Here is a 211,473-nt window from a genome sequence, read left to right as displayed (position 1 = left end):
ACATTTTGTTACAGATGCATTTGAGGGGAACATTGGATCCAAAACGTGCCTTCATTTTGCCCCTTCCCACTCTCCGTAGTCCACCCATAGCCCTGCTTATCAGATCTGTGAAATGACTCCCAGACGGTGTTAGCGGCGCTCGCCACAGAAGGGTCTCGGGTGCCATGTGTAACCCATTGGCCCCCTGTGAGACGAGGTCAAGCATGCAACCTGTGTTTTCCAGGAGAACAGCAGGAGTCCAGCTTCACCACTGAAATACCGCGAAAAAACAAACAAAAACTGCATCTAAAAACACTCCAAACGATTCCTTAATGCTTTAAATGTGTTGCTTTGATGTGGCTCTGGAAATGCTTAAAGAAAGAGCAGCGATGGGTGCAATATGTCGGCCAAAAATGTTAACTAGCTTTATCCTCCTATAGAAGCACATGTGTAAAATGAATGTGCGCTAATTTATACAACATCAAGTTATTAGCTCCTCTTGTAAAACGCCATGGCCTATTGATCATCTGAGACCCATAATTCTGAAAACTCACGTCAGAACTGGCAACAAAAGAAAAACCAAAGCCTGGGAAACGCATTAGCTTAAGTTTGGTTAAAGGTCCTATATTACACAAAATGGACCCCAGTGAGCTTTAAGTCATGTTATAATGTTGTTACCTCATCAAAAACATACCTGGAGTTGTGTTTTGTTTCATTCACACATGTTTGAGTAACCGTTTATTATTAGTCTGTCTAGATCTCTAAACCTCAAAACGCTCCGTTCCACCTTGTGATGTCATGAAGTGGTAGTTTTCAAGTTAACAGCTCCTTTAACCTTTAGTTCAGTAGAGAAACCGTCAATTCCAGGGCTGAAATAATCCAGATGATTCTAGTGAAGGTGAATGGAGTTTAAAAACACACTGGAGCACTTCCTGTATTACAACATGACATCACAAGGTGGAACAGAGTGTTTTTAGTTTCAGAGAAGAAGTGCAGGGTGTGTTAAACTTGCGTGAATGAAACAAAACTCCAGGTCTGTTTGTGATAAGGAAACAACATTAAAACACAGATCAGAAAATAGTGTAACACGGGCCCTTTAAAACATATGGTGGCACAGCGGTGAGTACTTGTGCCTTGCTACCAGAAGGTGCCAGGTTCCACCCTGTAGGCTTTTTTGGCTGCAGGTTTGCATGTTATCCCTGTGTCATGGACCAGGTACGGAATAAACAGCTAGTCTTTACTTTGCATTTCAATCCGTTGGTGGTTTTGTGTTTTATGTTTTAATAAAAGCTACATATTAAAAGAAAATTTGAGCTTTACCAGAGTGAATACGTCTTATAATATAACTAACTTTTAAAAATGCATTACAGTTAAATTTCTATCCCAAAGAGCAAAGAGACTGAAATCTGAGCTGCTTCTGTCACAAGAATCCAGTGCGTTTCAGAACATGTTTGTAGAGCCCTAAACTACAGAGTAATTCTTCTTGTGCGTAATAAGACAGGGTATTTTGTTGTTTACAGAGGAAATTAGGTTACAGTCTTTCAAAGTGATTGCTGTGGATCTCGTAGCGTTGCCAGGTACCTTCTTGGTTCTCTATTTATTCTCATCAACTTCAAATATATATATACACTGATCCTCCAGCCAGTCCCGACAGCAAACCTGGCTTTATTTTTGTTGTCTCTGCTCTCTGTAAGTGCCATTCCATGTGTTCAGTTTGAGCTGGAACGTGACAAAGTAAAAGTAGTAAAGTATTGTACTTAAGTATTTTACAGTGGGTACATTTTACTTTTACTTTACTACATTTGAGAGCAGGTATCTGAACTTTCTACTCTACTACATTTTTTAACTGGACTGAAAAGTAAAAGTAAGTAAAAGTAAAAGTCTGAGGCGTTATGCTATTACGCTATTTTCTGATCTATGTTATAATGTTGCTTCCTTATCACAAACATACATAGTTATGCTGAGTTCTTCTCTGTTCCACTTTGTGATGTCATGTGGTGATACAGGAAATGCTTCACTGTGCTTTAAACTCTATACACCTTCACTAGAATCATTTATATACTTTCAGCCCTGGAATTGCCAATCTCTACTAAACTAAAGATAAAAGTTAGTGGTTAACTTGTAAACTACCACTTCATGACATCACAAGGTGGAACAGAGCATTTTGAGGTTTAGAGATGTAGACGGACTAATAATAATAAAAAATAATGTATGTTTGTATGTAGGTATGTTTTTGGGAGGTAACAACATTATAACATGTCGGTTTGGAGTAACACAGGACCTTTAAGTATGGATACTTTAATAATTAAAATGACTTTCATCACTGGTTAACAACAGTTCCCCCTTATAAGAATGAACACAATATACAAATAAATAAACAAAATAAACAAAAGAGGAGCAGCTTTAAACTTCACGTGTATCCATCTTAATGACACATATACACTCACACACACATACACACACATACGGACACACACGCACACATACACCTATACATACACACACACACATACAGACACACACATATACATACATGCACACACACGCACACAGATACACGCACACACACACATACAGACACACCCCCACCTACATACATACATACACTCACACACATACACACACACACACATACGGACACACACATACACCTATACATACACACCTACATACACACACACACACACACCCCCACATACATACACACACACACATACGGACACACACATACACCTATACATACACACCTACATACACACACACATACGGACACGCACGCACACATAAACCTATACATACACACGCACATACAGACACACACACCCCTACATACATACATACATACACACACACACACCCACACACCCACACACATACACTGAGGCTGAGATCTATATCAATACTTTATTAACTAATTTACGCTGGAAGCAGAGATCCATATGACCGGCAGCGCTCTTACTCCCCCTAGTGTTTAATAATATATTAGCACTTTGAATTACTGACTGGACAGCAAATAACAGGACAAGACTCATTTGGATTCATTTAAATTCATTTAGATTAATTTAGATTCATTAAGATTCATTAAGATTAATTTAGATTCATTAAGATTCATTTAGGATTCTCGATTGTATAAATTGGTTGTTCGATGGTGAGACTCCCCTCCAAATGTGATTAAGGCTTACTTACTCAATACTTATTCAATGTAGTACTTGTTGTGGCAGACTATAACTATATCCACATTATTTTTACTTTTGTAAATTTACACTTCCGAAAGTACTTTTATCACAATATTCTCTTTTCCAGTGTTCTTCTTTTCCTAATACTTTTGTCTGCTCTGCCTCACTGTGAGTTAGTATAGTCTATTGCATAAGCTGTATGTGATGAAAGTCGGAGAAATGTGGGTGTTTCTTGTATAACAAAACTTTTAAAATAAATTGAATAATGTATTTTTAAATACTTATGTTATAATTTAATTTCATTAGATCAGTAGTGGAAGGTAATGAAGTAAAAGTAGTAAAATATTGTATTTAAGTATACATTTTAAGTATCTGTACTTTACTTAAGAAGATTTTACAGTGGATACTTCACAACATTTGTTATTACTGTTTCAGAGGAGTTTATTTTTAACACAATATATAAATAAAAACAGCTAGAAAAAAAATTCAAAATTCAGCACAAATCTTTATAAAAATCATTACATTTGAAGCTTCATTAGAAAATCTGTGTGAAATACTTTTACTTTTTGTTCTTTAAGTACATTTTTAAACAAGTACTTTATTACTCTTACTTAAGTATATTTTTTCATGTGCTACTTTCACTTGAGTATTTTTTTGCTTTGCTATCTGTACTTTTACTTAAATAACAAAACTGAGTAATTCTTCCACTGCTGTATTACACTGCACTAACTTGAATCACCATAGTTTTGGCTCTAGGTCACTTTATACTAATCTCTGCTGTAAAGTAATGCCACATTATGGAACTTTTTGCACAGCAGCGAGGTTGTGAAGTGGGTAGACTTGTGAGGGTGTGTGAGTGTTAGATTTGTGTGCTTATAAATGTGGATTACAGGCCCTGCTCTGACTTGTCTGTTTGGATCCTCTTCGCTCTATAATGTTGTGTGACCCTAGAGCATTTGAATCATCCTCTCTGTGTTTTCAAAGCGTGTGTCGGCCTGTTAAATGCTGGAGATTTTCGTGTATTATTGTAGCTTTATGTTGCTGACAGCAGTTTATGTACAGTAGCCCATCGTTTTAAAGACAGTATTTGATACGGAGGTAAAACAAATGATTTTGTGTATTTAAGAGAATATCAGTTGATTCACAGATTCTTAGTCCCATTGGGTAAAGAACAGAAGCCTCAAAACACCTGGTTAACTAAGTGTTTTTGTTTATGTAATATAGCCTCCTTTGTGAACTTTTTTACATTTTTAATTAGGCTCAATTGTAGAATGTTCATGCATCCATTTTCTTCTGCTTATCCGGGGCTGGGTTGCGAGGGCAGTAGTCTGAGCAGGGACTCCCAGACTTCCCTTACCCAGGGCGTTCCCAGCTCAGCTGAGAGACATAGTCTCTCCAGCATGTCCTGGGTCTTCCCCGGAGCCTCCTTCCAGCGAGACATGCCCAGAACACCTCCCCAGGGAGGCATCCAGGAGGCATCCTGAACAGATGCCCGAGCCACCTCAGCTGGCTCCTCACAATGTGGAAACAGATTTCAGCCGTTTATCTTGTCCTTTCGGTCACTGTCTAAAGCTTATAACAATAGGTGAGGATAGGAATGTAGATTGACCTGTAAATTGAGAGCTTTGCCTTTCGGCTCAGCTCCTTCTTCACCACAACAGTCCAACCGCATCACTGCGGACGCTGCACCAGTCTGCCTGTGAATCTCACGTTCCATCCTGCCCTCACTCATGAACAAGACCCCGAGATACTTGAACTCCTCCCCTTGAGGCAAGGACTCACTACCCACTTAGAGAGGGCAACCCACCTTTTTCCGGTCGAGAACCATGGCCTCAGATTTTGAGGAGCTGATTCTCATCCCAGAGCATTCCCCAAAGGACACCACAAGGGACCCAGTCAAATGCCTTCTCCAGATCCACAAAACACATGTGGACTGGTTGAGCAAACTCCCATGAACCCTGGAGGACCTGATTTTTTCCTGGATCCGAGATTCGACTATCGTTCGGATTCTCCTCTCCAATATCCTGGAATAGACCTTACTGGGAAGGCTGGGGAGTGTGATTCTCCTGTAATTGGAACACACCCTCTGGTCCTCCTTCTTAAACAAAGGGACCACCACCCCAGTCTGCCAGTCCAGCTATACAGTCCCCGACTGATGTTGCAGAGACGTGTCACCCAAAACAGCCCCACAACATCCAGTGACTTGAAGTACTCGGGATGGATCTTGTCCATCTCCGGAGCCTTGTCACCGAGGAGCTTGCCAACCACCTCAGTGACTTCAGCCAGGGTGATGGACGAGGTCCCCAGTTTCTGCTTCTTCCTCGGACGACATGACAGAGGAATTGAGGAGATCCTCAAAGTATTCCTTCAATTTTCCGACAACATCCCCAGTTGAGGTCAGCAGCTTTCGCCCGCACTGTAAACAGTGTTAGTGAAGCACTGCTTCCCCCTCCTGACAGTTTGCCAGAATATCTTTGATGCCGTCCGAGAGTCCTTCTCCATAGCATCCCCAACTCCTCCCAACCTGAGTTTTTGCCTCTGCGAGAGCATGAGCCGCGGCACACTTGACCCGCCGGTGCTCGTCAGCTGCCTCAGGAGTCCCACGAGCCAACAAGGTTCAACAGGACTCCTTCTTCAGCCTGACAGCGTGCCTTACTTCCAGTGTCCACCACCGGGTTCAGGGGTTGCCACCGCAACAAGCATTATACCACATTCTGGGGAAAGCAATATCTCCATGGAGACAGGAGGGTGGCGGAAAAAAGTTACATAGCGCACCTTTAAGTACACATTTTAGGTATCTGTACTTTACTTAAGTACATTTTACGCTGGGTACTTTTTACTTTTAATTCACTACATTTGAGAGCAGGTATCTGTATTTTCTGCTCCATTACATTCTGAGCAGGACTGAAAAGTTAAAGTAATTTTCATAATTGTCTGAGGGGCTGCTGAAAAGACTGTCTATTTTTAACACGTTCATAATCTGAGCAAACAAAAATGTACAAATAAAAACAGATAGAAAAAAATGATTGATTCAGTTGTTCCTGTTGACAAAAAAAAGCTTTATAAGATGCAAATGATTTTTTTTACTGTTTAAGTATGTTTTTAAATAGATACTTTCATATTTTTACTTAAGTAGTTTTTCATGTGATACTTTACTTTTTTGTAAGCATAGCCTAGTTATTTGAAACTATCTGCGCAAAATCTCACATATTATTATTATTATTATTATTATTATTATTATTATTATTATTATTATTAATAATAATAATAATAATAATAATAATAATAATAATAATAATAATAATAATAATAATAATAATAATAATAATTCATATAGACTACAGAAAATAGGGCCTACATGTGTATTGAAAAACTTGGTATAATCTTCTCATGGATTTAAACTTCCTGTTTATAGGTGACATTTTTAGGACTTTAGGCCGTTCAAAAGATGAATAACTCTAACTGGGCTAATTTTGGATCACTCTGACCCATGCAAGTATAGAAAATAGATCAATGCTCTGACCACACTGATAGTCACTGTATTTGGGGAGGGCACTGCTGTATATCTACAAAGAGAGAAAGTATTTTTTTTGAAACAATTCTCAAAATTATGGAAGCCCGTTTCCGCCATGAAAAAAAAAATAAAAGCCCCACAGAAAGTCGAAATTACGAGTTTTAAACTCGTAATTATGAGTTTAAAACTCGTAATTATGAGTTTAAAACTCGTAATTATGAGTTTAAAACTCGTAATTATGAGTTTAAAACTCGTAATTACGAGTTTAAAACTCGTAATTTCGACTTTTAAAACTACTAATTATGAGTTTAAAACTCGTAATTATGAGTTTTAAAACTACTAATTATGAGTTTAAAACTCGTAATTAGAACTTTTAAAGTCTTAATTGAGCTTGTAGCACACTGCAACTGAGTGTACAGAGCAGAGGAGACAGGAGGAGGACTGTTATGTTTATCACCTACATACTTTTAAAAAATGAATAAATTAAGCTCCAGTAAAGTTTCTGGCGTCTTGAACAAATCAGTGGGCCCTGAGTGCTGTTCTGACCACTCATGAGCTGTGCTCTGTGTCTGTGAGCGCTCGTTTTCCTGGTCTGAGCAGAGTGCCAGCTGGTCACAACCCCGCTGGTTTATTGAGGAAATTATTAAAATACCAAATTCATTTAATCAAAATTGATGAGGTTCACTTTTTGTAAATGTTACATTCCCAAAATTACGAGTTATAAACTCATAATTCATACTTTTAAAAGTCCTAATTACGAGTTTTAAACTCATAATTAGTAGTTTTAAAAGTCGAAATTACGAGTTTTAAACTCGTAATTACGAGTTTTAAACTCATAATTACGAGTTTTAAACTCATAATTACGAGTTTTAAACTCATAATTACGAGTTTTAAACTCATAATTACGAGTTTAAAACTCGTAATTTCGACTTTCTGTGGGGCTTTTATTTTTTTTTTCATGGCGGAAACGGGCTTCCATACAAAATAAATTGATTAAAAATGTTCTCAATAAAATATATTCTTACAATGGTTATACCAGCTCACTCAATCTCCAAACATAAAAAATATAAATAAAAGAAAACTGCATACAGATAGGGTTGGACAATAATATTATATCACATTTCTATGATATTTATAAATTAATATTTCTAATTTAAACATTTTAAAAACAGCTGCCAAAACACAGCGTCGCATATTTATGACGTACCAGTGACGGCATCAACATCGGCCTGTCATCATGGCCGCCTCCATCAAGTTGTTTGCACGGCGAATTCTCCGTGATTTTAGTAGAAATGTTTATGTTTCTGCCAGCGGGGTGTCGACTGGATCTACCCACTGTCGGGCTGCACAGTCCTGCCGCTGCCTGAGCCATGAAGCCGGCGACAGGAGCACGCATTTCGGCTTTGAGACGGTCCTGGAGGAGGAGAAGGCGAAGAAAGGTGAGAGACAGACAGGGCTTACACAAGGAGAGGGCACCACGCTCGGTCATGTAATAACATAATATTTAGATAGTTATGTTATATGGTCTGATGCTGAGAGGGTTAACAGTATCTGCTTGTCACGATTTGTTTGCCTGGGATCCAGAAAACTCACTTCTCCAATGCTTTACAGAGAGATATCACTGTATTTACATGAACACAAAACACCTGATCATGATCTGATTTCTGGAATTACCCCATTATTAGGCCTGTCATTATAAAACAATTTGAAGTATGATACTGTATATTGCTAAAGTAAATAAACACGATAAACGATAATATTGGAAATAATTTTTACAGACACAACAGCCCGAGAGCAAATTGAAACCACAAAAACTATTCTAAATCTACAATATTGTTAAAAAGTGATGAGCTGCAATAAATAAACAGCGGAATGAAACACTTTAGTACTTAGTTTGCATCTGTAATGAGTCCATCCATCCATCCATCCATCCATCCATCCATTTTCTTCCGCTTATCCGGGGCCGGGTCGCGGGGGCAGCAGTCTAAGCAGGGACTCCCAGACTTCCCTCACCCCGGACACGTCCTCCAGCTCCTCCGGTGGGACCCCAAGGCATTCCCAGGCCAGCCGAGAGACATAGTCCCTCCAGCGTGTCCTGGGTCTTCCCCGGGGCCTCCTCCCGGTGGGACATGCCCAGAACACCTCCCTAGGGAGGCGTCCAGGAGGCATCCTGAGCAGATGCCCGAGCCACCTCAGCTGGTTCCTCTCAACGTGTAGGAGCAGCGGCTCTACTCCGAGCTCCTCCCGTGTGACAGAGCTCCTCACCCTATCCCTAAGGGTGCGCCCGGCCACTCTGCGGAGGAAGCCCATTTCAGCCGCTTGTATCCGCGATCTTGTCCTTTCGGTCATTACCCAAAGCTCATGACCATGATCTGTAATGAGTCATATAAGTTATTTATTCACCCTTCTACAGCTCAAATCTTATCACATAGCCAAAAATAACCAAAAATGTCCCAATAGTGCAAAAAAATTTACACACGATGAATATTAACTCTCAAATATAGTGTTCCATCTAACATATATTGAATGATAAGATATAGTAATTATCCCGATAGGCTTATCCATCATTGAAATGTCCTGTAAACGATTGCATCTGATGGGAGTAATCTGGTTTTTTCATGATTGTTCACACCTGTGCAGGTTTTAACAAGGCACAAAATGCAAAAAACATAAAAAAAATAAAAAAATAAAAAATAAAAAATAGGCCTAAAGATGAAAGAGCAAATGTAAAAGATGGAAGGAGGTATTTTTAATTAATTGTACTAATTTAATTAATTGTACAAATACTACAATTAATCCATGAACCTGTCACATGTCACCTGGTGTTTTTTAAGCATCAGATTTCTTTTGTACACGTAAATACACAACAAAAGTCGGATATGATTATTGGGTTATCTATCTAATTTTTGTAATTAATTTTTTTCTGACCATGTCTGTGTAATCATCCAGGTATGATCCATAGTAAAAGAAAGAGGATGAGAAAGTTACATTGAGTACATTTATATGGTCAGAAAAAGAAAAAAATCAAATCTGTCAACTGGACAAAATGCTTCAGAATCAAGACAATCGCTGCTCATCCAAGCCGCTTCTTCAGTTCTGGTCAGATTACTGGTGGACTCTGCCTTATATCTGATCTATCTAGATGGAGCATATTTCTTTTTCTGACCATATAAATGTACTCACTGTAACCTACATTCCTCTGACAGTGTACCAAGTGTTTGAGAATGTAGCTCAGAAGTACGATGTGATGAATGATGCCATGAGCCTGGGCATTCACCGACTGTGGAAGGACGTCCTGCTGCACGCCATGAACCCACAGCCCGGAGCACGTCTGCTGGATGTGGCAGGAGGCACTGGTACCGACCCATTTAAATTAATAAATCACATTCCATCTTCTTATCATTTTGCTCTAAATGCTTTGCTCTTTCCTGAAGGTGACATTGCGTTTCGTTTTCTGGAATACATCAAGTCCCAGGAAGAGAAGATGAGGAGGAGAGAGGCAAGGGCCATGCAGACACCGTCCTGGCAGGAGATTTCTACTAAGTATTCTGAGGAGCAGGGAGCAGAGCCTCAAGAGTCCAGAGCTGTGGTGTGTGACATCAACAAGGAGATGCTCAAAGTGGGCAAACAGAAAGGAGACAGCATGGGCATCACATCTGGTAAGGATGACTACAAGCCTATACAAATGTACTATAGTAGCTCAGTTGGTAGTGCGTTGTCCACTAATGCAAAGGTTGGCGGTTCGAATCCTGCTCTTGACATAAACATCACTGGTTGAGGAGTTAGTCCACTGATCCACAGGTTGTCGGTTTGATCCCAGCTCCTTGGTCAAGGTGAGTGGTTCCTGGATGTAAAGCACTTTGAGTGTCTTGAAGGTGGAAAAGCGCTGTATAAAAATGTGACCATTAACCATTCTATCTAGGCCTGTAATACAAATATTACAATTAATGATAAGGTTGAAGACTACTCTGTGCCACTAACACAAAGCATAATTTGTTCTTTCTAAATGAACCATATAGTAAAACAGACATAAAAACATGCACTACAGGCATTGTCATGTGCTCAAGACACAGTATGAGCTCCTGCAGTCTGAGAGGAGATATAGGGTTCCTTTATGTATAAAAAAAATTGTCCATGTCACAGTTCATAAAATTGATTAACAACATGGACTGCAGATGTGTGAAGCCTGAGTGATTGTATATTGTCTGGTTCTTTTTGTCTTTTGTTCTGTCATGTCATGTCTGTATTGTAATTCTGCAGACCCCTGCTCCGAGTCATATTTCTACTTCTAACAAGAGATAAAAATACAGTAAATAAAACCTAAACATCCAGTTAAGTTAGTCCTGACTAGTGATGGGACTTTCGGCTTTTATGGGATCTGAATCTTTTGGATATGTTTATTTCAAAGAGTGGCTTTTTTACTATTTATTTATATGACAGAAGCACATGTGAGAACTAATTGTAACAGCAGACTAATGACAGAGAGAAACTACCAAGACTTAGTTTGTTTAAAATGGTTCAAACTGAGAGTGAGAGGGAGTTTACCCTTTGGAATTATTCAAGATCCAAACCAGACTTTACACTACAATAATAATAATTTTAAAGCTAATGGTCATTATGATGGCAACTATGTTTTTTGTGAACAAAGCTCTCACTTGTGTTGCCTGCTTTGCTTCTGTGTTGATTCTTTGTCGGTCCAGAATAAAAATGCAGACAAGTTGGAAAAACAAGATTCGGCTCTTTTAAAAAATGATTTTTGGATCCAACCATTCACATTAAGGAACCATTCAAAAGAGCCGACTCGTTCAAATACGGCACATCAGTAGTCCTGAACAAATCTAGCTCAAGATCTTAATCAGCAGTAGTTCAGTGCAGTCCTGAGGGTCAACTCAGAGGCACTGGTTAAAGAGTGGGTCAAATGCACCAAATGAGTTTCACTCACATGGAAGTATTCAACCTTAAGTCTGTTTTCTCTTTGAAGCCACAGTGAAAATATAGATATTATTCCTGACTGTTTGTGCATGTTTCCTGTGTTCAGGTTTGTCATGGGTGGTGGGAGACGCCGAGGAGCTGCCATTTGGAGATGATGAGTTTGACATTTACACTATTGCCTTTGGAATTCGTAATGTAACTCACATTGAGCAAGTAAGTCAACAGATTTGTGTTTAATATTTTGGTAGAATTCTTTGCAAGTAAATTCTATTGTTTTTGCAGGCTTTGCAAGAGGCTCAGCGCGTCCTTAAACCAGGTGGAAGATTTATGTGCTTGGAATTCAGCAAAGTGTCTAATCCTATTTTGTCAAAGTAAGCACAAAGGTCTTAATTTTTAGTTCTACTTGTAATCACAAACAGAGACCACTATACATGTAAGAGACCTATTCGAACAACTATTGGAATTCTAGCAAGAAACAACAGTGCCCTCTTCTGGACGTTTTTTTCCCCTCGCCCCCTCCTCTTGCACTGCTATTTACATGTACGTTTCAGCACACAAAATTATATATGTGTGGGGGTGTGTGTGTGTGTGTCTATATATATATATATATATATATATATATATATATATATATATATATATATATATATATATATATATATATATATATATATATATATATATATATATATATATATATATATATATATATATATATATATATATATATATATATATATATATATATATATATATATATATATATATATATATATATATATATATATAATGTATATATATATGTATATGTTTATGCTGTACATTGAAATACAAAAGAGAGGGCCTTATTCTGTTCTTCCAGTGTTTTAAAAACTAAAATATTTAGGTATCGATACAGCGCTTATGTATTTTTTATCAATATATACACCAACACTCACTTATTTTTGCTACTTTTTACATTTTATATACAAAACAGAAGACATCAGATATATGAAGTAAGATATATGGAATTATGTAAAAAAAAGGTAAATAACTCTACAAATCTTTTTTTTTTTTTTTTTTGTATTTTATATTAAAATTCTTAAAGTATCTATCCTTTGCTTTATTATTATTTTAGTTATTTCAATTTTTTTTTTACTACATAATTTTGTATATCTTGATATATCGCTGTATATCATCATATATTTGTCTTCTGTATGTACCGGTATATAAAATGTAGAAAATAGTAAATATAAAGAAAAAAATCATTGAACGAGAGGGTGTGTCCACTTTTGCTCTAGCTAATAAGAAAAAAGAATTTAAAACTGTGATAAAGAAAGAACAGATTTATGTTATTTTTCTCTCCACAAACTAGGATTTATGACACCTACAGCTTCCAAGTAATTCCTGTATTGGGAGAAGTTATTGCTGGAGACTGGAAATCTTACCAGTATTTGGTTGAGAGCATTCGGAGATTCCCAGACCAGGTGATAAACAGTAAATTAATTTTGTATTTAAATGCAATGTTAATTTGGCTATTGGATATTTCACACTATAAATTAGGTTATTTTATGGAATATTGAAAATCACAAAAAAAAAACAAAAAAACTCTGCCTCGCTTTACCTGTTTATTTTACTTTTAGTTGTTTGCCTTTATTTTGTTTTTGATAATATCTGGATTTGCCATTTATTATTAAGCTCATGGGTTTGTTTATAAAAAAATGTAAAGGAAAAAACAAATTCCTCAATAAAAATATAGCGGTATATATATATATAAAAAAAGATATTCCACACTATAACACAAGTAATTTAAATGGAGCATCTGTTGCCTTATCTGACCCGTGTTTTTGTTGTTGTGTAGGGGGATTTCCAAACTATGATAGAGGACGCTGGTTTCTACTGTGTGAACTACCACAACCTGACTGGGGGAATAGTTGCTCTTCACTCTGGATTTAAGCTCTGAGGCAGATTCTTCAACCGCGTTGGATCAAAGATGGAGGTCCTCGTTTTACAATGGACGAAACCAAAAAAGACAGTTCAAACTTCTTCATATTCCTCCAAACAACAATACAGCAAATCCATTTTTTTTTTTAAGCTACAAGCGCTTCTGTTTAACCGGGATAAGGACTGGCTGGGACATCTTGCTGTCAGGTTGGACATGATGGACTAAATGGTCTAAATGGACTCAAAACAACTATATTTATACGTAAAATATATGAAAAAATGTCCACTCTGCTTCATCTAATAATTAAAAAGGTTTATAATGGAAACTTGACATGTGTATAATTTCTTTTGACTTGAAGTAAACAGACAACACAACTTACTTGAATAAAACTGTATATTTTACAGATCTTTGTACACTTGATTACAAAACTGTATGGTACTAAAATTTTAAAATCAGTTTTTGGTCAGAAAGATTGAATCGTTTTGTGTGCAATTACCATGTATATACAAAGTCTTATGTTAGTGATTTTTCTCAATAAAAAGCATCTCAAACGTCCATACACTCTGAACATAAGACATGGCTTAAAGATAAATATATTAGTAAATAAATATTCGGAGAACATATTTCCATTTATGAAATGTGTTGCTATACACGTACACAAATATACACAGATTGAGTTCTAGCCTTTTAAACATTTGTAATGGTAATGTCAGAAAATAATTATATTCTTAGAAAATTAAAAAATATTAATTTTTACACTTTAATCTTTTTAAGTGCTAGAAACAATAACAAAAATTAAATAGTGACTCAAGTACCCCAAAATGTTCTATTTGCAGTAGGTATATATCTCTATCCAAAAGATTAGATTCTCATTCTCACATGATTACAGCACTGGGTTAACTTAAATATTGTTATTTGAGAAGGTTCTCCTCTGTGTAGAGAATGTATTTCATAGAAACAGTATAAAACAGTCTGTAGGACAAACAAAGACATGAATGACACAGCATCGACTTAGTGAAACGGAGACATCGTAGTGTGTTTGAACTGCATCAATAAAAGTCACAGTAAATTAGGAACCATTATGAATCGTGAGACTTCTCCTTTGGCCTTGACACAAACTACATCTTAAATACCGTGGATAGAACACGCCTCATGGAGGACATCTGTAAGTGACCGCAGCATTAAAGGGTGCTACACCATCTGCACACTCTGTCCCTGCTCTGTAGAGGGGACAGAGTCTGTAGACTAACAGAGCACCCGCTTAAGGCTTTAGGTTATTCTGGCACATCTCTTACAGGCCACAGCTGGACATGCATGTAATGCCTTTAGCTAATATGATACTTAACAGAACAGTGTCAGCCTTGCATTCACATTACTATGCGTTCTCCTAGACAATGTAGCTTCTCATTACAAACTGTGTGGGTCACAAAATGTAGACCCTTTTCCCTGCGCTTAAAAAAAGTAAATAAAAAAGTGTGATTTGGTTTAGCTATGTCCATATAAACTATGTGAAATGTGGTTTACGCTTCAGGCAGTGTAAATATACATTTGTTTATGCAGATGTTTTTAATGACAAATTACATTTTTATTTTAATAAATATTGCTTTAATAGACCTTCTAGAAAATAAGAATTCATTATATTTAACATCTGTTCATGACTGCAGTTCAAATTTAGTTTGGTGCTGTGAGGTGGCCACAGGAATGAACTTGACACTATATGTAGAAATGACAGGCCATTTCAGTAGAAATTCACACATCTAAGATGATAACATTCAGAGCTCAGAGAGCAACAAGGCAACTCCAGGTTTAAATGATTGACACTGGTGAAGATACAGCAGAGTTCAGATCTTCACTGCTCCCTCACAGGCTGCAGTACTTTTACCCGACGTACTGGGCTTAGAGAGCGGAGGGTGGAACAGAGCGTGTGTCTCGTCCTCCTGAGTATACGCCTGCCCCCGACCCCTCTGTCCTGTTGTGTACGGACCCTCTCTGGGCTCAAGCTGCTCTCCTGTCCACACCTCTGCCTCTATTTTGACACTAGGTGGCAGCAAACTGCTTTGGGTTTCTGACACAGAGCCCAGTTCACAGTCTGTGTCTTCTGGAATTATGGGTATTCTCTGGTTAAGTTCACAGCAGCCTTGTGCAGAGCATGTGTCCGAGTCTGCGTGTGCGTACTGCACATTGACAGAGTAGTCCTCTGAGAAATGTCCTGTAGCCCCCCTGTGAACCTTCATTTCTTTATAGAAACAGCAGGGCAGGCCCTCAAAGCCCTGCTCCGCTGAGGGGCACATGTGCTCAGTGTAGTAGTTCTTGGAGCTCTGAAAGTCCGCTCCTGCTCTATGACAGCGTCCAGAGGCCAGGGCCCCTCCACGCTCTGACTCTGCCCCCTTACACTCCACATTAGGCGGCAGCACGTCGAAGCAGCAGCTGCAGGCCGCCACCCCGTGCTCCCCTAACTCGTCCTGGACCTTGCCCCGCTCATGCTCCGGAGCAGAGGCTGAGGTAGTGCTAGTGTTGTCCCTGGGCTCCAGACTGCAGCTGGAGGTGTGGTCCCCCCCAGGTGGGAGCTGGTGGGGAGCCGGAGAGGCTGATGGTTCGTCTGTGGGAGCGGTGGTGCAGGCCCCTGCCTCAGAGGCCCCCCTGCAAGGGCTCTTACTGCGGTACACGAAGGGGTCATAGTCACTGCTCAGAGAGCTGCGGAAGGTGGAGCAGCTGCCGTACACACCCTGATTACTGACCTCAGTGCAGTCCAGCATAGAGTCACTGGAGGAGCAATGGCACTGTCCCGAGCTGCTGCTGCTGCTGTCGCTCCCGGGGCAGTCTGCCAGATACCCGCTGCACATGGAGCGGTGACCATGGTAACAGCTCAGCCCTGACGTGCTGCCGCTCTCTGCTATCCGGGATGATGTGGTGGGGCCCATATGGACCACTGTGGGATAGAGCAGGCCCTGCTGAAAGGCCCGGCTGTGGTGTCCCTTATGGGCCCCTCCCCCAGACATGGTCCCTGCTCCTGGTCCCGGGACCCCGTCCTGCTGAGGGAAGGTCAGACCCTGGAAGTAGTAATGCTGGTACATAGTCTCGTACTGGGAGAAGCACGCGGCGCGGGAGAAGCTGCGTCCATGGAACTTGGGCCGTTTAAAAGCAGCGTGATGAGGCTGAGCCCCATATGGAGGGGGGCCGCGGTGCTCCAGCCCACAGTGGTGTGCCCCCAGAGAGTGTTCCAGGTGCAGGGCGGGGTGGTAGCTCCGTAGAAAACTAGAGGTGGACTGGGTCGGGTACAGGCCCTGAGGGTCTGGATGCTGATCCACTGTGAGCACTGTGATGGGGTTTCCATGAGGGTCCATACTGGTCCTGGTGGGGTAGGCGGTCACCCCTCCGGCCCGGTGAACACGTCCAGGATAATGGACAGGCAGCACCACCCTCTGCTGCCTCCCGTGCATTGGGTTACCTGGGTCCAAGCAACCTGGGCCTGGGCCCCCCTTCTTTTGCTCTATTAAAAACACAAGGCCAATGTTTAGAGATGACTCTGTACAAAGAGACAAAATGACAAAGTTTTTGGTGGACTCACCTATGATGTTGTGTCTGCAGTGGGGGCAGGTGTGATGCTGCAGCAGCCAGGGGTCCACACACTTCTTATGAAATCTGTGTGCACATGGAATGACCCGCAACTCCTGCAAACAGAGACAAACATGCATTTAAAAAGTGTAGCTGTCTTTTCTATCATGACTGTTCTAATACTCAGTGCAGTCTGTGACCCAAAAGAGGCAGGACACACACCTGATGTGAAAGAATACACTTTGTATTCAAATGGAGGGCTGGCATTCAAGTAGTCAGGGCACAGCAGAAGGAGCCCTGTGAATACAAACTCTGTGCCGTGTGACTCATCTTTTAACTTTTTTTTTACCCACGCTTTTGTTGCCAGGTATGAGACTGAGAAATGGCTTTGATGCCATTGAGCCTTTTATATCACCACTTCCTCCGTGAGTTGTGGCGCCACCCTTTGTTCTGTTTTCTTCTCCTTACCAAAAAGACACATCCCAACCAAACAAGACAATACCCACTCATGCCCCAAATATGTCCCCTGGGCTCGTGTCCACACAGCGTCTCCGAGCCAGGACGTGTACGGCATTATACTGAATCCCAAAAGACCGCAGCAGATAGAATGATGGGAGTCTGCATTAAAGAAGGCCAGTGGGAAAACAGGAAGTCCAATCACACGCTGAGTTCTCTGGGACAGTTATCTCTCCAGGTGCTCTCAAAGCCTCGACTAAACATCTACAAGGTGGAGGAAACCACGTCAGCCCAGAGAAGCAGGGCTCTCTCTCACACATCAGGGGACTTCCATGCCATTGTCCGACTGATGCATTATGTTCTATGTTACAGAAAAAATACAAAACCAGAGCTGAGAAAATAACCTGGATTTACATGAAGTATAGCGGATTCTAGGACAAAGTGTTCTGGGTCCAGAGGAGAGACGCAGCTTTAGTCACTTTAGTCCTCAGATCTCTCCTTTGGGGTTTGAAGTCTACACCTATTGTTTTATTAATGCATTACACATATTCTACAGAGAAAATGTAAAGCGCTAGGGTAAAGGGCATACGAGGTCTTTTATTCAAAATGTTCAACCAAATAAGACCTGGTTGAGTCCTATGTACCGGTAGTAATTTGGGAATATTCCTGAGAATCTTTTGGCAGTATATAACTTCATTAACAAAAAAACAGGTAAGTGTCATTTGAAAAAGTCACCGGAGGCTCACAGTTTAGTATCATTTTCAAAAGCTAAATGGAAAAAAAATAAAAATGGAGATATCTATTTTTGTAGTTGAACTCTTCATATGTCACTTCAGATAGGTCCCATATATTTTTTGTTATAGTCTGCACTTTGGTGTGTAGAGTTATAGTAAAGGTTAGGTTTTGGTTAAGTTTAGAGACTTTTTTACAATAATGGTTAGTTTTAGGGGTATAGGGTAAGATTAGGACCTCATTGTAGCATTATGGGTAAGTTTAGGGTTATAGGGTTAAGATTAAGACCTTGCTGTAAGATTATGGTTAAAATTAGGGCTTGGTTTTTATATTACGTTTAAGGTAAGTGCCTGGGTGAGGATGTGATGGCTGTGGGAACATAGAGCCTTGGGAACATAGATACGCTGCTGATTATGCAGAAGCTCGGTACATCTTCAAACCCAGTGCAGTGTCACATGTTTGCATCCTCTGCTGTGATTGGCTCCTTTAGTACAGCCAGTGCGTGGGCCTTCTCACCTCTCCGTCGATGTACTTCTCCAGGCAGATGGCACAGTCCGAGGTGGAGCTGCTGCTCAGAGAGTCCGAGGTCCCACAGCTGCTCTCCCGCACCACCTTCCCTTTGGCCTTGAACTTACGCGTCTCCATCTTCTCCAGAGCCTGGATGGCCATTCTGTTCATGGAGCTCTGAGGAGAGACAGGGACAAACTGTGTAATGACGACTGCAGTAGTGCTGTAGTAGGCGATTGGTCTTTCTTTTATAGAGTGATTAAACATGATCTTGATTTAATGAGAAACAGTGTAAACCAGGGCTGCTCAATGAATGAGTTAAAACCATACTTTGGAACATTCTCCATGAATATAGATTTGTTTCATGCCAAAATGTGGAATATTCTAGCGAAAGGAACAACATTTCCATGGAGACAAGCAGGAGGACATCCTCTTCCAAGCTAAATAAGTGTGAGGTCTGTGGAGATGAAAGCCCGCTCAGAGTAGGGATGTGCTTTTCTGTTTTTCTGTGCTTTTATTTTTGTCTATTTTGGGCCAAAGGTTACACAGTGGGGCTTTAATTTAAGTCATGATTTGATTATTTACAAAAGCAACACTGTAACTTTCAGCAGGTTTTCACATCACCCGCCTGATTCCACAGAAATATAAAGTTAAAATCATACTTCGGAACATTCTCCATGAATATAGAAACAAAAGCAAAACAAAAAAGGCTAAAAGTTGCACAGTGGGGCTTTAAAGAGCACAGTAAAACATCTTAAATATTATAAAAAATATACAAACTCTCCACAAGTGCAAAGTTTGAGACCCAAAAATATTGTTCCAGCTTTCATACAGTGATACTTGATAAATATCTGATAACAAAATTTATCTAACTGTTTGTAATTATAATCATGATTTAAATGTGGCTGTGTTTTAATGTAAACACAGACACTTCCAACTGTGCAGGTATTAGAAGGATTCTGTATGTGTAACTCAAATGGAAAAAACAGCACTTTAATTTATGTAGCGATGTTTGCCCCTGATAATTATTTTGAAGGTGTCATATGTAGATGCTGAAATGTGTCACTGGCCCAGTTTTAAACCATCTGTAACACGGTTTCTCTGCTTTGGTGGCAGCAGAGAACCAAGACAAACCCTTTTTATATTTTTAATCCATTCCATCATATATTTTAATGTTAATATTAGTAAAGTAATTCATTGTAGGTAGCCTATGTTTTTTTTTTTTACGAACACTATATGCTGAAAAACAATCATGCAGAGTTAATTCACGATCAAATCAGTTCAAATGAATTAATATAAAAACTTTGTGCCAATACTTTATGGAATCTTAAAGGAATTTTATGGGTAACACATTTTTATTCATCCCAACAGTACAATGTTGAGAAGGAAGTTATGAAACGTCTTCACTTTTCTCCAGAATTGAATTTTTCTTTTGGTTGTTAGAAAAATTCAACTTGGGTGGGCTTCAAAAATCTGTCTATCTTAAAACGATGATGACTGATATATTTATTACTGTAGTGTATTACTAATTATCTCCATGCTAAATCCAGCAATGACGCAAACTCACAATATGCAGCGTCCTCTTTAAAAAAAAAATCTGCTTACTGCAATAAGTTCCAAGATGGAGAGTTTGCACGTGTTTATATCAAATAGGAATGAAAACCAGTAAATAGATGCTCACCACATGCGAGTCCTTCATTAATGTTTCAGATTCAGGACGGTGCAGTTTATGTGACGAGATCATGCTGTGATCTGCTCTTAATTACCCACAGAAGGAAGTGACGGCCTGCCGCTGTGACACCCATCTCCCCCTCACCCCCCACCTCAACCTCCCCTCGCACACACACATACACAGCACCTGCGGGACACCTCCTCTCCCAGGTCCATGTGGTGTCACCGTTTTTGAATGCTTAATGCCCATTAGCCCTAATTAAATGCTAATTCTATTTCACACGGTAAGCTTAAGCCTCCACCTGAGATCCATTTGTCAATACAGGCCAATCTCTCTCAGGAAAACGAATTAACGAACTGCAAAACGGCTGTGTTAATGCAAAGCCCCGAAATAAGAACTGAAAAAGGAACATGTCACATCGCTCTTAAAGATCCACTACTCTCTGTGGGGGTTTTCGCTACCTGCATGTCTCCCTGGATATGTTTTAGTGGGATTACTCCTCTCCACAGATCTGACCTGAAACTTGGTCTGGTGGAGTTACTTGCTTGTCTCCATGGAGATAGATAGATTTAATGCCATACCGTGGAACATTAGAGGCTAAGTTTTGTTTCTGACTTGACTCATTTTTGTTATGTTTGGGTTTTTTTATGGTAAGAACAGAGCGTTTTTGCCGAACTGTTTGACCCTTAGTCTGTTTTTTTTTTTTTTTTTTTGAAGAATCGCAAGTAAATACAGAGCCGTGGGAGGAGAAAAGACGTAGGTGAAAATGGAAATTTTTTGAGCACTCGCCTTGGAATGCAGAAGAATACAGGATTACTCAAACATGCATGAATTAGTACAACTCTAAGTAACTAATGATAAGGGAACACGTTATAATATGGGTCCAATCAAATAAGTGATGAAGAGTGTGTTTCTCTTGCGTCTTACCTGGCTCCTCCTCTGCTTGAGTTTGATCTTGATGAGCAGAACGAGACAGACGAGCGACACGACCACGAAGAAGGCGAGGAAGATGCCCATGTCGAAGTATTCAGTAGGCTGCTGTGGGAGAGAGAAAGACATGTGTCAAATACATGGTATTACTTCATTATCAAAGTGAAGTAAAACTGTAAATGTGTTCCCTATTTTCAAGTCATTTTCCAAAATATTATGAATACTCTGACCTAAAGCATGTGACCTAGTTTTGGTAATACACGATGTGGAAGTAATTTGGTGTTGATAAAATTAGCAGTTTATAAATCAAAATCCAAACCTAGCACGCCATGCCATGTACAAATGTGTTTTCTTCTTCTTTCTCTTTATTTATACAGGGAGAGCACTTAAGACTCTTTTTTATGGGTGCCCTGTTCAAAATACAATACAAACAAAAAAACAAGTACACAAGTCTGTACAAAACATTATAACAGGTGCAGATGTGTGTATAAAAGTTCATTACCAAATTGTTAAGTTCAATTCAGTGCAGCTTCACTTCAGTCTGGACCATAGACTGTAAATATATAAATGGACTTAGCTAACCTGCTAGCCACCGCGTTCTAAATGGGAAGTGATCATGAGCGCTTCTGACTCCATCGACTCTGGCTCCAATCCACTTTACATTGAAAAACTCTCTCTCTCCTAAAGACATTCATTACATTGACACAGACAGCGGATTTTCGCAGTTTTCATCCCGTCACATCTCTTATCGGCTTTCTCTGGGGCTCTCATTATGGTGGAGTTATTTGGCCTCATGAAGTGGAGCTTCCTTATCAAATATTCCAAGCAAACAAACAGGTCTTTGAATGGCCGATATCCATCTCTAGCTGCGCCGCGCTAATGTTTTAAGCCTGAGGGCAGCGGCTATGGCCCACTACAAAGAGCTCTCTCACATTTCACACATGGAATTTGGTTTGTCTTCACATCAGAGCAGAGTTTGAAAAAGAATTATCCCCGAGCTGTTAACCACTGTTACTTCTGACAACACATCTGAGTTCAGTTTTTTGTTTTTACATGAAGGGTTTTTAGTTTTAGTCCAAATTTCATAGCTGTATTTTCAAGTTTTAATGGATGGATTGTACTACTACTACTACTACTACTACTACTACTACTACTACTACTACTACTACTACTACTACTACTACTACTACTACTACTACTACTACTACTACTACTACTACTACTACTACTACTACTACTACTACTACTAGCCTACAACAACTACTACTACTAGCCTACAACAACTACTACTACTAGCCTACAACAACTACTACTAGCCTACAACAACTACTACTACTAGCCTACAACTACTACTACTACTACTAGCACTACTACTAGCCTACTACAAGCCAACAACTACTACTACTACTAGCCTACAACTACTACTAGCCTACAACTACTAATACAACTACTAGCCTACAACTACTACTACAACTACTACAACTACAACAACTACAACTACTACAACTACTACTACTACACAACTACTACTAGCCTACTACTACTACTACTTCTATTATCTTCTACTAACTACTACTACCAAGTACTTTATCTGTTACCCACTGTTAGTTCCGACAACTTAAATTTTTTAATGTGATACTTTTACTTTTATTATTTGCTCTGGTATCTATACTTAAGTAACAGCTGTGAGTACTTCATCCACCTCTGGCTGTACGCGTCTTTGGTCTTACCCTGGGTGGGCGGTGCTGGATGCGAGCGCGGGCCACTTTCTGCTTGTTGACGATGTTCATGAGCTTCACGGCGTCGTTTCCTTTCACGTAGACCACCGGCCGCTTCAGAGGGTCCTCCGCCACCTGGTTCAGCTGTACACAGACCACATTTAGTACATTATTTACCCGAAGTAAACACGATAGAAATATATCACTCAATCTGCAACTCCATTTCAATACTATATAAAAGGCTCAGTACTCCATACAGACTTCGATATCACAAGTATCATAAAAAACCTGATACTCTTGTGAGCTTTAAGCCACGTTATAATGCTTTTACCTCCTCAAAAACTCAGCACTTCCTGTATCACCACATGACATCACAAGGTGGTGTCATGTTTTCTGTCTGAGAAAAGAACTCAGCCTAAATATGCAGGGTTTGTGTGTTTAACATGCGAGAATGAAACAAAACACAACTTCAGATCTGTTTGTGATGAGGAAACAACATGATATCATAGATCAGAAAATGGTGTAATATGAGCCCTTTAAGAATCAATTACTATCTGAGTATGCATTTTTTTACTTAAGAATATTAATGGAGCTGTTTCTGATTTGTAAAATCTATCTGAAGAAGTAGGTTTGGAAAGAAAAATGTAATCACATAAATATGCAACTTTCATAGACTTGAGCTGAACACATTTGTATGCAGAACTACAAGCCCCAGCAGCTTTGTAGTTCTTTCCCACCAGGATTCTCTTCTGTGAAACATCGCTAAAGTCTAACACATTAGAAGCTAGTTTTTTTTTGCACCGCTGGGCTGAGAAACGCCGTAGCCCCAGGTGAAGTTGGGGATGGACTTGCGAGAATGCACAAAGCCAGCCTCAGGGCGCATTCTCCTCTTTGACCAAACTAGGAAAGACGCTGTGAACTTTAACCTCCTCCTCAGGGCTGGAGCTATGGAAACTATGGTTAAGGACAGCTCTCTCCTCTCCTCCTCTCGTCTCTGTTCCTTCTTAGAATCTGTAATTTGAAAAGCCCAAGGGAAATGCCGTGGATATTCGCCTTTCTATTTCTCGTGCTGTCGTCATGCTCCCCAGTGGAATAAGCGATGTTCTGGTTTCAAAAGTATAGACAGTGGGCTGTTTGATCTGTCGCCAAGCGTGGAGATCTGGGGCTTTTGACAAAGAAGACAGAAATGCAAATTATAGCCGTCACACTTGTGCTACACAAGGCAAGAAAAGTGAGTGTACTTTCTGTACTCAGACAGAAAGAACATGAAATCAAGTCAAAGTATTGTATTTGCACTCAAGAAGTCCTTCAACAATGAACTTCAGTACTCCCTTTCCCTCTACTTCAACTACATGAACTGTGTTTGTTTACAATAACTACTGTAGTGATCTGCTACTATATTTTATGACTGCTTCAACTAGTAGGCTATCACTACTACTACTACTACTACTAAGACTACTGCTACTACTACTACTACTACTACTACTACTACTACTACTACTACTACTACTACTACTACTACTAAGACTACTGCTACGACAACTACTACAACGACTACTACAACAACTACTACTAAAACAACTACTACAACAAGCCTGCTACAACTACTACTACTACTAAAACAACTACTACAACAAGGCAAGAAAACTACTACAACAAGAACAACTGCTACAACAACTACTATGACAACTACTAAAACAACTACTACAATTACGACTACTACAACTATTACTAAAACAACTACTACTACTACAACTACTACAACTACTATTACAACAAGGGTGCTACAAAAACTACTATGATAACTACTAAAACAACTACTACAATTACTACTACTACAAGGGTGCTACAACAACTACTACTACAACAACTACTAAAAACAACTACTACAACTACAGCAACTACTACTACTACTACTACAAGGGTGCTACAACAACTACTACTACGACAACTACTAAAACAACTACTACTACTAAAACAACTACTACAACAAGGCAAGAAAACAACTACTACAGCAACAACTGCTACAACAACTACTATGACAACTACAACAACTACTACAACTACTACAACTACTACTACAACAGAGCTGCTACAACAACTACTACAACAACTACTAAAACAACTACTACAACTACAATAACTACTATTACAACAAGGCTGCTACAACAACTACTATGACAACTACTAAAACAACTACTACAACTACTACTACTACAACAACAAGGGTACTACAACAACTACTATTACAACAACTACTAAAACAACTACTACAACTACAACAACTACTACTACAACAGAGCTGCTACAACAACTACTACAATAACAACTAAAACAACGACTACAACTACTACTACTAAAATAACTACTACAACCAGGCTGCTACAACAACTACTACAACAACTGCAACTAGGCAAGGCAAGGCAAGTTTATTTGTATAGCACAATTCGTACACAGGTAATTTAAAGTGCTTTACAGAATAAGAAAGACATAAAAATCACACAAATCAAAACATAAATAATCACCCAATCTGCAACTCTCTGACCCACTCGTTTGCCCCTTTAAAAACTCTCTCGCACTCTTTAAACACTGTTTTACTCAGTTTAAGAACTTTCCCATTACTTTACAAAAAAACTTTCCTGTCACTTCTCAAATACTTTCCTGTCACTTTACTATGTCTAATAAAAGTCCGTCAGTCCATGTTTCTTTTGTCATCATAAAATTACCATTAAAAGAAAAGAGTGCAGAATAAAAACCTTTCAGTCATATGCACAGCTAAACAGAACCATTTTGAGCCTGGATTTAAACATTGTCAAAGTAGAGGCCTGTCTCACATCTTCAGGAAGACTGTTCAAAGTTTTAGCTGCATAAAACTGAAACGCTGATTCCCCATGTTTAGTCCTGACTCTGGGACCAGCAGGAGGCCGGTTCCTGAAGTCCTCGAGATGGTTCATATGGCACTAACATGTCGGAGATATACTTTGGACCTAGGCCATGTAGAGACTTATACACAAGCAGAGCTGCTTTAAAGTCTATTCTTTGAGCTACAGGAGCCAGTGCAGAGACCTGAGCACAGGACTTATGTGCTCGTACTTCCTGGTTCTAGTCAGGACCAGAGCAGCAGCGTTCTGGATGTACTGCAGCTGTGTTAAGGCTCGTTTGGAGAGGCCAGTGAGCAGGACGTTACAGTAGTCTAACCTACTGGAGACAAATACATGGATAAGTCTCTCTAAGTCTGGCTTTGACAGTATAACTTTGATTTTTGCAATGTTTTTTAGGTGGTAAAAAGCTGCAGATGTTATTGATTTGATGTGGCTGTTAAAGTTCAACTACTATTTCAACAAGGGTGCTACAACAACTACTACTATGATAACTACTAAAACAACTACTACAACTACAACTACTACAACTACTACTATAACAAGGCTGCAACAACAATTACTACTAACTACTAAATTTTACCAAGTACTACTACTACTACTACTACTACTAGCCTTCACATATTCAAACCAATCACTTTCCAGTTCTGAAGTCAACAAACAAACCAGTATAATCAGTAGTTACTTTCTATAACTCTAAGAAAGTTTCCCTTGGACAAAAAGCTCGAGCTCTTGTATATTAATAATTTGCTGAGTGCCTTGGCTCCTCCCCCTCTGCCCCTCGGCCTTGTGGGTGCTGTCTGCTTGAGCCGCCCTGACTGGAAAAGCCTTTCAGGGGAATTTAACACAGCCGCCCAGCTCTTCCTTTCATGTGGTCCGCTCGCAATCCCTTTTATCTCTGTGCTCCTCGCGCTTTACGAGGAGCGCGAAGAGGACGAGGAAGAACCCGAGCAACTGCAAGTCCGGGCCTGGCGCTCCAACTGCAGTACTGCCGGAGAATTCTTCTTACAAAGACACACAAACCTGTGCATTATGTACACTGTAAAAATAAATACAGGAGGGTAAATGATTTGGGATTTAGTGCATTTATCTTGATTCAAGTAGTTTTGATTATTATACTTTAGGCTTATGTAGTGAGTAGTTTAGAGTCTGGATATTTCTCAGGACATTTCAGAGTAATCTAATACCACAATAACACGACTGGTGCACATACTACTTTACATTTTTACCTACCTAAAACTACTACTACTACTACTTCAAGGCTACTACTACTACTACTTCAAAGCTACTACTACTACTGTTAATACTATCTTACAGCACTGCATTGTTTGCACTACTACTACTACTACTACTACTACTACAACTACTACTACTACTACTACTATCTTACAGAATTGCACTGTTTGTATTTATTGATTGTACAAGTTTATTGATTTATCGACTGTAAAAGTATTTGCACTAACTTTTTCTGTAGTGTTTATTTTGTATCATATGTGTTTACTTATTGTTTATGTACCTTTGAACTTTGTGCCTAAAGTTGACCTTACCTTCTTACATTGTACCAATTGAGCTACTGTTTTGTTCATACAGACATAATCGTTTAATTGGCTTATTAAAGCTGCACTACATAGCTTTTATAATTGACGCTCAATTATGATGCTTTGTCTGGAGGCGAGGCTACTCTTAGGAAGAATACCTGTTTTTGAAGTTACTTTTTGTAATAATGACACCTGTAACTGAATGAATCCATGGTACATAGCATTGTCAAAAATTCCATTCAAGGCAGGAAAGTTACATAGTGCTGCTTTAATTTCAACTTAATCAACAAACTCAATAAACCAAAGCAGGATTGTAAATGTCAATTTAAAGTCCTTTTTGCAGTGTATATAACAAGATTTGCAGTGTATGTAACACGAAGTATGCAGCGCTGAGAAGGTTGTGTGAGTGTTTTTTTTAACAACTTTGTTCTCAAACTTTCAGACACATCTAAAGTCTTAAGGGATGAGGTCATGTGTGTTTGCGCCCGCTACCTGCACAATTAAGAGCTCAACAAGGTACACGGCAGTGAAAGCCTCGTCTATTTACAGCTTCAGTCTCATTCATCCCCCTCTGCACCAGTCACACCTCAAAGGAACAGAGTGCTTCAGGCTGCGCTCACACTAGCACACAATTCTACTTCAAAAATAAGACTAAACTAGGACTAGACTAGGACTAAACCAAGACTGAACCAGGACTGGAACAGGACTAGACCAGGTCTAAACCAGAACTAGAACAGAACTAGAACAGGACTAGAACAAGGCAAGACCAGGGCTAAACCAGGACTAGAACAAGACCAGAGCTAAACCAGAACTAAAGCAGGACTACAACAGGACTAGACCAGGGAAAGACCAGGGCTAAACAAGGACCAGACCAAGAAAAGACCAGGTGTAAACCAGGACTAAACCAGTCTAGAACAGGACAACACCAGGGCTAAACTAGAACTAGAACAGGACTAGAAAAGGACTAAATCAGGACTAAATCAGGACTAGAACAAGAGAAGACCAGAAGTAAACCAGGATTAAACCAGGTTTAAACCTGGACTAAACCGGGACAAAAACGAGACTAGAACAGGACAAGCCCAGTGCTAAACCAGTGCTAAACTAGGACTACAACAGGAAAAGGGCAAGGCTAAACAAGGACCAGAACAAGAAAAGACCAGGTCTAAACCAGGACTAGAACAGGACTAGAACAGGACTAGAACAGGACCAGAACAGGACCAGAACAGGACCAGAACAGGACAACACCTGGGCTAAACCAGAACTAGAACAGGACTAGAAAAGGACTAAATCATGACTAAACCACGACTAGAACAAAACAAGACCAGAAGTAAACCAGAATTAAATCTTGACTAAACCGGTACTAAAGCAGGACTAGGATAGGACAAGCCCAGCGCTAAACCAGGACTAAACCAGAACTACAACAGGACTAGACCAGGAAAAGACCAGGGCTAAACAAGGACCAGAACAAAAAAAAAAAAAACAGGTCTAAACCAGGACTAAAACAGGACTAGAAGAGAACCAAACAAAGTCTAGATTAGGATTAAACTGGGCTCAAACCAGGACAAAATCAATGCAAGTATGAGTCCAGTGCATCCTGGACCTTTTAACCCCTTATTTCTATGGACACACCCTCCTCCTTATGATCCCAAAAACAGGTTTAAAACTCGGGGGGACCTGTCCTTTCAGGCTGTGGCCCCAAAATGATGTAATGCTATGTAATTTTTCTAGTACCTGGTAATAATTTAGCCGAGTGGTCTTCTTGTCACCATGGAGATAGATACGTTTAAGGTCATACTTTACAACTCAAAGGAGACAACCAGGTACCTCCACCGTTAATAGACTTTATGAACATGCTAATTCACTTCGATTGTTCATGTAGTTATCCACTTCTTTCTGAGGAGTTTAGGGCATGTGAAAAATCCCTCTGCCCCACACAATCTCATTCCTCTGTAGTTTAAGTGTCTGAGCAGACGAACCTGGTCAATGGCATCCGGATTCTCAGACACGTCAAAGATGACAGCGGTCGCGCCCCTCTGCACCGCTCGCTTTGCCTGGAAAAATAAACACAAAACATAATGGTTTTAAGCAGCTTGTCTCAATACACTGTACTAAACATCATGAGGTGAAGTAGTCAAGGAACCACCAATCTTTCTATGTTAAAGTATACAAATGGGACCACAGTAACCGGTATTATTTGCTCAAAATGGACTTGTTTTGTATAATTTTGCACCGTTTTTGTTTCAGTTTTAATTAATCTTCTTATATAACGTTGCTCTTTATAAATAGTCAGTGGTAACATTTTTGTTTAGCCCTTTTCCTACTTCAAGGTTCTCAAAGCGCTTTACATCATGGAACCACTCACTCATTCGTACCACACGGTGGGTGAAGTGTCTTGCCCAAGGACACAACAACAGCAGTCTTTTGTGGGAGCTAAAATCGCACTGCCAAAAAATGATATGTCGCGAGTGGGACTTGAACTGCCAACTTATTGTCGCAGACGTCACCTGATTTCATGCGTTTAGGCCTGTCACTACTTCAAATTTTGAAGTATTACTTAAGAAAGAATGTACCACGCCTGGCCCTCCTCAGCCCCCCTCCCTCCTCCTCGCCTGGCCGATTTTTCTTGTCTTTTTTTCCTGTTGTTTGATTTTCCTGTTTGTTTTTGTGTGTAGGCAGCACGGTGGCTGAGTGGCAACACTCATGCCTCACAGCAAGAAGGTTTGGTTCGATCCCCGGGTCGCCCAGGCCTTTCTGTGTGGAGTTTTGCATGTTTCTCCCCGTGTCTGGATGGGTTTCCTCCGGGTACTCTGGTTTCCCCCATCAACCAAAACATGAACGCCCTTCGAGACAACTGTTGTTGTGATTTTGGGCGTTACAAAAATAAAATGAATTGAATTGAATAGAATACCATAAATAATATTGAAACTAATAGAAGAATTACCCTCAAAAAACTACAATATGGTAAAAAAATAAAAATAAACAAATAGCATAATAAAAGACTTCAGTAGTTATTCATTCAAGCTTAAAATCTAATCGTAGAACCAGAAAAACATCAAAACGTTCTCCACTAGTACTAGTAAGAGAAAGTACCCACTATTGACTTAAAAAATGACGGTTCCATCTGTCATATATTGAAGTCGATATAGTAATTATCATAACGGGCCTACGTGCGTTACAAAGCTTGAAAATAGCACGCACAACTATGAAAAAACAAGCTATATTCTTCATACATAACTCACTTCCATGTTCCCGTTACACCACTAGAGGGAGTTCTCCTTCCAAACCTCACTGCGTTCATCCAGTGTATTGAAGGCATTAGCACAGACTGAGGCATGTTGTGGCTCACATGTGGTTCCATAGCTCTGCCATGATGTCACCCCAGTAAATACGAGTCTGATTAGACTTATCACACATACTGCGGAGTCAACCAAACCAATGCAGCAGGACTAGTGCACAATCCTATCACTGATTTCATATTCAGCTTTGAATTCAGGGTTATGGAAATACTCAAAATGAAGTTTGCGATAATCAGCATGGCATATTTGTCAATCATGTGGCAGTAAAAGTCTGAAAAAGTGGTTTGAAAGAGCTCCGATTTAGTTTTTTGTTTTGTTTCATTCACACATGTTTAACACAGAAGCCTTGCATATTTAGACTGAGTTCTTACACTATGTTCCACCTTGTGATGTCATGCGGTAATACAGGAAGTGCTTTGCTGTGTTTTTAAACTCCGTACACCTTCACTAGAATCATTTAGATCATTTCAGCCCTGGAATAGGACCTTTAATGAACCTTAAAATGTTCACTATGTAAATGTTCCAGTTGAAGAGCGGTCGCCTACTTGCCCCCTGGAGATATCATTGCCTTGTCTTGAATGTTCCACAGTGTGCTTAAACATATCCGTCTCCGTGAAAACAAGCAGGCAATGCCACTAAAGCCACGTTGCAAATCAGATCTGTGGACAGACAAGCCCGCTCAAGAATGTGTGTAAATTTCCTGTTTGTCAAAGTATTTCTAAGTATTAAACACACTTCTGAATGAATGCACATATAGGTATGTTTAATGCATTACTGTGGAACATTCCAAGTAAAGCAATAACATTTCTGCGGATACAAGCAGGTCGTGAACTAGGGATGTAATGGTATTGCGATATGCCTCGATATCGTAGTGGTTTCTAAATAATAGTTTTGAGTTTGTGTCAGAGGAAAAAGCTAAGACGACTACATATACCATGATTCTTTGCACCATGTCACACATCAGATTCACTGTTTGAGCCAACAGAATAGTACCCTGCATGCTTTTCACTCTCATGTCAACAACAATGACAGAGCAACACAGATGGCGGCGTTTGTAAAGAAGGGAGAATAAATAAAGAGGAAAGCAGAGTATTGTTTGTATTTATTGATTGTACAAGATATCCCCACGATGCCCCCTATGACATCCCCCATGATGTTTTCAAAGATGTCCCCCAGGATGTCCCCCAGGAGGCCCCCATGACGTCCCACATGACGTTTCCAATGATGTCCCCCATGACGCCCCCCATGTTGTCCACCATGATGTTTCCAAAGATGTCCCATTGATGTCCCTCAGTATGCCCCCTCATGATGTACCTCATGACGTCCCCTATGATGCCCCCCTTGATGCCCCCCTTGATGCCCCCGCTGCCAGATGCATTTTGGTTACTCATCCTCGGTAAACACCTTGAGGACACGCTTGGCAAAATAACACTCAAAAAAAATTGAGAAATTTATCAGAAATAAAGTCCAGTCCAGGCTAAAAGACTTCAGAGCAACAGCACGTCCCCACATCAGCACCAGGTACACTGCTGAAAAAACACAAGCAGTGATTCACGTGTGTTTTCTAATGTTGACAAAAAACTAAACAAAATTAAAACTAGAATATAAACTTTACTTCACAGTTTTATTTAGGCAAGAGAAGTTTATTTGTAGAGCACGACACAAAGCAGGGCCTTGTTCAAAGTGCTTTACAGAACTAGAAAGTGATAAAAATGCAATGTAATTAGTTTCGTTTTGACATTTTGTTTTACTACTCCACCAGGCGCGTTGTTCTTACTCTGCAAAATCGACTTTTCAGAGATTTTAAAATATGTTACAGTTGTTTCCTTCTCATTTGCCCTCTTGACGTTGTATTTGGAGTTGTGTTATATTGGAGTGATTCATGTTTGAGGAATCTTTAATAGCTTTTTTTCAAGACGCCGTTTTGCCGATAAAGCAAACTGGTTTCTTTAGTCATTTTAGATGATTGCGATTTAAAATGTGCAAATTATAACATAATGATCCATGGGTGTCATAGATTATAACTACAGAGCAGACACGAGCACAATATGTCTGATCTAAATTTTACACTTTAGGTACCGTTGAAAAAAAAAGACAAAAGTCTAGTGTTAGTTATTGTAAACATAAGGCTAATATCATTACCTTTTCTGTAAAACTGAGAGTTCCTACAACATCATAATAAATACCATACTGTCAGGTTCATACTCAAATAATATCGTTCCGTGAGATTTGGATATCGTTGCATTTCTATGGTGAACCCCCGAAAGAAAAGTTGCATAGTGAAGCAGTAATATCGAAAACAGCATTGATTTGTTACTTTTTATTAAGAAAAACGAACATTGAATTGAAAATAACCGGTCTTGGATGATTCTTGCAGCCATATCGCCCAGCCCTATTTGAAAATTTGAATAAAGTTGTCAAGGACTGCTACTGTACCCACACTGCTATACACAAGGGGCTCTTTCATGTTGAACTTCTGAAGGCTCCAGCGATATCATGCCAGAGATAAAGGGAACGCTTGGATCTGCAGAAGCTGAAGTATCTCCTTGCAGAATCCAAATTGGTTTTCCCTCTTGTGAAAAAATAAAACAAAAAGTGTAGTTTGTCATGGCTCTGCTCAGACAGTCTCACCGCACGAGTTTGGACGGGATCTGAAAGACCGTATCCTGGAATTATGCAGTGCCCTTGGTCTGTGGCCAGCGCTGCTCATAACTAAAGGGAAGACAGAGATCAAAGTGATAGTTACAGCAGTGGTGTGACCGGGCTGGACACTGTCACTGATCTGCCTGCGAACACACACACACATATATACACAAAAGCACACACACGCTCACACACATATATAAACAAAAGCGCGCACACATGGAGCTGGTGGTTCACATAGCAGCACTTTCTCTTATCTATAGCCAGTGTTGGGAAGTAACTGAATACTTGTACTGAGAATACATATTGAGAATGCTAATTTAGAGAAACTATATACCAGTACAGTTACTTTTTCATTTGGTGGTACTCAGAAAAAATCTAAGGAATACATTGCGGTACTTGATCACACAATTTAAGCGTCAAACAGCACATAATCAGTGAGAAAAATAGAAAACAGAGCTCTCCTGGTGAGGCATGTGAGATTTTCCCTCTCCAATTAGTGACAGAAAACACAGAAGAAACAGCGAAACAAACATAAAGATGTTTTTAATCCTATGTTCCACTATAATTTAAATACAACTTGATGTAAAAGTATTCCAAGTATTCAGAATGCAGTACTCTGATTGGACCATGTAACGTGTACTCAGTTTTCTATAACCAAATACAGTTTGAAAGTATTCTTCCCATCACTGTCTATAGCCAACATAGAGATAGTTTAACATTAAGACTTAAACATCATAGTTCCCAAGTACACGATCTATCCACACAGTAGTAATAGTAATAATGTCAACCAGTGATGTTTACGTTGAGAGCAAGGATTTGAACTACCAACCTTCGGATCAGTGGACAAACACTCAAACACATACAAACTGTGCTACCCTCGCCCCAGTTGGATCGAGGCTTTAGCCAATTCCCATGTACCAAATCTATGCAAACAAATATGTAATAGTGTGTAAACGGTGACATCATTTAGAAAAGTCTATTACAATAACTACTAGAGGCTGTTATGAGGATTGTTTTCTAATGTTCTCTTCAAAATATGACAGCAACTGAGTGTCGGCTCGCTTCTGCTTTTGAGGAAAAGGACATAGTGCGATGTCATCCAGGAGACCAGGAGTAAAGTCGAGTGTGTATGAGCCATTGCAGGTATGTGTTTATAACCTAAAGAGTCCGCGCTGGGGCAGTGTCTGGGCTTGTTACAAAAGAAGGAGGGAAAAAAAAGCCAATAAAACTATGACTTCTATGATACTTTAATTGTGAATGAGAATCGTAAACGTAAAAGTGACAACCGGGAATGGCACCATGCATGTCTCAATTAGAGTCTTTGTTCATTCATGGTTCAGTTTTTCAGTGATTTATAGGTACAGGTTTTATGGGTGATTTTTTAATTTTAAATTTTATTCTATAACTACATAACAAGTTGTATTTAGTACGAGAATACATATGTACATAGTAGAATTAAGCACTGAAAATAAACACAATTTGGGGCGATAGTGGCTCAGTTGGTAGAATGTTTGTCCTTTGATCCGAAAGTTGGCAGTTTGAATCATGGTCTCAGCGTCAACATCAATGGTTGAGCTGTCAGATCCATCGACCCACAGGTTGGCGGTGCGGTTCCAGCTCCCATTAAAAAGTTTACTGTTGTTGTGTCCTTGGGCAAGACATTTAACCCACCTCACCTGTGTACTCTAGTGTGTGAATGGGTGAGTGGTTCGTTGATGTAAAGGGCTCTGAATGCCTTGAAGATGGACGAATGCTATATAAAACCATGACCACTGTTTACTTTTGAAATACAACACTATATATACTGTAGTTGTATATCTATATCTGCTATCCATGGGTTTCAAATAAGAAATATAATCCATTACTATAACATTTAAGGAAAATAATCAAAATGGCCCTATGCATCGACCCAAAAATATCGGCAGAGCTTCACATCCATTGGTTGCTATGGATTCTAAACAATCGATATCGACATCGGCCATGAAAAAACAAAGTAATAACAACATGTCGGCTGATCTCTACGTTCAAAGCTAATTCAAATCAAAACACAAACTCTCTCTTAACATGAGCGACCACTTTTACACTTGTACAGGTTCAGAGACACTGTGAGTGAGGTGGGCTTTCCCCTCTCACCCACTTCCCTCCTACAGAGCGCTAGCAGCTCCAGTCGCTCCATTCAGCTCTCTTTGAAGTTAGCTCTCGCGGTTAATAATTAATAGCTGTTGGTAAGACGCTCACACAAGAAAGCTTTCTCCCTCTCTTGTCTCCTCTCTGGGGTAGGCCCGAGCTCACTGTGTGGACTTGCCTGACGACAACAAAAATGCACCCATGGGCCAACTGAAGCTAGCAAAAAGAGGTGACACATCTCGCTCCCAGCCCCACGCGCAGAACACACAAATATTTCACTGCGGTAATGCGGTTTTATGATCCGGGAGAGGCCAAGGGAATCAGATGGTAAAAAGTTAAGAGCGTTCACATGGACTACAAGAGACAGTATTGTTAGACATTTATAGGCCTGTGTGTAAAAGTATAGATACTTGCTGAAGATACCCAATATATAGTGGTTGTAAAATATATTTCCTAGAAGTATTGCTTATATTGTCTGTGTAATCGCTCAGTCGTCCAGGTATGATTCATAGTAAAAGAAATATTCAAATCTGTCAACTGGTTCACGCCTACAACTTTTTTGCCCAGTTGACAGATTTGAATGTTTCTTTTACTATTACTTCAATTACTTTAACAGACAAAGTGAATTTACAGTGTCAGCAAAAATTGTAGTAGTTGTACTTACTACAGTCTTACCTCTACACTATTTTGTGCAACGTGTTAGAGTTTAAGGGGATTTAAGCAGCATACAAACACATTAACTAACTGGATCACTTTTCTGATTCCATACACCGTCTTCTAAAATTATTTGCCACAATGTAAATTCGTGAACTGTAAATTATTGGGATGCACTGATCTGGCTTTTTCAGCTCCGATATTGATTTCAGTGGTAGCTTTGCATATCTGACGATACCTGACATCAACCGATACCAGTGCAGAAACTGAAAACGACATTTATCTCTTTTAAACTGAAATCAAATCAGACAAAACTGATCCAAATGTGTTATGTAACTGTTATTTAACCACAGAACAACTTTGCATATATGAAAGTTCAAACATTATGTGACTCTCTGGGCTAACTATGACCTTTTAATAGTCCAATTATATCACTTCATGTGTATCGGCTGAATACACAAGCCGATATCTGATCCAGCAAAATTGTCAGTTTCGGTGTCGATATCATTAGTAAATTGTATAACTTGTATTGTTCAATCACAGATAACCGATGTAGGCAAAGGCGGTCTAGCCAAATATTAGCCTACAATAACAAGATGCATTAATTTAGTTCTGTGATAATATTTCAGAGTATATTGGGTTATTTGTTTCAATGGTTCAAGTGTTTTGATTGAAACTAGAGATAGACCGATATCACGGCTTTAAATCTTCAGCACAGGACAATATTTTGTTTGGGCCGATTTGCAGCCTAAAAACACTCATAAAGCAAAGAGATTAACTGCAAAATAAGTGACTACACAGCTCATTTATAGGATTGCGGTAAAACAGAGCTGATAGTGACTTTGTAGTAGATTTCAATTTCAGAATATATTTAAAATCAGCCCAACATATCAGCCATTCTAAACAATTGCTATCGGCATCGTCCATGGAAAAAAAAACAACAACACAAAAACATGTTGCTCTATCTCTAAGTGAAGCAGATGAAAATATCACTTCTGTAGTAAACACAATGTTATTCTGAGCTTACATCGATGCGACCTTTGATTCTACTTTTAGTCAACTTTCAACTTTTTATACTCCTCCAATCCTCATTGTAAGAGCTTATATAACCCATCCAAAAATAAACAACACTAGCGCTGCAGTGCACTTTAGTATGAGTGGGGTTCACAGGTACTTTGCAACAACTGCTGGCTAAACAAACTTCCCTCTGGCTTGCAGGCATGAGAATCAGGCAACAATCTTCTCCAAGTGCCCCAAAACCACACAAGAAAGCAGCGAGCCGTCTAGACACTGAGCCAAAACGAGTCTATGTTTAGCGTCCCTAAGCGAGCCGCCAGTTTTTTAAGATCTGAGCGTCCCACGTGTTATCACCATCGCGCTCGTTAGCCTCTTACATTTACATTAGAGACGTTACCGCTCAGAATACGCACACTCGCACACCTGGACTACACCTGCCTTCAGTCTGGGATCCTCTTTTCAAAACACCAACCCGTACTTTTGGATTTTTCTTCTTTCGTTCTTTCTCCTTTTCTTTCTTCTATGGCCTTCCTCCCAAGTTTCCTCGGCTATAATTAAAGCCATTAAGTCTTCAGAGGACTCTCCACTGCTATTATGGTGTAATTTCATATTGCCTCCTGGATCTACGGTTTATTAAAAGATAAAGGCAGATTTGGTCCACGGGATTCGTTTCCATGTGGTCGGCTCCCTTCCCTCCCCATCTTGGCTCGACTTGAACAGCGAAGCGAACGGGCCAAGATGTTGTTTACATTGAGCTAAAATAAAATCAAACTCGGAGCTAGGCAGTACGCGTGTCATTAGATTGGAATGACAAGCTTCTCTCGGACGTTTTGAGTAATCTTCGGGTCTTGACAGTTTCATTAGACAGTTCCGTTGATCAGTGAGTGCGTTACTTCCAGCTTCCTCCTCCCCCACTGTGAACAAAGGACTGTGTAATTGTCGAGATGAGCAAGTCCTGTTACAAAGGATTCAAGCTGGTATCGCGGGCTGGCACACGGCTGGTGTTTTATCAAAGGTCTCGTTTAAATAAATGAAAACATCGTCTTTATAAAGTTGATAGTTAACCAAGATTTAATTTTTTTTTCAAGAAATCTTCATGAATTACATAACACTACACTTATATCAGTTGTATTTGTTTTAGCGTGGAATGAACTCTGCCACTCCACCTACTTATGGCATCGATGTGTTTTATTATCAAGAAGCAGTGGTGCAATGTAATGAAGTACACGCAGTAAAGTATGACACTTAAGTATACATTTTAGGTATCTATTCTTGACTTAAGTGCATTTTAAAATAAGTACTTTTTACTTTTACTTCGCTACATTTGAGAGCAGGTGTCTGTACTTTCTACTCCACTACATTTTTGCACAGGACTGAAAAGTAGTAGTTTTTAGACCTGCTGAAAAGACTGAGGGGTTGTTCATAATTTGAGCAAAGAAAAATATCAAAATAAAAAGCTAGGAAGATGTAATAGATTCTCCTGAACAAAATTCAACACAAATCTGTATCAAAATCACTATATCTGAAGCTTTATAAGACTTGAAAATCTCAGTGAAATACTTTTACTTTTTACTCTTGATGTACAGTTGTAAATGGGTACTTTAATACTTTTACTTAACAAAATGGAGTACTTCTTCCACCACTGTTAGGAAGATTATGTTCTTCTGTGTGTCTTTTTGTTTCTGTATATTGTTTGTGATGTTTATCTATCAAAAAATGTATTAATAAAAAAAATAATAAAAAAAATCAACCTTATCTGCAACTGTACGCCAATCACACCGTCTGCCATTCATATAAATACACTCTCTCTCCCCTCTATCTCCACCGCAGCAGCAGAACCATCAACCGCCACATTAATGACAACTCACAATAATAAAACCACATTTACCATTTGCAGGATCTTTTTTGGAGCGATTTTTTTTTTTTATTCCTCCTTTGGCAAACTTTAACGTGCGTCTATTCCTGTTTCAGATTCATTTGAACGCCCATAATCCCACTTTACTGCAGCCCCGGGACATCTGAGGCAGCGTTTTTTAAGATGAAGAAAAAGTGTTTACGAAGCACATAAAAATCCACTTGTGTGTCACTGGGAGAAGTGAGTGAATTCTCCAGCTCATCTCGTGTCTGTATAAACTGTCAGTTGAGCCAACGTAAACACAAGAGGGATGAGACACTCCAAGCACTAAGAGAGCCCTACTGCATCACCAATATAAGGCCTGAGATAAGACGCCAGCGCATATCTGCTCCACTCTGCACCTCCTTACCACAACAGAAACACATCTGAGACAAAAGTCAAAAGTTACCAAGCTTGTCAGGAAGCTGTACAGCCTGGATATCTCATTTGTTTGTTGAACTTTGATACGGGAACTTTTAATACAAGATCTCATGATGGTCTACGTCTAAAAACTGAACAATAAAGAGGAAGCGAGAGGGAGTGGAGCAGGGGAAGAGGAGAGGTGGATAAGAACTTTTAATACAACATCTCATGGTTGTCTATGTCTAAAAACTGACCACACTAGAACTGAAATGGTTATTTTGCTTCTTAAAAATGGAATACATTTCAAGGACATGAAAAACTGGATAGATTGGTGACATCGATGCACTTTAATAATATGGTGATAAATATTTTTAGTCACACCTGCTCTTGTTTTTAATGTTTTAAATAGACCTATGTATTTGTTTGGTTTGTTTTTGTTTGTATTATTCTGTATTTGAACAAGGTGCTTATGAAAAGAGTTTGTGTGCTCTCATCTGGCTCCCCCTGTAGAAATAAAGATACATGGATGGGAAATCTGTAAGTATCTCCAATATTCAAAGTAAAAAACTGAAAAATCTGCCTCAAAATGCACCTCCAACTCACAAGAATAGAAATAAACTCTATTTTACAATGAATGGTACAAGCATTTACAATATCATAAATGTATGTTAGAGATTTTATTAATGATGCATAATAATAATTTGCATAATTTTATTTATATATAGTCTTGTATGGTGCTTTTACAGGTGCTCAGCAGCTTTACGGTTTCGTGCATTCATTCACTCCAGACCCAGCGGTGGTAAGATACTATTGTACTAGGCAATGTGGGTGAAGTGTCTTGCCGATGCTGAAAAATTGAATGGATTGAATATCGGCTTCCAAATATCGGTTCAGACGATATCCTGGTTGGACATATAAACTGATGTAAAGGTGATGTAATAAGACGATTTACTGGTAGTTGGTGCCATAGTCAGCCCAGAAAGTCATGATGTTTGAGTCTTTATTCAGACAAAGCTGTTCTGTAGTTACGTTAGAGATAAACAACATCTAGATAACATATGGATCCGTTTTGTCTTACTTTATTTTTGTTTAAAGAAAATAAATGCTGTTTTCTGTCCCTAACCCTACTGGTATTGATATCGGGCATCGGCTCAGTTAAAGTGATAGTATTGGAATCAGTATTGGAACTGAAAAAGTTGGATTGGTGCATCCCGAACTGCAATATTGTGGAAAGGCCAAAGAATTCTACTTTTACTTTTGTCTTGCATAAGGACACAACAGCTGTTTTGCCAATGGCGTCTCACTGTGACACCGAGTATTCCCAGCGGTCTCCCACCCAAGTAATGACCAGGCCCGGCCCTGCTTAGCTTCTGAGATCTGGCCACATTGTATTATTATTTTTAATGTATTTTTTTTCCTTATATTGTAAACAGTCTTGTTTATAAAAAGTGCTACGCAGATAAAACTGGAAGAATTTTCAATATCCAAACTAAAAATGGCAATTGGAGTCACTGATTATAAAACTAAAGGCAACAGAAGTACCACACGCTCTGATAGTTTGCAAACTGGTTTTAATCGTAGGATCTGGCGACCAAAAGTGAAGCATTCATTCAGCTTTCTGATTGGATAATGGGCCTCCAAATGTCAACAGGATCTGTCATCAATCATGGCAAATAACCGTGTAATTGTGAATGGAAATAACGGAACAGTTTTGATGTCAACATGTTTACTTCACCTCCCAGAACACATTATTACCGTTTATCGTCATGACGCAGTTTACAAGAAGAAGAATACACATTTAGAAATAACAATATAACCTTATGTTACAAAATATAATACGAACTAGTGATCGACTGATATGTTTTCTTTTGTGGTTTAGCAGGGGGAGGGCACCTAGCAATGCTGTCAATCAAATCTGCTGCTAACGCTAGTGGGAGCAACCTCGGGGAAAGAAGGCAACTGATTTGTCTCTTATTAATGTTACAGACACGATAGCAAAATAAAAATGAATAAGATCGACCAAAACAAAATATCGATCTCTGCTGGAGATTTAAAGCCGATAGCTAATACACTAAAAAGCCCAAATATCGGCCCTATATATCGCCCAACTGATATCGATCCATCTCTAACACAAACACACCGTTGTATTACTGTCTCAAAACGGTGACAAGCAAAAACGCCTATCCCCACACAGAATCTCACTCTTTGTATGTTGTACTACAGTTTTACATGATGCTGGTGGTAGCCTATTTTGCATGGAACATTGCACGTCCCAAATGTGCAAAGGGTTGTGGGTAATGAGTCCAGAAGGACAGGGGACACAGAGACACACACGGCTGATGTAATAAACTCACTATCTGACAAAGACACAAGCAGTGCTATGGGTGCTAGCATACTGTGTAATCACTGCTACCGCGCAGTCCCACGTCACTACGCTCCCAAAGGAAACGGGTCCTGGGAGACGCAACGCAACACCAGTGGAACTGAAGCAAACAGCAAAATACAAACATGAAATCATCCATCATTTTGAGATAAGATATAAGGTTATAAGGGTTGTAAAGATGACATATTTCATGGTTCTAAAAGGTGCACTGTGTAAATTTTCTGCTTGTTTCCATGGACGTGTTATCGTTTGGCCTGGAATGATCTACAGTACGGCATTAAACTAATTTATGAACATGAAGGCAACCAGCTAGCTTGCAACAGTAAGAATGCATGCTGCTTTTTTAGCAATAAAAGTGGCGAAGGGGCAGTCCACTTCTTTATACAGTCTGTTGTCCCTACTGACTCTACCAGTATCGGTTGGCATTGCTAGATACTTAAAGCCATAGTATCAAAATCGGTATTGGAACTGAAAAAGCTGGATTGGTGTATCCCTAATTGCAATATTGGGGAAAGTCCAAGAATTTCTACTTTTATATGACAAGGCTACAATCTATAATATCATATTTCAGAATAAAAAATAGGTTGTTTGTTCATTTGCACCACTTAAATCAGGCAGCACATTATTGGCCTACGTATTCCCCCCAGTCTCTCTCTTTTTCACTATGCCAAAGCAACAAAATAATACCTTATAAGAATAAAAAAGAGAGACATTTGATACACCATACAGGACAGTAAACATCCTGAGAATGGCCAACAAAGATCATACCCATTATGTCACCAGAATGTGCAGAACAAACCCATTTCTCCCTGACGGTCTCTTCTAGATCAAGGTCATTTCACTTATAACAAAGTACAATAATATAACAGTTTAAATATGAAACATGTTCATAATATAAAAATATTATGATTCATATCTAGAAAATGTTTAAACTGCCCATATTATGCTTTTTATTCTGTCCTGTATATTTGCTCTGTTTGAGTTCTTCTCCCAAAGGAAAAACACTCAGTTCCACCTTGTGATGTCATGTGGTAATACAGGAAGTGTTCTAGTGTGTTTTTAAACTCCATACACCTTCACTAGAATCATTTGGATGATTTCAACCCTGGAATTGCTGATTGCTACTGAACTAAGAGCAAAAGGCAGCTCTTAACTTGAAAACTGCCACTACATGACATCACAAGGTGGAACAGACCATTTTGAGCTTGGGAGATGTAGACAGACTAATAATAAAGGTGTGCGAATGAAGCAAAACACAACTCCAGGTATGTTTTTGAGAAGGTAATAACATTATAACATGGCTTAACGCTCACAAGAGTCCATTTTGTGTAATATATCACCTTTAATAATTATCCTGATATAATCGTTGATCTCAATTATTTTGGCCATGGTGATCCTGACTCACAGTTTTCATATCGTCCCATGCCTACATAGCGGTACTTGATTTTTGGTGTTTTTATCCAAATCTTAAATGGTTTCCCAATGTCATGATCCCTGTTTGATGTCCTCCCATGCTGTGCTCCCCCTCCCTCACCTGCCTGTCTTCGGAGCTGGGTGGAGTCCTGGCTCCTCCCACACGCACCTGCAGCCCATCTACGCAATCAACACCACCTGATGTGGATAAGAGGAGTCAGGACCAGACACTCGGTGCTAGATTGTCCGCGTGTTACACGTGAATGCTCCTGCTTGGCTTTGTATCTTGGTGTTTTTGTGAACCTTTTTTCATTTGGATTTTTGCTCTTCTCCAGACCTCCGCCCGAGAACCAGCTCCGGACCCCCCGCGCCTGCGCCTGCACTCCTACCCTGGTATGGTCTCATGTTGTCCTCGTCTCTGTCTCCCTGGTCCCGGACCCGCACCCGCGCTTCCCAGCTCCTGTGGATCCATGAACTGTCTTTATCTGTTGCACTATTCTGTGAAGCCCCCTTGTTCCCCAGCTCTTTGGATTAATGAACTTTGATTACTTGTTGCACATTTCTGTGAATAAACACTGTTTAACCTTCGTGAGTCGCGCAGTTTTGGTCCCTCTGTCTTGCTGGTTACAACACCCAACTTCCCAGGCTGACTGTTCTGCCCCCCGTCTCCAGCAGCCCCTCTCCATCTGCCTCAGTGCACAATATGGGGTGACCATTCACTCAGCATTGCATAACCAGAATTATACAAGTGAATAGTGCTATCAAATGTGTGTGTGAGGTACCCTGAGGAGGCCTGCCAGAGGAACTTGGCACTGAGCCGTCCCATTAAAAGCTACAGAGCTGAATCTGAACACACCTCAGGGCTGGCAGCTCCCATGTAAAACAGTTATCACTAAAGACAAAGATCACTTTAGTTTGTCTCAGGCCAAATCTACTGGAGCTGTTCTGGACTCAGATCTGAAGCTGAGTGGGGCCCGTGTAACCTGCACAATTTGACCACTTTTATAGAACGGCTTTCGACACAGAGTTGTTTGTTCCTTTATGTCTTCCACTTTTGCAATCTCCAAGTTTTTATCTTGTCTCGTAAGGACCAGCACAACAGTTAGAATAGCACAAAATAGTGAAAACCCAAATAAAAAAGTGGTCTTCTTAATCATGTTTTCTGTTTACCAGGTTATCGGTGCTATATTAAAACACAGGACGCAGCTGTAGACTATAAAACAGCTTTTATGAATTAACAATCTCCAAGACAATATTCAGAAGCTCAGAGCTGTTTACTTTCCCTATTAAATCTGATAAGCCGTTATGTGTGAAGACTCATTGAGAACACGCTCACAAAAAATCTGAGGCTAAAGCTAACGGTCTCTGTGATGAACAAAGAAAACAACAAGCATCCAAAAGCCGTATTTTGTTCTAGCAGGTACTTTTCTGGGTACTCCATATAGAGATGTGCACAGTATGGCATTAAACATGTCTATCTTGCATTTATGTAATTACTAGTGTTGTTAAAAATTGAACATACCTTGAAGTATGCATTCTTACTGCGAGCAAGCTTGCCTCTCCACAGATGCTACTTGTAACTTGGCAGGGTGGCGTGACCTGATATGACGACCAAACTTTTATCAAATATCAAAACACAGACAAAGCAAAGAGCCGATCGAGAGCCATAGACACAGTGAATAATTTGAATATATGCATTTATAAGAGGTTAGAACGAGCCACAAGACCTTTACTCACAGAACACACAAAAAAATTGATATTATCTTTATCAAGGTGGATTTTCAAAAAACTTGCAGTAATAAGTATCACATAATAGAATATGGGCTAATTTTTCTGGAAGCCTGAGGGTAAAAAAAAATGATCTGAGGGCTGCATTTGGTCCCTGGGCCCCAGTTTGGACATGTCTGTTCTAGGCAAAGAAATTATATCTCCACTGAGGCAAGCAGATGGGGCACTCTCTTCCAGAAAGGTTACATGGCGCAGCTTTAAAGAAAAGATGAAAGAACTAAAGGAAATACAGAGAAAGATTCACCAAGTGTCATCTGGATGAGTGTGTCTGATGCACTTTCTCTGACATAGGGGGCCCTCCACAGACCAAAACAACAGAAAAACAAGGCATTCGACAACAGCAACAAGAACTGTCTGTAAATAACTGGTTGGGTTGTTGCCCCCCTCAGGCTGAGCTTCCTCTCACTTCAGCTCTCTCTTGCGGCTACATCATTAAAAAAAAACACATTTGGACAAACTAGAATAGAGAGAATGGGCTGGGCCAGAACACCTCTCATCAAGTAGAATTTTGTGGAGCTGCTGCCCAACGCTGTGCCCGGCAGAGACCAGCCCCTGTGCCCAGTGGAGACTAGCCCCCAGCGACCAGCCCCTGTGCCCGGCAAAGACTGTGCCCGGCAGAGACCAGCGGTTGGGGCCTGCGCTGCTGACAACTACTAATTAAATTTCCTCCTCTTTTCTCCCTGTCCCTCCCCGTTGTTTTCTTACCGGTTTGGGCTCTGGCCTTTGTGATTCACAGGAAAATAAACAGGCTTTCAGGAGAAGGACAAGAATACTACTTTTTAAGTGTCTCTTGTCAGACTGGTGTCTAGGCAGAAATTTATGTGATAAAGAAGGTGGTTTGTGTTTAAAGTATCAAGTTAAAATATGAAGCTTTTTACAGAATGAAACTGTTAAGGTTAGTTAAGTTTTTTTTTACATCCAACAACATGTATAGGCTCATGTCGTTTCACAGTGCAGCAACTATGGACATGTGAGCTTTAAGCCATGTTATAATAGTGTTACCTTATCAAAAACTTACCTGGAGTTGTGTTTTGTTTCATTCACACATGTTTGAGTAACTTTATTATTAGCCTGTCTACATGTCCAAAGCTCAACATACTCTATTACACCTTGTGATGTCAGGAAGCGCTAGTTTTCAAGTGAACAGCTACATTTTACCTTTTGTTCAGTGAAGATTGGGAATTCCAGGGCTGAAATTATCGAATTGACTATAGTAAAGGTGCATGGAGTTTAAAACACAGTGGAGCACTTCCTGTATTACCACATGACATCACAAGGTGGAACAAGGTGGAGTGTTTTCTGTTTGGGAGAAGAACTCAGCCTAAATATGCAGTGTTTGTGTTTTACGTGTGTGAATGAAACAAAACACAACTCCAGGTGTGTTTGTGATGAGGAAACAACATTATAGCATAGATCAGAAAATAGTGTAATATGGGCCCTTTAAAGTAAATAAAGCTAATTTGAACAAGTATGTCAGCACCACCCAAAGGGGGATTTTTGTTAAATGCTGCTTAGTATTTCATAAACACATCTCCTCAGATATGAAGTAAACATGCATGCGACTTTTTTTTTATGTATTATAATGCTAATTTGCAATCAGTAAAAAGTAGGTTGTTCACATCTGATTTTGTCCTCAAGCCAATTATTCAATCAAAAAGCAGGATGGGCTCTTCACTGAGTTGCAGATCTGAAGACTGAATCCAGTTTGCAACAGAACAATAAGGGCTCTCTGAGACAATGGCAATGACTATAAAGGTATTCTTAATCTGAACTCTTTTACTTTTTACTCACAGTACATTTTTAAACAGGTACTTTTAATACTTTTAAGTTTTTTTTTTTTTTTTTGCTGTGGTATCTGTACTTCTCCAAACAAAACGGAGTACTTCTCTCACCACTGTTCCCTTCAAATAAAGACTAAACTAACCTAAACTAATGTAAAAATGATTTCTCTCCACTTGTGTTCTTTTCCCATGATGCCTTAGCTCCACCTGTAAGTGCCTGAGCCGCCCTTGGGGCTCTGTGTAATCTCTTTGTGCCCAAGAGCTGTGGGGATGATCTTTGTTTCTGCACGCTTCCTCTGCTCTGATGAAGCTTTGCAGATGAAGCCTGGGGTGAGCTCCTGTTGGTGCATGTCCTCCTCTGTCCTGGCCGATGTTCCCCAGTCTCGCGCCAACTTTCAACTCCAGCACCTGCTAATGCCATGTAGTAAGTAGGCTACTCTCAGGCTCTATAAGGAGTCCACAGATAGTTCAAGGGCCTAGTCACTAATAGAAATGATCAGGTTCAACATTTGTGAATACTTTTTGGATATTTCGGAAAGTACAATGTAAACAAAAGTGAAAATTGGTCTAAATAAAGTCTGTCATTTAAGATTTATGAATATAATGGAACTTACTACTACTACCACTACACTACCACCACTACTACCACTACTACTACTACAACTACATTAGATTTATATAGCGCTTTTTGGATACTAAAGAAATACGCTTTACAAACAATAAAGACGAAGAAAACGATGGTGGAAATCATGTACGTAATGCCAAACTGAACAGGTGACTTTTTCTCTATCCCGATCTCTAGTTTTTAGTAGTGATTTGTAATACTCCAGCTAGTCCGAGTCCTGACGGATTGTGGGAGTGTGTTTTCCAGAGGGCAGGGACAGCAGCGGCAGCGAAGAAGACTTGCCTTCCCCACAAGGCTTGGCGCTTTGTCCTGATGAGGGGAACGAGGAGGTTGGTGTCGACTGATCTGAGACGGCAGATGGGACGGTGCTGATGGAGGAGGTCGGTGAGAGAGGGAGGAGCCAGGTTATGGAGGGAGTTGGAGGTGATGAGGAGGAGCTTGTGTCAGATGTGGTATATGTAGCTTCATTTTATTGAAATGGTCAATGTTATTGTTGAGTGAGACATTGGATTACCAGAAAATCTTATATTTTTCAGACGTTTATGATTGACCATGACAATAATCCTGCTAAAAAATGGTTGTAACTGGAATTGAAATGCTAACCTCTGAATTTATGGATAAACGCTCTAACCACTGAGTCATTTATCAAACTAAATATACAAACTGCAATGGACAGAAACCAAAGTATAGGCTGTAGTGTCTTGCACAGGGAGAGAGACAGAATATGTTCAGGTGAGTTTTTAAAGATAGAATATGTAACAGCATTCTTAATATGAGTGGGGTCACGTCTCCAAAGATCTGACCAAGTTGTAATTTGTCATGAATGAATCCTAGACTCTATACAATTTAATTCCTTCCCACTACCCATTCTCTCCTACCTCACCTAATAAAGTTCTTCTTCCCCTTCTCTGTCTCCTTGAACAGGCCCTAACCTTGGCTCCCTGGCGAAACATTAAAGACAAAACCAGAATGCCATTTTCACCCGCGCTCACCCTGGACCCGGAGAACCATCTGTAGGAGGGACAGCCAGGCATCAGATTAGCCACGTGGGGAGCAAGGGGGCTTGGGTTTCCAGCTTCCGTGCCAGATAGCGGCTCTGGAGCTTTTAAATACAAACAGGGCCCTGACATACACAGCGGGGCGCGGGACATTGACCATTCTCACGCACACACAAACACCGAAGCGATTCCAGCACAAAGCTCACAGCTTAGGGGGGAGCTGTGCAGAGAAAAGACAGGGCTTTGCTTGACGTAGGTGGGAAGTCGGCTCCTATCTTTACTTTTTCCAGCGCTCATCGTTTGATCCAGAGCGGAGGATCTCAACGGCAGCTGCTGTCCGATTCCTAAATGAACTTTTGGGAGCAAGTGTTGTAAGGAAAGTAGGGCTGAACAACAAGCTGAATGATAACATATAAACACATAAGGACGCAACAACGAATTCATTATTTACAACTAATCTGGACATCAAAAATATTATCGGGATTACAAACAGATTTCAAAACCATGTACAAGTTTTATAACCAACACAGCAGGAACTATACAAACACATACAAGCTCATACATTTAATATGCTCCCTAGACGCTCATGTACTTTCCATTTATCAAAGCCTATTTCTAAAGATTACGTTTACACTTCTTTGATAAATTCAATTGAAATTAAAGGTGCACTGTGTAACTTTCTGGTTTCTGGAGTCCAGCCGACAGAGTGTCATTTCCAACGAGACAACATTGCTTTGCCTGGAATGCTCCACAGTACGGCATTAATTTGATCTATCTTGCATTTATTCAATTAAAGGTGTTTATATTGCTCAAAAATACCTTTAAAACATGCATTCTTATACTGAACAAGTGTGGCCTCTCCGCAGATCTGACCAGTGACTTAGTTTGGTCTCCATAGGCAGGTTTAACGCCATACTGTGGAACATTCCTGGCAGGTCAATAACATCTCTTTGAAAACCTTCCACTAGAAAAGTTACATAGTGAACCTTTAAAGGGCCTATATTGTGCTAGTTTCTGATCGATCTATGTTATAATGTTGTTTCCTCATCAAAAACAGACCTGGAATTGTGTTTCGTTTCATTCACACGTTTAACACACAAACCCTGCTGAGTTCTTATTTCAAACATCAAACACTCTGTTCCACCTTGTGATGTCATGTGGTAATACAGGAAGTGCTCCACTGTGTTTTTAAACTCCATACAACTTCATTAGAATATTTGGATAATTTCAGCCCTGGTATCGCTGCCAATCTACTGAATGAAAGATAGAAGGTAGCTGTTAACTTTGCATTTTGATCTTTGTCACAGTATTTATGTGCTTGTTTTCATTACAATCAACCGAAAATAAAGGCAGACCAGGAACTTTTAAGTTGTTGTAATGGCATTTCCTCACTGTCTCTCCCTCCATCTCTCCCTTCTGAAGTCCCCAGGGATCTTTTCTTCTCTCTTTAAATAGGGCCCTGAGCTGTGAAGTCTAATAATGCTCATTTGGCCTCCAATTGAAAGCCAGGGGTAATTCTGGCCAGGGACGGCTCACTTTGAACCACATGACACATGGCACTTCCCAGTGACCATGGAAACGGGCGCAGTGGGAACCCGAGTGGCGTGAAACGTGGTGCTGCAGTGATTTAAGGCAAGGGGAGGGGGAGGAGGTGTGTGGGGGGTCTGGCCTTAAGGAAGACATGGGGGCCAGAGGAAAAGGGAGGGAGACCCCCTGCCAGGAAGAGCGGTCAAGATGATATCAGTGAGTAGAGGGATACACAAACATGAAAGAGCAGAGAGGCAGGCCCCAGATCAAACTTTTCCTCCTTCACAGCTCCTCCCCCTCTTCGTTCTTTTGCTTCTGCTCTCCTCCATGCATTCCTTTCAAAGTGGTTTATGTCCCGAATCTAACCAGAGGCCAAAAGGTACACTCTGGCTCAATGTGTTAAAGAAATATAGCATCCCATTGCAAAGTAAGTGAATTATAAAATATAGTTTGAGATTTAGTAGTAAATTGACATGATCACGCATCCAAACGTGTTCATTTTGTCTTTTCTTACACTACTAGTCAAAAGTTTGAAGACACCCCATAGACCGTATCTATAAATGGAGATAGCTAACCTGCTAACCACCATGTTCCAAGTAGGATGTGAGCACGGGCGCACTTTCGGCTCCATCGACTCTGGCTTCAATTCACTTTCTATTGAAAAACTGTTGCCCCTTTCTCTGTAACTGCTGCTTTCAGGCTCGTTATTTGGATCTTAAAATGTTTGTATTAACCTGCTCTATACAATCCTGGTGTTTTTTTCTATCGTGTCTGTCAAGATATGAATATTAATAAGAGACAAATCAGGCACCTTCTTTCCCCGAGGTCACTCCCACTAGCGTTAGCAACAGGTTTGAGCGTTAAAGGGCCCATATTGCACCATTTCTGATCTAAGTTATAATGTTGTTACAAAAGCTAAAATGTAGCAGAAAACTACCCCTTCATGACATCACAAGGTGGAACAGATCATTTTGAGCTTTGGAGATGTAGACAGACTCATAACAAAACATGTGAATGAAACAAAACACAACTCTTGGTATGTTTTTGAGGTGGTAACCGCATTATAGCATGGCTTAAAGCTCACAAGAGTCAATTTTGCGCATTATAAGGCCTTTCATTTCAAAGATCTTCCAAAGTCTCAAAGTCACATTCCTTGAAACAGCACATGAAACTAAACTCCCATTAGCCTCCATTACTCCGCGCTTCATACAGCAGCTGCCCATGTCCGCTGCTCTCATCTCCAACTCTCTGTATTGACTTCTCATTCAGCAGCCAGGGAAGTAAAACCCACTGATTTCTAACCGCAAGCAGAGCGGAGAACAGTTTTATCAATATCTCTTTTGTGTCCGCTATCAAAAGTTAGCTCTTTCAAACTTTATTACGACCAGCTTCATCTGAATTGCACAAAAGGCATAGAAGGGGAATCGATGACCATTATGGCTCCTCTGCAATTTAACCAAACACAACGGGTTATTAAACGACTGCAATTTGGACGCTATGGCTATGGGGTGGGCTTCACAGAGTAAAAATAGAGAAGAGATCATGTAGATGGACAGAAGGGAGAGAGAGTGAGTCATGGAGTGTCTGGCTCAAGGATTCTGTCACACACAAGCCTCTTCATGAGCGTTTCTCTTATGTTTGCACCAAAATGTCCCAGTATCTATCTCATGTGTGTCGTCAGTTTAAGTAGAGCCTCACAGGATCCTAACGTTTGACTTCTGGTTCTGGTAAGGATCCAGTCCAGAATTTAATCTCTCAAAGAATAAAAATATATTTCTAAACGTTCAAATTTAGTTTTACATTTTACTTTGTACAATCCCATTCCGCAAAAGATTGATTTAAAGATGCACTGTGTAACTTTTCTCCACTAAATACAAACTTTACTTGAAAAAGGAGCACTTAATTAAATTTGCTCAAGCTGGCCAAAGAGAGTCGCATCATTCATGGAGAGGTTATCATTTTACCTGGAATGCCACAGTAGGGCATATTAAGCTTATACATCTCCATGGAGACAAGGAGGTGACGCCACAAGGTTAAGTTCCCGGTCAGATCTGCGGAGAGACCACCCTATGCGCTGTAAGAATACTTGTTTTTCAGGGCAATAAAATCACCTGTAATTGAATAAAGGCCAAACTAAGTTTAATGCCACACCGAGGAACATTCAAGGTAATAACATCTCCATGGAGACAACCTTCTGGCAGACCTCCTACTGGAAAAGTTACATAATGTAGCTTTAAATAATCGTCAATGATCTATCAGTATCCATCCATTTCCTTCCACTTATCTGAGGCCGGGTCATGGGGGCAGAAGCCAAAGCAGGGACTTACAGACTTCCCTCACCCCAGACACTTCCTCCAACTCCTCCTGTGGAACCCCAAGGCATTCCCGGGCCAGCTGAAAGACATAGTCCCTACAGCATATTCACAAGATAAACTTCCAGTGGAGTTTACCGAAGCACGAATATTTTTCACAAACTAAACATGTCCTCGTATCAAGGCAAATACAATCTTTTGAATGAAATGGATTTTCCTTGAACTTTTTACCGCTTTTATATGCATCCTGAATATTCCAACATTCCCAATAGAAATACTTCCCGCGGCAGATACATGACACACACATCTGAGGCTCTTACGGGAATCTTGGTCATTGTGGGCTGGTCTGAACTCAGGGAAGCCCTCTCTGTACACGGCCATGACACCCTCCTGGCACTGCCCCGGCCTCCAGACGACCTCACACACCTGAGCGAGCAGCACTGCACACAACCTCTGCCGCCTGCAACCTCACACTCCTCTGTCTGCAGCCTGGCTTCGGTTTAAAGGTGCTCTGTGGAACTTTTTTAGTGGGGGTTGGCGTCATAGAGATGTTATTCCACAATTGTTGGATCTGGTTACTTTTTTCAATTAGCTTCACAAACGCAATAGTGTTCATAATATTTTCTATGTGGGGGTGACAGTAGCTCAGTTGGTAGAGTGTCCACTGACCCACAGGTTGGTGATGTGATTCTAGGTCCCACAGATGAATACTGTTGTTGTGTTCTTGGGCAAGAAACTTAACCCACCTTGCTACATAAAAACGTGACAATTTCCTGTATCTTGTGGCTTAGTTCTGTCAAATACAACCTCCTTTGACTATGAAATGTCTAAATTTGTATTTTTGTTTTGTATGGATCAACACAAACCAGAAAAAACATTCAGATTTGAATCTTTAGAAGTATATTCTATGGAATTCTGATCTGTTGTCTGACTCATTTCTGTTACGACAGCACATGAATGCAACTCATAATCCTGACTATGGTTCAAAGCCAGCCCAGCTGGTCATTTGCGCCATAGAAGCCTTTAAGATAAGGTTGTGCAATTTATCTAATTATAATTGCAATTATGATTATTGCTGTACTTGATTACAAAAAATGTGTAATTGGGCAATCAAAATGGTAATATTAACTCGCTTCGAGCACCTTTAAAGTAGAAAAGCGCTATATAAAAATGTGAGCATGACCATTTTTAAGTGTGTTCAATGCTCATGTTTCATTAAGTGGAGGGGTTGATTATACTGTTCTTTTTGTTGTCCAAGTATGTTTTCAACTCTATTTCATTGGGCAGTCGGATGAAGCTCATCGAGGTTGGCAACTTTGAAGCCGAGTTCCATATTTGAAATTCCAAGTGTGAGTATCATAGCAACCAAAGAGCCAATCTGTAAAGCCCCTTCCTGCCTGCACCGCTGGTTTTAACCGGAAGCAGGCACTTAGGAACACCGTCAATCAAACCTGTTGCTAAGGCTAGCAGGAGCGACCTTGGAGAAAGAAGTCGCCTAATTTGTTATTGTTATTAATGTTAAAGTTTCTAGCAGTGTAGCTATGTCCATTTCTATATACAGTCTATGATATCAATCCAGATAATACAACCTATAGTCTGACAATGTCCAGTTCAATAGTATTTCAGCTAGTGACTTGTGCAACAGAATCCTTTGAGGTTCTTTTTCCTGACCAAAATCAACATCGACTTGACCAATCCATCTCATCTCTGTTTACTTCCACCTGAGTTCTAGCTTAAAACCAAACCTCCCTCTATGATTCTGCTCTGGACCACAACTCGATGTAAAATCAAAAGAACCCAACATTGTTCCAAGACAACTGTGGCTGTGTGTGTGGACTTGTGTTTGTAACTGAGTCAAAGACATGGCTTCCCACACAGGATACACTTTTTATGGATGTACGCCTTTGGCACAACTTGAAAGCAGCTATCTTTATTTCAGGGAGGATACGTTGGTAATGATCTTGAAACCTGTCCCATTGCTCTAGTAGTTATTTTGGCGTTGCTTTGTAGTGGCCCGGCCGAACTTGGACCAGTTGCTATAGCGAAATGTTGTCTTTGGCTGGTGCTTGAGGTGGACTCAGTTATGGAGGGAGCGGAATTGGTAGAGGGCAGTGCCAGGCTTCACACAACAGCTACATACCAGCTACACAGCCAAGAGGCCTGCTTTACACCAGGCATGAGGGGCTGTGTGGGAGGACGGAGCACATTTTTGAGCTTTTGCAAAAATTTGTACCAACTGAGACACAAATCCTAGCCACCCACTTACCAAAGCAGACATTCGCTTTCGCAATCGGCCAGAGAAGCCAAACATATTCGTCCGTAGTCCTTTGAAATCCCACTCCTCTCTGTGTGCGCCACTATGCCCTCTTCATGTCTGATGTCATGAGAGCCCGAGCGGGATCAAAGGCTACATGGACCATCGGCATGACGACAAGTTCCACGGCAACCGCCAGAACTCGCAAGCATTACAGGAAGTCAGGAAAGACCATTCAAGTATAACGTGTCCTCTTAACAAAGTGGTACAGAATACAATTGAGGGATATTTTGGCAATGCTATTTAAAGTTAGGTCCTATAACACAAGGCAGGAATTGTTGTTTAAAGGTTTGCAAAATAAGACTATTGAGAAATCTGTCAAATAATTGTCTGAAGAGCTGAGAAAAATACACAAAACAAGGGTACAGTTCCTCCAATGTGATAGTTATAGGCACGTTTAGCTCATTTCTGATGGATTATAATTCTGACTGATATCAAAGGAATGCCCAAAATGATTGAAATTAAGAAAAAAATATATACTGCCAACCATAGACTGTATAAAGAAGTGGACTAAGGGAGAGCGATTTCATTCCAGCCAAATGAAGCTCATCGAGGTTGACGATTATATGGGCAAATTTGGAATTCTGACCGTGAGTATCTTAGCAACCAAAGAGCCAATCCAGAGCGAGACTGATGAAGGTAACGCCCCTTCCTGCCCGCACCGCTGGTTTAACAACACTGTCAATCAAACCTGTTGCTATCGCTAACAAGACTGACCCTTGGGGAAAGAAGGCGCCTGATTTGTCTATTATTAATGTTCATATCTTGATTTACAGACACAATACCAAAATAAAAATACCAGGAACATGTAGAGCGGGTTAGAAGAGTGAGGGGTGAGAATTTTTCAAAGTAAAACGAATGGGAGCTGATGTCGAGTCAGTTGAGCCGGAAGTGCACCCATGATCATTTCCTATTTGGAATGTGGCGGCTAGCAGGTTAGCTATGTCCATTTATACATAGACAATCTATGCTGCCAACACTAGTTCTGATAAACATGGTGATTTCCTAATGTCAAACACATTCGGTCTTGGTAGGGGCAAAAAAAAAAAAAAAAAAAAAAAATCTAGATCAAAATTTTCGAATGAATGTTATTTTTTTCTAATAATAAAAAATTAACAAGGCAAGAAGTTTTGAAATAAACTCTGCTCCAAACCACATAGTTTAACTGATAGAGGACTGGCTGTAGACCTCCCAATTAAAAATGCTCATCAATGACCATTTGAAACGCTTGGATCTTGATTAGATTAACATCTGAACAGTAGTAGAGCCCCAGGTCTTGGTTCTGTGTGGCCGTGGAGGATGGGCAGCTGCTTTGGCACATGGAGGTCAGGGTTAAATGTCCTCGTAGTCTCGCAGGAAGCAGACAGGAAGTGCAGGAAAGAACTGTGTACATATACATGACACGCCAACGCTTTGGTGGAGGCAGCGCGTGGACTTCAGAGCACGGCACCGTGACCGCTCTCTCCTCCGCTTCCTCTCCGGCTCAAACGCGCTGATGTCAGGGTAAAAAAGATGTCTGGATGATAAAATCTGTCTTTTGGTGCAATATTGTGTTTAAAAATGTTGGTAGTGTCTATGATTAAAGATAGACCTGGGGATAGGGTTGGAATTAGGGCTAGGCCTGTCGAGCTAATCACTACATCGACAGCTTCTTTGCACAACTGCAACATTTTTGGTTATTTTTTGGCTATATGATAAGATTTAAGCTGTAAGAGGTTGAATTAATAACTTCTATGACTCATTACAGACGCAGTAAGTGTTTCATTTGGCTGGTTAAGTATTGCAGTTCAATTTTTTTTTTTTTTTTAATTGTACATTTTGGATAGTTTTTGTGGTTTAAATCTGCTCTTGGGTCATTATGTGATATAAATTTGTTTTGATATTACTATTTATCTTCAATATTTACTTATATACCAATATATTGTACTTCAAACTTTGTTGTTGTGACAGGCTTACTTGTGATCTGGCTCAAAGAAAATTGTACAATACATACTAGATACAATTTTTACCTTTTTGCTCACCTCTAAGAACAAGGAAAACACCTATAGACAATTTCAATTCAGTGTCCAAACTTGATTCCAACAAAACAATAAAATGTTATTTCACACAGGCAGATGGAGTATTATTTATTACCTGTATGGCCCCGGCGAGCGCCAAAATCTAATCATGTACAGGTTGCCCTAGGACATAATTACGAAAAAAACTGACCTGAGAATCGTTGGTTTAGCGAAAGATTCATAACCGACATCTGAGCAACCAAACTGAAAGAAAGCCTGTTCGTCCATCCAAAACGACTAAATGTCTACGGTTGACCAGCGCCTTTAGTGTTACCGGCGGTATTGTATTCCCAGACACACTATATTTAGACATGGATTAGAACAAGCAGCAATTTTTCCAGTCTGAGCGATCGCGGGGCCTGGTGTAATTAAATGGAATCTAATTTGAGCAGACGATACCCTAACGCTTTTGTCGGCAATGAGGACTGGGCGCTCGGGTTCAGGAAGAGGCCAGTCGGGCGAGTGCGGAGGTGAGATGCCAGACGAGGTGGGTGACAGTGTACAAGTGGGCAAAGGACCCCGGGCGACGCTGGGTATGAGGGGGTACGGATGGGGTACACGGAGGGGTGAACCATGCCCTGTCTGGACTTAGAAAAAGCAGTGGTGCCAACACGAAGCGGGTGTAGGTCGGTTAAGATTGTAGTTCTCTGCGTATTACGTTACTGCGTGGTGGTCCTGGTTTTGACCCCAGTTTACCTCAGATGTAGTCTTGGCTTGGTTCTTGTCCACGTCCTGGTTTAGTCCGGTTCTATAAAGTTAGTTCCAGGTTTAGGTGAATAAAAGATATTGTGATTTTAATGTGGTGATGTGCAAATGTGTGTGTTTTATCAGCATATGTATAATGTGGCAGGCATTACAGAGTTTGTTTTTTTAGCTAACCATTAGCTACTGAAACAACAGTAGTTCCATCGTAATCCCTAACTCCTCATTCACTACATAGTCCTGCGCTCTTTAGCAGGCCCCATAGGACACTCATCTCACTACATTCAAGTGACAAGACTCTGGCATCTGGGTGAAAAAAGTCAACCAAACTTGAGTTCTGTCATAAATAATGATTCGTCTCATACACGTTTTTGTCTTGATCTCAAGTAAACAGACTTGAGTATTCATTTTTGTATCCATTTTATCCTTTTTATTTATCATCTTCATTCAGTCGTGTTGTGTCCAGTTAAAGACCTGTTGCCACACTGTTGTTTTTCCAACTCTCACAATGCATTGTGGTCTATATTGACCTGCTTAATGACCACTAATGCCCACTACTTTTCAAGATGCTTTGTGGGAAATTTTGCATACACCATTTTCTCACCAACTCAACATTTGGACACTACCAAAAATGGTGTGACCCCTAAGTACTGCCCCCTGTAGGGAATAGCGTGGACATTCTGACACAGCCATGGATTCCTCTCAGTAGAATTAGCGTCTTTTAAAAACATCGTATGAAAACAGCGTTAGCCTTGTTTGTACTTACACAGCTCAGTGCAAGATGTGGTTTTATGCAGCTTGAGGTGGCCTTGGGGACATGGATAATGTCAGCGTGTGCTCGTGCTTCAGTCCCTCCATCCATCAAAATCATTTTATACAAACTGCAGGATGTTTCTAAACCTGTGCTGTTATGTAATGTATGTTGTGCCACATTTTACTTATAATATGGTAACACAGGTCAAATAGGGGCCAATCGTGACTTTGTACAATGTAAACCAAAATGTATTTATTTTCACCATCTTAAACTGGAATGTTGGAGAAACACATTTAAATATTATATAAATATCTGTGTATTTACATTATATTGTATGACTAATATGACTGGGATTTTTGCCTGGCTGGCTTTAAAGATCCTATATTTAACAAAATTGACTCTTGTGAGCTTTAAGCCTCATTAGAATGTTGTTACCTCCTCAAAAACATACCTGGAAATGTGTTTTGTTTCATTCACATATGGTTGAGTAATGGTTTATTATTAATCTGTTTACATCCCAAAGATCAAAATGTGCTTCCTATTTTACCTCATGACATTACAAGGTAGAATAGACCATTTTCAGTTTGAGAGATGAACTCAGTCTAAATATGCAGGATTTGTATATTAAACATGTGAAAGAAACACAACTGCGTGATGAGGAAAACAACATTATAACACAGATCAGAGAATAGCATAACATGGCCCCTTTAAATCTTTTGTTATAAGAATAGAAATAATCCATCTCATATTCTATAGATGCTAGTGGTCCATTACAACAGCCATAGAAAACTCATGTGCGTTCTCATGTCATACATTGGGTCAGCAGCCATCACTAAAGAAAGTGCATCATTTGCATGTCTATACAACACGAGAGCTCCTTAAATTATGAAAGGCTGCTCTCTTTCTGTCACTGCCCCTGCGCTGGATAAATGAGACTATAGCCGGCCATCCCCTCTGCCATCCCCCTGCCCCCACCCCCCCATCCTCCAGGGGAATGTTGGTACATTCCATTAAGAGGAACACTTAATTAAAGCATGATAAAATACCACTCTGAGACTCCAGAGGGGACTGAGCACAAAAAGGGGAGAGAGGAGGGAGAGCGGCAAGCAGAGGTTGGGAGGGGCTAATAAAACTCTAGTTAAGTCCGACACAATTGTCCAGCTGTATGTGTATTTGTTTTAGTGGTATAAAGTTGATCAATATAGCAAATTATCGATAATATCATGAATGTTGTTTTTGAAGATACAAGGTACATCATTAAGATATAGTGAAATTTTATTATAGATCTCAGAAAAACTTCTTTTAAGCCTCACACTAACAGGGCGAATAAACTGGCCAAGTTTATTCAGCCAGAAGAGCCGAGCAGTACCAGCCTTCAGAAGATGCCTATATCTCATGGGTAAAATGTTGAAAAAAATGAATCTCTCTTTAACTTGTCTTGCAAACATCCAAACAGCGATATGAAGTGATATTTCTCCTCTTCAATTTCACATTTAAGGACACATTAAGGCACATTTTGGTTGGATTCTTACCGTGACACTATTTCTCCCATGCTTAAATGCACAAAGCGTTATCAGTCTCACAGAAGCAGTAATAAAAACATGACCCCATTTTTTTCTTACCTTGCCCAGGACAGTGAGGCAGCTGGGGTCCAACTCGGGCTGCTCCAGCTTCACCACCCCCACCCAGCCGTACTCATATAGGTCCTCTTCATCATTGTTGTTACATAGTCCCAGAGGATGCATCTGCAAAACAAAATAGTGCACTCATTAGCATACAAAGGATAGGATCTTAGTTCAAACCCGAGACTTTTAAGATCTGGAGTATTTTTCCCATTCGAAATAAATGTCAAACTCCTGGGAACAAGAGCCAGTTTCTTCCATTGATAACATTGTATAATTGTAAGAAATATTTAAAAGGGTAAATGGTAAAAAGTGAACCGGATCATTTCTATCAGTGACTAGGGATCCACTGATATTGATACCAAAGAAATTGCTGGATTCAACAACGATTCAGCCGATACCCTGTTTGGACATACAAATTGATGTAATAAGACTATTTCCTCTAGTTGTCCCAGAAAGTCACATAATGTTTGAACTTTTATTAATACAAAATTGTTCTGTTTCGTCATATTTTAGTTTTGTTTTAAGGAAATAAATGGGATTGTCAAAACATACCACCATACCTCTGTCTGTTAATTTGTAGATTTTTAGAGTAGCTGTTGTATTTTCTTCCATTTCTGTCTTTGCTACCCTTAGTCAGACTTTTTTGCTAAATTTTCTTGAACAGTCAGAAAGAAACCAGGGAGAAATAACACATTTTGATCAGTTTCGTCATATTTTAGTTTTGTTTTAAGGAAATAAATGCTGTTTTCAGTCTTGGAATAAGTATCAGAACTGAAAAAGCTCCCTATTAGTGGCTGTTTTTTAACAAAAACACATTTTAACCATATTCATTTTAACTGGCCGCATCTGTATTAAACATTATTAACCTATACAATGTTGATGTTATCTGAAATCCAGCTGTAGAGCGTTACAAACAGGAAATACTTGAAACACCGAACAGAGAAGAAAAGACAGGTGTTACGCAATGTATAAGAATATCTATACTTTTAAATAGACACGGACAGGGATTTACTGTAATATCTTGATACTTTGACCCTAAAAGGTAGAAAGATCAATGCAGTGAAGTACTTAGTAGATCCGCTAGATTAACAAGCTTTTCCTTATTAACACCAGGAGTCCGTATCCTCACCTGAACTCTGCTATTTGCCGGCTATAGCAAATTCGCAAAATAAGATCCTTAAACTATAGCACCAGATGGGCTAACGGGATTAATGTGCTTGCCTAAGTCTGCTGAAGAGGCACTTTTACATTACTTTAAGCGGTGGTGTCTTGTCTCCCATATGTGCACTATATGATTAATAACGCCAGCATTTCCTTATGTGGACACAGAAGTGCAGTATTGTTGAATTTCTCTATCCAAAAAGTACAACAATGGGTGCATTTAGATGTGCAGTAAAAGTGTGATAACTACAATAAACTAACAGACCCAAACCCAAAAGGAATGGGATCAACAAAACATGCCACACGTCTGTCTAATTAGTAGATTTTTGGAGTAGCTGTTGTATTTCAAAGTCTTTTCTTTCATTTCTGTAGTAAAAGAAAAATTCCAGTCTCTAAAATGGCCAAAAAGTTGCACGACTGAGAGAGTACATTTTTCTACAAGTTGACAGATTTAAATTTTTCTTTTACTATGGATCATACCTGGACGACTGAGGGATTACACAGACTTCAGAATTTTCTTGCACAGGTGTGAACAATCAGAAAGAAATCAGATTACTCAGTGGTGGAATGTAACAAAGTAAAAGTATTAAAGTGCTCTACCCAAGTACACTTTTTAGGTGTCTGTACTTTACTTATTTATATTTTAAAGTGGATATTTTTAACTTTTAAAAACTTCTAATCTGTACTTTCAACTCCACTACATTTTTTAACAGGACTGAAAAGTAAAAGTATTTATTATTATTGTTTGAGATCTGCTGAAAAGTCTGAGGGTTTATTTAAGTTCATAATCAGAGCAAACAAAAATATACAAATAAAACCAGCTAGAAAAAATAGTTGATTTACTTGTTTCTGTTCCAAATCCAGCACAGATCTTTATCAAAATCACTACATTTGAAGCCTTATAAAACCAATATGCATGAAATACTTTTACTTTTTACTCTTTAAGTACGTTTTTAAACACTATATTTATTCATATCTTTTACTCCAGTATCTGTACTTTTACTTAAATAACAAAACTGACTACTTCTACCACTCCTCACATCAGATATAACTCTTTCCATGACATTTCCATAATCTGATCACTCCAGAAATCAGATTATGATCAGATTTCTGCCACAGTTTCTTAAGCCTCACACTCACAGGGCAAGTAAACTGGCCAAGTTTATTTAGCCAGAAGAGCTGTGCAGAGTCAGCCTTCAGAAGATGCCTGTGAAGGAGATTAAAGCGGAAGTCAGACATCACAAACACTGAGTCACTGCCAGCACCAAAGGAGGTGGTGGCCTCTTTAATTGTGACCTGACAAAAGCACTTATCTTGAAACATGTATCTCAAAGGGCTTCTCTAACTCTGCCCATGGTACAAAGTGAACAGCACCACAACAGGGAAGGATTCACTGTGGTTCTAGGCCTGTCACGATAATTATCATATCAACCAGCAGTAGAAAGTAACGAAGTACATGTAGTAAAGCTTTCTGAGAGCAGGTCTGTGTACTTTCCACTCCGTTACTTTTTTTTTTAACTGGACTGAAAAGTAAAAAGTACTTTTCATATGATCTGAGGGGTTATTTTTCACTCTTAACACTCTTAAAGTGAACAGGTACTTTTACTTATTTTTTCATGTGATACTTTTACTTTTACCTGAGAAACTTTTCATGTCTGTATCTGTACTTTACTTAAGTAACAAAATTGAGTACTTCATCCACCACAGTATATGTTAGAACAACATTATTTTTTCAATATTTATCGTGAGTACTTTACTTACTTTCTTTGCTGCAGTGGGGAAATTCTTCAAAATTTTATATAGTATTATAGTATATAGTATTATAGTATATATAGTATATGTTGAGTTTTGAGTTGCCGATGGTCAATATATTACACTTCAAAATGTGTTATCGTGACAGGCCTAAAAATGAAACATAAATAATTTGACAATTCTTCCTCAAATTATCACAATGAAAACTTCTGTATGCTGAGTTTAAACTATTCTACGAGGCTGAGTCAATATCTGATTATGTAAAAGGTGTGAAAAGTAATGACGAAACGATAGGGCGGTGTAATCAATTTTATTTTTACAGCGCCTGTGGCTTCATCCAATTACAAAAATGGCGTGAAACTATCATATGTACTAACATAACACAGCAAAGCAAATGTATAGTAGCCTTTATAGCGCCCACGTTACGCTATTTTCTGATCTATGTTATAATGTTGTTTCCTCATCAAAAATATACCTGGAGTTCTTCTCTAAAACTGAAAAAACTTTGTTCCATCTTGTGATGATGATGTAATACAGGAAGTGCTCCACTGTGTTTTTAAACTCCATACATCTTCACTAGAATCATTTGGATCATTTCAGCTCTGGAATTGCCCATCTCTACTGAACTAAAGGTAAAAGGTATCGGTTAGCTTGAAAACTACCACTTCATGACATCACAAGGTTGAACAGAGCATTTTGAGCTTTGGAGATACAGACAGACTAATAATAAAATGTTACTCAAACATGTGCGAATGGAACAAAACACAACTCCAGGTGTGTTTTTGAGGAGGTAACAACATTATAACATGGCTTAAAGCTCACAGAGTCCATTTTGCATGATACAGAACCTTTAAAGCTTCTGTTATGGCTTTCTTTAGCATAAATCTTTATTTGTATTATTATGGATCATTTTGACCTAACCTTCGTAATACCATCTGTTGTTATGTATAAGGTGTATCTCTTGTTCGTGTGTCTGGCGTTCTCCAGCCACTTTGATTAGACCAAACTGGCAAGATTGTTTTGGTGGTATAAATACTCTGTATTGTTTACATTCCACAAAACTTCTCTGCCCTTTACCTGGAATATTTCACACTATGGCATTACTGTTTCTATCTTGCATTTGTTCCAGTATAATATTTTTTATTGCTCAAAATATCTTGGGAGCATGCATCTTTACTGTGAGTGGGCTCGTCTCCCCACAGATCTAACCTGTAACTTGCCTTGGTGGCGTCAACAGTTTCTCTCCATGAAGATAGTAAAGTTTAATGCCATACTGCGGAACATCTCAGGCAATGCAATAATCTCTCTGTGGAAGCAAGAATGTGGTGGAAAATGCAACAGAATAGATATCTACTGTGCATTTAAACATGAATCACAAAAAATAAATACAACTAAAAATTATACTGCCCCTACAGGTCAACTTTTGAAATATTTCAGTTATGACCTACACAATATACAAAGGTTAGATTAGATGTTATAAAACCAAATCTAAAAGTCTGAGAGCATTAGATCTATAAAGGAGGGATTATCAGGGCAGCTTTATGTTACTCTTTCTATACAGTCACATTAGTCAAACGGATCTAAAAAAGCAGAAGACAACAGTTGTTTTGGGTGAAATTTGTGCATTTTAAAGCATTACCAATAAAAAATTAGATTAAGAGTGTTGCCAAATAAAGGGTTGAAAATCCTGTATTAATCCCGCTGGCTAATAGAGCACAGCCTAGCTCCCGTATTAGCATTCGAAGTGGGCCAAACTCAACTGCGGGTCACTCTATCCTATTAACCCAATGACCAAAACACCCCAATGAGCCAGGACTATGGGCGCCAAACTGTGGACCACTCTCGCCTCCAAGCCAAAGCAGATGACCACCACCGATAGCCCTATACTTTGACCTTTGAACCCTGCTGCGTCGCACAGGCAGCAGGTTAGCAGTGCGGTGGAGCTATTGAAGGATCCATTGTAAAGGTGCCTACTTCAGTGCTATTGGGCCCACGGGTCAAGCCTCTGACCTGAGGGGATTTTGGACAAGAGTAAAAAGGGGTTCAAATGCAAATCAGCTGGATCATGGAAAGAGAGGAACCAGGAAGGAATGTGAACATCGTGTGCCGCTAGTTTAGAGAGTCGTTGAGCGGAGATAATGTGATCAAAATATGGAAGCCTTAACACTTTGAAAGCAAGCAGAAGGAGATAACAATGCAATATATTTCATTAAAACATAACATTTACGGTATCGTCATATGTTTAAGTACGTCTGGTCATTTCGTACTTTTACTGAATCCTTAAAGAGCGGGTAGGTGTGTAGAATATGTATTTAAAGACTGAAGAATTTCAGAAACATTATCTATTTGTGTTGCCAGATATGTTCAAAATCAAATATCGCTTTTATTGATAAGAATAAATCAACATTGTAATTGTTAACTACAAAAAAAAGTGGACATGATAGCCAAGTTGTATTGTAATTTTAGTTCTCAAGACAATTATCCAATCAGAAAGCAGAATAAATCTCACTCTCACTGTTTTTCCCTGGGTTGCCAGTTCCAGTGACTAAAACCAGCTGGATATAAATCTAAAAGTAAACAAACTGAACACCAGCACCTGCAGTCAAGCCCGTCAACAGAAATTTGGGGACCCAGGCAAGAAACCTCAACCCCCTTTGAATATAAATTAATAGGAAGAGAATTCTGGCCCTTAAGACACTGAGGCCCAGGATGACAGACCCCTTTGTACCCCTCTGGTGACTCCCCTGCCTACAGTCAACATGAATCAGTGCCAAACAATTCCCAAGTAGTGCAAAGAAAAAGTACACACGATAAATATTGACCCTAAAAATATATTGTTTCGAGCCGATGTAGTAATTCTCATGACAGGCCTACAGACAATCCTAATTTCCCGAACACTGAAGCTTGATGCATATGAACAGACATGGTGACGGCTTGTTCCATGTGCTTTCTCTGTTAAAAACATGAAGAAAATCTGATTTGATAGAGAACACAATTTAGCCTTGAATGTTCCTGCGCTATCCTCCCACGCGCAGAGTGTGAACTACTACGCTTTAGCCTGTCAATAGGAATCCTTGAAAAAACAAAATCTTTTTTACACCTGACATGGAAGGAACTCAGACAACAGGGAAGGTCAAGGATAGTTTGAAACCTACGGTATCTGCCCGGGTTGAATGAGCTAGCGAGCGTTTTGATAAACCTGGTGAAATATCCTGGTTATCATATTAGTAACATAACATGGGATAAAAAGCCTATGTCAAGCTAAAATGCATCTTTGTTTACAGTGTGTTGAAATCATAGACTGTATATATAAATGGACATAGCGAACCTGCTAGCTGCCGCTTTCTAAATAGGAAGAGCGCCCTATCAATTGTGGCTCCAATTCACTTTCTATTGAAAAACTGTTGCCATTCTCTCCGTAGCTGCTGCTGTCATGCTCGTCATTTTGGTCTTAAAATGTCTGTATTAACCCACTCTACATGATCCTGGCATTATTATTTTCGTAAATCAAGATATAAACATTCAGATGTCTTATTTCTCCATGGTCACTCCCGCTAGCGTTAGCAACAGGTTTGATTGACAGAGTTGCTAAGCGCCCGCTCCTCCTCATTAAATGTTCCAATTTATTTTCAGGCTAAACAACTGGTTGGTAAAATGAATGTTCTGACTAGGACCTGATGCAATGATGTAATGATTTTGGGACAGGCTGATCCCAAACTAAAAGATTAAATGAACAAGTAAACAAATAAATCAATACATACAAATCTGAAAGGCCAGCGATGCTATTTCCAAGGTTTTTTCCCCCCAAAAACTAACCATTACCACTACACATTTGATTACATGCTACAGCTAGGCCTGTCACAATAATTACTATATCGAGTTATCATTCAATATACGTTAGATGGAACAATAATATTTGGTGGTCAGTATTTATCATGAGTACTTTTTCATTGTATTAGCTGAATTTTTTGTTATTTTTCTGCAATAAAATTTGAGCTGCATAGGGTAAATAACTTCTATTATTTTTTATAGATACAAACTAACTACTTAAGTGTTTAGTTCTGCTATTTATGTATTGCAGTTTGTGTAATATGGTTAAAAAACACATGAAGATTTTTTGGGGGGAGGATAATTCTACTTCAGAGTTATTGTGTCAGTGGCATAAATTAGTTTCAACATTATCGTTTATCTCCAAAGCTCAAAATGCTCTGTTCCACCTTGTAATGTCATGAGGTGGTAGTTTTCAAGTTAACAGCTACTTTTTACCTTTAATTCAGTACAGATTGGCAATTCCAGGTCTGAAATCAGCGTAAATATGCAGGTTTGTGTGTTAAACGTGTGTGACTGGAACAAAACACAACTCCAGGTATGTTTGTGATGAGGAAACCACATTATAACACAGACAGAATGTAAGCGTGTCACCTGAATCAAACCTGCGTCACTCATCTGTTCTACATATCCCCACATGCCTCCTGCTAAAACAACTATACCTTCATTCAAGTGCACTACATACCAAACCTCTTTATCACCACAGGATGACTCAGAGCTGTACATCCTTTGAACAGTGAAGATGCGGAAGTGCTATAGCTGCTTGTAATTACAGCCTCCATGGCCCTGTGCTCCTTGTCAAGCGGTTGGAGTGGCAGAGTGGGGAGCCCGACCTGCGCCCCCGGATCCCAAACACTGGGCCATTGTGCGTTTGGGTTCTCTACCTCTCCAAATGGGGCAGCCTGCTTGTTGTTGTGGTGCTGGTGGTCCATGTTGTTATTTTAGAAGCTGGGACACTGGCTCCCGAAGCACAGATTTGGCCATTTTCTCAACACATGTGGATGGACCTGTCAAATATATATTTTGGGGCTTAAAAGGTGAACTGTGGAACTTTTCTGATCTTCATGGAGATGTTGTTGCTTTGCCAAGACTTAATTTATCTGCCTACGGGAAGACAAGCAGATAATGGAACCAGGGTAAGTTAGAGGTTAGATCTGTGGAGAGGCAACCCCGCTGATAATAATAATAATAATAATGCAATTTTAATGATATTTTTGAGCAATGAAAGTATACAAATTGTATCTGTGTTTAAACTATATGGTGGGATATTCTAGACACGGCAATAAAATCAACTTTCAATACATGCAAGTGGAATAGTAGGGAGGCACCTATCAAGCTTTTTCAATTAACCAATCCCATAGTAAGGACAGAAAATAGCACATATCAGCCTGTAAATAGTCTTGTTAGAGCCTATTAAATGCCCAAACATAATACTGGCTTAACCGATATCATGGAACCGATATCATGGAGTCAATCCAGCTAATTTTTCAGTTGTTGTGAGCTGAATTTGGACAGATTTGGTTTGTTGTGCTACATATTGCATAGAATCTGATATAGACCTTGAGAGCATTTGGGAAAGGCTTTTAAAAGAAATATTTATGTATAGAGAGAGTCTTGTATTTAACCATTGCAATATTTTCCTTCACGATATATCGCACTTTTCTGATCTATGTTATAATGTTGTTTCCTCTTCAAAAACAAACCTGGAGTAGTGTTTTGTTTCATTCACATATTTAGCACACAAACATTGCATATTTAGGCTGAATTCTGATGTCATGTGATAATACAGGAAGTGCTCCTCTGTGTTTTTAAACTCCATACGCCTTCACTAGAATCATATAGATGATTTTCAGCATTTGGAAAAGGCTTTTATGAGAAATATCTATATATATACAAATAGAAATAGAGGAGCATAAGAGTCTCGATTTTCACCAATACATCGCAGTTTGTTCGAATTGGTTGCCATGACAATCCTGCATGTGGATTGATGCTTGGTAGAAATTGAGGGGCGAATAACTGGACGAAAGTTTTGATGGAAGTGGGTCAGAGCAACAAAAGAGCACCCAATGCAAACATGCCTTTATCCACACACACCAAAATGACAATGACTCTCCTCTCCAGCTCTCCCTGCTAGGCCTCAGCGCGCACAAACCCAATGCAATCACCAAGTTTTTTTTCTCTTTTTGGTGAGAGGGGGGTGTGGTAGTTTTGGATAAAGCCACTAGGGGGCGAATGCTGTCCTGCCCGGTCCATTGTGGTCCCTGGGGAAGGCAGCGTTTCACATGAATATCCCCTTACACGGGCCACACTCTCAATGAAAGCTTGGCAGGGATTTGTACTCCGCTTGTCACTCAAGATGACCACACCTCCTGCTAGCCACCAAGCCACCTGTAGAAAAGGATACCCATGTGATAAGCCCCTATGTTTTATATTCACTTTTGACATAGATTTGAGCAATAAAATAGTTTTCAAGATATGGTAGTCACCAATTGAATGCAGTGTATATTGGTGTTGAATTATGTTACCATTTCGATGAGCAATAGTTATCATCTAGCACAGGGGTGGGCAAACTTTTTGAGAAACGGGCCACAATGGGTTCAAATATTTGACAGAGGGGCCGGGCCAGGATATATATTACATTAGAGATTTGGCCTGTAACATGCAGCAAAGCATGAATATGCAAGGCTCATTGTACAAATTGTTTTCCAAATGCATTAATTAAATCAATAATTAATGTATTGCATTTCAGTTAAATAAACACAGCAGAAAAACTCATATTCAGTTTCATCAAGTGCCAAAAGATCAACAACTTGTTGAAAAGGTAATCTGAACAAGGTTTACCCTCACCTATTTTAATATTATTTGGTTACGTTCGGCGGGCCAGATTAATAAGCCAAAAGGGCCGTGTGTGGCCCCCGGGCCATAGTTTGCCCATGTCTGATCTATCATCTGCCATAGACTATATATATAAATGAACATAGCTAACGTGTTAGTCGCTACGTTCCAAATAGGAAGAAAATGGTCGTCCCTCACTCCGTTAATGCCTCTATTGTGCTTGTTACTTTTCTTTTTACAGTCTATAATCAAGCAGTTTTGTTATCCTATATTCCATTTTGTAAGATTACCAAAATAATCTCAACTAGGGCAGAAAATACTGACCAAAAATGAATAACTAATGATGATTTTAGGTAATCCATCATTAGAAATATTCTAAAACCTGCTTGTCAATGTGAATGAGCAGTAAACTGAACTCTATAAGTGCAAAAATATCTCTGAATACCATTATTAAAATTAGGAGGAACTAGTCCCGATCCAATTCTGGTATCAGTATTTAATTTTTAGAGCATCGGCATGGATCGGATTTGAATAAATCAGGCCGATACAGCAAATAGTGTCCTCCGTGTGCAATTATCGCTGCTAAAGCTGCTCTGTGATATTTAATTGTGAGTCTTAAGAGTGAAACGAACTCGGCAGGAAAGCAGAACTGAATGTGCCGACGTGTGCTTCAGGCTTTTGTCTTATTACAGGCCTCAAATGAACTCAAAACTGAATAATATGGTGAAAAAACACTGCCTTTACACAGCTGTCACTATGTTCTGAAGCTAAGTTAAAAACACAATTTTATAACAAATTATTATTATTCTATATTTAAGTAGGCCTTTTTATATCTTTTAAAATCGGTATCAGATCAGGAGCTAAAAAACGAATTAGAACTGTGCAAGTTTCTGTTCATTTGATTGTAATGAGGTATTTTTGCATTATTTTACATAGTTTATCATGAAAAAAAATGCATTCTAATTTTGTTAATATCAAAATTGTTGGCTTGGAGATTAACAATTTTGTACACACCGCTCCTAACTTAAATCTTCGTGCTGTCATCTGATGGTACGTTGTGTTCAGATCAAAACAAGGTCCTCCTCCTTAAACACCCCCCCCCACACACACACACGCACACACACATACACCCTCTCCCTCCCTCTCTCCCTCCCTGCCTCTGAAAAGGAAATCAGAATGCGAGTCACACCATCCATCGCCATTCTCTCCAGTCTGTTCGCTGAGCCTTTGATCAAATAACAATCACTTCTTTAACCCCCCTTCCCTCCCTTTTTTTCTCCACTTCTCCCTCGAAATTACTGGCACCCCCTCAGGCCCCCCACCACCATTCCTCCAAAACACCGGCCCCTAAATGCTACGCTGTATGCTCTGGCCACGCTATATCGACCATCAGATGTTTTACCAGTACCATTTCTGCGTAGTAACTTTCTCGTGTTCTTTTAGGACTTGCAGGCGTCAACTTGTATTGTTTGGATGGATTTTTTGGTCCCGGATTTCAGTACCATTTTGATTTCAGTTTTGGTATCGTTAGTACTTTAACCTGTTTTTGTGCCGTAGTAGTGGTACCCAGCACTGATCAACAACTTTTAACTTTTAACTTTTTGTCAACTTTTACAGCGTTGCTAGGGGCGATTCAAATCTTCATAAGCATTCAAAAACACGACCGCAGGGCAAGCACATTTTCTACCAGACACAGCCAAAGTTTCAAAGGGATTTCTCTCATCCCCATCGGCTGTATATATATAACAAAACATTTGAAAATAGCACTGATTGTGGCGAGCATGCTGTTTAAAGAATTGCTGATATGCACATCACATAGCGCACTATAAAGACTCATGTTTTAGGCTTCAGGCTTGACATTTCTGTTTATGGAAAGTAGCATCACTTACTTGGCATCATATGAAGGATTTTAGTTTGATTCATACAAGCAATATGAAGCTGTTATCTCCATTATGGCACATAGCCAAACTCCAGTATGTTCTTCTTTAAGATGTCGTTTTATTTTAAGAACAAAATGCATGTATTTGTGCACTTAAACAGGGGGAAAATGTGTTCATTTTATCATCTTAGCATGATAAGATGAACACATGAAAGAACTTTCATGAAAGAACTAAACTCATTTGGTGATCGTACTGAAAACAAAACAAAAGGAAAAATGTAATTCTGTAACTGGACAAAAGAGTGTAGATGTTTCGCTGCTCATCCAAGCCGCTTTTTCAGTTCTGGTCAGATTGCTGGTGGACACTGCCTTATATCTGTCTGAAGGGAGGAGCTAACTACACCTGCTGGTTTACAGTTTCTGTTTGTTGTCTTGGTCTATTGAGCTACACTAAATGTGAACTGTGCCTGAGTCATATTTTGCATAATCATTCAGGCCCCTAATGGATGCTCTCTCACCTGTAGCATACTGGCTATCACTATGATTTTCGTTGTTTTGATTCAGGTGTGAGGATGAAGTGATGAAATAAATGATGTCTGAGCTCTTTTGTCCTGTTGACCGAAGGGAATTTTTCTTTTGCACTGCAAATTTGATGTATTTAATAATCTATTCTCATTGGCAGAACATAATGAAACAGTAGTAAAGTACTGCAAGTGCAATTTTTAGGTATCTGTACTTCTTCAATTTTAAAGTGGATTTTTTTTTTACTTTTACTTCATTACATTTGAAAGTCGGTATCTGTACTTTCTACTGTACTACATATTTGAACAGGACTGAAAAGTGAAAGTATTTTTTATTATTGTTTAGAACCTGCTGAAAAGGCTGAGGGTTTATTTTTTAACACATTTGAGTAAACAAAAATATAACAAAAATAAACTACTACTATACTTTTACTTTATACTTTATAATACTTTTGCTTAAGTAGATTTTATCATGTGATAATTTTACTCAGTATTTTTTTACTCGGTATCTGTACTTTTACTTAAGCAGCAATTAATGATTGACTTCTGTTGATCAACCATAACTAACTATCGTAACCCCAGCTGAGGTCAGACCATTTCACCCGAGTTTTTGGGATCAGTTGAAAGGGAGCATCAAAGCCTCCTTGTTTCCCAAAGCCAAACAAGCCAACAGGACATGATTCACCACACTCATATCTTGTTCGCAGTTTTCTTTTATACATTTTGGAAGAAAAGCTGGCACCCATTCGCCAATCACACAAAACCCCGAAGGAAGAAAAACGCCGGGCATGGGGCCAGTCCTCACACCCTTCCTCTGCCCTCTCTGTGAATGTGTTTACCTACGTCTATGTTTGAGAACCCCACGGATGACCTGGGAATAACCAAGGACCACCTCTCCCTGACCGTCTGCACACACTGAACCCATTCACCCCAAAACTCAGGACAGGCCCCCACCCACTTCCCCGGTCCTTTTAACGCATCAACAGCCCCTCACTACCCCCTGCTTTTATGGAGGAAGAAGCATTGTCAACTTCCTGGAACACTGGTCGCTGGTCAGGAGCTGTGGTGTCATCATTACCACAACTGAGAATGTGGTTTTCGAACTGCATCAGAACTGAGTCATGTGGGCACAAAGAATGGTCAGATGGACTTCCACATAGACTCATAGAAAGAAAGATTTGTCAGCCAAAGCAAGTTTATATAAAACGGGTTGCGCAGTTAATCGAATTTTAAGCGAGGTTGAGTACAAAACCGTCAACTCATCAGAGCTTAGAGTTAGGCTTGTCAAAAGTATCAAAAATCTGATACCAATCGATACTAAAACTAGTATATAAGGCCACATGGTAATATAAAAGAACGTACGATTTTGTGTTGAAAATCACAATATACTGTCTAAATAATGAGTGCTTTTTTATTATTATTATCCTTGTGGTATTGTATTGTTATTAAGCAGCTCAGTTGGTGTCCACTGAGCCAAAGGTTGGCAGTTCGAATCCCACTCTCAACAAACATCATTGGTTGAGCGATCAGATCCACTGACTCATAGGTTGGCGGTGTGATTCCAGCCCCCACAGATGAATGCCGTAATTGTGTCCTTAGGCAAGACACTTTACCCCCTTGGCCCGGTGTCTGCGTACACTGGTTTGTGAATGAGTGAGTGGTTCCTTGATGTAAAGAGTTTTGAGTGTCTTGAAGGTGGAAAAGTGCTATACAAAAATATGACCATTAAAAATTTACTATATTGAGTATTGAGTCTATTTCTTAGTGTTAAAATCCAGTTTGAAATTTCAGTATCGTGACCACAATACTTACAGTACAGCTGAGTGCTATGACAAAAAAAAAAATCCCTCATATTGCTAGATCTCGGTTTCAATTTCATTTTCATTTTTCAAAAACAAACCAAAAATGGATTTTTGACATAACATAAACAACACAGACTTTTTATCAGTGCCTTTTAACTTTTTTTTCCCCCAAAGCCTGAACTCGTCTCCAAACCGCATGCTTTTACTGACCAAGGACTGGCTGTAAACATCTCGATTAAAATCACCCATGCATATCACTGACGATTAGACATGACTTAACCTCGATCCTGATTGCCTTAGCTAGCCCAGAGCTTTGCCATATATTTAAACTGTGCCAAACCGTTCCATTATGCAACTTCCAGCAAACAAGCCCAAAGACCAAGCCAAAACATACAAACAGTAAAATGTCAGCACCACATAAACACCAGCCAGGCTCCAGGTCTGTGTGGGACCCTCCCCAACAGCTCAGGGGGCGGTCAGAATGGAGTCACCCACCCTGAATGTAGCAACCACCCCAACAGGCCTCCACTAGTTACGACAGGGCAGCCATGACTACAGCTACTACTCAAAGGGCAGTTATTGTCAGAAAACAGTTATCTTTACATTCCCTTTATTTCTGTACTGGATTATGGAGATATAATATACATACAGACTTCAGCCTCTACTTCGAAACCTTTAGATACTTTCACTCAGCCCTTTGTTTCATAACAGGTGATGAATTTAAAACCCATCACTGTTCACTCTATGAAAAAGTTGGTTGGCCACATAAACTGTATAAACAAGTGGACTAAGTAAGTGTGACGTCACCCATAGAGTTCGGCTCCAGTCAAATGAAGCTCATCGAGGCTAGAGCAGTTATATGGGAGAATTTGGAGCCGAGTTCCATATTTGGAATTCTAACCACGAGCATCATAGCAACCAAAGAGCCAATCCGAAGCAAGGTTGTTGAAGGTAACGCCCTTCCCACCCACACCACTGGTCTAACAGGCAGCCTATTAGAGATAGCAGGGTTAGCAATGCACATTTATATATACAGTCTATGGTTGTAAATCACTATCTGTCAGAAGTACTGTATAAACACAGAACATTGTATAAAATGTATTTATAAGGAACTATGACAATAGACTGCCTGAATATCTCACTTGTTTGTTGAACTTGGATATGGAAACTTTTCATACAAGATCTCATGATTGTCTATGTCTAAAAACGGGCCGCTCTTGAACTAAAATGGAAAAAAAAACCCTCTTTTGGTTATTTTGCTTCCCAAAAATGGAATCCATTTTAAGGACATGCAAAACTGAATACACAGGTGCCACAAATACACTTTAATAATAGGTTAGCTGCGTGTATTAGCATTTAAATAAATGTTTCACACTGTATTTGTTTAAAATTTTTAAATCTTATGAGCGATATGCTGTGCAGTGATTCAAGCAATTCCACTTCAAGGAGCTAAAATGTAATGTGTTTGTGCATATATGAACCCATCAGTGTGCTTTGCTGGAGTTATTCTGTTTCTTTTCTTGTATTTAACTTCTCAATGGTCTTAAACAGCTACTGCTAAATAAAGTTATATTGACTGATTTATTTCAGGCAATTCAGGTGAGGTCAAGCCATCAACTGTATATATAAATGGACCTAGCTAACCTGCTAGCCACCATGTCCCAAATAGGAAGTGATCATGGGCGCGCTGGTGCCCATGGGCTACTGACTCTGGCTTCTATTCACTTTACATTGAAAAACTTACTCTCTCTGTAAGTGCTGCTGTCAGGCTCATTATTTTGGTCTTAAAATGTTCGTATTGATCCACTCTACATAATCCCAGTATTTTTAGCATTAGCAACAAGTTTGATTGACAGCATTTCTGTCAAACCAATGGCGCAGGCGGGAAGGGGCATTACCTTCGACAGCTTTGCTCCAGATTGGCTCTTTGGTTGCTATGATACTTGCAGTAGGAATTCCTAAAATGCAACTTGGTTCCAAATTCGCCCCGCATAACTACGAGTCTCGATGAGCTTCATTTGACTGGAGCTGAACTCTATGGGTGACATCACACTCACTTAATCCATTGCTTTATACAGTCTATGGTTTGGGGCAGACAATACCATACAAGGGTGCATTTTGGGGGGACTTAGCAGTTTGACATTGAACCTGTGCACAGAGATAAGCAACAGTCCCACAGGAAGGCAGCAGCAGTCTTGAATTGCATCCTTCTATGTTTAGAATGCTTAAAGAGACTCACAACTTTGAGAGTGCGAGCGCCAACATATTACATATACACACAGCACCTCTCCAAGTCCTCCGTCAGTACGTGCCCCTCTTTCCCAGCACTGGAAATAACTTCAAAGGGGGCTGGTAGCCTTGAGGAGAGAAGGAGCCGGATCCAGTTACAGGCGAGCAGCTGGGAGGGCCCTATACAGGTGGGGCCAGCGCTCCTCCTCAGTAACACTAGCACCCAAAGGATCCTGCTCATTCCACAAACAGAATGAAGACTTCCTCCCTTTTGTCTCCTCTGAGCTCAACAGCCATCTTTGAGCCCAGTCAGATCTGTGCAATGGTTTTCTTAAATCGAAGAAGTTGCACTATGTAACTTTTCTGGTGGAGGGTCCATCACCTGCTTGTCTCCATGGAGATGTTAATACTGTACCTTGAATTTTCTCCAATATAGCAATAAACTTATATGTCTTGCAATATGTTTTCTTACTGTGTGTGGGCTTGCCTTTCCATAGATCTGAAGATAAGGGGGGAAAGGGACGTGGCAGATTAAAGGTGTCAGTATTACAAAAGTACACTGATTTGACCCTAGCCTAGGGGTGTCACCTGTCTCCATGAACATAGATAAGTTTAATGCCATACAGTGGGATTCTAGGCAAAGCAATAACATTTCCATGGAGAGAAGCAGGAAGAGGAAGCAGACACTCCACCAGAAGAGTAACATAGAGCAGTTTTATGTATGTTTGTAAACTTATCTTTCATTTATGAAATTATAGGCTCTTATAGCCAAACAATAGTCGTTGTGTTCATGTCATCTGATTGTCTCCATGGAGATTGCAAAATTTTATGCTGTCTTTTTGGAAATAGCTGGTGTAATCATAGACTGTATAAAGACGTAGACTGAGTGTGATGTCACCCATGGAGCTCAGCTTCAGTCAAATGAAGCTCATCAAGGCTAGTGGTTATAGGGGCAAATATGGAGCCCAGTTCCATATTAGGAATTCCGATCGCGAGTATTAAAGCAACCAAAGAGCCAATCAGGTGCGAGGCCGTTGAACGCCTCTTCCTGCCAGCACTGCTGGTTTAGCAGGGAGCGGGAGCAACACAGTCAGTCAAACCTGTTGCTAACACTAGCGGGAGCGACCTTGGGGAAAGAAGGCGCCTGATTTGTTAATGTTCATATCTTGATTCACAAACAAAATAGCTAAATAAAAATAACAGGATCATGTAGAGCAGTTCAGTACTAGGGATGGGACGATATTAAAACTCAAGATTATTTTGACCAAAATAATCTCAATTAACAAAATTGTCATGATAATTATTAAACCAAGTTTTTAAAAAATCACTAAAACATCAATTACCATACAATTTGCAGGTATCTAAGCAATCACCTTTATTGTTTTTTTTGCTGCAAGTGAAATTACCAATGTATGAATAATAAATGTGTCACATAACTTGACTATAAAAAAACACATGAACCAACCTGAAAAAGCCCCCAGAAAAAAGGATATGATAAAGGATATGCTGGAATCGCAACCATCAGCTGTGCAAAATGCTATTCAGCTAGCGCTAACCTAGCGATAGCAAAGTCGACACAAACACGTACCCATATTCATAAAAATCCAAACTAACACAAACTACATGCAGGAGGGTTGTCTCGCAAATGTGCATGTAAGTTGCTTGTTTCTGCCCTTGTAGCCACAACTTTTTGTCGGCAGACTGCAGATTGGTGGCTCATCGCCTTGTAGGTCTTGTGTTTCAAAGCCATAATAATTCTGCACATCAGACTTCACTTTCTTGAATAGAAGATATAAATGTGTGGCATAATCCAGATGCAGATCTACTGCCTGCCCACTAGCATGAGCCATAGCCACAGAAGCTAACGATTTTCATTGCTATGACAGAGGGCCCTCTTGTGGAAAAACACAAGAACTAACATCTTAACATTGTATTGAAACCGGAAACATGAGGCAGTCTCTTGATGTAAAGGTGATTATAATCATGTGCGATGATCACGATTATTAAAAACTGCCACAAACGATTAATTGCGGACCTTTTTGATCGCAATTTGCCATATTATCGTATATCGTCCCATGCCTAGTGAGTACAAACATTTTAAGACCAAAATGACAAGGTGCACTGCAACAGCTACAGAGAGAGAGGCAAAGTGAATTGGAGCCAGAGTCCATGATCACTTCCTATTTGGAACATGGCAGCTAGCAGGTTGGCTATGTCCATTTATATATACAGTCTATGGAGTATTTCCCCAATTCATCCAGCAATGGCCTAGGGTAAATTGGTTTAAAAGGAAAAAGAGAAAGCTTTGAAAGTTGAAGGTCAATTTTGAAGTGGTGACAAAACACGCTCCAACATCTGCAATGACTTTGACCCCCTCCTCCCCCCCAATCTTCATAGCAACAGGCAAAGCAAACAAGTGTCATGGTTTCAGCGTGAGCGCGAGGACATCTAATATCATGTAAATGTCCTGATATGTGGCGGAAGGCTGCGGGGCTGACAGCTTTAACACTGGGGAGGACGCGCGGCTTGTGACTCTATTAACTATGGCCCAGTGCAGCGGCGTGTGCTGTGTGCAAGTCCTCGGTGTCACTTTCAGCTCTCCACTCTTTAAAACCACAGCGGCACCAACAATGACGGACAGCCCAGCAAAGTTCAAAGGTCAACACTAGGATGCATGCCATGATTTTGGAACAGAGAGAGGGCCGTGGAAACACCTGCCCACTCTCCAGCTTCTTCCCCCAGATCAAACATTTAAAACACTGTGTTTGTACGGCAGAAGTGCTGTCATTTTCATATGCACACAGTTAACCGCAGCAGTGCTATTGTAATAGTAATTTGAAACCTGCAAATGTTATTCATGCTTTCAGTTGCTTGTTATATGCAACATTTTGAGGAGTTTTTCACCATTCAAAGGATATAATAATTTGTTTCACATGGTTAATTGCTATGGCAACAGTCTTAATTCCTGATCTGTTATTAATGTTCATATGCTGATTTACAGATTCAAAAGCGAAATAAAACCCCCAAAATCATGCAGAACAGGTCAATGCAAAAAATTTAAGACTAACATGACGAGGCTTTCTACAGCAGTTACAGAGAGAGGGGCAACAGTTTTTCAATGTAAAGTGAATTGGAACCAGAGTCGATGGAGCAGGAAGCGCGCCCATGATCACTTCCAATTTGGAAAGCAGCGGCTAGCAGATTAGCTATGTCCATTTGTATATACAATCTATGATGCAACCCAAAAAGTACAGAAAAAACTAAGTAAACAAAAGTTCTACAGCTGCAAAACCAGTCCGGACATTGTTTAAATTCCCCACAATAAAAACCCGCAGCTTTGATTTCCTGTTGTTTGGCTTTTATGTATACTAACACTGCCCCAAATATCGGAGGCATCTGCCGCTCTTCTTCCATCCAGGCCATAAAACAAAAGTCAATGTGACTCCTTAATGAGCCGTGATTCATGCAGGGCCGGACAGTGCGAGGACGGGATGCATGCTGACAGTCCCGTGTGTGGATGTGTACAGCACACAGAGGCTCGGAGGTATCTAAAAACAGACCGAAGGGAGGATTGCAGTCATCAACACCTAAGCTCTGAGTGCTCTTTGATGTAGCGCGGTGTCTTTGATGGACCCGGGCCGTGGAGGAATGCTCTGCCCTCCGCCCCTCCCCGAAAAAAGAGTCTGAAGTTGTGGAATGTGGTGCAAGCTGCTGCTGCTGCTGCTGGGCCCTCTGGAATGGGATTATAGCATTGGCCATATTGCCCCCTCATACTCACTTTCATGTCTCGTACCCCCGCCGACCTGCCCTCTGGAGCGGACAATATGGTGGCAACGAGACACAGGAGTCTAGACACTGAAAAATTGTGTGAGGGTATACCGATATAACTGAATCAACTACCAACAACAGTCTTTCCAAACATTTAGCCATTGTTTCACCTGATTTTATCATATTTTATCTATCTGCTTACAAATCTTATCCTTAATCTTTGTTGATCTGATCTATTGTTGTTATACTTGCACTTACTGTGTTTTTATTGTGGTACAAGAAGCACTTGTCTGACTTTGGATTGTAAAAAACACTATATAATTAGGTCTATCACGATAACAAATGTCAAAGTTCGATATAATGCTTAATTAAATATACATGATAAACGATAATATTAGAACAAATTTATGCCACTGACACAACCCAAGAGCAGATATAAACCACAAAAACACCAGAATGCAACACTTAAGTATTTATCTTGTATCTATAATAAGCCATAGAATATGTCTGTCAATCTTCTACAGGTCAAATCTCATATAGCCAAAAAAATAACCCCACTAGAACAAAGAAAATGTACATATGATAAATACTGACCCCCCCCCCCCAAAAACTACTGTTCCATCTATGATACACTGAAAGATAAGTCGATATAGTCATTATCGTGACAGGCCTGTATATAAATAAACTTTACTTACTTACTGTTATGTTATATTAAGTCCTGCCTTGGTCCAGCCCTCTCCATTTGAGCACCTCTATAAGGGCAGGTGACATAAAACTGAATATCTCCATGTTTTTGGAGTGTCCAATACGACGATATTATGTCAATGCAAGAGAGCTGTGTAAAAATATATCTTTAAATATCAGCTTGAGGTTGATGTTTCAGAACAATAAAAGTTCAAAAATATCACTTTAGCATCACCTCGACTCTATAGTTTGCGGGACTATTAACTAGAGCTGGGCAATAGGTTCTGTGACCTGCAACACGCTAGAAAGCTCACCGTGTCTCAAAGCTAACAGTCACTTTTATTAAAATCGGAAATAAAATAGACTACCCAATACCGAATACTTGAGTTTTGGGCATTGTTTTAATATTTGTTATGCCTCAAAATGTGCCTTAGTCATTAGCATTGAAGTGTTCATATATTCCAGTGAAGTATTACAGTATTCCGGTGAAGTATTCATTTTATTTGCGTGGTGTTTGACATGTTAACATGAGTTCAGACTATGGAGGAAGACATTCTAAGGGATATGAGGGAAAAAAATCTAGGCCTGTCACAGTAACAAATTTTGAAGTGCGCTATACAGATGATAAATGATAATATTGAAACCAAATTATGACCAAACCAGGCAGAATTATCCCCCAAAAAGTGACCTATATACAAAATTGTTAAAAAATATGAACTGCAGTAAAGAAACACTTAGTAGTTGGTTTGAATCTACGTAAGTTCAGAATTCAAACCTCGACAGCTTAAATCTAATCATAGTACCTAAAAATATACAAAAATTCCCACTAGTCCAAAGAAAAAGTACACACGATAAATACTGACCCCCAAAAATTATTGTTCCATCCGTCCTGTATTGAGGCCTACCCATATCGCCAAGGCCTACCATGGACTACAGGTGGAACTTTGGCCCCAAATGTATCAAAACAAACATGATCCAAACATTACCTGTTGAAAATGGTCTACCTTTTACTCATGTAACACTTCATCAACAGTTTAAACAGAATATAATCACACTCCATTATATCGACATTTCGTCACAGGATCAACCGTGATTTGACAAGACTTGGCCATTTTAAATCCCGTGATGGTAGACGATCAAAGACAGCTCTTGGCCAGCGTTCAAGAGCAACAACACCTAAAGCCCGACGGTTTACAGCAGATTAGAGTGGCGATGCCCCAACGCAGCTGCTGTAAACGGGCCAGAGCCGAGCGGGCATCAAAGCGGGCGCTATGGCGATGGCACGGCGGTGTATCTGTGATGCCGTGTGTCACTTACAGCGAGAGATGAGGGGCTGTAATCCCACCACTCCTCAAAGGGAAGACAGACAGGGCTTCTGCAAAGGTCAGCGTCATCGTTTGGTTCATGCATACACGCAATACGGCAACTGCATCGCCACTCCAGTCAGTCTACATTTATCTATTCTGTGAGAGAAGTGGGTTAAAATGAACTATTGAAAATGTTGTGGATTATGTTTGGAAGATATGCAACATAGTAAAAGAAAAAAATGTAATCTATCAACAAGAAGGTATTAACTGATATTCCTGCAAGCCTCACATGGCCCTTCCTCTAATATAAATTAATAGGAAGAGGGTCCAATTCTGGGCCCCTAAAACTCCAGGACAGCCAAGGACAACAGAAATCTTTGTCTCCCCCGCCGACTCCCTTGTCAATATTGCGCACTGATTGTGTACATCCAAATACAAGGTTTATAGTTATTAGAAGCAAACCGTCCATATATCTACTGTGCGATAGAGGTGGATTATATTGAATTATTGAGAATTTTGTGCATTACATTTGGAAGAAATGCAAAATCTTAAAATCTAAACGCTGCAGAAAGGGGGGATTAATCTATTTAAAATGGAGAAACCCTGTATTGTAATGTTTCAAACGAGGTATTAAGTTGTATTCTTGCAGGTTTGAGGGTAATTTTACAGGCCTTATTCACATTTGTCTAATGAACTGACCTCATCTAACACAATTAAAGGCACGTTTTCGCAAATTTCTGTTTCATTCTCACAATATCTTCTGTTTAATATGATTGAGATACTCCAAAAACTAACAAGATATTTATTTTTGTCAATACCCAGGCCCGTTGACAGTGATTTGGGGGCCCAGGGCATGAAGCCTGACATGGGCCCCACTCTAATATACATGAATAGGAAGAGAGTCCAGAGAGGCCGGTAAGACCCCTTTGTCAAATCCCCTGCCCACCTATTGTGTATATCCAAATATAATGTTGAGTTTTTGCATAAAACTAGTTAGATAGGAAGGTTTATACTTATTAGAAGCATATTTTTTTCTATATTTTGTTCTTCATGCCATCTGCCTTACAACGCTACCTGTTGCTTTTGATTTATCTCATTTCAAGCCATATCTATAAAGCTTTTGGCTATTTGTCAAAGCCTCCTCTACACCACAGCTGCTGCAAAGGGAGCACTGTGGTCTAGCTATACATCACATCAATGTTTTATGGGACACTTAGTAAATTCAAAATGCAAATGAATACAAATGGTAAAATTTACATATTTCATGAAATCATCTTTAGGCAAAGTGTAGTGCATAGTGTAGTACAAGCCAGACCAACACATTCAATATCATTTTAGTTGGATTTGAGAACAGAATCACCAAAATTAGTAACAAGTAACAAGACATACACAAATACTACCATTATTAGTGCCCATAGGAAGCTTTGTTCGCACACTTAAAATCAATGCTGTCGTAACGGTGCGGATAGGACCAAAGGATGCAGACCAGAGCAGTTTTAACAGTGTTTATTTACAGCGGTGAAAATGCAGTCTTTAAACAGGTCACAAGAGCAGGTACAGGAACCGGGGAGCGGGAGACGGGTCAGGCGGGTGCGGTGCAGGTAGAGGCGGGCAGGACAGGACCAGGACGGGGATAGAAGCAGGTGCGGTACCAGGGCAGGCGGATCAGACGAAGACCAGAGCGGGGAGCGGGTGACAAACCAGAGACCAGGACCGGACAGGAGACGAGACGAGCAGGAGACGAGACGAGCAGGAGACGAGACGAGCAGGAGACGAGACGAGCTGGAGACGAGACGAGCAGGAGACGAGACGAGCAGGAGACAAGACGAGCTGGAAGCGATACCGGGACTGGAACGTGGCGGCAGGAGCTGGGCGAGTAGAGGCAGGAATCTGGAGGGTGCATAAATCCAAATGAGCATTTGCAGGCAAGTACCATATAACAAAGCTTAGCAAGAAACATTCACGTTTTACACGCGGACGGTCTGGCACCGAGTGTAGACTGCCAAGCCTTCTTGTACTCAGCAGCAGGTGGTGGTGATTAGGCTGATGCACCCCAGGTGTGCACGGGAGGAGTCAGGCACTCCACCCAGCTCCAGACACACAGGTAGGGGAGGGGGAGAGAGCACGGGAGGACAGGGAAACTGACATCATGACAGTACCCCCCCCCTAAGGTCCACCTCCTGGTGGACCCCCAGGCTTGTCAGGATGAGCGCGGTGGAAGTCTCTCACCATGTCGGGGTCCAGAATGCGTGCCCTGGGCACCCAGGATCGCTCCTCCGGACCGTAACCCTCCCAATCGACGAGGTACTGGAGGCCCCTACCACGGCGACGAACGTCAATCAGGCGGCGGACGGTGAACGCCGGGTGGCCGTCAATGACTCGGGCGGGCGGTGGGGGATCGGCCGGAGGGCACAGGTCGCTGGTCCGGACTGGTTTAACCTGGGAGACGTGAAAGGTCGGATGAATCCGGAGAGACGGGGGTAACTGGAGGCGCACCGCCGATGGATTTATGATCCTCATGATCTTAAACGGTCCCAGGAAACGGGGGGACAGCTTACGGGAGTCCGTCTTCAGCGGGACCGTCTTGGCGGAGAGCCAAACCATCTGGCCAGGTTGGTATACGGGCGCCGGGACACGGTGGCGATCGGCCGTCGCCTTAGTGCGCGCTCCAGCCCGAAGAAGGGCCGCCCTGGCCTTCTTCCAGATCCGGCGACAGCGCTGGAGATGGCGCTGAACAGACGGGACGGCGAGGTCCCTCTCCTCCGTGGGAAAGAGAGGGGGTTGATATCCCAGCGATGCCTCGAAGGGGGACATACCAGTGGCGGAACTCACGAGGGAGTTGTGAGCATACTCTATCCAGGGCAGGTGAGTACTCCAGGTCGCGGGGTTGGCGGAGGCTGTGCACCGTAGGGCCGACTCCAGGTCTTGGTTGGCCCGCTCCGTCTGCCCATTAGATTGTGGATGGAACCCGGACGTGAGGCTAACCGTGGCCCCCAAACCGTCGCAGAAAGACCGCCATACCTGAGAGGTGAATTGGGTCCCTCTGTCGGACACGATGTCCACCGGGATGCCGTGGAGTCGGAAGACATGACTGGTCAGCTGGTCGGCAGTTTCTTTGGCTGTGGGGAGCTTAGGCAGGGCAACGAAATGGGCGGCCTTGGAGAAGCGGTCCACAATGGTGAGAACCACCGTGTTCCCCTGGGAAGGGGGAAGGCCCGTCACGAAGTCCAAGGCGATGTGGGACCAAGGGCGACGAGGAACTGGGAGAGGATGCAAGAGACCAGAAGGGGGTGAGTGGGAGGCCTTGGCCCGAGCACATACCTGGCAAGCGGCGACATAAGCCCGGGTGTCTGTGTCCATCGTGGGCCACCAGAAGCGTCTCCTGAGGAGGGAGAGAGAGCGACCGGCACCAGGATGGCAGGCGAAACGGGAGGCATGGACCCACTGGAGCACCTGAGACCGGACAGAATCGGGAACAAACAGTTTACCTGGAGGGCCGTTACCTGGGTCGGGGTCGTTGGTCTGGGCCTCTCGGACGGTGTCCTCGATATCCCAATGGACCGCGGCCACCACACACGAGGAGGGAATAATTGTTTCTGCGGTGACCGGGCTATCCTCCAGGGCGAACTGGCGGGAGAGGGCATCGGGTTTGACGTTCCGAGATCCGGGGCGGTAGGTGAGGAGAAAGTTGAAGCGGCTGAAGAAGAGGGACCAACGAGCTTGACGGGGATTGAGGCGCCTGGCGGACTGGATGTACTCCAAGTTTTTATGGTCGGTCCAGACGATGAATGGTTGCTCCGCCCCTTCGAGCCAGTGGCGCCACTCCTCCAAGGCCAGCTTTACGGCAAGGAGCTCCCGATCCCCCACGTCATAATTGACCTCGGCCGAGGACAATCGCCGGGAAAAGAAGGCGCAGGGACAGAGGCGGTTGTGGGGGTCGAACCTCTGCGAAAGCACGGCCCCCACTCCCGAGTCGGAGGCGTCGACCTCCACGATGAATTGCCGTGAAGGGTCGGGCTGGTGCAGGATGGGAGCGGAGGTAAATAGTCTCTTAAGCTTCTCGAAGGCTGTCTGCGCCTCAGGAGACCAGGCAAACGGCAAAGCAGGAGAGGTGAGTTTAGTTAAGGGCGAGATAACCCTACTAAAATCCCGGATGAAACGTCTATAAAAATTGGCAAAGCCGATAAATCTCTGGAGCTGTCTCCGGCTGGTAGGAACGGGCCACTCAGTGACAGCCTGGATCTTTTCAGGGTCAGCTCTTACTTGGCCCCGCCCCACAATGAAGCCCAAAAAGCTGACCTCCTCTGCGTGAAACTCGCATTTCTCAGCTTTCACGAACAGTTTATTCTCGAGGAGGCGCTGGAGAACCTGGCGAACGTGCTGATGATGCTCCTGGGGGGACCGCGAGAAAATCAAGATGTCATCCAAGTAAACAAAGACGAATCGGTTAAGGAAATCACGGAGCACATCGTTGATGAGGGCTTGGAATACGGCAGGGGCGTTGGTGAGACCGAAGGGCATAACCAAGTATTCGAAATGTCCCAGGGGTGTCTTGAAGGCCGTCTTCCATTCGTCTCCCTCCCTGATGCGCACCAGGTGGTACGCATTCCGCAAATCCAACTTTGAGAAGATGGTCGCACCGTGGAGGGGCGTAAATGCCGAGTCCAGTAAGGGAAGCGGGTATTTATTCTTTACAGTTATATTGTTCAGACCCCGGTAATCAATGCAAGGCCGCAGGGATTTGTCCTTCTTAGCCACAAAGAAGAACCCCGCTCCCACGGGTGAAGTGGACGGGCGGATGATTCCGGCAGCCAGGGACCCACGGATATAGTCCTCCATTGACTCGCGTTCAGGTTTAGACAGGTTATATAGCCTGCTAGATGGTAGTGGGGCACCCGGCAGGAGGTCAATGGCGCAGTCATATGGACGGTGGGGCGGTAAAGAGAGGGCCTTGCTCTTGCTAAAAACCTCCCCCAGGTCGTGATATTCAGCAGGCACCGAGGACAGATTGGGGGTGTCTGGGGACGGATCAGCGACAGGAACGGACCTCCCGGCCGGAGGGAGGGCGGACCGAAGGCACTTGGCGTGGCAATCGGGACTCCAGCCCGAAACTCCGCCCCTGGCCCAATCGAAAACAGGGTTGTGGGCGCGTAGCCAGGGGTAACCAAGGACCAGAGGAGAAGCGGAGGAGGACAGGACATGAAACTGACGGTTCTCTTGGTGGTTGCCGGACAGAATCACGGTGACAGGTTCTGTGATGTGAGTGATGTGCCCCAGAAAACGTCCATTGAGCCCCTGGGCATTTAAGGGGCGTTCGAGGGGCTCCAGGTAGACCCCGAGCTGCTCCGCGACTTGGGCATCAATAAAGTCCCTCTCAGCCCCGGAGTCGATAAGGGCGGAAACGCATAAGGTCTCTGTGCGAACGCACAGGGTGGCGCTGAGCCGCAGTCTATTAGAAGAGTCCAGGATGTGTTGCTCGCCCACCAGTACTCCCAGTGCTACTGGTGGGCCCCCCCTTTTGGCCGAACTGGGCAAGTGACCACATAATGTCCGCGCTCACCGCAGTAGAGGCAAGCCCCGGCCAGACGACGCCTCCGTTGACGCTCCTCGGCCGACACAAGGGTCCTGTCGAGTTGCATGGGCTCATCCGGCGGGGGCGGGGCAGCGCGTGGCTCCGGCGGGACCGGTGACCGGCGTCTCTCTCGGCGACGAGCCCGTAGGCGGTTGTCTATACGGTGAGTGAGGGAGATGAGGGTCCGCAGGTCGGGGGGTTCGTCCCGGGAAACCAATTCATCTTTCAAAGTCTCGTTCAGGCCCCGCACAAACACAGCCCGCAGCGCGCTGTCCGTCCAGTCCAGCTCCGCCGCATGTGTCCAGAATTCAATGGAATAATCCGCTACCGTCCTGGAGCCCTGGCTGAGAGTCAATAACCGGGAGGCAGCATTGTCCTGGTAGTGCGGGTGGTCAAACACCAGCTTAAACGTGGACACAAATTCATTAAAATCCAGGCGATCCACAGACGTCTTCATTAGGCGCGCCTCTGCCCACTGGAGAGCTCTGCCCCGGAGTAATCCACATATATATCGGATCTTGGTGGCCCCCGAGCTGAAACGAGAAGGGCATTGCTGGAACATGAACTCGCACTGGAACAGGAATCCGCGACAGAGGTGAGGTTGTCCAGCATACGGCTCCGGATCCGTGCCTCTCGGCTCCGGGAGGCGTGGCGGCGCTCCGGCTGCAGCAGGCGGGGTGACGAGGAGCGCGGCCACCTGGTGGTTAAGCTGTGCCACCTGCTGGGACAATGTCTGATTTAGCTCCAATAGAGTCCGAATGGATTGTTCATGCTGACCCAGCACCGCCTCGGGGTGAGAGTGCGTGAGGCGGCGCGTCTGGTCCGGATCTGAGCCTGCTTGGTCCATAGTGGCCAGACCGTTCTGTCGTAACGGTGCGGATAGGACCAAAGGATGCAGACCAGAGCAGTTTTAACAGTGTTTATTTACAGCGGTGAAAATGCAGTCTTTAAACAGGTCACAAGAGCAGGTACAGGAACCGGGGAGCGGGAGACGGGTCAGGCGGGTGCGGTGCAGGTAGAGGCGGGCAGGACAGGACCAGGACGGGGATAGAAGCAGGTGCGGTACCAGGGCAGGCGGATCAGACGAAGACCAGAGCGGGGAGCGGGTGACAAACCAGAGACCAGGACCGGACAGGAGACGAGACGAGCAGGAGACGAGACGAGCAGGAGACGAGACGAGCAGGAGACGAGACGAGCTGGAGACGAGACGAGCAGGAGACGAGACGAGCAGGAGACAAGACGAGCTGGAAGCGATACCGGGACTGGAACGTGGCGGCAGGAGCTGGGCGAGTAGAGGCAGGAATCTGGAGGGTGCATAAATCCAAATGAGCATTTGCAGGCAAGTACCATATAACAAAGCTTAGCAAGAAACATTCACGTTTTACACGCGGACGGTCTGGCACCGAGTGTAGACTGCCAAGCCTTCTTGTACTCAGCAGCAGGTGGTGGTGATTAGGCTGATGCACCCCAGGTGTGCACGGGAGGAGTCAGGCACTCCACCCAGCTCCAGACACACAGGTAGGGGAGGGGGAGAGAGCACGGGAGGACAGGGAAACTGACATCATGACAAATGCGGACATTGACAATGACTTGACCCCCCCCCCACTCCCCTCGTCTCCCCTCGCTGTACTTTACCTTGGCTTTTCCCTGGAGCCAAAGGGCATGAAGAGGAGAAGGCAGGGAGGGGGGAGTGTGGGAGGGAGGGATAGGGAGAGTGGAGGAGGGAGGGGGAGGCTGGCCAGCATTAGCGCCGGTTTAAGGTTTCCGAAGACTCTCTCGCTCTGTTTTCTTTGGGAAACGCTTAGTGGGGGCTCCGACTTCACCAAAAGTCTACATCACTTCCGGCTAAGGTCACTGTGTGCTTGCTTGAGGAGATGAAAAGCATGTGGGGAGTGCTTAGAACATACACCGAATGTTTGAAATGTCACCAACTATTAGCTTAAAGGGTCGTTGGCGATACACAAATGTTTTAAAAGAAAACAGCCAACTGAAAGATCAATTATTTTTGTAAAAGCTGCAAATCAGTTGACACTTTGGGGACTTTCTTGGCTGCGTGCCATTTTAGCCCCGCCCCTCCCTATTCTTTTCACTACTTCTCTTGTTTCTATGAATGGCCGTGTGCTCACCTTTCATGACAACCTGGAAGCAGAGTAAAAAAATATTTAAAAAAGGAAGGAAAGCTTAATCCAAGAGCTCAAGGCCCTCGAGGAGATCATGATATTCCAGCGGAAATGAGGAGGAGGATAAACAAAAGTCCTGGTCATTTCCAAGAATAAGGGAATGGTGGAACATATATCAGGCTGGAACATAAGACTGTATATATAAATGGACATAGTTAACCTGCTAACCACTGCTTTCTAAATAGGAAGCGAGCATGGGCATGCTTCTGGCTCTGTCGACTCCAATTCACTTAACATTGGAAAAACTCTCCCCTCTTTCTGTAAATATTGCTCTCAGACTTGACATTTTGGTCTTAAAATTTTCATATTGACCCGCTCCACGTGATCTTGGTATTTTTATTTCACAATTGTGTCCATTACTCAAGATAGAAACACTGACAAGAGACAAATCAGGCATCTTCTTTCCTAGGGGTCACTCCCACAATTAAGAGGTTTGATTGACAATGTTGCTAAGCGCCCACTCCCTGCTAAACCATCAGTGTGGGCGGGAGGAGATGTTACCTACAACAGCCTCGCTGCTGATTGGTTCTCTGGTTGCTATGGTACTTGCAGTCAGAATTCCAAATATGGAACTGGGCTCCAAATTCCCCCCGATAACTGTTAGCCACGATGAGCTTCATTTTACACTATGAGTGACGTCACACTTCCTTAGTCCACTTCTTTATACAGTTTATAGGATGTAATGGTTATTAGCCATGTTTGAGTTGAACTTTGTGGCTCTTGTTTAGTAGTAGCACAGAGCAAATTCTTGGCAGTGATACAATGATTCGAGATAGAAATGGAAAGTTGATCATGTGGTTTGATAAGAGTTCCAAGACATGAGTGTGAAAGGAAGACTGCAGAGTACATATGCTTTTTAGATCAAACCGTTATAGAGAGGCAGTGTATTCAATGTTGAAATGTGTAGTCATGGGTTCTAGCTGATTAGGTCACATACGCAAGTTGTGGGTTATGCAACTGGCAGTGAATTATGCAGGATAATAATAGGCTAAACCTGACCTTAAAGTGCCCATATTACACTATTTTCTGATCTGTTATAATGTCGTTATCTCATCACAAACAGACCTGGAGTTATGTTTTGTTTCATTCACGCATTTAACACACAAACCCTGCATATTTAGGAGTTCTTCTCTCAAACAGAAAACACTCTGTTCCACCTTGTGATGTCATGTGGTAATACAGGAAGTGCGTAATGAAACACAAGAGACAAAAACATTTCAAGTCAATTTTGCATAATATGGGACCTTAAATTGTTGAAAAACTCCATTGCTCTCATTTACTTATTTTAAAAGAGTTTATTATAACATATTATGCAAGCTATTATTCCACAACACAACATTTTGCTCCAACAACGAGAGCCAAAAAGGCAGGGAAATAACTGAACAGTATTTTCATCTCCGTGTCAATTCACTGCTCTTATCTTGGCCAGTTATTTTGACATTTTCCCAAAAAAGGATTATTTCCACCTCTTCTTCTTGTCCACCTCCACTCCCCTTAACTGTGAGCTTTTACACCAGCACCCAGCTGAGCTCCAAACACCGAGCTCACCGACTCCCTCTGTCCTATCTGAGCCAGTAGTCTCTTGTTCAAAAGCAAAGCATGTCTTTGATAGTCGACTGGAAGGAATCTGGGGGCGTAACAGGTTCTTTTGTGCTTCTCTGCTCTCGAACTGTGTGTGTATATGTATGTGTGTGTGTGTGTGTGTGTGTGTGAGTGTGTGAGTGTGTGTGCACTTGGGATCTCTTCTCTTCACCCCCCTCGTTTTTTCTTTCTCTCCTTTTGCCTTCATCCCCAGCTCCTCCCCTTTCCCCCATCCCAAACACTAAATCACTGAATCATAAACGTTTTTGCACCAGTAGCTATCAAAAACAAGGCTTTTTGTTTTTGATCAGCTGGATCAGTGGTATTTTCTTGCGTCTTCAGGCGATTGGCGGTTGGCTTTTTGGGTGAACAAGGGGGTGAGGGTGAAGAACTAGGGGGAGAGATGTTACTCCCTGGAGATTTCCTTAAACCTATTACATCAGCTCATTCTGCTTCATGGACTCCAAGTCAGGTTTTTGTCCAGCAAGAAAATGACCTAAGTTGACATTCTGAATGCTTCTGGTTGGTTAATTGTGGCCAGGCATTCTAGCTAATCAAAAACAAAATTCCAGAGGCCCAAATAGGTCCTTTTTTCCAAATGTGGCTACCTTCTAAGCTAGGGTGAGTAGATTTTCGAAATTCAAACTGGGACACACTCAAATGGGGATAGTTGGAGTGGGATTGTGAAAACAGTGTAACTCACTTGTTGGTCAGTATATATATAGGCCTGTCTCAATATTATTACTATATCGACTTTTCGTTCAATAGATGATAGTTAGAACAATCAATTTGGGTCTATATTTATCATGGGAATTTTTTCTTTGCACTAGTGGGAAAAGTTTGGTTATTTTTCTGTGCTATGACGAGATTTGAGCTGTAGAAGGTTGAATTCTGCACTTTTATGACTCATTATAGAAGCAAGATGCAGAGGACAGTAGCTCAGTTGGTAGAACGTTTGTCCACTAATCCGAAGATTGGTGATTTGAATCCCGCTGTCGGTATAAACATCATTGGTAAAGCGGTCAGATCCACTGACCACCGGTTGGCGGGTGCGATTCCAGCTCCCACAGATGAATGTTGTTGTGTCCTTGGGCAAGACACTTAACCCACCTCGCCCCCAGTGTGTGAATAGGTGACTTCTGTCGGTGCATTTTTTGCCTTATGCTCATTTTCAAGCTCGATTTATGTATGTTAGCTACACAAATGAAAATATATCCCCTTTTGACTGTTGGCAGGTATGAAATGGCTCAAAAACTGCCACACCTGAGACATTTCTTATATAAAACTGTGAGAAATCAATAGTTTTGGATAAATCAGCTGGGACGGGCACCGAGGGCTCAAAACTGGGACTGTCCTGGGTCAATAGGGACATCAGCTCACCCTATTCTAATCTCATGTTATTATCACATTGAGACTATATCTGGGGGGAAAAAAAATGGGAAAAAAAAACATTTACAAGTTTGATCTGTGGAATTAAGTTACAGGGTGAAGCAGTAATGTGGCTCTGGTTAGTTTACTGTTTATAATACTTTTGATAAGCTTCTAAACTCAATGGAGAATTCAACTATGGCCTTTTAATATCAGTGGAATCTAAGGCATGCATGTAACTACTGTGCTCTCATCGGGCTCTCCCTGTATAAATAAATAATCATAATTAAATAAATAAATGAACAAATATCAAAATGTATAAAAAGCTGTTCCAAAGGCATGACGAATTTAACTTATAATATTGACATGTTTCTTTAGTCAGATGTTTTAGTTCATTTGGGACATCTGATATTGTGTTATGATTAATGTGAGGTATTCAAAGTAATCATAGACTGTATATATAAATGGGCATAGCTAACCTGCTAGCAGCCACGTTCCAAAGATCAAATGAGCGTAGGTGCGCTTCTGGCTCCATCGTCTCTGGTTCCAATTCACTTTACATTAAAAAACTCTCGCCCCTCCATCTGTAACTGCTGCTGTCAGACTCATCATTTTGGTCTTAAAGTGTTCATATTAATCCGCTCTACATGATCCTGCGGTTTTTATTTTGCTGTTTTCTAAATGAAGATATGAACATGAGTAATTCTTTATACAGTCTATAATGGTAATAGACACCACAACAATGAAATCCTTAAATTCACTGTATATGACCTCTCTACTTCTGATACTCAAAATATGTTGGTTATTCTTTCTATTCTGAAATTATCAGACATCTGTCAAATGGCATCAGAGGTATCCCAAAACAAAAAATGGTATTACTGTACACCCATGCCATCTCTATAGGCATCCCTCTGTGGCAATATCTTCACAATGCTATCAGAGTGGGATATTTTCAAGCTGGGGAGTCTTTTACTCAGTAGTCTCATGTTGTTTAACAGATATGATCACAATACTGTCATAAAACCAGGAGTCAGGAACAAGTTTAAAAGGTCCTATATTATAGACAATTTACTCCTACGAGCTTTAAGTCATGTTATAATGTTGTTATCTCCTCAAAAACATACCTGGAGTTGTGTTTTGGTTTATTCACATACGTTTGAGTAACACTTTATTATTTGTCCACATCTCCAAAGCTCAAAATGCTCTGTTCCACCTTGTGATGTCATTAAGCTGTAGTTTTCACGTTAACAACTACCTTTTACCTTTAGTTCAGAAGAGATTGGAAAATCAAGGACTGAAATGATCCAAATGATTCTAGTGAAGGTGTATGGAGCACTTCCTGTATCACCACATGACATCACAAGGTGGAACAGAGTGTTTTCAGTTTGAGAGAAGAACTCAGTCTAAATATGCAGGGTTTGTGTATTAAACGTGTGAATGAAACAAAACACAACTCCAGGTCTGTTTGTGATGAGGAAACAACATTAGAGCATAGATCAGAATAATAAGGGCCATAATAAGGGCCCTTTAAATTTTAACTGTTAACCCTGCCCAATGAGTAGTGACTGCACCATGACAACGAAAAAACAGCTTGGGATCATTTTGTGCTGTTATTCCCATGTGATTATCATTAATCTCTGCCCATTTTGAGTCTTTTTTCTCACTCTTGATAATACACCATGACAGGAAATCAACTATCTAGCGCCAGCCCTTTGTTATTCCATGATTCTTAGCGAACAATGTGCCTGATTGGACCAAAACTGAAGTTGTGTGATTTTATATAAGACTGCCAATCTTGAGAGCAAATAAATTATATACAGACTATAAAGCTAGTTTCAAGCCTCCACAGAACAACGTTGTTTGTTCCAGACACATGATGAACATAAGTGAACCTACTTTATGTAAGATTTAACTGAAAGGGCCAATCTCCAATCACAAGGGAACAATGAGTTAGTAGCAATCAGAAGCAAAAGTGAGCAGTATAGAAAATCAGAGATAGACTGATATATCGTTTGATATCGAGCTGATATTTGGACTTTTTATTGTATCAGCTATTGACCTTAAATCTCCAGCACAGGCCGATATTTTGTTTTGGTCAATCTGCTGACTAAAGAATACACACAAAGGTTTATCTCTTATAGGTTTGTTGTAAAAAGGGGCTTGGGAGGGAGTTTGGAGTAAATTTAAATGATATAATTCAAGAAAAATAATCAAAATCAGTCCTATATATTGGCCCAAAAATATCAGCAGATCCTATCAGCGGATTAGATGTCTTACACTCTCATTTTTCTCATTTAGCCCCTTTTACAACACAATGTAAAGAGTATTTATGACAAGAATAAGTCAGGTACAAGCCCTTTAAAGCAGACCTACTGTGCTTGTTTCTGCTCTATAGTTATAATCTATGACACCCGTGGATCATTATGTTATATTTGCACATTTTAAATCACAATATTAATCTAAAACAACTGAATAAAAGAAACAAGTTTGCTCACTTCCATGCTAGAAAACAGGTGTCCAATGGGAGCTGATGTCATCATAAATGTTATCACAACAGTGGGCGTGTACCGGTGGTGGTGAAAACAGGGGTGGACCGGCAAAATGGGGTCTTGAAAATAAGCCATTAAAGATTGCTCAAACATGCACAAATCACCCCAAATACAATATCGAGAGGGTAACAACTATGCCATGGTTAAACGCTCTGAAACGTCGACTTTGCGGAATAGGCCCGCTTTAATCATGAGAAGAAGAAGAAATATGAAAAGATGCAGCAGTCCGGCTATAAGCACTACCCACACATACTAATCAAAAGACTTCACAAAGGATGGCCTAAAATCTAAAAGAATAAAGAGAAATTCAAAGGAGGCGCCATGCTGGTAGCGGGCAAACTGATCGGCAGCACATAAGGCTGTCAAAAGCTACAGGGAACGTCAAAAACTCCACTGATCTCTCTCTTTCTCTTCTAATGTGATCAAGCAGAGGGCTAGCGCACTGGAGGGGGTCAAAGGAGAGGAACCGAATCTGCAGATGAAGTGAATGGAAGCTTTGGTGCACAACAGGAAGCCGACCACCAGCGGCACAACCAAACAGCGAGCACAAAACAACACTGACCGAGGCAAACGTCTCTCCAAGGCTGGGCAAACAGTCAGGGGTAAGGCCTGAGAAAGGACCTGTTGCCCGGGTGAAGGAGGCCTGCTGATCCAACTATGTCCACATCCAAGCCCACGGAGGTGCTCTCCTTGTGCTGCTGCGATCTAACGGACTCGACAAGCAGATGGTAGAGAGGAAAACAACAAGTATTTTTTCAAATTTGAACTATGAAAATGAAGGTTTATCAACTAAAGATCGACGATATGTTTTTTTTTTCATGGCCGATGCCGATTGTTTGGAATCTAGAGAAACCGATGGCCGATATTTTTGGGCCAATTTGGAATATCTCCCCCAAATAATGAAACTGCAATTTACTATAAACTCTTTTTTTTAACCGCAAACCTTTAAGAGAGCTGTACACATTTTGTAGAAGTGAAGAGTTCAGTTAAAGCTTTGAGTGTATTCTTTAGGTAGCAGGTACAAAATATCAGTCTGTGCTGCAGATTTAAAGCCGATAGTCGAGTGCAAATATCAGCCAACCGATACTGATCTATCTCTAGTATCAACAAGGGTTTTGGCCTTTAATGATTATCCATGTGTCCCGATTTGATGGAGAGCTCTGATGTTCCGATGTAAAAGCAAAAAACGCTAAAAAGCCCAAATATCGGCTCGTTATCGGTCTATCTCTAGTCAATACATATATCGTGTGTACCTTTTGTTTGCACTAGTGTGACATTTTGGTTCTTTATAGGCAATACTAATTAGAAACTAATTAGATTTGGGCTGTAGAAAGTTGAATTAATCACTTGTATGGCTCATTACAGATGCAGACTAATTACTAAAGTTCTGCAATTTATTTATTTGTTTAATGCAGCTCATGATTTTAATAATATTGCACATTTAGAAAACACAATAACTTCATTTATCCCAAAAGTGTGAATCAGTTTGCAGCGGTCAAGTCATGTCAACAGTAGCCATTATTCAAATCGTAAACTCAAACACAGCCAGACATCAAACCCAATACGACTGAAATCTGATACAACAATAACAAGAAAAACTCAACACAATATATAGAATTCTAGCACAACTAAGCAAATGTTCAGTTTTGTTTTGTATGTTTTAAAATCAGCCCTTTTTGGCAACTTCAAGTGTTTCTTATCTGAAAAAAAACTTCCCTTGTAAATAGTGAGACATGAATACAGAGTTTAACTGCAGGACAATACAATGGAATCAATTTTACAATCTATAGTAAGTACAGTTCACCAGTGTCAAATAGCAATAAACCAAACCTGATTTCCAGTTTGCCCATAACCTGCTGTACACCCGCCAATAAAATGGGGGGCGGGGCTTCAGTGATGGGACAAACACAGTTTTTTGGAAGTCTGCCTGCACGGCCATTGTGAAGCCGAGCGGTGGAGAGATAGAGAGGTGGAGAGAGAGAAAGGATGAGGAAGGGTGGGGGTGGTACTGGGATGGCTTCAATGGCGGCCCCAACGGTGGGTGGGGCTAGAAAGCAACAAGGTACCGAGCCAAGTAGAGGCCTGGTTGAAGAGGGGCAAGCTACTACTATGGTCTGTTACAATCATTATTTTACCAAAAAATCGTTCAGGAGGTCAATTTTTTTGGGTTTGATAGTCGTCATGTGTACCTTTTCTTTGGTAGTACACACAGACTGTAAATGGGCATAGCTAACTTGCTAGAGCTTCAAATAGAAAGTGAGCATCGGCACACTTCCGGCGGCTCCATCGACTCTGGCTCCAATTCCCTTTCTATTAAAACTAACGCCGCAACTGCTACTGTCAGGCTTGTCATTTTGGTCTTAAAATGTTCATATTAACCCGCTCTACATGATCCTCGCATTTTTATTTCCCTATTGTGTCGATAAATCAAGACATGAACATTAATAACAGACAAATCAGGCACCTTCTGTCCCTGAGGTTGCTCCCACTACCATTAGCAACAGATTTGATTGACAGTGTTGCTAAGCGCCCGCTCCCTAGTAAACCAGTAGTGTGGACGGGAAGAGGCGTTACTTTCAACAGCCTCGCTCCAGATTGGCTCTTTGGTTGTTATGGTAATACATTAAAGGATGCACGATGTAAGTTCTGTGATCATGAAACGCCACTTTCTTATTTTTTACGGTGACGTAACTAAATGTCCCAAAATGTTCCACAGCATGCTATTAAATCATCTTCATAGACACAAGCAGGTGTAGCAACCAGGCTACCAAGTTACAAGTCAAATCTGTGGAGAGGCAACCCCACACACAGTAATAAAGAATGTCTTTTAAGGTACTTTTTAGCAATAAAACAATGCAATTGAATACACGCAAAAATTATCAGTTTAATGTTATACTGTGGAACATTTCAGGCTAGTGCTCCTTTAAGTTTGAGATGCTGAGGTTTGAAAATCTCATTCTAAACACTAATGGATAAATTATTTCATTAACTTTTTTTTTTTTTTTTTACAATATTGCACAGTCGGAAAAACATCTTAATGGAATTATTCTACTTTCGGGTTATCATGCCAGTGAAGTAGTTAAAATATTTTCTGGTGCCCCATATCGCACTTCAAAATGTGTTACTATGACAGGTCAGACTACTACAATCAGTATCGTAAACCATACTCTCCACGAACATGGACACACAAGCAGGGTCCTATGTAGTAGTTTTCCTGACAAAAATGCCCCAATGACACAAATTATCTTCCATGAGAGGATCGTTTTACCTGTCACCCAAGGGCCACGTAAGCCTGAGGTCTGGGTGTGGAGACATGTCAACTGCCCCCCCCCATCTCTCCGCTGTCAGCCACACCAGCGCCTGCGGACACGGCTGAGGAGACGAGGCATTCCATTGCAGCTTCAGATAACTGTGACATTAACCACTACACTATTAACGATAATCTCAACCACTATTTTGTATCTTCTGTAGTTTCTGCAGTTTGTGTCTGTAGAAGCAAACTTTGAAAACTTTTAAATGAAAGAAGCTTGGAAAGTCTGCAAACAGGACATATAATGTTAAGATTGAAAGCAGAACAACACAGACTTCCAGAAATGTAGATTCCAAATGATTTTCAATGCATCCACAGATTTTAAAAGGTCTTTAAAGCTACAATATGTAACTTTCTGGAGGTGGTACAACATCTGCAAGATTCCATGGAAACAGAAAGTTAAAAGCACACTTTGGAACATTCTCCATGAAGATAGATATGTTTTAAGCCAAAGGAACAACATTTCCATGGAAACAGATAGAATAAGGCTCAGTGTCAGGTTTGTGGAGATGCAAGCCCACTCCGAGTAAGGACGAACATTTTTTTTTTTGTTTTTAAGTGCAAAAAAACATGTTTTTCAAGTCTAGTATTTGGTAAAAAAAAAAAAAGATACACACTGTGGCTTTAACTTCATATTTTTTGAGAATCCATTATTTCTCTTACATTTTGGAGGCTAGAAAATACTTTTTTTTTCTCTTTGTTATGATTAGGAAGAAAATTCACTACCATTTCTACATTCAAATGCTGTAGTCAGTTCGAGTTAAAAACCACAAGCATTTGTGGAACTAATGTCTCTATTATTACTGTGTTTTATAATCTACTTCACTTTTGCCTCCAGTTGTCCCATTCACAAATGTTTAAAATTCCAATGAAAAGCATTTTAAAGTGTCTACACTGGACGGTAACATGCGCCCAAACCCAGAGACCTCCTTCCCCAAACTCAAACCCATACCCAAGGCAAAATCACTTTTATTTCTACAGCCGGAACAAAATAACTAGCCTTCTCGAGGGCAAGGGCAGAGCAAAGTAAACTTTAATAGCTGTGGAAATAATTCCTTTACCATAAAAGTGTCTGTAAAGGCTGAGCTGCTCCTTTGATCGCTCCAGTCACTGTTTATGAAGTCACTATGGGATCAACTTGGGCCTAGGGGCAAGGCCAGCCACTAGAATTCCTCAGTACATTTGTTTAGCAGCTAGCCAAGTCCAGAGCAGCACACAAACGCCGTATTGTTTGCTCGCTCTCACTGGCCGAGCTGTGAGAGGCAGAAGCTGAGCGGACAGGACACAGAGCCGTGGGACCATGGCTAGACCTCAGGGAGAGCTGCCCCCATAGGGTTAAACATCAAACCCACTTTACACTGAGCCTCCTGCCAGCAGTGTCATGGCCTCTTTGGAAATGTAATGGCCAACTTCTAATGTCTTTTTCACAGTCCGAGAGCCAGTCCGAGAGTTCTTCAAGTATGGATGTCGAGATGGATTGGTTAATCGATAATCGTGATTGTTCAGGTCAAAATACAATAAAATATAAAATGAGAATCGTGAAAACATTTAAATGCAACCCAAAAGTAGGATATAAAGACTTTTTTTTATCTGTGCGTGCTGCCTACGTCACATTAACTTACAGGTTCACTACGAAACTTTTTTGATGGAGGACATTCAACCTGCTTATCAGTTGTCATGGAGATTTTATGGCATTAAATTTTTTCACTCCATAGGAACAAGAAGAAGACTCCAACAGGCCAAGTAAGGTCTGTGGAGTGTGCAGTTCACACTAAGAAGGTGCAATAAAAACACCCCCAATTGACTAAATTCATGTTATTGTTATGGTTTTGGTTTAAAGCTTACTGTGGAACATTCCAAAAAGCAAAGCACTACTGTGTCCATATTTGTGACACTCACATATTTGTGACACTTCTTCTCACAATAATCATAACTCAAATTCACTTGTTGTTAAATGCAATGAAAGCCAAAGGTTCTCTCACATTAAAACTCTTTGTTTGAGAACGGAGTGTTAAACCTCGAGAGATACATGTTACTTGATTTGTTTTTTATTAGAAACAAGGAACCACTTAGACCACGGTAGCCTCCGGGGCATCTGATCTCAAATCTAAGAGGAGGTTCAAAGGGACAGACGTGGTAAATACCTTCAGCAGATGAAAAACAAGGCTCTGAATCTACAAAACCAACAGTAACTAAAACAGGATGTCACCGCTTTGCCAAATGGACAATTATATACAACAATATTATGACTACCCTTAGCTACGCACTCACACTAGAGCACGATCGTGTGGGGTTCTACGGCTCAAACTCACACCTGTACAACCGAACCACAGCCCGGTGACGTCATTATCTCGCAGCAGTGCTATCGCTTTAGTGGAGAAAATAAGACCAACGGCATCAAATATCTCTTAAACAGTGAGGCAGATACGAGTCCTGCTATGATACTCCTCTGTGGGTTTAAGGATTTAATAACAGTGTGAAACAGCGAGGACAAACAGAAACAAGGCCTAAAACTTCTGTCTCACAGTTCTTATTGGAGTGAGCACGGATTTGCCATGTTTTGGGGTTTATTCACTTTTTTCTTTTATCCTCTATCCTCTCCGTGCACAAGTAAGCATAAGTCGTGTGTGTGCGTACATGAGGAACCCTACCGTGCTTTGACCCAACCCCTCCAACCGGCCCAAAGTTACAATCAAACTGTTCCTGGGCCCGGTTTGTTTGTACTCTGGACAAATGTACAAGTCCTATACACAAATGAGCCTACAGACGGATGAAGCATTGGGGAAAACTCTGTTGTGCATGAAATTAGTTTTCTTCATGAATGAGTCCACAGGGTTCTTGAAAATACAGGATTTACCACAAACAACTAAACCACATCTTCGCTCACAAGGCATTTTTCAGCAGATATGTTTTTGATGGCAGAAACATGGTAACATGGCAGAACACTCAGGTTCATAATGTGAAAATGCAAAAAGGATTATTTATTTTCTAAACCTTTTAGTCTGATTAGAGCGATAATTCAAATCAATTTTCAAAATGTAAATCCTTAACACTGTAATTATTTGAAGAGAGAACACAGCAACATGGCAGACAGCTCAATGGCCTATTGTAAAAACACATTCAGGACACAGTGTTTTTCTTTTTTTTGTAAACGTCTGAACCTGATTAGAGCAATAACAGTAATCACACACAATATAGTTTTAAAGAGGAAATATTAAACACTCTGGATCTAGTCTTTGACGTTTGAGCCGTGTGAAATATTAGGCATGGGACGAGATCTCAGGACACAAAATTGCTACAAGACTGTGCACAAAAGAAAAAGAATCTTGTCAGATTTTTCCCATGTGTTTCCATTTGGACTGGACAAAAAGAGGTCAGGTGCTGGAGAGTTGTATTTCTTGAGAAACCGTAGTTCCAATAACAGCTAACATATTAAATGGAGTAAATCAAAAATAATGAGGCCAAAATTGTGAATTGAACAGCACAGTTTATTTATTATAAAAAAGGATATCGAGGGATATGGGTTTTTTCATGGCCAAGGGAGATACCAATTGTTTAAAATCCAGACGAACCAATGGCAGATAAGCTCTGCCGATATTTTAGGGCTGATAAATTGAGCCGATTTTGATTCTTTTCCTCAAATTGTGTCATTTAAATTTACTACAAACCAGCCCTTTTAGACCTTTAACAGAGCTGTGTAGTCACATTTTGTACAGATATCTTTTCATATCAAAGTGTTAATATAAAGCTTTGTGTGTATTTTTTGGTAGCAAATCAACCAAAACAAAATATCGATATGCTAAAAAGTCCTACGTGGCTAGCTCGAATTTTAAATAATGTCAAAACTTCATCTTGTCTCATTCTCACAGACACAATCTCATGTGTTGCCTCGTCTTGCGTAAACCGTGTCTCATCCCACCCCTACAAATCATCCAGTCCGAAGCTGTATTGAACTCTGGGAAGTTTTGGGAATACGTGTGTTCCAGTAGTCGTTCATCGGGACTCCCAATAACGAGGTGCCGGACAGACACACAAAACAGTGTCTCTTTTGTAGCCGGGACAAGGACGACCTGCATCTCCTGTCTACAGCCGCCTGCATCTGAGTCCGCCAGCCTGGGCCCAACCTGGAGAGACCTGTCATCACCGCCACAGAAGGCTCTATTCATCCCCATAAAGACAAAGCCAAAGTGTACAGCAGTCATCCAAGGCATCCCAGGCATCCAGATATCCACCAGCGATATCATTTTAGGCTTTTGTGGAGCAAGTTTCTTTCACCCACCGAGCACACAACTTTGCTTAGAGCTTTAACCTGTGTCTGGGATATTTTGGTTACAGGGACCTCACAAGCAGAGTGTTTAAGCTGGTAAAACACAATGGAAAGTGCTACTTATTAAAAGGTCCTATGTTACACAAAATTGATTCTGGTGAGTTTTAAGCCATGTTAGAATGTTATTACAACTTCAAAAACATATCTGGAGTTGTGTTTTGTTTTATTCATTTGTGTAAGCCTTAATTATGAGTCTGTCTACATCTCCAAAGCTCAAAATGCTCTGTTGCACCTTGTGATGTCGCATGAGAGGTAGTTTTCAAGTTAACAGCGACCTTTTACCTTATGTTCAGTAGTGATTGGCAATTCAGGGCTGCAATTGTTTAAATGATTAAAAACGCAGTGGAGCACTTCCTGTATTACCACATGACATCAGAAGGTGGAGTCATGACGTGTGTGAATGAAACAAAACACAACACCAGGCCTGTTTGTGATGAGGAAACAACATTATAACATAGATCGGAAAATAGCGTAATATGGACCTTTTAATAATTCAAACCAAATAAATGTAACAAACCAACTAGAAATTCAAATATTTACTAGAAGATAATAAAAAATACAAATCAAAATCATAGCAATGCCTTATATTGTGTTTTTCACATACTCAAATCCACAATTTAATTCATAATTCTTTCACTTCTGCTGTCCCGGGATAGACTAATGGAAAAAAGCCTGCCCATGTGTGATCAAAGTTACTCATTTACACACAACACCTTCATACACAGGCAAAGTGTCTTGCTCAAGGATACAAAGTCAGTATGCAAATGAGGAGATGGAGTCAAACTGTCAACCCAAAATAACTCCACTGTGGTTGGAAAGTTAGCTTTAAATGAGCAATACATGTGCACTCTTAAAATATTTGATTATTTTGAAGTTATTGGTAAAATCTCCACAAACTGATTGGATCGAGTGACCAGTGTCCAGCCCTCCTCTCTCCTCCACCCTCCTCGGCACTCCTCTCCTCTCCTCTCTCGGGCATGTGTGTTACCGCTGATAATGGAAGAGCAGATAAGAGCAAACGCAAGCTGTGATGATGAACACATTTCTGTCAAGAGAACATCGGCCTGGTGCTGAGGAACATGGGAGGAGGCGAGAGGAACTGGAGCAACTCAGATTTAAGGTTTTAATGTGAAAAGTTTGATTTACCAGAAACAACGCAGAAGTTCAAACCAGGTACTTTAATATTGAAGAATTGGCCAACAACAGTTATTACAAAAGGAATCTGAATATAACTTACGAGTGAGAAACATGCCAAAAACATATTTCCCCGGAGCCATGTAACAATTTTGACTTTATCATGATTTAAGTGAAAGTTAATATCTTTGAATAGAAGAGGTAACTAAAGTCGTCTGCTTCTTCTGAAAGTTCACATTTTATTGCAGTTGGTTAAATCCACCTGTCGAATTCAATTTTAATCAGCATATGTCCCAGCCGTAAGATAACTAATCTATTAAAGGTTCCATGCGTGAATGAAACTAAACACAACTCCAGGTATGTTTTTGATGAGGTAACATTTTGTGCAATATAGGGCTTTTACATCCAATTTCAACCAATGTTTTGCGGAACAAAAAAAGGCAAACACTATAGTCCAATAGGGCCAATATTACAGTGGTCCTTCTTTATCCGTTGAGCCCCTGGAAAACAAGAGTGAATGTAAATAAATCGGAGTTGTTGACGTGGGCCGAGAGTGGAGGGGACAGGTGGCACAATGACACCAGCGACCTCAAGGGGACGTATGCATCCCATAGCGGTGTCCACTTTCCAGACGGACACTGCGGGGGACAAGCCAGTTGGTCTGAGCCCGGGTGGGACATGCGCAGGTTAGCCAACACATCTAGTATTGTTTAAGAGAGCGGGCAAATGATCCCGAGATTCCCAACTGTTCCCAACTGGGCATTGACGTACAAACAAATGTTTCCGTGCCTTTATATGAATGTGTCTATATGATAGGCCTGTCACGATAACACGTTTTGAAGTTTGAAATATCGCTGAAGTAAATATAGACGATAAAAAATAATATTACAAGAAACAGCAGAATGAAACACTTAAACCATTAGTTTGCATCTGTAATGAGCCATGGAAGTTATTAATTCAACCTCTTATGGCTCTTATCTTATCATATAGCCAAAAAAATAACACAAAATTTCCTAGTAATGCAAAGAAAATGTGACTGTTTGATCGAAGTGGACAACACAAAATCTATCTTACAAAAATGGGAACAACTTCAACCCATTCCTATGATGCTAAAATTTCAAACTCGATTTTGATACTAAGTAATAGACTCGATACTTATACTGATTCCGATTCGACGACGATAATAAAAACACTTTATTTAAACAATAGAATGCGATTTTCAACATTAAATGGCAGTACTTTCTTTTATATTCCCATGTGGCCTTATATCTGTGTTGTCCAGGTAGGTTCCATCGTGGTCCATGGGTGTATACTAGTCTATGTGTCTTATACTTGTTCTAATACAGCTCAGGATCATTCTAAAGCTATTCAGGAATGGCTCATTTTTGTCTTGTGAATGTAAATTTTTAGTATTGATACCTGCAAAACTACTCGGGGGGGGGGGGGGGGGGGGGGGGAGTCAGTGTTTAACTTACTGTAAGCCATCGTGGATAAAAGCAGCACTGGAATGCCTGAAATGTAATCTAATATAGAAGCTCAAAAGAATCTATTAGCCTATGTTTGACCAATAGGCCTCCTGGCTGGGCTTTTTCCGATTGGCCTGGAGTCAACGCAAAGTGTCTTGCTAATCCACCAGTTGTCTGCTACACTGAAAGTCACCTTTGAGTCCAGCTCCAGCACTGGTGTCAGGAATCCACGAGCTCTTTGCATACCGAGCGGCCGGATATCCTCTAGTTAAAGAGAGCTCTCTAAGCCAGGGCCATGTGTTGGTCGGCTGGGGAGGGTGTGAAGGGGAGCAGCCCTGTTTGGGGTGGTGGCATTGATGTACAGGCAGTGCTTAAAAGGCCAGTGGAATGACATCAGCATCACTTTGAACAGTCGTAAAACTCAGGAGTGCCGAAGGACCACTGTAGACGCTCAGTGGAAACTCTTTTTCCACAGATCCTCAAAGCTGCACACGCTGCCAGCTGAGAGCGCAGTTGCTCTGGCCCCGAGCACACCAATGTCTGCATCTGTGAATGGCCTTTGTGCGGCTGCTGGGACAGAACAAAGTGAGTTCAGGTTACTGCACTCCTCCTCTTATTGGCCCACATTGTCTCTAATTATTCCAGCAAACATTGACACAGCATGTGTGGTCTCACATTTATACCCCCCCCCCCCCTCCCTCCCCAAGCTTAGCCAGAGAGGGAAAGCAGCAGAGAGATACAGACAACTAACAGAAGTTAGCAATGAGTATTGGAGAAAGACAGTTCTTTAATAAGATCAAACCAGCACAGTTTCCTAGTGTGTGTTTAGAGCAGGCATGAGACCTCAGGGAATTTCCCTCACCTTGCTTCTTGCCACTGCACCTCGTGATGCCAACGAGAGCTGTACCAAACACAGGGACCGGGATGCACACTAATAACAAGATTTTCTTAGAACTAGATCACAATTTTGATTTACTTTATTCAAGTACAAGTTTGTATCTTTTGTCTTGAAGTCATGTTGTTCTTCTGCAAGTTCACATTTCATTGCAATTGGTTAATTCCACCTGTCACTCAAAGAGCATTGCAGAGGCTGACCAGTTAGAGGTGTGCATTGTTTGAGCATGGAACAGTATCAAAATAGCATATTGTTACCGCAACTAGATCAAGATTCAATTTCAATCAGCATATGTCCGAGCCGAAGTATAACTGATCTATTAAAGGCTTTGAGAAATGTAACCAGAAAAGACAAACTACACCTCTCCAAAACATTTCATCTTAATCTCACATTTTGATTAGAATTCTGAAGCTTTAGCGTTGCCCGGGTGATTTCTACTCCAGCTTTTACACAACAGTAATTATGACAGACGCATGCACCGTACCACATGCCCATGAGCTCTGATGTAAGTGCTGCATCGAATATGTTGCAATCAAAACATAATGTCTCTCAAAGTGTGAAAAGGCAGCATCAAATCTCAGTGTTTCCCATAGGTTTAGTTAAGATTATGGTGGCACCAACATTTTTATTTGAATAATTTAATCACATTCAGTGTAAATGTCACTTGCTGCCTGCTTTTAATCGTCATTTCTGGCCAGTCTCTTTTGTAAATATATGATGATATAATGAGCAAGTAAGTTATTCTGTTGTGCCAATATAGTCCAGGTTGTTTTCTTAGACTCTGGGGAGGATTTTTAGAATTTGAAAAATAAATATATGGTAAGACAAGCAAATGAAACTTGTGTTAGCTCAGTTAGCATCATGGGATTAGAGTCTTCCTAAATGACCTAAATGTTGGCACTATATTCTGGAGGATATCTGGCTGCAGGAGACATGCCACTGTGTGAGTGACAATTTGCCGGTGCCACATTCCTGCAGGATACAGACGGGATAGGGCTGCATAGGCCCGTCTTTTTCTGTCATTCCCGTCAGTTTCCTATTTCTCAAAACAGCATTGTGAGAAACTGGATTCCTTGACATGTCCAAGGACAAGTTATCATTAGTAAGCCAAGTGTGTTGACAAACCGCCCCCAGACAGCCAGGCAAAAGATAGTACACTTCTTGTCTGGTGACTTTTTATACACTGCAGTGAAGAGTCCAGATTTTAGAAAAATAGAAAAATAAAGCTTTTAAGAGTGAGAGAGAAGGAACACTGACTGATCACATACCAGTTTACTCCCTAAAAAGAAACCATAACTTGGAACTATGTGAACTTTGTGAATTTTCCAGAGGTTGTGCGTCCTACTGTTGTCATAATACTAAAACTTCAAACTCAATTTCGATACTAAGGAATTCTAAGGACTCGACACTCAATACTGCTTCTGATACCACAATGGCAATAAAAACACTTCCTTTAGACAATAGAGTGTGATTTTGAGCATTAAATAGTAGTACTTTCTTTTATATTCCCATGTGACTTTATATCTGTGTAATCCCTCAGTGTTCAGTAGGTTCCATAGTGGTCCATGGGCGTACACTAGTCTATGTGTCTTATAGTTGTTCTGATACAGCTCAAGATCATTCTAAAACTATTCAGGAAAGGTTTAATTTCTCTTGTGAATGTTACTTTTTATTATGGATATGGAGTATCTAGTTTTAGTATCCTTTAGTATCTAATTTTTGATACTTTTGACAACCCTAGTGTGACCTGAGAAGTGACTTTTAGAGATTTTTTCCTTGACACGAAATGAAAGTACAGTAGCACAGGTCAAGCAGATGGACGTCATACAGAGTCGGACACAGCTGGCCAGCGGTGACCTCCTCCGGTACATCTCACTCCAACATCTGTGGAGGCTCATTACCTTTAAGAGTTTTAGCACAATATAACCAACTATTAACCCACTTCTTTCTGTAAAAGTCATGCCTAGACAGCTCTAATCCATCTTACATCTCAACTGAGGCAAGAAATAATCTTAATATGGCTCTTTGATGTATTATAGCTGCAAGGCATGCTTTCAAAATGGCTGAATTTAGAAATACTATAATAGTTTCACATAAAAACTGAAATCAGATGGATTTAATTAAAAGGGCTCATATTACACCATTTTCTGATCTATGTTTCCTCATTACAAACAGACCTGGAGCTGTGTTTTGTTTCATTCACATGTTTAACACACAGACCCTGCATATTTAGGCTGAGCTCTTCTCCCAAGCAGAAACCACTCTGTTTCACCTTGCGATGTCATGTGGTGATACAGGAAGGGCTGCACTGTGTTTTTAAACTCCGTACACCTTCATTAGAATCATTTGGTTGATTTGAACCCTGGAATTGCCCATCTACTGAACTAAAGGTAAAAGGGAGCTGTTAACTTGAAAACTACCGCTTCATGACATCACAAGGTGGAACAGAGCATTTTGAGCTTTGGAGATGTGGACAGACTAATACTAAATGGTTACTCAAACATGTGTGAATGAAACAAAACACAAGTCCAGGTCTGTTTTTGAGCGGGTAACAACATTACAACATGGTTTAAACCTCATAAGAGTCAGGTATTCCTATAACTTATTGTATTGTATTATTAGAAGAAATACAAAAAATATTATTCATAAAACTACACAGAGACAAGCAGTTACAGGTAAGATCTGTGGAGAGGCGACCCCGCAAACAGAAAGAATGTATGTCCTTTTTCCTACCACAAGATTAATACAGTATTCTGAGTCATCCATCTCCAACACTGCACTTCTATGTAATGCCATTTTTAATTTAAACATTAGTTGTATAGTGAAATCCTTAATTATGTTCTCAAAAATAAGCTAGCATGCACCGCAAGCTAAAACCAAACATGGAATTGGAGTAATAGCAGTTTTGAATTGGGTGATAATTCTAGCTGTACTGCGTATTGCCTTCAGATGGGGTTTCCCTGCTTTTATTTTCTGGTGTTGGTCCTGTGACAGTCAGTCTACACAGAGCAAACAAGGAAAGCCCTTTTAAAGCCATAACAAAGGCTTTGTTCTCCAGTCCGGAGGTATCATTTTGACCTGAGCGTGAACTCCAAATACATAAAAGTGCAGCTGTTTACCACTAAATTATCATCAAAGACTTACACAATGAGACAACAACAAGGGCGAGGAGTGGAGACTTCAACCCGAGGCATGTGATCGCTTTTGGCAAACTGAAACAACGATTGAGTTATGGCTCTCAACAAGCGCTGAACTGTCAGAGAGCTGTCACAGACTTATCACCTGGACCATCACAGAGAGAGCCCATCGCGACAGAAGACACAACGCTGTATAAACTTTATACAGAACATAGCCCACTCCGCTCCACCTGTTGTGTACTTTAGGAACGCCTACTGGATTAACTTATCATCACAAATCAGATAAAAGCAGTTTCCTGTTCCAAGTACTCCATCAGAAACATAAATAACCACACTTAGCACATCGGTTTTGTATCGGGAGGCGGCCTGACATTTTCAAACAAGTATCAACTAAATAAGTCCGCTCACCGTGCTTGTGCAAGAGAACACCTTCACCTTTATGTGTATTGGAGCGGATTTAGCTCGGAGGCTTGCAGTTACATCATCACCGAGTTTTGCAGAGCTGCATATCAGGGCCGGCATTACTCAGAGGAGCCTTTGAAGAGTTTGGCCCTGCCCTGCTCCGTCTTCAGCCCTCCTCCTCTCCCCCCCCCCTCCCCCTCCCTCCCCTTGGCAGTCCCTTTGAAGTGAGCGCGTGGAGCAGCACCGCGCGCCTCACCCACCCGGCCTGATTCTATCTGCTCTGTCGCGGCATTTGTATGGTTTACACCCGCAGCAAGTCTCCCGGCAACTATTCACTCACCCCCCACCCCTACCCTCTAGGCCCCGCCCACTCCGGGGTCCAGGGCCTGAAGAAGGGGCAGTACTGCTTGGACTGTTCATGGGAGGTGAGGGTAAGGTATAGAGAACGTTGTTTTCAAAGTACAGAGTTGGTATGCATTGACCTGGTTGGAAGGAAAAGTTGTTTATCTGATAATGACTGAAAATACAGGGTGTATGTTTGATTTCACATAACTGCTCATCAACAATAGTGCAGCTAAAATAGGCCGAAAATCTGGTTTAAGTTGAAATGGGAGATCGTTCTCAAGTCCATCCAAAGTGCAAAGAAAAACAAAAGTAAATATGTCATCCATAAACAAAAATTTGACTTTTTACACAATGTTAAGGAAAGGGCTTGATACAGAGTTCAACAACAAGAACCATAAATGAATAACACACTAGTTTTAACACACTCGGAGTACTTTCTAAAATATCATCATGAGGTCTTGTACAAGTCCTGATAAAGATGTCTGTGTAATCCCTCAGTCCTCCAGGTAGACTCCATAACAAAATTAATTAAATTCTGCCAAGTGGAAAAAAGCTGTATGTCCTATCTAGTTTCAATAGCAATGACACTTCACAACCCAACTCAAAACTACACTGATCCAGATTGTCTGTGTAGAGTAGGGCTGGGCACCAAAACTGACCGAAAAGATTCGGTAAGTACAGGTACCAAAAAAAACACTGTTTTTTGCCAACTTTTGATTCCTTGGCTTTAAATGCCAGCATCAGTGAGCCAATACATACACCGCAATAATTTATTTAACAGCAGAACAGGTGCTCACGCATCACGACTGTGCTCTGCACAAACAGCATTCATGTTTTAACATAGTCCTACATGTGTCCAAACACAGTTCAGTGTATCATCTTTCCACTAAAACAGAAGAGATGAAGAAACAGTGTCCGGAAATGACAACATATTCACTAGAAAACACATCATGTCTCACAGTCAAAGTGAGTAATGATAAATCCACATCTAGTCTGCAATCTCACGTAAAACTGAACATAATAATATGAACCAAACTCTGCTAAAATCCTCCTTGGTCCCGCTAAAAGTGTAATTGATAGAAAAATGTGGTGTAGTAAATATCCAGTGTGGAGCACGTGTGCGTAAAGATGTATCCAAATGAGTCCGCGTAAAGTTGGCCGTAGTCCTCCACCGTTGCTCAGGTAACCAACACCTTGTAAAAATGTAAACAAAAAGCATGCGCTCTACCTCTGATCTAAAGTGCAGTATACAAGAAAACAAAAGTGAAAGTTAAGCGTGTCAGTCCACGTGAGGATCAGCTGTTTCATTTGCATGAGAGTTTGTTGTGAGTTATAACTGAACATCTACAGCCAAGTACTATGTTTTAAAATATGAATTAACATAGTTATAATGTAATTCAAGCATTAAAAAAAAGTCTTAATATTGGTCACTAATTTACACAAAAAACAAAAGTACCAAAAAAAGGAACGTTCAGGAACTGGTATCAAAAAGCAGGTATCGTTAAGGTACTAGTATCGAAAAAAAAATCAAACGGTGCCCAGCCCTAGTGTTGAGTTTGGTTATTCAGGAGAACTGGTCAGACCACTCTATAACCCACAAAGCTGTGGCCCCAGATTGCAGCAAGGCACTCATTTGGTTGGGATCTGTCTGCAGTGTTTTACTTCAGCTAAACAAATGCTAAAATCCTTTTGTTGTTGTTTTACAGTATGATATGTTTTTTAACCTAAACACTAAAACTCAAATCAATTAAAATGTTTTAAAAGTTTCATTACATACAGCAAAAAATTACTAATGCCCCTCACATTGTTGCAGTGGAATGATATGATTTTATTTGTACAGGGACAGTGTTGCCTTTAATGTTTCTTTGACCAAAGAATGGAAGATGCCTTGTACCAGGTAACAGAAAAACATGCACATTTCCACCTGTGGTCCCTGAACTTTCATTTCTGAGCAAAATGGGTCAAAACATTCAAAGCACTTTGCATCAAGGAACCACTCACCCCATTACACACACACATTCATACACTGTTGTGCACAGACACAGTGGTGAGGTGGGTTAAGTGTCTTGTCCAAGGACACAACAACAGTATTCATCTGTGGGAGCTGGAATCCCACCGGCAACCTGAACAACCAGTGATGTTTATGTCAAAAGTGGGATTCGAACCGCCAACCTTTGGATCAGTGGACAAACACACAATAGTAAATAAATAAGTATTCTAGCACGTACACTCCATGGGGAATAGAAAACCCCAGGGTCCCTAAATATGTTCTCAGTAAATTCATGACACAAGAAAACCACAGGAAAACCCCATTTGTCATCCTAAAAATATGGCAGGCTTGCACGTGCATGATAGCACAGTGATGCATCTTCTCACCACAGCTAGCGTAGCATCCATGTTAGCCCTACAGCTATTATATAGAACCAGAAATAAGCCAGTTTGTTTTCATCCAACCAATCCATCATGGCCTGACCCCAATGTGTTAGGAGTCCACAGCATTCTCATTACTGCTGCGTATACCTGCTCCTGACAAACAACCACTGGCTTTGTAGCTCGCAGAGGGGTCAGAGCACCACCTGCTCCGAGTAATTGACCTCTTCCACAGTTTGTAACAAATCTATTAAAAGGGAGAAGAAAAAAAGAGGTGGTTTTGAGCCCGGAGAGATCAGGTATAAGCTACAATCAATTCTAGTGCAGGTGGGTTAGGACAGCACTTGTAACACTGGATTACAGTGCAGGTATACAGGGTCCATAAAGTATCTTTACAATTGAAAAAATGTATTACAAAGGCAATTGATAAGATATCTTTATCAGACTTGTTCTATTGTATTCAGTGGTTTCCAGAGTTTTTGACCTCATTTACACCTCTATATGGGCGTATTAGTGACATGAAGCACATTAAGATGGTACTGGATTTCTTGCCATGTTTGCTGTAGCAGAGCCTCATCATTGGTTGCAATCGCATTTGTATCTTTTGCTTTACTTCAGTAATGTCCTGTATCTTTGTTCGATACACAATATCTTCAATAAAGCCACAGGAAAAAATCGAGAGGTGAGATATCCGGTGAACATGGTGGTGTTCTTAGGGGTTCATTCAAACGCATCCCCCTTTAATCGACCGGCTTCCAAATGACTCCACACTGCAAGGCAATAGTTGTTGTTTTTTATCACTTATATATAATGGCTAAGGAGATATAATTTACTTAAAAAAGGCAACAAAAGCAAGCCAAGTCCCTCACTCATCACTGCACTCTTTATGGGGTAGTTGGCTGGACATCGTTAACAATTCATAGAAAGCAGCACTTGTTCATATTTATTTACAAAGCCGTACTGAATACTTTCCAGGGTACATTGGTAATCTTATGCAGCATCGTGGTCAGGGAATAATTTACAGAAAGACCTTACGTTGGAATCTCTGGTGTCACTTGATAAGTTTAAAAAAAATACTGAGACGCAAATAGTTTCATAATGTGAGATTTTGTGTTTTACTGTTCTGTATTATTTGTGTTGGCTGCTACCTTGGCCGGGTCTCTCTAAAAATAAATAAAAGGGTTACGGACAATTTTAAGTAGACTAATTACTTCATTGTTAAATTGCACCAAAATAAAACTATAATGTAAGATTTGATAATAAAACAAATTGAACAAAAACTATTGGTATACTTAAAAGGTGTACTATGTAACTTTCATGCTTGTTCCCATGGAGATGCTATTGATGAAAGTTCCACAGGATGTCCTTAAATTTATCCATCTCCACAGAGCCAAGCAGTCATAGGTCAGATCTATGGAGAGGCGACCCCGCTCCCAGTAAGAAAGCATACTTTTCAAGGTATTTTTGAGCAACTAAAATGCCTGTAACTGAATAAAAGCAAGTTACATTAGATTAACGCCGTGCTATGGAACATTCCCAGCAAAGCAAGGTATGTGTATCTGTATGGTCACAAGCAGGTGTCGGACTCTGCACAGATATTCTTCTCCCATCTCGACAAACTGGGAATCATTACTTACAACTTGAAGCCATGTTTATGTCTTCAGAGGAACAATGTATTGTCAGATAACCCTCAACACAATGAGGACCTATGGACCTAAGGCATACTGTATAATTATGTAATGATGTACACAAAAGGAAGCACTTTGTACCTTGTGTTCTTGAACTTAGGTGAGCGCAGCATGGAGCTATGATAAGACCTCTCGTTTCATAAAAAATAAATACAATTTGTACATAGCCGCCGCACTTAAGGGTCCGCGCCGCTGTCCTCCCCATCTAAAGAACTCCCCGGGCAGATATCTTTATAGTCTATTGGTCCAAACGCTAAACAAAAGAGGAGGCTGGCGTTGTAGCCTTGTGCAGTCCGTCAGCACATTCCACATAACAAAGCCCGCCTCTGCCTGAACGAGCTGTGGAAAGTATTGTGGAGACACTTCTGCTTTTGTCCTGTAGAACCTTCGTGTCCCTGGATCAAAACGTGGGCTGAGATGATGGACTCAACCTCCTGCACATTGATAGATGACATTTTGAAAACAGCATTCACCTTTGGGAGTGATGTCAGTTTTAGGTCATCACCGTGACAACAAAGATACAGCAATAACTACACAATACAAGACTTTTACTGGGACGAAATGGATCCATGGTGTCTGTTCATCAGGTTTACATGGGTAGCAATGTGTTTTTTCTGTATTTAAAGGTGCACTATGTAACTTTTTCCACCTGCTTGTCACCTGCTTGTCACCATGGAGATGTTATAGCTTTGCCTGGAGTGCACCACAATACGGCACTGAACTTCTATCTATCGCCATGTAGACAAGCAGGTGATGCTACCAGGTAAATTTATTGGTCAGATCTGTGGAAAGTCGATCCCACTTGTAAATAAAAATAAATGCAAGACCGAGGGCACATGTGTCAAACTCAAGGCCCGTGGGCCAAATGTGGCCCGCCACGTCATTTTATGTGGCCTGTGACAAGTAAATTAAAAGGTATGACTGTCTTAAAATATTAGTTTATCAGGAGATACAAAGTTCCACAGCTATTTTTTCATATCTACACAAATCCATATGCAATATTTATAACTTGAATAAGTAATAAATATAGAAACGGTTAATTAACATGATTCAAAAGTAGTTGCATTTATTTCACATTACATTTGGTTACATTTAGTTACATTCATCTTACAGTTACATTTGGCCGTTTGAGAGCAACCATTTTGTTGATGTGGCCCACTGTGAAAATGAGTTTGACACGCCTGAGGTAGGGCATCCCATGTAAAATCGCAGTGTAGCAGCTGTGCAGTGGACACACACACACACACACAAATCAACCATAACAGTCACGTCCCAGGTGATGCTACCAGGTAAATTTACTGGTTAGATCTGTGGAGAGTCGATCACACTTGTATATAAGAATAAATGCAAGACATACATTTGATGCCATATGATTAGGTAGGGCATAGAGCGTAAAATCACAGTGTAGCAGCTTTGCAGTAGACAAACACACAAAATAAATTAACAATTGTAATATCACAGTCCCATCCCGTTATTAGTAGCAGACAACAGATCGATCATTCCAACATTATCCTGGCTAACAAACATATTTTCATTGTATTTCGATTAGAAACACTGCACACTCTGTAGCTGCATAAAAGCAAGACAACATGAAATAGCATCAATATTACCAAAGATTGCTAACGGCAATAATGCTAAAGCTTCTCACTAAAACTCTGATCCTGTGACAAAACTGTTGAGCACTGCTGCAGAGACAGATGGTCCTGGACACAAGGCTTTCATACCAGAGAGGAAAAAAAAATCAATGGAATATCAAAAGGAAAGGGATATGAGGGAATAATGTTCCCTCAGGAGATGTTTGAGAATCAAACAGAGTGAATCACTGCAGGGGCTAAAGATCAAAACACAAAAAGGCAAAATAAAAAAGCTAAATGTATATAAGATACTAACTTTTTTACATATATTGATTGAGCCTAGCAATTTAGAATAACTGGTAACACTTGATATAAACTTGATGATGAATTAAAGCTGCATTGTATCACTTTTCTGATGGAGGCTCCACCACCTGCTTGTTTCCATGGAGATGTTACTGCTTTCCATAGCATGTGCCGCATAGCATATTAAACTTATGAATCGCTATGAAGAAAAGCAGGTGATAGATGACACAGAGAATAAAAGATTATTAATGTTTTTTTAATGCATTTCTTATTCTATAAAGCACTTTGAATTACTTTGTGTACCATATTATATGTAGTTGTGCCATATAAATAAACTTGTCTTGCCAGGTGACGGAATCAGGCTATGTTACAAGTCAGATCTGTGGACACGCGACCCCCGTTCACGTTACGAATGCAAGTTTTTGAAGCAATTTTTGTGCAATGAAAACTTACGCAATTCAACAAAGCAAAATAGATAAGCTTAATGCCATATAGTGGAACATTCCAAAGACACGGTTCGGGATATGTGCAAATTAGAATTGCTTTTGCCTTCCAAGCCGAACTTTTATCCCTTATAATAACATGCTTAAAAAGCGCCTTGTAATGGGATCTAGTGTGTGTTTCTGTGGGGGGTGTCAAGACAGGAAAAGAGAAAAACAGTTTAGTCTGTTCTATTCTGAAAAGGGAAGAATCGCGGCCTCAAATTACTTTGGCTGGTACATGAAAGCCAACCGGGGTGGCGGTTTAGAGACGATAGCACTTAAAATACAGCTGCAACCGCCAAGCCAATAAATGGGAAAGAGTAGGGAGAAGCACTTAGGAGCATTTTAAACCATGCTTGTGTACTGCTACTGTTGCTTCGGAGCTGGGAGTGGCTCGGGCCCTGGCACCTCCCGTCTGGGACCAGCCCATTATGGCCTCTTGGGGTTTTCAGGCTGTGGTGAGAAAGCGAGCTGGATGTTTGAAACCACTAACGCTTTCATTATAGTCTAAAAGCAGCGCGACGCAACTCCTGCCAGAGACAAAGGTAGGCGCTCCGCTGTACCCAGGCTCATCGTTGTCTTGGCTCAAATCCACCACTTTGTCCCTAAGCATCGAAAAAGCTTTCTCAGAATCGCTACCACTGCTACGGCTAAACTGAGCTAGCTGTACAAGGGAATTCTTATTTGCATGGCAGTTTGGAGTAATGAAATAAAGTTAGTCAAAGTTTGCAGGTGGGTGATGCGTTGCCTGGAAACTAAAATGTCCAACTTGATACTGAAAAACTATCACTACTGAGCTTGGGCTTGAATGATTTTGAAAATACTCTTGCATCACATGACTTTAAGCATGTTTGAAGAAGTCTAACTATTGGGTTGATTTTACATATTACATATTTAGAATGCAATGTTCCACAGTATGGCATTAAACATACTACCATGCATTCTTCAGTTACAGATGTTCTTATTGCTCAAAACATGCATTTCGTACTGTGAGCAGAGTGGCCTCTCCATAGATCTGACTTGTAACGTGACTTTGTGGCTTCTTATGCTTTTGTCTATAGAGATAGAAAAATGTAATGCCATACTGGGGAACATTCCTGACAATGCAACAACATCTCCATGTCACCGTAACCTCCACCTGATAATTTACACAGTGCAGCTTTAAAATTTGCAGATTTTGTTAGTTGTTAAATGGAACTATGGAAATGATTTTGATCTATAACCATTTTTTTCACTTAGTTCTGGGGCCTTTAGTCATTTAATCGATTAATCAGTCGATTCAACCAAAATTTGTATTAGTCAATGAATAATTTTATTTAGATTATAAGGGTTTCTATGGGACAACAGCAGGAAGAAGAGGTTCATGAGTGAGTTAGCTGAAAATTTTGTATTTTTTGGTATTTATATGGTAAAAGGCAGATTACACTCATGATTCACAAATTTAATCTCTCTTTATTTAAATCCATTGTTACTGAGCAATTTTATTTTTTTTTGCATAGATACACTACCAGCCAAAGGTTTCGACATGCCCTCTGATTCAAATTTTTTTTTTTTTTATTTTTTATTTTTACTAATTTCTACATTTTATATACATACAGAAATCATCAAATATATGAAGTAGTTAGTTTTCTCCTTTTCGAACTTAAATTAGAGAAATATATGAAGTGTGCATTAAGTGTTCAGGATATATGTATATTGACTCATTAATCTGCAAGTCAAAATATCTAAGAATAAAATAAAATACTCATCTAGCCTAAAAAATAAATAAATAAATAAAAGTTTAAAATTAAAATTTAAATTAAATTAAATTTAAAAGTAAGATATAGTGATTTATGTTGCAAAAAAAAGTGAAATAACTCTGTTTTTTTTTCTTCTTTTTTCGACAAACAAAGTGTGGCTAGATTTGAAAATAAGATACAAAAAAATATATATTTAGTAGAATTACTTTTTTTCTTTGCTACATAACTCCATATATCTTACGTCATATATTTGATATCTTCTGTGTGTATATAAAATGTAGGAATGTACAAACTGAACTTTTAACTGGTAGTGTACAGTGGTTTTTGCATGTTGTCTTGTGAGTACAGCTGGGGTCAGATACATAGAGACCACTCAAGAGCTTCTTCAGTGGACCACAGCCCCACTTAGCTCACCCCTTTGCCTTTTACGCTGCAACACCTCCATCTGGTCCCGCATCTCCATGCCCCTGCCACGTCCACCGCCTCGCACGCTTACAGCACAAGGCCTGGCTGAAATCAGGGGCAGATGTTCATCGTTCATTCAAAACACCGCTGCTCATCTCCCAACAGGAAGGACGATTTTGCAACGCGGAGACAATACATCGTGATGAGCAGCAGATGGCGTTTCCCTTCAAATCAATTGCATTCTGATCATGAAAGCTGTGAGTGAGTCATTATCAACAACAACAAGGGAGCTGTAAAAACGGACGCTCAAATGGACAGCCAGCCCGTCTGTTCAGATGTGCAATGCTTTTTAGATCCTTGCCAAATAGACTACCACACCTGCTGTGCTGTGGCCGGGCGGCTTAACAAACTCTTAAGCTACTGTTGTGGAGGAGTGACCTTAGTTGGCAGAAGATTCTAAGTCCACTTGTATGAATCATAGTGGTGGGAGAGATAGTGTTTCTTTAAAGGTCCTATATTACGCAAAATTGACTCTTATGAAGTCTAAGCTGTGTTGTAATGCTGTTATCTCCCCAAAAACATACCCGGAGTTGTGGTTTGTTTCATTCACACGTTTGAGCAATCATTTATTATTTTTTTTTTTACATCTCCAAACCTCAAAATGCTCTGTTCCACCTTGTGATGTCATGTAATGGTAGTTTTAAAGATAGCAGCTACGTTTTACCACTAGTTCAGTAGATTATCCAATGATTCTAGTGAAGGTGTGGAGTTTAAAAACACAGTGGAGCACTTCCTGTATCACCACATGACATCACAAGGTGGAACAGAGTGTTTTCTGTTGAGAGAAGAACTTCGCCTAAACCTAAATATGCAGGGTTTGTGTGTTAAGCATGTGTGAATGAAACAAAAAACACAACTCCAGGTCTGTTTGTGATGTGGAAACAACATTATAACAGATCAGAAAACAGCATAATATGGGCCCTTTAAAGTAGAAATAATTTCAGAGCCATTTGCACATTTATAACCAAAACTTTTACAGAAACGGCACTACCACACTGTCAAATATTTCACTCAAGTAGAAGCAAAAGTACAGTGTCTGAAATTAGTCCAAAAAGTAGTTTAATATCACTCAAGTAACCAAGTACAACCCACCTCTGAATAAAAGAACAGAACAAATTTCAATGCATTAAAGTAATAGGCTTTTTAAGTAATAGTCTAGACCTTTTAAGTAATAGTCTTAAAAGGTGCACTATGTAACTTTTCTAATGCAAGGACCACAGCCTGTTTGTTTCCATGGTGATGTGTGTTGCATTGCCTGGAATGTTCTACAGTATGACAGTAAACTTCTTGGAGACAACTAAAGTAATTATGACCAAGTTACGGGTCAAGAGCTGCGGAGAGACAACGCGGCAAGGTACTTCTGAGGTATATTTTAATGCCATACGGTGGAACACTCAATGACAGAAAACTTCATGGAGACAACTTAAGGTAACCCTGACCAAGTTACGGGTCAGATCTGCGGAGAGGCAACCCTGCATGCTTTTCGAGGTATTTTTGAGCAATAAAAAGACCTATAATTAAATAAATAAAAGGCATATCATATAGCCAAGCTTTCCACAATTATTCAACATCATCATTCAAGCTTTAGCATCGCAAGACAGAGCCAGTGCCTTGGTGAAGGTCTAATCTAGCGAAAAACATATGAGTGTCAAATATTTGTTAGCGATTGTCTACTGTGCGCTCCGAAACAATGGGAGCTGTATTAAAAAATCTGCTTTGCATTGTGTCTCTGGCCTGCGCTACAGATGTGTTTGTTTTTCTGCCCTGGCCTTGTGAAAGATCAGTTAGCATCCACGGTTAGAACAAAATAACATTCAACAAACGCATCAAAGGAAACATCACTGAAGCAATAAATAAAATAATTATTGTGTAAGAAAAATAAACTGACAAAACTTTATAGGTTCAGGAAGTATTGCAAAAATGACAACAGGTGAAGAGCTACGCCAGATACGAAATATAAAAAACAGGACTACCAAGGTAAATATCCTAAAAATACTCAAATGTGCTCCCATATTTCTTGTCGAGTATGTAAGGTAACTCTGAAAGCCCCTGTAACTGAGCCATCCGAAGGAGGGACCAGCCTGAGGTTTTGTCCGGGTACTCTATCAGTCTCCATATTGCCTCCTTAGAGCAGAGTGCAAAGCAAACCAACTTAAATTATTATTTTTGGCCTGCTAGAGTATGCCGCTTTTCACACTCGCAAAAAGAAGCGGTTGTTGGCTTTGGGGAATTAGCAAAGGAGAGTTGGGAGTAGCGCCGTAGTGATCATGTTCGGGTTTTTGTGGAGGAATGCTGTCATGCCCCCCTTTCCCCTGTATTTGAACCCATACCTGCTGAGGTCTGACCACTACTGTACACATGCGGTAATGCAAACCCCGAGAGGCCCTCTTCCAGCAGGCAAATAGAGGCCTCCAAGCCCCATAAACTTTAAGCAAATTGAATCAAGCCGCCTTCTCACTGACTGCACACGTGGAAACTCCAAAAACGCACCAAAACGTCATCTGCGGAGGTCAACACGGACAAGCGACTTCACAAGAACCTCAATATTTGTGTTGAACCTACTTCCAGAGTAATACTACCCTCATTACAACACCACAACCATTTCCCAACACATTACTGCAATGTTATTTCACAAGTATAGAATCTGCAAGTGGAGAATTTGATAGCAGCTTAAAATTACACGGTGATCGGTGTATGGTTGTCACTCATATGCCGTTTCAGATTTCAAAATTTTGTAAAAACAGGATGCAGTGTGCCCTGCTGGGATATGCTGGCAATGGTAGTAGAGAAAGCAAACTTAAATAGATGTGGTCTGCGATGTAAAGCTGAGGTCCGGCATTTCGTTGTGGTTTGTGTGTGGCGCCAAATGGCACTAACATAGGAGCTTGAGTATCCCTTCTGTGATGCCCCTTTTTGTTCTAAGTGGACCACAAGTTTCTGAGTGAAAAATGTGCCAACATGGAATGAAAATAAGTTCCAAGAATCCACAAAGTATTCAGTGAACTTTACAAGAAAGGATTGTTCTATTGTAGTACCTCTTAAAATGCTAGTTAGGTGGTTGAGAGTTTAGCAAAGCAAGAAAGTCCTGTGCAGGTTTCTGTGCAGAGTTTGCATGTTCTTTCCATGTCTGGGTGAATACTCTATTATCCCCCATCCTCCCCAAAACATGCACAATAGGCTAAGCTTCCATCTATGTAATCCTGACCAAGATCCTGGCTCTAGATTCTGGAGATGGGTCCCGCCTACTCCTGACAAGTTTCCCTGAGGCTCTAAATTGATGGATAGGTCAACTGTGAAGGACAAATTTCACTACTTGAACAGCATAATCTACAAATAAAAATGGTATGTTATAGATTTGTTGTTCGGTAGAGCAGCGTTGCATGTGCAGATTAACTTGGGCCACCTTTGCATGGTGAGTTTCTGTCTGGTCTCTTGACAGTTTCTCAAATATTCAACAAGTCAACACTCTCTATTTTCTAGTGTAGGCTACTTGCGATTTCAAATAAAATCAAATATTTGCAAAGACTTATTAGATATCACCACATAGCATGGTCATATGACTCCCAACAACGCACATCACATATCAGATCCACTTGCATGCTGGTTCTGAATGGACAGAGTAGGCCTATTTGTCCAACAGGAACCAAGTGTAAATGAATATAATGCATGTAGAAAACACTATGGATGCAGGTTGTGAGGTCAATAAGAAGCTGTACCACACATGGATAGACTAGGCCTAACTGTGATGCGTAAAAACTGGCCTCTACAGAGCACAAACCTCACAAATTAAGTTAAGAGTAACCACTTTCACCATGCGCAATGCTAGTTTACAATTGGATAAATAAAACCCAAAGTCTTTCACCCAAAAAAAAAGAAAGAAAAGAGCGTGTAAATCTGTTCTTTACGCACACAGGTTGTCCAAGCACGCACACACGGGACCCTATAGCAGCACACGGGACGGGACAGCAGACGGCGGGACGTGTGGTTAGTTCACACGCTCCTCCGTTCAATAAAACGCCAACATTTGCGCATCTGATGTCAAAAGGATCACTGATAGGTCTGGATATCTCCCTGGCACCAACAAACAACATGCGAAACACTCAGGAGCGCACAGTATCACGCAGCTTTTACCGCGAGTGATATAACCAGCAACGCGCTACGTCAAAGTTTACCAACTTTGCTGCAAGGGAAGAGGTTGAGTTTCCCCTAGAATACGCAGATAAATGCACGAATCGGCGCTAAACTGCTGCAAAAGTTTGGAACATGCTTCAACTAAACAACCTGCAGGACCATGTTTCTCCCGTGAATGAATTCCAGCAGATAGGAGCCATCTTGTGACCGCATATGCTCGAACGGACACCATCCTCTCGCGTACACGCCACCACGTAGCATACACAACTCCTGTCAGCCCCCAAAACGCACAGCGGAAAAGTTTTACAAGCTTAACCGGGGTAAACTGTGGAAATGGGAAGCCTAACGCCGCTTCCAACGAGCGCGGTGAGGAGAAAAGGTAGTTTCACGTACTTGAACGATCTCCCCCTCCGCGCTGATAGTGGCTCCGGCTCGGGAGAAGCGCCCCTGCAAGCCCGTCGTGTAGGTTGTATAGTCTCCATTGGGACTGGACTCGAACAGAACCACTTCCACAAAGGCGGTATCCTTGGAGAGAGCGCTACCGAGAGCGGAGGCGAGCACCAGGGACACCAGGAGCAGCGAGTCGGCTACACGATCCAAGCCTCTCCGCGGTAGAGTCATCATCTTGCCGGCTGGATCTGCGCCGAACGGGACATAATTTCACACGGATTAATGAAGCGGGTTGACGGTAACTGAATTCGCGTCTCTGCGTCCGAAGCGTAATAACTGTGCAGTAAGCGCACAGCCCGGTCTGAAGCGTGTTTATTTCACCACTGCGAGCCTTGTCAATTACTTTGCTCGCCAGCGCTGCCTCTCTCTCGCTCGCTCGCTCGCTCGCTCTTCCTCCCTCCCTCGTTCCCTCGTTCTTTCTCACCCCCCCTCCCCTGTCTCTACAAAGCGGATCTCCTTTGATCTGCAAACACGTGATTTTTTAAAGTTTTTTTTTCTCTCCCTCTCCCAAAAGGGTTCTATCCCCACCCACCAATCTTTCTGACCCTCTCCTTTGCACTCCCCTCTCTGAAGTACCAGCACTCAGTTAAGGAGGCACCGCGCGCAACACGGAGCAGCCACCAATACATTTATGGGTGGGAAAAACACAAAGAGTGAAGTTTGTTCAGATTTGTGAAGTTGATGATCAACCGCAGTAGTCACATGACACTGGAGAGGCTCTTCCCTCGCTTCTACCTGTGTGTAGCTGCAATACCACCTTAAAACAAACACTACCCTCTTCAGGACACTCCACTGTTTAACTTAAAGCCCAGAAGATGGGCATTTGTGCACATTATATTTGAAGCATTCTTTTGATTTGTTTTCAGTGCACATAACAGCACAGGCTGTTGTTTGACTGTTCATATGTAAAGTAACATGTTTATTTCATTTGGATTCCCTGAACAGTTACTGTCAGAAATGAACCATAAACATGTGATCATGATGTTCTTCTTCACTGTATTATTACAGTTGTTTACAATAAGTGTAAAACAGGATCAACAGGTGGTGATGGCACATTCATCTATAGTCTAATCATTTTTAAGTTTCTGAAAAATATCATCAGTCATCTACAGCTCATGTTGAAGGAAACATTAACTTCACATTTAAACACATCTGATATCAATGCCACATTACTTAAGTAAAAGTGCCAATACATATTTTCACAGTACTCTGTACAAAGTGGTAATGACGCAGTTAAAATGAAGAATGACTGAATGTTATGCAGTTGAAATTGTGAGTGTTTGTATCATGTTTTTTGTCTTTCCACCTCAGCAGGACAGATCCTCTGTGAATGTGTAAAACGCAGCTATTTGGAAATATGGGACATGTCGACTGGATGGTTTGAATATTTGAGCTTTCAGACAGATGCATCGCAATTCTGCTAGTCTTTGATCTTCAAAGTAACTGTGTTAAAGAAACAGGCCGGACGAGCTAAGCATAGCTCTTTTAAGTATAGGCCTACCCAAAATGTCCACCAAACTCTGAAGACTTTATCATCCACATTGATACAGCCTCTGACTCACTGCTCTGTTATTTATCTGGTCACATTTTTGAGAGAAATAATTTGATTTGTTTGTAAAAGAAAACCTTTGAGCTTGAGATTTCAGCTCCCTGTTATAGTCAACATTCTGAGGACTTTTTTCCATTTAAATTATACAATATTTGTTTTAAACAGTTAATCGCCATGGTAACTGTCTTCCTTCATTCACTCATGCATAAGAATCCACCAAACGGAGCATCTTGCCGTCAGCTGTGGGGCCCTGTGATCCTGAAGGTGAAGAATGCAGCGGTTCATAGGAAAGTGTTCTGATGGTCCACATGTGTTAGACTCATGTCACAGAGAAGCCTTCAGAGATCCTCAGCACCTTCACAATGACACTGATTACTCTGTGTCTCACTCCAGTTTACTCTCACAGACTCCACATGTTCTACAGCTGTGTCACTTCTCTGTGGTTAAAAACACACTCTCTTTGTCATTTCAAATGCATCACAACCATGGACTGTATATAAAAATGGATATAAATAACCTGCTAGACGCCGCGTTTCAAATAGAATGTGATCATGGGTGCACTTCCGGCTCCATTGACTCTGGCTCCAATTCACTCTACATTGAGAAATTGTCACTCCTCTGTGTGTAACTGCTACAGTGAGTCTCGCCATTTTGGTCTTAAAATGCTCGTATTAACCCGCTCTACATTATCCTGGTGTTATTATCCTGGTGTTATTATTTTGCTATTGTGTCCATCAATCAAGATATGAACATTAATAAGAGACAAATCAGGTGCCCTCTTTCCCTGAGGTCCCTCCCGCCAACGTTAGCAACAGGTTTGATTGACAGTGTTGCTAAGCGCTCCCTGCTAAGCCAGCGGTGCAGGCAGGAAGGGGCGTTACCTTCAACAGCCTCACTCCAGATTGGTTCTTTGGTTGCTATGATACTCACGGTCAGAATTCACCTCTATAACCGCTAGCCTCAATGAGCTTCATTTGACTGGAGGTGAACTTTATGGGTGACGTCACACTCACTTTGTCCATTTCTTTATACAGTCTATGACAACAACACATAAACAGCTACAAGAACAACAAAAGGTGTCAACTCTAAACACAAAATATCAGATCATTACAAGATTTAATAATAACAAATCATTTAAAATCCCAAATACATTGATTTTGTTATTATCTTTTACAAAACGTTGCATCTTTTTGTGGCCTTTCATATGGATTTTCAAATCAAATAGTTTATCAGTTACAGGCCACAGCAGCAAGACAAAATATTGGCTCAAAAATCAGTTTTGGACAATCCCTTATCATAAAACAGCTTTTCCCTCTGGCTCCTAAAATTCTAATCCTAAGTGGCTCATATTCAAAATACGTCTCCACAGACCATGAAGTAGAAATGTTTGTGGCAACCCCTGATTATAAATGATAAGTGATTAATCCTCACAAATAGGTCTTTAAACAGCTTTGTGGTTAGAGTGCCCTCTACTGGAAGCTCCTAGTTTTAACATCACAGCTGCACCTCAAATGGTTTTAAATGAACGTGACTGCACTTTACAGCAAAAGTCTGCAGTGTTTGATGCTCTAAACGTCATTTTGTTGTTTTCTAGGATAATGACAATACAATCTTGAATCTTGAGTAACTGTATGCATTGTGCGCCTTTGTTCCTGACGGGATCTTCATCTTTGGCCCCGTGGCTCATGTGGACAGCAGCTGTGGATCTTCTTGAAGCACTTTCCATCCCTCCATGTCCTGAAGTCCAAGCTGCTGTTGTATTGACAAGTTTCAGCTGCCATATGTGTGATACAGCACAGAAAATACTACAGCCTGTACATAGTAGTAGTGTGGATTTGCAGGTCGAGTCAGACTTGAGTCACTATTTTGAGGATTTGAGAGAAAATGGACCAAGACTTGGGACTGAGCTTGGACCTGAGCCCTATGACTGATACTTGAAAGTTAGATTTCAGTAACAGTACCGTAACCTGTAAAGATGAACAACCCATAGTCTGTGGGTCTATTACACTTTTCTATTTGCTAACAGGACTTTTTAAGCAGAACAATTTACAAAAATCATAACTGCAAAAATGCTGTGTTCAGTCAATTTTATTTTTCTTTTAGATTTATTTATTTGGATCCACATTAGCAACAGCATAACTATTCTTCCTGCACACCCAAACAATTACAAAATACAATACAAAACATACAGAAGTTCACATAATTAGCATAATTTCATTTAAAAAAAACATAATTTAAGGAGTTCCGTTTTATAAAATCTTCAATCAATAAAATCTAAAATTAAATCTAAAATTGTTTTCTAATATTGTTAAATGTTGAAGCAGATTCCATTAATACTTTCCTCTGTAATTGAAAGACTTTCTAATGTAACAGGTAATTACTTTTGTTAACATAAATGTGTTGCCAGAAGCACGTCTGGTTTTATAATTATGGATTTCTGCTCTAAACTGTAATTTATTAAAGAGAATCTGAGGAGTCTTAGTGAAGAAACACACTGACTAATGTGAGCAGTGAATAGGACAGTCTTTGTGCACCAATAACCCGTCTCATTTCTGATGGATTTATTTAACACTGGTGTAAACTGGTACAAAAACTTCAAAGATCTAAACGTATCAGACTTGAGACTTGACTGGGACTTGAGACCAAAGTTTTGACACATTTCCCCTGTAGATTATGGACACGAAGAACAATATTACAAAAAGCTAAAAATGGAAACATCGAATGCATGTCTGAGAGTAATGCAAATGTAACACTGTTAACACCATAATAACACTGTTAAACCCTTCTATCTCACATATGTCACCTGCCAGTTGGATGATTTCATCAGCTCCAGCAGTGGAAGGTATCAGAATACAAGTAGTGTAGTACTGTACTTAAATAGAATTTACAGTGGATACTTTTTACTTTTATCTTCACTACATTTGAGAGCAGGTATCTGTACTTTCTACTTCACTACAGTTTTAACAGGAATGAAAAGTATAAAGTACTTTTCATATGATTTGAAGGTTTAGTTTTACCATGTCTGTGGTAACATCCTGACTAAAGTTTTTGAGTACAAGCATCGGCTTTGAGCAAAACAAAGATAAACACGCACAATTCATAAGAACAATTAAGAAATTGATCTGTGTGGAATACTTTTACTATTTTAAACAGACACTTTAATACTTTACTTAAGTCGATTTTTTCATGTGATACTTTTACTTGAGTAACTTTTTGCCACTGTATCTGTAATTTTACTTAAGTAACAAAATTGAGCACTTCATTCATCCACCACAGCTCAATTCTTTGGTCTTCAGTGTTGAAATAGGCCTGAGAAGATAACCATAGCACTTTTAAGCAAAACTTCATAATTCATAATTCACTGACATTATATACCAAGCTAATGAATGCACCCTTGTTTGCACACAGACGCACGTCAATATTGATTTCTATAGTTCACTTTTGCATAGTTCTATCGCACAAAACCCACTGCTGCTCCACCAATCTGTCCTTAACTGACTCAAAATCCATAACTTACTAACGTGGACAGCTATATGTTTCTAATAATACCCAAAGGGAACATGGCATTTAGTTGTGTTTGTTGAGAGTGCCACTGTGTACCCAGCTGAAGTGTTCCTTTGTTGGCACAGCGCTGACGTTATGTTTTAATGAAGAGAGAGATGATGAGGAGGGGAGGGGTCGGGCCCGTTTACATTCAGAGCTGAGCGTTACCCTGGCGTATGATTACATAAACCAATTAGGGGCCCCTCAGTACCCGGGATTGTTGGAGATGCTTTCCTCATGATGACACAGTGTAGGTGCTCCCCTGACTCCCAAGCTCCCAGCAGTAGCTCCATTGCATGTTTGGGATGATGTCATGGCCCAGCCTCCAGTCGGAAAGTCTCATGAAACGAGGGGCAGTAAAAAGCCAAGGGGAAATGCCAGGGAGGGATAAAGGACAGGCTTTTAATAACAAAACATCAACACTCTGCCGCAGATATTAACGAGAGACAAGGAGAGATACCTTACTCAGTCACAAACAAAAATGTATGCATTCTTTCAATCTTTCTTTCTTCTGTTTTTATCTTTATACCCAATGAGATCACTGAGACTGTCTTTTTCATGGGTGCCTTGGTCAAAATACAATACAAATAAAAAACAAAACTTTATATAAAACATTAAAAACAGGTGCAGGTGTGAGTATAAAAGTCCGTTACCAGATTACTAAAATGAAATTGTGCCACCAAAGTATCCAGTTTTTCTTGATTGTGAAATATATTAAATTTTATTAGGTAAAACAGCCAAAAGCCCTTTTGCCCATCTCAGTTCTGGTGCAGCAAGTCGATCTGGTTTTAAATATTCCTGTATTTAACCTAGCACTGTTTTATCGAAGCTAAAGTGTCCCTAAATATATGCAGCAGAAAATCTGTGAGTGAATTGTGGTCTATCTCTCCTGAGAGTGGGGCAGGCTGATAGATCAAGTGATTAAAGTAGTAAGTATCTTTACATGTCCCATCTTTGTAGAACATTCCTGTTTATGTGCCTATGAGCAGAGCAACTAAACTGACACATAAACATTTTATTATTGAGCCTGTACAGTAATGGTTATCATACATAAAAGTAAGTCCTGTATTAGCAGCCAACAGGTTTGTGCAGAGTCAAACTCATTTAAGGATGCATATTTTTCTATGTATTGCTTAGCAATCAAAGAAATGTTAAGAAATAAGATGGTAGATCCTCTGCAGGGTTGCTAGGCACTCCCTTAGAGATAGTGTGAGGAGCTCGGACTAGAGCTGCTACTCCTCCACGTGGAGAGGAGCAGCTGAGGTGGCTCGGGCATCTGTTCTGGGTACTTCCTGAAGGCCTCCTTGGGAAGGTGTTCTGGGGATACACAAATGGAATGAGACTTTGGGGAAGACCTAGGACACGCTACAAGGACTATGTATGTAGGCCCAGGAATGCCTTGAGGTCCCACTGGAAGAGCTGGAGGAAGTGTCTGGGATGAGGGAAGTCTGGGAGTCCCTGCTTAGACTGCTGCCCCCGCGACCTGGCTCCACAAACATGTTACACATAAGGGAACAGAGTTATAGGCTTATATCAGTGCCTGTTTATTTATTCATCCATTCATTAACATAAAAAAAAAAATGTTAATGGGTTTCCAGTAGATGTTGAGAAAACCTTTCCAGCTCTGAAGTCAGGGGCTGGTGGTTTTGGGACAGCCCCCTCAGATGTGGCTGGAGGAGTGAGAGTTGGCTTTGAAGTGCCCCCAGACCAGAGGGAGGTATTCAGTTCAGTGCAGGTCTAGAGTTGCGGCCGCGAGGAACAGGGGGATAGAGGAGGAGGGGCACAAGAAAAGGGGGAGTGAGAAGAGCAGACAGCAGCCTTTAGAAAGCAGGCACCTGTACGTCTGAGGCTTGAAACAACAGGTAGATTCCCAGGGGAAAGGAAGCTGAGAATGGAACGACCCAAGGGACTAAGCCAAAAAAAGGGGTACTTTCTACTCCACATAATCTGGTACCTGGACATATTCAAAGATCTCAAAGTCAGAATAATCCAATCACCATAACTTCTCCCATTGGTTCTGGTTCTGGTGGAAGGAAACATGCCAAATTTCTTCTGGTTGTTTCTTTTCTGAATGCAAGGGCTATTATAGGACGCAACCCACGCCAAAACAAGAGCAAAACAACAGCAATCTCAACTCTCTAGAGCCAGTCTCCTAAAAACAGACCAGTAACTGACCAATAGAAACTTCAGGTCAACTTGTCGTCATCGCAATCAAGTGTCACATACAAAAGCAGTTACATCACATATGTCAAATTCAAGGCCCGGGGGCCAAATGCAGCCCTCCACATAATTTCACCCTCGACAGGGTAAACTCAAAGGTATGATGGTCTTAAAATGTAATTTTTTCAGGAGACACGCAGTTATACAGCCACATTTTTACATCTAGGCAAATTTATATGTAATATTTGTAACTTGAACAAGTAATAAATACAGAAACTGTTAATTAACAAGTTAAAAAAGTAGTTAGATTTATTTTACATCCGGCCCTTTGAAGGCAGCTATTTTGCTAATGTAGCCCCCGGTGAAAATATGTTTGACTCCCCTGAGTTATATTAACAATAACACATAAACAAGAACAAGAATAAAATAACTCTGAACTAAACACAAAACATCAGATCATTACAATAGACTATAATACAATGCTATACAACATAAGAGAATAGGCTTGGCTACTGGGTAAAATTATAAAAATAATCCCTCAAATCACATGAAAAGTGCTTATAACTTTTCAGTCCTGTTCAAAAATGTAGTGGAGTAGAAAGTACAGATACCTGCTCTCAAATGTAGTGGAATAAAAGTAAAAAGTATCAACTGTAAATACTACTTAAGTAAAGTACAGATAGGGCCTAGCTAAGTACAGTACTTCACTCTTACCTTCCACTGGTCTAAAGTATCCTAAAACTACTAGTGTATTGACAGAGAGTGCGCTTCAGAGGGCTGTAATGCTAGGTTAACACATCTTCCATTTCATATTCCGGGTTTTGTTTGGATTAAATTAAACTAAAGTATGAAATACTCACAAAGGATCCATTTGATGTAAGACAACAACGGAACAGAGTTGGTAACTTGCGCCCTCTACTGACCAGGGGTGGTCATAACGTTTTTGAGGAAGTCAGATGTCCGTATCTGACATAAAACACAAGATTAGCTGTGTTTCTTTTATTTTGTTTAACTGTAATTTCTCTCAAAACGGATGGAAAATATAAAGTATAAATTTACTCTTGTTTTTACGCTCGCATTGTATTGTAAAAGTCTGTATTATATTTGTTTTTCATTCTGCAAATTCTGCATGTATATATTTTAGTATAGACGATATTTTCTTCCTTCTTCTTCTTCTTCTTCTTCTTACCATTTTTATTATTATTGTTATTATTATTATCATCATCATCATCATCATCATTATTATTATTATTATTATTATTATTATTATTATTATTATTATTATTATTATTATTATTATTGTTGTTGTTGTTGTTGTTGTTGTTGTTGTTGTTGTTACTGTTGTTATTATTTTTGCATATCTCCAAAACATTTATCCATCCATTTTCTTTTGCTTATCCAGGGCTGGGTCCCAGCAGCAGCAGCAGTCCAAGCAGGGACTCACAAACTTCCCTCACCTCAGACACTTCCTCCAGCTCCTCTGGTGGGACCCCAAGGCATATCCAGGCCAGCCGAGAACCATAAAATCTCCCAAACAACAATGGTAATATTTTTAAGGTCTGTCTATAAGATGCATTTTTCATATATCACTGAGTGCAGAGCATCTTTGTTATCCTTCCATTAGTTTAAATATACGACAACAGAACAAAAGAAGACACAGTTAGAATTCCTCCAGCACTTTATTCAACTCAACATTTCCTGCTTTGATTTTCACACAAAACACTTTTCTGCACAGACATCAGATTTTCAGGGTGACTAATTGGGTCTTTCCCCACAAATCATCATAAAGCACAGAAAGTATTCCAACTTTATATAACTCCAAACTTTTCCTTCAACTTCGCCATACGCTGGAGTCTTCATGTATTTTGATCTCTTGAAAGAACGCGTTATAAATGAGTGCAAACTGCTATAAAAAACTAAAAGATACTCAAAAAGACAAGGAATGCAGGTGACGAATGCAAGATGTGACATAACACACGTATGATCTGATTTCAATTTTGCTTTATAATGCCTGTGTCACTTGGTATACGTCTTAAAATTCACACATTTGACTTTGAAAAACTCCTTCAAATCGATAACATTTTAAAAAATTGACCACGTTCATGTTTTAAGTATCTCCGCTTCCTCCTTCCAAATTTCAGACAGATGCCACTAGAGCGTAGTTTCTGCATCTACCTTCATAAACGAAGGAGGGAGTAATATGGAAAAACCTAACCACTGAACATGACAATAAGACGTTACACTGCTGAGAAAGGATTGGAGGAACGCCAGATGGTATTTACTTTCATTTAGTATCATTTTACAATAAGCCTCCTATAATATAATGGGGGACTGTATACTGCTAAGTCTAAGGAGATGTTTAAACTTGTTTACACCCACACATGTTATTTTTATCAAACCAATTAGAAACATATCTCTGTAATCCCTCAGTCATCCAAGCAGCTTCTTCAATTCTGGTCAGATTGCTGGTGGACACTGCCTTATATCTGTCTAAAGGGAGGAGCGAACTACACTGAAACTAACACACCTACTTTTTACAATTTCTGTTTGTTAGATAGATCTATTGAACTACACTATGTGGAAGCAGTGAGTAATATTTTGCATAATCATTCAGGCCCCTAATGGTTATTTGGAGCTAACAAACAGAAACTGTAAACAATAGGTCTGTTTGTTTCAGTGTAGTTAGCTCTTCCCTTCAGATAAGGCAGTGTCCACCAGAAATCTGACCAGAACTGAAGAAGCCACTTGTCTTTTAAAGTTGATCGAATTGGATTTTTCTTTAGCTACAAACCAATTAGACTATAACACTCCTCCTATTTGTACTTTTTCTTGTGTTGTATATACGGTTAATTGACAATAATAGTGTAATTGGAGTTCTTCAGTAACTAATTCTAGTTTGGTTATTGTAAAGTCATACCTCTTCTGAAGATGTTTTATTGTTTGCGAGGCCCTCCCTCCTCTCTCAGAGTAATACTAGTTGGTAAAATGAGCCATAATGACCCACAATGCTCAGAGCTGGTGTAAAAAATTAGCTTGACTTTGCAGCTAATTTACATGTGCTGTCATTCTCAGCTCTGCACATGTGGGGGTCAGGCTCAGGGGGCTGCTGGCTGTGGCTGTGGTCAGTCAGCAGGGGGCGCTCGTCACTGTCAGTTCTCTGTGACAGCGTTGAACTCTCCGTTTGCCGTTAGCCCGTGTCACCGTCAGGAAGCCGGAAGGGCATCCTCACAGTGTCACAGGCCCACAGGCTCCTGCTTCTCAACCCCGGTGCCACCCTCGCCAAACAGCCTCCGTCAGTGTCAACATCAGCTGGTTTTGGGAGCAGCCTGGTTGTCAGAATCGGCTGTCCACTGTCAGCTGTGTTTGGACTTTCATTTGGCTTTCTCTACAGCTCAAGGTCTGTGCATGACCTGTGCCACCTGCTGCATCTGGCTAAGGTCGAAATCACTCTGACCCTGCTGGATAACTTCCTGTTGGTTATGCCTGCTAACTTCCTGCTGGTTGTGCAGGCTAACTTCCTGTTGGTTGGGCTGGCTAACTTCCTGTTGGTTGGGCTGGCTAACTTCCTGTTGGTTGGGCTGGCTAACTTGCTGTTGGTTGCCATGGTGCTGCTCATGCCCGTCATGGCGACCCAAGGGAGGAGGGTGGTGGTGACCATGATGGTGCCCATGATGGTGCCCGTGGTGATGCCCGTGGTGATGCCCGGGGTGTACTGGTTGTGGGTCAGCAGCTGGGACAGCCTCGGTGTCCGGCTGAGCCTCAGTTGGACTCGCTCTGCACTCCTCTGGGATGTCTGAGCTCTGAGTTTGAAAAAGAATTAAGTGCATAGTTACTTTATTTATTTACTTGTGTTTATTTCAATTTTTTCTTTCTTTCTTTTGCTGTGCTTAGTTTGCATAAATATCTCCCCTTTAAATTATTAGTTATGAAAACATGACATGAGGCGAGTTTGGTCCATGAAGCTAGTGTAGTACTTATGCTAGTGTAGTACTTCTATTACCTCATGAGTGCAGTCTCCACAGATGCGTGTGCAGTAGGTGTCTCGAATAGCTTTCTCAACATAACCCTGTCCAATGATGGAGTATGGAAGTGAAATGTGCTGGGTCAAACGCCCACATCTGATGGAAAAAAGAATTACAAACATTTAATATAAAATGTATTATCTTTATTATATCTCTGCTCTGCACATCTGACCTGTCATAGATGAAGAAGTCGTCCTTCTCTCCATTCAGAGTGGTCCACACGTCAGGTTGGTCCTCTGCCTGTTTGTACAGTGTGATGTCTGCTGACAGTTTCTCTGCCAGAAGGGTGTGAAGGCGCTGTGCTTGCGCCCCCTGGTGGTTGATGACCATGTACACTATATTCTTAAGCCCCTGACTCTCCAGTTTCTGGCGCAGGCTGTCCATTCTAAGAAAAGGAGAATGAAAAATAAGACTTTTATGTCTGTTATTAACTATGCAATATCAAAGGGAAATGTCTTAAAAGAATACTACCCCATTGTAACTATAAGTGTTACTCATAAATCCTTTTCTAGAAATAAGAGACTTGAACTTTAGAAAAAGGTTTAAAAACGTATTGCCTGCATGTTCTGTATTGCACAATTTGGCTTGGCTTTTGTGTCCCTTTTACTTGCATTAACTTGCACCTGTAACTGCTCTTACATGCCCTTATCCAGCAGCATTAAGATAACAAAGGACACGGTGTGTACCTGCCAGCCTGCACCAGGCAGAACAGTCAGCTGGCCTGGAACAGTGCCACCACAGTCACTTTGCCCATGGCCTCCTTCATGGGCTCCACCTCTCCGATCTTCCAGGAGGGGGGCGTCTGGCAGCGCGGCCCCCCTCCCTCGCTCTCAGCCCCGCCCCCATGGAGCGCGCCGAGCGCGAGGAGCAGGCTTAGCCACGCCCACATCCCCCGCTTTGCCTTTACACACCCAATCTGCTGACCACAAAGAAAAGGGCAGGGACATTTGGAGAATGAAAGAAGAGAAGGTGGGAGGAGAGAAAAACAGGGATTGGTCGCATGATGGTACAAAAGGTCAACAAAAGGTTTACACATTTTTTTCTGGTTGCATCTCTAGCTCAGTTTTAAAGTTTTTAACAAAGTTGCAAAAGTCAGTGACAATATGTGTTGTGTCAAGTCAACTATACAATTTAATGATAAAAAGTTTGTGAGTATAAATGTGCAACAGAAGAAAAAAATCTGATGAAAACAGTTGTATGCATGCATCAATTCTTTATCCACGGTCCAGTAGTCAATAAACATACGTGAAAATCTGGTGCTATGACGTATAGCTAGAAAGGCTATTTATTTATTTGCATATTAAACACTTTCTAACAAGCAACTCCTGTCAATTTTGTTTATTCTTTAACCAGAAAAGTCCAAAAGATGAGATTTGAGGCGTTGTGCAAGAACTCACCCCTGTAAAAGATGTCTTCTGTCTTCTATGCTGCTGCAACTGCTCGAACAAAAACAAGTCTCTTCCTCAGCGCTCCCCTTTTATAGCCTGCCCCTGTTGTTGTGCTGTCAGGAAGGAGGACAAAGTTCAGTCTGGGCTAACTGCTGATCCCAACAGTTTAAGACGTTTGAAACATCACTGCAGAAGTACACGGGTTAAAATAAGGAAATAAACAAGTAGCGTTTAAATTCAGTAGAGTCCAGCATATTTAATTATAGTGTTGCTCAAATTGAAAAAATAAAAATAAAATAAAAATAAAATAAATAAATAAATAAAACAAAACAAAACAGTTAAACCACCAAACAAAGTTACAGGTCAGATCTGTGGATATAAGGGACCCTGCTAGCTGTAAGACTGTATGTTCTTCAAGGTATTTTTGAGCAATAAAACACATGTAAGTGAATAGATGCAAGATAGATACTTTTAATGCAATACAGTGGAACTTCACAGGTAAAGGAAACAGGTGGCAGACGCTCCACCAGCACAGTGTACCTTTAAGTCTGCCATTAAAAAATGACCCACTTTGTCAGTGTGACTATGCAACAGCTGGACGGACAGCTGACCTGACATGATCAGAGGGCTATTTTAGTTTACGCAGCAACTTTGTAGTGCCTGCAGTAGAGACGAGCTAGACTAGAGTTACTTATTTACAGTATTTATAATGGTAATGGCACACTGACATAACATCTCATTAAGCATTTATAACATATGTGGCAATGTTCAAAAGTCAATGACTGATTAAATGCATTGGTTTGAATGGTTCTTGCATAACGCAAGCTTTCGAGGTAACTCTGTGGTTGCACTGTCAATGCAAGTCAAGATTTCAGACTCCAGGGCTGTCAGTTCTCACACATTCGGCGTGAGACTAAATCACGCATTTGAGCGTCTTCACATGCTCTCACGCCACACTCATGATATTTCACGCTGCGAAAAATATTCAGAAAAAAACCCCGACCCATTTATTTAGATCGAAAATAGCCAAACTAATCTGCGGATAATGCTCTCTCATACATATAGCCTAGTATGCCGTTTTATTTAGGCCTACTTGAGATTGTTTCTTATTAGTCTAAAAGTCCAAACTCTCCTGTCCTGACCCTGTGGTGTGTGCGTGTCTCCTGGAGCAGCCCTCCCCTTTCTCTCTCTGCTCCGCTCATGTGGCTCTGGGTTAAACTTCAGTGAAGTTAATTAATAAAGTGACATGGGTAAAACTAGGAGGCCCAGGTGCCATGCACCTCCTCTTCAGTAAACTTCTCAACCAAGCACCAAAATGCAGGAAATACTGTCCATTTTTCAAAAAAAATATCATCGAAGAGAACCCCTAGTGTCCTTTATATTTCACTGGATGCATTTAACTGTTTTAACTTGTTCTAATAATGTGGTAAGTAATGTTCTTGTAATGTTCTATTCTGCCGGACACATATGTCAGCTACTTTTCACAATAAAACATAAGATTATAGACGGCTGTTTCAATCTTGTAGAACCTGGAGTTAAATAGTACGGGTCCCTGTGGCGTCACCCCAGTGGAAAAGCGTGTTACCATTTGCCATGGTGATCATTCGCACGGATTTGTCTCACCTCTAGGCACATGTGTTTGAGACATGAGACGCAAACACCTGTCACCAGGCAACGCTGCGCGGCGTCCATGGGTTCGCAAAGGCTTCTGGGAAATTGAGGCCTAAAGTAGAACGACCGCCCTTTCTGGAGCTACTAGCGGAGAAGAGCGCTACACGCGTAGGTGTATTTGTGTTCTCAAAATACTCTTCAGAAGTGCAACAGTCGAACTTCAGGTATGTGTATGTGTTGTTTCCAGTGTTAACGACATCTCCGTGTGCTTATAATCAAGAAATACTCTTGGAAAATTAGTATTTTAATGCGCGGTTTGATGACGTAATGTTGATGGTCAAACACGAAATGGCGAGGATGCTAGGCCTGTTATCGAGAGCTCAGGGGGCTGATTATATGCTTATTTTTCCACTTTTTTATTTCAAAAACGTAAACATGTCTCCGTGGTATTCCGGTAAGACTTACATAGATGTATAACACATTATTTCTGTTTCTGCTACTGTAACGTCAGCCAAAACCTGACTAGCGCTAATGCTACACTTAAGCTAACTGTAACACATGTGTGAAATAGGAAGAAACCCAAATGGCATAACATGTTTACTTATTGCGGATGGATGATCTGCTTCAACTACACACAAAACGTAATGCGGTTTCTTTATAACTAGTTGAAAAGCGTGTTCGGTGTGGCGTGGTCTCAGCTGAGACGAGAGAAGCTGATGGTGCTGTTTCTGATTTAATATTTACAGATCAGAATCCCGCTAACTATGGCGGAGGTGGAGGTGGAAGTGGATGACGGCACCCTTTACCCAGAACATTATAAAGTCATGATGGACAAACTGAACGAGCAGCGACAGTTGGATCAGTTCACTGACATTACCTTGATTGTAGATGGTAATAGACCTCAATACTCTCCTGAAAGTGACTGCTGCATTGTTTTTCAGAATCATCAATAGCTGTCTTTCTTTTGTATTTGTAGGACATCAATTCAGAGCCCATAAAGCTGTGCTGGCCGCCTGCAGTCAGTTCTTCCATAACTTCTTCCAAGATTTTACACAAGAGCCACTGGTTGAGATTGAAGGTATTCTATGTTCAAATGTTATGTATACAGCTATCACTTGAAATCACGAATTAATGTCTGTACTATTTTATCATTGATCTACAGGAGTCAGTAATACCGCTTTTCGTCAGCTGATGGAGTTTACATACACTGCCACTTTAGCTGTAACTGGAGAGGAAGAAGCAAATGATGTGTGGAAGGCAGCGGAGTATCTTCAGATGCAGGAAGCCATTAAAGCACTAGATGGAAGGTAATGTGTCCATATATGCTGAAATGTTTTTGTAGCGAATGTTGTGATATGACAAAAATCATTTATTCTGTTCACTTTCAGGACGCATGATGACAGTTCTGCTCTCACAACAAAAAGTAAGGCTAAAAAGAGAAAAATTGCAGAGACTTCAAATGTGATCACTGAAACTCTACCAACAGTAGAAGGGGAACAGGTCAGTTTCTCATCTTTTTATTTCTGTTATTTTTTATATTACCACTGAATAGATAAGATTTTGACTTACCCAGGATTTACCTATACCGCCGTTTGAGAACCTTTATACTATATGCATTTAATAGAAGTGATTTCTGCTATTATCCAGATGAAAATTGAAGTAATCGGAGATGTTGCTATTGAAGAAGTGATAGAGGCAACAAAGCATTCTCAGACTTCATCGGATGACTCTGCTTTGGCTCTCCTTGCTGACATCACCAGCAAGTACCAACAGGAGGAGCCAACGGTGGAGGTTGTCAAAAAAGGGGAACTAGAAGAGGTGTGTATACTTTTAGTACAGCGCAAATCTGAGTAATAATGATTTATTAATATGTGTGCATTTGTATTTTTTAAGGAAATTGCATATCAGGAAGAAACTGTAACTGCCTCTAAATCGTTGGAGGTAGATGTGGTAGAAGTCCAGATTTCTCAAGTGGACAATATATTTCGGTGCAGTAAATGTAATCGCAGTTTTAAGTTGTACTACCACCTGAAGCAGCATATGAAGGCACATGAAGGCTCCATGGAGAAACCACATGTGTGTGGTCACTGTGGGAAAGCGTACTCCAGAGAGGGCGCTCTTAAGCAGCATGTCAGCACGTTTCATTATGATGCAGAAGACCTGCCGCTAAATCAAAAACCACAGAAGAAAGTGCATGTTTGTGAATACTGCCAAAAAAACTTTGACCACTTTGGACACTTTAAGGAGCACCTACGGAAACACACAGGTAGTTTTTTTTATTTAGATATTTTTATGTGTGAATAGCACTAAAATTCTCAGTATTGTACTGCTCTTTCTTAGGTGAAAAACCATATGAGTGTCCGGACTGTCATGAAAAATTTGCAAGGAACAGCACGCTCAAGTGTCATATGACTGCCTGTCAGAATGGAGTGGGAGCCAAGAAGGGACGCAAGAAAATCTATGAATGCCAGGTATATTCATCAGAAAAAATGCAGTTTGCAAACCTCAAAGCATGCACTTTTAATCAATCAACAACTTTTATTAATCACAAAGGGCAGTTCAGTTTGCAGATCTCTCGTAATACACCAACCATAAATAAAATCGTGTACATATTACATGCACTATGCCAGGAGTGTCCAAATTATGGCCTGGGGACCAAATGATCATAGGCTTTAATTTTTACAGCAAATTTAAGTAATTCTACCACTATAACCTTAATAATGACACATTTCATTGTGACACAGACCTAAAATGAATGTTTCAAGCCTAATTGGAAGTGTGGTGGCACTTTCAAAACTTTTGTAAATGCACCCATATGACCACCAGTCTCTGGGGCTCTGCTTCAAATATGTTTTAAACCTCAGTGCATTAGGGACACATTATCAAATATACTTTTCATTCAAACATTTTATGGCAGAAGGAATAAAAGATTTAGCTGAGCAGTTGGTCTTTTGTTGTGCGATAATATCGCCTCCCAGAGGACATTAGAACAAACTGCGAGCACAGCACATGGTTAGGCTGGCTTACTATGGACTTTGTCATTTGGAGGACATGGCCTCTGTGTGGAGAAAAAGACTAACAAATATTAATTTATTATATAAATAGATATAGGTCTGGATTTTACTATTACATCGTGGGCAAATGTAGATTTTATATTGATGTTCTGAGTGTGACAAAACACAACTACCCTTAAAATATCTGCTGCATAAATGACTAGTTTTAAATTGATACATAAAGATTATTGTGAGTTCATGATTTTTTCACATATAGATGCCAGAAAAGTTGTATGCTAATGAAATTAATAACAATAACACCACAATTTTAGTGTCTGAGCATTTTGTCTGTGTATTGCAAATATTGTCTCATTTCGCTCTCTGCCTCACCCAGGTTTGTGACAGCGTATTCAACATTTGGGAGGAGTTCAAAGACCATCTAGTGAGCCACACTGGGGACAAACCTAACCACTGCACTATATGTGACATGTGGTTCACCCATCCCAAAGAACTGAAGGAACATCTAAAGGACATTCACTCCATTGAGGACAAGTCCGGCGAAGAGCTGGTGGTCCCAGACGCCGCTGCCACCGCTGCGTTGACTATAACCGCACAGAACATGGAGGCAGGGGACAATGTACTCTTGGAGGATGGTATTCAGATGGAGCATGTCACCGTAGAGCCTGTGCACATGATGGAGATGGAGCAGACGGCGACGGTGGTGGTGAACGAGGAAGGGGTGGCTGAGATGTGCGAGGAGGACGTGGAGAGACTGAAACAGGCCGGGGTGGAGATCCAGGTGGTGCAGGTGGAGGGTGCCCTGGTCACTGTGGAAGATGTAGTTGTATGAGGACACTTTTTTAAAAACTTTTTTATTTGTATTATAACTTTCAGTATTCTGGAGGAAACGCTCCACTTTGAACTGTGCATGTTAGTTACAGCTGGCCCTCGTTCGGTTAACGCAACAGACTTTCACCAGGCACTCGGCTTCAGCTCTTTCCATGATGAAGAGGGATGTTGATTAATCCCACCATTATGACGTAATTATGTTCTTGTCTAGGTTAGTTGCCATTGATTGTATATTACATTAATATTGAAGCTCTGCAAGATTTTTTGTGTTTTGTTTGTTGATGAAAAAGAATTATTTAGAAAAGACCTGTTAATATACAAATCTAAACAAGTAAAATTAAATTAAGATACTTTTAAATACAGTGAATGTATTTTCATTGCTTTAAGATGAAGTTTGTGGCCTGATGTCTTGTTATGCATGTCTTTTGAAAAAGCACATACATAACAAGTACAGGCTTTTCCTAGATGTGCTGGATAGGTGAACCTAAAATGAATTTTGAAGTTGAAATGATGGATATTTCATAAATTACCGGTATCCATTTAAATTGCAATTTAACACATTTAACACAAAATTACAGATTAAAGGGCCCGTATTGCACTATTTTCTGATCTATGCTATAATGTTTTTCACTCATTGCAAAATTCCTGGAGTTGGTTTTGTTTCATTCACACATTCACCCTATTGAGATTTTCTCTAAAATTGAAACCACTGTGTTCCACCTTGTGATGTCAGGCCGTAACACAGGAAGTGCTCCACTGTGTTTTTAAACTCCATACACCTTCACTAGAATCATTTGTATAATTTCAACCCTGGAATTGCCAATCTCTACAAAACAAAAGGTAAAAGGCAGATGTTAACATGAAAACTACAACTTTATGACGTAAGGTGGAACAGAGCATTTTGAGCTTTGGAAATGTAGAAAGACTAATAAAGGATTACTTAAACACGTGAATAAAACAAAACACAAGTCCAGGTATGTTTTTGATGAGGTAACAATGTTCTAACATGGCTTAAAGCTCGCAAGAATACATTTGTGTAATATAGGACCTTTAAAATAATATGTTTAATCCGCTACCATTAGAAGTGGTTCCTTTTTGGTTCAACAACTGTTGCTTCCTTTTCTATGCGAAGGTACAAAAAGGTAAGTGACATTATATGCTTATGCTACCAGTCTAGATACAAAAAATGTAAAATGCAAACTAACTAAGCCACATTCAGTTAGTTAGATAGTTGTATACATAGGCCTATTAGACATTAAAGCATCATTACTCCGTATAGAGCGACTTTTTCTTTTAGATATGCAAGTTGTCCTGGAGAGGCTTATCAACTCCTCAGCAAACCGCACGCAGCGTTACATACAGCTACTTTCCCTTCACGAGCCCGGTAGTTACTGGACAGCTCCTGGTTCTGAAGTATAATCACTTCCGCCCGCCCCTTTTTGTGTAATCCGCGCTTCTGATTGGTCAAAACCCAATCTCGACGTCGGTTGCCCGTTTCCTATTGGTCAACGTATGTGCTATTTATGCTCAACGCTCTTGTCCACAGCAGACTTTACCGGGAGCAGCTGCAGTGAGAGTCCAATGTCATCATCACCGGCAACACGGGGAGGAGAAACCGAAACAACGAGCTAATTCTGGATCATGAGGATTAGAGAGGGTCTGACTGGGTAAGATTACGCTTTATATGTGTTTTTATTTTAGCGTAGTTGATGGAAACGTTAAGATTAGCGCGCTGCGACGGGAGGATGACCGTTGACTGTCGTTGGCTCGGGTTCACAAATCAGATTTATGTTGCACCGATTCAGTTAATGTGCAAATATTTAACTATTACCCTGTGTGGTTTGGCCTTTTGGTTATGGATTATACAACTAACTTTAACCTATAGCCGCAACTAGCTAATTAGTCAAATGAATGCTTAACTTCTTCGCTAGTTATGTTTTTACATCCTTACTATTTTGATCTAGTAATAAAGCTATCATTGGGATTAACTGTTTGTATTTAATCCCTAAAGAGAGTTTATATTTAAATGCATGTAATGGCATTTGGCAAAAGCACTTGTTGCATAGCCTAGTTTTAGTGTTTTTATTATCATTGCAAGGGTTTAAAATGACATACTTAATTATTAAAGGTTCTATATTACGTGAAATTGACTCTTGTGAGCTTTGAGCCGTGTTATAATGCTGTTACCTCATCAAAAACATACTCAGAGTTGTGTTTTGTTTCGTTCACACATGTTTGAGTAATCCTGTATACATCTCTAAAGCTCAAAATGCTCTGTTCCACCTTGTGATGTCATGAAGTGGTAGTTTTCAAGTTAACAGCTACATTTTAGCTTTTGTTCCGTAGAGATCGGCAACTCCAGGGCTGAAATTATCCAAATCTAGTGAAGGTGTGTGGATTCTAAAACACCGGAGCACTTTCTGTATTACAACATGACATCACAAGGTGGAACAAAGTGTTTTCTGTTAAACATGTGTGAATGGACCAAAACGCAACTCCAGCCATTTTTTTTTGATGAGGAAACAACATTAAAAAATCAGAAAAAAGCATAATAAGGACCTTTTAAAATCTGATTGATCACAAAATATATATAGACAGAAATGGGTTCAAATACTTATTAAATTATGCAATTTATATCCGGATAAAGCAACATTATTTCTCCAAAAACCTACCGTACCTGCTAATGTGTCTTCAAGATAAAATTTGTATGACTCACCATTTTAATTTAGTGCGAGGAATCGCTTCACCTGAGCATCCCCAGCCAGCCAGTATTCACATTGATCTTCCATCACTTACTATGCATAGGAGAACCAAACCAAACGCTCAAATTAACATACTTTTGAAGCAGAAATAGTCCTGATTAGTCCTGTTTTTGATGCGTTTGATGCTCTGTCAGTCGGACATTATGAAACAGAACCTTTTGCATTTCCACTCCCTTCAATACAACACTTTGAAATCCAAATGAAAAGAAAGGAACGTTCTGCTAACTTTACCTTAGCAAACTATTACTTCATCAAACTAACTTAATATTGCAAAAGACCTCAGCTCCCCTTATGCCATTTTGTCTCATTTATATTCTCACCAATCTGAGTCATCAGCAAACCATATGCCTCAGAAAATTATATAAGACCAAAGAAGGCGGTTTATCTGTTTTGAAGCTTTAGCATGTTCAGGGCTGCAACAAATAGTCAGAATCATTGTAACTAAGTGAGTATTTAAATGTTTGTAATTGTATTTTGATTATTGTGGCTATCTTGGCTTCAGAGACTTTAAAACACATGCCAAAAGACCTTGCACAGCACCGTTTTTAAATCAAAATTAGAGATCGACCGATGTGGGTTTTTCCATGGGCGATGCCGATACAATTGTTTATAATCCGTAGAAGCCAATTGCCAATATTTCTGCACCGATATGTTGGGCCAATTTTGATTATTTTCCCCTAATTATATGATTTGAAATGACTAAACTCATCCTGACAGTTTTGGTCACATGGTCACATTTTTATATAGTGCTTTTCCACCTTCAAGGCACTCAAAGCGCTATAGATCAAGGAGACACTCCACCATGCACACACATTCATACACCAACCAACCAACCAATGATGTTTATGTCAAGAGTGAGATTCGAACCGCCAACCTTTGAATCGTAGGACGCAAACTCCACCAACAGAGATACTGTTGTGTTCTCTCCTGAGCGCCCCCATGTTTGTTTTGCTTTGTTTTGAACAGTAGACTGTGCAGTGCTTGGGACAATGGAACAGAATGGTGTTACCTTTTCTATATCTGTGCCCCCACAGAGAGAAAAACCAGGCCTGGAATGTGAGAGCTGATGGAAACATGGGTACGTTTACAAGACTAAAGGCAAAAGTATAGTGATTTGGTCAATGGAGTTTGTCATATTTTGTGTGTTGTGGTTTAGGTTAAAGTGCTAAATGTCAATCTAGTATTAAAGTAATTCTTTAGGTTTAACCATAGACTGTATATATAAATGGACATAGCTAACCTGGTGGCTACCACATTCCAAATAGCATGGGCGTGCTTCCAGCTCCAGTTCACTTAACAGTGAAAAATTGTCACCCCTTTCTCTGTAACTGTTGCTGTTATGCTCATCATTTTGGTCTTTAAATCTTCATATTCATTTTGCTATTGTATCTGGAAATTAAGCTATGAACATACACACATCTTTCTCCAGATTGGTTCTTTAGTTGCTATGATACTCGCGGTCAGAATTCCAAATATGAAACTCCGCTCAAAATTCTCCCCTATAACAGCTAGCCTCGATGAGCTTCACTTGACTGGAGTTGAACGCTATAGGTGGCGTCACTCTCACTTCGCTCACTTCTATATACAGCCTATGGGTTTAACCTAAAATGAAAGTAAACTTATTAATATAATAGAATTAATTTGGCTTTTTAAAATTTACTTTTGACAATTTTGTGCTGTATAAAAGGAGGTTAAGACAAAAGTTTAAATTAGCGTGAAATATTTTGTGTAATAGTTGATGTCTGTAACACATTAGACATAAGCTATGTTTGATTTTCTTTTCTTTTTCAAGTCATTTTTGATGAATATAACACATTGTGGGTCCACAGGTGCAGCGGACGGGATGGAGCTCTCATGTTTTCCGTTGTTGAGCTGCTGAAGTGGCTGATGCCTTCAGGGATTGTCACAGAACTGGTGAGTAAGGACCTACTTGTTTCTTGTATAATGAATGTGGTCTGACACCCTATCTATTTGTCTATAGCCTTTAGCAATTAAGACTTTAATTAAAGTGGACCTATTTTGTAAAATCGACTTTTCAGAGCGTTAAACCATGTTATAGTTGTTTCCCCTCAACATTTACTCACTGGAAGTTGCTTTTGGAGTGATTCGTGCATGTTTGAGCAATCTTTAATCAATTATTTTCAAGACACCATAATGCCATCTTTTCACTGCTACCAGTACACGCCCACTGCTCTGTACTTATTTCGTTCTTCAATTGTATTTTCTTAATCAGTGATACGTGCAGGATTCGGCAGCGTTGCGTAGTCATTTTGGTACAACTGAAAAAAAACCTGCTGCTCACTAGCGTGATTCTTTTAGTAAGTCATTTTAGATGAATATCGCATTTGTAAATGTGCAAATATTGACATAATGATCCACAGGTGAGATAGATAATAACTATAGAGCAGACACAAGTGCAATAGGGCTTCTTTAAAACAATACCAGAGAACCACTGGGTAATGTACTGTGCAATAATAATGTGTAATGCCGTTATACACCATTCAGTCATAATTTGTCATTTAATCCCATTTCTGCATCTCATGTGGTCCTCTTAAAAAGGTATTTTGAAAAATACACAGACCAAGTCAAAACCTGCTGCCTGACTTGTGCGCTTGATTGAAATTCTCATATTAAAAGCTGTATCTTTGATAAATGAGCTCTTTGACTAAACATTATTATTTCATTGGCTTACTGTGAGCTGTCCAAGGCTTAATTAGATTTTTTGGAGTCAGGAAAGATTTTGGAGGGTCCGGCCACTATCTGAGAGATTATAATGGAGTGTAATGGAAGCAATACTGTTTTGGCCTGCTCCCAACTGAAGGTACTCATCCAAAAGTGCCCCAGTAACAAGTTTTTTAGTTAAAATATGAAGGTAAACAAGTCAGAGCACTGCATTTAGGAAACTCAGTCACCCGAAGATTACCAAAATACACACAGTAATGTAATACCAACATCCATTCATAATAAGAACGTGGTTGCTGTCATGTGGCCTGGTAGAAGGAGCAGAGTAACCCTGGTGGAAAACGGTACATGCTGTGCGAGGTTAGCCACATGAGAATCTCTCTCTGCTTTAGGGCTGTTTAGGGCTGAGTTTAAGGACATCTGTGTTTGATCGTTAATATAAAGATTTAAGTTAATGTTGCTAAGAGACAATATGAACCTTTTGTCAGTGCCATAGAATACATTCATTGGTCCATTATCATCTTATTCTTAGTACTATTTCTTCTGCTTCCACAACTATAGAATGTGTTCCCCACGTCCAATGAGCACACGATTCCTCTGTAATGGCCTCTTCCTTCTTGAGCCTGAGTGCCAGTTAATGCCTAATCCTCAGGCAGAAAAAAGACAAACAAACACACTTGGTCAGCATCCATCGCTAGGCAACCACCAGCGCTGTTCAAGAGGCAAAACACAATGCTATGTGCTAGCTGGGTTAGGTCTGCTCTGTGGGGACTCTGCTCCTTCTGCCAGGCCAATACCAGCTCAGTAAACTGGCTCTCTACATGATTTTTAATGGTATGTAATTATAGCATTAGTTCTGAATGATTTAGGAAAAAGATCTATTATTTTTTTCATTTTATTTTGTTGTAATTTTACTTTTATTTTGAAATATTATTTGCTTGTATGCATGTTTCGTATAGCTGCAAGTTGTATCACAATTGAATCAGTATTGTATTGGAATTAGCAACTTTCACAACATTTCCAATGCAAACAACAAATTATTTTATTTTGTAAAAATTTTGCAGAAGTGGACTAAATGAGTGTGACATCACTCATAGCATTCAGCAAGGCTGGTGAAAGTAAGGTACTTAACGCTGTCAGTCAAACCTGTATGCTAGTGTTAGCTAGACTAGACTTCGAGGACAGAAGGCACCTGATTTGTCTGTTATTAATGTTCATATCTTGGTTTACGGACACAAACATTTTAAGATCTAAATCTGGTCATGCCCGAACCGGCCTTGGGGTCCCACCAGAGGAGCTTGAGGACGTGTCTGGGGTTAGGGAAGTCCTTGAGTGTCTACTTAGACTGCTGCCCCCACAACCCAGCCCCAGATAAGCGGAAGAAAATGGATGGATAAGACCAAAATAACGAGGCTCACTGCAACAGTTACAGAGAGAGGAGCGATTGTTTTTCAATAGAAAATTAATTGGAGCCAGAAGCGCAGCCACGCTCACTTCCTATTTGGAACGCAGCAGCTAGCAGGTTAGCTATGTCCATTTATATGTACAATCTATGCCCTTAACAAATATTCTGAAATACATGAGATTCTTGTATTAGTTTAGCTGTTTAAATGTATATTTTCTCAAATAATATTACTCCTTGGCGTGTTTAAAATTCTATTTAACTTATACATCTGAAATCTGAAAGTGCCGAACTTGTCAGAAAAATGCTATTTGTCCACATTGATTCAACCCTAATGTCTTGACTTAAACTAAAGTAGGGCTGGGAGCATGAACACAGTATAAGATGCCATGGAGGCCGAATATATTTTCTTCCAGGAGATTATGTCACCTAAATAACTGTAGCCCTTTGCGACTTGTTAGAGCAGATATTTGTGCTTGTATCTCCTCTATAGTTATAATCTATGACACTTGTGGATCATTATGTTATAATTTTAAATTACACATTTTAAATCGCAATACTCACCTAAACAACTTAATAAAAGAAACACTAACGCTGACTTCTGTGTTAGAAAACTGCAGTGCCCAATGGGAGCTGATGTAGCCGTAAACGTCATTACAACAAAGAGCCATGTCGGCCTCTGTTATGGCTGCAGATCATGCGGTGAATTTTTTTTTCATTGCATTTGACTACGCCATGCTGCCGAATCCTGTGCGTATCACCGATTAAAAAAAACAATAACTGAAGAATGAAGTGGGTGTGTAAAGGCGGTGGTGGTGAAAAACGGGGCTGATCGGCAATATGGAGTCTTGAAAATAAGCGATTAAAGACGCACGAATCACTCCAAAAACAACTTAATGTAAGTGTTGAGGGGAAACGACTATATTATGATTAGTATGAGAATATCACCACTATTCAACTACCCATTTAAATTTGATTGGGATTCATGTTGTATTCCTCTGTGCATTTTCCATGAGTCTTTTAAATGTAGCATGTTGCATTGTGCTTTAAGTGGATACCTCTTGTGTGAGTCTTGTTATCCGTGCTCGTGGTTCCTGTCATCAATGCTCACTTATTCATAGGAGCAGCCCAAATGTGTTTGAAGACAGAGCTGGTCTCACAGATGTGAATGGCTTTGATTTTCCCTTTACAACACCGATTCATTCATCTTAATGTAGATCTAAATGGGAAAGGACATGTGACCTGACCCAGCATGTAATATTAACAAGTGTGGTCCTGTTTCTGTTTCTTCATTGGTGTGCTGGGTTGTTTGTATATCATAGTAATTCCAGTTCCCACAGATGAATACTGTTGTTGTGTCCTTAGGCAAGACAATTAATCCGTCTCACCCCCAGTGTCTGCGTGCACTGGAGTATGAATGTGTGTGTGGTTTCTTGATATATAGTGCTTTGAAGGTGGAAAAGCGCTATATAAAAATATGACCATTTACCATAATATGTTAATTTAAATCTAATTTTTTTTTATATATCGCTATCTTCCTAAGACCCAAAATAGTAACTTCCCATGTGTGTTGCTGTTGTTGTCATTGTGATGTGAGTAAAGATTAGTTTTTGATACATTTGTTTAAAACTATACCAGAGAATGGTTTGCTTGTCTACAGTGATTCATTAATGTGTTCTAGTGTGATCCAAGTTTTTTTGAAAGTTAGGATGGAAGTAATTATCTTTATATGTGCTGTGAAGATGCTTTCTTTTCCCCCTTGCAGATCAAATAAATATTTTTGTAGACAGTAAAGGATCAGATGTCACTATACAGCAATTATTCTTTTGTTAATCAGAGTGAAAAAGGGCCATGGACAGAACATTGTTTTGGAGTCTTTGTTGTCCAAATAATTATTATTCGATTATTAAATTAGTTGACAAATATTTCTATAATTGGTTAGTTGCTATTAATAGAATAGCTTGTTTCTGTCCTTGTATAAACACCCATGTGGCCATACCAGCTTGTCGAAGCCTGATCTCATCAGATCTCAGAAACGAAGCAAGGCTGGGCCTGGTTTGTACTTGGATGAAAGAACACTGGGAACACCAGGTCCCACAGTGGGGCGCCAGTGTCAGAACCGCTGTTGTGTCCTTAGGCAAGACACTTCACCCACACTTCCTAGTATGAATGTGTTGTGTGGGTGTCAGTGTTGGTGGTGGTCGGAGGAGCCGATGGTGCAGATCGGCAGCCTTGTTTCCAATTGTAGTAATTGTAGTAATGCACTGTGAAGCACTTTGTGTGTCTTAGGCGGTGCTATATAAAATCCAATGCATTATTATTATCTTTATCATTAACATTATTATTCTTTAGTGGTCTACAATACATCTTGGTCTTTTACAAGCTTCTAAGCTTATGAAAGCATTTATCCCACAGTTAGAACAGTCTATTAGCAAGGCCAATTCTGCTGTCCAGAATTCCAGTTATCAAGAGGTCCACAAGTTCTCATCAACTGATCCTGAACATGACTCAGGGATTGGGGTTTTCTTTCCAGGTTCTGTATGTCTGGGAAACGTAATGCAATTACCATAATTTGTTTATATGGCAGTCATGGCAACCATAACCTATTTGCAGCTTGTACAAGTACTGGGTGAAGTACTGTACAATTAGTCAGGTATGGGCAGGACAGGTCTCATTGATTAATGATGAACACATACTAGATCAATTCAATTCAGTTTCAATTCATTTTATTTTTGTAACGCCCAAAATCACAACAACAGTTGTCTCGAAGGGCGTTCATGTTTTGGTTGATGGGGAAACCGGAGTACCCGGAGGAAACCCATCCAGACACGGGGACAAACATGCAAAACTCCACACAGAAAGGCCTGGGCGACCCGGGGATCGAACCAAACCTTCTTGCTGTGAGGCATGAGTGTTGCCACTCAGCCACCGTGCTGCCTACACACAAAAACTAAAACCAGTTTCAGTTTAAAGAGTTGCTGTAGATATGAGATATAGTTCTGCCATTATATATATATATATATATATATATATACACATTATTTTAATAGTTTTACTTCCATATATGATTCCTTGTAAATCTTTTTTTTGTAACTTCTTGTTGGATTACATGTACATTCCCATATTTGCAGTTTAAGTGCTGCCATCACAAGTGAATTTCTACACTCCATCCCAATTTGTATTACCGGTAGTCTATATCATAGATATATATCTGATCTTATATTATTCAACTAGGCCACTTTCTTTTAATTCAAACATTTTGTATTTTTATATATAATAAAACAACATCTCCTGACGCTCCACACAGGTCATTTTAAACTCCTGTCTTGAATTTCTTGTGTTGTTTTGCAGGTTACCTTCCAGTACAGCCCTCATCAGACTCATCTTTTATCCTCTGCACCGTTCCTCACCCCTCCTCTTCAACCAGAGTGTGCTATTTGTACACAGGAAACTCCCCAAGGCTACTGTAGGACCCTGTGAACCTCTGGAGAACCAACTACAGGGATCATGCATCCTACTGTACCTGCCACTTCACCTGCCACTGGACCTGAGCACTGCTGAAGCTTCAGACAGTGTTAAAAGGTTGTAAGAATCATGTAGGACATAATGGAGACTGGAAGAAATTCGCTGCTTTGTGAATAACTATATCTCAAGGTGAGTTTAGTTTGAAACTATGAACCAAAAACATGATACTTTGCTATTTTCATATAGATTTAAATAGCCTAAAGTTTAGTATATAGTATGTTGTTCACATAGACTCTATAAAGAAGTGGACTAAGTGAGTGTGACATCACACATAGCATTCAGCTCCAGTCAAATGAAGCTCATCGAGGCTACCACATCAACCAAAGAGCCACTCTGGAGAGAGGCTGTTGAAGGTAACACCTCTTCCCACCCACAACTGGTTTAGCATGGAGCGAGTGCTTAGCAACCCTGTCAATCAAACCTGTTGCTGACGATAATGAGAATGAAAAGAAAGCACCTGATTTGTCTGTTATTAATGTTCATATGTTGAGTTACAGACACAATAGCAGAATAAAAATACCAGGATCATGTAGAGCGGGTTAATAAGATCATTTTAAGACCAAAATGATGAGCCTGACAGTAGCAGTTACAGAGAGAGGGGTGACAGATTTCCAGTGTAAAGCAAATTGGAGTTGGAAGTGATGATCTCATGCTCATTTCCTATTTCGAACGCAGAAGCTAGCAGGTTAGCTATGTCCATTTATATATATATATAGTCTTTGGTTGTTCTGTTATTTTATATAGTACTGTTGCAAGTGTTCATATTTATTGCTCATCTGAATAAACAACCAAGCATTACTGTGATTCTTCTGTATTATTTGGGAGTTGTATAAATTTTCACTTTATAAACCAGTCCTGCTGTTCTGCTTGAGATAATAGGATGTGCGATAATGAGGACTAGTAACAGTCTCCTTTGTGTCCAGGCACTTTCTTGGAAACCACACAATCTCCTTGGTATTCAAAGTCACACTAAGTATAGATCTCGCTCTCTTGTCTTATCTCCAGTGGGAGCCATGAGTTAATCCCCGTCCAGTCTGGGCGCCTTCCGCAGGATGACCGCAGTCTGCCCTGTGGACAACAGCCCAGAGGAGGCTGAGAGCACCACCAAAGCCTCCAGAGAGTCCAGACCCTCAGGGAGCAGCTCTGTGACCGGAACCGACACTGTGGACTCTAATGGAGACTCGGTACAGGGCTCAACTAAAGCTGCCGGGGGCGCTGTTCACAGGTACAGCCGCTGCAGCCAACAGGACAGCTCCGACATCAACACAGATGACGAGGGAGCTACGGTCCGCCGCCTCACGCCCCTGGAGAGGCTCAACCTCGACATGTGCCAAGATGACCGGTACGTTAGCCAGGACGAGTAAAACTAACGCCATGTGATATACATATTTAAATTTGTGATCTCATTACAAGAACAAGCAGGATTTGCATTAGATTAAACATGGTTAAATGGTGATGTGATGTGTTTCAGAGTGGTCCGGGAGCTGACCGTTGGAAGAAGAATTGGCTTCTATAAAATCCGAGGAGAAATCGGCTCTGGGAACTTCTCCCATGTGAAGCTGGGGATTCATGCCCTGACGAAAGGTGGGCATTGTTGTTATTATGTTTTATTGCACACCCAGGATTGAGGCTTTAGATAAAGATCTGTGGTGTAAGGCAGTGTAAACATTAGTTGTGAAATGTCCCTCCCCTCTCCATCTTCCCTTTATTAGATTGGAGTGATAATTTGGCTGATGTGCTGTTTTCATCAATGGGCTACAAGACTCACAAGTGCGTTGTTATGTTGCAATTAACAAATGAGGATCAGTGGGCCTGGCCAGGGCTGATTCAGCCACAATGAGACAGAATGTCTGCTGTCCTTGAACTGACTGATTGATTAGACATCTCCAGTTTCCGTAGCGACAGCTAAAATTGCTCTGTGCCTCATCAAAGGCAGGTGGGTGCAGGGGGAATGATTGTACTGGTGTGTGTGTGAGAGAAAGCATGGCAGTGAACGTGACCTCCTCCATGTTTTTTTTTTTTTAAACAGATGCAGACCTTATCCTACACTTGTGCAGAGTGGTACATTTGGTCATCTAAAAATTAGGGCTGCACTGATGTAGCTTTTTTATTTTGTTACTGTGGCTTTAAGTTTCTGTTGATATAAACCAATACCAGTGCAGAGACTGAAAACAGCATTTATTTCCTCCTTATGTTTAAAAAGCTGTTATTTATCCTCAAGTAACTGCAGAACAGTTTTGTATAAATAAAAGTTCAAACATTATGAGATGTTCTGTGTCAACTACGACCAATTAACAGTTTTATTACATCAATTTATCTGTCCAACCTGGATATCAGCTGTATCGATATTTGGAAGATGATATTCGAACCAGCACATTTTTCAGTATCGGCGCCAATATCCCATACCAGTGCTGGGTCGGTGTATCTCTTTTAGAAATAATCTGAGCTACATTATGGTTTAAAAGCACCGCCCTCTGTAACCTATGTGAACTGAAAGTGAGCCTAAGGCCACTGTGAATAATGCATACAGATACACAATGAGATATCTCCACACCATTTTACCACCCAAGAACTTTTCAGTGTTCAGTTACACAGCAGCCATTTTGATCCGATTGTCCATAAATCATTTAGAGGATGCAGTTGTTGTTTAGAAAATATACATAAACATACACATAAGCTTCATAATAAAAGTTAAACAAATAAAATATTGGAAATAACTTTGCTATTTTCCAGTGTTCTCATAATATGTTCAGACCATAATACCACATTTTTAAATTCATGATTAGTTTACAATTATTCAAACCATTCTTCTTCTTTTTAACCAGACAAAGTCGCCATTAAGATCCTGGACAAAACTAAACTGGACCAGAAAACACAGAGGCTACTGTCCAGAGAAATTTCAAGCATGGAGAAACTGCATCACCCCAACATCATCCGGCTCTATGAGGTTTGAGCAACACATAACATCTATTATACACACTCATAGAAGGCCAACCATAGACTGTATAAAGAAGTGGACTAAGTGAGTGTTATGTCACACATAGTGTTCGGCTCCAGTCAAATGAAGCTCATCGAGGCTAGTGGTTACAGGGGCGAATTTGGAGCCGAGTTAAACACCCCCAAAGTGAGGCCTGCTACCCTATTATTTTCTATATGTGGAATACTTCAGTTTGTGGTACTGTTTTAATATTTATTATTTAAATGCCTCAAGATTAGCATTAGCGTTAGCACTGAGACACAAGCAAACAAGTGTCCTCTGGTGAAGTATTCATTTTATTTGTGTAGTGTATAACATGTTGTCAGTAACTCCCTGTCCACTGCCTTATCTTTAAATATTTATTTACTTTAGCATGGCTCGGCAAAAAAGTCAGAGGTACAACTGGACAGGAAGTAGTGGCGTTAACAGTGAGGTTGCACAGAGCCTATTAAGTAACTATCTAAAGTAACTAACTACTACAGTATAACCTGTAAACACACAGCACTTTATGATGATGTAACTGGGTGTCCAAGAGTGGATACAGATCCAGATCCCTCCATAATAGAGCCATTCATTTTGACAAGAAATGTATTTCTAGTTTAGTTATTTTTTACTACAATATATTTTTTGTTTCAGTCAAGATTTTTTCATATAAGCAAGCATTAAATAACAAGGAACCATGCGTTATACAGTTTTAATCTCCGCGTTGTAGTGTTAGAGCCATGTGTTATGCAGTTTTAAGTCGTTTAATGTGCTGTTACCATAGCTACAAACTAAAATGTTTCACCTGTGAATGGAAAAGCCTGTTCACTGTGTGTAAATTTCAATTATTTCAAGGTTTTACATGAAGCTAGTTCCTACATTGTACTCAGAGCAGTTAAGCATTTCTTTACACGATGCTATGATGTAAGTTTGTGATGGTGAAAGAGCAGTGATATAGAATGTGATTTAACTGTTCCCGGACTTGTGTGTTATGTAATATTAACACAGAGCACTTAGCCATTGGAATTCTCACTGTGATATTATTTTATTTTATTTTTTTTAATGTAGCCTAATTTTAGTCTGAAAAAAATCATTCTAATATAGTAACTAAATCCTTAATAGTTTATGTTTTCAACCAGAGAATACATATATTTTCACATTGACTATAATTAAATATAAACTGAAACTTGAAAAGTAGAACTTGGATTTAGCCTCTACCTGTTCATTTCATGTAGGCCTGTTTAGTTTTTATCATTCAGCTGATGAAAGTGTATGTAATATTAGACATAGTTTTAGTCACAATTTGTGTATTAGTCTTTATTTAACACTGCAACCAACTCTGAGCATAGCTTGGTTGCCATAGTGCGAGTGTGTCCAGATGTATTTCAGGACTGTGCTTTCAAATTGAACATAAACTAATTCTTTGACCTTATACCTTCCTCAGGTTGTAGAGACCCTGTCGCGGTTGCACCTGGTGATGGAGTACGCAGGAGGTGGAGAGCTCTACACCAAGATCACAACAGAAGGAAAACTCTCTGACGCCAACAGCAAGATCGTATTCGCTCAAATTCTGTCTGCTGTTAAACACATGGTCAGCACATATACAAATCTGATAGTTGGGTTTCAGATGGTATCACAACATTCTATAGGCCAATAATTTTTAATACAGATGGGGCATATAGTTAGTATGTAGATTGTGTGTAATACAATAGAAATGATTAGGTTTAACATTTGTGCATTTACCTTTTGGATATTTTATCAAAAAGTACAATTTAATTAATGGGAAGAAAACTACCAATACTATTATTTATCATATGGTGGGGAGTAAAATCTGTATTCATGAGTTTCATTTTAATTTTATATGTGATATTTTGAGGACTTTTCACCATTCAAAAGATATAATATTTAGTTTTAAATTGTTAATTGCTATGGCTATGGCCCTAATTTTTTATTATTCTGAAACACATGGATACACATTCAATTCACAGGGACCTGCCTCCTTTATGGGGACAAAAAAATCACTGATCATCAACACATCTGGAGTTGTGTTTTGGTTCATTCACACATGTCTGATTAACCCTTTATTATTAGTCTGTCTATATTTCCAAAGCTCAAAATGCTTAGTTCCACCTTGTGATGTCATGTAGTCGTAGTTCTCAAGTGAACAGCTCCTTTTACCTTTAGTTCAATAAAGATCGGCAATTTCAGGGCTGAAATTTTCAAAATGATTCTAGTGAAGGTGTGTGGAGTTTAAAAACACAGTGGAGCACTTCCTGTATTACCACATGACATCACAAGTGTGCTCTGTTTGAGAGAAAAACTCAGCCTAAATATGCAGGGTCTGTGTATGAAAGAAAACAAAACTCCAGGCATGTTTGTTAAAATGTGGGTTAAAGGAGGTCAGGGTTATGTAGTAGGTTTAGGTTAAGTAAGTAATAACTATGGTTGGGTTATGTCCCTAAACATACAACCCAGAAGGGACTCCTGACCAAGCCTAGCTCAAGATCTGAAGATGGTTACTGACAGGTTGGCCCAGCGGCTTTGAGGATGAGTCAAAAGCAGCACAAATTTCCCTACGGGGACAATAAAGCATACCTCATCTCACCCAGTACCAAATGGAAATTTGCACTTAATATGCACTTAAGTATAATTGAGTATTTCCAGTGGTGGAAGTACTCAGATACCGAAGCAAAAAATACTCAAGTAGATTTTTTTCATGTGATATTTTTACTTATACTTAATTAAAAGTATTATAGTGCCTGTTTAAAAATGTACTTGAAAAGGAAAAAAGAAAAGCATTTCACGTGAAGGGTAACAGGTCAGTCCCCTCCAGGCTTCAAATGTGATTTTGATTTGTGCTGCATTTTGTTTAGTAGAAACTATTGAATCAGTTTTGTGTCTTTTTTCTTTTAGGTGTTTGTATTTGAATATTTTTGTTTGCTCAAATTATGAACGTGTTAAATAAACCCTCAGCTTTTTCAGCAGGTCTTAAACAATAATATAAAATGTAAAAAATGTAGTGGAGTAGAAAGTATATAGTGAAGTAAAAGTCAAAAGTCTCAGATACCTATTTTTTTTTACAGATACCTATTTTTTTTACTTTAAGTACAGCACTTTGTTATGTACCACCACAAAGTATATCCTTACAATTATTCCTAATAATTTGACTTTAACAAATTTTTTATGTTTTCTTCCTCAGCACGAAAACAACATCATCCACCGTGACCTGAAGGCGGAGAATGTGTTCTACACCAGCAGCTCTTGTGTCAAAGTGGGGGACTTTGGCTTCAGCACCCTGAGCCGCCGTGACGAGGCCCTAAACACGTTCTGCGGCTCTCCTCCGTATGCTGCACCTGAGCTCTTCCGAGACGAGAATTATTTGGGCGTTTATGTTGACATCTGGGCGTTGGGAGTCATGCTGTTTTTTATGGTGAGTGGGAGCATGCCTTTTAGAGCAGACACCGTGGCCAAACTGAAGAGGTGCATCCTGGAGGGGGCGTACACGCTCCCTCCGTGGGTTTCAGAGCCGTGCCAGAGACTCATCCGAGGGATTCTTCAGCCAATCCCAAGTGACCGCTGCACAGTGGAGCAGATGATGGGATGTGAGTGGTTGCTACCGGTGGACTTTCCAAGAGCCATGGAGCCATTCAAACTGGACCCATCGTACTTGGCAGAGAGTGAACCGTCTGAACTGACAGATGAGGAGAGGGATGTGAAAGCATCATTAGAAACATTAGGAATCACATCAGAACATATCCTAAACAACCAGGGCAAAGATGGTCGCAGCTCCATCACGGGGGTGTATAGGATCCTGCTGCACCGGGCCCATAGGAAGAGGGCCGTGGACACTGTGCCTATAGTCCCCCAAGTCCCCCCCAACGCCAACAAGAAAGAGAGACTAAAAGTATACCGGAGTTTACGACACACGTCCAAACTTTGTGTCATTCTGTAGAGTCTCTGCTTGGAAACAAATGTCTAGACCATGGTAGCATGATGTTGAGTAGAAAATCCAGCATTGCAGTCTAGCAGTATAAAAACATACTAAGGTTGAATTATTCCACAGCTTCTGAAATCTGGGATTTCATAACTTTTATAGTAACTTAACTAGTCTCTGTGAGAATGTTGATTATGGTTCGTCGATTTTGTCTTGTGACAAAAAGAACATCCATATCACAACACAAACAGCCTATTTATTATTATTAAGTTAAAGCCTTATGCTTCATCAGCCAATTATCAGCAAGTTGCTACAATAAAGACTCTGTGTCTTCTGTTTTATGGTTATGAGATCAGTTAAAACACAGAATAATTACATTATTGTGAGGTTTACTGGTTAAACATGTTTATATTTACCTGATGTCATGTCCATGCCCATCCTAAATCCTAATAAACGAATAAAAACATTAAAGACTAGCCCAATGGCTGTGACTTGCCAAATGCAACACAATTTAGTGTGCCCCTGAGGGGATAAAAATGTGCAGAGAAAAGACTGTCACGTTTGTTCTTGTTGGACTACAACTCCCAGAATCCCTCAGGGCAAGAGGAAGACGGACCTGCCTCTTCCGCCTCTGCGCCGTGACGCAATTTCTGCCTTGTTGGAAGGTGCTTTCATCGGAAGCGCAGTGGCAGGAGGCGGTATCAGCGAACAAACGGCACTTAGACCCAAACACCTCGGGACCACCTCACGCGAATGGTATTTTGACTTCTAGGGATAAAACGGTAAGACTTTTTCATCAAGATTCTGTATGAGAGACGCAGATAACGTGCTTAGCTGTGCCAATAAAGACCACACCCTCTCTGGAGATCTAAGTCAGGATTTTAACACAAACGGCATGGCTAATTGGTTTAATACACGATCCTTTTGTAGTTTATTGAACATGACGAGTGTTTGTGAACGTGAATGTGTTTTACCTGCATTTACCTCCTTAGTGGGTCACTGCATAAAATGTAGGTCAGGATTATTTTTTTTTCCTGGTGGTCTACTGTAGCCCACTGTCTGCAGCTCAGCGTGGTGCAGGGCAATCCAATCATCATCATTACACTCCACACACACTCACAATTTATTTGCATTTGTACGCTGCGGGCAAAGCAATATTTAAATGGTCAATACTAAGAAGGATTTAATGTTTTATCTTAACCATGTATTTGTTGTGACACATAAGACAGCTCGTGACAAAGGCACGCGGACGTGGGGGCGGGGCGCATTAAAGATGAGGTCATGCAGAAATTCAGACCTGATGCAATGTTGTACCTCTGCTGTTTACATAATACTGTATTGTAGCAGTAACCAACACAGTATGACACAAAGAGCCTATGATATTAATTTGATCAAATATATAGCCTATTTTTGTTGAATTAGTGAATTTATTAGGCTATAACTTGGGTTTATAACCACATTATTACATCAATAGAAAGATTACCGGTATCTCATATCATATCAGTGGTTATTACTTTATTATTGTGATTAAAAGTGGTAAAAAAAACAAAACCCAAAACATTAGATCTGTCAACACATTAATAATACATTTTGAAATTAAAGAAATACCACCATAAACGATAATATTGAAACAAATTTATGGCACTGACACAAAGCAGGATAATCCCACTAAACCAATTTTAAAATATATAGTTTGCATTAAAAGGCCTGAGCTGCAATAAATAAATAGCAGGAATGAAGCAATAGCCATAAAAGTGACTTATTCACCCCTCCACAGGCCAAATGTTATTGTATTACACCAAAAATAACACACATCTTCCCATTATTGCTAAGAAAAAGTCCCCATGAGAAGTATTGAGCCCAGATATATATTGTTCCAGCTTTCATGTATTAAACAATAAGATGATATAGTCATTATTGTCACAGGCTTTGAAAACATACACAAAAACAAGATAAATAGTAAAAATAAAAAAATAAAAGGTAACAATGCATGGTAGTGAAGTATTATATCAGGCCATCATTGTCAAGGTTCCTTCTTTGCATTTTTAAGTTTTATTTTATTTTTGCATTATTTTGCTTTTATACATCTATACAAGAGAGACGGTATTTAAAATGTCCTGCTGTGCAAACCTATATAAACATGCTGCTTTATCATAGATCACAGTCACTTTTCTACACAAGACCATCGCTGCAGTGCCCCCTGTCGCCCGGAACTGGGATCTCAATCATTGCAATAACATGCCACGTGGATAGAGGCGTATTTCTGACGTAAGGCCTGCTTTTACTATCTGTACCTACAGATTTTTGCTGCAGATGTCAGTGACTCAAGACCTCCCAGACATGGAGGGGACAGACCTGTTAGGACTGCTGTTCCAAGACGGAGCAGATGGATCCACAGAGCATTTGTTTTCAGATGGGAATGAGCTCATTGAGTCCTGGCTGTCTGAACAAGATGTAAGAGAACTACTGAATATATATAAATGCACACTACCAGTCAAACGTTTGGACACACAATCTCATACTACTAATACTATTTTATTTTTACATTTTATACACATACAGACATGAAATATATGAAGTAAGATATATGGAAATTTTGACTGGTAGTTTATATTTTGTATTTTAAAATTTAACACTTATTATAGCTGCTTGTCAAAAAATGTTATGCTGGCACTAACTTGCATGATCACTGCATGCTAGTTTTAAGTAAATTTTTGAATCCACATATGTTCTATTATACTGATTGAGTACACAATTTTACATAATTCCATATAAAATGCATTAGAATCTCTTGTGTTTGTTCTGTTATTAAGATAAGACAATATAAAATAAGAACTTTTATTTTGTCCCACAATGGGTAAAATCCAGTGTTGCAAAAGTTCAATAACAGCAGGAGAATAGTAATATGCAATACAAAAATAAATAACTATTTAGAAATTGATATTAATTGTAACACAACACTGCAAGTAGAGCAAAAATACACGGCTACAACAATATTATAGTAGAGTAAGTGGCTATAAATGTAGGTTACTATTTATATTACACATATGTCTCTACAGATGCTTCCAGGCCTGGACACTGAAGACTTCCTGTCCAGCCTGTTGGACGAGGACATGGATGCACTCTGCCCCTCTCACTCTCCTCTGGGCAGTGACAGCGGCATCTCGGACGACAGCAGCGGAGGGGGGCACCAGAACAGCCCCCACAGCAGCGACATGGTGCCCAGCCCGAGCTACTCCCAGCCCAGCCCGGTGCACTCGGAGCCGGGCCCCCTCACCCCCACAGAGTACCACGTGGAGAGCCCCGAGGCGTTGATGGTGCAGGCCGATCACAGCTACTCTCTGCTGCAGGGACCAGACCGGGACCTGGACGAGCTGCAGAGTGTCCGCGCTGAGAAACTGGACACAGACGTCTTCATTGATTTAGGTGTGTACTACTGTAGCGAGTATGAATTACAACTGTTTATTAAAGGTTCATTATGTAACTTTTATGTTGGAAAGTATCCACCTGCATGCCTCTAAGGACATATTATTTCTTAGCATTGAATGTTCCATAGTATCACTAAATTTATCTATCTCCATGGAGACTAGCAAGTGATGTCTCCAGATTATGGTACAAGTTAGATCTGTGAAGAGGCCTGTAACTGAATAAATGTTAGATTGATGCGTTTAATGCCATACTGTGAAACATCTCAGATTATGACATCTCCATGGAGACAAGCAGTTGGCAGACCCTCCACCAGAAAAGTTACATTATGCATCTTTAAGTTGGTTGTCATTTCATTAAGGGATGCAAAATAGAGTGACTCTTTTCATTTTATGTATGAACGTTGTATATACGTTTTTGTTTTATGGATTTGTATTTATTTATTTCCTAATGCCTACCTGAAACTTTTGAAAAGGTTTAAAACACGTTACATAGTTATTAAGAGAACTCTCATTTACTAGTGAAAATAACACATTCTATTTTTTAATTTAGGAAAAATTGGATGCACTTTGTAATATGTTTTGGACGACTATCATCAAATTCCATATCCAAGAATCAAATTTGTATAACTTTTAGTATTGATATAAAGGTGTAGTTATATTATTAATATAAATAAAGGGAGTTACAGCTGTTAAAGTGGTTGTTTTGGTCCCCTCAGATGACCTGGTGGGTGACGCCATGGAGGAAGAGGACGACGTCAGCAGTGAACCGCCCTGCACTTTGGATGTGGAGGACATGGCCGAAGACTCGACTCAGCTCAAACAAACAGAACAGGTTCGGCTTGTTTTTCCTCCACGTTATGACATCAAGACTGTACTAACCAGGCAGTGGTTACATCCTCAATGAGTTCAAATGTCACACAGAATTAAATTGGTTCCTCTACCCAACATGTTATACTTTTAATGCATGATAAGTTTTTTTTTTTCCTTTTCATTCTGACCCAATAAATAATCATAAATAAATGTAAAAAAAATATAAATTCCTTCAATATTCAAACAGTTTAAATTAAAACATAACAAAGACTAAATCAGTATCATTAAAAAGGCTAAATATTAACTTTTGCATATATATTTTGCAACCCATTCTGTTGAAAAATTAAAATTCCAATTTCTTTTCTAGTTCCAGTTTAAAGAGATTGTGCTCACGGAGGAGGAGAAGCGACTTCTGGCCAAAGAGGGCGCCACTATCCCAACACACATGCCTCTCACAAAGGTAACTTGAACAACATACAAATATTGTAGTTATTTATTGTCAGATTAGTCAAAAGCTGATACTTTGACTCTATTCCTTTTACCAGGATAACTGTGTTTGTGTGATAAAGGCTGTGAGCAGGGCCACTGTGTGCAGCCTGGTTGTGAATAGGCGCTCTTTGTGTAACAGGCTGAGGAGAGGACCCTGAAGAGAGTTCGGAGGAAGATCCGGAACAAGCAGTCCGCCCAGGAGAGCCGCAAGAAGAAGAAGGTCTATGTGGATGGACTGGAAAACAGGTGAGGGGGAGTTTTTTTCAACATTTATATTTACAACAGGTACTATCTCACCAAGTTAAAGGGTCTATAATACGCTATTTTCTGATCTATGTTTTAATGTTGTTTCCTCATCACAAACAGACCTGGAGTTGTGTTTTGTTTCATTCACACATGTTTAACGCCCAAACCCTGCATATTTAGGCGGCAGTCCTTCTCTCAAACTGAAAACACTCCACTTTGTGATGTCATGTGGTAATACAGGAAGTGCTTCACTGTGGTTTAAACTCCACACACCTTCACCAGAATCATTTGGATGATTTCAGACCTGGGACTGTCAAACTCTACTGAACTAAAGCTAAGATGTAGGTGTTCACTACTCTTTCGTGACATCACAAGGTGGAAGAGAGTATTTTGAGCTTTGGAGATGTAAACAGACTAATAATGCAGGGTTACTTAAACATGTATGAGTGAAACAAACACAACTCCAGGTATGTTTATGATGAGGTAACAGCATTGTAACATGGCTAAAAACGAGTCAATTTTGCATAAATAAGACCTTTTAAGTCAAAATGAATAAATAATCAAAACCTGTCATTCACACTTGAACTTCTGTCTGTCTGATCTGGTGTAATTGTTGCAAGCTTAATACAAATCTGCCTTTGTTTTCAGGGTTGCCATCTGCACAGCTCACAACCTGGAGCTGCAGAAGAAAGTCCAGATGCTCCAGAAACAGAACATGTAAGAGACAAGCCTCTTTTTTTTTAATGTTAGTATAAAACAGACAAAGATCAAGGGAGAATCCACATTTTTTTTAATCTTTTAATAAAATCAAAAAGTTTAAAGTCCAATTTTCTAACTATATCATAATTTTTCGCTTATTGTTTTTAACTTGCCAGATGTTTTTAAGGATTTGGGACAAGGACTACTGGCATGTTGTGATATTTTGAATAGTCATATTTCTCTTACAATCTTACAAACAAACTGAAAGCAATTTAAATCTACTGAGTCTCATTCAGAAATAGCTTTGAACTGAAAACCAAAGCATATTAAAAATCACGCTTAGCTCCCTGAAAGACTCCTTGTAAACTGTTTTCTGACTCTGTCTTTTGTGTTTTTCTTCCCCAGGTCATTGGTTGAGCAGCTGAAGAAACTCCAGTCCATGGTAAAGATGTCCACATTGAAAGCCAGCACCACTAGCACATGTGTTATGGTAAGAGCCGTACAACACACGGGGTATTGTTGTGGTTGCTATAGCGCCGTGCGGGTAAGCTGATATCGAACCGTTGCTAACTTTGTATGTGGGACTTTCCTTTCAGGTGTTCCTGTTGTCCTTCTGCCTCATCATCTTTCCTTCTGTCAACCCCTTTGGCAGCAAACCAGAACAAAAAGAGCTGTACACCCCGTCCTCAGGTAAGAACGCTGTCTGGAAAAAAGAGACTGTCTGAATCTAAGGGTTTAACATGAGAGAATTACAAGTACTGTGTTACACGAAATTTACTCTTGTGAGCTTTAAACCATTTTACCTCTTCAGAATCATACCTGGTGTTGTGTTTTGATTTATTAGTAGCTATTTATTATTAGTTTGTCTACATCTCCAAAGCTCAAAATGTTCTGTTCCACCTTGTGATGTCATGGAGTGGTAGTTTTCAGATTTACAGCTCCTTTTAGCTTTAATTCAGTAGAGTTTGGCAATTTCAAGGCAAAATGATTCTAGTGCATGTGTGTGGAGTTTAAAAACGCAGTGAAGAACTTCCTGTATTATCACATGACATCACAAGGTGGAACAGAGTGTTTTCTGCTTGAGAGAAGAGCTTAGCCTAAATATGTAGGGTTTGTGTGTTAAACATGTGTGAATGGAACAAAACACAACTCCAGATATGTTTGTGATGAGGAAACATTATAACATAGATCAGAAAATAGCATAATATGGGCTCTTTAATCTTAACACAATAATTTACCACAACAATCCAACTCACAACAATATAAATGTAGGATTTAACTTAACTCCTATAAAATATCCTTAGAATGTTAGTTATTGTTTTAGGGGAAAAATGCATTTTGTGCGTTTGTAGATTTTAGAAAAGGATACCAAAAAGAAAAAGATTATTTAAAAACTACAACATGTGTCTGTAAACATGGACTTTTTGAAAAAAAAAACAACTAAATTCACCATGTTTAAAAAATGAAATTCAGTGCAAAACAAAATTTATTTTTCGAATTCTTTGGTCATTTTTTGGTAATTTCTTTGTGTCACTTTCACTTTGTCAGTTGTATTTTTTTTTACCGTGGAAGATGAAAGTTTAGGCTTGTAGTAGTGAGCTGACAGAAAACTGTTTCCCCTTGTGATGTCATGTGGCAATACAGAAAGTGCTCCATTGTGTTTTTAAACTCCATACACCTTCACTAGAAGCATTTGGATAATTTCAGCTCTGGAATTGCTGAGCTGTTAACTTGAGAACTACCACTTCATGACATCACAAGGTGGAACAGAGCATTTTGAGGTTTGGAGATGTAGACAGACTAATAATAAAAGTGTTACTCAAACATGTGTGAATGAAACAAACCACAACTCCAGGTATGTTTTCGAGGAAGTAACAACATTCTAAAGTGGCTTAAAGCTCACAAGAATCTGTTTTTATAATATAGACCTTTTTAAATATCTCTTCTTTCCCCCCCCTTTAGTCATCTCCAGGACCTTACGCTCCCTGCCTCCGGACAGCGATTCCGTCCCATACTTTGAGCCTGACGACGACTTCGTCATAACCCAGGAAGTAGAAAACACAAAAGCTATATTCGGCGGAGGTCAGAAGAACCACACTCCAGACTACCAGCACGTAGAGCAGCCCGACTCAGAAACAGGTGTCAACAGCAACTCATCCGCGGACTTCCCCAATCCCAATCAGGCTCTGGACATCAAACCGGGACAAGCAGGTGGCGGGAGTCCAGTCCAGGAAGGTCCTATAGATAAAGTGTCTGCCTCTGGGGTAGCCTATGATCTACAAAACTCCAAAGAAAACTGGATAGAAAGAAATCCCCCTTCTGTCATACTACAACAACACCGCTCAGATGAGATGTAGTAGACAAGGTGCACCAGCAGAGGGAGCCATATCATTTTAGCTAGGGAAGTTTGTAAAAAGATGGAAGGGAACCATATGCTATCTAAAATCATGTTTCTATTGCTACTCCCCCCTTTTAACTGGCTTTTGATGTACTACTGTTACTTAACTTGCACTTTGGTCTACCTTCTTTGGCGAGACAGGAAAAGTTGAGATTCCCTGGTATCTGTACTGTGTAGGCTACCTATTAAAAGCGCTCTGCTGAGTTTGAAATAGTGTAAACATCACCAAAAAAGAGAATGCAAACGTGTCTTAGAGTTTATTCAATGAAGTTATACCAATCATGTCCATGCCATAAATTTACAGGGATAACTTTGTTAGACTTGAAGGGGAAACTAGGGCTGCACCAGCATAGAAAAACTGTGTATTTTAAATAATGCAATCAATAGTGTGATCTTTAAGCTAAAATGGCAGTGCAATATCATCAACTTGTACTGGAGATCAAAGAAAACTATGAGCAAGTGTTGTCAGATACCTCTGGCATTATTTTAGCCATTTTACTAACAGGTAGTTAAACTACATCTAATTGTAGGGCACAAAGCCTAGAACTAAACTAGCACTTTTTATATGAACATTTTGATTTGTTTGGGACTTTTTCAGGGAAATGCTACCTTTGCCACAGCTACATGTTTGTGATGTATATAATGTTGTACATGACGTAGTTGGTGCAGCCCCGGTGATGCCCAGCCCTCATTAATCGTAGAAGAATGCTGCTTTAACCTCATGATGCTTGACCTGAAGTGGTTGTTGGACCACTGTGATGCTTCAGCCATTGCAGGACATTTGGCCATGTAGAAGACTTGTAAAGGTTTTAGTAATTCCCTTGTAACAAGGGTGTCATGCTTCTTTCGTTTTTGGAATGTTTCTTTGTTTTATTTTTTTAATTTTATTTTTAATGTTGTACAGTGAAGCAATGAGTAATGCAAGCTCTAGTTTAAGCAGACGCCAAACCGTTGACCATGCAGTAGTGTTCAGACCCTTACTACTTTCTCTTTTCTTATATAGGACACCTCCTGTTCTTTCTATGCTGTCCGTCTTGTTATTTGGCACTTGAAAAAGGGATTTGATATATATGTACTCCGTGAAGTTCCGCAGTAAAGTATATCCAAAAATGTAATGACCTGTTTTTGTCAGTGAGGCATTTTTTTTTGTTTTTAATGAATATTTTATGTGTTATTACTCATTATCTAAGTGTATCTGAATCAGTACTTAAGAGATTTTCCATGTGGATCAAGCACTGGCGTTTGACAAAGTGTAAATATGCTTCTATGATTGTAGGTCGCCTGTACATTTGAACTGTTTACGTAAAAGACATGTCTGAACATCTATAATAATAAACTTTTTTTACATCGACAAAATGCATCATCGTTTCCTCATCGTGTACCATTAGTGTGTGACCTTTGTAAAGTGGGCCAATCAATCTTTTGAATTGAGCTGAGCGCTTAAGACTACTAAGCACAGCAAGACGGTAAAATCATTATCATTTGTTAATTGTAAAACCACCTCTTATATTATGATTTTAGAAACTCTCAAAAGTGAGTTCACATTTGTGTATTTAATTATTCATTTGGCCTGAGCTGACACAAATTAATAGCAGAATAAACCAATAATTTGCCATAGAAGTTATTTATTCTACTCTATACAGCTCGAATGTATGTTATGTAAGCTATTTTTCCATCTACCATTCTGTCTGTCATCAAGCTGGCAAGGTCCTAAGGCGTTTTTCATTCAGCCACTTCCTTAAAAGTGACCAGACAAAACTTTACTGAGCGTTGCATCAGGTTTAACTTGGTCTTTATGGGAATCCCCTGTTATTTAAGTCACATTTTCTTAATTGAGATGAGGAAGTTTTCAAAATTCCAACCGAAACCTCAGTGCCATTAATAGTAATAGGTCTAATAAATGCTATTTGATTTGAATAACAGTTTATATAATCCTGAAATGCATCTGACTTGACTGGTTTTGTTTTTTACCCCGGATAGACTATTTTTACTGTGCAAACATATTAAAGGGAAAACACTGGGAAAAACAGGGTGAATCATCATTAGGCCGCCTTAACCATGACTCATCACACTGTATAAGCCTTTACCAGCAGCATGTCTAGGCTTGTTATTTAGGCCAAAGGTCGAGCGCCTTGTCCACCACCAGATGGCGCTCTCCGCTCACAAACGCGCAGGACCCTTTGGCGCAGGCGAAACCAAAGCGGTGGCGGGGGTGGGTTAAAAGGTCTTTGAAATGTCAGAAATCACCAACTTTTGTATCGAAACGTCAACGCGGTTTGGCATTTGAGATGGCAACAACTTTGTCCCACTTCGTAATGTTATGATCCAAAACGCAACTGTGATAACGTATTTTTTTTATTTTATTTTAATTTATTTATTTAATTGCAAAAAAAAAAAAAAAAGTATAACTGTAAAAAAAAAAAAAAAAAAAAAGTGTAACAATGTAAAAAAAAAAAAAAGTATAACAATGTAAATGGACTATAATAATATCAATAATAGTAATAATACAAAATATAAATGTAATAAATAAATAAAATAACTTGTTTGGCTGATTTTGTTGGTGGTAAAAACGGTGGACTGCTGAAGGAACACAGTCTACTGTTTTAATGCCCGTCTTTGCTCAAATGGGTTTTAATTGACAGAAACAAAACAAATTATTACTTTTAATTAATTAAATTAATTAATTATTACTTTTGCATTGTATAATATTTGCAGTTTTGTTGCAGGAAGGAAATCAAGTCCACACCTTGATTTATGTAAGTGAAAAACACAACTTGGAACTGTCCCCATGCACAAACACAAACAGATGCACACACAGGTTCATACCAACACAACTACACCTACTTTTAAGTGTCCAAAATGTCCATATTTCCCAATTATTACAAATACTATTACTATATACAGTATATATACAGTAACATGAAGTATATCATTATAAACATACTACAGACATATTTACTTATGTATTTTGTTTGTTTGATTATTCACAGGATCATAGCACCAAATTCTGGGCCCTAGATATACGTCATTTTGGGGGACCCACACCACATGTTGAAAAATATACATGCAGATACATAGCTCATTAAGTTGAAAATTGAATTCAAATTTGTCCTGGCAAAGTATCACACTGGATTAATGCCTGGTGTGTGTTGACTTTTGCAGTTACGGGCTCTTTTCAACCCAGGTTTGCCTTGTGGTGTACAGGAACAGCAACAGTTTCTTTTAAATGAATAGCAACAAGGAAGTCCAACGTGTAATTCCAGCTAAGACACACATGACTTTTTATTTCAACAGCCGGTCCTTCTGACTGTGTTATTATGAAAGACCATCACGTTCTCCTGTTTGTGTTGATGCTGTTGCTTGTGATATAATGGTGTGACTTCCTGTACTTTCTGGGGTATTTACTTTTGTTTTGCTTTGCTTTTAGCTTCATTTCATATTCAGATTTGTCTTGGAAAGAAATCTTGGTAAAAGTATGACCCTTGCAACACGATGTAAAGGCAAAACGCTATGATACACATGATCTTTGTTTGTTTACAGGTTCTACATAGTGACGTCACACTGTCAGTAGACAATCTTTGTATTTAATTTATATTGTATTTTCATATAACGTGTCTAAAACTTCCATGCACAAACTATAAATCAGAGCAAAACCTGCATGTTAAGCTTGGCAGAGTGCTTTATACAGAATACTTAGAATACTTTTACATTGAGTTGCATTTGAATTATAGAGTAACAACACAACATAGGATTAAAAACAGATTTATGTTTGTTTCATTGTTTGTTCTGCATTTCCTATCACTAGTTGAAGAATATAAAATCTCACAAGCCTCTCTGCTCCCTGCCCCACATACTTTTTAAACATTATGGGCCAAAATAATGCATTGTCAACGACAGGCTGCAGCAATACACATTTGAAAGCTTGTAGTGGGTGCTGTATAGGTACCTTTAAGAGTTACCATGTTATAGCTGACTCATTATAGTGATTATTCATCCATGACCAATCTTGGGTACTACAGCTTATCTGAAAAGCTTTTTGGATGTCATTTCATTTAACCTTCCCTGGACTGTCCCTGTGCGTCTTTGTCGTGGGCCTATCTTCAACATATCTTAGTTCTAGCAGTTCTGGCAGCCCCTGTTCCATTCAAAAAGAACTCAACACAAACACTTTCCATGCGCGTGTGTTTACCCCCAAACACTCCACTGATGTTACATTGAAAATTGATAAGTGACCGGCGCGTGTCAAAACTGTGAGGGGGGGGGACAAGGAGAAGGGGGCTCTCCACGCGCATCTGTCGAGCATCTGCCAAGAGCCACTAAAGTGTGCCGCCTTCAAAGACCCCCGGGGGTTGTAAGAAGGACCCGGAGCAGGTGGAGGTCTATTGTTACCACCATGGACACAAAGTCGTCTTTTTATTCCGGCACGTGTCCAGTCAAGACGCAGCAGGGCCAATTAAGTGAGCGCTCCGAACAAAGGCGCGGAGTGGCGTGCGCCCTGGCAACAAGCTGCGCACTGCTGCTTCTAAAATGACCTCTCTGTACTTCCCTGTGTCGCCGGGGTCATCACTATCGTAGCATACATAGCTGAACACACCTATAACGTGGATGAATGTGTTTACCGTCCGCAGGTGCTGGTTCAGGCTGAGACGCGAAGGGAATCGGCTAAAAATAGCGCACTGGCTCAGGCTGCTTTGGAAGTTCCAGACTAGACTGTATTATGGAACAGGTTTTATCTGTCCAAGTGCTTCCCCGGCAGTGGCCCACATATTAACCAAACAACATGTTTTGTTTTTTTTAGCTTTGGTTAACCTGCAGCATTCCAACATTGCACTGTGCACCACTTACATTGATCTGGCGCGTAACCGTTGTATAATATTACTGGCAAAGAGCACATAAAAACATCATATAGTCACATTTAATTAAATAATAGATAATAACACAGAGAGAAAAAGGAGCCAAATGCCTGCTTTAATGTGTGTAAACATGCAACTTGGGGGGTTCACAATAATAAGGTCACATTTTGTCTAGGGCATTTTTTTTTTTTTTTTTTACAAAGCTTTGGTGTTGACTATAGGGCAAGGTTTGTTAGTGGAAGGTTCGAGCTGGGGGGATTTCTTGAAAACGCGTAATCCTCGCCCCCACGTGGGGTTGTCAACAAGCCGGGAGTGAACCTTGTGCTGGGACTTTTGCTTTCCTCACCCGAACTGTGCGCTGCGAGCCAATGGCAGCAGGCGCGCGGGGGAAAGCACCTCCCCTTGCCGAGAAACCACGCTGACGCAGTATAAGAGCCGGTACAGCGAGCTGGGAGCTCAGAATAAGGACAGACAAGACACAAGAGCAACCAACCAACCTCTAACGAGACTAAACACTGCTCTACTACTGTTCGCTACTCGGATTCTATTCGCTTGTGGATTATAACTATGACTCTGGAAGAGATGCAAGGACAAGAGACAACCATGGAGAACACTGACAGGTAAATAGGCACTAAATATTACTATGGCAAAGCAATGGTAGTGCTTTTTCCCATCGTGGTGTCGTGTCCCACAGTGTTCTTATGGTGCTGTATTGTCTTGTCAGGGTGCAAAGTGCAGGCGCAGCGCTGGAGGAGCTGCTCCTCGCCGCTAAAAAGGAAGACTACCTGACAGTCGGGGTTTACGAGTCTGCAAAAGTCATGAATGTGTAAGTATCTAAATCATATCTTTGCGTTTTTTAACTTTTAGACTTCTTTTTATGTAGCAAATGCAATTTATCCCAGATTGTAATCCTTTGTCTCCCTCTTTTTTACGCACAGTGACCCAGACAGCGTGGCTTTCTGCGTGCTGGCCACAGATGAAGAGTACGAGTGCGACATGGCTCTGCAGATTCACTTCACACTCATCCAGGCTTTCTGCTTCGACAACGACATCAACGTGGTGCGAGTGAACGATATCGACCGCCTCTCAGACCTCGTGGGCGCCGATGAGAGTGGGGAGCCCAAGGACGTGCACTGCATTCTAGTCACGGTAAGCATCAGCAACCCACGTTTGTGCCACGTCTGATAGTGCGGACAGCTCACGGTGAATCATGCGTAATCTGAGCACGCTGTTCTAATAAACACTTTTGTCTTGTTTTTTTGCAGAGCCCCAGTGCCAGCCCATGGAAGCACTCCTCTTTGGAGACCCTGGGGATGTTTTGTGATGAGAGACGCAGCGTTTACGACTGGGTTCCCGCTATCACCCTGCCTGAACGCTGAACTGCACGCTGACCATAACATTGTTGAAGAAATTCCAAGAGCTTGAGGCGTAGATGTTATTCCGCCTCTACTCCTGTCTGGATTAAAGAGGCTTTGCCGCGAGTGTGTGCCCAGAAGCAGCAGCCTCCTCTCTCCCCGGTGCATCCAGGGACAGTGACAGGCGCGTGGGGTCCAAGCTGAGGTCGTGTGAGGACCAGATGGAGCTTAATGGACACTGAGAAGGAGTTAAAAGTGTTGGATTGGTGTCCTAAATGAAGGGACCAATATAAAGAAGACAATGCAAGACAAGAGAAGGTGGACTTTGAAAGGAATACTGACATTTTGAAAAGAATATGGACATTTAAGTTTCTTTTTGCAAACCAGCCAGCACAAGGCTTAACAAGGATGGAGCAAGTTTCAGAGACTGATCCTGATACAAACTATACACACTGGACTATATTTTTTTTACTTAATGATGCAAAAAAAATCAATGCAAAAAATATTTTCTTGGTTGTAAACTTTGACATTCTTTCTTAATAAATGCTCAAAATGAAGTGATGTTGTCAGACGTGTTGTTTTACCACAGTGCACAGTTCACTTTGCATAGCAGGAAGTAGAGCGCAGGGGAAGAGCTGCAGAGAAGTCACGTGGGCGGAGGATAGAAAGATCAAACGTAATGGTACAAGGATGGAAACACCCAGAGAGTAATGGTAGTACTACATCATAATAGCAGTAGTTTGTGGTTAGCAGTAGTAGTAGTAGTAGTTGTAGCGGTAGTAACAGTAAGACAAACTGCCTGCTGACATATGCACTTTGCACAAGAGACAGTAGTAGTAATAGTGTAGGGGAAGGGGTTGTGTTTTGATGTCTTTGTGCAACTGGGAAATTTATCTTATTAAACCAAAGTAGTACTGCACCTGTAATGCACTATATAGTTAGAAAAAATGGGTTTCTCAGTTCCATTTATCAACCTACAGATACAGATCCGCAATGAGTCTTTAACAGTAGCATGTAAGCGTCAAAGAACAGCATTTATTTATTTACAAGAATCAAAACTATATACTGTTTAGACCCATAGACTGCATATGATTATAATCCAAACAAAAGACACACTGTTCCACATGGCCCATACTGAAGAGCTACACTGATGTTGTACTGAGACTGACACAAAGAGGAGCATTATAAGCGCATAAGGTTGCTCATATAAAATGCACATGGGTCATAAAAAGAGTAAGTGAATGCAAATATATTGAAAAATAAAATGGCTGCAACTGAAGTTAATCTCCAACAGCCACCTTCCTTGTATGTTTTCCAAGTGTCCCAGCAGACAAACACTGCCTTGTACAAAATTATAATGAAGTAAACAGTATGCAGTATTGTCTAGGGATAGGTTTTAAGTTGGAAGCAGCAAATCCTCTCCTCTGAATACTCCAGTCTTATGCTTTATGTTAATATTTTTCCCAGAGCTGCGCATGGTTACAGTTCTGTATCATTTCAATATTTATAACAGGAAAAATATTGACATGATTTCAAAATAGACTTGCACAACTATTGCACAGTAGGGATGTGACGTTTATGAATGAGTTGGCTCTTTTGAACGATTCCTTAATGGATCTGGATTTCTTTTTTTTTTTTTAAAGAGCTGAATCTCACACTCCCGCTCCCAGTTTGAACCATTTTAAGTGATTTTAAGCCTTGGTAGCTTCTCTTTGTGATTAGTTTGTTGTTAAAATGAGTTCTCACATTGGCATATACATAAATAGTCAGTCTTTTGAACGGCACTTTGAAATGAACAGATCCAAAAGATTTGAATCTCATAAAAGAGCCAAAAGTCCCATCACTATTCTAGACAGCAGTAATATCTGCATCCCAACAACAATACCACCCCCATCATCGTTATTCCCCCCATATAGTAAAGTACACAAGTCTTGCAAACATGTCCAGGCTTGTATAATGCAAACACAGCACAAATGTCTTCTGAAAAGTTAACCAGACGCACAATATAAACTGTGTACACCGTAGAAAGGTCAGCATTGCCACACAGGAGGTAGAGGAGAAAACGAGGGGAGGTTTTGTGGTTGAGGCTGACAGTAAAACACAACAGACCACTTGAAAGACCCATGCGGCTTCACCTGAACTCGGTCTACACTTCCAGGCAGCCCCACCAACCACCAGCGTTTGTCCATAGAGAGCACGTAGTTATAGTAAAGTGAAATTAAAGTCGTAGTCTACAGAACTTGGTTGTCGCAGCTAAGCACCAACTAAGATTATGTTTAGCTTCCCGAGTGCCTCCAGATCTAAACTGGGATTTTATTGGGTTGAAACGAGGTCTAAAGCCACGATCCAAGTTCTGGATTTGTCTCTAAACAAAAATAGCCTTTTAGTTGATAAATCGGCCAATGGCGTCTTTGTTAAAGCCACAGTATGTAACGTTCTGCAGGTGGCATGTCACTTGCATGGTAAACAGTCATGGTGACATTTTTTTATCATGCTTTTCCACTTTGAAGACACTTAAAGCGCTTTACATCAAGGAACAACACACCCATTTCCACAAATTCATACACCACCGTACGCAGACAATGGGGGTGAGGTGAGCTGGAATCGAACCGCCAACCTTCAGATCAGTGGACAAACACTTCAAACACAGCTACCTCATGATTCCACGGAAACAGAAAGTTAAAGCCTGCATGGAGATAAATATGTTTTATTTCATATTTTGGAAGATTATGGATGAAGGAACAGCAAAACAACTTTTATTAGGATTATAGGGATTTATATGGACCACAGCAGGAATAATGTGAAGTGAGTTAGCTGGAGTATAGAGTGGCTGGACGCTTGAATCTGCCTTTTCACACATGATGAAGATAATGCAGACGAGCACTTTAATATTTTCATAATACTTTTGCTACTGCCACACTGACCTTTAGTAAGTTCCTCAACACACAGGGTCTTTAGTCCAACCAACATTTCTGCTGCTTACAGTCAAACATTGCACTCAGCGTTGTTGGTTAGACATTCTTAGAAGAAAGGAAGCCCAAATCAGAACACCACTATTGAGGGTTTCCTTAATATGAAAAGTGACAACATCATACCAGAACTATAGCGATGAGTGAGATCATGAAGTAAATGACAACTGAAGCATTGGGTAAATCCAGGTGGGAGGCGTTTTTCACTTTAAAGTTGAGAAAGCACTGACCTGAAACGGCATGAACTGAGAGGAAAATATTTATTATGGACGTTTGCATTGAGAGTAGGGACAGTCCCCGCCGACCTGGAGGCTTCTCTTTATCAAGTGTTCATCATCAAAAGCACAAAGCGCAAAATTTCAGTTTTGCACGTAGCTAATTTGATGCATGTTCAGGCAAAGGTCAGGCGTGAGTGCAGAAGTAGTTTCAAGTGAGTTCTCTTACCATTTCTACTGATTTTAAAGTGATTTTTGTGTGTTGCAGAATACATGGTTTGTGGATTTGCAAATGGTAAGTGGTCAGTGGTCACTTTTTTATATAGTGCTTTTCCACCTTCAAGGCACTCAAAGCACTTTACATCAAGAAACCACTCACACACACATTCATACACCAGTGTACACAGAAACCGGGGCAAGCTGTGTTAAGTGTCTTGCCCATAGACTGTATATGTAAATGGACAGTTAACCTGCTAGCCGCTGCTTTCCATATAGGAAGTGGTCATGGGCGCACTTCCAGCTCCATTCACTCTGGCTCCAATTCACTTTACATTGGAAAACTGTTCCCCATCTCTCTGTTAGACTCGTCATTTTGGTCTTAAATATTAACCCGCTCTGCATGATCCTAGTGTTTTTATTTCACTTGTTCGTAAATCAAGATATGAACATTAATAGCAGACAAATCAAGCGCCTTCTTTCCCCTCAGTTGCCCCCGCTAACATTAGCAACAGGTCATTGACAGCATTGCTAAGCTCCAGCTTCCTGCTAAAAAGAAGCACGAGCGGGAATGGGTGTTACCTTCAACAGCCTTGCTCTTTGGTTGCTATGATACAGTCGGAATTCCTAATATGGAAGTTGGCTCCAAATTCGCCGCTGTATCCGCTAGCCTCAATGAGCTCCATTTGACCGGAGCCGAACGCTATGAGTGATGTCACACCCCCAACCTTCAGACCAGACGACGAACACTCTACCAACTCAGCTACTGTTCCCTACCTTTCCCTGTTCACACTACCATTGTATAGTTGAGCAAGACACTTCTCATTCATCTTCATTCATTTTGAATCATATGTGTTCGGTGGCAACCCAAGGAAGCAGTAGTACCTCAAGTGACTCTCTCACCTTATTGTAAAGCACCTTTGTGTAAGTACAGACGCCTATCCCCTCCCCCTTCTCTTGTTCACGTGTGCAGACTGCTACTACAGAGACAACACAAGAATTCTCCTTATCGTCTTGACATTGTTGTATAATTGCACAAAAATATGCACGAAGTAAGCGTGCATTGTCTTCCCACAAGTCAACTATTTTTGTCTCTCCAACCAGATCTTATAATGAAGAAGAAGAAGAAGAAGAAGAAGAAGAAGAAGACGAAGAAGAAGAAGAAGAAGAAGAAGAAGAAGAAGAAGAAGAAGAAGAAGAAGAAAAAACAAAGCAAATACAAAATGAAACAATACAATCATCCTTGACCCAGTTGAGATTAACATTACACTAACAGCAATAGATGGCCTTTGTTTTCCCTTTAAATCAACCACAATCTGCACTATGTCTGTGTCTTGTACTGGATAGAAAAAGTACTGCTTATTTGTACTCAAGTAAAAGCACAGTTACATGACTAAAAATACTCAATTGCAAGAACAAGTACTGTTAGCAATAAGCAAAAGCAGAAAATATGTATGAAATATCCAACTCTAAGTACTAGTTACTCATTAACATGATCTAGGACATCAGTTTTCATCCATAACTTGAACAATTAACCGTTTAATGCATTTAATTAACAGATGGGTTATGTTATTGTTAAAGTGTTATGTAAGCATTCTCTGAGCTCTAGCCAATCAGAGCAGGTGAGGAGGTGTTATATATTTGTCGGTTTGGCAGATGCTTTTCCATCTTCAAGGCACTCAAACCACTTTACACCCATTCACACCCGCATTCATACACATGTGTAGGCAGACATCCCAAAAATATTCACTTGATAAAGGTATAATTTGCATTTTTTTTTTATTTATTTGGTTTATTTAATAGGAGCAGTGAACATTAATCATTTCTGTAATTAGCCCGAGAAGCAATTTTTCATCTGTTGTCCCTAGACAGATGGTAAAATGGATACGCAAAAAAACACAACCACAAGAGTTTTACAGAACAGTGCAATTAAACAAAGCAGTTCAGTTAAAAGTAATTAGTTTCTACCCACCCCTTTTGTGTAGCAACAACTGATGCTAGCCTGCAGTAGCGTGCTAATTTTCCATGTGCTTTGGCTACTGCCGAACGCACAACAAAGCCCCACTTCTGCTATTGAGCCGATCTGTGCTATTTAAGTGGAGCTAACACAATCTGTGGTGTATGTGCCAGCGCCTGCAGCCACAGCCCGCTCTGTCTGCACATGGTCTGAGCCAGAGATCCAAAACCCTGATAGACGAGACGAATGTAAGCAATGTCTCACCCAGAAAGCAATGCAAGCTATTACCTCCCAGCTCATAAAGTGTAAACATCACAAGTCTGGCCCTATCTGCTTATGCAAAACCAATGAAATGTAAAGCCAAGTGTGATAAAAACTCAGACTTATAGGCAGTAAATGTGCTAATTTGTATGGCGGTCTAGTGCGTTCCATATAAGGAGTTGTCAGATGTTGAAGATGGTGTAACCCTATCTCTTCTGTTGCACTTTAAAACACATGATCTGAATCACCAATCTCTCATCTGACCTATAACTTGACCTTTTGTCGTCATGGAAATCAATATTTTTAATGTGGAACCCTCTATGCAAATGTGATGACTAGTGACAAAGATGAAACCATGTATTCATTATGGCTTTAGAAACTTTGATAAACTTTCCTCTACACGCTAGTGGGATTTTCTCTTTCGACTGGACTGGAAACGCATTGGGGTTCAAATGGGAGAGCTGGAGGAAGCGTCTACGGTGAGGGAAGTCGGGGAGTCCCTGGTTACACTGCTGCCCCACGACCTGGTCCCAGATAATTAGAAAAAAATGGATGGATAGATGGACAGATAAACACCCACTGTTCCTGAGAATGGGCTTGCTTCTCCACAAACGTGTCTGGCCACCACCACCACCAGCTTGTCGCCATGGAAACTGTACTGCTTCAGGTTGTATAAAACACATCTATAGGGAGATATTCATTTTTTGTAGTATGATTTGAACTTGTATTTGTATAAACAGGTGAAAAAGTGCTATGAAAAAATTACACAGTGTTGCTTTAATGCGTTACATAATGGCTGTGAACTTTGACCCCTAAAATACAATGGTCTAACTGTTAACTGACAAAGCTCATGGGTTTTTGTAAGTCCCTCATTACCAGTTATTCCTGCTCTCTTCCTGCAGTGCCGTGGTTACAGTTAGTCTCTCATATCGGGATTCCCTGTGATTCCCACACCCATCGGCGGACTGTAAGTGACTGCTTCCCAGGACGCTCGCTCTGAGTGATACAAGCTCCGCCCCTCTTCCCACAGTCGTTTAGGCCTTTGCCTGCGCCGAGCTGTGTCCGGCTCCTCTTCTGACTTACAGTAACCACAACAGGGATGATGTTACACCATGAGCTGGCAGGCCGGCATCGTCCTCACACGCCCCACCCTGCTCCACATCCCCTCTCTCCTTTCCCCCTCTCTCTCCTATCTCTCTCTTTCTGTTTCCTCCTCTCTTTCCTCCTCTTTCCCTCTCTCTCCTTCTTTCTCTCTTTCTCCCACTCCCTCTGACTCCCTGTGTCCCTCTCCTGCTCTCTCCCTCTCTCTCTCTCCCTCTCTCCCCCACTCTCCCTCTGTCCCTCCTTCTCTCTCTCTCCCACGCTCCCTCTGTCCCTCTCTCGCTCACTCCTTCTGTCTCTCGCTGTCTCCCTCACTCTCCATCTTTCATCTCTCTCTCTCCTTTTCTTCTCTCTTGTGGAACTGCAATAATTTCTCTCTGATCTCCCGATCTTTTACTCTATTTCTCATTTTCCCCTCTCTTTTCCCTGTCTCTCCATGTGTCTTTTTCTTTCTCTCTCTCTCCCTCTATTTTCCCCCACTCTCACCCTCATTCTGTATCTCTTGCCTCTCTTTCCTTCTCTTTCAGTTCCCCTCTATCTCTCTCTATTTCTCTCTATCTCACCCTTTCTGTGTCTCTCCCTGTTCCTCTCTCCCTTCCTCTCCCTCGCTCTCCCTCTCTCTTCCTCTTTCTCTGTCTCTCTCTCTGTGTCTCTCAATTCCTCTCTCTCTCCCTCCCCCTTCCTCTCCTGCTTTCTCTCGATCTCTTTCTCTTAGTTCCTCTCTCTCACTCTCTGTCTCCCCTCTCTCTCCCTCTGTCCCTCCGTCTTTCTTTCTCTCTTTTTTCTCTCTGTCTCAGTTCCTCTCGCTCCCTCTCTGTCTCCCCCCTGTCCCTCTGACCCTTCCTCTCTCTCTCTCTCTCTCTCTCTCTCTCTCTCTCTCTCTCTCTCTCTCTCTCTCTCTCTCTCTCTCAGTTCCTCCCTCTCTGTCTCCCTCTGTCTCCCCCTCTCTCAGTTCTTCTCTCTTCTTTCCTCCCCCTCTTTCTCTCTCCCTCTTTCTCTCTATCTCAGTTCCTCACTCTCCCCCTCTCTCTCTCTGTCTCCCTCTGTCTCTCCCTCACTCTTTCTCTCTCTCTCAGTTCCTCTCTCTTCCTCTCTGTTTCCCCCTGTCTCCCCCTCTCTCTCTCTCTCTCTCTCTCTCTCTCTCTCTCTCTCTCTCTCAGTTCCTCTCTCTCCCTCTCTGTCTCCCTCTGTCTCTCCCTCTCTCTCAGTTCCTCTCTCTTCTTTCCTCTCCCTCTTTCTCTCTCCCTCTTTCTCTCTCTCTCAGTTCCTCTCTCTCCCTCTCTGTCTCTCCCTCTCTCTCAGTTCCTCTCTCTTCTTTCCTCTCCCTCTTTCTCTCTCCCTCTTTCTCTCTCTCTCAGTTCCTCTCTCTCCCTCTCTGTCTCCCTCTGTCTCTCCCTCTCTCTCAGTTCCTCTCTCTCCCTCTCTGTCTCCCTCTGTCTCTCCCTCTCTCTCAGTTCCTCTCTCTTCTTTCCTCTCCCTCTTTCTCTCTCTCTCAGTTCCTCTCTCTCCCTCTCTGTCTCCCTCTGTCTCTCCCTCTCTCTCAGTTCCTCTCTCTCCCTCTCTGACTCCCTCTGTCTCTCCCTCTCTCTTTCTCCCTCTCAGTTTCTCTCTCTCCCTCTCTGTTTCCCCCTCTCCCTCCCTCTGTCCCACCCTCCCTCCCTCTCTCTTTCTCTCCCTCTCTCTCCCTCCCTCTCTCTGTATGAGGTCAGGGCCCAGCTGGCTCGTTCTGGCTGTGGGAGAGATGGAGGGATAAATAGATGGATGGATGGTGGCTGGTGTAGGGTGACTCTGGTCTAAGTACAGCTCTCGCGGAGGACAATATGAATCTTTTATGAGTTCTTCAGTCCTCCAGTGCAGGGAATTTCTCATGGCGGCTGCTGCGGTCGCTGGCCAAGGTTCCTAAATCAGCGAGATGTGATAAGACACACTGGACTCACAGAAGATAAGAAAAAGAAACAGGGCAAGAGAATAAAAATAAAAGGCAGGAAAAGTTAAATGCAATGTTTCAGATGACGTAATAATTATCATGGACGTCTGGTGTTAATATAAATGGGAGCTGCATTGTCACTACGATGACCAGGTTCAACACTTTTAAAGAAATATAAACATTTGTTGTTTAAAATATGTCTTTACTATGATTTTACATAATTAGCAGTTTAAAGGAACACTACGCAACATTTCCAGAAGAGCGTCGGCCACTTGCTTGTCTCTATAAAGATGCTATTGCTTTGCCTGGCATGTCCCACATTATATCATTAAACTTATCTAACTTCACGGAGACAAGTTGGTAATGGAACCAGATCAATTTACAGGTCAGATCTATGGAGAGGCGATCCCCCTCACAATTATAATGCATGTTCTACAAGGCGTTTTTGTGTTACAGTACAGTATTTAACACCGACAATTGAATAAATGCTACGATAAGTTTAATGTTGAACTGTAAAACTTCCATCCATCCAAGATCTTTCTTAAGACATATCGGGATGATTCAGGTTTGAAATTGATTTGTAGATTATATAAGGACTTTCAGGACATTAAAATCTCAAACACAGACTACATTAAACAAAAATGGGAAGAGGAAGTAAATACGGTTTTGTCAAATGAAACCTGACTCAATGCTTTCCAATGGAAGATCTCCAATTCAAATTCATGCAGACGTTTTGGCTGGAAGTGCCTCAGCAGATACTTTACGACACCTGCACAAAGCTCACATTATTCAGGCTCATCTGGTTGTTGGAGGAACTGTGGTGTCCAGGGAGCAAATCATTTTCATTTGTTTTGGGCATGTCCAATGATACGGAATTTCTGGAATAAGCAATAAGACATAAGCAACGAGATGGGACGTTTGTTTGGAACGTTGAGTTTAGCGGCACGGAAGTCAATAACTAAAAACATGGTTAAAGGCCACGATGGACGATTGGCACAACCTGGTATACGCAATATTTGTCAGAGAACAGTTATCAATGTACAACAGACTTCAAAAGGACAAATTAGACAAGATATGGGAGAAATGGAAATGTTATATTCTGCTTAGAAGACCAGAATTTGTCTGATCCTGTGACTGTTGGTTATGTGAGATTGTAACTGTACACCCACTTTTTTTTTCTCTTGTTTACTGTTTGAATGTTGTTACGTCTCTGTCCTTTTTATGTTTCTAAAGTAAAATAAAAAAAATAAACTAAATAAAAAATAATAAAAAAACAAACAAAAAAAAACCTTCCATCCATCCCAGGCTTCAGACAACCCTCACTTCAGGAACTTCCTCTAGCGCACATGTGTCAAACTCAAGGCCCCCGGGTTAAATGTGGCCCCCTACGTCATTTTATGTGGCCCACAACAAAATAAATTAAAAAGTTTGACTGTCTTAAAATGTCAGTTTATCAGGAGATCCAGTTATACAGCCATAGTTTTACACCTATAGAAATGTATATGTAATATTTGTAACTTAAAGAAGAAATAAATACAGAGACTTAAAAAAGTAGTGACGTAGGTGATGAATCCTACGCAAGAAAAGTTACGTAGTACATCTTTAAGTGAGCCAAGAGTCACCAGGACCTGTTGTTGGTGTTGCCAGGGTAAACAACAAACATCATCAGTTACACCTCTTGTTTGAGTAAAGACGATATCAGAGTGTCAGTGTGACTTGACCTGGGATCCCTGCTCTGCTTACTGCTTTGCGGTTGCTACCACAGTCAGAGCAGAGTAAGCATTCTTCTGCATAATAAACAGCACACACCTGGATCTAAGGGAGCTACCTCACTCACTGAAGCGCTGACCTCATCTCACCTTTAGCTAGCGATCAGTGCTAAGTCTATAATCATGACTCAAACCCGGTGACCGCACTCGTACACACCTGACCTAAACAGGCAGTGTCTCCGGGGGGGCAGGGTGACATCCACGCACCGGGTAGTCAGAGGTGAGGTCATGAGACGGCGATAGCTGCAGTTAAATGTTGGTAATGGTTATAAATAGTAAGTGATATTTAGCTGTTGAGCTGAAGTATAGAGTGAGTGAGAGGCTGCGAATAGAAGACATACTGAAATAGATGTGACTAAGTAAATACAATCTAGTGAATATATGTAAAAAAAAAAATACATAGATTTCTGACCTCTCAACCACTGATGTTCACGTCGAGAGTGGGATTCGAACTGCCAACCTTCGGATCAGCAGAGGAAAAACTCAACCAAACCTGTCAAGTGATGGTTTGTTTTTCTAAATGTTCACAAATTGCCCAGGTATTGCATCAGGCTGTTTATGTGGCAGCCTCCAAATACACTTAATATAATGCACAGTAGCAACAGAGATAAAGAACCAAATCCAAAGCTTGACATCTGAAAATATTGGATTTCACAAGATCTACTCATTTCAACCCGATACTTTGAAAACACAGTAATAGTACCAGAGTTTAAAATGCCTCGCTGGTACTGAAGAGGGTCTCAAATGTGCTCGAGGTGATATGATGCCTTATAACGATCTCACGAGGCTAGCTAGCAGGCGCGCGGGGATAGTCTGTTTGCATAAGCTTAGATCTGTCGAAATGGCAAAGGGTATTTAAGGACACGTATAGAGAGACTCCCTTGGATTATTCTAGTCAAGAGTCAAAAGAGGAGAGCCGCAGTGGGTGGAGGCAGAGAAAGAGAAAGTAAACAAGTCCGACTGCACCGGGTAAAGATAGAAGCATGTATTATTAGTGAAGCGAAAGGCAAAAATATCTATGTTAGAGATGGAGGTTGGATTGTTGCAGTCGTCGGTGTAACACGCTCTGTGCACGAGCGCTGAACAAAACCCTCCTGTTCACTGAGTCATAGCAGCAAAATGTGTGCAAATAAAATATTAATACAAAAAACTACCTCACTCTAGTCTTTTGGAGTTTTTAGAGCGTGGTAATAGAAAGTGCATGTTCTTCCTGTGTCTGGGTGGAGTTTGCATGTTTTCTCTGTGTCTGTTTGGAGTTTGCAGGTTCTCTCTGTGTCTGGGCGAGTTTGCATGTACTTCCTGTGTCTGTGTGGAGTTTGCATGTTCTCTCTGTGTCTGTGTGGAGTTTGCATGTTCTTCCTGTGTCTGTGTGAAGTTTGCATGTTCTTCCTGTGTCTGTGTGGAGTTTGCATGTTCTCTCTGTGTCTGTGTGGAGTTTGCATGTTCTCCCTGTTTCTGGGTGAAGTTTGCATGCTCTCTCTGTGTCTGTGTGAAGTTAGCATGTTCTCCCTGTGTCTGGGTGGGTGGAGTGTGCATGTTATCCCTGTGTCTGGATGGAGTTTGCATGTTCTTCCTGTGTCTGTGTGAAGTTTGCATGTTATCCCTGTGTCTGGGTGGGTGGAGTTTGCATGTTCTCTTTGTGTCTGTGTGGAGTTTGCATGTTCTCCCGTGTCTGGGTGGGTGGAGTGTGCATGTTCTCTCTGTGTCTGTGTGGAGTTTGCATGTTCTCTTTGTGTCTGGGTGGGTGGAGTTTGCATGTTCTCTTTGTGTCTGTGTGGAGTTTGCATGTTCTCGCTGTGTCTGTGTGGAGTTTGCATGTTCTCCCTGTGTCTGGTTGGGTCGAGTTTGCGTGTTCTCTCTGTGTAGGTGCGTGGAGTTTGCATGTTCTCTCTGTTTCTGGGTAGGTTTCCTCAGGTTTCCCTCTTCAACTCAAAACCATTGGTAAATTGGTAAAATCCTCCAGATGACCTCGAGATGTGGAGATGGGTCCCTTGGCTCTATCCTGCATCACTGCTCCTGACAGGTTCTCCCACCGGCATTTGGTTGAAGGATGGGTCATATGTATAGGTCAAATGCAGGGTCAAATGTGCACAAGTGCTTACCAAAACCCTATTTTTCACTAGGTCATGGTGTCAAACTTGCTAAAATAAAACATTATTACACACATATCTAGCTCGCTCTAGTCTTTAGGGGTTTTTAACAGAAAGTTCATGCCACACAGGAAGAATGTTCTTGGGGCACCCGGGGCCTTTGTGTGAAGTTTGCATGTTCTTCCTGTGTCTCGGTGGGATTCAACTGGGCACACCATTTTCCCCCATCAACTCAAAACCTGTGCTAAATTGATAAAATCCTCCAGATGACCTCAAGATCTGGAGTTGGGTCCCCGGGCTCTGTCGTGCATCACTGCTCCTGACAGGTTCTCCCAGTAGCATTTGTTTGAAGGATGGTTAATTTCACACTCCCAACCTTAACTACCAGATTACCTAACCTTAACTACCAGATTGCATAGATACCTGTGTTGTGTAAAGTAGCCGGTGTTACCTGGCAAGAACTTTCTGTACCTCATTCACACTCGTGTCTACGCCTAACACGTAATCAGTTTAAGACGTAATAGTATTATAGTGAACTCACACACTCTTCCAAATTTAACGTCACACCCTCAATTATAAACTATCATCTTTTGGAATGAGGCGAGACCTACGACGTCTGCTGACATCAATTCAAATGAGAAAACCAAACTGTAGTCACGATATCGTTCAGGGCCAGTCTAAGGTCTGAGCGTTCCTGCAAATCGGGCTTCACGACTTCACAAAACTTCTAGAATATTTAAAATTTTGAACATTACGGCGCATTCCCGTTTCACCTGCTATGCTAAATATTGACAAAGCTCACAGACGGCAATCGTTGAATTTGTTTGAGTCACATTTTTGAACAATTGCGGTATGTAATGAATGCACGAGCGGTTTCTGTTGTGCAGCCCACTCTTTTGTTCCGCGGGGATCAGCATTCTCTCCATATCTTTGCACTTTGCGCTGAATACCAGACTCGAGGTGGTTCGCTGGAAATAATTGCGGAGTTGCCAAATATGGAGGACGGTCTGTAATCTGGAGCTGTGACATTACTAACATAGCTGAAGTTATCCCTCTTGATACAAATGGACTGGAAGCTACGCCAGGAATCTCTTACCCGGCAACAGGAAGCACTGACCATACATGCACAGGCAGCTTGCTAATTTCAACGCTAGTGCTGGAAGTAACTGAATACATGTACTGCGTAAATGGATTCTGAATACTAACTTTGATTAACTTTATTCCAGTACAGTTACTCTTTCATTTAGTGGTACTTGATCACAATATTTAGACTTCAAACTGCACAGATAAACGCAGAACAAACAGCTAAAACTAAACCCTATGTTGTGTCTTTACCCTGTAATTTAAATGCAACTCAGTGCAAGGATAACTAAACATATTTTCAAAGTATTCTTCCAACGCACACATAGCGAAGAGGGGAACAAACGGTTGGAAGGTTGCATGCTTTTGTGCGTCTGACCCGATCAAAGACGCCGCCGCTAACCCAGACTGCAGAGAGAGAAAGATAGAGAGAGAAAGAGAAGAGGAGGGGCCGGGGGAGAGACAGAGAGAGCGAAAAGTCAAGGAGAGCGTAAACAGGAGACAGTGCCGCGCCGGTGTAGATTCCAGATTCCATAGCGATGAGGTGTGGGGGCTGTTTTAGGCTACACAAAGTGGTACAGGACATACCGCCATTCGTTCCAGTCCTAATACGGATCAGGCGACATTGTAGGAAAGACTTGTACTGTACATGCTCCCATAGGGGACAAAATACTTTCAGAAATGCTTGTATAGTGACAAAAAACGGTCATAATCTGATCCAAGTTTCAAGTTTTATTTACATAGTGAGATGGAGTTGTGAGATGACTTTGGGATGATATAATGATAACCTCCAAAATTAGAATGAGTAAATAGACATGTGATCGATCATGTGATAGAGCGCTGAATCAAATGTCAAGAAGCTAATATTTTTCGTACCGGCGTAATATGTAATCCACTGAGATGCATTAACCAAAACAACATTGAAAGTAACCAAACGCCTTGGAACAACCTGATGCGGCGCTGGGTCACTACTTGGGTCAAACGCATTTATCACACTACGGTATCAAAATACTGTTGAATGAACGCCAAGTGTAGTAATTAACCAGTTAAAATCTCCATTGGTTTAATGTTCTGTGCAAATTCTGTGTAATTATGAGCGTTGTTTGGTTTTGAGGTGCAAGGCATGTTCCACAATCCACCATTTTACTTCTTCTTCACGTGGTCTATCGTCTTTAAGGAATTTTTGTTGGCGATGCGATTCCAGCTCCCACCGATGAATGCTGTTGTTGCGTCCTTGGGCAAGACGCTCAACCTCCCATCCCTCCAGTGTCTGCGTGCACTGGTGTATGAATGTGTGTGTAGTTCCTTGATGTAAGACGCTTTGAGTGTCTCGAAGGTGGAAAAGCGCCATTTACCACAGCACCAAAGCATTCATAACTGCAAGAGTACTACATTATTTCTTCAAAATTTCTGCAAATGCATGCTTTTTTTAAATTTTTTATTTTATTTATGAAAAAAACAAACAGTACAGTACAAAACAGGACATGACAAGAGATAGAAACATGCAAAGGAAACAAAGAAACAGACTAGAAAATGATAAACCTGGTACAAAACAGAGGAAGAAACAGAAATAAAACAATGATCAGAGTTTGGGGCGGGTTGAGGGGGTGCGCTGGGGGGGGGGGGCCTTACAATGAGCTAATGTTTTATTATTGAGCAGGTAAAATGAATGAATGAGTGAGTATAGTTATGAAGTTAAAACTAGTTTGGACATTCAGTTTCAGGTTTGAGTCTCCATTCTCTTTTATTTATTTATTTTTCCCCGTTTCATTTCTTCCCTTATTATTTTCCTTCTATTCCTCCCTTGCTTTCTCCCTTTTCTTTCCTCCCTCTCCCCTTTCTTTTTCTTTTTTTCTTTTTTGTTTCCTTCAGCTCTACATTTCAACGGCTGCAGCACCTTTTTACCGTTGGTCTAAACTGTGTTCTTCGAGGTCTAATATTAGTTTATGGGGCATGCGCTCCAAATGCATGTATTTGAACTCGAACGCCACGTGCAACAGTCCCCTCGCTTACGCCGCTTCACTATAATCTCCAAAAGCATCATAGCAATACAATACGACGCATCTGATGCTTATTCAAATGGTGTCAAGGTGTACTTTTCAGCAATAAGTCTATGTCTGTATGAAGCACCAGGACATAGCGCAAGTGCCAGACCGTGTCTCCAGTTTCACTTCACATACTAATTAGGATCCTTGAGAGGAGGCAGTGCGGCCAGGGACATTGCATGCCAGGACACTGAGAACAAACCGTCGAGAGGAGAAGAGAGAAAGAGAGTGAGAGAGGGAAGGAGGGAGTGAGAGAGAGTGGGAGGGAGAGAAGCCAGACACTCCATGCTGACAACCTTGTTTCTTAACCGACAGTTCGGTTTAAACAGGTCAAGGTTTTGGACCAATGACGCGGGAATTTTTGTGCAAATATAAAAAAAAAGAAACAATCACAGAAAGAAAAAAACAAAAACACTGAGGAATTTGAACTCTGCAGCTGCATGTGCACGCAACATTTCTTCATTCAAAACTAGTGATAGTGCAGGTGGAAAGTTGGTTAACCATTAAGTGATGACAACATGTTTACCATCGTTCCTCTACATACATTTGGGAGTTCAAAACATCTCGACCTGAAGTGTAAGTGTTGTGTAATAATGTCATATGTGGACTGGCCGGCCGTGTTCTTATCAGGTGACCATTGCCATCAACAACAACCTGCAGCACATGTTATCAACAAGACGTTTATTAAATTCACTTAGCAGACATCTTTGCCTTCTCTACAAGGACAATGGCTGAAAATGAACACTCACATGCACACCGAAATCTGATCATAATCTGATTTCTGGACTTTTAAGATTACATAAATTTAAGTTTACAGTATGTGATGTGAGTAATAGGAGTAGCTGTGAGGCGACAGTAGCTTGGTTGGTGTTTGTGGGTGTTTGTCCTCTGATACGAAGGTCGGCGGTTCGATTCCTGCTCCCGAGGTAAACATGATTGATTGAGCTGTCATGATCCGCTGACTCGCAGGTTGGCGGTGCAATTTCAGCTTCCAGAGATGAATGCTGTCTTTGTGTTGTTGGGCAAGACACTTAATTCACTTTGTCCCCAGTGTGTGTGTATGAATATGTGTGTGAATGCTTTTTACAGTTCACTTTAATTATCTCTTATCTTTTGAGTGCATTTTTTTGACTGCTCGTCTTTATGCCAATGCAATTATTTTACCTGCAATGCTCCACAGTATGGCATTACATGAATCAATCCACCAGACCAAGTTACAGCTCAGATCTATGGAGAGGCGACCCCGCTCACAATAAGAATGCATGTTTTTTTCATACTGCGAAATATTCTAGTCAATGCAGTCTCCATGTACACAAGCAGACGTTGGACCCTCTCATCAGAAAAGTAATATTGTGGAACCTTTAAACCACAAATTTGAATTGTTAACTTGAAAACTATCTCTACATGACATCACAAAGTGGAACAGAGCGTTTTGAGCTTTGGAGATGTAGAAATAACAATAATGCAGGGTTACTCAAACATGTTTTTGTTATGCTTTTGATGAGGTAATAACATTCGAACATGGTTTAAAGCTCTCAAGAGTCAATTTTGTGTAATCTAAATACCAATAAATTAGACTCAAAGTACTTTCAGTGAGAATTTGTAAGCCTAAGGAGATGTTCGCCAAGCTGACCTTAACTGTACAGTCACTGAAAACTCCTTTGTCCTGCTCCTATATGAGCTGCTATGAAACCAATTTGTAAACAAGAAAAGAGGCTAGAAAGAAAAGTGCACTCGCTCAAATCGAAAGTTTCTTCAAGCATAGCCAAACTGAGCCAAACTGAGTCAAACCTGCTGAATTTCAATGTGAAATTCCCCCAGTGGAAGCCGAGGAGCGCCCAACACTGTGCAGGAGGCGTGAAAAGCAGAGACCTGTTTTTGAAGGACTTTTGAAGGGGTGATGCAATTTACCCTCTTCCTTGCTCATCTTTTTTCATAGCAACATGCCACAGTTAACCCAGTAACACAGTGGGGGCGCATGGCAACAGTGAACTCTTCATCACGCCTCCTCCTCCTCCTCCTCCTCTGCACATCTCTGCATATGTCTCCCTGAATAACATCCCACTCTACTGCACCTACACATTTACTCTTTATACACCAGCCCTGCCATTGATGAAAAACAAAAATAAGCTCTTTTTGTTTTGCCAGTGTTACTTAATCTCCCGGCACATGCACAGGAGAGAAAGAGAAGGGGGGCAGTGGGTAGTGCTGAGAAACCGGCACACAGCCAATCAGAGCGCAGGATTACCTCGAGGCAGGCATAAACACACGCTGTTGCTGTTGGTAACAGGAATGCGATTGGCTGTTATGGGATGTTGCTCAACACGATAGGTGTCCCAGTGTGAGGGTATTTTCATCAGTGTTATGAATGTTTATGTGCTCTTACGATCTTTAATAACCTTGTTATTCCTCACACAAATGTTCTCAAACTGTGTCGTCCTAACAGTAGGCTGGGTCAGGACAAAGCTCTGGGATAAATCTGCTGAACTTTTGTTACCTCTGGCAACTGTAAACAAGCACACTGTACAATGGGCAGGGACTTTGGAAAAGTTGTGGGGGGGGGGGTGACGCTTGAGAACAGGTCAGTGACCCTCATACACCTGCACTGCTGTTCATACTGTCCTTTTACTGATACTTTTAATGGTACTTTTCTGTCCCAAACTGATAATGATCAATATCACAGTGATGCATTATTATGACAAGTACAAATAGGACAACAGTAAATGGTAAAGTTTGTGCATTGTACTTTTCCAACTTCAAGGCTCTCAAAACACTTTACATCAAGGAACCACTCACCAATTCACACACACGTGCATACACCAGTGTACACAAACACTGGGGGTGAGGTGGGTTAAGTGTCTTGCCCAAGGACACAACAACAACAACAACATTAATCTTTGGGAGCTGGAATCGTGCCTACAACCTCTCAAAAACACAAACACTAGCAACTGAGCTACTGTCGCTTTGTGCAATCCCCTTCAGTCTTGCAGCACTTTGTTTACAGTTGATCATCCACATTTATATATATTTTTAAACATTTACAAATATATATACCAGAAAATTACATTATATTGCATCATTACTACCCTGAACACAAGCAGAACATGACATCCAACTGTATCACTTTTTATGACTTTTATGACTTTTGAGTACAAAGACAGAGACACGAGACACGGGGATTGCAGTCTATTTCATGATGTGTTTTCTATCATGCCTTTTGACAATCAAGTAGAAAATCACATGCTAAACCCAAACAGAAAACAGGTCGTCACGGTGAGGCAAGAGAGCAAAGATCAGCTCAGAGCAGCTCTCTCTCTCTCTGTTTTGCTCAGCGCTGCACATGCTGGCTTTGTTTACATGCTGCTGCTGCTGCTTCCTGAAAGGGGAGGAGCCTCCGGTCGGCATGCCCCAGTTGCTTTGGAAACAGTGCCTGTACAGTAGCCAATGGGAAGCCGGGGGGATTATGACATGTGTTTGTGCAGAAAATAATGAAATACTGCTGTTTGGAAGTGTGTTAACTGGAAGAGATCATGTTTAATCAGCTCTGGAGAGAATGAGGGTAATAGTGTTGTACATAATAGTTCTGAGTTGAAAATGTTTTTTTTTTTTTTTCTAATGTTATCGAGCTTAGATTATATTTATTGCTTATTTATTTATAATATACTGAAATATATAGAGGGGATTTTAGGTATCTTATTTAGTATTTGAGTAAACTAGATATGACTGAAAAACTTAGACTTGGAATTAAAAAATCCTTCTGTGTGTTTTTTTTTTTTTTTTTTTTTTTTTTTTTTTTTTGTAAAATAAAATAAAATAAAAAATCCTCCCTGTACGTTTCATCAAAATAAAACTTAGACTTGGCATTAGGTATCAAAAGTTCCTTCTGTGTGTATGTGCTTATTATGAAGTTTTGTTGTTTTGTTTTTATTTTTTATTTATTTTTTTATTTTTATTTTTTATGTTTGCAAAATAAAATAAAAGTTAAAAAAAAAAATCTTCAGTAAGTTTCATCAAAATCTTGCTGGCAATAATCCAACTTACATTATATTTATTGCTTATTTATTCATATTATATTAAAAAAAATTGGATACACTGTGTAACTTTTCTGGGACTTTTTCACGTTATTGCTTACCTTAGAATATTCCACAATATGGCTTTAAACTTACTTATCTTGCATTTATTCAATCCATCTCAGTGATATGTTGCGGTGGCATGTCCCCATGGCAACAGATACATTTAATGCCAAACTGTGGAACATTCAAAGTGCAGAACCAAGACCAACAAGCAGGTTAACTGTCAAATCAGAAAACTCACACAGTGTGGCTTTATGTATTTCTATGTTGTTGTTTGTTTTTTCTTTTACTTTTCCGTCTCATTCTGTTGCGGTTGTAGATAAAATACATACTTTCTTATCTAATCAGCGTGAGCCAATAAACCAAACATGTATGAGTCTGTAGTTGTCCAGCAGATGTTTGGCTGTACTGTTTTCATAATGGCCACACATAAAGGCTGTTTGCATAAGCACTTATCACATATTTCCCCAAAGTGCCGCACACCTGTGTACATGCACGCTGCAGTTTACAGCTGCTATTGTTATGACACAGAGGCCGGTCCCACCTGGCTCGGCTCCATTTACCGTCACACGAACAGGCTTCCAGGTAAATAACCGCTTTATTATGGGCTACAAACAAGGAATAGTACACTTAATACAACATGTACACAGAGCAACAGAGGAGTGACGAAACAGATCAAATACAAACATGACTATTAATATCGACTCCTATGAAAGTGTCTAATCAGCATTTCTGCGTACAGGGAAGAAACTGAAGCAATATAAACAGTGTATGTACGGTAATTTACCCCCACAGCTAAGATAGTAAACGTTTATTACTTATATACAAAGAAATGTGTATACAACATGTACACAGAGGTTAATCGTCTCTTATATTGAAACAGTCTAATCAGCATATCTGCATAATCGGAAGAAACTGAAACTATATACAGTTTATATACAATAACTTTACCTCATAGTAAAGATAGTAAACTTTACATATAAAAACTTATATACAAAGAAATGTGTATATATCATGGTCACATGGATTAACAGAGAAGCTTGGAGACAACAGGGCAACGTGACTAATAATGATAATAATACTGTTTATCTCCCTGAAACTGTCTAATTAGCAAATTTTAAACCCAAGGTGAATAGGAAAAAATCTTATATTTTAATTTAGCCATATCAGTTTGAAACTTCTGCTGTAGTTGACTCACATAAATGTAAGAAAAATGTATTATGAGTTTTTCATCATGTAATGTTTTTTATGTAAGAATAAAGGATTTTATGTGTAAAAAGGGAAAAAACTGACGATTCAATTCAAAACAGAAATATGAAAAGAGCCAGGTTTGAATTTCTTGCTTCTTTTTGTTTTCATATTAGATACAAAAAAAAATTTACAGAGGGGATTTTGGATCTTATTTAGAATTTCAGTCTGACTGAAAATTTTACCAAAAATTCAAATTACATTTTTGCTTTTAAATTAAAACTTTATTAAATCAGACTTGGAGTTACATATCAAAAAATCCTTCTTGAAGTTCTGTCAAAATCTTGTTAAGTACAAGACTGGAAAGTTTCGTGTGAGTAGGTGCTACTTTAAAGGGTGATCCTTTTGTCCATATAGGGGGAAAAGCATTTTGAGAAAACGGCCTTTTAAGTTACTATTTTCCATATAACTCTATGAGGACATGTGGATTAAATTAAATATTAAAACATCTTTCAGTGCTGAGTGGACAGTTTTGTTGTTTCCACATGAAAGATTATAGGCTAAGAAGCAAAAACGGAGCAAAAACCTAAAAATAGAAAAAAATGAGTTTGGCCTGTAGTGTATAATTAATTAATTCAGAATAAGAAACAGGTTTGGAGGAGGTGAAGATGGACTCAGTGACCTTATGAAGTGTATTTTTTACTACAGCTGATCATTTGTGATTTAAACCCCCCCCCCCCCCCCCATTTGCACATTGTCTTAAGTGTCAGTGTTAAGTTTCAGCACTGCAATTTTTCTGGCCTATTTTTACTGAACGTTCTCTTGAAGTTGCAACTTACATACACATGAGTACATTTGTAGACTTGAGTCCCTCCAGTTAGCATGTATCTTTGTGTATAAGCCAAGGCTCCGATACCAAAGGAACTAAACCTTGAGCTACTTGCAAATGCAGTGAGAGTGGACTCATACAAGTACCTGGATGCTCATCTGAAACTTAAACAGGGACACACTCATCGATTAAACCTTTCTGTTTTATGATGACCTTATCACAAACGATGTAATTAAAGAAACAGCATACAGATTTCAAAAACGTGACTCCCACTTAATCTTGAGGCAGCCTGTAACAAGACACTTTATACACGTGTTCACCCATCGATCGGTTCTGTCTGTTCATCTGTTCAGTCGTCCATTTGCCAATATAAACTTTGACAAAGAAGCCCTTGAGGTAAACAGTTCTGACATCATTTTGAAAGCTCATACGTGTGTCAGTGAGTGGAAGTACTTTCATTTATGTAATGTATGAAACCGAGTATGTCATATCCTAGACTTTTTACTTATACGTTAACAGTGGTTTTGATCAACAGAAGCAAAATTGATTTTCTAGCTGTTTTTATTCGTATATTTTTGTTTGCTCAAATTATGAACGTGTTAAAAAATAAACATTCGGCCTTTTCAGCAGATCTCAGTAAACAGTAATAAAAACTACTTTTACTTTACTCAGTCCAATTCAAAAATGTAGTGGAGTAGAACGTACAGATATCTGCTCTCAAATGTAGTGTGGTGTAGTTTCTTTAAAATGTACTTTACTACTTTTACTTCATTACATTCCACCACTTGAAAAATACCACAGTAATTTGAAAAGTACTCAATACAATGATATTTACATGTTACTACAGCTGATCATTTGTAGTTTAGAAATACAACCATTTGCCCCAACTTAAGTTTCAGTCTTAGGAATATAACACAATTGGGCAACAGTAAATAGTTTGCCCACTGATCCAAAAGTTGGCGGTTCAATTCTAGCTCCCACAGATGAATCCTGTTTTTGTATCCTTGGGCAATACGCTACTGTATTTCCATTTACTTGAAAAATTTCACAGTATTTTGAACAGTACTTTTACTCTTGTCACTACGATGACCTTTATATGTTACTACAGCTGTTCATTTGAGATTTAGAAACACCACCATTTGCACATTGTCACGCATAAGTTTTAGTCTTAAGTTTCAATCCAGCAATTTTTCTGGTCTATTTTTACTTAAGTGACATGTTACATCTTACTTACACATGAGTACAGGTTTAGACTGTAGTCCCTCCTGTTAGCATGTCCCTTTATATATAAGTCAAGGCTCCAATAACAGAAGAACTAGACCTTGAGCTACTTACAAATGCTATCTACTCATACACTGTTGCACACACAGTGGTTGATCACACTTTCTGTTACATAGTTTGGTAGTTTGGGATGCTAATGCTAATCGCTTCTCTTGGTCTTGGCCTTAAATGGCACTGGATCATGGATGCTAACCACGCTAATATCACTTACTTACAATTGCTTCGCTTAGAAATCTCATTATCTGTGTTTGTTTACATGGTTGAGTGCAGAAGACGTACACTAGAAACCACGTGCTAGCTTTTGTACAGGAAGCAGCTGCAGCTATGGTAAACATATTGATCTGTAAGCACCCTCTTCTCCATCTGTGTGCGCTCTCTCCGACAAAAGTGCATTCTGGGGCTTGCTTTGAGTGGATGTCATCCTCTTTTCTTCTAATCCTCAAACAGCCTCTTCATTTAAATGTGGTCTAAGCGTAGAAATCGCTAATCTAATCAGTGGACCGCTTCTTTTTGCTACAATCACGTTTAGACCAATCACTCCAAAATGGCTTGAAAATGGCGACTTATCTTAAAAGCATTTACAAAACAGTCACGGGAGGTTGGTTATTCTGAAGTCAAAAACATGAAAATAGAGCTAGTTTATTTTAAATGGTTTGCAGTGGTCCATAGTTGTTTCTCTCTTAACTTATGCATTCTGAGCATCCTAGTTATTCACCATGATGAGTTTATAAGCACTTTTCACGACTTTCAGAAACCAGAGCGAAGTTTTGCAGTCATGGTAAAGCTAACGACAACAATGCTATGTGACAGCTATGCATGCTAACACGCTAATCTAACCAGTAGTCCACTTTTTCGCTCCTCTATCGTAGATTTTTTATATAAATGGTCATAGCTAACTTGCTAGCCGCCACGTTCCAAATAGGAAGTGAGCATAGGTGCGCTTCCGGCTCCACCAGCTCTGGCTCCAATTGACTTTACATTGGAAAACTGCTGCCCCTCTCTCCATAAATGCTGCTGTCAGGCTCGTCATTTTGGTCTTAAAATGTTCTTATTAACCCGCTCTACATGATCCAGGTGTTTTTATTTCACTATTGTATCCGTAAATCAAGATATGAACATAAATAACAGACAAATCAGCTGCCTTCTTTCCCTGAGGTCGCGCCCCATAGCGTTAACAACAGATTTGATTGACACCGTTGCTTAGCTCCCACTCCCTGCCAAACGTGCGGTGCAAGCGGGCAACAGCCTCGCTCCAGATTGGCTCTCTGGTTGCTATGATACTCCTGGTCAGAATTCCAAATATGGAACTCGGCTCCAAATTTGTCTCTATAGCTGTTAGCCTCGATGAACTTCATTTGACTGGAGCTGAACACTATGAGTGACGTCACACTCACTTAGTCCTCTACTACTACAATTGCGTTTAGACCAATCACTTCAAAACAGCTTGAAATGCCAAATTATCATAAGAGCATTAACAAAACAGTCACGGTGGTTTGGTTATTCTGAAATGGAATTATTTTTGTCACAACAGGAAGTAAAGGAACAAGGATATAGCTAAGAGCAGACTTCTCCTTAGACAACCTCAAATGGGTGGCAGTCAGGACGTCAGATAGAATCAATAGCGTGAGTGCATTTCAGGTGAGCTGCAGATACAAGAGGAGATGCTGGTTTTATAAATAGCTTTTTGACAGACCCGAATAGAGAATAGAGCAGTTACTTAGAGCTATAGCTGTTTTTTTAAAATGTGCTTTTATTAATTTAGTACAAAAGAAGTTCTCATGTGGTTTGCTGCATGCTGTTTGAGTCTAGTCTAGAATAATTTATGCAGCACCACAGGACACCAACTATACAGGTAATATAAAGAGGAACTGAGGTGAAATAAAGACTGATATAAGCACTAATTTAACAGCTATGCACAGTAACTACATAAACAATAATGTGTACATGCAAACACAATAACTGCATATTGTAGTGGTGTCCTCAGGCAAGACACTTATCTCAATTGCCACTTCTTAGGACACTGGAATAAGTGATTTACGTACAATACATAGCTCTTGTAATGCATCTAGAGCACTTACTAATTAACACATTCAATTTACTATGGCAGGGGGGTAGTTAATTAATTTCCAAGTGAATTGTAATTTCAGTGATGAGATCTGTAATTAATTGGAGAAACATTTTTGCAGACCAACCAAACCCAGTCTTCATACTATTAGTCCTCACATTAAGACAAGTAGCCAACCGAAACCAATAAGTATCACAGTGGTGATTATGTTGATTCCTTTGTTCTGGACCAGTGCCACAGTGAACAGCAACAAAGAAAGAAACCCAACCAACCACGTCACCCGCAGCAAACTCCTTCAACTCTACCCGGCAACTGCTGCAGCCAAGTGTGTCGTAAAAAAAACACAGGCATGCATACATGCTCCTCCACTCCGGCACACCTGAAACCAAAGCCAGAAGTTTCTTGTCTTTGTCAATTTGCATAAAACTCTAAATTATATGTTGCTGTTTCTGTGCAAGATGGTGGATGAGGAAATGGTCCTGAGAGAATAATAAACTTTGAAGTGTTAGAAGATAAAATATCATAATCCAGCCATCAGTCTTCTTCTGTCTGCTTATCTGGGATTGGGTCACGGGGCAGCAGGCTAAGCAGGGAATCCCGAACTTCCCTTACCCCAGACGCTTCCTCCAGCTCTTCCATGGGGAAGATGTTCCCATGCCACCCGAGAAACATATTCCCTTCAGCACATTTTAGCGTCTCAGGAAACAGCTGACAGGAGCACACTGTAGTTTTGATATTTCACAACTTTTAGCTTGTAGTGTGTGGTCTCTTTGTTGCAGTCTTTGAACTTGGGAGATTGTGAGGTTTAAAATTTCATCAGATTCTCTTTGCGTCTGTGGTTTTTGTTACACATTAATAATCATGTAAGACTGAGAAATTCTGCGTTGGGCTTAAGACTATATTCTAAATGCATGCACTCTCTCGATTAAAGACGCTGTACCTGATTTTTACTGTCTTAAAAAACCTGAAAACAGAACTAGTTCATTTTAAAACAATTTGCAGCGGTCCAAAGTAATTCCTCACTGACCTTATGCATTCAGAACATCCTAAAGATTCACCATGATGAGTTCATAAGCACAACTTCCAGAGACCAGAGTGAAGATTTGGGTCATGGTAAAGCTAACAAGAACTATTTTAACTATGCATGCTAACCTGTTTTTCCTGATTCTCGGACAAAAAATGTTTTATATTTACATGCAGCAGACATATTTTGACCTCAAGAGCTGCTGATACGATATATCGGTACTGATGCAAGACAAATTTTGCAAACATGGGTACAGGGCCTTCAAAGAAACAGCTGAATGAGCAACTTTAGCAGTTAGCATCTGTGATGATCCATAGAAGTTATTTATTCAACCCTCTACAGCTCAAATATTACCCTTGTACAGAAAAGTAACAAAATGTTTCCAACTAATATTGAAGTAATGGGGAAGTCGATTAAGTAATTACCATGACAGGCCAATGAGGAAGTTTGCATTTTTATTACAGTAATATTCAAATTTCCATAAACTGGGGGAGTGTGTGGGCTCGCATTTCTACAGGCCATTTCATTGACGTGGAGCACAGAAGCGCACAAAGCAGGACGTTGTTGGTTCTGGTGGGCGGCTGTGTGAATGGAGGTGCCTCTGAGAGCTTTGGATTGCGTACGACTTTTTCCCTTCACAATGATCATCATCATAAATTCTTCAGGCAATTGTTGTCTACGCCAGCTCGGACGCACTTCACATGAGTAATGAACGCACAGTGCAAAAAAAAAAAAAAAAAAAAAAAAAAAAAAAGATTAATAAAAAACTTATAAATAATAAATAAATAATAATAAAAAAAATTGTATAATAATAAATCAGCTTAAATTAAATGGCTTGAACGGGGAATATTAAGTTTATTTTGGGATGCTTTTTTGATATTTACAGTTCCAGGCGTGTCCCACTGGGAGGAGGCCCCAGAGGCTGGAGGGACTATGTCTCTCGGCTGGCCTGGAAAAGCCTTGGGGTCCCACCGGAGGAGCTGGAGGAGGTGTCTGGGGTGAGGGAAGTCTGGGATTCCGTGTTTAGACTGCTGGATGAATGGAAGTTTTTTTTATTTAGCTTAGATAGTAGAGACAGTTCATTTTAGCTGACTTGGTGCACTTTGTTGTAACTTTTCTGGATTGCTTGCCGTCTGCTTGTCTCCATGGCGATGCGTTTGCTTTGCTCGGAATATTTCACAGCATGGCATTAAGCTTATTTATCGACATAGAGACAAGCAAGTAGCAATACAAGTCCAGTGTTATAGGTCAGATCTGTGGAGAGGAGCCTGAGCAAGAAAACATGTTTTTCAAGGTGTTTTTTAGCACTTAAATCATCTGCAATTTAAAATCGCAAGATAGAAACGTAAATGCCATACTTGGGAACATTCCAGACAAAGCAATAACTCTACCGCAGCGAGCAAGTGCACTATCCCACCACTACTAGAAAAGTCCCATATTGCACCTTTAAACAAGTTAATATATACTGGAACTGGACAGAATACATTGAAAGAAGTCACGTAATGTTGATCTGCAAATGAAGCGTAAAAAGTACAATAGTAGCCCAAACTACTCAAAACAAGATAAATATTAAAATTTGATGACAATCTAAGTAATGTATTTGCTTTCCTCCTCCTGTCAATCACACACGCACACTCCAGGAAGATAAGTGTGCCATATGGGGACTCTTTTGAAACCTCTTTCAAACCTGCACGTTTTCTCTTCTTCCTCTGCCTCTTCTCTCCCCGGAGGCTCTGTGTCTTTTCAAGTTGTCTCACTCAGCGGCAGGTGTGCGGCAACCTTCAAGCCTCACTATGTGTCATCTGCCATATGCCCTCCTTTTGTTTTTCCCCACACCTGATCACACTCTGTACACAGCTCCACAAATTCTAGCAAATCATTCATTCATCTTTTCATTCTTACTCCCCCTCTCTTTCTTTCTCTCTCTCTCTCTCTATCTCGACGAAGCAGCTGCAGACTGTGTTTACAAACCAGCCCGAGCACAAAGCAAGGGCAAATCACAGCAATCGCCATGCAGACAATCCACCAATCACGGGCTACGCTCAACAGCCGTCGGCCAATCAGATTTCAGAAACCTGCTGTCACCCAATGGCAACAGGAGCCAGACACAGGAGCAGTTAGAGATAGTTAAACCAATCCAGAGGAAAGCTTTGAAGTCTTGTTTTTCAATTTATTTTCTTTATACCAAGGATTTTTGGTTCGAAAGCATGTTATAATCTGAAGTTTAGAGCTATTAATGCATAGTCGATACAAGGGGGTTTACAAATCTGTGCCAGATCAGCCTGAAAAAGAAAAACATCTCTGAGTTTGAACAAAGTGACAGGAGCAGGTTGCACGTGATTTAGGATGATGAAATTACAGACCAAAATGGTAATAGTTTTCAAAGTTTTGGAGCAATACTGTTTGATCCACCCACTTCTGTGTGCTTCTTTGTTACATTTACAGTGTCTATGTGTTGGTTTACTGTTACAATAGATTTATTTTCATACATTTTTAAAGGTCCTATATAACACAAAATGGATTCTTATGAGCTTGTTGGCAGTGTTATAATGTTACCTCCTCAAAAACATACCTAGATTTGTGTTTTGTTGCATTCACACATGTTTGAGTAATTCTAGTTTATTAGTGTGACTGCATATGTAAACCTCAAAATGCTCTGTTCCACCTTGTGATGTCATAAAGTGGTAGTTTGAATGAAACAGAACACAATCCCAGGTATGTTTGTGCTTGTCCTTGATATATATAAACACACTACAGGATAATTTGCCAGGTTCAAGTCACGATTTGCTTCTCTCTGACTTCAGGAAGGCGTGACCCAACTTTGGATCCTCGTATGTGATTTTGAACCCGCAATTCTCATGTTTGTGGTGTCAGTGCATATCTGAGGTAGTCTGTCATATCATAACCACGAAACATCGTCACGGCAACAGCCAATAAAACAGAGCGTCACAGGCAGACAGAGTGACAGATGCAGAGGCGCAAGATACAAACACGTGGTTCTGTTTTTTCTGTACAGCGAGGATTGGGGCGAAGCTGCTGCTACAGTAAATACGACTCTACTTCCTGTGTAGTTTATCTCCAGCCTTCTGTGCATTAAGAGCGCTTATCTGAACTACTGCCCCACATTTCACAAATAATAATAATAACAACACAGTATTGACTTGTATCGAAAGTAGAAGTGCAATGCTCTGCTCTGTTGAACATTTAAACATCTCAGAGGAAGTCGTTTTACTGTAGACAGGAAACAGCTGACACAAGGCACACTATAGTTTTGATATCTCACAACTTTTTGCTTGTAGTGTGCGGTTCCATCGTTGCAGCCTTCGAAAATTTCATCCGATTCTCCTCGCGTCTGTGGTCTTTGTTTAAAAATCCTGTAATGTGTGCTGGGCTTAAGACTAGAATCTAAATGCATGCACTTGTACACATAGAAGTCACCTAAAACTGTAGTCAAAATCACCAAAAATATAATGAAAAGTGCACTATGTAACGTTTCTTTGGAGTGTCCTACCATCTGCTCTGTCTCCATAGAGATGTTATTGCTCCACACTATTGCACTAAAGTCAGATTTGTGGAGAAGTGTCCATGCTGCACGCTTTACAATATTTGCTAGCAATAAAACACCCATACTCGAATAAAGGCAAGATAAAAGATTAATGGCATACTGTGGAACATTTTAGACAAAGCAATAACATCTTCCTGGAAAAAGCTGCACCTTTTTCCATTATTATTATATTAACATTATAATTTAAACGGGTTCAAGTCAGATATTGCATTAGAACAACACCAATGCATTTGCAGACTAGCTAACCTCATAGCTATCCTCAGAGCGTAATGAGACCACAGGATAGACTCTGGCATCATTTCGTATGCATGTTGAAAAGGATCCCGGAGTGCTCTGAGGACACATCCACTGTCCTGAGAGGCGTGGCATTGGTGCGCGTGCTGCCAACTGTTGCAGAGACACAAAACCTCCATAAAAGCCACTCCAGAGCCCCCTCCTCACGGCCACGGCACACTTCGGATCAGGCGCCTGTACACCCTATCCCCGCTCCTTTGTCCCCAATGAATGAACCAGAGGAGGGGGGTGTTTGTGTCAGGACAGCTGGCTCTCCGGCTCCATCAGTAGCAGCTGCCCCAGCCACGAGCCCTCAGGGTGAAGCAGGCCAGATTAGGAGGGTCCCTTCAGTGTGGGTGTGTGTGTGGGTGTGTGTGCGCGCGTGTCTGTGCGAGTGTGGTAGGCTAAGTCACTGAATATAGAGGACTAGACATTTCTTTGTTCACTGTGCCATTTTCGCCTTTTTGTTCACTCGCCTTCAGGACAAAAGCTGTTCTGTACAGTCCAGTCTTCTGTAGATACAGTATGGTAAAATGTGTACTTTTCTCAAATCTAGTTTTTGCACAACACTAGGATGCCATTTTTATGGTTTTGCTTTGTAAAACAGACGGATTTAGAGTTTTTACAGTGTGTTTCCATCTCATTTGCTAAAACTATTCACCATATAATTGCAGTGAGCTATATGCAGTGATGGGAGGAATACTTTAAAAATATATCTAGTTACAGAATACTGAATACCCAAATGAAAATTTACCAGAATACAGTTACTCAAAATTAGTATTTGTCTGTTTGTCTCCATGGAAACATTGTGTTGCCTTGAATTCTTAGCAGTATGGCATTAAACCTATTTAGGTCAATACAGACAAGCAGGTGACAACACCAGGCCATGTTACAGGTCAGATCTGCGGAAAGGGAACTCCTTTCAAAGTAAGAATAAAGTATTTTTAGCAATGAAAACATGTAATTGAATAAATGCAAGATTAAAAATTTCAAGAAAAGCAATAACATCTCTATGAAGGCAAGCAGGTGGTGGATCCCTTTTAAAAGTTACATAGTGCACCTTTAAGAAATGAACAAAAAGCTGTTGTTGGTTTTACATTATGCACAAAATTTCAAAAACTATTGTAGATCTGTAGTTTCTGTTAGATCAAAGCACAGCACTGCAAACTCTCTTGCACTACCCTTTACAATTGTAGGGTGTGGATGAGGATGGAGCCAGTGAAAGTCTATGGGGCAGCAGACAGCAGGTTGGAGCCGGCAGAGCAGAAGTTTAAATCCCCACTGACTTGGGAGTGGAGGCCTGCCAGTAACCATGACAGCTGCTGGTCCTGCCTCTACGACATCTGAGCCTCCACCTTTCAAAACCCACAAACTGCTGATGAACAATGATGGGGCCAGAGAAGAAAAAAGCTGCTTTGAAAAGACATGTGCAAATAAAAAGCGGCACACTTAAAGGCGCGTGGGCAATATGTCGTTTATACAAGTCGAACTAAGAAACTTCCACAGTATGGCATTAAACGTATTCATCATGCAATTATGTAAGTGTGGTGTTTTTATTGCTTAAAAATACCTAACCTCTCCAACGACTTGCGATATCTTGCTATGTTTAATGCCATACCATGGAGTATTCTAAAGGAAAAGCTATTATATCTCCATGAAAACAAGCAGAAAACAGCACTAGAAAAGTAACATAGTGCGATTTTATAGTCTATTTCCTTATTTTATTTTTTTTTTTGCAACACTGGAACCTCAACCATGACATTTCCTGGCATGTTTTGGTACATTTCCGTTGTACATGCAAAAACTTCCTCTGAGGTCAAATATTACTGCAATAAATCTATCTATAAAAAGATATACTATCTATCTATAAATAAAAAATAAATAAATACATAAATAAATACATAAAAAATAAAAAATAAACATCCTCTGAGGTCAAATATTACTGCAATAAATCTATCTATAAAAAGATATACTATCTATCTATAAATACAAAATAAATAAATACATAAATAAATACATAAAAAATAAAAAATAAACATCCTCTGAGGTCAAATACTACTACAATAAATCTACCTATAAAAAGAAATACAAAGAAATTCATGTGTCCATATCGCAGGTCCTCGTGTCCCTCGCTGTCCCATTTACAGCCCTGTTTTCTGACCAGCGCCGGATGCAGTTAAGCACAATACCCCTGATGCCAGACGCACTTTGTTGACACAGAGGAGTCACTGGGGGCCCGACAACAATGTTATATTTACACAGCAGCCCGGGCCCCGTGCAAACTGAAGAGCTGTTAATCAAAAGAAGCGTTCTGGAGTGATTCTATGTAACTAAAATCATGGAGCAGGTTGAATTTGTAGACACAAGAGGAGGTTAAAAGCCCCAATGAGGTTTGAGTATCTCTGTGTACTCCGGTAATGGGAGAGAATCATGGAAAAAAAAAAAAGGCACAGTGAAACAATGACATGATGTTAGCCATATCCAAACGTTAGTGTAATGAAAACACAGAGATATCAAATGGGCCTCGAAAAGCATTTGGCTGAGTCTGCGATTCAGGTTACGTTTATGACTAACCTGCTTTATAATGTCAGGTTGCAGCCAGTCGGGTAGGTCTGTAATGAACATCGCAAATGTCAAATGTAGAGATCGAATGGCATCTGAGATAGTGCCCCTTTAAGTATGTAATAAAATGGCAAAGGTCACGTGCTGTAATGAATCATATATATGTAATTTTTTTCCCTCCCAAAATAAATAAATAAATAAGCAAATGCACAATAAATAAATAAATAGATAATGAAAAATAAATACATACATTAATACATAAAAATAAATACACAAATAAATAAATAGATGGATAAAAAAATAATAAAAATAAATAAATAAAAATGGGAACAATTGAAAGGTAGTGGCAACTCTAATTATTATACACATGGTAAAAATAAAAATGTATTTATGTTCATTTTTACAGAGAATGCCCAATGAGAGTGCTCAGGTTCTCCTTTTCATGGGCGCCCTGTTCAAATATAGAACAATCCCAACAAAAAACAAAAAAAAGTTAATTTAAAACATTAAAAACAGAAGCAGGTGTGAGTATAAATATTTATCACCAGATTATTAAAGTGCATTAGTGGCTCCAAAGTATCCAGTTTTGCATGTCCTTGAAAGATATTCCATAGTACCAATACAAAAATTATATATATTTGGAGAATCGCGTTAGATCATTTCATTCAATAGGTGCCTTTGCTTCATTTAAACAACAATATGTCATTTTTTTCAGAACTTGTTAAATTCTTCTGCAGCTACACACCCTGAACCCTTCATTTTAATCATCATAAAAATAATATTCATAAACTACATGCATTTTCTCCCATGCTGTGTGTCTTGCAGAGTTCATTGCAACCTTGTGTCGCGTCTTTGTCGGTATCAAATGCTAATGCTAATGCTAATGCTAATCCCAGTTGTTCCTTGGCTCTCCGCTGCACACCCTCCTCCGGTTATCATAACACATCCCCACTGGCACCACGAACCCGCTGACCCCCTCATCGCCACGGTAACGTCACTCAGTCTGATCCAGGGAGACAACTTCATTCAGGCTGCCACCGTCTCCCACGGCGACCAACGAGCATTCTTAATTAGGCCGAGGGATGCCCCAGTAATTAAAGTGACGGTTGATTCTATTACAGAGCCTTTGTCCGTCCCTTTTTGTTTACAGCACCGGCTTCTATTGTCTGAAAACATAACTCTGCGCTCAAAGCAAACACAGAACAATAGAGAGTTTTGGAATTGTGAAAAGTTAAACAAGGTCAAGTGGGACAATGGTGGAATTTAAAGTGTAATAGGTTAATTTAACTGTCAGTAGAGCATTAATCTGTAACTGTAACCTTGTAATAGCAATGAACCGCCAACACACTGCATAAAAAAACATAACAAAACATACAGCTTGCTCATTTAGTCTCCAACTGTCTGAGTGTAAATGATGTTCCACTCTCACAAATACCAGGGAAAGATCTGAAATTACATTAGAAGGTAGAATAAATTGTATTGTCCATTGACCCACTTGTGAACTAATGGAGGTGTCCAACAGGATTTCCTCTCCAGTTCTTTAGTTCCAGGAACTTGGTTGGGAGTAGCTAGCTGTGGAAGTAGCCCAATGTGCATATTTTAAGTCCCAAACCCAAGTCTTACTTTTTGTTTTGCCGAATGCAAACTATCCATCCATTTTCTTCCACTTTATCTGGGGCTGGGTCACAGAGGCAGCAGTCTGAGCAGGAAGGCACTTTATCCAGCTTCATCCCGGGGGGATCGCAAGGCATTCCCAGACATATGCCCTCCAACGTGTTCTCCCCGGGGCCTCCGTCCAGTGGGACATGCCCAGAACACCTCTCAACTGGCTCCTCTCAACATAGAGGGGCAGCAGCTCTACTCCGAGCTCCTCCTGTGTGATTGTATCCACGATCTTATTCTTTCAGTCATTACACAAAGAACATGACCACAGGGGAGGGTTGAACCGTAGATTCACCATATGAATACAACTAAACAACCAATTTTCCTCATGTGGCATTTGGATACAGCCATTTTGTGAAATGTTTTCTGTTGAGCTGGATACGGTCATGAATCACATTTGCTTTAATCTTCTCCACACCCAACAAGCTGATGTTAGCTTATTACTGTTGCTACAGCTGGAAAATTACAAGTAGCAAACACTCTAGTTCACTTTACACTTCCACTGAGTCTGGTTAATCCCAAAACACACTTTAGTAGAAGACCTCTTTAGTAAACTTCAAGGTGCACAAGGTTTGGACAGACGGAAACACAGATACTCACATTATCGGAAACTATTAGTGCTTCATTCTACAGTAAACAGGACGCAGTCAGTGAATATGGCCTATTTAATTCACTCAGCTGTATTTGAGTGGAAGTGCGAAAGATGTGGGTGTCAGGGCAAGAGGTCAGAAGAGCTGCCAAAGAGAAACCAAACACGTCATGGAGAATGAGGCTGTATAAAACAAGTAGAAAGATGACATTACTGTATATTTAATATTTAAGCTGAAGGCAACCTGTGCTATTTGCCTGTTTAATAAACATATCTATGGACTGGTGACTCTTCCAGGCATTTACCCCCAGCTGTCTGAATCTATGTGGTATTATTGTGGGTGGTTGGTTTGTAGAGACTATACTAGTGTTCATATGCCTCAGTGCTTTTTATTACAAGATGCATTGGCCATTTTTCTAACAGCGAAAGGAGGAACTATGTTTTGAAATCAGTCTAACTAATCAATCTTTGGCACATTGTTAATATTCACAGCACGCAAACTATTACTACTATTACCTCCGGATTTTTGATCTCTGAAAATACTTTATTATTAGACCACAAACTATAAAGAAGTGGACTAAGTGAGTGTGATGTCACCCATAGTGTTTGGCTCCAGTTAAATGAAGCTCATCGAAGCTAGCGGTTATGGGGCGAATTTGGAGCAGAGTTCCATATTTGGAATGCTGACCACGAGTATCATAGCAACCAAAGAACCAATCTGGAGCGAGGCTGTTGAAGGTAATGTTTGGCAGGGGGTGGGCGCTTAGCAACACTGTCAATCAAACCTGTTGCTAACGCTAACAGGAGCAAACTCAGGGAAAGAGGGCAGCTGATTTTTTGTTATTAATGTTCATATCTTGAGTTACGGACACAATAGTGAAATAAAAATACCAGGATTGTGTAGAGCGGGTTAATACAAACATTTTAAAAGCAAAATGATGAGCCTGACAGCAGCAGTTACAGAGAGAGGGCTGACAGTTTTCTAAAGTGAAACAGAGCCAGAGTCGATGGAGCTGGAAACGTGCCCATGCTCACTTCTTATCTGGATCGTGGTGGCTAGCAGGTTAGCTATGTCCATTTATATATGCAGTCTATGTATTATATATACAGTCTATGTATATATACAGTCTATGTAGAAAGTGCACAGTGCAAAAGCAGTCACAATGCTACTTTTACAATAGACAGTAAGTACTTTATAGTTTCAAGAATAAATCAGGGTACTCCAGCTTTAACAAGGCAAAATATTACTACTGGAATATAAAATCTGACACATTCTGGGTTATCAATTGTGCTATCAGAGAGAAAACAGAACATGCAATCTCATTGTTTGACATTGCTTTGGTCTGTAAAAAAATTTAAAAACAAGTCCTTAAATGCTAGAGGGGACTTTCCACACAAACACATCACAATATTATGCTTTTCAAATGGCGCTTTATGTTCTGTTCTTAAGAAGCATCATATAAACACAAATGTAGCCCGGTCAGCCGACAGTGTAGACATAATACACACTCTCCTTGTTTTCATGTTTTCACTTTTATCCTCATCTATCCTCATCTGATCCCCCCCCCCAACCCTGCTCCCGGACCCCAAAAGACAAAAAAGACAAAAAACCTAAACACACACATTGACCTACCCCCTATACTTGCGCATATGGTTACGAAGGCTAAACGCTAGCTTTTGTGTACTTTTGCCAGTGATTCAGTGCCCCTATCTACCCTAATGTTTGTATGGACAACAGCACACGCGACCAGGGAGCTGATAAAAATCTGTTGAGCACACTTTAACCTGTTCCTATCAGCTTGTTCTGGTACTAGCTGGGCGATTTTACGTTGTTGGCTAATGCAGGATCGGCTGAATGAAAACATGTTGAGTGTATATAGCAAAAGAAAGTGAAACCTCCCTGTTTTGTACGTCACAGCAATATACTGACAATGTGCTGATCTGTATTAATTGCATTCAGTGAGGTGACAGTGGTGTAGTAGGTTAAGCATTCACCCACCAACCTGAGGATCACCACTTTAAACCTTGTCCCACCACCTTTTCAATATCTTTTGTTGGGATCTGCTTTGGAATTAACAGGTTTGAATTTCCAGTTTATAGGTGCCATTTTGAGGACTTCTGATCATTCAGTTGCTATAATATTTTTCTTGATTTGCACAGCAGCACGCTAGCTAGCTCACTGTGTCGCAAAGCTAATAGTCACGTTTATTAAAATTGGAAATCATAAAATAAGCAACGTATTAAAATTCTAATTAATTAAAATAAAGACTACCAGGTTGTTTTTAAATGTGGCGTTGTTTTAATATTCATTGTGCCTCTAAATTAGCTATAGCATTAGCATTGAGACACAAACATATTTCTTTCTAAACCTGAATTGTCCTCTGGTGTCTTCATTTTATTTGTGTAGTGTTTAACATGTTGTCAGCGTCATCCACCCGCAGCTCCCTGTCCCCCGCCTGTTCTTTAAATATTTATTCATTTCAGCGTGACTCGGCAAAAACCTCATAGAGATAAAATTGGACAGTGAGGTCGCCACTGAGCCAGTTGCTACGGCAGCTGTTCTAATTTTTCATCCTCCCGAAACCCGTGGATGAAACAACTCACATCAGAACCAATAGATGGATGCTCAGTACAGGCAGGGCATCTGACGTAAAACATCTTGTTGACTATGAAGAAGCTGAAAGGTACACAGAGAGACAAAAGCCAGTTAATCAAATGGTAAATTCTGTGTAATAATATTGTGCAAAAACCATGCATGTATAAAGCAATAACATATCATTTATACAATTTACATAATATACAGAATTTATTTACTTTATTTATTTATTTGGAGCATACAAATTTGTGATTAAAGACACTATTCATGGCCTTTGAAACAGTTTAAAGGGCCCATTTTACTCGATATTCAGATCTATGTTATAATGTTGTTTCCTCATCACAAACAAACCTGGAGTTGTGTTTTGTTTTATTCACATGTTCAACACACAAACCCTGCACATTTAAGCTGAGTTCTTCTCTCAAACAGAAAACACTCTATTCCACTTTGTGACGTCATGTAGTAACACAGGAAGTGCTCCTCTATGTATTTAAACTCCATGCACCTGCACTGGAATAATTCGGATAATTTCAACCCTGATATTGCCCATCTCTACTAAACAAAAGTAAAATGTAGTTGTTAACTTGTAAACTACCACTTTATGACATCACAAGGTGGAACAGAGGTTTTCATTTTGAGGTTTGGAGATGTAGACAGACTAATAAACCAGGATTACTCAAACATGTGTGAATGAAATGAAACACAACACCATGTTTTTAATGAGTTAACAACGTTATAACATGGCTTACAGCTCACAAGAGTCAATTTTGTGTAATTAAAGGCCCTTTCATTGGTCTCTATACATTGGCTGTGATCTGTGTCTACATTATAGCCTGTTCAAGCCTTCTGGTTGTCCTTGATGCACCCAGTCTCACCTCATATAAAATGGCATGTGTTTTCCATACGCCCGTGAGCCTATGGACTGTACCCAGATAATCCCTGCAATGCACTCAGAGGAACCAACTCATGTATTTACCACCCTCTCTGGCAGTTCTATAAACATAGTAAACACATTTTTTCCCCCTGTTTTTCTTCCTACCCAACAGTTCGTGTGAGGTCAGATCTGCAGCAGAGAGTGTGCATGCAGCTCGCTTTGATAAAATGATTGAAGGCACCATGTCAGTCACGTCATAGAGAGTGTGTTTATTGTGACATTAGTGTGAACAGACAGGTGCATATTTGCGTGTGTGTGTGTGTGTGTGTGTGTGTGTGTGTGGGTTTTCATGCTTCTTGCAGACATTCCATTGACGTATATTCATTCCCTCAAGACGGATCCTTACCTTCACCATAGTCACAAGTTGCCTAAGTTTAACCTAAACCCTAACCTTAACCTGTTTAACCCATACATGAACTTTTTTTTGTTGTTGATTTGATAATGTTTTACATCATGGCGACCTGATTTTTGTCCCTTTTAAGCTACCATCTGCAAATTTAGGGGGGTGGAGGTGTGATGTAGA

General features: G+C 40.4%; 7 protein-coding genes across 10 annotated transcripts; 5 read left to right on the top strand and 2 right to left on the bottom strand.

Annotated features, from left to right (window-relative positions):
* Nucleotides 1-7,891: 7,891 nt before the first annotated feature.
* coq5 (coenzyme Q5, methyltransferase) lies at nucleotides 7,892-13,850 on the top strand. The gene is made up of 7 exons (XM_033972235.2): nucleotides 7,892-8,108; nucleotides 9,876-10,025; nucleotides 10,104-10,328; nucleotides 11,708-11,814; nucleotides 11,884-11,972; nucleotides 12,956-13,067; nucleotides 13,442-13,850. The coding sequence occupies exons 1-7, from the start codon at nucleotides 7,907-7,909 to the stop codon at nucleotides 13,541-13,543; spliced, it is 987 nt and encodes a 328-aa protein (XP_033828126.1). The 5' UTR covers nucleotides 7,892-7,906; the 3' UTR covers nucleotides 13,544-13,850.
* A 56-nt stretch (nucleotides 13,851-13,906) lies between these two features.
* Nucleotides 13,907-123,400, bottom strand: znrf3 (zinc and ring finger 3). Of its 2 annotated transcripts, none has more exons than XM_033972233.2 (8): nucleotides 122,966-123,400; nucleotides 59,786-59,908; nucleotides 29,489-29,563; nucleotides 23,108-23,239; nucleotides 21,375-21,485; nucleotides 18,785-18,952; nucleotides 17,094-17,196; nucleotides 13,907-17,015 (listed from the first exon to the last, which is right to left on the bottom strand). In XM_033972233.2, exons 1-8 carry the CDS (start codon nucleotides 123,194-123,196, stop codon nucleotides 15,367-15,369), a joined length of 2,592 nt encoding a protein of 863 aa, XP_033828124.1. In that variant the 5' UTR covers nucleotides 123,197-123,400; the 3' UTR covers nucleotides 13,907-15,366. The 2 variants fall into 2 exon arrangements, with proteins under 2 accessions (XP_033828124.1, XP_033828125.1); XM_033972234.2 differs by having other exon boundaries at nucleotides 13,926-17,015; nucleotides 21,375-21,482; nucleotides 122,966-123,380.
* Nucleotides 123,401-131,934: 8,534 nt separating this feature from the next.
* On the bottom strand, nucleotides 131,935-135,781 carry selenop (selenoprotein P). 2 transcript variants are annotated; one of them, XM_055224388.1, is made up of 5 exons: nucleotides 135,694-135,781; nucleotides 134,983-135,212; nucleotides 134,469-134,681; nucleotides 134,275-134,392; nucleotides 131,935-134,074 (listed from the first exon to the last, which is right to left on the bottom strand). In XM_055224388.1, exons 2-5 carry the CDS (start codon nucleotides 135,183-135,185, stop codon nucleotides 133,667-133,669), a joined length of 942 nt encoding a protein of 313 aa, XP_055080363.1. In that variant the 5' UTR covers nucleotides 135,186-135,212; nucleotides 135,694-135,781; the 3' UTR covers nucleotides 131,935-133,666. The 2 variants fall into 2 exon arrangements, with proteins under 2 accessions (XP_055080363.1, XP_055080364.1); XM_055224389.1 differs by having other exon boundaries at nucleotides 134,983-135,215; nucleotides 135,694-135,753.
* A 1,595-nt stretch (nucleotides 135,782-137,376) lies between these two features.
* On the top strand, nucleotides 137,377-141,493 carry znf131 (zinc finger protein 131). Of its 2 annotated transcripts, none has more exons than XM_033972136.2 (9): nucleotides 137,377-137,519; nucleotides 138,042-138,186; nucleotides 138,272-138,373; nucleotides 138,458-138,602; nucleotides 138,684-138,795; nucleotides 138,943-139,113; nucleotides 139,189-139,561; nucleotides 139,636-139,766; nucleotides 140,683-141,493. In XM_033972136.2, exons 2-9 carry the CDS (start codon nucleotides 138,060-138,062, stop codon nucleotides 141,136-141,138), a joined length of 1,617 nt encoding a protein of 538 aa, XP_033828027.1. In that variant the 5' UTR covers nucleotides 137,377-137,519; nucleotides 138,042-138,059; the 3' UTR covers nucleotides 141,139-141,493. The 2 variants fall into 2 exon arrangements, with proteins under 2 accessions (XP_033828027.1, XP_055080361.1); XM_055224386.1 differs by lacking the exon at nucleotides 137,377-137,519 and adding an exon at nucleotides 137,638-137,749.
* A 1,191-nt stretch (nucleotides 141,494-142,684) lies between these two features.
* On the top strand, nucleotides 142,685-158,857 carry nim1ka (NIM1 serine/threonine protein kinase a). Its single transcript, XM_033972809.2, has 9 exons — nucleotides 142,685-142,804; nucleotides 144,934-144,977; nucleotides 145,729-145,813; nucleotides 151,335-151,637; nucleotides 152,514-152,850; nucleotides 152,980-153,092; nucleotides 154,334-154,455; nucleotides 155,912-156,058; nucleotides 157,667-158,857. The coding sequence occupies exons 5-9, from the start codon at nucleotides 152,561-152,563 to the stop codon at nucleotides 158,417-158,419; spliced, it is 1,425 nt and encodes a 474-aa protein (XP_033828700.1). The 5' UTR covers nucleotides 142,685-142,804; nucleotides 144,934-144,977; nucleotides 145,729-145,813; nucleotides 151,335-151,637; nucleotides 152,514-152,560; the 3' UTR covers nucleotides 158,420-158,857.
* A 206-nt stretch (nucleotides 158,858-159,063) lies between these two features.
* On the top strand, nucleotides 159,064-167,830 carry creb3l3l (cAMP responsive element binding protein 3-like 3 like). The gene is made up of 10 exons (XM_033972011.2): nucleotides 159,064-159,183; nucleotides 160,702-160,855; nucleotides 161,461-161,827; nucleotides 162,546-162,661; nucleotides 163,007-163,099; nucleotides 163,268-163,374; nucleotides 164,023-164,091; nucleotides 164,479-164,563; nucleotides 164,670-164,763; nucleotides 166,036-167,830. Exons 2-10 carry the CDS (start codon nucleotides 160,715-160,717, stop codon nucleotides 166,428-166,430), a joined length of 1,467 nt encoding a protein of 488 aa, XP_033827902.1. The 5' UTR covers nucleotides 159,064-159,183; nucleotides 160,702-160,714; the 3' UTR covers nucleotides 166,431-167,830.
* A 3,952-nt stretch (nucleotides 167,831-171,782) lies between these two features.
* gadd45ga (growth arrest and DNA-damage-inducible, gamma a) lies at nucleotides 171,783-173,236 on the top strand. The gene is made up of 4 exons (XM_033972012.2): nucleotides 171,783-171,944; nucleotides 172,049-172,150; nucleotides 172,263-172,473; nucleotides 172,590-173,236. Exons 1-4 carry the CDS (start codon nucleotides 171,892-171,894, stop codon nucleotides 172,701-172,703), a joined length of 480 nt encoding a protein of 159 aa, XP_033827903.1. The 5' UTR covers nucleotides 171,783-171,891; the 3' UTR covers nucleotides 172,704-173,236.
* Nucleotides 173,237-211,473: the final 38,237 nt, after the last annotated feature.

Source organism: Periophthalmus magnuspinnatus, chromosome 9, assembly GCF_009829125.3.
Source record: "Periophthalmus magnuspinnatus isolate fPerMag1 chromosome 9, fPerMag1.2.pri, whole genome shotgun sequence".
NCBI lineage: Eukaryota > Metazoa > Chordata > Actinopteri > Gobiiformes > Gobiidae > Periophthalmus > Periophthalmus magnuspinnatus.
This window is presented reverse-complemented; position numbering and strand designations above follow the sequence as displayed.

Coding starts and splice junctions, on each gene's coding strand:
- creb3l3l (XM_033972011.2), top strand. CDS start 160,715: ATGTCAGTGACTCAAGACCTCCCAGACATGGAGGGGACAGACCTGTTA. Junction 160,856..161,460: donor CCTGGCTGTCTGAACAAGAT/GTAAGAGAACTA, acceptor ATGTCTCTACAG/ATGCTTCCAGGCCTGGACAC. Junction 162,662..163,006: donor AGCTCAAACAAACAGAACAG/GTTCGGCTTGTT, acceptor TTTCTTTTCTAG/TTCCAGTTTAAAGAGATTGT.
- nim1ka (XM_033972809.2), top strand. CDS start 152,561: ATGACCGCAGTCTGCCCTGTGGACAACAGCCCAGAGGAGGCTGAGAGC. Junction 154,456..155,911: donor ACATCATCCGGCTCTATGAG/GTTTGAGCAACA, acceptor TACCTTCCTCAG/GTTGTAGAGACCCTGTCGCG. Junction 156,059..157,666: donor TGTCTGCTGTTAAACACATG/GTCAGCACATAT, acceptor TTTCTTCCTCAG/CACGAAAACAACATCATCCA.
- coq5 (XM_033972235.2), top strand. CDS start 7,907: ATGGCCGCCTCCATCAAGTTGTTTGCACGGCGAATTCTCCGTGATTTT. Junction 11,973..12,955: donor TCTAATCCTATTTTGTCAAA/GTAAGCACAAAG, acceptor TCCACAAACTAG/GATTTATGACACCTACAGCT. Junction 13,068..13,441: donor TTCGGAGATTCCCAGACCAG/GTGATAAACAGT, acceptor GTTGTTGTGTAG/GGGGATTTCCAAACTATGAT.
- gadd45ga (XM_033972012.2), top strand. CDS start 171,892: ATGACTCTGGAAGAGATGCAAGGACAAGAGACAACCATGGAGAACACT. Junction 171,945..172,048: donor ACCATGGAGAACACTGACAG/GTAAATAGGCAC, acceptor TTGTCTTGTCAG/GGTGCAAAGTGCAGGCGCAG. Junction 172,474..172,589: donor TGCACTGCATTCTAGTCACG/GTAAGCATCAGC, acceptor GTTTTTTTGCAG/AGCCCCAGTGCCAGCCCATG.
- znrf3 (XM_033972233.2), bottom strand. CDS start 123,196: ATGATGACTCTACCGCGGAGAGGCTTGGATCGTGTAGCCGACTCGCTG. Junction 23,240..29,488: donor ATCCGGATGCCATTGACCAG/GTTCGTCTGCTC, acceptor GTCTGTGTACAG/CTGAACCAGGTGGCGGAGGA. Junction 18,953..21,374: donor TCAAGCAGAGGAGGAGCCAG/GTAAGACGCAAG, acceptor GTCTCTCCTCAG/AGCTCCATGAACAGAATGGC.
- znf131 (XM_033972136.2), top strand. CDS start 138,060: ATGGCGGAGGTGGAGGTGGAAGTGGATGACGGCACCCTTTACCCAGAA. Junction 139,114..139,188: donor AAAAAGGGGAACTAGAAGAG/GTGTGTATACTT, acceptor GTATTTTTTAAG/GAAATTGCATATCAGGAAGA. Junction 139,562..139,635: donor GCACCTACGGAAACACACAG/GTAGTTTTTTTT, acceptor GCTCTTTCTTAG/GTGAAAAACCATATGAGTGT.